The sequence below is a fragment of the Monodelphis domestica genome, chromosome 6 (assembly GCF_027887165.1).
Source record: "Monodelphis domestica isolate mMonDom1 chromosome 6, mMonDom1.pri, whole genome shotgun sequence".
NCBI lineage: Eukaryota > Metazoa > Chordata > Mammalia > Didelphimorphia > Didelphidae > Monodelphis > Monodelphis domestica.
Window position 1 is genome coordinate 109,885,534 of NC_077232.1, and position 284,616 is coordinate 110,170,149.

The 284,616-nt window shown below is 37.4% G+C and overlaps 3 protein-coding genes and 2 long non-coding RNA genes across 31 annotated transcripts; 3 read left to right on the top strand and 2 right to left on the bottom strand.

Annotated features, from left to right (window-relative positions):
- Window positions 1–9,777: 9,777 nt before the first annotated feature.
- Window positions 9,778–101,296, top strand: LOC100012556 (sodium-dependent phosphate transport protein 2B-like). Of its 17 annotated transcripts, none has more exons than XM_056802504.1 (12): window positions 9,778–9,931; window positions 44,941–45,011; window positions 46,025–46,156; window positions 47,232–47,375; window positions 48,289–48,400; window positions 60,024–60,231; window positions 60,952–61,047; window positions 62,193–62,313; window positions 64,968–65,135; window positions 76,383–76,499; window positions 76,625–76,749; window positions 78,408–80,137. In XM_056802504.1, the coding sequence occupies exons 2-12, from the start codon at window positions 44,996–44,998 to the stop codon at window positions 78,468–78,470; spliced, it is 1,302 nt and encodes a 433-aa protein (XP_056658482.1). In that variant the 5' UTR covers window positions 9,778–9,931; window positions 44,941–44,995; the 3' UTR covers window positions 78,471–80,137. The 17 variants fall into 17 exon arrangements, with proteins under 17 accessions (XP_056658482.1, XP_056658473.1, XP_007496686.1 ...); XM_007496619.2 differs by lacking the exon at window positions 78,408–80,137 and adding an exon at window positions 80,149–101,296 and having other exon boundaries at window positions 9,784–9,931; XM_056802496.1 differs by lacking the exon at window positions 78,408–80,137 and adding an exon at window positions 80,149–101,296 and having other exon boundaries at window positions 9,784–9,931; window positions 46,067–46,156.
- On the bottom strand, window positions 96,246–124,438 carry LOC103104703 (uncharacterized). Its single transcript, XR_469092.3, has 3 exons — window positions 124,239–124,438; window positions 106,352–106,510; window positions 96,246–97,289 (listed from the first exon to the last, which is right to left on the bottom strand). It is a non-coding gene; the product is annotated as an uncharacterized LOC103104703 (long non-coding RNA).
- Window positions 124,439–124,462: 24 nt separating this feature from the next.
- Window positions 124,463–184,313, top strand: LOC100012516 (sodium-dependent phosphate transport protein 2B-like). Of its 9 annotated transcripts, none has more exons than XM_016423292.2 (13): window positions 124,479–124,592; window positions 125,246–125,323; window positions 130,077–130,184; window positions 156,263–156,400; window positions 157,720–157,863; window positions 158,750–158,861; window positions 164,287–164,482; window positions 165,905–166,000; window positions 166,473–166,593; window positions 175,866–176,033; window positions 179,077–179,193; window positions 179,317–179,441; window positions 183,319–184,313. In XM_016423292.2, the coding sequence occupies exons 3-13, from the start codon at window positions 130,145–130,147 to the stop codon at window positions 183,793–183,795; spliced, it is 1,734 nt and encodes a 577-aa protein (XP_016278778.2). In that variant the 5' UTR covers window positions 124,479–124,592; window positions 125,246–125,323; window positions 130,077–130,144; the 3' UTR covers window positions 183,796–184,313. The 9 variants fall into 9 exon arrangements, with proteins under 9 accessions (XP_007496693.2, XP_056658469.1, XP_007496694.2 ...); XM_056802486.1 differs by having other exon boundaries at window positions 130,080–130,184; XM_007496631.3 differs by lacking the exon at window positions 125,246–125,323 and having other exon boundaries at window positions 124,463–124,592.
- A 4,952-nt stretch (window positions 184,314–189,265) lies between these two features.
- LOC103105615 (uncharacterized) lies at window positions 189,266–209,174 on the bottom strand. Its single transcript, XR_001623027.2, has 2 exons — window positions 207,967–209,174; window positions 189,266–190,201 (listed from the first exon to the last, which is right to left on the bottom strand). It is a non-coding gene; the product is annotated as an uncharacterized LOC103105615 (long non-coding RNA).
- Window positions 208,200–247,513, top strand: LOC100012473 (sodium-dependent phosphate transport protein 2B-like). Of its 3 annotated transcripts, none has more exons than XM_001366748.5 (11): window positions 208,200–208,337; window positions 221,474–221,605; window positions 223,533–223,676; window positions 224,561–224,672; window positions 228,061–228,253; window positions 228,929–229,024; window positions 229,501–229,621; window positions 232,183–232,350; window positions 236,183–236,299; window positions 236,422–236,546; window positions 247,058–247,513. In XM_001366748.5, exons 1-11 carry the CDS (start codon window positions 208,331–208,333, stop codon window positions 247,481–247,483), a joined length of 1,641 nt encoding a protein of 546 aa, XP_001366785.3. In that variant the 5' UTR covers window positions 208,200–208,330; the 3' UTR covers window positions 247,484–247,513. The 3 variants fall into 3 exon arrangements, with proteins under 3 accessions (XP_001366785.3, XP_056658483.1, XP_007496698.1); XM_056802505.1 differs by lacking the exon at window positions 247,058–247,513 and adding an exon at window positions 236,653–236,833; XM_007496636.3 differs by lacking the exon at window positions 232,183–232,350.
- The last annotated feature ends 37,103 nt before the right edge of the window (window positions 247,514–284,616 follow it).

Sequence of the window (284,616 nt, forward strand, 5' to 3'; positions counted from 1 at the left end):
TCTGGGTCCAGAACTTCTCCAGCTCAGACAAAAACCCAAGATTTGAATTTTCCAAGTATTTCATTATGATCATCTGATTATTCACAAAGACTTTTTTTTTAGTTTTCTAGTTTAATTACATGTAAATACCATTTTTCTAACATTTTGAGTTCCTCTCTTTCACTCTCTTAGTCTCTGATGTATTAAACAATTTGATGTGGGTTATACTTGTGATATCATAGAAAACATTTCCATATTTGTGATGTGGAAAAAGACACATATCACCCAAACAAACAAAGAATGAACCCCAAATCATGAAGGAAACAAAGTGAAGGATGGTATGTTTCAGTTTGCATTAAAACTCCATCAATTCTTTCTCTGGAAGTGTAAAGACTTTTTCAAAATCAGTCCTTTGGAGTTGTCTTGCATCATTATATTGCTGAGAATAGCTAAGTCATTCACAATTGATCATTGTACAATATTACTGTTATTATGTACAGTATTCTAGTTCTGTTCACTTCTCTTTGCATCAATCTGTGTCTTTGTAGGTTTTTCTGAAAACATCCTGTTTGTCATTTCTTGTTGCATAATTGTATTTCATCATAATCCTCTACCACAACTTGTTCTGCCTTTCTGCAGTTGGTGCACATCCCTTAATTTCAAATTCTATGTTACCACAAAAAAGATATGTACTCTCTACCTCTCTCTCTCTCTCTCTCTTTCTCTCTCTCTCTCTCTCTCTCTCTCTCTCTCTCTCTCTCTCTCTCTCTCTCCATATAATGTATATATATAATTATATGCATAATTATATATTACATATGTGTATATATGTATGTATGTAGGTAGGTGTGTATAAATAGGTCCTTTTTCCCTTTTGTTTTAGTCTCTTTAGGATGCAGACATAATAGTGGTGTTGTTTAAACAAAGGGTATTCATAGTTTTAAAGCATTTTAAAGCATGGTTCTAACTTCTCTCTCTCTCTCTCATTTTTATTCTCTCTCTATATATATAATGTACATATAATTACATGCATAATTATATATTGGTGTATGGGGTGCTCAGGGAGGGGTAGTATCTCTGTAATGGAGGGCTTGTCATGCCTGCCTAGGGTAGCTCTCCAGCCTCTGACCCCCACCTGACACCCAGCTCTCACTTGTGGTTCCCAATAACTGCTAGCATGTGGCAGCAGCCACACTCCGGGCAATGGCTTCGACAGGCCGGCTAAACCTTGTGAGGGTAGCCTTTGGGTCATCGACCTCTGGTGAACCAGGGCTTTGCTCACCCAGCATGTGAAGACTGTTTCAGCGGAACAGGCGGAAGAAACCAATAAGAAGGTTCAACGGCTGAGATGGCGATGCAGCAAAGCACTGTGGAGTGCTTAGGGCAGGTTGGAGCACAGAAGACAACACAGCCATCCAATGCAGCTGAGGAAGTCTCCAGGTGTAACGACTTTTCGTGCCACTGGCCCCAGGCTTCCAACGCCGAGAGAGTGGGACTGTCTCTGTGCATCAACTTTTCCACTTAAATCTCTTTCACGCACAAGTATCTTTGTGCACACTTATCTATCCTGACCCCGTCCACCCTCTTCAAGAACTGCGGCGATGGGGGAGTGGTGATAAAACAGGTGGAGATGACCACTGGCAGTTGTAGTCATGATCCTGCACGTAGGCAGCCCACAGACCAGTGGTTGCTCGGCCCTGTGGGCAGCAGGGACATTTGGCAGCATCCTGAGCGACTGAGCAGCCCTCTCTAGGACAGCACTGCTCACCCTAATCAAGGTAGGGGACTAGAAAAGGTGTCCCAAACATTGCCTGCCCTACAAACACCCGGTCAGCACACTGTGGCTGGCGGGTCATCCCCTTAAGTGGTCGAAACCAAAGAAAACATAATACAAAGAAACTCCTAATAGGAGCATGGAACATCAGGACATTACTTGTTTTCTGCACCTCCTGTAACAACTGGCGTTCCATGGCCCATGTGCCACAAACCCTGCACCTCAGGGGGAAATAGATAATAAAACCATACTAGTGGGGGACCTTAACCTTCCTGTATCAGAACTAGATAAATTGAACCAAAAAAAGAAAAAGAAAGAAGAGAAGTAAATGAAACATTAGAAAAATTAGAGCTAATAGATATCTGAAGAAAAATAGACATAGAAAAGAATACACCTTCTTTTCAGCAGCACATGGCACATAAACAATGACCATAAACTGGGTCATAAAAACATTGCAATCAAATGTAGGAAAGCAGGAATAATAAATGCAGTTTTTCAGACCATAGTGTAATAATATCATAATCAATAATGGCTTGTGGAAATGCAGATTTAAAACTTTTGGAAACTAAATAATCTAATTCTTCAAAACTAGTTAAAGGACAAATCAAAGAAACAGTTACTGATTTCAGTGAAGAGAATGACAATGAGGAAAATCTTATCAAAATCGATGGAATGCAGTCAAAGCAGTACTCATGAGAAAATGTATACCCCTAAGTCAATATATCAAAAAATTAGAAAGGGCAGAGGTCAATGAATTGGGCATACAACTTAAACTAGAAAGAGAACAAATTAAACATCCCCAAATAAAAACTAAATTGAAAATCATAAAAATCAAAGGAGAAATTAATAAAATTGAAAGTAAATGAACTATTGAACTATAAGACTAGGATCTGGTACTTTTAAAAAACAAATAAAATAGAAAAATAAATTGAACAAATAATCAAGGAACTCCCTAAGAAAAAATTCCTAGGACCAGATGGATTCACAAGTGAATTCTATCAAACATTTAAAGAACAACTAATCCCAAAATTATACAAACTATTTGACAAAATAAGCCAAAAAGGAGTTTTACCAAATTCCTTTCATGAGACACAAATAAGGTACTGCTTCCAAAGCCAGGCAGACCAAAAACAGAAAAAGAAACTATAGACCAATCTCCTTAAAGAACTTACCTGCAAAAATCTTAAATAGAATAGTAGCAAAAAGATTCCAGCAAGTGATCATGAGGATTATTCACTATAATAAGGTGGGATTTAGAAAAGGAATGCAAGGATGATTTAATATTGGGAAAAGCATTGACATAATTGACCATATCAATAACCAAACCAACAGAAATGGCATGATTATCTCAATAGATGCAGAAAAAGACTTTGACAAAATACAACACTCATTCCTATTGCAAATACTTGAAAGTATAGGAATAGAAGGGCCTTTCCTAAAAATAATAAACAGTATATATCTAAAACCACCAGCAAGTATAATCTGCAATGGGGATAAACTAGAAGATTTTTTAAAGAAAAGAACAGAGCTGATTAGAAAAATTGACTCATAAACAAAAACTGAAGAGAATCATAAAAATGGAAAGAGGAAGGAGAAATCATAAAGGTTAAACTACACTGTTAAATTGAAGATGCAGGAGGCTACTGTCTATGAAGAAAGAGGAGGGATTTTTTTTTGTTTTTTTTTTCTATAACTTCAAGGCATGTGAGGCAGGGTGGAATGAAGGTCAATCAGTCAAATATAGAGTCAGAAAGCCCTGCATTCAAGTTCTGCTTCAGACACATATCAGCTGTGATCCAGCTAAGACTTGAAGATCCCAAGTTTCAGAGACGGTGCTGACCTGGATTGGTAGAAGCAGCCCCACACTGGGAGTTATCCAGACCAAACAAATCCCAATCCCTATCTCAATTATAAGGCACTATTTTCACGGAAAGTGATTCCAGAGTTACTTACAAATGGTCCTTTTTTAAACCTGTCATTTGATATTTATGTGTATGTAATAATACTCAAGAAAACAAGCCAATAAATATAATTAAGGCAGGCATGGGACTCTGAATGCCTGAAAGGGGGTATTTCATGAAATGCAGAAGGTGTCACAGAGTCATGTAATTGATGGAGAGCTATTAGTGATATCAGAGATTCTCTGGTCCAAATTCATCCTTTTATAGCTTAGGAAACTGCAGTTCAGAGGTGAAGTGACTTCTCCTGGCTAGTCATTGAGGTGGTCCAATGCATAGAGCATCATGCCTGGAGACAGGAAAGACCCGAGTTCAAATTCCCTCAGATACATTATCAGCTGTGTGAACCTGGGCAAGTCTCAGTTTCTTCATCTGTAAAATGGGGAGAATAATAGTACTCATCTATCAGGGGTGTTGTTAGGTTCAAATGAGATAATGATTGTAAAGTGCTTACTAAATGCCCCGTAATACTAGCTATTATTATGGCTATTGTTCTGGAAGGTCACAGAGAAATTTACTCTTCACAATGGGATTTGAACCCAGATTCTCTGACTTTAGTTACAGTGTTGTTCATGCCTCTTGTCATCTGCAGAGTTGCTCTGCTAATAATAGCATTTGTATATTGGTGGATACTAAATATTCAGGATTCCAAGCTGAAATAAGGGGCCAATCTTGGGAGAAGATGCAGGAGGGGAGGGAGAAAGAGGAGAAAGCCTGGGTATATCCTCTCTTTTCCATTTCCCTTTACCTAGATTATTCCATTACATTGATCACTTCAAAGGAAACAGTGATAGGAATACTATACAATGTGTGGAGGGCCAGGAGGTGGGGACAGAGTTCAGGAAAAGCTTCTTATAGAAGCTGCTTTTTCAGCAGAGCTCTGGAGGACATTTTTGTTGTTGTTCATGTGTGTTTGAGTCTTTGTGACCTCATTTGGAGTTTCCTTGGCAAAGATAATTAAGTGGCTTACCATTTCCTTCTTCTGATCATTTTACAGAGAAGGAAACTGAGGCATACAGGGCTAAGCCCAGGGTCACATGGCCTTCTGATTCCAAAGCAGGTACTCTATCCACTCAGACATCTAATTGCACCCTTTCCTACTTTGCTAATCTTCAAAAGGCCCAGCAAGAATAACCATAGCTACTCTAGAAATATAGGGAATCCTCTGGCTTTGACAAATAGGCTTAATTGTCATTGTAATACTGAACATAGGAATTCCCTGTAGGTGAGCACCTTAGGATTCATGAAGGCCTTCAAGATTCTTTTTGTTTTTTTGTTTTTTTGATTTTGAAAGGATTTGTCAAATGATTGCTAGTTGGCTTGCCTATAAGAAAAAGCCTTTTCCTTTAAAATTGGCCTATAAAAACAACTCTGAGGTATCACCTCACACCTAGCAGATTGGCTAACATGACAGCTATGCAAAGTAATGAATGCTGGAGGGGATGTGGCAAAGTTGGGACACTAATTCATTGCTGTTGGAGTTGTGAATTGATCCAACCATTCTGGAGGGCAATTTGGAACTATGCCCAAAGGGCGATAAAAGAATATCTACCCTTTGATCCAGCCATAGCACTGATGGGCTTGTACCCCAAAGAGATAATGGACAAAAAGACTTGTACCCCAAAGAGATAATGGACAAAAAGACTTGTACAAGAATATTCATAGCTGCACTCTTTGTGGTGGCAAAAAATTGGAAAATGAGGGGATGCCCATCAATTGGGGAATGGCTGAACAAATTGTGGTTTATGTTGGTGATGGAATACTATTGTGCTAAAAGGAATAATAAAGTGGAGGAGTTCCATGGAGACTGGAACAACCTCCAGGAAGTGATGCAGAGCGAAAGGAGCAGAACCAGGAAAACATTATACACAGAGACTGATACATTGTGGTACAATCGAAGGTGATGGACTTCTCCATTAGTATCAATGCAATTTCCCTGAACAATCTGCAGGGATCTAAAAAAAATACTACCCACAAGCAGAGGATAAACTGTGGGAGTAAAAACACCGATGAAAAGCAACTGCTTGACTACAGGGTTGGAGGAGATAAGACTGAGGAGAGACTCTAAATGAACACTATAATGCAAATTCCAACAACAGGGAAATGGGTTCGAGTCAAGAACACATGTGATAACCAGTGGAATCATGCGTCGGCTATGGGAGAGGGAAAGGCCGGGGGGGAGGGGAGGAAAAGAAAATGATCTTTGTTTCCAGTGAATAATGTATGAAAATGACCAAATAAAATAATGTTTTAAAAAAAATTGGCCTATAAAGTTTCAGAGTATAAATCCTGAGAAAACCCAGGTAGCCAGAGTATATTCCCCATCCCTTATTTAGAATGAATTTTTCTAAGCTGGAAAGATTTACTTGCACTGATGCAAAGTGAAGTGAGCAGAGCCAGAAGAACACTGTATACAGTGACAGCAAATTTTTTTGAGAAACAACAGTGAATGGTCTAGAATGAAGTGATCCAAGACAACCCAGAGGATGATGGTAAAAAATTGCTATTTGCCCAGGTGAAAGAAATACTAGAACCTGAACACAGACTGAAATATACTGTGTTTCACTTCCTACTATTTTGTTTGTTTGAGTTCTCTTCCACAGAATGCCTAATAAAGGAAAACATTTTTTTACATGATTACCTATGAAAAAGAGATATCAGATTGCTTACACTCTTTGGGAGTGGGGAAGATTGGAAGAGAGGAAAGTTGCATGGTGGAATAGAATTTGGAAATCAAAACTGAGAAAAGGATTAAAAATGTTATTTTACATGTGAATGGGGGAAAACAAAATATATTTTTTAAAAAGGAAGGAACTTTTCTGGGACCCAGGGAGAAACTCAAGGCCTCCCCAAAGTGCCTAGAAAGAACTTCCAGAATTGTTGGTGGCCTGGACACAGCTCCTCTGGGAATGCTTATGGATGAAATGAGAAGGACCATAGGAGAATTAAGGGCATGAGAGCCACCAGGAAGTTTTCACCCATCTGCCTACCATTCTGCTTTGGCCTGCTCTGCCCTGCCCTGCTCTGCCTAGGAAGTGTGACTGAGAATCAATGCTCAGGAAGCAGGTAGGTTGTGTCCTGGTGGGTTGGTTGATTGTGGGACTGGAGTGAGATCTGTGTGCTGACAGCCCAGGAGTTGCTGGGACAGCCATATCTTTGTCCAGTGTTTTCCTCTATACCCTTGGCTCTAGAATAGCTGATGAACTCATTCCTTTAGTGTTTTACCCAGGAAGTAAGGGCTGAGGAGTACAGAGGAGTCTGAATATAGAACAAATATTCTTCTTTCTTTTATTTAAATATCACTCAAGTGTGTGTGTGTGTGTGTGTGTGTGTGTGTGTGTGTATACTTCTCTGAGTTGAAGAATGGAGGGTAAGATAGCTGCCACTTTTCAACAGCTACAGGATAATGTGGAACAAGTAGTCAGGATTGGAAGGAGAGTTTTTTAGGTTTTGTTCTGTTTTGTTCTTATAGAGTCTTCACATTTTAAGCATTTGTCCACATAAATGTTGGAAGTATGGAGCATCTTCTGGGAATTTATCCTAGTTCCCAGAGCTGAGGGGAGTAGGCTAATTCATACCAACACAGAGAAAATGATGCTAATTCTTAAGTCACTGTTGATGGCAAGGAAGGCCAGAGGTGAGGGTTAGGAGTAGGAAGAGGGCTGGCTTTGTGGTAAGAGGACCTGCTATTTCACACCTGGAAGACTTTGGGACTCCTCCTGGAGCAGTTTCAATTCGCTCAATTGCTAAATGATAATATTGAACTAGTGCTCTTCAAGGTTCCCATTTTTAGATATTCTTGGTTCTTTGCTAAAAAATACTTGTAGACTGGAAACCCGAGATCAAATCGTGGATATGATTTGTTGAATGATCTCTCACTTTGCTGAGTGATCTCTCACCTATCTGAGCCTCAGGTTCCTCATCTGTAAAATGGGGAAAATGTGATGAAAATGATGTGCAAACTTTCTATTGAGATCATAAATTTAAGAGCTGAAAGGGTTTTAAGAAGCCTCCATTTAGTCCAGAGCTTTAATTTTATAAATGCAGAAAGTTCCAGAGAGGTTTGGTAACTTTTTACATAGGTAGGAAGGGATAGAATCTAGATTTGAACTCAGTTTGGTTGACTCCCTATCCAGTGTTGTTTCAGTTATTTCTCCTAGGTGGAGAAACTCCCTCATTGCTCCTGTATAAGAGTGATAGACCTCTGCTTTTCTGACACCTACAACAAGGTAGAATGGGAAGGAAAGAACCTGCTGTTTATTTTATAATAAACATAATACTTGAAGCCTACTTATAATTCAAATAATCATGAAACTGAATTTTCCTCCTTATCTTTCTTGGCAGGTCTTTTCCCTAGAATTGTAATCCAGTTCTGTGTTAGAGTTAGAAAGGACTTCAGAGATAGAATCTAACCCCCTCACTTTACAGCTGACAAAACTGAGATGCAGGGAAGTGAAGTGATTTGCCCAAGATAAGAAAGATGATCAGCCTTGGTGGTAGGATTTGAATTATGGACTCCAGTCTCCAGAAGTTGGGTTCTTTCATTTCTGCCAACACTGCTTTCATTTCCTTTTATTCTTGTCCTCTAATCACTGCTAAATGAGAGAGATAACAAGTTGTAGTAATCTAAAGTGAAAGGACCAAGCAAAAGTGGGGGCTATTTTCTACTGACCTGGCCATTTTACAAATGAAAGTAGATATGTTCGTTGAGTAGGTAAGGAAGCTAAGAGTGTCAGAAATGTTAGTGGAAGAACACACTTCAGACAAATCAGGATTTATTAAAGGGTAGATCTCAGCCCTGAAAACATTCAGTAGTGTTAACTTACTCTTCTTACTCCTTTAGTTAAAGCCAGAGTCCAGTCTAGATCATTTAGCATTCCCCCTCCTACTTGAGGCAGGTTGCAGGCTATAAATCAATGAATCATCACTTATTAATGACCCAACTATTAAGAGGAGTGCGTCAGATGAGGTTCAGTATGTAATGCCAGTTTTTACGCCCCCTTACTGTTCTATTTCTTGAAGTAGAGCTGCCCCCACCTGATAAAATTCTTAGTTTTCCTGATCTATTTTCAAAAACCTTGAGAAGAGTTTATCTGTAGTCTAGGACAAATGCCAGCTCCAGGAAGAAGGGCAAGATAGGAAGGAACAGGGAGTATCAATTGTATCTTTACTGTCCCAGGCTGAAAATCCCATGATAGTCAAGGGCTTTTTGATCATGGGGCTTTTTAGGGGTACATAATGATGAAAATCACCTGCTCAACACTATGAACGTCACAGCCTCCCCTTGTATAGGATTGAACAGAGGGATGGAGGAGAATCTTGCAAAATATTATTATAAAATCTGTACTTACACACAGAGAGGGCATTTTTGCCCCCTGAAAGCAGCTTGTGTGGCCAGAATTCCCTTTCTTTAACTTCCTCTCTCCCTCCCCCCCTTCCCACTGTCTGCTGTTTTCTCAAAACAAACAAAAAAGCACTTTTTCTCTGCCAGCATCTTAGTCTCCTGTTTGTTCAGTAGAGTGACTTATGGGGGTGCAATCTCCCCCAAATTTCCACTCCACACAGGAGGAATCAGTACTGAGGAAAAAAATGTGACCATTCAGTCTCTACTTAAAGAGCTAGAGCTTACAAGCAAAGTCCTTGGTTTGCCTTAACTAAAGAAAAGATTGTGAAGGGGGCAGCACAGTTCCATCTTTCCTAGAATATTCAGCCATCTAAGGGACTCGACTATAGCAACTTATACCACTAACATCAACAAGCTTCCTCCCATCCCCTCCCAGTCACACTTACTGGCTCCATCACTGAACTCTTAGTTCCTGAAAGGAAGAAAATTCTGCTTTGAAGCACTGATGTAGAGTTGGAGAATCCCTCATCCTCATAACCCTTGAGTTCATCTTCTTGCTGTTCGACAGAAACCCAAAGCATCCTAGTCTACTCTGAGACTGACTCAGCCACCTGGATAACTGAGAGTTTATTTCAGTTTAAATGTTGGGACCAGGCAGAAGCAGGATATATTTAGTGTCTGAAGATTCCAAAACAGTTGGATTCTGCAGGAGTCTGTTGGATTTGGTGAATGAGTCTCCTCTGTATGTCTGCCCGGAAAGGAGTGTCGCCTGGTTTGATGCCAACATCCTTCGCCAACAATATCTTTTGTTCTGAAGATGCCAGGTGCACGTATCAGATGTTTACTTGTTTATCAATGGCATGTTGCAAGCAATTGGTAAGTTTGAGTAGAGTTTGATTTTGAAAAGGGATGGGGACTGTGTAGGATGAGTTTTAGTGTGTAATTTTAAAAGGAGTATTTGGCTTGTCACCCCAATTTTCAAGACCCCTGAGCATGACTATTTCTCATACTAAAACTGCCCCACCTCCCCACCCCATCAAATTGTTAGTTTTCCTGACTTTTTTTCAAAAAGTTTGTGAAGAGTTTGTCCATACACTGGGAAGAATGCCAACTATGAGATAGGCTGAAGGAAGAAGGAACTGCGAGTTTCAGTTGTGCTGTTACTGTCCTAGGCTGAAAATATCATTAGTCTCAGGTTTTTTGATCATGGGGGACATTAGGGGTAAGTAATGTTGAAAATCACGTGCTTAAGTCTACTAAAGTTATAGTCAACTCCCCTCCCTTACCCCTCCCAACTCCATACAGGATTGCACAGAGGGAAGGAGGAGAATCTTGTGTCAGGATTATTATAAAACAAGGGAGAGAGGACATTTTTGCCCTGAGCCAGCCACTTGTGTAGGCAGAATCCCTTTTCCTTCCCTTCCTCTACCCCTTCCCTGAAGTCTGCTGTTTTCTCTAAACAAAGTCACTTTTTCTCTGTCAGCATCTTATCAAGTCTACATTGTGCTCATTACAGAGATTTCTGAGGGTGCAAGCTTCTGCAAAATTCCAATCCACACAGGAGAGGGCCCATCCAAGATTCTAGAGTGATAGAAGTGCCTCAATTTACCATATGGGCAATTTTGAAGCCTTCTAAAAAACTCTGCAAGGAAAGGAGGAGATAGGGGCTGGTAGATGCAAGAGAAAAAGAGAAGAGATCTGAGCCAACATTTCTAATGGGAAGACCATTCATTTTGCATGAGTATAAGCAGGAAATCTTTGCAGGTGGGAGGTATGTGCTTTTTTTTTTTCTTTCAGCTTGTGTGAATGAAGAACAGAGAAAAACAGCTACAAATAAAGAGGTGCAGTGCTTGTGTGAGGTGTGACTTTAAGAGAAAAAGATAAGTCCTAGCGAGAGACAAGTCCAGAGAAGGGGATTTCTAATTGGGAAGTTTGAGATGACAGTAGTAAGGATAAGGCTAAGTGGAGGAATAGAGTAAAGTTGAGGTTCCAGACCGAAAAGGGGAAATCCCTCAGTGTCCAGTGCCAGGTAGAAAGATTCAGCAAGTATGATTAGTTGATCTGAGCTGGGGTCCTGTCAGAGACCTGTGTATGGTCATGCTGAAGGGCAGTTTTCGGGGGGTGGGGGGGAAGGGGGAATGGAAGAAGTTCTCCCAGTTTCCTGTATAGGTACAAGACAGGTTAAAGCTGCACCTGAATTGGTTATCAAAGTTGTGATCCAGATCTGAGCTGAGACAGCAGTGGAGGATGTCAATAATTGCTGGATCTGAGCTAATTGGCAAGGTGGAGGTGCCACACATTGAAGTCCTTGGGCTAAACACAGGACCTCTTTGTTCTAAGGAGCTTAGGAAGATTAGCAGTAGGAGACATCCTGGACTAGTCTTGAGACTCTTGACTAAACTTCTGAGTTGGGACAGAATTAGGGAAGTAAGACACTAAAACTCTGAAAGAGAATAATAAAAATTCTTTTTATTTTTGACAAATGGCAAGAGAAGAGCAAGAGATACAGATTGTGGGTAGTAGGACAAGTTGTACTATGGCTAGGCCAAAATTTCAGGGAGAAAACTGAGGAAAGATGGAGAGGATAATACCACTAAGAGAGAGAACTGAATTAGTAATTGAATACACAAGTAAATTCCTGGGGGAGAAATGGAAAGTCCCTTAGAAGCAGAGAGAGAGGATGATCAAGAATGTTCCCCTCCACACCAGAGCACTCCAGTTACTCATGAGAATGTGGTTCTGGGCATAAGAACTGATGTGCCTCAGAATCAGAACCTGAATCAGGTTTATGAAGTCAAAGAGGAGAAGAATGAAGCCTCCACTGATTTTTTAAAAATTCTGGCCTACATGTAACTGCTGGCTGACCCCTTTCCAGATAGTAGTAGAAAGCTCCAGAAAATGTAAGATTGGTTAAATAATACATTAAAGGAGCTCTTTCAGAAAACTCAGACTGAGGAGGGACAGATCCCCATGAAGGAGGGATGCAGCAGTAAGTTTGGAAAGGCTCCAGATTCTCTATGTGATGATGACTATGGAAAAAGAGACCACTTGAACGAAAATTGTTCAAACCAACAGACAGGACATTCTCTCACTGAGACCGAAAACTCAAACATGTTGAAGGATGAGGCATCTTGTTAGAGAAAGATGACCTAGTTCTGATATCAGCTTACAATTTGTATCCTGCAAAGGCTCTGTGGGGAACTGGGAAAGAAAATGATGAAGAGCAAAGGAAACAGAGAGGGAAGTAAAAGATCAGACTAAAGTGAGGAAGAATTTGCAGGAGTCTCCCCTGCTTGGGGAAGTGAACTTATCTATAAATGAGCCCTCACAAATCTTAGATGAAAAAGGAAGAAATTAATACACTATAATCGAGTAAAGCAAAGAGACTCTAATGGATAGAGGCTGCCCTCCAGAGGTCTGGTCAGCCCCACACTGTGATTTATGTGCATTCCACTAGGCTTTGAAGATGCTAGAAGAGAGAGGCCTGTTTTCTAGCAAAGGGAAAGCATTACTTTATGTGGAGTTACTAAATCAAGTACTAAAGAACTTACTGAGGCCAGAGCAACTGGCAGGAGTCAACCAAGCCAGTGACCAAAATTTCATTGATCATCTTGTGCCCAGATATGGACTCATCAAGAATATAAATTCTGAGGATGAGATTCATTTTACACGTAAGATGGTGAAAGGATTAGCAAGAACTTTAGATATTGACTGGGATTTGCATGTCCCATGCTACCCTCCTTCTTTGGGGATGGTAGAGAGAATGAATTAAAAGCACAAAAAATTGTTTACCTAGTTGATGATGGAAATTCATTTACCATGGACCAAATGTCTTCCTTTGGCCTTACTGAAGATAAGGACAAAGCCTGGAGAGACAATAGGCTGTCCTCCTATCCTGCTGAAGCCTGAAGGCACAACTGTGAGAGGACTGCTGAACAAGATTGTAAAGCCTTCTATTCAGAGGATCACTGATGGAGCATGCTTTACATTAAATTCTAGTCACTAGGAGAGCACTACCACCCTCAGCCCTACCTGTAGAAATTCTCTTATCAAACTGGAACAGAAAGAACAGAGCCCAGATGGAGAGGATCTCCAAAGATGAATACCAAAGTGTCCAATTATGCTTAATTCATGTTATTAGTTGTTGTTGTTGTTACATATAGGGGAAAATGAGGTAGGTGAGAATTACACAACTCTGAAATTAAACAAGGGGGGTTTGTGTGGGATTCCATTCAATGTGTAATTCTCAGAGTATCATTTGGCTTGTAACTCCAATTTTGAAGACCCCTGAGTATTACTATTTTGTAGACTAAAACAGCCCCACCCACAGAATTCATCCCACAGAATTTTTATTTTTCCTGACCTATTTTCATAATGTTTGGAAGGAGTTTATCTGTATCCTGAGAAGAATTTCAACAATGAAATAGGCTGAAGGAAGAAGGAAAAGTGAGTTTCAATTGTATCTTTACTGTGCTGGGCTGAAAATGTGATGCCAGTCACAGGTTTTTTGATAATGGGAGATTTTAGGGGTACATAATTTTGAAAATCACTTGTTCAAAACTATAAATGTCATGGGCTCCTTGCCCCCCCTAAACTTTTATAGGATTGCACAGAGGGGATGAGGACAATTTTGTGTCAGGATTATTATAAAAGTCTGTGATTATACATAGAAGGAGATAGGACATTTTGCCCTGAGCCAGCCACTTGTGTGGGCAGAATTCCTTTTCTTTCCCTTCCTATCCCCCTCCCCACACTTTCCTGATGTCTGTTTTCTCCAAACAAAACTTCTTTTTCTCTGCCAACAACTTATTAAGTCTCCTGTCTGCTTCATTAGAGTGATTTTTGGGGTGTGATCTCCCCCCCAAAAATTCCATTGGTCCATTAAAAGAGGAGCCATAACTAAGGAGATAGTTGACAGTTGCTGAATTGATCACTAAGAGGGGTGGTCTGGATAATTAAATGAGATATCTACAATTTAGAAGCCATGAAGAAGTAATTAAAGAAATTCAGAATGTCAATGACTTTGACCAGGATTAGTAATTTCATTATGAAGTTGGGTCTGGGAGGGTGAAAGACACATGGTTGGGAAAGTAAAATAGAAGTTTAAAAAATTATTCAATGATATGATATGCTTTAGATAAGAAAACATATATATATTCATACAGAAATATATTTTAAATGAGAATGAGAAATAATATTTTTTTCTTTGCTCATGTTATTGTTGTGTATATTTATTTCCTGGTTTCCATGTTGGTGTAAAATCCAACCAATGTGGATTTTTTTTTATAATTATTCATCTATTTAACTGGGATTTTTAGTTTTACTCTATAATTTTACTAAATAACTACTAATAATTGAGTTAATTTCTTCTTTGTTTGTAGTGCATTTACTTTTTTCATTTTTGATAGTAGTAATCTTTTAAAAATCAATTTAACAAATGTTTTATTCATTTTATCATTATTATTTGCACAAAAAATGTTGGTTCAAGTTTGTTTGTTTGTTTGTTTTTTAATTTCAATCTCTTCTTTGATTTTCAGAATTTCCAGTTTGGTGTTTAACTTGGGATTAAAAAATTGTTTTTTTTTTGGTTCTAGATTTTTAAATTTGTATGCCCAATTCACTGACCACTTTCTCTCTTTGATTGTTGTACACTTTCAGAGATGTAAATTATCCCTGAAGTATTTCTTTGGAGGTATCTCAGAAATTTTGGAAGGTTGTCTCATTGTTATCTTTCTCTTTGTTGTAATTATTGTTTCTCTGATTTATTCATTGTTTCACCTATTCTTTAGGATTAGATGACTTAGTTTTTAATTAGTTTTTAATCTATGCTTCCTTGACTATTCATTAAATGTAATTTTTATTACATTATGATCTGACAAAGGTGCGTTTAATAGTTCTGTTTCCACATTTCATTGTGAGGTTTCTGTGCCTGAAAATAGTCATCTTTTTGTGAAAGTGCCATGTATACCTGTGAAAAAAATATGATCCTTTCTACTTCCTTTCAGTGTTCTTTAGATTTCTTCATATATGACTTTTGTAGGATTCAGTTCATCTCCTTAATTTGTCATTTATTTTATGATTAGATTTATCTAGCTCTGAGAGATTAAGGTTGACATGCTCTTCTAGAATAGTTTTGTTATATATTTCCTCCTGTTATTCATTTAACTTTTCCTTTCAGAATATGAATGTCATATCCTTTGGTAGATATTGATATTACTTCATTGTTTGAAGTTCTGTTTAACAAAATATAGTTTACCTCCTTACCCCTTTAATTAAGTCTATTTTTCTTTTCCTTTGTCTGAGATCAAGGTTCCTACCCCTTCCTTTTTGAAACTTCAGCTTAATAATGATTCTGTTTCAAACAGTTATTTTAGCTGTGTGTGTTTCTCTGTTTTGAGTGTGTTTCTTGTAAACACATATTGTTGGGCTCTCTGATTTCTAAACCATTTTGCTGTGCACTTTTTTATGAATGAGGTCATCTCTTTCACATTCACAGTTCTAATTGCTTAATATGCATTTCCCTCTATGATATTTTCTTCTGATTATCCTCTTTTTCATCTTGCATCTTTTCAAAAGTCTGTTTTATTTCTGATCACTGCCTTTTTTGATCTGCCCTCCCTTTTATTGCCCCATCCCCCACCTTCCATTGTCTCTTCTCCAACTTCTCTACTGGATATGATATATTTGTATTGCTAATTGAGTATGTATTTTTAAAAAGCAATTTAGATATGATTGAGGTTCAACTCTTCCTTGACCACCTCCTTAGCCATTTCCCTCCTCTGTCAAAGTTCTTTTTGTGGGCTTCTTTTATGTATGATAATTTTCCTTCTTCCAGTAAACCTCTCTTTCTTCCCTATGCATTTTTCTAACAGCATCCCAACATAATGGACTTATTTCCTACACTTTCTTTCTATGTAGAATCCTTATAATGATAAAATTCTTAGAATGTATATGTATCATCTTCCCATGTAGAAAGTCACATAGTTTAAGCTTATTGTGCCCTTTTTTGTTGCTTTTTTCATGTTTACTTTTTTATGTTTCTCTTAAGTCTTATATTTGAAACTTAAACTTTTTATTCAGCTTGGTCTTTTATTCAGAAATACTTGAAAGCCTTCTGTTTCATTAAATATTCAATTTCCCCTTAAAGGATTATAGTCTATCACTGATTAGGTTATTCTTGGTTGTAGATTTAGCCCTTTTCCTTTACAGAATGTCAGATTTTAATCTCTTTGCTTCTTTAATGTGGTAGGTTCTAAATCTTGTGTGATTCTAACTGTGGTTCAATATCATTTGAATGGTTTCTTTCTGACTGCTTGTACTATTTTCTGGGAACTTTGGAATTTAGCTATAATATTTCTTAGGAATTTTAATTTTGGTAAAATTTTCAGTTGATGATCAGGGCATTCTTTTTGTTTGTACTTTTTGTGTTTTGTTTAATTTTTTCTTATTTACTTGTAAAATCAATTTTAATATGATTTTTAAAATGTTTTCAGTTCCAGATTCTTTTCCTCTCTCTTCTCCTCCCTCCTTGAGAAGGCAAGCAATTTGATATAAATTATATTTGTGCTGTCATTCAAAACATTTCCATATTCATTTTTTGTTTTATTGTTTTAAAAGAAAACAGACCAAACCCCCTCCTCCAAATTAAGAAAGTAAAACTATATTTTATCTACCTTAAGACTTTATCATTATTTTTTTGTAGTAGGGAAGCATTTTTCATCATAAGAATTGTCTTGGATCTTTAATTGCTGAAAATAGCTGAGTCATTGAGAGTTGGCCATTGTGCAGTAGTGTTGTTTCTCTGTATTTTGTTCTCCTGGTTCTGTTCACTTCACTTTGCAGCAGTTCGTATAAGTCTGTCCAGGATTTTTTTAATTCATCCTGGTTGTTTCATTACAATTATGTAACACAACTTGTTCAACAATCATATAACACAGCCATGCCCCAATTAATGGACTTCTCTTCAATTTCATGTTCTTTGTCACCACAAAAAAACCTGTGTAAATTTTTTTCATCTAAATAGATCCTTTTCCACTAAAAAAGTCTCTTTAGTATATAGGTGTAGTAGTGGTATTGCAGGACCAAAGGGTTCCTTTGATATTTTTTTCCTTTTCTTTGAAATGCAGACCTAATAGTATTGCAGGCCAAGTAGTGTTACTGTCCTAAGGTGTTTTTTTTTCTTTCATATTTGTTGTGTCTCTTTTATCCAGCTAAATTGTCCTATCATAATTTTCTTCCTTTGCTTTCAATTTTTATATAATTTTTCCTCTACCACTGATTTGATTTTGAAAATAATTTTTTTAGCCCTTCCAGAAATTCTTATTGGGTTATGTTCAGTTCATATATTTTTTTCCTCTTTGAGACATGAGAGCTCTTGAATCTTCTCCTCCTTTTGTTACTACCATTTAGTCCACCACTGGTTTTTTATCCTTATGGTCAGCCTTCTCCTCCCTGTCAAAGATATCTCTCTTTTCTTATGTTGTCTTAGATTTAAAAAGTGTCTCACCCTGACTTTTGTTGTCTCACCACTCCAGAATTCTATTTGAGGTGTTATTTTAAAATTGTTTGGAGGGGAATATTGGGAGGACTCATCTAAGGGCTTCTATGCTCAGTCATTTTGCTGATGGGAAGAGAGAATTCAACTCTCATTATTCATTTTTAATGTAATCAATCAGCAATCTTTAATTTAATCAATCAAGAATTTGAAATGCCCCTATTTAGCTCTTGGTAGGTCACTAGTTAAGAGAGTTCACAAGTCACCTACTAGAAAGTGATTGTGAGCACTGAACCCTCCCCCGCCCTTGGGTAATGCTAGGGAAATTAGGAGGCTGTGATTGGTTCCTTTGAAGTGGGAGAGACAGGAAGTAACATGGAAAAAGTATTATAAAATGTGAGACCAAGGACAAGATTCACTCTTTCCTTCCTTGGATCTTTGGGGAGGTGACCCTCTCTGTCTATTAATGCTTTGGTGGAACATTCTCTTCAACGTGAGCTCTGGTGAGATTCATGATCTTCCTAGCCTCATGTGGGCTGAAGATACTAAGTGGACTTTTCAGCATCTCCTGCCTCTTTGAATTTTAGCTTCCTAATTAGGACTTTGGATTTTGGGGAGACTCACTTTTGGATCCACATTCACAGACTAGCATTCAGGGAATTTGTAGCTAGGTGATTTTTTCTATCTCTTTCCTATATTTCATATCTCTACCCAGTTGAAAATAAAAGATACTTACAGTCATTTTTACTGGAGAAGTTAATTATTTTTATAAACAGCAACCATAATTCAATTATTTTGATTTACATATTTAATTAACCAATTCTAAATCTCACATGCCCTTAGATGTTCTGTCTGATATGCATTTTCATATTTCATTATTCACAAACTATGACCTCATGGCCTGAGTTGGGAAACTCCGAATCTGATCCTAATAAGTAGACAAAAAGCCAATCATCCAACAATTTATTATGAAAGAGTAAAAGAATCCCTACCAATAAATACCATTCTTTCATTGACCCTGAAGTAATATGACCCTGATATCTTCTGTTCTTCCCCCAAAAGGAATGGATTGTTTCGTTTCTTTTCTTTTCTTTCCTTTTTTTTTTTGCTTTCTTTGGCAGATCATGCCTATTCCCCTGTAAGCAAAGTAAAACTTCTACTATTTTACTCTACTATTGCACTGGTTGAAAACCAGTAGTAGAAGACCCAAGGGACATCTAACTCTTTAGGACTCAGGAATCAAGTGGTCAGCTAATGCTCCCTTAGAGCATCTAATTCAGTGAAGGATATATAATTTGCCTTGCTTTTCCTTCTAAGGTCTACTCTATTTCTAGCAACCATTTCCTTTTTTTTGCATCATAATTATGTGTGTGTGTGTGTGTGTGTGTGTGTGTGTGTGAGAGAGAGAGAGAAAGAGAGAGAGAGAGAGAGAGAGAGAGAGAGAGAGAGAGAGAGAGAGAGAGAGAGAGAGAGAGAGAAAGACAGAAAGACAGACAGACAGTAACAGAGAGAGACAGAGACAGATGGAAAGTGAGACAGAGGGAGAGAGAAAGAGAAAGAATATAGGCATACATGTGTTTCTCTTTATGGAAAGAAATAGCATCTTGTCATTTCTAGGTAATGTAATAGTAGAAATAACTCTGAATTTAAAGTTTTTAAAAAAATCAGGTTTGAGTCTCAGGTTTGACACTTGCTATGTGGATGACCTTGGAAAAGTCATTTAATCTCTCTGAGTCTTAGTTTTTCTATAATATAAGGATATTTCACATTTTGAATATTAATATAGTATATACCTTTTACTCCTTAACTTATTAGGTTACTATGAAGAAAGCATTTTGTACATCTTAAAGTAATGCATAAATGTTAGTAGGAATCATTTTTCTGCTGGTTCCTAGTCTGTAGCTAGGACTGTCTTCCTGCTTCCATTGCAGATATTGGGAACATTTTTAGCTAAGAGCTTGTGAGTATTTATTTCTTGTTATTATACCTTATCTCCGTGTGGTTTGCTTCTGTGCTCATTGAATTCATTTTTTACCTCAGGCTGGGGCTCTGGCTTAATACTGAGAAGTTTTCTACTTTGTCCTTTTCTTTCTATTTCTGGTTTCCCCTTCTTCTTTGGACAATGGTCAATTGAAGTTCTGAATGGATTCTCCCCACCTCCTTTATCCAAATCCCATGTAATTCTGTTCCTATAGAAATTAACATTCATACTATTCTATGGTATAATTAACTAGTATAGGATGGAAAAGTCTTGGCGTTACAGCAGACCATGTTAAAAAGTAGTCTTTTTTTCTTCTTCAAACACTTACCTTCTGTCTTAGAACCAATCCTTTGTATTGGTTCCAAGGCAGATGAGTGGTAAGAGTTAGGCAATTGGGGTCATGACGTGCCTCAAATCATATAACAAGAAAGAATTTGAGGCCATATTAAAAGCAAGGACCCCCTTTCTCCACATCTGTCTCTTTATCCACTGAGCCACCTAGCTGACTCCAAAAGGTAGTCTTAGTAGGAATCAACAGTATGCCACGTCTGTCTTCTCAATGGATTTTTAAACTGTAGTAATTACTTTTATTTTTGGTTCAAATCTGATTTCATAGGTGTCCCAGTTTTTTGGTATACAAATTTCCTCCACTGATACAGATTGGCAATTCATTTTTAACATAGTTTCAGAGAGTTGCCTAGGGTATTAAGATGAAAACATTTTGTTTATATTTATATAGTTAATACATGCAAGAGAAGCATTTGAACCAAGACCTTAGTGACTACAAGGCCAGCCTTCTCTGTACTACATCACTCTATTCTATTTATTTTTCTCCCTCTTTTACATTTTATTATTTATTTTAAACATTACATTTCAAAAAAAAAACTTATCTTCTGGTTTACAATCATTACTAATTACTACTGCTAATATTAATATTAATATCATTTCAAAGGCAGAAGAATTGTTAAATTTAGGCAATCAGGGTTATGTGACTTTCTACAGTTAGGAAGTTCCTGAGTCAAGATTTGAACCCAGGCCCACTTCTCTCTAAATCTGAGTCTTTATTCACTGAGCCTGGCCCATATTTTTAATACTTTAAAATTTTTGAGTCCCAAATTCTCTCCCTTCCTTAAATTTCTTTCCTTACCCACTGAGAAGGGAAGCAAAAGAAACCTGTGAAATCATCTAAAAATATTTCCATATTAACCATATTTTCAAAAAAGTAATAAAAATGAAGTGAGAAAATGATAACTTTAATTTGCACTCGAAAAAGTTCATCAGTTCTCTCTCTGGAAGTGAATTGTGTTCTTTCTTTATTAGTCTTTTGAAGTTATCTTGATAGTTGTAATCAGGGTAGCCAAGTCTTTCATAGTTGATCAGCATTACAATGTTGCTGTTTATGTACATAATGCTCTCCTACTTCTTATTTCACATTGCAGCAGTTTGTATAAGTCTTAACATGTGGTGTTTTTTTTTCCTGAGGTCATCTCCCCTTGTCTTTTCTTTTAGCATAGATTACTCTGCTAATTTATTCCAATATTTGCCATAACTTCTTCTGCCAACTTGTTCATTTACCAATCAATGTGCATCTCCTTGATTTCCACTTCTTTGCCACCACATGAACTGCCATATATATTTTTTGTACGTATATATATATACCACTTTTTTCCCCTTCAGTCTTTTTTGGATACAAACTTAGTAGTGGTATTATTGTATTAAAGGATATGCACACTTTTATAACCTTTTGTGCAAAGTTCCAAAATATGTATGTATTCTTCCCTCTTTGAACTAATTCCAATGTGAGTATGTTTATTTTTATAGATATTTTACTTTACCAATTAAACTACATATAGTAATAATTTTCCACAAAAGTTTTCTAGAGTTATAAGACCCAGATCATCTCCCTCCCTTTTCCCTGAGATGATAAGCAATTTGAAATGGGTTAGATGTGTATTATCACATAAAATCCATTTCCATATTATTCATTATTGTAAAAGAATACTTATATAAAATCAAAACTCCAAAATAAAAACCCAAATAAAATAAAGTGGAAAATAGTATGCTTTGATTAGTACTGTGAGTATATGCTGGGAGCCGGCAGGCCACAATGTATTGACAAGGTCACACAAGAGGTCAGAAAGTGGCTTTTTGGCAGAATGAACTTGCCCACTCAGCCCCCCACTACATGACTTCTCTCATTAACATCCCTTACTAATGTAATTGACATGATTGTTATCCGCTCCCTAGACTCAGAAGGAATAATATAAGAGCAATATAGTTACATTCTATTTCCCCAAAACATCACCAAAAATCAGACTCTCAAATTGAAACCCAAAAGACCAGCATGGGATAACTTTTAGTTAAGTACATAATTTCCAGCAAGTTCAGAATCTTCCCTACTCCTCTACACAGAAACTTATTCTCCTAAAGCCAACAGATAAATAAATCATAAAGGCCCATACAAAATGTACAAGTACACCAAGCTTCACCATGCCTCGGTGATGCGAATTCACCAACCAGAATCTCCCCTTGGTAGAAACTCCTTGCTAATCCTGAGAAATGATCAGTCTAATAATCTGAATTGTGTTCTCAGTACCTCTCTGATCTCTCAATCCCAATGTTATGATCATTGAATTATCTTTAAGAATTTCTGATTATTTCTTTTTATTAAAATAAGTAAATTTCCTTGATTGTTTGTCAGCCTAGACTCCTCACAGGTTAATGAGAAAATTAAGCCACCTGTGATGAATATTATTATTATTAATAACCTTTATTTTGTCAAGAATCTGTAATCACAATTCAAGAATATAGAATGATCTCAGAATGTTAATCAAGCCATTTGTTAAATGTTAATGTATCACTTTTCCAATTATCTTTACTCAAATGTGTGCTGAAAATTCTATCTGTGTGCCAAGAAAATGAGTATAAGAATAAACACCAAGTATGGGCATGGCAGAGAAGCCACATGATGCAAAGATTGCCCCTGACTGATTTACATGCATAGCTGTCTTCCATTTTTTATTTATTTTTTTATCCTAACTGTTCACTTACCTGTGGAGAACCGCTGGAGCTATGCTTGGGGTTGGACCCGGATCCCTGCAAGTATATTTTAAGAACTTCCTCCCCCATTTCCCCTCTCTTCCTTGGGAGTGCCTCATAAATATGAGAAACCCTGCCCTGTTCTACCCCAGCCCTTCCCCCTCCTCCCATTACATTACTTTTCTCACCCTTTTTTTGGTGAACATTTCAAAATAATGGACTCACATCCATGGTCTCTGTCTATGGAAATTCTTTTTAACTGCCACAATAATGATAAAGTCCATCTTCCAATCTAGGAATATAAATCATTTAACCTTATTGAATCCTTCTGATTACTCATTAGGTTTATCTTTTTATGCTTCTCTTGAGTCTGGTGTTTGAATGTAAGACTTTCTATTCAACTCTAGTCTCTTCATCAGGAGTACTTGGAAGCCCTCTATTTAATTAAATATTCACTTTACCTTGAAGGATTACAGGTGGTTTTATTCTGTAGGTTATGTTTGGTTGTGATCATAGCTTTCCATAAAATATTCCAAACCCTTTACTCCTTTAGTGAGGAAGCCACTAAATCTTCAGTGATCTTTTCTCTGGTTGAATGATATATGAATTGTTTCTTTTTGGCTGTTTGAAGAATTTGCTCTTTCACAATGGAACTCTAGAATTTGGCTATAATATTCCTGGGAGTTTTTATTTCAGGATCTCTTTCAGGAGGTAAATTGTGTCTTTTAATTTCTTTAATTTTTAAAAATTTTATTTAGTCAACTTAGAACATTATTCCTTGGTTACAAGAATCATATGCTTTCCCCTCCCTCTGCCCACCCTTCCCATAGCCTTGCATTCCTGGTATAAAATCCCATCTGATTATAGTGAATAACCCTCATGATGACTTGCTGGAGTCTTTTTTGCTAGTATTTTTGCCTATATTCATTAAGGATATTGGTCTATAGTTTTCTCCATTTTTGAACTGTCTGGCTTTTGAATCAGTACCATATTTGTGTCATAAAAGGAATTTGGTAGAACTCCCTCTTTGCTTATTATGTCAAGTAGTTTGTATAGTATTGGGATTAGCTGTTCTTTGAATGTTTGATAGAATTCACTTGTGAATCCAGCAGGCCCTGGGAATTTTTTCTTAGGGAGTTGTTTGATGGCTTGTTCAATTTCTTTTTCTGATATGGGGTTGTTTAGGTATTCTATTGCTTCCTCTGTTAATCTAGGCAATTTATATTTTTGTAAATATTCATCCATATCACCTAGATTACCATATTTGTTGACATATAATTGGGCAAGATTGCTTTTAATGATTACCTTAATTTCCTCTTCATTAGAGGTGAGGTTTCCCTTTTTATTTATGATACTGTTAATTTGGTTTTCTTCTTTCCTTTTTTTTAAATTAAATTGACCAGTACGTTGTCTATTTTGTTTGTTTCCCCCCCAAAAAAATACCAGCTCTAGTCTTATTTATTAGTTCAATAGTTCTTTAACATTTGATTTTAATAATTTCTCCCTTAATTTTTAGGATCTCTAACTTAGTTTTCTTCTGGGGATTTTTAATTTGTTGGCTTTCAAGTTTTTTTATTTGCATGTTCAATTCATTGACCTCTGTCCTCCCTAATTTGATAATTTATAAACTCAAGGATATAAAATGTCCCCTGATACTGCTTTGTCTGCATCCCATAGATTTTGAAAGGATGTCTCATCATTGTCATTTTCTTGAATGAAATTATTAATTGTTTCTATGATTTGTTCTCTAACTAATTTGGGAGAATCATATTGTTTAATTTTGAATGAATCTCTTACTTTCTGTCTTCCCTAATCTCCTATTAATTTCCAATTAATTTTTTATTTGGCTCTCCATGTGCCCTTACTGATTACTATTTTTATTGCATTATGATCTGAAAATCTTGCATTTATTATTTTGGCTTTTCTGCATTTGTTTGCCATGTTTTTATGACATAGTAAATGGGCAATCTTTGTGAATGTACCATGTGCTGCTAAAAAGAAGGTGTATTCCTTTTTGTCCCTATTTATTTTTCTCCATATATTTATTAACTATGGTTTTCCTAAAATTTCATTCACATCTCTTACCTCTTTCTTATTTATTTTTTTTATTTGATTTATCTAAATTTGATAGTGGTAGGTTCAGGTCTCCCACTAGTATAGTTTTACAATCTATTTCTTCCTTCAATTCCACTAGTTTCTCCTTTAAAAATCTGAATGCTATACCATTTGGTGCATACATGTTGATTACTGATATTTCCTCATTGTCTATAGAGCCTTTTATCAAGATGTAGTTACCTTCCCTCTCCATTTTAATCAGATCTATTTTTACTTTGGCTTTGTCAGATATCATGATTGCAACTCCTTCCTTCTTTCTATCAGTTGAGGCCCAATAGGTTTTGCTCCAACTTTTAATTCTAACCTTGTGAGTATCTACCCACCTTAGGTGTGTTTCTTGTAGAGAATATACGGTAAGATTTTGGATTCTAATCCACACTCCTATTTGCTTTCATTTTATGGGTGAGTTCATCCCATTCACATTCAAAGTTATGATTGTCACTTGTATATTCCACAGCATTTTGATATCCTCTTCTTGAACTGTCCTTTCTTCTTTTGCTATATCCTTTTAAAACAGTGGTTTGCTTTTAATCAATACCCCTTATCCCCTCCCTTAATATGCTTCTCATTCTGGCCCCTCCCTTTTTGTTTCCTTCTTATTTTTTAGGATCTGTTAAGTTCCTTCCCCACTCTCCTTCCCTCCCTTTTTGTACTCCCTCCCCCCATTAGTTTTCTCTTCTCACTTTCCCTGTAGGATAAGATAGAATTTGAGATCCCAATGGATCTAGATGCTCTTTCCTCTCAGAATTGATTTCACTGAGAATAAGATTGCCTATTAGCACTCTCTTCCTCTCTTTCATATAAGAGTATGCTTCCCCTCCCCTTTCCATACATATCTCTGTGTGATAAAGATTATCCTATTTATTTTATTTCTTCAAGTATTTCTTGGTGCCATCTTTGAGTCCCTCCCTTTTTATTTTTTGTTATCATCTTATAGCACTTATTACCCCAAACTCTTCCTGTGAATAATTATTCTAATAATTCTAATAGTGAATATAATTTTTGAGAGTTAAAAATAACATTTATCCCATATATTAATATAAAGAATTTGATCTTATGGAAGCCCTTAAAGAAGAAAGTTTGAATAAAAAACATTTTTCCCCTTTTCCCTCTTTCTTATTTACATTTTCATGTTTCTCTTGATCTTTGTGTTTGGATATTAAGCTTTCCATTTAGTTCTGGTCTTTTCTTTACATATACTTGGATATCATCTATTTTGTTGAATGCCCATACTTTCCCCTAGAAGTATATAGTCAGTTTTGATGGATAGGTGATCCTTAGTTGAAGACCGAATTCTCTTGCCTTTCTGAATATCATATTCCAAGCCTTGTGGTCCTTTAGTGTGGAAGCTGCCAGATATTGTGTAATCCTGATTGGTGCTCCTTGGTATCTGAATTGTCTCTTTTTGGGTTCTTGTAGAATTTTCTCTTTATCTTGTCTTTTGAGGATTTAGTGTAGAGGGTGTTCTATGAATTCTCTTGATGTCTATTTTTCCCCCTTGTTCAAGAATATTAGGGCAGTTTTCTTGGATACATTCTTGTAGTATGATGTAAAGATTTCTATTTCTGGCTTTTCAGGGAGACCTATGATTCTCAAATTGTCTCTCCATGATATGTTTTCCTGATCTGTCACTGAGATATTTTATGTTTTCTTCTATTTTGTCAGTCTTTTGACTGTTCTTTATTAATTCTTGATGTTTTGCAAGATCACTCTCTTCTAATTGCCTAATTCTGGATTTTAAAGACTGGTTTTCCTTTTTGGTTTAGTCTATCCTGCTTTTCGTGGCTTACAGCTGTTTCTCCAATTGGGAGTTCTTGTCCTTTAAACTGTTATTTTCTCTTTGAACTATTTCCCACTTTTCTTACCAGAAGGCATCCATCTTTTTTATAAGCTCCAATTTAAATTCTTCAAGGGCTTGTGGACAATTTCCATTTTTGAAAGATGTTCATGCATTTATTTCAATTTCCTCTTCTATTTCCTCTGTAGCCTGGGTTTTTCCTCTGTAAAAACTTTCCACGGTCACCCCCTTCTTGTTTTTCTTGGTGGTGGGAAGTTGTTGTTCCTGGGCACTGTTTGTCATCACTGTGGAGATTTTTCCTTCCCTCTTCAGTCAGAAATCTGAGTGAGATGGACAGGCTCTCTATGTAGAGTATTAAGGAACAAGGATTTTGCCTGAAGCCAACTCTAAAATCTCTGCAGCTTTTGCTGTTTGCTGTCCTTCTCTGTGCTATCTTCCTATAAGCACCCATGGTCTGTGTTCTTCAGCCTGTTGGGTTTTCAGGTCTAGCTGCTCTTAGTGGTAGGTACTCAGTAGGTATAAGTCAGCTGCCAAGGACTCAGAGATTCCCCTCGCTCAATCCAGAGATGGCCCTCACTCACTCACTTATTGTAGCACATGCTGGCTCTGACTCTGACTCTGTAAGTGTGGTGGGAGTGGGTAGATCAGCTGGTGTTTTGGTGGGAGCTTTTTCACCCCCTTATAGTATGGAAATGCCCAAATCCCATGTATCTTTCATTCTTCACCCTACCATATAGTCCCTTTGTTTATATGAATTTGGTTTTTTTGGTCTTTTGAGGTAGACTATATTGGTAGGTACTGAGGAGAGGAAGAGTCCTGTTTCCAGACTGCCACCATGTTTACCCAGAAGTCCTCTTGCTTGGTTTTAAAATCTTTCCTTTCCCAAAGATCTGACATGTATTCTATTCAGTGTTCACCTAATTTACTTATAGTTTCCTTCTTTATATTCAAGTCCTTCACCTATTCTGAATTTATATTGGTGTATGGTGTGAGATGATGATCCAAACCTAATCTCTTCCATACAGTCTTAAATTTCCCCAGTAGTTTTTATATAATAGTGGATTTTGGTCCCAAAAGATGGGATCTTTTGGCTTACCATAGACTGTCTTGTTGAGGTCACTTACCCCAAGTCCATTCCACTAATTCTCCTTTTTGTCTCTTAGCCAGTACCATATTGTTTTTATGACCACTGCTTTATAGTATAGTTTGAGATCTGGGACTGCAAGGCCACCTTCCTTCACATTTTTTTTCATTATTTCCCTGGGTATCCTTGTTCTTTTGTTTTTCCAAATGAACTTTGTTATATTTTTTTTCTAATTCAGTAAAAAATGTTTTTTGGAAGTTCAATGGGTATGGCACTAAATAAGTAAATTAATTTGGGTAGGATTGTCATTTTTATTTTGTTAGCTTGTCCTACCCATGAGCAATCCATGTTTTTCCAATTGTTTAGATCTAGTTTTAATTGTGTGGTGTGGCATTTAAAAGAGTGGGAGCCTTAAACTGTAATAGTTAAAATGGTGGAAGACTTAATTTGTGGCTGCTAAAAGAGTGGGTGAGTAAATTGTGACCGCAGAAAATATGTTTTCACTACTGTGTTTTGTTTTTAAATCAAATATAAGGTGGTCACCAGGGAAATATTCCCAATTATTCAAATATACCCAAGTCAGCTGGGATTTATAGAGATTTTAATTAATAATACAATGCAGGATTAAAGAAAGAGAGAGAGAAAAAAAGGAAATAAATGAGAAAAGAATAGGCCGGCCCAGGCAGCCCTGGCCAACCCAGGCCTAAACCCTAAAAGAAAGATCAGTCAATCCTTATATCTTAATCACTCACCATAAGATCTGTTCAAGCAAGGATTCAGAGGGACAGAGTCTCCCCAGAGGAAGTTCCAGCCAGAGTCAGCCTCCCTTGAGAGACCTCCTTAGAGATTGTCCTTCTCTCAACAACCTCCTTAGAGACTGTCTTTTGAGAGATCCTATTTTTCAGCTTTTCCTTTCCTTATAAAGGGAAAATTTTCCTTTGTCACCTCCCCTAAATTCTTACATCTACCAATCACAGTAGACGTTTTTCAAAGGACAGACCATTCTTAGTCCACACCTAAGAAGGTGTGGATTTTTGAGTAATTCACACCAGGAAAGCTCTGAGTAAGTTTCCCAGTTCTTTGTTCCTTGTAAATTCACAAGTTGCTTGACCTTTATGGGTACTTAGCAAACTTTTGTATTAGTTCTAAAAATAGGCATGGCTTAAGTATGGGTTTAAGTACTTTTCATTGTTCAACAAGGAGTTTTTTTCCCCTAAAGCAGGTTTAAGTATGGGTGGAATAGAGGTCTTCACATTTTTGATCTAAGTAGAGTTCTCACTTTTTAGATCTAAGTATCACTGTTTAAAATAGGGAATAGTTCCAATGGGGAATTTTTTAACATTCACAAGTCTGAGAAATTTCAAGATTCACAGTGGAGAGTGTTTTTTAGTTGTGTTCATATAGTTACTGTGTTTGTCTCGGGAGATAGATTCCTAAGTATTTTACATTGTCTAGTGTGATTTTAAATTGAATTTCTCTTTCTAATTCTTGCTGCTGAGATGTGTTGGAAATATATAGAAATGTAGATGACTTATGAGGTTTTATTTTGTATCCTGCAACTTTGCTAAAGTTGTTGATTATTTCTATTAGCTTCTTGGTTGATTCCCTTTAAGTAGACCATCAAATCATCTGCAAAGAGTAATAGTATGGTCTCCTCATTGCCAATTTTAATACTTTCAATTTCCTTTTCTTCTCTAATTGCTACTGCTAGTGTTTCTAGTACAATGTTAAGTAATAGAGGTGATCATAGGAGTCCTTGTTTCACTCCTTATCTTATTGGGTAGGCTTCTACTTTATCTCCATTGTAGATGATGTTTGCTGATGGTTTTAGATATATACTGTTTATTATTTTTAGGAAAGGCCCTTCTATTTCTATGCTTTTTAGTGTTTTCAATAGGGATGAGTGTTGTATTTTGTCAAAAGCTTTTTCTGTATCTATTGAGATAATCATGTGGTTTTTGTTGGTTTGCTTGTTAATATGGTCAGTTATGTGGATGGTTTTCCTAAGATTGAAACATCCTTGCATTCCTGGTAAAAATCCTATCTGGTCATAATGAATAAGCCTCTTAATCACTTGCAGGAGTCTTTTTGCTAGTATCCTATTTAAGATTTTTGCATCTATGTCCATTAGGGAGATTGGTCTACAGTTTACTTTCTCTGTTTTTGACCTGCCTGGCTTTGGAATCAGTACCATATTTGTGTTGTAAAAGGAATTTGTTAGAACTCCTTCTTTGCTTATTCCATCAAATAGTTTGTATAATATTGGGATTAGTTGTTTTTTTTTTTAATGTTTCATAGAATTCATTTGTGAATCCTTCTGGTCCTGGGGATTTTTTCTTAGGGGGTTGTTTGATGGCTTGTTCAATTTCTTTTTTTCTCATATGGGGTTGTTTAGGTATTTTATTTCTTCCTCTGTTAATCTAGGCAATTTATATTTTTGTAAATATTCATCCATATCACCTAGATTGCCATATTTATTGCCATATAATTGGGCATAATAGTTATTAATGATTCCCTTAATTTCCTCTTCATTAGAGGTGAGGTCTCCCTCCCTTTTCCTCTTGGATACTGTCAATTTGGTTTTTTTCTTTCCTTTTTTTAATTAGATTTACCAATACTTTGTCTTTTTTATTTGTTTTTATCAAAGTACAAGCTTCTACTCTTATTTATTAAATCAATAGTTCTTTCACTTTCATTTTTATTTATTTCTACTTTCATTTTCAGAATCTCTAATTTAGTCTTCACCCGAGGATTTTTAATGTTTTCACCTTCTATTTTTTTAATTTGCATACCCAATTCATTGACCTCTGCTATCCCTAATTTGTTAATATATTAACTCAGGGATATATATTTCCCCCTGAGTACTGCTTTGTCTGCATCCCATAGATTTTGAAAGGATGTCTCATCATTGTCATTTTCTTCAATGAAATTATTAATTGTTTCTATGATCTATTCTTTAACTGATTTTGGAGAATTGTATGATTTAATTTCCAATTAATTTTTATTTGACTCTCCATGTACCTGTACTAATTATTATTTTCTTTGCATTGTGATCTGAGAAGGTTCCATTTATTATTTCTGCTTTTTTGCACTTATTTAAAATGTTTTTATGCCCTGATATATGGTCAATCTTTGTGAATGTACCATGTGCTGCTGAAAAGAAAGTGTATTCCTTTTTGTCCCTATATATTTTTCTCCACATATCTACTAACTATTTTTTCCAAGATGTCATTCACTCCTCTTACCTCATTGTTATTCATTTTTTGGATTGAGTTATCTAGTTCTCATAAAGGAAATTTCATGTCTCCCACTAGTATACTTTTTCTATCTATTTCATCCCTGAGTTCCACTAGTTTCTCCTTTAGAAATTTGGATGCTATGCCATTTGGTGCTTGGTGAGTACTCATATTTCCTCATTGTCTATACTACCTTTTATCAGGATGTAATTACCTTCCCTATCTCTTTTCTCTAGATCTATTTTTACTTTGGCTTTGTCAGATATCATGATTACAACTCTTGCCTTCTTTTTATCTGGTAATGCCCAATAGATTTCGTTCTACCCTCTTACTTTTACCCTACATGTGTCTATCTTCCTCATGTGTCTTTCTTGTAAACAGTATATAGTATGGTTTTGGTTTCTAATCTACTCTGCTATTCTCTTGCATTTTATGGGTGAGTTCATTCCATTCACATTCAGAGTTATGATTACCAGCTGTGTATTTCCCAGCATTTTGATTTCCACTCCTAGACCTGCTCTTTCTTCTTTAACTATTTCCTTCTATAGCAGTGTTTTGTTTTTAATTGGTCCCCCTAATTCCCACCCTTATTTTCCCTTTCTGCCTGACTCCCTTCTTATTCTCCTATTATTTTCTTTACATTGTGTTTAAACTACCCCCACCATCTCCCTCCCTTTTATTCCTTCCTTCCTCACCAATCAGTTTGTTACCCTTCTACTTCCCCATAGGGCACATATCAATTCTCTGCCTGAATGTATTTGATTGTTCTTTCTACTTTGAGTCAATTTCAAAGCACGTAAGAGTTGAATATTTCCTATCTCCAACTTCTTTAGCCTTCCAGTGTATTGCTGTTCTTCTTCCCTCCTTCCACCATGCACTTCTTTGTGATATATAAATTTACCCCATTTTGTTTCTTTTCACATTTCTCTTAATATTCTCTTTTTAACTCTCATTGAATATATATGTATACATACATACATATACATATTTATGTCTTTGCATCTCATCCTATACAGTTTGTCACTGTTCCCACTAAGTATAATTCTTCTGGTTTCCTAGGTGATAATAACAATTTTTAAGAGTTTCCAATATCCTCTTTTCTTATAGGGATATGTTTCATTTTAATTTATTGCATTGCTTAAGAAAAGTTTGGTTTTTGTTTTGTTTTGTTTTTGGTTTTCCCCCCTTTCTTAATTACCTTTTGATGATTCTCTTGAGTACTCTGGGCATCAAATTTTATATTCAGGTCTGCTCTTTTCTTTATAAATGCTTGGAATTCTTCTAGTTTATTAAATGACTACTCTTCCCCCTGTAAGAATATAGTCAGTTTTGCTGGGTAGTTGATTCTTGGTTGTAGACCTAGTTCCCTTGCTTTCTGGAATATCAAATTCCTTGCCTTTTGGTCTTTCAGAATGGCTGCAGCCAGATCCTGCATTATCCTCACTGTGGTTCCATGGTATCTAAATGACTTCTTCTTGGCACCTTGTAATATCTTTTCTTTGGTCTGATAGTTCTTGAATTTGGCTATAACATTCCTGGGTGTTGTCAGTTGGGGATTAAGTTGTGAATCTTAAAACTGCTCAGACGGTACTTCAGAAGATTTGATTAAGCTATTCCCCATTTTTAACAATGGAGGTACTAGATCAGTAATGTATTGAGAACTTTTAAAATTACTCCACCCTACTCAGACAGTGCCTTAGGGGAAGATAAAGTTGTAAACTCCTTATTGAACAATGAAAAATTCCTTTCTCATGCTTATAGTAAAGCTAGGACCTTAAGCTAGGTCTATTTTAAATCTAATACAAAAAGGTGCTAAATACCTATAAAGGTTAAATTAATCACTAAAAGGTCAAGCAACTTACAAAAGGCAAGCTTAACAAAAGAGGTGTGAAGTACTCAGAGTATTTTATCTAACCAGAGAAGGTGAGAACAAAAGAAGATAAGAACTAGGAATAGGCAGTCCTGGGGGGAAAAAGCGTCTACTGTGATTGGTAGATGTGAAAATTTAGGAGAGATGACATAAGAGAAAATTTCCTTAAAAGGAGAAGGATTGAACTCAATTGAGGAGTTCAGGAGTTCAGTGGAGGACTGGAGCTTGCTGGAGACAATCTTTTGGCAAGTGATAAAGACTGACTCTCTCTCCCTTAGGCTCAGGCCTAGGCCATTTGGCCTAGGCCCTTTCTACTATTTTCTCTATCTCTCTCTCTCCTTCACTTAATTCCTTCATTTGTATTAACTAAAATCTCCATAAAACCCAGCTGACTTGGGTATTTTCATATTTGGGAATTTTCCCATGGCAACCACTTAATTTTAGATTTTAAATCAAGATACTAAAAATAAATCTTTACAGTTTGGCCAAAACATTACAGTTTTGGCAATTTACAATCTTAGCAAACCACATTGTCATGGTTACAAAGTACAGGAGGCAATCTGTGAATTCTTTCAATCTCCTAGAATGAATTGTTCTAGAATGTTGGGGCAGTTTTCTTGGATAATTACCTGTAGGATGATGTCCAGGCCTTTTCTTTTGTCATGGTCTTTTGGTAGACCAATGATTCCTAAGATGTCTCTCCTGGAACAATTTTTTAAGTCTTCTGTTTTGTGAATGAGGTGCTTCATATATTCCTCAATTTTTTCATTCTTTTGATTTTGTTTTATAGTTTCCTGCTGCTTTGTGAAGTCACTTGTTTCTAATTATTGTATTCTGATATTTAAAGACTGAATTTCATCCCTGGAATTTTAGTTATCCTTCTCCTTCTGGTCTGATTTTATTTGGAGGTCATCTTTCATCTTCTTTGCCTCATCTTTCATCTCCTTTGCCTAATCTTTCTTTTTTTTTGCCTCATCCTTCATCTCCTTTGCCTCATTTTCAAGCTGATTAATTTTGGCTTTCAAGACTCTATCTTCTTGTTTAGTTCAAGTGCTTCTTTTTCCAGATGACTTATCTTTCTTTTTAAGTTCCTTTCCCAGTTATCTTCAGTCTCTCTTATGTTTTGAATTTTATTTTGAGTTCTTCCAAAGCCCGTGTCCAATTCACTGGAGTTTCTGTGTTTTTGCTTTGTGTTCCTTGATCCTCCTCTGTTGCATTTGTTCTTTGTTTATTGCCTAGATAAAAGCTGTTGATTGTAATTTCTTTTTTCTTTTTCTGTTGTTTGCTCATATTCCACCCCTCCCCCCAATAGTTCCTTGTACTCTTGCTACTCTCATTGTGTGCTGGATCACTGGATTTGGTCTTTTCTGTTAGTCTTCACCCTTGGAGGCTCTCAGAGCAGTCTGTGGGGGAGGGGTGTTGGAGTTTGAGCTTCCCTGCCCTCTGAAGACTTGATGAAATTAAGCCTAGCTGAGTTGAACTTGGAGTTCTGAATGTGCCCTGAGGCCAAAACCTCAGGCAGGGGGAAATGGGCAATATGGAGTGTCTCCACTTCTGAGACTAGGCTGCCTCCTCTGAGTTTCTCCTCAAGTTGCTTCACAGCCACCCATGTTAGGAGCCCTGAGCCTGGCACAGCTTTGCCCACAAGGTATTCCCTCCAGACTAGCACCCTTGCCTGCCAAGAGATTCAGGCCACTGCTGGAGGCTAAGTACTGTGGGTTGCGGGGGTGGGGGGTGGATCCTGGGACCTTTCTTCTTCCTTTCCCTTAAAATCAAGTGTTCTAGAATTCAGGTTTTGTGGGGGTATACCTTTTAAGTTGAGTCCAGCAGGAGGGTTCCTTAGCTCTGTCCTGTTGTTAGATATGGCTTTCAATTCCCTAGCATCATTTGGTTTTTAATTGGTGAGGGTTTATCAGAGGTCTGAACTTTCACTGCCTCTACACTACCATCTTGACTACCTTTTAAATTTCTATTGTACTGTCTGGATATAAAATATTTGAATGAGTTTTCTTGATAATTTCTGGAAATTTGAGGTGTTTAGGCTTCATTTTTATTTAGGTAGTCTAATAATTCTTAAATTATTTCTCCTTGATCTATTTTCCAGGTAAGTTGTTTTTTTCCCAATGAAATATTCCACATGTTCTATTTTTAAAAATTCTTTTGACTTTCTCTTATAATTTCTTGCCATCTCTTGGAATCATAAGCTTTCACTTTCCAAATTCTGATTTTTAAGGATTTATTCTCCTTAGTGAGATTTTGTTTTTTCTACTTGGTCAAGTCTATTTATTAAAAAGCTCTGCAGTCAATGTTTGTACCTCTTAATATTAGATTTCATTAATTAAAGTAGGGTGTTTAGATCATGCAAAGTAATTGTTCTTTATTATATTCTTTATTTGTAAGAGCATATTTGAATTAGTCTGTTTAGTAATGGTTGCTGTATTTAAGGAAAGAGACGTGTTTGGATAGAATTCAATAAGAATATATCTAGGAAAGGAAAAGCAGGATGATTGAATTGTAGTGAAGAAATTAGGTATGCTCATACAGAATATAAAAGATTGCCTTCAAATATATAAAGGACCATCATGAGGAGTAGGGATTAATTGTTTTGTTTTGCTTTTTCAAAAATTACATGGAGGTAGATATTGGCTCCAGAATAAGGAGGAAATATCAGATTGTTCTTCTTTTGGGTAATTCTTGGATATATTCTTCCATTAGAGCAAGTATACAATTAAACCCTTAATGACTGGGGATGTGGGACAAGGAATTCATGGAAAAAATTAGATGGGAAGATTAGCTGATATGAGCTTCTTTCCAACAATTAACATATTATGATTCATTTAAAAAACAGTTTTGGAAATTTACTATGTGCAAGACACTAATTATGTGCTTTGGGATATGCAAAAATGGATAATAATGCAGGCTCTGCACAGTATAGATTTATGTTCCACTTCACTAGTCAACAGTGGTTCTGGTTATAGTCATCTGTGCCTCCTTGGCATAGTTTTTGAGATAAAAGTGGTCCTAAGCCAGGACTGGGTCAATTTGCTGTCAGATTCATTGATGGGCACTGTCTTAAAGATGACTTTCAGTATCATAATCATAAACATCAAACAATTAAATTAAATATGTTTGTGCTTATTAATGTGTTATGAAGGCTACAAAGTAAGTGTGAGTGTTAGGAGTCTTGTCCTGTGGAAGACTTAGTAGGAAGAGGCATGAAAATATGTATGTGCACATCACAGGGATATAAGATGAGAGGCCTTTCCAGAAAATAACACAAAGCCCACCCGATGGATCCTTCATTCCAGCAGGAGCTCATGGAAATTCTAGGAAAGATAATTTTTGGATTTGAGTGGGAGATTTATCTTTACTCCTTCTCCCCTCTATGTATAATATAAAGCATCCAATAGTTGACTCAATAGATAGAATGTAGACCTGGAGTCATAAACACCTGAGTTAGAATCAGACTCAGATACTTTCAAGTTCTATTACTGTAGGCAAATCACCTAACATCTTTCAGCCTCAGTTTCCTTAGTCATAAAATGAGGATAATAATAATATCACCCTCACAAGGTGAATGTGAAGAGCAAAAGAGATGAAATATGTGACATTATTTGTTGAAGTTAAAGCACTCTGTACAGGTTAACTATAAGTGTGACTTCTTCTATCTTTCCATCCATAGCATTTTCTGCCTATCATGTTCTTGCATACTTTTTCATATTTGGGCATATGTTATATCCTCATTAGATTACAACCTGTGAGGGCAAGGAGTATATCTCAATTATCTTTACATCCCCCCTAGTTTCTGGAACAGTGGCTCATAAAAATGTCCTTTTTGAGTAAATGAATGAATGAATGATCATCTCACATGGTTGCTGAAGGCAAATAGCAACAGGACTTTTGCTAAGAGAGTGTTTCTTAGGGACAATAGTGGAAGGCAGAAAAGTAGAAAGAGGGAGAAGGGCTACTGGGTGAAAGTGACATTTCAGCTTGGATTCAAAGAGTCAGTGAGATGAGGCAGGTCCTATAAATCTCAATGGAATGGGAACTGATAGATCATGGAACCAAAGTCCTCATTAATAATATTTGAGGGATACAAAATTCTTTAGAAAACAAAACTGTCATTTTTATCATGAAACCCAATATTCAGAAGTAAACCATAATTTCCTTCTGAGAGCTCTAAGTACTTTGGATGGTCATTGTCTCAGGACTTCTTTGCCTAGAGGTGGTTGCTACTATTATCTACATCACTTAGAAAGCCAATAGTTTAGCTAAAAAACGTTAACATGCTCATGGCTCCCTTTCTTTTCCCTCTAAGCCACAGTGTCTTTGGGGTCAAATCTTCTCCACAAATGTAGATGTATTTTTGAGGGGGTTAATTTTTGGGACTACTTCAAGTAAATAGCATACATAAAAATGTAGCTTCTGGGGGCAGCTGGGTAACTCAGAGGATTGAGAGCCAGGCCTAGAGATGGGAGGTCCTAGGTTCAAATCTGGCCTCAGACACTTCCCAGCTGTGTGACCCTGGGCAAGTCACTTAGTGCTCATTGCCTAGCCCTTATTGCTCTTCTAGCTTGGACCCAATACATAGTAATGATTTTTAAGAAAATGTAGGTTTTTAAAAAAATTTAGCACAAAAGCTGACAACCCCAGGTTGCCTTCTTGCGGCTAGAAAAAGATGAGATTCTTATACAAATCCCAGATCAACTAGGTGTGTGTGTACACATGTGAGAGCACACTACACACATGAGCATGTAATAATTGAAACAATATTTCTTAAAGTGCTTAAACACAAATTATGGCACATAGTAGGTACTTAATAAGTGCTTCTCTTCCCCCCACCCCTTTTTTTTTGGAGTTACCATTTAAATTTTTTTAAAATCCTATAATATGACATAATAAATAAGTAATAAATTATAATCAATAGGCTTCTCCAAGAGAAACAAATTTTCACATTAGTTATGTTCAAAATCTATGTCTCAGAGATAGTTAGGTGGCTCACTAGCCAGGTCTGGAGATGGGATGTCCTGGGTTCAACTTTGGCCTCAGACACTTCCTAGCTGTGTGATCCTGGGCAAGTCATTCAACTCGCAATTGCCACACCCTATCTATTTTTCTGCCTTAGACCAGTACATAGAAATGATTCTAAGATGGAAGATAAGGGTTTAAAAAAGCAAGCATTCCTTTTTTTTTTCTCCTTCCTCCGATCCTTCCCCAAGAAAGCAGGTAATAGGATATAGATTTACCTATATTTTCATATAGTATGTATTTCCCTGTTCATCATGTTATGAAACAGGACACATATTGTTTACACTAGAGAAACATTCATTAAAGAAATAAAGTGAAAAATGTTATGTTTCAATCTTCATTAGGACTCTGTTCCTTCTAGGACTATGCATAGACTTTTACTCATGGGTTAATTAGAGTTCTCCTGGATCCTTGCCTTGCTGATAAGTTAATTCATTCACAGTTGATCATCACATGTATCATTACTGTGTACAATGTTCCCTTGATTCTGTTCACTTCACTTTCAATCATTTCATATCAATCTTTCCATGTTTCTTGTGATCATCTTGTTTATCATTTCTTATGACACAATAGTATTCCATTATAACCACATACCACAACTTATTCTGCCATTCCCCAGCTAATGGCTATCTCTTTAGTTTCCAGTTCTCTACTACCACAAAAAGAGTTTCTATAAATATTTAAGAAATTATAGCTTCACTTCCTTTTTCCTTCACCTCATGAAGTAAACTTATAGTGGTATTATTGGGTCAAAAGTTATACAGAGTTTTATAACACTTTGCGTATAATTCCAGATTGTTTTCTAAAATGATTGGATCGCTTCACAGTTCCACCAAAAATATATGTGACCCTCTTTTATCAACATCCCCTCCAACATTTGTCATTTTGCCCTTTTATGATTTTGTCCAGTCTGATAGGTGTAAGATGATGTCTCAGAGCTGTTTTGATTTGCATTTCTCTAATCAAGAATGATTTAGAACATTTTTCATTTCTCTCTCTATATATATATCCAAATATAGTCTGTTAATGTTTTGATCATTTAATAATGGTGGAATTACTCATATTCTTTTATAGCTGGCTAAGTTCTTAAGATATTTCAGAGATGAGAAAATCCATTTAAATTTTTCTCAACTTATTGCTTTCCTTCTAAGAAATCTTGACTATATTCATTTTATTTGTACAAAACTTTTGATTTTAATGTATTCAAAATTATCCATTTCAACACTTCGTAAATGCTATCAATCATTTATTCAGTAATGTTTCCCTGTTCTTCTAATTTGTTTATAACATCTCCCTTTAGGCCTAGATCATGTATCCATTTTGATCTTATCTTGATGAATGATGGAAGATATTAATCAAAATTTAGTTCCTGCCACATTGATTTCTAGTTCTCCCAACAATTTTGATCAAATAATAAATTCTTATTCCAAAAACTTAGAACTTTCCCTTTGTGAAATACAAGGTTACTATAATCTTTTACAACATTTTGACATATGTCTATTCTATTACACTGACCTTCTTTTCTATTTTTTAGGGAATACCAGATAGTTTTATCATTACTGCTTTATAATATAGTTTGAAATCTGGTATTTCTAAACCTCCTTCCTTAACATTTTTTCACTATTTCCTTTGATATTTTTTTAGGTATTAAATTTTCATTTTTACATGTAATTATAGAAACAATTTCCAATATTTAATAACAAAACAAAACATTGAGTATTGAATTTTCTTCCATCATCCCTCTCCCCAACCTCCCACCTGCCTTAAGATGGTAAGCAATCTCATAGATTTTGCATGTGCCATCATGTAAAAAAATTTTTCTCACATTATTCCTTTTTGTGGAAGAAGAAAATTTTAGTAAAATATTTAAGGAATTAATAATACTTTACTTTTTGTCTGGATTGAGACAGTTCTTTTTCTCTGGAAGTAAATGGCACTTTTTATTATGAGTTCTTTCTGTTAGTTTGGGATCAATGTATTGCTGAGAATAGCTATTATTCACAGTGTTCATTGTAATGCATTCCTGTTGCTGTGTACAATGATTTCCTGGTTCTGCTTATTTCACAGTTCCAGTTCATGTAAGTCTTTCCATGTTTTTGTGAGCTCTTCCTGCTTGTCATTTATTATAGCAAAATAGTATTCCATTACATTCATATACTAAAACTTATTCAGTGATTTCCCAATTGATGAGTATCCCCTCACTTTCCAAATCTTTGCTTCTCTAAAAAGGGCTGCTTTAAATTTTTTTATAAATATAGGTACTTCTTACTCCCCCTTTAAAAACTTTCTTTGAGATACAAACCTAATAATGGTATTACTGCATCAAAGGATATGTACTATTTTATAGCCCTTTGACCTTGGGTCCAAATTACTCTCTTGAATAATTAAATCAGTTCACAGCTGCCCAACAATGCATTCATGTTCCAGCTTTCCCATATCCACTCCCACTTTATCATTTTCCTCTTCTGTCATAATAGCTAATCTGGTGTGGGGTGGTACCTCAAAATTGCTTTAATTTGTATTTCTCTAAATAGTAAATTGGAGTATTTTTGAACAACTATAGAATGCTTTAATCACTTTGTTTGAAATCTGCCTGTTCATACCTCATGACCATTTATCAACTGGGGAATGACTTGTATTCTTATGTATTCAACTTATTTCTCTATGTATTTTGATAAATAAGGCCTTTATTAGAGACTCTTATAAAAATGTTTGCACCATTATGGTTACTTTGTATTACTTTCCATCCTATTTACCCATTTTTCTTCTGACCTCCACCTTTCCCAATATGGCCTTTCCTCCATCATCTTCACCCCCCCTTTTATTATCCCCTTTGTCTCCTAATTTTTTGTAGGGTTAGAAAGCGTTCTATATCTAACTGATTGTGTATGTTCTTCCTGCATTGAGCCAATTACTTTGAGAGTAAAGTTTACATGCTCTTCTCCCCATCTCCCCAATCTTCCCCTCCACTATGAACAATCTTTCATGCTCTTTTATGTGAGATAAATTACCCCATTATATTTTCCCCTCCTTCCTCCTCCTAATACATTCTTCTTTCCCATGCCTTAATTTAATTAAAAATTTTTATATCATTCCATTATTCAACTCACACTCTTCCCCTCTGTCAACATATACTCCTAAGAACTACCTAAAAATGAAAAAGTTATTTGGCATAACACAAATCATCTTCCCATTTAGGAATGTACACAGTTTAACCTTATTGAGTATCTTTTAATTTCTCTTTCCTGATTTCCTTTTTATAACTCTCTCAAGTCTTGTATTTGAGAGTCAAATTTTTCATTCAGCTCTAATTTTTTTCATCAGGAATATCTCAAAATACTCTATTTCCTTTTTCACCCTGAAATATTGTACTCTGTATTTCTGGGTAAGTGATTCTTGATTGAAATCCTAGCACTGTTGCTCTCTGGAATATTGTGTTCCAGGGCCTCTGATTCTTTAGTATAGAAGTTGCTAAGTCTTGTGTTATCCTGACTGTGGTTCCATGATATTTGAATTGTTTCTTTTTGGCTGCTTGTAATATTTTCTCCTTGACCTGAAGGTTTTGAAATTTGGCTACAATATTGCTGGGAGTTATTCTTTTGGGATCTCTTTGAGGAGGTGACCAGGGGATTCTTTCAATGACTATTTTGTCCTTTGGCACTAGAATATCAGGGCATTTTTCCTTGATGATTTAATGAAAAATAATGTCTAAGCTATTTTTAAAATCATTACTTTAAACATTCAAAGAACAGTTAATCCCAATACTATACAAACTATTTGACATAATAAGAAAAGAGGGAGTTCTACCAAACTTCTTTTATGACACAAACATGGTACTGATTCCAAAACCAGGCAGGTCAAAAACAGAGAAAGAAAATTATAGACCAATCTCCCTAATGAATATAGATGCAAAAATCTTAAATAGGATACTAGCAAAAAGACTCCAGCAAGTGATCAGAAGGGTCATCCATCATGATCAAGTAGGATTTATACCAGGGATGCAGGGCTGCTTCAATATTAGAAAAACCATCCACATAATTGACCATATCAACAAGCAAACCAAAAAAAATCACATGATTATTTCAATAGATGCAGAAAAAGCCTTTGATAAATAAAATACAACACCCATTCCTATTAAAAACACTAAAAAGCATAGGAATAGAAGGGCTGTTCCTAAAAATAATAAGTATATATCTAAAACCATCAGCTAATATCATCTGCAATGAGGATGAACTAGATGCATTCCCAATAAGATCAGGAGTGAAACAAGAATGACCATTATCACCTCTATTATTTAACATTGTACTAGAAACACTCACAGTAGCAATTAGAGAAGAAAAAGAAATTGAAGGCATTAAAATAGGCAAGGGGGAGACCAGGTTATCACTCTTTGTGGATAACATGATGGTCTACTTAAAGAATCCTAGAAATTCAACCAAAAAGCTAATCAAAATAATCAACATCTTTAGCAAAGTTGCAGGATACAAAATAAACCCGCATAAGTCATTAGCATTTCTATATATTTCCAACACAGATCAACAGCAAAAACTAGAAAGAGAAATCCCATTCAAAATCACCTTAGACAAAATAAAATACCTAGGAATCTACCTCCCGAGACAAACACAGGAACTATATGAACACAACTACAAAACACTCTCCACACAACTAAAACTAGACTTGAGCAATTGGAAAAACATTAACTGTTCATGGGTAGGATGAGCCAATATAATAAAAATGAACATTCTACCCAAACTTATTTATCTATTTAGTGCCATACCCATGGAACTTCCAAAAAGTTTCTTTACTGATTTAGAAAAAACCTTAACAAAGTTCATTTGGAAGAACAAAGGATCAAGTATATCCAGGGAAATAATGAAAAAAAAAACAATACAAAGGAAGGGGGCCTTCTAGTCCCAGATCTCAAACTATATTACAAAGCAGCAGTCATCAAAACAATTTGGTACTGGCTAAGAGACAGAAAGGAGGATCAGTAGAATAGACTTGGGGCAAATGACCTCAGCAAGACAGCAAATGATAAACCCAAAGATCCCAGCTTTTGGGACAAAAATCCACTATTCGATAAAAACTACTGGGAAAATTGGAAGACAGTATGGAAAGATTAGGTTTGGATCAACACCTCACACCCTACACCAAGATAAATTCAAAATGAGTGAATGACTTGAACATAAAGAAGGAAACTATAAGTAAATTAGTATACATATCAGACCTTTGGGAAGGGAAAGACTTTAAAACCAAGGAAGACTTAGAAAGAGTCACAAAATGTAAAATAAATAATTTTGACTACATCAAATTAAAAAGCTTTTGTACAAACAAAACCAATATAACTGAAATCAGAAGGGAAGAAACAAATTGGTAAACAATCTTCATAAAAACCTCTGACAAAGTTTTAATTACTCAAATTTACAAAGAGCTAAATCAATTATACAAAAAATCAAGCCATTCTCCAATTGATAAATGGGCAAGGGACATGAATAGGCAATTTTCAGATAAAGAAATCAAAACTATTAATAAGCACATGAAAAAGTGTTCTAAATCTCTTATAATCAGAGAGATGCAAATCAAAACAACTCTGAGGTATCACCTCACACCTAGCAGATTGGCTAACATGACAGCAAAGGAAAGTAATAAATGCTGGAGGGGATGTGGCAAAGTGGGGACATTAATTCATTGCTGGTGGAGTTGTGAACACCAACCATTCTGGAGGGCAATTTGGAACTATGCCCAAAGGGCAATAAAGACTGCCCTTTGATCCAGCCATAGTACTGCTGGGTTTGTACCCCAAAGAGATAATAAAGAAAAAGACTTGTACAAGAATATTCATAGCTTCACTCTTTGTGGTGGCCAAAAATTGGAAAATGAGGGGATGCCCTTCAATTGGGGAGTGGCTGAACAAATTGTGGTATATGTTGGTGATGGAATACTATTGTGTTAAAAGGAATAATAAAGTGGAGGAATCCCATGGAGACTGGAACAACCTCCAGGAAGTGATGGAGAGCAAAAGGAGCAGAACCAAGAAAACATTGTACACAGAGACTGATACAGTGTGGTACAATCGAACGTAATGGACTTCTCCATTAGTGTCAATGCAATGTCTCTGAACAATCTGCAGGGATCCAAGAAACACTATCCACAAGCAGAGGATAAACTGTGGGATTAAAAACACCAATGAAAAACAACTGCTTCACTACAGGGGTTGAGGGGACATGTATGGGGAGAGACTCTAAATGAACACTAATGCAAATACCAACAACATGGAAATGGGTTCAAATCAAGGACACATGTGATACACAGTGGAATCTCGTGTCGGCTGTGGGAGAGGTGGTGGGAGGGAAGGGGGGGAAGAAAAGAAAATGATCTTTGTTTCCAATGAATAATGTTTGGAAATGACCAAATAAAATAATGTATAACATTTTTTAAAAATTAATCATTACTTTAAGGAAGTCCTATAATTCTTAATCTATTCTGAATTTATTTTCAAGGCCAGTTGTTTTTCCCATAACATATTTCACATTTTCTTCTATTTTTTCATTCTTTTGACTTAGTTTTATTATTTCTTCCTATCTTATGGTGTCATTAGATTCCGTTTGTGTAATTCTAGTTTTTAAATCATTGTTTTCCTGATTGAGCTTTTGTACCTCCTTTTCCATTTGGACAAATCTACTTGATATACAGTTCATTTCCTCTGTGTGTTTTGTACTCTTTTCCCCAAAGGGCCAATTCTGTCTTTTAAACAATTTTTCCCATTTGTCCAATTCTGCTTTTAAGAAGTTATTCTCCTCTTTGAATCTCTATGGCTCCACTACCAATAGGCCTATTCTGGTTTTTAAGATATTCATTTCTTCAGTATTTTTTGTGCCTCCTTTATCAGGCTATTGACTCTTTTTTTCATAATTTACACATATCACTCTCATTTTCTAATAATTTCTTATGCCTTTATTATTTGATTTTTTAAATCGTTTTTGAGCTCTTCCATTAATTCTTATTGGGATTGAGAAAAATTCATGTTTTTCTTGGAGACTTTGGATGCAGCAAGATTGATGTTGTTGTGTTCTCAGTTTGAGTGTACCATCACCAAAATAACTGTCTATGTGGCTTCTTTTGTTGTTGTTTGTTCAATTTCCTGCCTTTTCCTTTTCTTTTAGTTTAAAAAACTATTTAAGTTGGGGTTTGTCTCTGTGCCGAAGGGAGCACTGTTCTAAGTTTTATATTCTTTCTGCAGCTGCCTTCAGAGCTGGCACTGAGAATCTATCTGCTTTAAGTTCTTCCAAGGTGGAATGATGTTAAGGAAAGGTATGTTTAATACTATCCCCACCTATTCTCTGGTCTGTGAGTAACTCCAAGCACTCTTTTCCCCCTTGGAACTGTTACCAGAGTCTTCTGCTCCCTTGTGGCTACAAATACTGATATATTCTGGTAATCCTCCTTACACTGTTACAGTGCCTCAAGACTGAATTCTGGTTTTCCATGTGGGCAATACAACAAGAGTGTCACACCCAGAGATAGCAAGGGGACTCTTGTAATCTCCTTCCAAGTAGTTGTTGTCTGCCTCCCCTTACCATCTGTGGTTGAGAGTTCCAGAAACCTTCTTTGATATTTTTGACCTTTTTTTTTTCCAAATCAATGTTGATTTTTTTTTTCTAGTTCAAAGAAAACTTTTTGTAGTTTAATTGGGCTATTATTGAATAAGTAGATTGGTTAGGTATAATTATCATTTTATTTATATTGACTTTGCCCTCTCATGAACAATGAATATTTCTACAATTATTTAAATCTGACCTTATTTGTATAAAAATGTTTTATAATTATGTTCATATGCTTCCTGGATTTGCTTTGGTAGAAAATTTATTCAATCTATAGGTTATTTAAATGGGTTATCTCTTAGTATGCCATTCAAAGATATCATTATTGATATTTTATACCCTGTAGGTTGCTAAAGTCAATTAATTTTTTAGTTGAACCTCTAGGATTCTCTCATATATATAATTATCTTTATCATATCACCTTCAAAAAGAAATAGTTTTGTTTCTCTTTGCCCATTTGGATATTTTGATTTATTTTTCTTGTTATTACTATTCCTGGCATTTTTAGTATGAAATGAAATAAAATTGGTGATAATGGGCATCCTTGTTTTACTCTCTGTCTTATGGGGAAGTCTTCCAAATACAAATATTGTTTGCTGCTGGTTCAAAATGTATACTTATTAATCTAAAGAAAAATCAATTTATACCTATACTTTTAAGTGTTTTATTAGGAATGAGTGTTATTTTTCATAAAAGTTTTTTTTGCATCTATTGTTTTTGCAGAGACTAAGTTCAAAAAGAAAATAATTCATTTTTTCTCCCAAGCCATCATGAAAGTGATTACCTTTCTGCTATTTTTCTTCTTTTTTACCTGCTCCTTGGACATTCTCAGCAGTGCCTTCCAGCTGATTGCAGGTATGAAAAACAATTTCAGAAATGATCAATGGTTGGTGGGTGGCTTTGTTTTTTTGCTTTCAAATTTATTTTGATTCAGCTCATAGTCAATCAATAAGTGATCTCAACCTAATTAATCTTCATTTTTAAACTATACTCTCAGAAGTCTCACTTTTTCATCCACTCAAGAGATATTTTTACTTGGATGCTTCTTGATTCATATTTTTCACCATTTTCTCCTCTCCACCCCCCAACCTAGGATCCAAATCACTTTACTTCAACTCTAGCCTCTGGAAATGAGATAGTTTAGGGATTATATTTCATATCTTGTTCTCTCTCTTTTCTTTCTCTCTCTTTTTAGTCTCATTGTCTCTGTCTGTCTCTCCATATCTACCTATCTATCACTCTCTGTCTCTATCTCTCTGGCTTATCTATCTTGATACAGATATATTGCTAACACATTAAAGTATTGTGGTGAGAATGTGCATTTTGATCCCTCTACTGATGTCTAAGCATAATCTCTCTTTTTATATAGATTGAATCTAGGAAATGTGCAATTGTGTATGTTTTGTGTTCTGTTGGCAACAGGAGTGACTTTCTATGAGAAAAATAAAACATAAATTCTCCCAGGTGTATCTTAAAACAATCTGTTTTTGTAGGTAGAGATCCTAGGATAGGTCAGTGTGTGTGTATTCTCTAACCTGGTCTAGTATTTTTTCTATCTTGTTGACTTTAATTAGTCAATTGTTTTTTATTCCAACTACTGGGATAATTGACTTCATCTGTCACTCCATTTCCTTTGTATGAAGCCAAAGATAATAATAGGAGGAATTTTATGGCACTTTAAAATTTGTACAGAAAAGCAAAGTGCCTAACCTATGCTAATAGAGGGAAATAGGCAGAATCTGAACTCATGGCTTCCTAAAACCAAATTAAATCCTGACTGCCCTCTGCCACGGTGACAGCTTTGGCAACCAGCTGACTGTCCTCACTCAATCCTCATACCACACAGTGGCCCCCAGCCTTTGATGTGTAGTCTAGTAGTTTCAAACATCCACCATATAGAGTTTTTTTTTTAATGTCTTTACCTTTTTAGGAAAAGTGGCCAGAGAATTTCTCTTTGGTGGGCCAATACTTTTCAACCCGATAGCCTGCGCAATGCTGGGTTTGCTGGCAACTGTTGTCGTGCAGAGTTCCAGCATATCCGCATCCGTCCTCGTCAGCCTGGTGTCATCTTCATGTGAGTCAGTCCTGAGAAATGAACACAAACACACATGCACAGAGCCACATTAATTAGGCAAGCCTGAATCCATTCAAAGAGTTTCATTCAAATTTTATAATCACGTAATTGTTTGCAATGTGCCCTGGCCTTTTACCTTCATCTTCTTGCTTTTTCATCCATCTGTCAGGCTGAATCTCTTCCTCTGATATCATCTGCCCTCCCCCCCCCCCCCATTCTTGTGGTAGAGTCAGAAAATTAAGCTCTACCTGGCAGAATTGGGTTGTGTATTCTTAAGTGGAATCTTCAATGCTTATTGCTTTGGAAGATCTGCTATGGAAGACTGGAGCTCAAAGTGAAGTACTTCTTTCCATTTTTCCTGTCTTTAACCCAGCTGAGTCTGAATAAGTGTCTTTGATGTAGCTACAGTTTGAATGGATTCTTTTTTGATTAGAGATAATTCAGGCCAGATCCTTTTCTATCAGAGCTTTATTTTTCAAATGAGTTTGAGTTTAACCAGATCTCTACAGATCTCTACATATTCCACGACCAAGTTCCACACCACTTTTTTTGGTGAAAATATGTCATTTTAGCATCTAGTGAAAGGGACAGATGTGAGGTCAGGAGCTAGGCTTCCCTAGAGTGTGACTATGGAGGAGAGAAGAGGATGAAGCCCTTCCATGGAAGACAGAGGTTTCTAAGTCACTGAAAGGGAAAGAGGTAACTGTGGGACCAGGATGTTATGATAGCCAACATTGTCCACACTCTTCGATATTGCTGCCACGGATCTCTGGTTTCTTTGTATTGGCAAAAGCCCCAGTTCCCTTGCTCTAGTTATAGTTCTGGGCACTTGGTCTTAGGAGGAGAGTTTAAGCCTTCTTCCTGTGAATTTCTGCCATTTTCCCTCTCCACTTACCTTTTTTTCCTTTGACAGTTTTGACAGTAGAGACAGCAATTCCCGTAATGATGGGAGTCAATGTTGGGACTGCAATCACCAATATTTTGGTGGCCCTCATGTATGCTGGAGACAGGGAAGAATTTGGAAGGTAGGAAGTTTTGCCTCACTTGTTTACTAGTCATTGCTTTCTCTATAACTGCAGTAACTACCTTTGATGAACAAAGTTGAGGATTTTCACCCAGGTCCAGAGATACCTGCCTGACTTTCCAATGGATCTCTTATATTACAGTGAAGATTGTGGGATAAACATATATCCATTGAGCAATTCAAATAACTCAGCTTAGTCATAGATAATTATAAGTTGGCAGTGATTTCATTTTTGGTACATTCCCTATTACATATGGTTCTAGTCTCAAAAAGAAAATGCATATTTTTAGGGAAATGGTCTAGAAATCGTTAACAAGTCATGTTGGAGAGGAGTGATTATGAGCAAGTGAATCTTTGTCTTCCTTGTGAAGGGAATATCACCAGCATTTTTTTCTAAATGGGTAGACTTCAGATTTTACTAACTCCAATAAAGTTCATAGCAGACCAGACTATTAAAATTTGTAGGTCTGCTTGCTCTACTTAATGGGCTGCATAGGTGCCCCAGATGCATATTTTTAAGCATAGAAGAAATAGAGGCAATTAGAAAAGATAAAATAGAAAACTTTGATTATTTGAAGCTGAAAAGCTCCTTCACAGACAATATGAATGCATATCAGAAAAGAAGGGAAGTGTTTGAATGAGAAAAAAATATCTTTACATCAAATTCCTCACAGTTGGGTTTGGTACTTAATATATATATATAACCAATGTTGAAAATTGGTAAAAATGACCAACCTTTCATATGTCCTACCCAAGATAAGGTTAGAATTGGTATATGGCTTGGCATAAAAAGTTATAAGCAAATTAGGGAAGCATAGAAAAAATTACCTGTCAGATCTATGGATATGAGAAGAACTTATGACCAAAAAAGTGAAAGAGAGGTTACATAATGTTAAAAAATTTGCATCAACAAAACCAATGCAGACAAAATTAAAAAGAAAGCAGGAAAGTGAGGGAAAGTATTAACAGGAAGTTTCTCTGATAAAGAATTCATTTCTCAAATATACAGGGAACTAAACCAATTCATTAAAATAAGATCATATCCTTAGATTTCAAAAGAAAAAAATCAAAGCTATCAATAGTAATATGAAAAAATGCTCTAAAATACTATTGATCAAAGAAATTCAAATTAAAGTAACTCTGAAGCACCTCACACACATGAGAGTGGCTCACATTACTGAAAAGGAAAATGGCAAAATGTGAGGTCCCAAGGGGTCCTAGCAATCATTCAGGGGTCCTGAAGGGATTAGGAGAATGAGATCTGGAAAGAAGGATGACATGTGTCAGGAGGACCAGTGAAGCTGGTAGCAATAAGAGGCAAAATGTACTGATCATAGCTAGTATTTTATAGAGAAATTCATGTCAGCTAAGGGATTGGATAAGCCTTTTGTAGGGACAATGGTTAATAATTATTAACAATTTTATTACAATAACTTAGTTTACTTCACTGAAACTTAGAGTTTTCTTTAGGATAATAATTTAATATGTAGATGTGTAACCATCTAGTCCATATTCCCAGGGAAATGTTTGGCTTCAGTGGGTAGAACCAGTATAACCAGTTGTTTCCAAGTTTATAGGAGGGGTTTTGGGGGCCTCATGTGACTGATTCTGGACAGAACATGTCTTCCTAGTGTCCTTGCAATCTGGGTTCACTGTCCCTACTGGGGGCTACATAAAATGCTAGAAGGGATATGGAAAAACAGGGATGATTGATAGGGCATTGTTCATGGAGTTGTCAGTGGGTTCATCCATTCTTGAGAACAATATGGAACTGTGTTCAAAGGGTTATAAAACCTGTTTATACTATTTAATCTAGAAATACTACTATAAACTCTGTATCCCAAAGAGATGAAAATAAAATGAAAATGATATATATGTACAAAACTATTTTGAGCAGCTATTTTTTCTTTGGCAAAGAATTGGAAATTAAGGGAATACCCATCAGTTGGGGAATGGCTGTGGTATATGATGATGATGATGAAATACTATTGTTCTACAAGAAATGCCAAACAGGATAAGTTTCAGAAAAAAACTGAGATCTATATGAATTGGTGCTGAGTGAAATGAGCAGAACTTGGAGATTATGGTACACAGTAATCACATTATTGTAATGATGGTGAACTATAAAAGATTCAGTTACTGTGATCCACATAATAATCCAAGATCATTCTAAAAGGCTCTTGATGAAAAATGCTATCTACCTCCAGAGAGAGAACTCTGAGCACAGATTTAAGCCTACCCTCCCACTTTTCTTTATGTTTCTTTTAAAAAATTTGTTGGTAATATGGAAATGTTTTGTGTGACTTCAAATTTATATTTGATATTATATTAATTACCTTCTCCATAGTAGGGGAGGGGCTGGAGAGAAAAGGGAATTTAGAACTATAACTTTTAAAAAAGTGAATGTTAAAAATAAATTTTAATTTAAAATTTTAAAAATGTTCAAAAATGACAAAAAACAATGACAACAGTCAGTGTTGGAGGAATTGTGGGTGCACTAATAATACATTGTTGATAGAGCAATGAAGTTGTTTAAACATTTTAGAGGACTATTTAAAATTATACAACTAAACTGACTTAAATGTCCATGCCTTTGAAGCAGAGACTTTATTACTAGGCACATATCCCAAGGAAGCCATGGTTAGGAAAAAAATCTCCATATGCTCCAAAATTATAGATCAAGAAGGACATAAAGGAAGAGATATGAGAAGATACCCTTTTCCTACCCTTTATGAAGGGTGGAAAGATCCACAGGTTTTACACATTGCACATGTTTTGGTACTTTCTCAACAAATTAATTGGTTATTTTTTTTTCCTCTCTAAAAAACACCCAATCAGGTTTTTTGTTGTTGTTTTTATTTTATTTTTTAAACCCTTACCTTCCATCTTGGAGTCAATGCAGTGTATTGGCTCCAAGGCAGAAGAGTGGTAAGGGCTAGGCAATGGGGGTCAAGTGACTTACCCAGGGTCACACAGCTTGGAAGTGTCTGAGGCCAGATTTGAACCTAGGACCTCTCGTCTCTAGGCCTGGCTCTCAATCCACTGAGCTACCCAGCTGCCCCCATCAATCAGGTCTTTTGAAGAGCTTCCAGGAAGGGAAATATAGGATACTATGATGATATAAGAAAAAGAAGAGATCAATAAAAAATTTTTTAATTAAAAGAATTACTTAGAGTCATTTTGCCCAATTATATGCTTATAAAACTGACAACCTAAGTGGAATGAATCATTATTTATAAAAATATAAATTGTTTATATTAATGGAAGAGGAAATAGAATACTGAAATAATCTTATCTTAGAAAAGGAAATTGGATAAACTATAAATAAGCTTCTTCAAGAAAAACAAACAAAAAAATCTGATGATCAGATGGGGCTGAGAAGTCAATTCTAACAAACATTTAAAGAATAATTAATTCCAATTCTATATCAATAATTTGAAAAAATAATTAAACAAGCCCTAGCAAATTCCTTCCATGACATATAGGTGGGATTTTAAAAATTAGTAGAATTTATTTCCAGGTATCTCAGTTCCTTTCTTGCCTCCCCACACCATAGAAGGTGTCATCTGGAAATATATACATAATGTCTTTTGTATTTCTACTTCTCTATTCATTCTCTGGAGGTGAACATTCAGAATTATTCTTCAAATATTAAATCTGTTTGTATATATAAGATTTTCTTGATTCTATTCATATTACTCTTCATTATCTCATGTAAGTGTTTCCAAGTTTCAAAAAAAAATTATATGCTCATTGTTTCTTAGGGCTGAATTCTATCACAATCACATGCCAAAATTTATCTAGTCATTCTGCAATTAATGGACATCCCTTTTATTTCTAGTTCTTTGCCACCACAAAGATAGCTGCTATAATATTTTGGAACAAATAAGTTCCTTTTCCTTTTTCCTTGATGTTCTTGAGAAATAGAGTATTGTTGGGTTGTAACAACATCCACAATTTTATAGCCCTGTGGGTATAATTCCAAATTGCTCTCCAAAATGGTTGGATCAATTCACAGTTCCACCAACAGTGTATAAGTGTCCTCACTTTTCCATATCCCCTCTAATATTTATTATTTTGCCCCTTTATCATTTTAGTTAAACTGATGGGTGTGAGATACCTCAGAATTATTTTGACTTTCATTTTGTAGTGATTTAGAGCATTTTTCTACGTACCAATATATGGCTTTGATTTCTTCATCTGAAAAGTATCTGTTCATAACTTTTGCACATATATCAATTGGGGCATAGCTATAGATATTGTTTCAATACCTAAACCAGAGAAAGAAAAAAAAACAGAAAAAAACTAAAAAACAACTTCTGTAATCTCAATTAATGCAAAAATTTTAAATAAACCACTACCAAGGAGACTGTTGCAATATATCAGAAAGACCTTACAAACAGCATGTCCAGGTGGAACATATACTATGAATTCAGTTCTGATTCAATATTAGAAAAACTAATGAAAATAATGACAAAAAAAGTAAAATGAACCATTTCAATAACAAAAAATAATCATGGGACTAGATCAGTAGATTTAGAAAAATCTCTTGTCAGACTACATCTATTATTCCACTTGAAAATGGAATAAATGGACCTTTCTTCCCTCCCTTTCCTATTCAGCATCATTATCAGACTATTATATTTAACATCAATAGCCTATGTGCCAAAAAATCTACATGTAAATGCTTTGTTAGAATGCTTTTACATAAAACAGAAACTGAAATTATCTGTTATACAATTAGTCACAAATACAGCTCTAGTGTTTTGTTCATTTCTTTAATTTGTCTTGTCCAAATAAAAATAGCATTATCTAAAACAGTTCTGTATTCTTGTAGTAGCTAGGTCCTACTACCACTGTACTTCTCTGAATTCACAAATCTGTTGTAAGCTGTAGCTTCTCTGTCACTTCTCTGACCCTTTTCTCCCACTAAACTTTGTTTTCTAAAAGTAATTAAAATCTTCCACCACTAATATAACTACTGCTACTACTAGAACAACTATAACCACCTCTCCAAAGTCACTTCCATTACCACCCCAAAGCTGCCTCCACATTCTGTGCTTTTACAGTTGTCATAGCTGACACTCCCACCATAGCCACTGCCTTAGTTTCTGTAACTTTGTCTACCACTTCCAAAGCCTCTGTTTCCTCCAGAGTAACAAAGGCCTCCTCCACCATATCCACCATCATTTCAAAATGCATTGTCGACATCTACATATCCACCACCATGACAGCCACTAAAACCAAGAGCACCACTGAAGTTCCCACCAGAGCTAAAGTTCTTTTTATCAACCAAAGCCATTTCCACAGTCACCACCAACAAATCCAAAACTACGTCATCCTCTTTGAGTAGATGAAGGACGGACTGGCCGTTTCTTTCTTTGAAAAGGCTTTTTTTACTTCACGTTTCTGACCATTCACTGTTTGGTGTTTTTGAATGACAATCTTATTCACAGAATGATGGTCATCAAAAGACACAAAAGCAAAATATCTCTTTTTGCCACTGTCTCCATCAGTCATGGTTTAAATTACTTTTCTTTTTTCATTATAAAAAGAATCTCATGAGTGCTGCTTTTTTTGTATCTGCCTTAATGTCACCCAGGAAGAGCTTTGTAATAGCTAAGTGGGTGCCTGTCCTTTGAGAGTCTTCCTTGGAAACAGGTCTTTTGGGTTCCACAACTCTACCATTAGCTTTGTGAAGTCTTGCATTCAGGTCTGTGTCTAACTCTTCCATGGTGGCATTTGTAACAAAATCAGACCTATATTATTTGGTATTTGGGTCCTTCATTACTATGTAGTCTGTAAGCTGGCCCATTGCCCAAAACTCTTAGATCTCAACTATTTGGGCAAGAACTCACTATTTAGTAAGATTTCTGGGAAAATTGGAAAGCAGTCCAGCAGAAGCCAGGCATAGACAAACATTTTACACCATATAACAAAATAAGCTCAAATTGAGTATGATTTAGACATAATGGATGATATCAACAAATGAGGGGAGCTTATGAAAATTACCTATCGAATCTACTGATAAGGGAAGACTTCATGACCATGAAATTACAAAGAGTTATAGGAGATGAAATATATAATTCTTATTACATTAAATTTAAAAGATTTTTATACCAACAAAAGCAAGGAAGGTAAAATTGGAAGGGAATCAGTGAACTGGGAAAAAATTTTGACAATTTTTTTCTGATAAAAAGCCTTATTTCTACAATTTAAATGGAATTGAGCCAAATTTATAAAAACCAAAAACGATTCCCCAATTGATAAATATCATAAAATATGAACAGGAAGATTTCAGAAGAAGAAATCAAAACTATCAATAATTACATGAAAAAAATGCTCTAAGTTACTATTAATGAAGAATGCAAATTAAAACAATTCTGAAATACTACTTCATACTCATGAGAGTAGCTCAGATGACAGAAAAGGAAAATGGCAACTGCTTGAGTGATATGGAAAAGAAGGGATGGATATTAGTGATGAACTGATCTAACCACTTGAGAGAAAAACTTGGAACTATACCCAAAGGACTAAAAGCCTGTACATACTCTTTGACCCAGCAGTTCTTCTTCTATGTGCTTGTATCCTAAAGTCATCGCAGAAAAAGAAAAAAAGACTTTTATATAAAAAAATATTTATAGTAACTTTTTTGTAGTGGCAAAGTATTGGAAACAGGGAAAATTAATTAGTTGGGAAATGTCTGAGCAACATGTGGGATATGATTAAGATGGAATACTATTGTGGTATGAGAAATCAGGAAGGGGAACGTCTGAGAAAAAAACCTGGGAAGACCTGTAAGAATTGGTGCAAAATGGGGGCAACTTGGTGGCTCAAAGGATTCAGAGCCAGACCCAGAGATGGGAAGTTCTGGGTTCAGGTCTAACCTCAGATACTTTTTAGCAGTGTGACCCTGGGCAAGTCACTTAACCCCCATTGCCTAGCCCTTATCATTCTTCTGCCTTCTAACCAATACCCAGTATTGATTCCAAGATGAAAGTTAAGGGTTTTAAAAAAAGATACAATGTGAAGTGTGAGTGTAACTTGGAGAACACTGTACACATCAGCAGCTCTATTGTTATGACAGTTAACTGTGAAAGATTTAGCTACTCTGATGAAAACAGTGATCCATGAGAGTTGTAAAAAAAGGCTCATGAGCACTGCTGGGCTTGTACCCCAAAGAGATAATGGACAAAAAGACTTGTACAAAAATATTCATAGCTGCGCTCTTTGTGGTGGCCAAAAATTGGAAAATGAGGGGATGCCCTTCAATTGGGGAATGGCTGAACAAATTGTGGTATATGTTGGTGATGGAATACTATTGTGCTAAAAGGAATAATAAAGTGGAGAAGTTCCATGGAGACTGGAACAACCTCCAGGAAGTAATGCAGAGCGAGAGGAGCAGAACCAGGAAAACATTATACACAGAGACTGATACATTGTGGTACAATCGAAGGTGATGGACTTCTCCATTAGTATCAATGCAATCCCTGAACAATCTGCAGGGATCTAAAAAAAAATACTACCCACAAGCAGAGGATAAACTGTGGGAGTAAAAACACCGATGAAAAGCAACTGCTTGACTACAGGGTTGGAGGAGATAAGACTGAGGAGAGACTCTAAATGAACACTATAATGCAAACTCCAACAACAGGGAAATGGGTTTGAGTCAAGAACACATGTGATAACCAGTGGAATCATGCGTCGGCTATGGGAGAGGGAAAGGCGGGGGGGGGGGGGGGGAGGAGGGGGGAAGGGGAGGGAAGGAAAAGAAAACGATCTTTGTTTCCAGTGAATAATGTATGAAAACGACCAAATAAAATAATATTAAAATTAAAAAAAAAAGGCTCATGAAAAATTGCTATCCACTTTCATAGAGATTTTGGATTCTGACAACAAATTGAAGCATATTTTTCTTTCTTTTTTCTCATTTCTTTTTTATATGTTGTTTTTTCCAAAATATAGCCAATGTAGAAATACTCTCATCTTGAAAAACATAGTTTGCAATTCTCCTAATTTTGTCAAGACCCATGTCAAACCAATCAGGACAGTTACTTTGAAAATAATTTTGGACCACAGGGCATGCATTTTTCACAAACTACCTGTGAATGTGATTTACATTCTCATCTGTTAAAGTATCCAATCCAACCCATTTTTCTGGACAGTTAATAATTCTATTGAGGAAAGTGGAGGGAGTCTCTCCCACTTCCTGATTTAGGTGCTCAAATTTAGACCAGATTCTTGAGTGTCTGGAATTTTTTGCCTCAGTTTCAATTACTGCCTCCTTGACTGTAGTTAAGTCTTTGTTCCCCACAAAAGAGTTATATTCCCAACCAGGATACCGAGTTGGCGAATTGGCAATTAGGGGGTTATTATTAGTGCCCTATATAATCTGCTGTTTCTCTCTTTTCATTAATAATTCATCCATGAGGCTGTCAAAGTCCACATAAGGAGGATTGTAAAGCTTAACTAAAAGCTTTACAACATCCATGGATTCTTTTTCATATGATAGAGTATTTTTCTTAAAACTGCCTAGATCAGCCCGAGTAAAATTTTGTGGCACATGAGATTCACTTATACCACGTTCTGGGGTTCCCTTAGAGGAAATATATGAGCTGGTTTGCTTTCTAATGCTTGTTTCCATTTCTAATTTGGTTGGATTATCTGATTTAGTTGCACCCTCTAATTTAGTTGCATCATGTTTTTTAGGTTCTGCCATTGTTCCTTTAGCCTTGAGTAATTCCTCATATTGAATTTGCATTCCATCTAATTTAGTCTCTAGATAGTTCACTTTTAACATTAGATCACTATTTGCAGTAGCTTGCTTGATGCTTGCTTTTAAATGTTTAAATACAACTGCCAAAGATTGGATCATCATGTAAAAAGCACATGATAAACAATAGTAGCACAGGGGCATAAGAGATTAGTTGTAGGAGAGTCAATGAGAAGAGTACTGACATTAAAAAGTCATAGGCAAGTACATTTTGCACGTATTCTGGTGAAATAGTGAAAATGAGAGAAGTCATATCTAATAGAGAAAATCCCATGGTGATTTTATGTAGCTAATTCACCAGGTTTTCTGAAAGTAGAGATTATTTGTATCAAGTTGACTGTAGCCAACTAGAGTTCAGCTCACTGTTACCACAGCTAACCTCTAGTTGCTTTCATAGACCCCCTGCTGAGATAAAGGCTCCAACTGCCCAAGTTGACAATTAGACCCTTAAAATCAGACTGTTAGGTTCTTTGTCCTAGCTGGCTCACCAAACTGTAAAAATAAAATTTTGGCAAGTTATAAAATAAAATATTTAGATGGAAAAACTGTTTCAATATAGGTTCAAAACTTTTCAAAACTGTTTAACTTGGCAATCAGGTTCAAACTGTTCCGATACTTTTAATAGAGGTAATCAAAAGTAACCTCAGTGAGGAAGTGAAGCTCAAATGTGAACTTCCCTTCAGGCCAGGCACAAGGACGCTAAAGAGACTCTTATAAAAATAAAATATTTATTGAAATATATAAGGATAAAGAAGAATTTCTAATTCTAAGGGATTCTAAATCCACCCAAATAAACTTCCTGGTTTAGCAAGGAACTGCTTCTCCTGTGTTTCACAGGCTACACTAATCCTCCCTGATCTGAAGAACCCAAATTTATACTCTAAATACTAATATATACTAAATACTAAATATACTCTAAATACTCTAAATAAAACTACCTCTATTATCTTTATAAATCTTAACTTTGCCTTCAAATTATAAAATGGCAAAGCTTGAGTCTCAATGAGAAACAAGTTAGGACTCTGAATCTTAACAGAGTCCAAACCAATGATCAGGTTCTTCTTTGGTCTTCCCAGATATAAACTAATCTATAAAAACCACAATAGGTATTCAATAGTGTTTCTCAAGTTGGGAAAAGAAAAGACTGAGCTCCTTTGGCTCTTTCCCTCAGACAGAGAGAGAGGCAAAGATGTTACCTCCTCCAGCCCTGAGAAAGAATCTCTGAGTGTGTGTCTCTGCCAACTGCCAGAGAGAGTAATTGACATAGAAAAATGGTTATAACTGTTAGCAGTTGAAATTAACATGCTCTCAGCTTTGCTTCAAATTCCAGTTTTTTCCCCTCAAGCCAGCCACTTTACTTCTTATCCTTAAACTAATAAAACAATATTAACTAACAAAACAATTTTCTAATATCATATTTACAGGATGTAGAAAAGTTTGGACATTAATAAAATTTTTGGTAGAACTATGAATCTATCCAACCATCTTGGAGACCAATATGGAATTATGCACAGAGAACTATAAAACTGTGTATACCCTTAGACCTAACAGTACTATTGCTGGGAAAATGGAAAAGAACCTGTACATTTCAAAATATATATAGCAGCTCTCTGTGGTGGCAAAGAACTAGAAATTGAAGGAATGTCTAACTGGAGAATGACTAAACAAATTATGGAATATGACTCTTAGAAACTACTGTGCTGTAAGAAACAATGAGCACATACATTTTTTAAACTTAGAAATTCCTACATGAGATAATGAAGAGTGAAATGAATAGAACCAAGAAACTTATATATAGTAAAAGATTTAATATTTGAAAAATAATCATGAGTGAACAGAGATATGGAAATATGGAAGACATCATCTATATATTTCCTGGGTGATTCCTTGTTTGTTATGGGAAAGAGAAGGATAAGCTTAATGAAAAAAAAAAGAAAAAAGGTTTGACCAGGAAAAATGAATAAAAATCAGTCTCTCCCTGCATACAGGATCCAGTACCAAAGCTGGAGAGGACCGGATTGATTTGTTAGTCAATCAGCATGCAGTGTTTAACAAATTGATATTTTCACAAATTCAATTCACAAAGACAAGAGTTAAATGAGTACTACTGGGTAAAACATAAAACTGAATTAAACATTAGAATATAAATAAAAATGATAAAAATGGAAAGAATTTGCATTAATTAAGTACCAAATACCTACCTGGTTCTCTGTTATTATTTATCTTTCAAGTCTCTGATCTAACTGGCCCTTCATACAATGAGCATACCTGCTCCCCCTCAAGACTGCTTGGGACAACTACATGGTACCTGGGAGGGAAGAACGCTTAAATGAGAAATGAGGAGGCCCCTTCCTGTGTGACATTGGTTGAGCAAATTCCAAGAAGTGTTCTTTGTCTTTGAAATGAAAACATCAACAATGTGGTCTACCTGCTTCACAGAGGTGTTCTCCCAGATACAAAAGAGCTTTGAAACAGGAAGCTCTGCAACAGCACAAAAAGAGGGTGGTATTATGGTGATATGTGTGGACTATGGGGTCTTTATTCCCCATGTGCTCTGTCCATTTGGGGAGGGGGGAGCAAAAGTGGGACCTAGATCTATGATGTCACTGGTGTGTAGAAACTTCCAATGTGGAAATCCCACAGCACTGATGCTGATTGGCAACTACAGGACTGGTTTGGATCACTGGAAGTGTTAAGTGACTTGCTCTTGGTTTAAACTAGAGGTGGGCCCAGAATCCTGGTCTTCCTGACTTTAAGTCAAGCTTTCTTATTCTGCATACACTAAGCACTCCATGCTATGAATTGAATTAACAGACTTGTCATTCTCTTTCTTTGGATGTTCTTCTTCTAGGGTTTTTGCAGGAGCTACTGTACATAGTTTTTTTAATTGGTTGACAGTGCTGGTGCTGCTGCCTCTGGAGTTGATCACTGGTTTCCTCTACCACCTCTCCTATAGAATAATGAGATCCTTTAAATTCCAGGCTGATGATGATGATGATGATGATGGCCCCGAACTCTTGAAAGCCCTCACAGGTCCCTTAACAAACATCATCATCCAGGTGGGCATCAGGACTTAGCCTGATTTTGAATCTGAGTCATTAAGGAGGTGAAATAGCACCTGCAGGGAACTTGATTCGTTTGGAAAGGCACTTAAAAATGTCCTCCCCAATCTGGTAGGACTAATTGGATATGCCTATACTACAACTCCCTCATTTCATTCCCAAATATAATGGAGATAAGGAATAAGCACTGAGTTGCTTCTGGTACCACATTAGAAATTTTATTCCCCTCTTCTCCCCTCTACCACTCTGGCCAAAGAGAGACTCAACTATGCTATCATTTTGTGCCTAATGCCTCCCCCCCCCCCCCCCCCCCCCGCCATGATGTGGATATAATGGGATTGCCTTCAAATGAGGTCAGAGGAGAAGATCTTTCTCAAAGGATGCTTCATTGTTCATTCCATAACAATCAACTAAGAAGCATTCCTTAAGGGATACGGAGTCAAAAATGAGACATTCATTGGCCTCAAGGAGCTGGCAGGGTACTAGACACTTTAAACAATGTAAAAGGGCTTAACTGGCCTCATCCTAATCAATAGGCAAAGTTGTATATATTCAGCACAGTTCTTTGGAAATAAGGCCAATCTGTCTCCCCTTTACATGGATTCTGGCTTTCACCTCTGTACACTGGAGCCCTTAGGAGAGTAATTAACTTTTCATTCACAAATCATAGCTGAGGAATGGGGCAACTCTTTTCCTCATGTCTGTTGTTTTCCACAGCTGAATAAAAAAGTCTTCACTGAACTTGCTGCAGGGAATCAGGAAGCAAAAAACAAGAGCCTGATAAAAATTTGGTGTAAAACTTTTGAAAATGTGGTAAGTTTCAGAAAATGATTCCAAGGTCATACATAGACAGTGGTTCCTCCTGTGATGTTGAAGGACTTCAAGTGCTGTGGGTTTCCTATAAACTCAGTGCCCTAGACCAAAGCTCTAGTCACTCTGCTCTAATTAAAGCTCAGACTAAGGGGCAGAATAAGACTTCTTCAAGATAGAGATAAAGCAATTATCTGCATGAGTCTCCCTTCTGGGGTAACAGAGCTCAGCCTGGGTGCAGCTCAGCTGGCTTTCAGAAATGATCCAGATCTTTTAGGCTATTTTCTCTTCTTTCAGCAAGTGCCCTATAGCAAGAAGGCTGAAGTCTTCTCTTTGGACTATGGGGAGGATGAGGTAGAGAAGAAGGGGAAGATGGGGATTCAGTGGTCAATGATAGTCACATCTTCAGGGCTATGAATTGTATCTTCACATCATACCATCCCTTGTTCTAAGTTTATAGGATTATATAAGAAGAAATGTAGGGGTTAAAATGAGGAGTTTGCCAAAGATAGGAGAATAGTTTAATGAATTTTGTTTTAAATGAGAAAGAATAGTAAAGACAGAATGATAGGAAAGAGAGAGATATTTAACTATCTACTCTAGGTTTGTTACCTAAAAACTACCAAAATGTTCTAATACCAACCTATAAATACCTAAAAACTCATTTGAGAGAGTCTCACTAATAACTCTTCAGCCTAGCTAACCAGGCTGAACCTACACTAGCTATGCATATGTATATAATATATAAACATATTCTAAAGAACTCACTAAACAATGGACAGCTAGCTAGCAACCCACACACTCTCCTTGAATCAGATTCTCCAGCAGCCAGTTGTCACCAGCATCTGCCAGCACCACCCTTCCCTCAGGAAACCTTAGAGAGAAAAGTTCTTTCTCACTCTTGATGCTTGACTTTATCGCTCACTGTCCAACTGTCATTCTTAAGTCAGTTCCTCTCTGAGAGCAGTTTCTATTTCCTTTAACTGTGTGCTGGTCTCCATGGTAACAGAACCTCTCATCTTTGGGCCTGGTTCTCTGTCCACTAAGCCAGCCAGCTCTTTCCCCTGTTAGGTTAGAGCAAGGGATTAAGAATTCCCTTTTACTATCTTCAGTAACAGTTTTTTTTTTTCCTTCATGTTTTCTTTTAGACTTTTAGCAATGTTACCGTTCCCTCACCAGAAAACTGTACCTCTCCCACTCTCTGCTGGACTGAAGGGAACATCACTTGGACCCTCAAGAACAGAACGTATCAACAGAACATTGCAAAATGTGAGTAGGAAATCTACTAGAAATTAGACTGCTGAATTTCAAATTCCATTCTCAATTGATGTTAGAGCCAAGGATAGGAGCAAAGAAGTCATGGGTAAAGAAGACCTATGAGGTACAGGTGTATAATACCTGGGAAGATGTAACAGTCATCAGCAGAATCTAGACTGATCACATTCTTTACTTATTTCTCCTCTGGCAGCAATTCATCGCAAGATAGTCCTTGATTTGGGAACAGATTGCCAGACCAATAAGGCAGCCTAGGAAAAGGAGCATTGAAGGCCATATCCTTGAGGAAAGAGAAAGTGGGCTAGGTCTCCCTAAGGAACAACCCAGCTCCTTTTTGCCTGGTACAAATGGGTGCCTTCTTTACCTGTGATACAGAAGACAGAGCAAAGCACTATGTAAATCCTCAGCAAACTTGTCTGGTCTTCTCCATGACACCAGTCCAGTCCTGCCCCTGCGGCATTTGGTAGAATTGGCCAAAGTCTAAAACAAGACACACAGCTCTTAGAAATATTGGATGCTAGAAAGGAAAATATTGGCTCTCTCATGCAATTCTTACAAACACTGGGGTCATTAAGCAGCTGCCTCTGAGGACTAGACCATCTTTGTTCCTCTGACCCTCCAACATTTGCAGAATCAATAATTATCAATATTCCTGACATTCCAAATGCCACACCTGCCTGACACAGTAGCCTGTTAAAAGGGAGGAATAACTTGCCTTCCTGAAGTGAAATATTACTATCCGCATTTTCTAAAAGATAAGTGACATCCATAAGGTCCCATAACCAGTTACGGAAGAGCTGAGGCTAGGACATTCCTTGCATGACGCCCCACTGGGACTCAGGTACCATTCCTAGCTCCAATGATGTAAACAGAGCTGAGAGCTGTTACTGCTATTATTAGTATTTGCTTTTCTTCTTCCCCAGGCCTGATCCCTCCCCTGCTGGATTTAATTTAGACGTGGGATAGGGGCTACTCTAGGGAGTTTCATTAACTCTTTGATGTTTCCAGAATATAATCTGTATAACTTCCTGCAGTTCTATTTTAGTCAAAAGGTTAATCATATTGTGGAATACTCTAATGTACTGAGATGAGGGAGATTTAGTAAAGACTAACTGAGTCTTGCTCCTCAGGGTACTTCCTGAGACACAAGATAGGGAAGTACATACATCTGTGTGTGTGTATGTGTGTGTGTGTGTGTGTGTGTGTATGCGTGTGTGTGTGTGAGAGAGAGAGAGAGAGAGAGAGAGAGAGAGAGAGAGAGAGAGAGTGAGAGAGAGAGAGAGAGTATTTGTGACAGAGAAATATACACAGATACTTAGATTTGAATTCCAGATTCACTACTACAATGGAAAGAGCCATAATCCTAGAGTCAGAAATCCAAGATTCAAATCCCTCCTCTGGTGCATATTAACTGTGTGACTGTGGATTTTTCTCTGATATTGCTTTTCTCATCTATAAATTGAGAAGTTGGATTAGAGAGTCTCCCAGTTCCTTTCCAACAATATGCATTCCGCTTTATAGAGTGCAAGATTGGAAATAAAATTCTGTAATGGTTTCAGAGAAAAACACCAATTTCTACCTACCTAAGTGTATAATTTACTACTAGGGAGGAATTGAGGAATTGAGGCTCAAACATGGTCCCATCAGTTTGAATAATCTCCTCATAAAGTGAAGTGGATGATGTTAGGGATCCAGAGTCAAGAAGATCTAGTCCAAATCCAGCTTCAGAGACTTATCTGGATGGCCCAGAGCAAGTCACATAATTTCTGTCCATCTCAATTTCCTCATTTATAAAATGTGGAAAATAGCATCTACCTTTCAGGAGGTATTACAAGGATCAAAAGACATTCTATTTATAGAGCATTTAAAAAATCTTAAAATGCAATGTGAATGTCAGCGATTACTATTATAATTATTATTTACATAACATTTTCAGTGTACAAATAACTTCATTATTATTCCTGCACAATTAAGCTAAAGTGCAGGTAAGTGGTAGCAACTCAGGCAAATCCATTCCTAGGAAGAGGGAAATGTCATCTATGGTACAAAGATCAAAGAATGTTGGAGCAGGAAGGATCCCTTGGGATTATTTAGTACAACCCTCTCCTTTCAAGAGCAGGAGACCCAACACCCATAAAGGTGTAGAAATCTGCCTGCTGGTACAGAGAAAGGAGCAGAATCAGGATTCTAACTCAGAAAGTCTATATGTCAATGAAGTGCTCTTCACTGTTATATTGGGTATACAGGAGCTTAACTGAGAGGAAATCTCCCCACACTCATGTATCAAGACTTTTTAGGAATCAAAAAATGGCTTCTTTAACAAAAAAGTTAGGAAACTTTACTGTAAAGCAGAGTCCCAGGGTTAAGTGTTATTTTGATTCAACTTAAATATCTTTTGCAATGTTACTCTATAAACCTTTTCTGAATTAGAATCATTTTACATAAGACATAGTGCTTTATACAACACTATGTACCCAGATCTGGAGATAAGGAGGAAGAGAAAGATGTTTGGGTCACAATGAGATTCTTAGAAAGGGAAACAAAGCTGAACTCTAAGAAAGACATTGTTAGATCCAAGAAAACCTTCTAGATGACTCACCCTCTTGGCCATGAGTCCTCTTGATAAATGGTTCCTCTGATCCCTGCAGGCAAACACTTATTTGTGAACACCAGCCTCTCAGATTCGGTCATCGGATTCATTCTTCTACCCCTATCTTTGTTCATCTTGTGCGGTTGTTTGATCTTGTTTATCAGGGTCTTGAACTCTGAGCTCAGGGGACCTGTTGCTGCAGTGATTAAGAAGTACATCAACACAGGTAGTCATTTCAACATACCTGGGCCTTTCTGTGGGCAAAGCCCTTAGGAAAAAAGATACCCACTAGTTCTCCCCACATTGTGCTCACTGAGGTACATGTCTGATCCAACTGTCTAGAAACAAGTACTTTATTTGACCTTGGCTTCCACTTGGGTTTTCTCTTACTGATTAACAGTTCTTGGAATCCAGATTGTCTCCATTTATTTTGAATTTGTGTTATTGCATTGGGGATGTTCCTGAGGCCAAGAGAAAGTTCATTGCTCTGATGTTGTTTACCGAATAAGAAAGAACTGGCCCTGGAGGCCCTGCTTTACCTGTATGGAGAGATCTAGGAAAATATGAGTAGCCACAGAAAACTGGAAGAAAAAAATTTTTACATCATATTTAAAATATATAAAGAGAGCTTTGTCAAATTTATATGAATGAGAGCCATTCCCTGATAAATGGGAAAAATATATGAACAGACAGTTTTCAGATGGAGAAAGCAAAGCCATATGTAGGTATCTGAAAAAATGCTGTAAAAAAACTACTTTTTAGAGAATTGTAAACCAAAATAACTCTGAGACATCACCTCACACCTATCATCAAACTAGCTAAACTAAAAAAAAAGCGAAATGACAAATGATTGAGGGAATATGCAAAAATGAGGATACTAATACCCTGTTGATTGAGTTGTGAGCTGATCTATCCATTTCGGATTTGGAAATATAGTTATAAAACTTGAATCCATTATTTTCTTGAGTATATTTCCCAAGGAAATCAGGTAAAAAGGAAAAAATCCCATATGCTCCAAAATATTTATAGCAAGTCTCTTTCTGGTGGCAAAGAATTGAAAATTGTCCATCAATAGGGAAATGGCTAAACAAATTGTGGCATGTGATTGTGACAGAATACTACTGTACCAAAGGAAGCAATGAGCAGGCAGTTTTAAAACAAAAACAACTTGGAAAGAACTATTACCAGAATAGTGAAATTGGTAGAACCAGGAGCATATTGTGCATAACCATAGAATTCATTTAGGAATAGTAAACTGTGAATGTTATTTCCAGAACATGAACTGAAACTTGAAACATGAAGGAATTTATGGGTACATGCTGGTCTCCAGTATAATCACTACTCTGATTTGGAGATGGTGGGGAAGGGCTGGAACACTTATGGATGGTATTTATTATAGAGATATTAAGAAAAGTAAGCTAAACATATAAAGGAGAAATGTGTATTTCATTTGGTTTTATAAAATTTGGAATAGAAAAGGCTTCAAAAAATAGAAAGAAAAGAAAAAGAAAAAGCAAAGAGAATAAAATTAATCCAAAGATGAGATAGTAAGAGAGTGAGGATAAATGAAGGAAAAAATAGTTACATTCTGCCATGTTTCTCACACGGAGAACATTCCCAAGACCTTAGTGGGATTATTCCCTTTGGGGAAATAAAGAAAGCAATAATTAATGATAAGAAGAGAGATACCATGGTATAGTGATAGAAAGCTGACCTAAAAGCCAGGAAAATATAAGTTCTTATCCCAATTCTGACACATACTAGTTGTGTGAACAACACTTTAAAAGCTCTTTAGGACACTTTAGGCAAGTCTTCAGAATGCTGTAATACAGAGAATCTTCCAGCTGGCAGAATTCCCCCACCAGAGAGATACCTATACCAAAGTAATCATAGGATAAGTCTGAATACCTGTCCCCTAATAAACTCTCTAGAGCTCTAGAGCTCTAAAGTTGGTAGAACCCTTACAAACATCTATGTATTCAATGTTTACATTAGTCCTCTGAGGCAGCCACATCTGGAAGATGCTAAATAACTTGTCCAGGGCTATAACATCTTAGGTGGGATTTGACTTGGTCCTTTGGATCCCTGAGTCCATCTTTGTTGGTCAAGCATACATTAGCTGTGTAATCCTGGATGAGCCACTAAACCCAGATGTGCCTTGTGGCACAGTACAAAAGAGTATTCAATTTGGAGTCAGAGGTTCTGGGTTCAAATGATGGGCAAGTAAATTGAGGTCTATGATGCCCCAGTTCTCCCTCTGAAAAATGAAGAGGGATAGAACAGATGACTTAAAGTCTATTCCACCTCATAAGTTTTAAGGTCCTATGATCTGTAGAAAAAGAGAATCTGAAAAAAGTGTTCTACAGGTACTATTCCTACTAGGACATGATAAATGATAAAGAGCTCTGGAAATTTCACTGTCACCATTACTTGACTAAGGAAGAAAGTCTCGAACTGGAACATATCCCTGCTCCTTCATATATAATCACAGAAGCAGGAATATTGGAGAACAAGGAAGGTGATCTCAATGTAGGAGCAAAGCTTGGGATTTGATGGCCATCTCTGGATGACAGAAATACTTATTGGAGAGGAAGAGATATAGGCTAATCATACAAGATGGCAAAGTAGATAAAGTTTTAGACTTTCAAGCAGGAAGACATGAATTCAAATTCTGTCTAAAACACTTACTGTGTAGCCCTGAGCAAGTCATTTAACTTTTGTCTCAGTTTACTCTGTTTCCTATCTTCATGGGTTGTTGTGAGGACCAAAGGAGATAAGGCCTGCAAAGTGAGCAGCACAGAACCTGGCACATAGTAGGTACTTAATAAATGCTTAACTCCCTCCCTTCTTCTCTACCATGCAGAGGATTAACAATTTCCAATAATTCCTATTGTTTTATGTTTTTGAGTTTTTTTTTTTTTTGCTTTCTGCTATGTGCCAATTCCCACAACTAACATCTAGGAAAAGTCTGGGACATTTGCCAAGTGAACCCTTTTCCTCCTCAGCTTCCCTTCCTTATCTCTAATCTCACCTCTTTTTTAGTTGGGTTGTTATGAATTAGGATTCCAATGGGACTTGTAAGGAGTGGATTCTTCCAATCCCCTCCTACTCATACCTTGACTGTTATAGATAAAGGATTTTGACAATAATAATAATAATAATAATAAAGTGGGAAATGAAAAAAAGTTAATTCCAGTCAAGTGAGCAGAGCAAAGAGAGTCAGAGCCTCATACCTGTAGCACTTTACCAAAAGCACAAGATCCTAAAAAAGAGGCCCCAGTAAGTGGGTCTCAGCCAAATTTATCTCCTAAGCATCCTTATGTAAAATGAGTATGTAATGCAAAAGGATGATGGGAATGTAGCTCAGGTATTGCAAATTTTCCATATTTAAATTCTCCCCAGTGATCCTTTGGGAAACCAGTCTCCCCAATGGATCATTTTAAATACAATTAACTTAGGTATATACAATTTTAAATTGAGAAAATAAAACAACTTGGGGATAAGGAAACAAAAGGAAATCAAGAATAAAATCAATTAGGGGGCAGTTCCTTTTGGTACAACAAAGTACATATAAACAAATGTATTCAACACCCCAAAGTTCAGTTTTGCACATGTTTTTCTCAGGAACTCCTGTAGCAGCATGCGTTCTCCAAAAGCATCGCCATGGCATCTTCCACAAGAAATTTAGTCTCTGGATTCTGGGAGGCAGCAAATTTCTTACCCCTAAAAGATTTTTTTTTTGTCAAAATGAACTTAAAACTTTTCATTACAAAATAACCCCGCCCCCTCACCAAGGAGGATACAGGGATACACATAGGAATTACACAGGAATACATGGTCAAGTCATAAGGCATATGGATCAGTTATGAAAAACTTCAATTAATTCAAAGAAATTAAAAAATAACCATTGAGTGAAATATAGATTAAAAAAGTGAAAAAATTATAGGAAATAGGGAAAATAATTCACAAATCACAGCAAGTTCTTATAGCAATCCATGCCCCATAAGCCTGCAATAACAATCACTTGCTAACCCAATTTAGCAATCTGGAATACAGTAAGTTGTCACATCATGAAAGAAAAAACAAAACAAAACTATGTCTCAAAACTAATGGGAAATAGCATTTTCTGGTTTGTCCCTTTATTCTGCTTTCAAGGATAATGGAGCCAGAGCCAGAACAATTGATATTTTATACTTGATAAAGAGTGTGGTACAAAGAAGTCCTACATTTAACCTGTTAAACAGCTGCAATCTTGAATCTCACACATTATTAAGTCCTTGAGCTCTTTGTATAGAATGTCATCAATCCCCTTAAGATTGGGTTTGCTTTTTTAACTTTTGTGCTTGTTTAGCAATTTTCAGGTCAACTTCTGTGCTCCTTTGTGGTCTGTTTTTTCCTTGATTCAGACATAGTCATTGAGCAAACGTCTCATTACATGTTATGTTAGTGGCAGGTTGAAATTCCAAAGCTTTTGTGGTACCCATCTATATGCTAGGCAAATATGCTAAACATCTTAGCTTATTCTATTGCAAAATGTAAAGCAATTTAAAAAAATCTTTTCAATATTGGTGACATGTGCTTTAAATATAAAATTTTTGAGAAAAAAACTCAAATTTTGTATCTCACAAGCAGGACAAAAAACAATAATAAAAACATGCACACACACACACACATATATATATATATATATATATTTCACAATTTTAGAGGTAATATATAGAGGCTACTTGATGAAAAATAAGATTCATTTCCTCTTTTAACTTGCCAAGATTCATAGTGTGAGTGCAAATGAGGTTGATAAAGTATTGGAGGTAAAAGAGCAATAATATATTTAAAAGGAAAAAGAAATTTACAGAAGGCACAAAATGTTATAAAAAAGCACATCAGGTCAATATAGGTTGCTAATATAGTTGTTGGGTTTTTTTTTGAGATCATATATGTATTGTTCTATAAAAGCAATTTGTTCAATAGAAGGATGAAATACAGTGCAACAAAATAATATCAATCCAACAATAGGGAAGTCTTATCATGATCAATAGCCAAATAAAATCAATACAGTTTGTTAACAATAATAAATACATTTGTTAACAACAGAAGGTACTTGTTTTACATGACTACAACAAATTCATGAGACCCTCTCCCCAATTTTAATTGCTGTTGGTGTAGTCAATAGGACTTGGAAAGGGCAGTCATAAGCAGGTTCAGTCGACCCAGTATGTTTGAAATTCTTTATGTAGATACTATCACCAGGGTTTAAATCATGAAGTGAGAAATCTATGGGGCCTGCCTGAAGAGCAGAGTCATGAAGTTCTCACAATTTAGTTTGTAATTTCCTGATATATGTGACAGTGGTTGTATCCCCTTGTAACAATGATGGCAGACACATAGGCAGACAAGAATGGTTGTGCCTGAATAGGTAGATGTCCAAATAGCAACTCAAATGGTGAGATGTTTACATCACTTCTGGGTCTGCTTCTGATTTAAAATAGGGGCAGAGTTAGAATTTCAAGTCATTTTAAATGAGCCTCCATGCACAATTTTCCAATCATAGTTTTAAGTTCTTTATTCATTCTTTCAACTTGGCCAGAGTTCTGGGGATGGTATTGTGTATGAAATTTAGGAGTTATTCCCAAATATAAATAAATTTGTGATAAGACAGAATCTGTAAAATGAGTTCCTCTATCTCAATCAATTCATGCTGGTAGGCTGAAAAGAGGAATAATTTCTTTCAAAAATGTTTTGGTAAAAAAGCAGATGTGGCCCAAGCAGTAGGAAATGCTTCAGGCCACCTGGTCAGCTGATCAAGCATGACCAATCAAAATTTATGCTGTCTAGATTTTGGCATAAAGATAAAATCAATTAGTCAGTGTTCAAATGATGTGTAAGTGAGAGGACATCCACTAAAGACTTTTCCACAAAAATAATGCTGATTAAAGGCCTGGCAGGTAGGATATGCTGTACATAGTTTGGAAGTAATTGTAGTTATTCCAGGTTCTATCTATACTTTTTTTAATAGAGTATACATTGCCTTGGATGCCAAAGTGACAATGTTTATGAATGGAGTGACAAATTTGGTTATAGAAATATCTAGGGTGTAGGGGTTTGCCTTCTGATGATACCCATACTCCTTTAATTTGTTTAGCTTTAATTTTTTTCTTCCATTTTCCCTCTTCTTGTCATTGTAGGAAAGGGATGGATACAAATCATTAATAATTGTTAGGGTCAAAATTAACTCAGGCCCTTCCAAGACCACTAATTTCACTGTGGCATCTGTTCTTTCATTTCCCCTGGAGATAGGGTCAGTACCAAGTGTGTGGGCAGAGCAGTGAATGACAGCTAAGGCTTCAGGGAGTTGGAGGGCAGAAAGAAGGTCAGTAATAAGGTCTGCATTGGCAATACATTTTCCAGCTGATGTTAAGAATCCCCTCTGAAGCCATAGCATGCCAACAGTGTGACATGTGCTGAATGCATAACAGGAGTCCTTGTAAATCGTGACTCTCTTATCCTTTGAGATGACACATGTGTGTTTTAAATCTGTGAGTAATGCACCTTGTGCAAGGGTAAGGAAGCTGACCAGAGAGTGGCAAAATTGGTAACTACTGTAGCTCCTGTATAGCACACACCATCCTTCATAAATGAAGAACCATCTGTAAATAATATTAAATCTGAATTATCCAAACGGGTGTCCAATAATCATTATGAGGTTTATGATCAATGGCTACTAAAGCTGTACAATCTTGTAAAGGTTCTCCAGAAGTTGGTAAATCTAGGAGCAAGTTTGAAGGATTAAGAACTCTACTGTGTTTTAACTTGATTTGTTCATTATTTAATCAGGTTATTTCGTATCTCATGATTCTTTGATCAGTAAATTACTGTGTCCTGTCTTAATATTTGTGGCCACATTATCCTATATTAGGATATTAGGATACTACATTAGTATCCTAATACTAGATTGGCAAATTTGGTTACTAATAAAGCAGTGGCAGATACTTCCCTAAGGCATGGTGGTGCTCCTGAAGCAACTGTGTCCAACTGGGCAGAATAATAGGCTACTGGGCATTAAGGAGGTCCCAAAAGTTGAGTTAGAACACCTGAAGATACCCCTCTCTGTTCATGGACATATAAGATAAATGGCTTTTTATAATCCGGGACGGCTAGAGCAGGGGCAGACAAGATAGCCTGTTTTATATTTGAAAAAGTTTTCAGATGTTCCTTTTCCAATTTAAGTGGTTCAGGGACCAAATTTTTTGTGAATGATACAAGGGGCTTACAAGTGATTTCCCTACAGGAAGTAATCCACTGCTGTCAAAATCCTATTGCTCCAAGAATTGCCATCAATTGCTTTTTAAAAAGTGGTAGGTGCTGATAATTTTTTATTATTTTCAAAATGTTAGGAGAAATAAGATGTGGTCCAGCAGTTAAAAACTAAATATTGTACTTTGGGGAGATACCACTGAATTTTTGTCTTTGGAGACCTTGTAGCCTCTCTTAAGTAGCTCCAAAAGGAGGTATTTGCTGTCCTCTTGGCACACTTCAGCATTAGGTTATGCCAAGAGTAAATATCCATATATTGTATTAAACATCTGTTTAAATTTAATGGCATCAGTATCAGTGGTTAAGAATTGTGTAAACAATGTAGGGCTGTCCAGAAAACCTTGGAATAATGCATCCAGGTCCACTTATAACTCTTCCATGTGAAAGCAAAGATATGCCAAGAATTTTCATGTATAGGTATAGAAAAAGCTTTCAAATCCTGGAGAAAGTGATAGATATGCTTGCCATTGGGACCCAATTTTGGTTTCTTAACAGGGAGGATGGGAGCATTGTATTCAGATTTATGGGGAATTATGGTGTCTTGGTCAATTAGTGAATTGATTACTGATGTAATGCCCTCAATTGCCTCCTTTGAGAGAGGGTACTGAGGACTCGAAGGAGGTGGGCTAGATTTAGTTTGAATTTGGACAGGGATATCTGATTTAAGTAGGCCAACATCAGAAGATGATGTGGCCCAGAGAGTCTCAGGTATATCATTTAGGATTTGAAAGTAAGAGGTTCCTGTATGTCATGAGGGTCAGAAAGAAGGAATGGGAACAAAGTTAAGGTTTCCTTTGGAAACTCTAATGAGATAGAGGCATTAGGAGAGCAATTTATTGTGGCTCTCAGTTTATATAGTAAATCTCTTCCCTGGAGATTTATAAGGGAGTCAGGCATCAAGAGGAAAGAATGCTCCACTGACAGGGGTCCCACAGGCAACATCCTAGGGGAAAGCTTTGGAACATTTAGGGGTGTACCCAATACCCCCACTACATTCATTGAACTGATTGAATTGCGATCTAAATCAGTTGTGTTCCTCAATATAGACCTGGAGGCTCCTGTGTCCAGAAAATAGTCATAATAAACACTACCAACCTTTAAAGTCACATGAAGTTCATCACTATGGGGAGAGGGGCAGTGAATAGGGATAACAGGTAGTTAGACATCAGGGTCTGGAAAATCAAAAGTTATATCCTTTGATTCCTTTGTCCCAACACCCCCACCTCCATATACCTTCATAATATTTGGGAAATTACTTGGGCTCCCCAATGAGAGGCATTCATACCCTGAGTAGTTTGGGGATGAGATCTACTTAAAGTATAATGTTGTGGGGTCATTTGGTTTGAGTAATCTGTTATTTCATTTAAATTTCTAGAAAAGCTATCAATTCTAAAATTGTGATTTCTACATTCATTACTGTAATTATAATTTCTATAATTATTTCCATATCTATTATTCTATTGAATCTAATTGCTTGGAAGAAATTTCTACAATTCATCATTATGTGGCCCTTCTATCCACAGAAGTGGCAGGTAAGGGAGGGATTGATAATTACGTTCTTGGAGAGGGGCAATTCCATTGGTCAAATATCATGTCCTTTTCTTGTTTATCAATCATTTCAGTTAAGATTTTAATTCTGTATCTTTTCTAGTAGATCATTAGTTTTTTATTGTATTTATTGCCTTTAAAGACATAAGACACAGTTTGCATCAACTCATCTATATCCATTTCAGGCTATTTGGGGAAATGTGTTTTAAAGTAATTTTGAACTACTCTGGAACAGTTGTTTACAAAATGTTGTTTTAAATGTCTTATATCTCTTTCTGAGGAAATATCAATGCCTAGGTACCTACCTCTCAGTTCAATGAGTCTATCCATAAATTGGGAAGATGTCTCATCATCAGATTTTTTAAGGCATTCAAATTTCATCCAACTATCAGGTCTTTCTGATCACTCTCTCATTGCTTTTAGAATGGCCTCCCTACCATGTTGTAGTTGCATTTGTTCATTGTGATCATTATAGTCACAATGAGGATCTACAGGTGGCCAGTGTGGTGTATTGGGCCTTCAGGCCTTATTAACATGAGAGATAATCTGATCCCTCTCACTTTCTGTCAAAAAGGCATGAAGCAATTGTTCAACATCCTTATTAGGAGCATCAAAAATGAAAGAATATATTTCCCATCTTTTTTGTTACAGGGATAGGTTCATCTTCATAACTGGTAACATTTCATTTAAATTCCTTAATATCCTGGGTTGGAAAAGGTCTGTTACCTTAATGTTAAGGTATGCCCATTTGGTGCTAATGTGGGCACTTCCCTTAGGGGAAAAATCCTTCATAGGAATCAGTCAGTGGTTGTGGTTTTCTATGAGGTGTCTGTGTGCATAATGGAAACTGTATGGTAAAAGGACAAGTGTTTCTTGGAGCTGGGATTGGTCGTGGCTTGGGAGAAGGGACAGAGAAGGATGGGGCATCAGGAGAAGGAACAAGGGAGGGCGGTTTAGCCAGGAGTTGTACAAAACAAGAGAAGGTTTTACATCTGAGATATATGAGAAGGGTCTATCTTATTTCAGGAGAAATAAGACTTTTCTCTCTGAGTGGTTTGGTAACAGGCTCACAAAAATTTGAATTAGACATTTGAATAGGATCCTCCTTTTCTACTAGATCGTGTAAAGAGTGTCTGAAAGTTACCAATTGAATTTGTAATGCTGCTTGTATTTTTGTTTGCAATTTTCAATTTGTAGCCTTTTTAGTCTTAATAATAATTAGGAAAAGAATTCCTAGCTGTATTAGGAAAAGGAGTTTGACAAAAGCCAAAAGGCTTTCTTGTTCCAGAAACGATCATGTTGTGTGCTTTTAATTCTCTATAATGATATAGCAAGGCTGTATTGGATGTTTTTTAGTTGCTATACAATATATATCTTTATTATTCGTGCTGCCCTCAAGTGGCACAAAAGTAGCAAGGCAGCGCAACAGAAAAGGGGAAAAATGCTGAGTGCTCTATAATACTAGCCTCTAGTAGCAGGGGTGAGGAGATTTAAGTCAAGGATTATGGACTGTTTTTAAGGGTTGAGGACTTCTTTTAGCTGGAGTGGGAAGAGGTGTTTTGTTTTTGTTTTTTGTATTTGTTTGTTTATTTGTTTGCTAAGAAGGAGTATAGGAATCTGGGTGGGGTGTTTTTTTGGAACAGGACTTAGTTAGGAGAGAGGACCAGTACCCCCTCTGAAAAGGGAAAATGGATCTCCCTCCACTGGGATGGTGTTTGGGGCAGAAAATTTAAAAGTTTAAAAGTAGCAGGAACAGCAAACAACAGTAGCACCAGAAGGAGTTAGTAGGAACAGCCTCGGTGAGGGAGAAACCTGTTTATCCAGCTCTTCTGGTGGGCAGGTGTAGGCAATGAGTCTGAGAAAGCTTTGAAAGGTTTCCCAGAGGGAGAAGGGAGAAGGAAGAGGGGAGAGGGAAAACCATGACAGAAGAAGAAATCTGGTTCTAGTTCTGAAGTCCCTTTGGGGTCTCCATAAAAAATGTAGCATTTTAATAATAATAATAATAAAAGAGAGAAAGGGAAAAAAAGGTTCTTTTAGTCAAGAGATCAGAGCAAACAGAGACCTGCAGCCCTTTACCTAAAGCACAAGCTCTGAAAAAAGAGCCCCTCTGTGTAGGTCTCATCTAAATTTATCTACTAAGTACTCTTATGTAAAATGAGGAGGCAACTTAAAAGGATCCTGGGAATATAGCTCAGGTGTTATAAATTTTCCATCTGCGCATAGACAAGGAAGATGAGGTACATAAAGGGGACAGTTTGAATTGATCTTGGACCTACCTAGCTGTGAGAACAATGGGCATGAGGATTGGGATAAGTATCTGTATTATGACAACAGTGTCCAGCACCTGGTAAAGTGCTTTTTACAAACATTATTTCTTTTGTGCAAAGAGGAATATAAAAGTCCTTTCTAGGAGTCTGGCTGGGAGCTCCTGAGACACTCAAGGAACCTCCTTACTGACTATTTTTAATTGTCTTGGGAACTGTTTGGGCTAGAAGTTTTAGAATGAACTTTTTGTCAAAGGACTGTTTCTGTTTGAGAATGCAACATTGATCAGAACACTTATAGAAATGGTGCCTTTTTCTTCTTCTATTCCTTTACTTCTATTTCCCAGATTTTCCCTTCCCATTTACTTGGTTGGCAGGCTACCTTGTCATTCTTGTTGGAGCCTTGTTGACCTTTCTTGTGCAGAGTAGTTCAGTGTTCACCTCTACAATCACTCCTCTAGTTGGTAAGTCTTCCCTTTTCCCCATTTTCCTTTTTATGTGCCCCTGTCTCCATATTTACATTTGGTCTGCCAAGCACAATCATTCCCACCCAGGAAGGAATCCAATGTCTTTTTTTTTCCCCTCTTAGGCACCGAAGTGATCAGCCTCGAGAGAGTTTACTGTTTAACCTTGGGCTCCAACATCGGCACCACCACCACCGCCATCTTGGCTGCATTAGCTAGCCCTCCACGTACTTTTAAACAGTCACTTCAGGTCAGGATGCACAGTTGTAACTTGTTACCTCTTTCCATTAAACTCTCTGTTCTTAACCTACTACTAAATCCTCCTTTATGTAACACCCTGGTTCATTTCTGATCAGATGCTTCATATCACATTTATTACTCCTGAGGTCACACCTGCCTCAGAATAGTGACCAGTGGACTAGAGCAGTGTTCCTACCTATTCTCAGAAGCTGTGTTTCCTCAGGAGTGACCAGATATCTCTACCTTGTTTCAATAATTAAACAAATTCAGATGGTGAACAGTCTAAGCTCCCCATCCCCTGCCTTGTTCCCTCCTATCAGTCACAAAAAGGTGATAGTGTAAGAAGTGCTTTTTGACTTTGATGTCAGAAGACCTGACATTGAGTCTGAGCTCTGTCCCTTGGTAGATGACTGGCATAGATCAATGATTCGTGTTGAGAGGAGAGATGAAGTTTGGGTTCATAGAGAGAAGAGAAGCCTCTTCCTAGAAGGATGTTTAGGATCTATTTGGACAGAGAGCAGGAGGGAAAGCATTCTGAGAGGGGGAAGAATGTGAACAAAGTACTCAGGGATATGTGACATCAATGACTACCTTTGTAGAACAGTTTCACTTCAATAGTTGGTACTGGCACAATATTTTTTCAAACTTACTAGAATATCTATTAAGACTCAAATGTGGAATAACAAATTGGGACATCTATGTGAACTGGATGTCTAACTCCATCTCTTGGGGTGCAGGTATGTGACTCAGTGGACTGAGAGCCAGGCCTAGAGACAGGAGGTCTTGGGGTCAAATTTGAACTCTGACTCTTCCTAGCTGGATGACCTTGAACAAACTACTTAATTCCTGTTGCCTAGCCCTTACCACTCTTCTGCTTTGCAATCAAGTATTGGTTCCAAGATGGCAGATAGAGCTTTTATTTAAAAATAAATAAATCCACACCCACAGCCATAAATGAAATTAGATTAGTCAAACAGGACAGCAGTACAGAATAGTAAAATAATAACAATAATAGTACTTTAATAGACACCATCTCCTTTAAGCCATGGGAGGTAACCTTTGAAAAGGCAGATGACAATCAAGTTCTAGAGGGCCTTGAACACTGAATCAAGGATTTTAGTTATTATCTTTCAAGCACCAGGAAGACAAGTATTTGAATTAAGGGTAGCATGTTATCAGAGATTTGATTCATGAAATGTGTGTGTGTGTGTGTGTGTGTGTGTATGTAGGATGCATTAGAGTCAAGGGAACAGCCAGAAGGAGGCTTTTGAAATAGTCATAGGATCATAGATCTGAAGCTAAAAGACACTTCAGAAATCATCCAGTCCAATCTCAATGTCTTCATCTATAAAAATGAAGTGACTTACCCAAGGTCACACAAATAACACAAATCAGAGGGAAAGTAGAATCATTTTCTTCAATGCTACAAGTTCAGGTGACAAAAGATGAAGCTCTAATGGTGTCACTAGGAATATGGAAAGAATAGAAAAGATTCTGCAGAAGGACTCAAGAGAGTGACCACATGGAAGGCAAAGAGGAAGCAGGGGTCAAGATTAAGATTTGCAGCCTTGATGAGTGAGTGATGTTGGTGCCCTTAACCTTCTTCTGGGAGACTTTTACCTTAGTATTCTCCTGTCTTCTCTTACTCCCCTTCTCTTCCTTTCATAGGAGGCCAATTGGAGCTGCTGGTCTATGGACAGGCCAGGTAATGGCCGGGTAGGAGACAGGTGACAAAGGAGTGTGGAAGGCAGGGTGAGAAGTAGAATTTCATTCAAAGCATGACGAGACAATGAAATTAATTTTGTAAAATAATGAATTACAAAATTGATTTTTTAAAGCAGTTATAATAAAGTCTCATTGGTTCTGAAATGCAACAATTTTTAAAATTAATTTGTTTTTTACTCACTGTCACTTAATTGCATTTGGGATGATGCTTTTAATTAATTAGGTTGTTTTGGGAATCACTGTTTTGGAACTGGACAAAAATGGCTTTAAATATCAGCTTTGTTTTGTCTGTAAGCTAGGAATCAATGTATTTGTGGCATTTAGTTCATTCCTACATAGCTATTTGCAAACAGACCAATTGTTATAGGAGTTGGAAGAGATCTTTGAGGTCCTCTAGTCATAATTTTGTAGAGGAAAAAAAGGGTTTTGCTAAAGAACACTATTATGCAGGTAATTAGTGGCACAACCATAATTCAAAGGAGCAGAGTGTGAGTTTGTTTGGGGCAGTTACTTTTCCTTTCTGTATCTCTAACATGATGCCTTGCATATTTGTTGTTTTTCAGTCATTTCTGTTTCTGATCTCATCTGGGCATTTTCTTGGCAAAGATCCTGGAGTGATCTGCCATTTAATTCTCCAGGTCATTTTACAAATGAGGGAATGGAAGCCAAGAGGGTCAAGTGACTTGCCCAGGGTCTCACAACCAGTGTCTGAGGACAGATTGGAACTCAGATCCTCCTGCCTCCAGACCTAACATTTATGCACTGTAGCACTGAACTGCCCAATATTCCCTTCATACAGGAGGCACTTAATGAATGCTTGCTTAATTATAGTGTATCTAGGTCTTCAGACTCACGTGTGCATTGTTCTATTCATTATATCCTATATATGAGCACTCCAATTCATAGAGTGTATTAAGGTTCCCAAAGCATTTTCTATAATGATCTTATTTGATATCCAGAATAACCAAGTGAATTAAGGGCTCTGCTGTTGTCTTCCCAAATGATCAAACTGAGGGAAAGGCAGGTTCTAACCAAAGTCTTCCTGACAGTGGGTCCAGTTCCCTCTAGGTCACTAATAACATCTATCCATCAGCTGTTGCTTGATATTCTATCAAAACTGAAGAGAATGGACTAGATGACTGTTTGAGTCCCTCTCGGCTCTTAAATTCACTTATTTAAAAATAAATTCATTTTTATTATTCTGAATTTGGTAAATACCCAGAAATGTAAATACTTCCATATACCAAGAACAGAAAGGAATAAGTGAAAATTTAAAATCACTAAAAAATCCATCTAAGTTTCTTTTAAAATGACAGTCTTAATATGCCAGTTTTAATGTTGTTTTGTCTACCTGTCCTTCAGAACGTCCTTCTGATCTTTCCTGTACATTGAGAAAATGCTTCAAGAGAACCTTAATTCCTTTTTTTTTCTTCTTTGGACATTCTATAGCTCCCCTCTCTCTCATTAAAAAAAAAAAAAGAAATTTGATGGCAGATTTGGAAAGTTTACTGGATCTTAGCTTTATGAAGTCAAGATGAAACTATACTGATAGTTTCAATGATACCATTGGTCTTTACCTTTCCTTTTCATTCCTTATTACCTCCTGATTTCCCTTTCCCTTCTCTGATTGATTCCCAGCATGTGCTAGATGAGCCTTCATCTTGTCTAATCCTTTTGATTTCAGATCGCTCTGTGCCATTTCTTCTTCAACATCACCGGGATCCTTCTGTGGTACCCAATCCCATTCATACGACTGCCGCTCCTTTTTGCCAGGCGCTTAGGAAATATCACAACCACCTACCGTTGGTTTGCCATTGTTTACCTGATCTTCTCCTTTTTCCTGGGCCCGTTGCTGGTGTTTTGCTTTTCTATTGCTAGTAGGACTGTGTTGATATATGTAGGGCTACCCCTATATTTTCTGCCCTTCGTGGTAGTATACCTGCACATCTTCAATGTCCTTAAATTATTTCCTTTGTGGATGAGAGACCTGAAGCCCTGGGATGATCTGATAACTAGCATCATGGTCGGATGCAGGCAATGTGGTGAAAATTTATCACACCAATGGAAAAAACTTCAAGGCCCCACACTCAAGCCAGACCCTGGACCAGATCAGAACCACAGACCCAGAGCCATAGAAGATAGCCTTTTTTATGTCAAGAAATCTGATGACACAGTATCAAAAAATACAATTAACAAATGGGCAGTTCTTAATGACTCAAGTGCTGATTAAGCTAGAAAGAGTAAAAAAGTCACTATGGGTGGTAACTTTTGTCCTTTGTTATTAGCTGAACTTTCCAATAAGGGGTTGGGGGCTAGTTGCTTTTCTGCTGACAATTATTACAGTTGAGTGCCTGTGTCAATATTATGTCCTGATCGTAAATAGAACTTCCCTGGCCCCACAAAGCTGGGAAAGAGGGCATTCCTGGTTATGTAGGGAATATGCCAGCTAGTGACCTATACCACCCAGTTCAGACTTATTAAGCCATGTGTCCATTCCTGTCTACATGGAAACTTGAAGAAAGGGATAAGTGGAGAATTGCCCATCCTCAGGAGAAACTGGAGTTGGTCAACAGCATGTGCTATTATGGCAGCTTCTCTGGAATGGCTGGGCTTGTATGTTTGGGCTGCTTCCAAAGGCTGATGACCATGATGACCAATACCAAAGAAACTCTCATAGGTAACCACGCCCTCCATGTCCTTATCTTCCTTCCTTCTTGCAGTTCTGGGCAGCCTATAACTAATTTCTAGAACACCAAGACGGTATTTCTGAAGGATAAAGATCTGTGTCTTAACTGATCCAGAGAAATTAGCTATTGTATTAACCATCTAGCCCTTTACTGGAGTGGGGTAGTACTTGAAGGATTCTGAGGTGAATGGCCTTGCTGTAAGTCCTTCTTCCTGAATCCTTGTATCTCTATTTCTTTCAAAGAGGGAAAAACCTGCCAGGCCTCTGGAGAGGAGGTAGACTGGCAGGTGGTCATGCTGTTGGGAAAATGTGGATTAAAAAAGCAGGACTCTCTTCAGACAAACTGTAGTCTTTTTTTTCTGTTTCCCCAAAGGACACTAAGCACCTTTGTCAACCTATTAAAGACTAATATGGAACCACCTTCCAAATTTTCGTTCACTTGTCAGAAATAAGTGTTGTTCATTTCCATTTCCTGTCCTCTTTGGCCCTTAAAATCCTGCTTTTTGGTGAGCATGTGACTGGAAAGGTTAGAGCCAGGGAACACTCCCAGAAGATTATCCTGAAGGTTAAATTGTCCTTGGTCCCCAGAACCTTTTTCATAATTGTGTACAGGGATTTGTGTGTGCTCAAATTCACCCCTTATTTACTCCCCGTATTTGTCTGTGCTCTTGCTCCTCTCATTTTTTTTGGTTTTGGGGGCTTCTGTCAGTCTCCCCTCTTGGAGCTTTAACAGGAGATCTCTTGGTGTGGTCTCTGGTGGGGGGGTCGTTGGGGTTTGAGCTTCCCTGTCCTCTGGAGGCTTTTGATTGGATTAAAGTCCAACAGTCAATGAGGATGGGTGGGGGAGCCTGGGCTTCCATGAGTTCTGGAGACTTTTGATGGGATTAAGTTCAACTTAGTTGGGCTGGGTGTGCTCTGAGTCCAAAACTTCCTGGAAGGCTGGAGCAAATATGGAGGATCTTCAAAGCTCTAGCCAGGCTGCCAGGTCTATGTTCCCTCTCCAGCTCCTTCCCCTCTATCTATGTTCGATGCTCTGAACTTGGTATGCCCTTCAGACCAGCACCTTTGCCTGCCCAGATGTTCCCACTGACACTAGAATCTCAGCACTCTGGGTGGGACGACGGATGGATCCTGGGACCTTCCTTCTGTCTTCCCCTTAAACCCGAGGGTTCTCGGATTCTGACTTTTCAGGGGGTGTACCTTTTGAATTAAGTCCATCAAGAGGGTTCATTGGCTCTGTCTTGTTAAATTTGATTTTCAGTCCGCTGGGAGCATTCAGTTTGTGATCGGTTAGGAAGGGTATTCAGAGGTATGAACTTCTGCTCCTTCTAGGCTTCCATCTTGACTCTGCCCCCCTACATTTTGACTCTTCACACAAAGAGAAGAGGAAAGGAGCATCTATTAAATACCTAACATGTGCTAGGGCAGTGATGACAAACCTTTTAGAGACCAGGCACCCTTGCCTACCCCTTACTCCACAGAGGGGAGGGAGTCAGTGCTCCCACTGGGCTACTGGACAGAGAGGGGTGGCTGGTGTGAAAAAACTGTCATCTGGCACAGTAGAGAGGGAAAAGGGAGCAGCTCTGCCCAAGTCCCTCTGCCTTTCTAGTAATAAACTCTAGAGGGGGGCAGGGTGGCACATGTGCCCACAGAGAGAGGCACCCATGTCTTATCTTTGCCATCACTCTGCTAGGCACTTAAGTATCTTATTTGGTCATCCCAACAACTCTGGCAGGTAAATGCTATCATTATCCTCATTTTATAGTTTGGGAAACTTCCTCTGCTCTAGTGCTCCAAATATTATACCCCCTAGCTGTCTAATGAGATAAGAACCTGACTCTAATATTATGTAGTTAATCCCAAGAGCATTTCTTATTTTTATTTGGCCTTGTAGGTTGTGTTTGACTCTTCACAACCCCATTGGAGGTTTTCTTGGCAAAATTTATATTGGAGTGGTTTGTCATTTAGATTATGCAGGTGGGTTTCTCTAGCACCCATCTATGAAATCCATCTATACCTTCTAAGCCCATGTGATAATTCTTTATGACCTTCTAGAAATCCTCCATAGAGAATTTGCTCAAACTTTGATGTCATCCCTCTGCCTCTATTCATTCAGTTCCAGAAACTATTTTTGTGAACTTAACTTTTTCAAAGAATAAAAATTCATATTGCCCCCTTTGCTTTGTTACTCCTGTAACTTGGGGAGAAAAAGAAAAAAAAAGCCTTGGAAGAATATGAATAATCAAACCAAAGTCCAGCAACAGTCATGTCCAAAACATTAATTTCTTATTCTGCATCTTGAGGTCATCCCTCCTCTGTCAGTTGAGTACAATGCTTCACTGTGTTGATCAGTAATTCTGTAAACATCCAATAACTCAATAAATACATTCTCCTTATTACATAATAATGACCTTTATTACAAGGCTCTCAGCTAGGTCTAGATTTATTTTTTAAATCAGACTAATGGTTTCATCAGTGTTGGGTATATTTTTGCAGCAACCAGAAAGATTGAAAGATCAACAAATTTCCCCTTTTATCTAGTGAATCTTTGGGTTATTATATGTACAGACAAAAAGCAATAGTCCTTGACTTTGAGGAGCTTTCATTAATTAGCAAGATACAATTTAAATACAAAGGATACATAGTAATTTAAGATGGGAAAGAAGGAAATATATAGGATGTCCCAAAAGTCTCAGTACAGTTTATTTATAAGATGGTTATATTTGAAGATTTCATTCCAATGTTCTTTCCAGGCTTGACAGTTTCTCTGAACTGTAAAGTTTTGGAGTGGGTTAGGAAGAGAATAACCTCTAAATGACTCCATAATTCCACTATTCCAAGCCTAGAGTGAGCTAACAACCACATTCCCCATGACATAACAATGCACTACTTACCAAGTAACTGAAAATGTTTGGCATGGGGATTGAGTAGGAAGAAAAGATTAGATAAAAGTCCTAAATTACCAGTGCATCTCTTCCAATCAAGAATTTATAACTCCTTTCAAATCACTGGGTTAATGTGGTGAGAATGAACTAAACCAGATTACTCCCAGTCTGGTGCTTGGAATTGATTTGATATGAATGAAAGATGCAAGTATGTGTAATTGAAGTCAATTAAAAAGACCACAGCATCAAGGATACCCTTGGCTTGTGTTTGGGTTTCCTAGATAACCTCTGTGCTAAGACCAGTGAACCATTATTCCAATCCTAACTTTATTTTAAGTATATAAATAACTACATCTCTTGATGCTTTAGTTTCTTCATTTATAAAGTCAGAGACTTGTATTAGATATCTCTTGTGCCTTTTGATGGCTAATATTTGCTCTTCTATTGAGGATCCCATCCATGCCTTTTTATCTTGTCCAACTCTTTTCTGCATTCTCCCATGACTAGCCTCACCCCATCAGGTGTCCATTCAATTTTTTATGGGACCTTTTCTAGATCTCTTGATATCATGTGTATTCTATTGGAGCCTGTGGGTACTTCTTTATTTGTTATATGTTTTCACCTATTCACACTCACCATGTACCTTTCTATTACCTCAAGATGACCTACAAATTATTCTATTCCTAAAGCCAATTAACTTCTCTAAAAGACTTTCAATGTGAAAAAAATGGGTTATTATCTCAAGGATTTCTGGTGAGTGTTTTGGTGAGATTAAGAATCCCCAAAGGAATTCTTTAGGACATACTTTTTCTTTGTCCTCTACTTTCCATTCTCGTAGGTAATTTTCTGCATCCCCATACTAGGTAGCAAATTCTGTGAGAGTAGGGTCTTTTAGAGGGAGCTAGGTGGAATGTCAGGTCTGGAGTTAAGAAGATTTGAGTCATTCATCCTCTATATGCTTCAGATTCCTCATCTTTAAAATAAGGATAATAACACCTATTTCCCAGAATTTTTGTGAGGATGAAATGACTCCTTGGGCATTTCCCTACATGTTTAAAGGTGGTGATGAGTAAAGATCAAGGCATTTTAGGTTCCAGAGTTTTATCTGCTACTAACTAGCTGTGTGAAATTGGACCAGAAAGTAATTTGGGTTGGGTGACTTTGCCCTCTAGTACTTAATGTAGAAGGCACCAAATTTAGAGGGCTATGAGAGCAATTGTAATCCTTTAGCAATACAGAAAGTTCCAAGATGGTGGGCTGAAGTACACTCAGCCTCCAATAGTGCTGGAATTTTTATCTCCATATCATAGCATCATATTTTCTCTTCTCATCTCCCACCTCTGTACCCCACCCTGGTGCAATAATTCCATGTTAGAACTCACCTTGGATAAATTACTCTCTTATTTTTGACCATGAGTTTCCTAATATATAAAATGAGAGATGAAGATAGCCTTTAAATTCCTTTGCAGCTTCTACATCATATAGTGAATATCATATATCCATAAATTATATATCATATATATGAATACATATATTCACATATATCCTAAGATCCCATAAGGAGCATAATGGTAGAGAACCAGGAACTAGATTTCCTGACATCTAACTCAATGCACTTTTGCATCCCAGGCTTTCAAACTTATTATTATTGTTATTAAAATCTTGTGGAAAGTATGAGATTGTTTGCAGAAAGGCCTGATTCCTGGGGTAAATTTGAGAGAATGAGGCATCTCTGTATCTTGACTGCCTCATAGAAGATGAAGAAACAATCCTAGGGCTCCCTGAACAAAGAGAGTAAGCTTTGCAGCACATCCATAGGCAGTTCATGAAGAGATGCACACAACCAATCAAACTGCACCAAGTTTGAATTCCTGAGTCTAGAGGACCTTAGGGAATCTGCCATGTATTTTTATATTGCCATGTGGGAACAGAACAAACAGAAAGATTACTTGATTAAAAACTTGAAACAAGTGAAATAAGCTAATTCAACAATTAAAAGGAAATTGAGGAAGTAAAAAATTTGGCAACCCTAAAGGCATACAAATCAAACAGGATAGGCAAACAACAAATGCCAAAAGATACTTCTTATGTGGCAAGATTAGTCACATTGTAAGATTCTGCAATCTGAAGGCTCAGATTGACCAAAGAAACAACAGTAGAACCTACAATAATAACAACTATAGGAATAATATGAACAACACAACACACAATAACCAAAATCAGTGTTGTGACCACAATTGCAAAGGTGGAGTTCATAGTCAAGCTCCTGACTTGTACACAATGAGAACTCTGATTGTACAGGGTGCCAGGCCAAAATATTCCCAGTAGCTTCAGTCCAACAGAAATGCCAACTTATGAAGCCAGGAAATAGCTATAATACTAAAGGGAAAAGCCAAAAGGTGCAGAAATAGCTGAAAGAAAGAGAAACAAAACAGGGAGTACATAGTCACAGAAATAAACTTTGGGGATGATAATGCAAATAACAGATCCAAAGAACTAGAGGAGGAGGAATAAATGCAAAGGGACAGCATAGAGAAGAAGAATAGGATCTATGGAACAAAGGGGAATGAGATTGGGGAACAAGATATCACAGAACACTTTATGGCACACATGAAGGATGCATTAGCATGTAGTGACATAGGAACCAGAGAATACAAAGTCTAAGCAGTTACAGCACAAACTTGCAAAAGTCCTCAGCACTTCATATCCCTGAGTGCATATATTAACAAACTAGGGAGGGCAGAGATCAATCAATTGGAAATGCAAATAAAAAAACTTGAAAGTGAACAAATTAAAACTCCCCAGAAGAAAACCAAACTAGAGATCCTAAAAATTAAGGAAGAAATTAATAAATTAGAAAGTGATAGAACTATTAAACTAATAAATCAGACTAGAAGCTGGTACTTTGAAAAAACAAACAAAATAGAGTCTCCAAAGTACTGGTCAATCTAATTTAAAAAAGGAAAGAAGAAAAGCAAATTAACAGCATCAAAGATGAAAAGGGGGACATCACCTCCAATGAAGAGGAAATTAAGGCAATCATTAAAAATTACTTTGCCCAATTATATGGCAATATATATACCAATCTAGGTGATATGGACGAATATATACAAAAATACAAACTGCCAAGACTAACAGAAGAAGAAATAGAATTCTTAAATAATCCCGTATCAGAAAATAAAATCCAACAGGCCATCAAAGAACTCCCTAAGAAAAAATCCCCAGGGCCAGATGGATTAAAAAATGAATTCTATCAAACATTCAAAGAGCAGTTAATCCCAATACTATACAAACTATTTGACATAATAAGCAAAGAGGGAGTTCTACCAAACTCATTTAATGACACAAACATGGTACTGATTCCAAAATCAGGCAGGTCAAAAACAGAGAAAGAAAACTATAGACCAATCTCCCTAATGAATATAGATGCAAAAATCTTAAATAGGATACTAGCAAAAAGACTCCAGCAAGTGATCAGAAGGGTCATCCACCATGATCAAGTAGGATTTATACCAGGGATACAGGGCTGATTCAATATTAAACAAGCAAACCAACAAAAATCACATTCTGGAGGGCAATTTGGAACTATGCCCAAAGGGCGATAAAAGACTGTCTGCCCTTTGATCCAGCCATAGCACTGCTGGGTTTGTACCCCAAAGAGATAATAAGGAAAAAGACTTGTACAAGAATATTCATAGTTGCGCTCTTTGTGGTGGCCAAAAATTGGAAAATTTCCCATCAATTGGGAAATGGCTGAACAAATTATTTGAGGAGAGAAAACTTAAGAATCATTGGTCTACCAGAAGACAATGACAAAAGGAAAAGCCTGGACATCATACTACAGGAAATTATCCAAGAAAACTACCCCGATATCCTAGAACAAGAGGGAAAAGTGGAGATTGAAAGAATCCACAGATCACCTCCTGTACTTAATCCCCAACTGACAACACCCAGGAATGTTATAGCCAAATTCAAGAACTATCAGACCAAAGAAAAGATATTACAAGGTGCCAAGAAGAAGTCATTTAGATACCACGGAACCACAGTGAGGATAATGCAGGATCTGGCTGCAGTCATGCTGAAAGACCAAAAGGCAAGGAATTTGATATTCCAGAAAGCAAGGGAACTAGGTCTACAGCCAAGAATCAACTACCCAGAAAAACTGACTATATTCTTACAGGGGAAAGTATGGTCATTTAACAAAATAGGAGAATTCCAAGCATTTGTAAAGAAAAGACCAGACCTGAAAAGAAAATTTGATGTTCAGCACAGAATTCAAGAGAATCATCAAAAGGTAATTTAAAAAGAGGGAAAAAGAAAAAACAAAATAAAACAAAAACAAAAACACCTTTTTTTTAAGAGACCCAAAAAGTTAAAATGATATGTATCCCTATAAGAAAAGAGGTCATTGGTAACTCTTAAAAACTGTTGCTATCACCTGGGCAGCTAGAAAAATTACACTTAGAGGGAACAGTGACAAACTGTATAGGATGAAATGATGACATAAAGAGATGGGAAAAGAAACTGAAGGGGGTAATTTATATGTCACAAAGAAGCACATGGCAGGAGGGGGGAGAACATCAATACACTGGAAGGGTAAAGAGGTTGGAGATAGGAAATATTCAACTCTTACATGCTTTGAAACTGACCCAAAGAGGGAAGAACAATCCAATCCATTGGGGCCAGAGAATAGATTTGCGCCCTATAGGGGAGTAGAAGGGTAACAAATGGGCTGGTGAGGAGGGAAGCAGTACAAGGGAGGGAGAGGAGGGCTAGTTTAAAAGGACTGTAAAGAAAATAAGAGGGGAATAAGAAGGGAGGGGGTAGAAAAGGAAGTAAAATAAGGGTGGGAATTAAGGGAACTGATTAAAAAACAAAACATGGGTGTGGAAGGAAATAGTGAAAGAAGAAAAGGTGGGAATAGGAGTAGAAATCAAAATGCTGGGAAATATACAGATGGTGATCATAACTCTGAATGTGAATGGAATGAACTCACAAATAAAACACAATAGAATAATAGCAGAGTGGTTTAGAATCCAAAACCATACCATATGCTGTCTATAAGAAACACACATGAGAAAGGCAGATACACATAGGGTCAAAGTAAGATAATGGAGCCAAATCTATAGGGCATTAACTGATAAAAAGAAGGTAGGACTCACAATTATGATATCTGTCAAAGCCAAAGTAAAAATAGATCTGATTAAAAGGGATAGGAATGATAATTACATCCTCATAAAAGGCAGTACAGAAAATAAGGAAATAACTTAACATTTATACTCCAAATGGCATAGCATCCAAATTTCTAAAGGAGAAACTAGAGACTCCAGCAAGTGATCATGAGGGTTATTCACTATGCCCATGTATGAAACCAGGAATGCAAGGATGGTTCAATATTGGGAAAACCCTCCACATAATTGATCATATCAACACAAATTGACAAAAATCTCATGATTATCTCAATAGATGCAGAAAAAGCTTTTGTCAAAATACAACACCCATTCCTATTGAAAACACTAGAAAGCATTGGAATAGAAGGGCCTTTCTTAAAAATAATAAACAGTATATATCTAAAACCATCAGCCATCATCTGCAATGGGGATAAACTAGAAGCCTTTCCAATAAGATCAGGATGAAACAAGGATCACCTCTATTATTTAACATTGTACTAGAAACACTAGCAGTAACAATTAAAGAAAAAGAAATTGAAGGCATCAAAATAGGCAAGGAGGAGACCAAGTTGTCACTCTTTGCGGATGACATGATGGTCTACTTTAAGAATCCTAGAGAATCAACCAACAAGCTAGTCAAAATAATCAACAACTTTAGCAAAGTTGCAGGATACAAAATAAACCCACATAAGTCATCAGCATTTCTATATATCTCTAACACATCTCAGCAGCAAGAATTAGAAAGAGAAATTCCATTTAAAATCACCCTAGACAATATAAAATACTTTAGAAATCTATCTGCCAAGACAAGCACAGGAACTATATGAACACAAATACAAAACACCCTCCACACAAAACTAGGTCTAAACAATTGGAAAAACATTGATTGCTCATGGGTAGGATGAGCTAACATAATAAAAATGACAATCCTACCCGAATTAATTTGCTTATTCAGTGTCATACCCATTCAACTACCAAAATAATGTTTAAAAATTAAAAAAAAGACTGTCTGCCCTTTGATCCAGCCATAGCACTGCTGGGTTTGTACCCCAAAGATATAAGGAAAAAGACTTGTACAAGAATATTCATAACTGTGTTCTTTGTGATATCAAAAAATTGGAAAATGAGGGGATGCCCTTCAATTGGGGAATGGCTGAACAAATTGTGGTATATGTTGGTGATGGAATACTATTGCGCTCAAAGGAATACTAAAGTGAAAGAATTCCATGTGAACTGGAACAACCTCCAGGAAGTGATGCAGAGTGAAAGGAGCAGAACCTGGAGAACATTTTATACAGAGACTTATACACTGTGGTACAATTGAATGTAATGGATTTCTCCATTAGTGGCAATGCAGTGATCATGAACAACCCAGAAGGATCTATGAGAAAGAACACTATCCACATTCAGAGGAAAAACTGTTGGAGTAAAAACCCCAAAGAAAAACAACTGCTTGATTACATGGGTTGAGGGGGATATGAATGGGGATATAGACCCTAAAGGAACATCCTAGTGTAAACATCAACAGCATGGAAATAGGTTCTGATCAAGGACACATGCAATACCCAGTGCTCATTGGCTGTGGGGAAAGGCAGGGGGAGGGAGGAATAGTATAAGATGTCTTTAACCAAGGAATAATGTTTGAAATTGACCAAATAAAATTAATTTTTAAAAAAAGACAATGGGGAGGTGAAATGTAATGTACAGGAATTAGAGATGCAATTCCCAGATCCATCCATTTTGGCAACAGTTATACCACCGAATAGCACAAAACCCCATGTATCATTGAAAGTAGGGAAGCAAATTTATGATCTTTTGGTAGATATAGGGGCTAATAAATCTTGCAATTTGCAGGACTTGCTAGTAAATCTTGCAAGGCTTGCAAACATCTGAGGAGTGCAAATCTGTAGGAAGTTTGGTTTGTGCTCTGGCCTAGTGGGGTAAGGTCCAATCTACCTTACTTCACACTAAAAGGGACTGGGGTGGATAACAACATCCATCCCCCTCAGCTTACCCGAATATTTCAAGATGCTTTTAAATTAAAAGAAGGGGAAATGTAAAGAATACAAAGAGTTTAAGTCGTCCTTGCCTTGTTCCCCTCCCCTCTAACATTCTTGAGGAAGGTCAGATTGGGAGTGCAATCTCAGAGAAAAAGCAAGTCTTGAGACAGAAAGCTCAGCTAATCAAGGACATTTCCCCAGGTGTCTGATACAAGAAAAACAATGGATTCCCAGAATTCTATGCAGATAATATTTCCCAGAATCTATTTTGGTGACTGTCTAGTTTTTATGCTAGGTGGCCTTGACTTTCCCATGGGTAAAAACTAAAACTTGTCTACCATAGCTGTTTGGAGTTATTTAGTGGGGGGATTAAAGATGGACTGCTGAACATAAGAAAAGTGAGTGCTTTCATTTCCCATTTCACCATATCTTATCCCCATTCTTTCATAAACCTTGTGGCACTCTAAGTTTTCCCCATTTCCCCTGCTCCCTATATGGATGTAGTCCTATATAAAGCAACAGTCCTTTAAAAGATAGAATTTCTCCTCTCCTACATTCAGAGATTGTAGGAATGAATTTACTTACAAGAAGTTGAATTAATTCCAACTGAATCAAGAACTTAGGTGGGATATAGGTGGACTTAAATAGGTAATTTTTATACATACATAGAGAATAGTGTATATGAAGTGGGTTGCCGGTAAAAAACACATTCAGTTGTTAATCACATTCAAATGGAGAAGAATTTACCCAAATGTTAATTACATTCTGAAAGAATAAGATATTTCAGAGACTTAATTTACTATATGACTACATAAGCATTAATAGGTAAATTCCAGTTCACTTGGTGGTTTGGATTATTGAATGACTACATTTTAGATTAAAAACAATAAAATCTTATGTTTTTGCATTGTAATCATATCCTCCTTTGCTCTGAATATAGAAATTTGGCATAAAAGAAAAAAGTAAGGATAGTATTATAACAGTATCAAAATTGATTTTTTTTAGGCACAATTCTCAAAGGCATAGAGTGATTTAACACATATATAACTGTTTTACCTCTGGTAAGAGTTAACTGTTGGCAATCAATCATGCAGTAACAGTTTTACTTCCCAGTGTGAAGATTGGATTTATCTATCTCCTGATTGTAACAATGAAGATACTTAGCTCTTTATTGTGAAGATAAAATGGTAATCTCCTGATTGTAACAATGAAGGTACTTAGCTCTTCCTTTATAGTGAAGCTAGAATTGTAATCTTAATTTCAAAAAGGTGTTAAGTAACTACAAAAGGTGAATTAACCACAAAGAGGTGTTAAGTAACCCCAAAAAGATAATCTAACCAAAGAAGGTGAGAACAAAAGAATGGGCAGTCCTGGAGAAAAGTGTCTGCTGTGATTGGTAGACATGAAAATTTAGAGGAGGTGACACAAGAGAAAAAGGTCTTTAAATAGAGGGAAAAAAGACTGAAGACAGTCAGTCACCCGGGTTTGGAATGAAGGATTAGTCACTCAGAGCTGAAGGGAAGATGGACATTCAGAGATTCGGACATTCAGGCATGCAGACATTGGGACACTGAGTTGGAGGAGAGACCAGAATACAGACACCCAGACTTCTTTTAGACTGTTACCATTGTTGAGTGAAAAGCTGACTTAGTGACCTCACCTTTCTGGAGGCATGAAGCCTCTAGGAAAGACCCAACTTCTTACTCCTGTCTGGGACTTAGAGATTCTAACTCATATAAGAAGAAGCCAGAGTTTCTCTCTCTCTCTCTCTCATTTCTTAACATCTTCCTTCTATTGTAAATATTGTAAATAAACTACCATAAATTCCATTTACCTTAGTAGTTTATTTTGGGATTTAGAAATTAAATCCCAGGCGACCACCTAATTAATATATTTCAGAGTCCAACAACAATTTAAATCTAACACCAGCTAGATCTAGGAATAATCAAATAGGGAAATATTCCTAATTAAAATGAAATCAAATGGGGATATTGACTCCCAAAGGAGTCCTACCCTCAGGTGTGCTGAAGGTCACTCCCTTGACCTTTTCCAGATAAAGATCTCCACCTATGACAATTCAAGATTATATTCTTTCTGAGTAACCAGTGACATTTTTCTTGAATGGTGGATTACTGACATAATGATCAATGCCAGACAACTATAACTGAATTCAAAACTTAAAATATCAGATACCATCATAAGAGCTTTCACCGCAAATGAAAAGTTTCACCAACTATAGTTCAGATGTAATAATTTTCCAAGATTCATATACTCTATGTAAGATTTTCTTCCACATCTTTCTCTTGGTTTTCTTCTCTTCTTAAATTATAACTCATTCTGACATAAATATCAGTTATTAGAAATTGTTCTTATAATATATACAAAATTGTAAATTCTCAGTAATCCAATTTCATTGTTTAGAAATCCCTTAACTCGAACAGGCTCTTCTCACATGCTGATCATTTCTTCCTCACAGATGGGTTCAAGGAGACTTACAAACTCACAGATAAAAGATTTTTTCCCCTGTAACTTTTCAACCCAGATGAAACATTTTTTTTTCTTTCCACAATTTTTTAAGTCCTCATTGAGTGTCATCACTCTATGATGGATCTGACAGGATCTGACATTCTTAGGGGGCCAAGGGCTTGTGTTTCATTGCTCCTTAAAAAGTTTTTCTTCTCATAATGGGAAAAAATAGAAAATTCTTAAAATAGAATTAAATCAATTACAAAACATAGGAGAAACTCATATACTTCACAGCAAGTAAAACTTCTTGATATCTAACTATTCTCAATGAAACTCTAGTACTTTTTGTTGTTTCTCAGTGTAATGGAGGGTGTTTGGGGATGCAATTAGATGTTTAATTATAGGCCAGTATCAGAAGGATAACTGTTTTTGGAAAGCTAACTGTGGGCTGACAGGCAGGGCCTGTCTTGAGGTAACAAACACAGATTACTATAAAACAGGGACAGATTGTTGGATTTATTAAACAAAAAGGGAATTTGGGATAATCCTAAACTAATATCAATTACCTAAACACCCCAGATCTAAATATCTCTTCACGGAGATTTCTTCACAGATTTGAGCTACACTGATCCTTACCTATCTGTCTAAGATCCCAGACCCTAAAATAAATAAACCTACACTAACCCCCCTCTCTTTTGATGGTAATAATAGAGGTAGTTGGGGTTGGCAGTTAGGCAGGATAGGGCCCAAGGAGAAGTCCTGGATCCAGAAGGACCCCAGACCTAATCTTACAGATGGCCCAGATCATTCAGGATCACATCAAAAAGCTCTGTAGATATCAACCAGTCAGCAGGGAAGCAGGTGATATGGAAAAGATAAGGTGGCAACAACCAAGAGCAAGTAGCCAGTCTGTCCAAGTCAAAACCAAAGAAAGACCCAGCTCAAAAACACTGTATACTGTCTCCCCTTTTCATCCACATTCTAGAATCTTTTCCCTGCTTCTCCATCTCCTTGAAGACCTACCTCATATGCTCAAATCCTCTCTTCCTTACAACACCAGGTTATATCCTTTTCCCTTTCTGTGAAGGAAGAAAAGGTTAATACATTTGTGGGCAGTTTGATTTTCTTTTTAAAAAAAAAACTTTCACTAGCACTGCCCCTAAATCCCTCTCTATAATTAATGATAACTTCATATTTTAGTTGTTTAATCATAAACATGCTATACTGTATGTTGGGAGACGAGGAAATGCTCTTAGTTGCTTTAAAACAGAATAACAAAAGAATGACACTTTTTACAAAAAGTGTCTGATGGAGACTGCAGTTATCTGAAGGTCTAACTTTTTCTCATTTTCCTTTCAAGTCAATCAAAGATTAAATATGTGTTTTTAGTTTCCTTACATTAATTATAGAAAACATTTTGCTTTTACTTTGTTTTTAGTTTCTTGCTGATCTCAAAACAAGCCTTTCCCTCCCTTCACTAACAGGACTTGCTTGGTTTCCCTTAGAAAGGGTTTGACAACTGCTTGATCACATGGGTCAATGGGGATATGATTGGGGATGTAGACTCTAAACGATCACCCTAGTGAAAATATAAATAATATAGAAATAGGTCTTGATCAATGACACATGTAAAACCCAGTGGAATTGCTCGTTGACTGTGGGAGGGGTGTGTGTGAAGATGGGATTAATTCTCCCCTGCCTATTTTTAGATTTAATCACCAGGAATATATACACCCCATTTATCCTTAAGTATGGGGAGGTCTGTGACCCACATGTGCTATAGTGACTGATGAATCAGAATCTACTGACTGGCCCCTGGGCAGTCCTAAACAAAGCTATAGCTGCAATTGGTCCACGTAAAGAGGAAGGAAGACACAGGAAGTGACAAAAGGAAGGGTCTTTAAAAGTGGCAAGATCTTCCTATGACCAGCTTTTTTGCCTTTGAACTTGACCTTGAAGGAGCTCTAGCTTGGGACCTTGGACTGCTCTCGGATTTTCTCTTAGAACTGCCATATGGACACATGGGTAAGTGAAAAGGCTGATTCCCTTTCCTGGCTTTTCTGGAGGTACTAGCCTCATTTCTCATATATCTAGTGAAACTCTTTAATTTCTAACCCTTACAAGTAGGAGGAGGGAAAGGAAAGAACATAAATCATGTAACCATGGAATATTTTCTTAATTAATCAATAAAATAAAAAGAAATAAAAATTAAATTAAATTAAAAAAAAGAAAGGTTGATCTTAGGTTTATGGCATTAATCAAATCTCTGAGCAGTAAGCTGATTTTTCTTGGAGGCAGAGATTCAATTTAGAAAGTTATTTTGAAGTTAAAAAAATTGTTGTTGTCCCCTTTAAATGGGGACTGCTAGGAAGGTCAATGGGTTGACAGCCAGGCCTAGAGATTGGAGGTCCTGTGTTCAAATCTGACCTCAGACACTCCCCTAGTAATAGAACCTTAGGCATGGCACTTACCATCCATTGCCTAACCTGTACCACTCTTCTGCCTTGGAAATAGTACACAGCATTTATTATAAGATGAAAAGTTTGGGAAAAAAACAAACAACTCTTTAAAGGTTGTAGTTGACACCATGTTGATATAGACTTTATTTCAATTAATTAATTGCTATTCATCAACTTGTCATAACTTATTTAAACCTTTAAACGACTTGGATTTTTATCTTCCAGATTTTCCCATTCCCATTTCATGAAAAACCCATCACTATTATAACATTTAAATTCAATCTCTTCATGTAATAGGATCAACACACTTCCTTTACAATTTTATTTGTTGATAGGGATAGAGTATATTTAAATTAAGAATACTTTCCACAGCTTGCTGCCTCATAACCATTAACCCTATAAATATGATTGAAGGAGAATTCATCTCTTTAGTCAATTTGCCAACCCTGAATTATGATTACCATATCCAGAATTTAGTTTTCAAAGCTTCAAATTCTAAACATTAAGAACACAATGCAGAAGTAAGTTCTGTTGTCACTTTCAAAAACCCCAAAACCCCAAACCATAAAACATAGAACATACAATAGAAGGGCCCAAAAGGGCGGGGAGGGGATTTCCTAAAAGCAGTTTTTACTTGTAGCTCAGAAGTGATTAGATATTTGATGAGGCAGAAGTTCAAGCTTCAGGGACCCCCTAAAAGGAGTAATAGAGCTCTTGGGAAGTTTTACTAAAGGGGGCCACTGGGACACCACAGTCTCAAAATATCAGTCCAACCTGGGTGGCAAATTGTAAAAAATAAATAAAAGCTTTTAGAGAGCATTTTTTTAGTTTAAACGGACATTTCATTGTAGGAGTTGTAAATTATAAAATGTCAATATCCAGACCTTCTCAAGCTCAGACAAAAACCCCAAATTTGAACTGCACAAGCCTTTTATAATGATCTTCTGATGATTCACAGACTTCAAATTCTTCAAAAGCCCAAACTCTCAGATGACTATAAATCGTGCCATTATCCAAACTTATTTTGTGATATTATTAACAATCTCCATGGAGAGTTTATCTGTGGTACTTCGCTGAGACCACAGTGATCATGAGTATGTTAGCATGCTCTCAGGCCCTCTATCTGCTCCTTGACTCGAGAAATGGGTTGTCCCAACCCTATGGATGAAGAAAAAGCATTTATTTTTTAGTTCAGTAATATTTTTCCCAATTACATGTAAATATCATTTTATGTATTCATTTTCTAACATTTTGGGTCCCTATCCCTCACTCTCCTAGGGCCTCTCTCTCACATAGTAAGCAATTTGATATAGGTTACACATGTGATATCATAGAAAACATTTCCATGTTTGTCATGTCGTGGAAAAAGACACATATCACAAAAATAAAGAAACAAAACCCCAAACCATATAGGAGACAAAATGAAGGATGATGTGTTTTGATCTGTGTCCAAACTCAATCAGTTCCTTCTCCAGAAGTGGAAAGTGTTTTTCATGATGAATCCTTTGGAGCTGTCTTGGATCATTATATTGCTGAGAATAGCTAAATCATTCACAGCTGATCATTGTACAATATTGCTGTTATTGTATACAGTGTTCTCCTAGATCTGTTCACTTCTCTTTGCATTAGTTTGTATTTTTCCATGTTTCTTCTGAAATCATCCAATTTGTAATTTCCTATAACAATTGTATTCCATCATAATCATGTACCATAGCTTGTTCTGTCATTCTGCAGTTGATGGACATTCCTTAACTTCAAATTCTTTGTTGCCACAAAAAGAGCTGCTATAAATATTTTTATGTAACTAGGTCCTTTTTTCCTTTGTTGGTCTCTTTAGGATACAGACTCAATAGTGGTGTTGTTTAAACAAAGGGTATGCACAGTTTTATAGCTTTTTAAGCATGGTTCTAACTTGCTCTCTAGAATGGTTGGATGAGTTCCCAATTCCACCAAAAGTGCTCCAATTTTCCAACACTTATCATTTTTCTTTTCTTTCACATGAGTAAATATGAAAGATAAGAGGTAGTAGCTCAGAGTTGTTTAAATCTGCAACTCTAATCAATAGTGATTTCGACTATACTTCATGTGACTACAGGTAGCTTTGATTTTTTTTAATCTGGGAACTTATTGCTTATATCCTGTGTCCATTTATCAATTTTGGGGAAAGTATTAAAGACTGTGTACCAAGCACTGTTGAAAATCCTGAGGATACTAATAAAAAGTGAGTCCATTACTCAACTTTAATATGAATATATTCTATTGGGGAGACCCTATCTCTAGGGAAGGAATGACCAAGAAGGTATGCTCTAATTTGAAAATTTTACTGGGTTGGTGAGTGGAGTCAAAGTGGGGAGTATATAACTGACTCTTTCTAGGAGAAATGGTGGTTAATTATGATTTCAAGAACTAGAATGATGGGAGGGGGAAGTATGGAAGTTATTGGATCAGAGGACCATAAAGATAAAGAATATGTATATATATAATATATATATATATTTATATATAATATATATAAAGAATAGAGTGAATCTGCTGGCAGAACAGAGCTATATTTTCAAGAATTTGACTTATCTACATTTAAAAAATAGGGATCAAAATTAATGACCTTAACTTTATTTCAAGAGAAGACTTAGCAGTAACACAATTTGTCAGCAAGGATTTGGAGAACAGATTTGAAGCAGGGTTACTTGTTCTGCTTTGGCTTCTGAAGATAGAACAAAGGGGCAATAAATGGAAAAGTCAAAGAATGAAGTTTCAGCTAGATGAAAAGAAAAGCTTCTCCACAATTAGAGATATATCATGGTGGAATGCCTTGCCTCTTAGGTAGTGAGTCCCCCTCTTCAAAAAAAGATATTCAAGTGATGATTTGTTGACCACTTGGGGATTATGGTTCAGGCATGTATTAGAGTAGATAATACTAATAATCAACATTTATATAAGGTATCATGGCATGGTGGATAGTCTTGGATATGGAATTAGAAAGACTTGGGTTCAAATCCAATACTAGACATATTCTCTGAGTGATCCCAGTGACACATTTAACCTTTGTAGACCTTTTTCTCTCATTCAGGAAAAAGGAGCGTATTGGACTCAGTCATGGGTTGAAACCCCTATTCTTCTCAATTCATAATCCCATATTTATGGTTTTCAAAGCAGATTTTATATACTATTTCATTTGATCATCACAATGGAACTGTGAGGATGGTTCCAGAGGCATGTGTGGGATTTTTGTTTTTATAAGGGGTTAAACACATTTCTTATGACTTTAGAAAATTAGAATGTTTTTATGTATTAAGAACTGGTAAGACCAGTACCCACAAATACATGAACCCTCTTCATGTTCATGCATCGGATATGTATAGAATAATTAGTAATGCCATGAAAAGCTTTCTCCCTTTGGGGTACATTTTTCTCTCCTCTCATCATGAAGCATTGTACACTTTTTTAAAATTTTAATTTATTTTATTTTATTTTTTAAACATTATTTTATTTGGTCATTTTCATACATTATTCATTAGAAACAGAGATCATTTTCTTTTCCTCCCCCCCTTCACCCCTCCCCTAGCCAATGCATGATTCCACTGGGTATCACATGTGTCATTGCTCCGAACCCATTTCCTTGTTATTGGTTTCTGCATTAGGGTGCTCACATAGCATCTCCCCTCGATCATGTCGCCTCAACCTCTGTAGTCAAGCAGTTGCTTTTCCTCAGTGTTTTTATTCTCACAGTTTGTCCTCTGGTGGAGGATAGTGTTTTTTCACATAGATCCCTGCAGATTGTTCAGGGACATTGCATTGCAATTGATGGAGAAGTCCATTATCTTCGATTGTACCACAGTGTATCAGTCTCTGTGTACAATGTTCTCCTGGTTCTGCTCCCTCATTCTGCATCACTTCCTGGAGGTTGTTCCAGTCTCCATGGCATTCCTCCACTTTAGTATTCCTTTGAGCACAATAGTATTCCATCACCAACATATATCACAATTTGTTCAGCCATTCCCCAATTGAAGGGCATCCCCTCATTTTCCAATTTTTGGCCACCACAAAGAGTGCAGCTATGAATATTCTTGTACAAGTCGTTTTCCTTATTATCTCTTTGGGATACAAACCCAGCAATGCTATAGCTGGATCAAAGGGTCTTTTAGCCCCCTTTGGGCATAGTTCCAAATTGCCCTCCAGAATGGTTGGATCAATTCACAACCCCACCAGCAATGAATTAATGTCCCTACTTTGCCACATCCCCTCCAGCATTCATTACTTCCCTTTGATGTAATGTTGGCCAATCTTCTAGGTGTGAGGTGATACCTCAGAGTTGTTTTGATTTGCATCTCTCTGATTATAAGAGATTTAGAACACTTTTTCATGTACTTATTAATAGTTTTGATTTCTTTAACTGAAAATTGCCTATTCTTGTCCCTTGCCCATTTTTCAATTGGAGAATGGCTTGTTTTTTGGTACAACTGGTTTAGCTCTTTATAAATGTGAGTAATTAGACCTTTGGCAGAGGTTTTTGTTGTGTAGATTGTTTCCAAATTTGTTGCTTCCCTTCTCATTTTCGTTTCATTGGTTTTATTTGTACAAAACCTTTTAAATTTGATATAGTCAAAATTATTTATTTTACATTTTGTGACTTTTTCTAAATCTTTCTTGGTTTTAAAATTTTTCCCTTCCCAAAGGTCTGACATGAATACTATTCTGTGTTCTCCTAATTTACATATGATTTTTGTCAGTTTGCTTGTTAATATGGTCAATTATGTGGATGGTTTTCCTAATATTGAACCATCCTTGCATTCCTGGTATGAATCCTACCTGATCGTAGTGGATAACCCTTGTGATGACTTGCTGGAGTCTTTTTGCTAGTATCCTATTTAAGATTTCTGCATCTATATTCATTAGGGAGATTGGCCTATAGTTTTCTTTCTCTGTTTTTAACCTGCCTGGCTTTGGGATCAGTATCATGTTTGTGTTGTAAAAAGAATTTGGTAGAACCCCTTCTTGGCTTATTCTGTCAAATAGTTTGTATAATATTGGGATTAGTTTGTCTTTGAATGTTTGATAGAATTCATTTGTGAATCCATCTGGACCTGGGAATTTTTTCTTAGGGAGTTCTTTGATGGCTTGTTCAAATTCTTTTTTCTGATATGGAGTTGTTTAGGTAATTTATTTCTTCCTCTTTTAGTCTAGGCAAATTATATTTTTGTAAGTATTCATCAATATCATTTAGATTGCCATATTTGTTGCCATATAATTGGGCATAATAGTTTTTAATGATTGCCTTGATTTCCTCTTCATTAGAGGTGAGGTTTCCCTTTTCATCTTGGATACTATCAATTTGGTTTTTTTCTTTCCCTTTTTTAATTAGACTGACTAGTACTTGGTCTATTTTATTTGTTTTTTCAAAGTACCAGCTTCTAGTCTTATTTATTAAATCAATAGTTCCTTGACTTTCAATTTTATTAATTTCTCCTTTGATTTATAGGATCTCTAATTTAGTCTTCATCTGAGGGTTTTTAATTTGTTCACTTTCAAGTTTTTTAATTTGTATGCCCAATTCATTGACCTCTCCTCTACCCTTCTTATTTTGTTTATATATGAACTCAAGGATATAAATTTCCCCCTTAGTACTGCTTTGGCTGCATCCCATTTTTTAAGGATATCTCACCATTGTCCTTTTCTTCAATGAAGTTATTAATTGTGTCTATGATTTGTTCTTTAACTAGCCGGTTTTGGAGAATCATATTGTTTAATTTCCAATTAATTTTTTATTTATGTCTCCATGTAACCTTACTAATTATTATTTTTATTGCATTGTGGTCTGAGAAGGTTGCATTTATTATTTCTGCCCTTTTGCACTTGTTTGCAATGATTTTGTGCCCTAATACATTATCAATTTTTGTGAATGTACCATGTGCTGCTGAAAAGAAGGTGTATTCCTTTTTGTCCCTATTTATTTTTCTCCATATGTCTACTAACTCTAATTTTTCTAAGATTTCATTTGCTTCTCTCACCTCTTTCTTATTTATTTTTTGATTTTATGTAGCTCGGATAGAGGAAGGTTCAGATCTCCCACTAGTAGTTTTTCTATCCATTTCATCCTTGAGCTCCTCTCCTTTTTCCTTTAGAAATTTGGATGCTATGCCATTTGGTGCATACATATTGAGTACAGATATTTCCTCATTGTCTATACTGACTTTTATCAGGATTTAATTACCTTCCCTATCTCTTTTAACTAGATTTATTTTTACTTTGGTTTTGTCAGATATCATGATTGCAACTCCTGCCTTCTTTTTATCATTTGATGTCCAATAGATTTGGCTCCATCCTCTTACTTTAACCCTATGCATATCTACCTTCCTCATGTGTGTTTCTTGCAGACAGCATATGGTAGGTTTTTGGATTCTAATCCATTCTGCTATTTGCTTGCATTTTATGGGTGAGTTCATTCCATTCACATTCAGAGTTATGATTACTAGCTGTGTATTTCCTAGCATTTTGATTTCTACTTCTGGTCCTGCCTTTTCTTCTTTCACTATTTCCTTCTATACCAATGTTTGTTTATAGTCAGTTCACCTAATTCCCCCCCCCCTTATTTTACTTCCTTTTCTACCCCCCCTCCCTTCTTGTTCCCTCCCTTATTTTCCCCTGTAGTCTTTTAAAAATCCCCCACCCTCTCCCTCCCTTGTACTGATTCCCTCCCCTACATTCTGTTTTTTACCCTTTTACTCCCCTATAGGGCACAAATCTATTCTCTTCCCCAATGGATTGGGTTGTTCTTCCCTCTTTGGGTCAGTTACAAAGCACTTAAGAGTTTTGTATTTCCTATCTCCAACCTCTTTACATTTCCAGTGTATCGATGTTCTTCCTCCTCCCACCATGAGCTTCTTTGTGACATATAATTTTACCCCCATTTGTTTCTTTTCCCATTTCTTTTAGACATAACCTCTTTTTTTAGCTCTGGTTATATATATATATGCATATATATATATAATATATATAATATACACACATACATGTATATGTATTTATGTATGCATATATCTATATACCTATTTATGTCTTGTCCTTTCATCCTATACAGTTTGTCACTGTTCCCTCTAAGTGTAATTTTTCTAGCTGCTCAACTGATAGCAACAGTTTTTAAGAGTTACCAATGACCTCTTTTCTTATAGGTATACATATCATTTTAACTTATGGAGTCTCTTAAAAATTTTTATTGTTGTTTTGTTTTGTTTCTCTTTTTTCCCTCTTTTTTAATTACCTTTTGAAGATTCTCTTGAGTTCTGTGCCGACATCAAATTTTCTGTTCAGGTCTGGTCTTTTATTTATGATTTCTTGGAATTCTTCTATTGTGTTGAATAACCATACTTTCCCCTGAAAGAATATAGTCAGTTTTGATGGGTATTTTATTCTTGGTTGTAGACCTAGTTCCCTTGCTTTCTGGAATATCATCTTCTATGCCTTTCGTTCCTTCAGTGTGGATGCAGCCAGATCCTGTGTTAACCTCACAGTGTTTCCATGGTATCTGAATGTCTTCTTCTTGGCAGCTTGTGATATCTTTTCTTTGGTCTGATAGTTTTTGAATTTGGCTGTAATATTTCTGGGTGTTGTCAGTTGAGGAATAAATACAGGAGGTGATCTGTGAATTCTTTCAATCTCCACTTTCCCCTCTTGTTCTAGGATATCAGGACACTTTTCCTGGATAATTTCCTCTAGTATTATGTCCAGGCTTTTTCTTTTGTCATCGTCTTCTGGTAGTCCAATTATTCTTAAATTGTCCCTTCTCGATTGATTTTCTAAATCGTCTCTTTTGTGAATGAGATGCTTCAGATTTCCCTCAATTTTTTCCTTCTTTTTGTTTTGTTTTATAGTGTCCTGCTGCCTTGTGAGGTCACTTAAATCCAGTTGGTGTATTCTGGTTCTTAAAGATTGGATTTCCTCCTGGCTTTTTGGTCATCCTTTTCCTTCTGGTCTGAATTTCTTTGAAGATCATCTTTCATCCTCTTTACCTCATCTTTCATCTCCTTTGCCTCATCTTTCATCTCCTTTGCCTCATTTTCCAGCTGGTTGGTTTTTGGATTTCAAGACATTATTTTCTTGTTTTAGTTCAAGTGCTTCTGTTTCCAGATGACTTATCTTAATTTTTAAGTTCTTTTCCCAATTGTCTTCAGCCTCTCTTAGTTGTGTTTTTTAGTTCTTCCACTGCCTTTATCCAATTCGCTGGGATTTCTGATTTATCGTTTGCTGATCTCTCCCCCTCTGTTCCATTTGTTGAGTAGAAGCTGTCTATTGTAGTTTCTTTCTTCTTTTTCTGTTGTTTGCTCAATTTCACCCCTTCTTTCCTCCCCGTATTTGTCTGTGCTCTTGCTCCTCTCATTTTTTTTTGTTTTTTGGGGAGCTTCTATCAGTCTTCCCTCTTGGAGCTTTAACAGAGGATCTCTCAGTGTAGTTTCTGGGGGGGGGTTGTTTGGGGTTTGAGTTTCCCTGTCCTCTGGAGGCTTTTGATTGTATTAAAGTCCAGCAGTCAATGAAGATTTGTGTGGAGCCTGGGCTTCCCTGAGTTCTGGAGACTTTTGATGGGATTAAGTTCAGCTTAGTTGGGCTGGGTGTGCTCTGAGTCCTAAACTTCCTGGAAGGCTGGAGCAAATATGGAGGATCTCCAAAGCTCCTGCCAGGCTGCCAGGTCTATGCTCCCTCTCTAGCTCCTTCCCCCCATCTGTGTTGGATGCTCTGAACTTGGCACAGTCTTGCTCTCAAGATTTGCCCTTCAGACCAGCACCTTTGCCTGCCCAGATGTTCCCGTTGCTGCTGGAATCTCAGCACTTTGGGTGGGACGACAGATGGGTCCTGGGACCTTCCTTCTGTCTTCCCTTTAAACCCAAGTGTTCTCGGATTCCGGCTTTTCAGAGGGCTTACCTTTTGAATTAAGTCCAGTAGGAGGGTTCCTTGGCTCTGTCTTGTTAAGTTTGTTTTTCAGTCCACTGGGAGCATTCAGTTTGTGATCGGTTAGGGTTTTCAGAGGTCTGAACTTCTGCTCTTTCTAGGTCACCATCTTGACTCCCATTGTACACTTTTTAAACAAGTCAAAAAGCCATTTTGTGAACTGTTTAATTGAAGGGACTAAGAATTGGTGGATGTCCTTGCGTTTACATATATAGACTTTTATAGCTTTGCAGAAAATGTGGTGAGTTGTACATGGTCATTACATTTTGTAGAAAGAAAAAAATTACCTTTTCTTTCACATTATGCCATCAAAGTAGGCACTTTTGAAAATAGAACTATTGACTTGCTTATGTCATTTTTTAAACCCTTACCTTCCATGTTGGAAACAATATTGTATATTGGTTCCAAGACAGAAGAGTGGTAAAGGCTAGGTAATGGGGGTTAAGTGACTTGCCCAAGGTCACACAGCCAGGAAGTGTCTGAGGCCAGATTTGAACCAAGGACCTTCCATCTCTAGGCCTGGTTCTCAATCCACTGAGCTACCCAACTGCCCTCTTATGTCATTTTTAAGAACTAGATTTTGACTTAGTCCATCAAGATTTTTTCTCCATGTTCAATCATATTTTAGGATATAATAAGCATTGACTGAAATTAAGTAACATTATATTGTACTATTGAGGATTAATCATTTAATGAAAAAAAATCCCTATCTTCCAGAGGGGATAAATAAAATTAGAGAAGTTACATGACTGTTGTCATAAAACATAAGACAGGATTTGAACCCAGTTGTTGGATCTAAGTCCATTATTGTATCCACTCCAGGTTTGAAGTTCTCTTTTGAATTTCTGTGCTTCATCAACTGAATTCATTTATTCAATACACATTTATTAAGTGCCCACTCTGCAAAGACAAAAGGAAAACACTGTCCTCAAGGGGCTTATAATATCTTATGGGTAAACAAGAAGTCACAAAAATAAATGATTATTTTAGGGGGCAGGCCCTATCACATGGGGAAGGAAAAGAATAGGTTTCATGAAAGAGGTGAGCTTAAAGGGATCTAGGGATACTAGAAGAAGAAGGTGCCCAGGCACTTAGAGGCACTTAGTAAATGTTCATTAATAGGATGATTGATTGATTCCTCCTTTTTATATACTAACATGGCATGACCTCATCTCTAGTTTTCCCTTCCTTTTATACCCTCAATTATTCAATCCAATCCCAAAATTCTTGGATTTAATTTTACTGATTTTAGGTCTTTTGTATTGACTGGATTAGTATACCTGTTTCATTCTGAGAATCTCATTCAAATTGCCTGTGGGTTTTCCCCAACTGTTGATGAGTATATCTTCCTCTTGGCAAGTTATTCTTAAAATTCCAACTTCCCTAAATGTTCTCTAGAGGAATGGGCTGGTCCAGTGTCTTTAGATACTTGTCTCTTCCTATGTGAAAGGACAAAAGAGAAAAACAGGTTGAATCATCAAAATTCCAGTAAAGAAGAAGTAGAAAAGATTGTACTCTAGATTTCCCCTTTCTCTAGATCCAGCAACCCCCCCTAATTAATAGCAATAACAATAATAAAATTTCTATATTCTTTTGAGGTTTTCAAAGCACTTTTTATACATTATCACACTTGAGTCTAACAATAATGCAGAAAGATCGATGCTATTATTATCCTCACTTTGTAGATGAGAAAACTGAGCCAGAAAGAGGTAATTTTCTCAGGGTCACATGATTAGTGAGTTTCTTTTGCAGGATTGGAAGTCAGGGTTTCTTGACTTCAAGTATAGCACACTAACCACTATACCATCTAGCCATCTGAATAATAAAATAATTAACTGCAGTGACTTCCTAGTAAATACAGACTCAAATCATATCCTCTGGCTCTCAAGTCATCACATTCTGGTGACTTTTTACTTTTTCAATATTCTTGCAATTTATACCCTACAGTTCAGTTTTACTGTTCCTCTCACCTCATCATCCATATCTTACCTCTGTGCCTTTTCATTGGCTATCTCCCATCCCTGAAATGTTCTTTCTCCTCATCTCTATCTCCTGGCTTCCCTGGCATCCTTCAACAGTAAACTCAAATCTAATTTCTACAAGAGACTTCTTTCACTTTCCCAGACTGTTAGTGCCTTCCACTGAGATTGTATCCATTTACACTGTATATATCTTTTAAAAAATCTTTACCTTCTGTCTTAGAATTGATAATAAGCATTGTTCCAAAGTAGAAGAGCAGTAAGGGCTTGGCAACTGAGGTTAAGTGACTTACCAAGTATCAAACAGCTAGGAAGCCTTTGAGGAAAGATTGGAACCTCAGACCTCTCATCTCCAGATGTGTGCCAATCCTTTGCACCACTTAATTGCTCCTTCACTGTACATATCTTGTATTCATCTAGTTGCTTGCAATGTTGTCTCTGCTATTATAGCCCCTGATGAGAAACATGAGCTTCTTGAGGCCAGAGACTATGTTTTGCCCCTTTGTACCATCAGCTCTTAGCATAGTACCTAGCACATAGTAAGTTCTTAATGAATGATAATAAAGGAGATTTATATAGCACTTTCTTTTTGCTATATGCACTGTGCTAAACACTTTTTCAGTTATTTCATTAGATTCTGATAGCCATCTGGAAAATAGGTGTTATTTTTATCCCTATTTTACAAATGAAGAAATTGAGGCAAAAAAAAGAGACTAAGTGACTTTTCCAGGGTCACATTGCTAGAAAGTGCCTCACATTTTCATCTTCCTGACTCTTGACCGAGTCCTCTGTGTGGCCAAACAGTTAACCACCTCCAATAAATGTTTATTGTTGTTGTTGATGATGATGATATGAAAAAGGCAGAGAGATTTGACTAGACTGTAAACCCAGTATGAGTCAGCAATGTGGCAGCCTACAAATGGGATGCCTTTGGGAATTTTGGGTTCTTTTTCCTTCACTGGAGGTCTATAAGCAAAGGCTGGATGATGCTTTCTGGATACTGCTCTTTCCCAGTTAAGATAAATAATGAATTCTCCTACAGTGGCTGTATCATTTGAAATTGAACTTCAGATTTCCATTGGGCTAGAACCAGCAACCATATTTTACATAAGTATAGCTTCAGATATAGTAGTTTGAATTTGAATATATGCAGTCATTTTACAGGATTCATCATTTGCTCCAATCATAACTTAGAGAGTTCTTTTATAGATGTGAGATGAGAGCAGGCAATTCTAACACTTCAGGAATTGAGCCCAAATTTAAAGTTAAAGGGGGGCAGCAGGGTAACTCAGTGGATTGAGAACCAGGCCTAGAGATCGAGGTGCTGGGTTCAATCTGGCCTCAGATTTTTCTAGGTGTGAGATCCTAAGCAAGTCACTTAACCCTCATTGCCTCACTCTTACCATTCTTCTGCCATATAACCAATACTAAGTAATGATTCTAAGATTAAAGATAAAAATAAAAAAAAGTTTTAATAAAAAAGTTTTAAGTTAAAAATGAATAAAATTCCAAAACAATTCACACAAATAAAGTCAGAACTAAACAACTGGAAAAAATTTAATTGCTCATATGTAGGGTGAACTAATATAATAAAATTTGCCATTCTACCTAAGTTAATTTAGTTATTTGATGCCATACCAGTCAAACTACTAAAAGTTGTTTCATAGGACTAGAAAAACGTCATCTAAAAAAAGTAAAAAATATCAAGGAAATTAAGGAAATAAAATACGTGGAAAAGTGGTCTAGCAGTATCAGGTCTCAAACTATGATAAAACAGTAATCATCAAAACAATGCACTACTGGTTAAGAAATAGTGTGGTGGATCAATGGAATAATTTAGGTACATGATATATAGGGGTAAATGATCTCAGCAATCTAGAATTTGATAAACCTAAAGAACCCAGCTTTTGGGATAAGAACTCACTCTCTGGCAAAAAAAATGTTGGAAACACTAGAAAGCATTATAGGAGAAATTAGGTATAGACTGGTATCTCACACACTATTATAACAAGATATGGTCAAAATGTGTATATGATTTAGACCCAACAGGTGATACCATAAGTAAATTAGAGGAGCATGGAATAATTTACCTGTCAGATCTAGGGAGAAGGGAAGAATTTATAAGAAAAAGAGAATTAGAGAACATTACAAGATATAAAATGAATAGTTTTGTCTATGTTAAATTAAAAAGGATTTCTAAAAACAATTAAATGTAACCAAGATATGGGAAACAAAAAACTGGGGGGAAATCTTTCTGATAAAGGTCTAATTTTTAAAATATATATATATATATATATATATATAGAGAGAGAGAGAGAGAGAGAGAGAGAGAACTAAGTCAAATTCAGAAGAATATAAGGCAATCTCCATTTGACAAATGGTCAAAGGATATGAACAAGGAATTTTCAGAAGAAAATTCAAAGCTATTAATAATCATATAAAAATGTTCTAAATCACTCTTGTTTGTAGAAATTCAAATTAAAACAATTCCAGGGTATCACCTCACATATATCAGTTTGGCAAATATGACAATAAAGCAATAGATGTTTGAATGGATATTGCCAAATTGGTAAACAACAGAAAAGGAAAAAAATTACAATTGACAGTTTTCTATCCAGGTAATGAACAAAGAGTAAATGGAACAGATAAGGATCAAGGAATACCAAGCAAAAATGCTGAAACTCCAATGAATTGGACACAGGCTTTGGAAAAACTCAAAACAAAATTTAAAAAAAAATAAGAGAGGCTGAAGACAATTGGGAAAAGAACTTAAAAGCAAAAGAAGTCATCTGAAAACAGAGGCACTTGAAAACCAGAACTGACTAGCTTGTAAACAAGACAAAGAAAGTGAGAGGAGACCTACAAAGAAAAACAGACCAGAAGGAGAAGGATGACCAAAAATCCAGGGATGAAATTCAGTCTTTAAAAAGTAGAATCCAACAACTAGAAGCAAATGATTTCATAAGGCAGTAAGAGTCCATAAAACAAAATCAAAAGAATGGAAAAATTGATGAAAATATGAAACACTTCATTGATAAAACTACAGACCAGGAAAATAGATCAAAAAGAGACATTTTAAGAATTATTGGACTACTGGAAAATCATGACAAAAGAAAAAGCTTGGACATCATTCTACAGGAAATTATCCAAGAAAACTGTACCAACATTCTAGAACAAGAGGGAAAAGTGGAAATTGAAAGAATCTACAGATCTCCTGTATTTAATTCCCAATTGAAAACACCCAGGAATGATATAGCCAAATTCTATAACTACCAGACCAAAGAAAAGACTCTACAAGATCCTAAGAAAAAATAATTCAGATACCATGCAAGCACACTTTGGATAACACAGGATTTGACTGCATCTACACTGAAGGATCATAAGATGTGAATTTGATATTGGGGAAAGCAAGGGACCTGTGTCCACAACCAAGAATCAACTACCCAGAAAAATTGACTATATTCTTGCAGGAGATATTATGTTCATTTAATTAAAAAAAAAAGACTCACAGGCATTCCTAAAGAAAAGACCTGACTTAAACAGAAAATTTGATTACCAAACACAGAACTCAAGAGAATCACCAAAAGGTAATTAAAAAAAAACCCAACAACCCTCCCCCAGAGACTACCCCAAGAGACCTCCTGTTAAAGCTCCAAAAGGGGAAACTGATAGAAGCACCCCCAAAACAAAAAAAAATGAGAGGAACAAGAGTACAGACAAATATGGGGAGTAAAGAAGGGGTGAAATTGAGCAAACAACAGAAAAAGAAGAAAGAAACTACAATAGACAGCTACTACTCAACAAATGGAACAGAGGGGGAGAGATCAGCAAACAATAAATCAGAAATCCCAGCGAATTGGATAAAGGCAGTGGAAGAACTAAAAAACACAACTAAGAGAGGCTGAAGACAATTGGGAAAAGAACTTAAAAATTAAGATAAGTCATCTGGAAACAGAAGCACTTGAACTAAAACAAGAAAATAATGTCTTGAAATCCAAAAACCAACCAGCTGGAAAATGAGGCAAAGGAGATGAAAGATGAGGCAAAGGAGATGAAAGATGAGGTAAAGAGGATGAAAGATGATCTTCAAAGAAATTCAGACCAGAAGGAAAAGGATGACCAAAAGACCAGAGATGAAATCCAATCTTTAAGAACCAGAATAAAACAACTAGAATCAAGTGACCTCACAAGGCAGCAGGACACTATAAAACAAAACAAAAAGAAGGAAAAATTTGAGGAAAATGTGAAGCATCTCATTCACAAAAGAGACAATTTAGAAAATCATTCAAGAAGAGACAATTTAAGAATAATTGGACTACCAGAAGACGATGACAAAAGAAAAAGCCTGGACATAATACTAGAGGAAATTATCCAGGAAAAGTGTCCTGATATCCTAGAACAAGAGGGGAAAGTGGAGATTGAAAGAATTCACAGATCACCTCCTGTATTTAATCCTCAACTGACAACACCCAGAAATACTACAGCCAAATTCAAAAACTATCAGACCAAAGAAAAGATATTACAAGTTGCCAAGAAGAAGACATTCAGATACCATGGAAACACTGTGAGGTTAACGCAGGATCTGGCTGGATCCACACTGGAGGACTGAAAGGCTTGGAATGCGATATTCTGGAAAGCAAGGGAACTAGGTCTACAACCAAGAATAAAATACCCATCAAAACTGACTATATTCTTTCAGGGGAAAGTATGGTCATTTAACACAACAGAAGACTTCCAAGCATTCATAAATAAAAGAAAAGACCTGAACAGAAAATTTGATGTCCAACGACAGAACTCAAGAGAATCATCAAAAGGTAATTAAAAAAGAGGGGGAAAAAACAACAACAAAAAAAATTAAGAGACTCCATAAGTTAAAATGATATGTATACCTATAAGAAAAGAGGTCATTGGTAACTCTTAAAAACTGTTGCTATCAGTTGAGCAGCTAGAAGAATTACACTCAAAGGGAAGAGTGACAATCTGTATAGAATAAAAGGACAAGACATAAATAGGTATATAGATATATGCATGCATAAATACATATGCATGTGTATGTGTGTATATATATATATATATACATATGACTAGAGCTAAAAAAAGAGGTTATGACTAAAAGAAATGGGAAAAGAAACAAATGGGGGTAAATTTATATGTCACAAAGAAGCTCATGGCGGTAGGGGGGGGAGAACATCGATACACTGGAAAAGTAAAGAGGTTGGAGATAGGAAATACTCAACTCTTACGTGCTTTGAAACTGACCCAAAGAGGGAAGAACAATCCAATCCATTGGGGAAGAGAATAGATTTGTGCCCTATAGGGGAGTAGAAGGGTAAAAAACAGACTGGTGGGGAGGGAAGCAGTACAAGGTAGGGAGAGGGTGGGGGGGGTTAAAAAGACTAAGGGGAAAATAAGGGAGGGGGTAGAAAAGGAAGTAAAATAAGGGGGGGGGGGGAATTAGGGGAACTGACTATAAACAAACATTGGTATAGAAGGAAATAGTGAAAGAAGAAAAGGCAGGACTAGGAGTAGAAATCAAAATGCTGGGAAATAAACAGCTAGTAATCATAACTCTGAATGTGAATGGAATGAACTCACCCATAAAATGCAAGCAAATAGCAGAATGGATTAGAATCCAAAACCCTACCATATGCTGTCTGCAAGAAACACACATGAGGAATGTAGATATGCATAGGGTGAAAGTAAGAGGATGGAGCCAAATCTATTGGGCATCAAATGATAAAAAGAAGGCAGGAGTAGCAATCATGATATCTGACAAAACCAAAGTAAAAATAAATCTAGTTAAAAGAAATAGGGAAGGTAATTAAATCCTGATAAAAGTCAGTATAGACAATGAGGAAATATCTGTACTCAATATGTATGCACCAAATGGCATAGCATCCAAATTTCTAAAGGAAAAACGAGAGGAGCTCAAGGATGAAATAGATAGAAAAACTACTAGTGGGAGATCTGAACCTTCCTCTATCCGAGCTACATAAAAGCAAAAAATAAATAAGAAAGAGGTGAGAGAAGCAAATGAAATCTTAGAAAAATTAGAGTTAGTAGACATATGGAGAAAAATAAATAGGGACAAAAAGGAATACATCTTCTTTTCAGCAGCACATGGTACATTCACAAAAATTGATAATGTATTAGGTCACAAAATCATTGCAAACAAGTGCAAAAGGGCAGAAATAATAAATGCAACCTTCTCAGACCACAATGCAATAAAAATAATAATTAGTAAGGTTACATGGAGACATAAATAAAAAATTAATTGGAAATTAAACAATACGATTCTCCAAAACTGGCTAGTTAAAGAACAAATCATAGAAACAATTAATAACTTCATTGAAGAAAAGGACAATGGTGAGATATCCTTTCAAAACCTACGGGATGCAGCCAAAGGAGAACTCAGGAGGAAATTTATATCCTTGAGTTCATATATAAACAAATTAAGAAGGGTAGAGGAGAGGTCAATAAATTGGGCATACAAATTAAAAAACTTGAAAGTGAACAAATTAAAAACCCTCAGATGAAGACTAAATTAGAGATCCTATAAATCAAAGGAGAAATTAATAAAATTGAAAGTCAAAGAACTATTGATTTAATAAATAAGACTAGAAGCTGGTACTTTGAAAAAACAAATAAAATAGACCAAGTACTAGTGAGATCTAATTAAAAAAGGGAAAGAAAAAAACCAAATTGACAGTATCTAAGATGAAAAGGGAGACCTCATCTCTAATGAGGAGGAAATCAAGGCAAGCATTAAAAACTACTATGCCCAATTATATGGCAAAAAATATGGCAATCTAAGTGATATGGATGAATACTTACAAAAATATAAATTGCCTAGACTAAAAGAGGAAGAAATAAATTACCTAAACAACCCCATATCAGAAAAAGAATTTGAACAAGCCATCAAAGAACTCCCTAAGAAAAAATCACCAGGTCCAGACAGATTCACAAATGAATTCTATCAAACATTCAAAGACAAACTAATCCCAATATTATACAAACTATTTGACAGAATAAGCCAAGAAGGGGTTCTACTAAATTCTTTTTACAACACAAACATGGTACTGATCCCAAAGCCAGGCAGGTTAAAAACAGAGAAAGAAAACTACAGGCCAATCTCCCTAATGAATATAGATGCAGAAATCTTAAATAGGATACTAGCAAAAAGACTCCAGCAAGTCATCACAAGGGTTATCCACTACAATCAGGTAGGATTCATTCCAGGAGTGTGAGGATGGTTCAATATTAAGAAAACCATCCACATAATTGACCATATAAACAAGCAAAACAACAAAAATCATATGATTATCTCAATAGATGCAGAAAAAGCCTTTGACAAAATACAACACCCATTCCTATTGAAAACACTAGAAAGTATAGGAATAGAAGGGCCTTTCCTAAAAATAATAAACAGTATGTACCTAAATCATCTGCAATGGGGAAAAACTCAAAGCCATCCCAATAAGACCAGGAGTGAAACAAGGATGCCCATTATCACCTTTATTATTTAATATTGTACTAGAAACACTAGCAGTAGCAATTAGAGAAGAAAAAGAAATTGAAGGTATTAAAATTGGCAACGAGGAGCCCACGCTGTCACTCTTTGTGAATGATAGATGTTTTACTTAAAGAATCCTAGGGAATCAACCAAAAAACTAATTGAAATAATCAACAACTTTAGCAAAGTTGCAGGATACAAAATAAACCCGCATAAGTCATCAGCATTTCTATATATCTCCAACCCAGTTCAGCAGCAAGAATTGGGAAGAGAAATTCCATTTAAAGTCACCCAAGACAATATAAAATACTTAGGAATCTATCTTCTGAGACAAACACAGGAACTATATAAACACAACTATAAAACACTCTCCACACAATTAAAACTAGATCTAAACAATTGGAAAAAACATTAATTGCTCATGGTTGGGATGAACTAACATAATAAAAATGACCATCCTACCCAAACTTATATATCTATTTAGTGTCATACCCATTGAACTACCAAAAAACTATTTTACTGAATTAGAGAAAACCATAACAAAGTTCATTTGGAAGAATAAAGGATCAAGGATATCCAGGGAAATAATGAAAAAAAAATACAAAAGAAGGTGGTCTTGCAGTCTCAGATCTCAGACTATATTACAAAGCAGTGGTCATCAAAACAATTTGGTACTGGCTAAGAGACAGAAAGGAGGATCAGTGGAATAGACTTGGAGTAAATTACCTCAGTAAGACAGTCTTTGACAAACCCAAAGACCCCAGCTTTTGGGACAAAACTACACTATGACAAAGAACTGCCCGGGAAATTGGAAACCAGTATGGGAGAGATTAGGCCTAGATCAACATCTCACACCCTACACCAAGCTAAATTCATAATGGGTAAGTGACCTAAATAAAAAGAAGGAAACACTAAGTAAATTAGGTGAACATAAAATAGTATACCTGTCAGATCTATGGGAAAGGAAAGAATTTAAGACCAAGTAAGAGACAGAAAATATTACAAAATATAAAATGAATATTTTTGATTACATTAAATTATAAAGGTTTTGTACACACCAACCCAATGCAATCAGAATTAGAAGGGAAGCAACAAATTGTGAAAAAAAAATTTATAAGAAACACCTGATACAAAGATTTAATATCTCAAACCTATAAGGAGCTTAATCAATTACACAAATATCAAGCATTCCCTAATTGATAAATGGGCAAGGGACAAGAATAGGTAGCTTGCTTCCTGGTGCAATCTCTAAAAAATTTCCCCCCTATTATAAGAACCTAAACTAGGAGAGCTAAAACATTAGGAAAATTATAGATCATTTTACCTAATTGGTGCAAATATTTTATTTTATCATAAATCAAAAACACATTTGTTTTCTTGAAACCAAACTGGTGCCACTTACTTTTTTGTCTCTGAGTCAACTCTTTTTAAAATTCTAAAGTGTCTTATGCAAAAGAAACTAAGATATTTCTTTTATTCTTTAGCCATTTATATGAGATGACAGATAGCTTAAGGAAGACCTGTTTTTGATGACTCTGTGTCAGAAAGTTGATGCAAATATTTTAAATAAAATACTAGCAAGTAGATTATAGCATTACATCACAAGAATCAAACAAATGGTTCAATATAAAAAAAACTATCAGAAAAATAGACCATATAGATAATAAAACCAATACAAACCATATGATTATTTCAATAGATGAAGAAAAAGCATTTGTAAAAGTGCAACACACATTTCCTTATTAAAACATTAGAAATTATTAGAATAAATGGAACCTCCTTTAAACTGATAAATGATATCTATCTAAAACTAGCAGCAAGGATCATCTGTCGTAATGATAAACTGAAACTCTTTCCTATTAAAGCAATTCCTAAAGAAAGAAACCGTAAAATGTAACTTTTAACACACTAAATAAACTAATATATTCAGTGATAAAAAGAAGCAACTCAAGAATCATAGAACCATTCAGGATCATACAAGATTAAGTATCTACCACCTTAAAGGATCAGAGAAGTTGGAATAAGATATTCTGGAGTGCAATATATGCTAGTATTATAGATAGATAGATAGATAGGTAGATAGATAGGTAGATAGATAGATAGATAGATAGATAGATAGATAGATAGATAGATAGATAGATAGATAGATATGTATCTCTTACTCAGTAAAACTGGGTATAATCCTGCCAGGGGGAAAATTGACATTTAATGAAATAGAAAATATTCAAGCATTCTTGATAAAAAAAAAAAGACCAAATCTGAACACAACTATATGGCTCAATAGATAGGGACCCAGACCTAGAGACTGGACATTTTGAGTTAAAATCTGATTCAGACACTCACTAGTTATGTGACCATGGGAAAGTTACTTAGCCCTGAATTGTCTTGCCATTACCTCTTTTCTGACATACAACCAATACCCAATATTAATTCAAAACCAGAGTGTAAGGTTTGTTGTTTTTGTTGTTGCTGCTGTTTGTTTGTTTTGTTTTTAAAGAATAGAGGTGAATAGAAAATTTGACTCTCATATACAAAACTCAAGAGAATCATAAAAATGGAAAGAGGAAGGAAAACTCATAAGGGATTCAATAAGGTTAAACAATTTACGTTGTTAAATGGGAATACTTATAATTCTTGAGAAATTTAACATTTCTAGGGGCAGTTAAAAGGAGTGTATATAGATAGAGGATGTTGACCTGGATTCCATATTGACAAGGGCAAGGGTATTAGTTGACTAAGAAGGAAGTAGTTCTTAATTTTTCTGTGTGTCCTGGACCCCCTTCAGCAGTCTATGACTATAGATCTTTCCTCAGAATATTATTTTGAAATATTTACCATAGAATTCATAGGATTAGTGAAGGAAACATTGTATCGAATTACAAGGATGATATTTCTTCTCCTCTCTTTCTTGGCCTTTTTTCCTTTTTTTCCTTTTTTCTTCCTTCCTTCCTTCCTTCCTTCCTTCCTTCCTTCCTTCTCCTTCCTTCCCTTCTCCTTGCCTTCCTTCCTTCCTTCCTTCCTTCCTTCCTTCCTTCCTTCCTTCTTCTTCCTTCCTTCCGTCCTTCCTTCTTCCTTCCTTCCTTCCTTCCTTCATCCTTCCTTCCCTTCCTTCCTTGCCTTCTTCCTTCCTTCTTCTTCTTCTCTTCTTCTTCTTCTTCTTCTTCTTCTTCTTCCTTCCTTCCTTCCTTCCTTCCTTCTTCCTTCCTTCCTTCCTTTCCTTCCTTCCTTCCTTCCTTCCTTCCTTCCTTTCCTTTCCTTCCTTCCTTTCCTTCCTTCCTTCCTTCCTTCTTCCTTCCTTTCTTCTTCTTCTTTCCTTCCTTTCTTCCTTTCTTCTTTCTTTCTTTCTTTCTTTCTTCCCCTTTCTTTCTTTCTTTTCTTTCTTTCTTCTTCTTCTTTCTTTCTTTCTTTTCTTTCTTTCTTTCTTTCTTCTTTCTTTCTTCTTTCTTTCTTTCTTTCTTTCTTTCTTTCTTTCTTTCTTCTTCTTTCTCTTTCTTTCTTTCTTTCTTTCTTTCTTTCTTTCTTCTTCTTTCCTTCTTAAGTTCAAAGATGCAGAATAAAAACCCTTGGGGGAAAAATAGTGGAGCTGCAGGAAACTACTGTCTGTGAAGGAAGAAGAGAGTTTTTTGTTTGTTTTGTTTTTAAGTCGCTAAATTGATAACAGAATTCCAGAAAATATATGTTCCTTGAAAGCAAGGCCTATTTCACTTTCATCTTAATGTACCAAATGCCTAATAAAATGCCTTTCACATATCTGTGGCTTAGTAACTACTTGCTGAATTGAAATAAATTAAAGACAATGTATATAAAGCTCTGAGACAACTAATTTCTAACTTGCTAAATGTGAAGATATCCAAGGTATGGAAAGTCCTTTATTCATTCATTCATTCAACAAATATGAAATACCCACCACTGGCTGCACTTCTATGAGCTTTTCAAGTAACTGAGAGATTAGGAAGAAACTCTGGTTCCTTCATTAATTGGCACGATAGAACTTCAGAGTTGGAAAGGAACCTTAGAAGTCATTCAGATCCACCTTCTAGCCCATGCAAGAATCTCTTCTATAACATCTTTGAAAGGTGGTGGCTATCTAACCTTTACTTGAATATTTGTGTAACAAACAACTCAGCCATCTTATAGAGCAGGCCATGTCATTTTTACATAGTTAATTATTAGAAATTCTAATTAGAAAAATATTAGAAATTAATATTCATTCATCCTTGTATTGAAGGAGTCTGGCTCTCTGTAACTTAGATTCCCCCATTCTAGGTCTGCACTCTGGAAGAGGCCATTAAAAGTCTCCATTTTCTTCTAGTTGTTAATCCTTCAAACAGGTAGACAACAGCAAGATTGAGAAAAGGATACTGGGATTTTGCATTCAAATCCTGGATAGAATACTGGGCTTGAAGTTAGTAACACCTGAGTACAAATGTGGCCTCAGACACTCTGTATGACCTTGGACAACTCACTTAACCTTTGATTGCTGACAAAAGGATCCACTGGAAAAAGAAATAGCAAACCACTGCAGGGTCCTTACCAAGAAAACCCCATAGATTGCTGTGGTTCAAGGACCACAAAGAACCAGAAAGGACTGAATGACAGAATACCTATTTCATCTACCTCACTGGGTTGTTGGGAAAGTCAAATCAGATAATATAAGAAGGCTTTGAGGGAAATTCAGTTCCACACTTATGAAGCCCACCTACTGGTCAAGACACACAAGCTTTGCTAAGACAGATAATTCAGCCCCATCCTTATCTGGCCACATGGGCTTGTTTTCTATAACTTACTACAAGGCATGAAAGGCAGGGTGGCATAAAGGTCACTGAGTCAACCTTGGAGTCAGGAAGCCCTGGGTTCAAGTTCTGATTCAGACACATACCAGCTGTGATCCAGCTACAACTCTAAGACCCAAAGTTTCAGAGGAGGCACTGACCTGGATTGGTAGAAACAGCCCCACACTGGGAGTTCCCCGGATCAGACAAATTCCCATCCCTATGTCAATTATAAGGCACTATTTTTCAAGGAAAGTCATTCCAGAGTTACTTACAAATGGTCCTTTTTAAAACCTGTCATTTGATACTTAATGAGCACATAATAATAAAGACTCAAGAAAACAAGCCAATAAATATAATTAAGGCAGGCATGGGACTCTGAATGCCTGAAAGGGGGTATTTCATGGAAGGCAGAAGCTGCCACAGAGTCATGTAATTGATGGAGAGCTGTTAGTGATATTAGAGATTCTCTGGTCCAAATTCATCCTTTTATAGCTTAGGAAACTGCAGCTCAGAGGTGAAGTGACTTCTCTTGGCTTGGCAGCAAGGTGATATACAATGCATAGAGCATCAGACCTGGAGTCAGGGAAGACCTGGGTTCAAATTCCCTCAGACACATATCAGCTGTGTGGACCTGGGCAAGCCCCTTAGCCTCAGTTTCTTCAACTGTTAAATGGGGAGAATAATAGTACTCATTTCCCAGGGGTGTTGTTAGGTCCAAATGAGATAATGATTGTAAAGTGCTTAGTAAAAGCCCCGTAATATTAGCTATTATTATGGCTGTTGTTCTGGAAGGTCACAGAAAAAGTTACTCTTCACAATGGGATTTGAACCCAGATTCTCTGACTTCAGTTCCAGTGTTGTTCATGCCTTTTGTCATCTGCAGAGTTGCTCTGCTAATAATTGCATTTGTATATTGGTGGATTCTAAATATTCAGGATTCCAAGCTTAAATAAGGGGACAATCTTGGGAGAAGATGCAGGAGGGGAGGGAGAAAGAGGAGAAAGCCTGGGTATATCCTCCCTTCTCCATTTCACTTTACCTAGATTGATCACTTCAAAGGAAACAATGATAGGAATACTATACAAAGTGTGGAGGGAAGGGAGGTGGTGAGAGAGATCAGGAAAAGCTTCTTATAGAAGCCACTTCTTCAGCAGAGCTTTGGAGGACACTTTTGTTCATGTGTGTTTTTGTTTGTTTTTTTGTGACCTCATTTGGTGGTTCCTTGTCAAAGACACTGAAGTGGTGTGCCATTTCCTTCTTCCAATTATTTTACAGAGAAGGAAACTGAGGCAGGCAGGGCTAAGTGACTTGCCCTGTGTCACCTGGCTAGTAAGTGTTTGAGGTTAGATTTGAATTCAGGTCTTTTGATTCCAGACCAGGTACTCTATCCATTCAGACATCTTGTGGTTTTTTTTTTTCTTTTTTCTACATTCCCGATCTTCAAAAGACACAGCAAAAATAGCCATAGCTACTCTAGAAATATAGGGAATTCCCTGGCTTTGAGAAATAAGCTTAATTGTTATTGTAATGCTGAATGTGGGGCTTCCTTATAGGTGAGCACCTAAGCATTCTTGAAGGTCTTCAAGATTCTTTGTTTTGGTTTGAAAGCATTTGTGGAAAGGTTTCTAATTGGCTTGCCTTTAAAAAAAAAAAAAGACCTTTTCCTTTAAAATTGGCCTCTAAATGCTCAGAGATTAAATCCTGAGAAGAGCCTGGTAGCCACAGTATATTCCCCATCCCTTCTTTAGAGTGAATTTTTCTAACCTGGAAAGATTTACTTGAACTGATGCAAAGTGAAGTGAGCAGAGCCAGAAGAACACTGTGCACAGTGACAGCAAAACCTTTTGAAAAACAATAGTGAATGATCTAGAATGAAGTGATCCAAGAAAACCCAGAGGCTGATGGCAAAAAAATGCTATTTGCCCAGGTAAAAAAAGTACTAGAACCTGAACACAGACTGAAACATACTATATTTCACTTTCTACCTCTTTTTGGTTTGTTTAAGTTCTCTTCCACAGAATGACTAATATAGGAAAATGCTCTACATAATTATATATATAAAAGAGATATCAGATTGCTTACTCCCTTGGGGAGCTGGGAAGGTTGAAGGGGAGGAAAGTTGCATAGTGGGAAAGAATTTGGAAACCATAACAAAAAAAAACGGTTTAAAATATCATTTTACATGTGAATAGAGGGAAATACATTTTTTAAAAGGCAGGAACTTTTCTGGGACACAGGGAGAAACTCAAGATCTCCCCCAAAGTACCTAGAAAGAACTTCTAGAGTTCTTGGATTGGACACAGCCCCTCTGGGCTTGCTTACAGATGAAATGAGAAGGACCATAGGAGAATTAAGGGCATGAGAGCCACCAGGAAGTTTTCACCCATCTGCCTACCATTCTGCTCTGCCTTGCCCTGCTCTGCCTAGGAAGTGTGACTGAGAATTGATGCTCAGGAAGCAGGTAGGTTGTGTCCTGGTGGGTTGGTTGAGTTTGGGACTGGAGTGAGATCTGTGTGCTGACAGTCCAGGAGTTGCTGGGACAGTCGTATCTTTGTCCAGTGTCTTCCTCTATACCCGCTATAGCTGATGAACTCATTCCTTTAGTGTTTTAGTCAGGGACTATGGAATGAGGAGTACAGACAACCCTGAAAGTAGAACAAATATTCTTCTTTTATTTAAAATGACTCAAAAGTTTGTTAGCTTCTCTTTTTCTCCACACAGCTCTGACTCATGGAAAGGAACTGATTGGCACAGGGGTGGGGAAGGATGTACTGGGCATTCTTATAGCCTTTCTGGGGAGCTTTGAAGACTTAAAAATTATCTAATCTTTTTACCACTAGATTACTGCTTTTTTAAAAAAAATTAAGTGTTATATCGTGAGATTGAAGAATTAAGGACACTTAGCCAAATGATGGTTCTCTCTCCTGTCCATTAGACAGACTGTGTTCACACCAGAGTTCACACCTAAAAGGACAGTGATAACTGCTGCAAAAGGAGCTTGCCTAAAAGTGCTTGTGGGGAACAGTGGGCTGCCTCTTGTCCCTGGAAGGAGTATTTTCTCTGGGTTGAAGAGTGGAGGGTAAGATAGCTGCCACTTTTCAACAGCCACAGGATAATGTGGAACAAGTAGTCAGGGTTGGAAGGAGAGTTTTATGTTTTGTTTTGTTCTCATATAATATAGGGAGTCTTCACATTTTAAATGTTTGTCCACATAAATTTTCAAAGAATGGAGCATCTTCTGGAAATTTATCCTAGTTCCCAGGGGTGAGGGGAGGAGACTAATTTATACCAACACAGAGAAAGTGATGCTAATTTTTAAAGCACTGTTGATGGCAAGGAAGGCCAGAGGTGAGGGTCAGGAGTAGGAAGAGGGCTGGCTTTGTGGTAAGAGGACCAGCTGCTATTTCACACCTGGAAGACTTTGGAACTTCTCACGCATTTTCAGTTCCCTCATCTGTTAAAAGATATTCAACTAGTGCTCTTCAAGGTTCCCATTTTTAGATGTTATTGGTTTTTTGCTATATAATAATTCTAGCCTACAGGACTGAGATCAAATTTTGGATATGATTAGTTGAGTGACTTCTCACCTATCTGAGCCTCAGCTTCCTCCTCTATCAAATGGAGATAATTGGATGGAAGTATTTTGAAAACTTTGTAAAATCTCTAAAAGCCATAATTTTAAGAGCTTTAAGGGTCTTAAGAGACCACCATTTAGTTCAGACCTGAATAGAAACTGCCAGAGAGGTTTGGTAACTTTTTACATAGTAAAGGATAGAATCTAGATTTCAACTCACTTTGCTTGACTCCCTATCCAGCACTGTTTCAGTTATTGAAATTGTTATTTCTCCTAGATGTAAAATCTCCTTCTTTGCTCCTGTACATTCAAGAATGATGGAGCGCTGCTTTTCCAACAGTTACAACAAGGTAGAATGGCAGAGAAAGAACCTGCTGTTTATTTTATAATAAAAAATAACACTAGCAGCCTAATTATAATTCAAATCATCATGAAACTTATTTTTCTTCATCATCTTTCTTGGCAGACCTTTTCCCAAGAATTACAATCCAGTTCTGATTTAGAGATGGAAAGGACTTCAGAGATAGAATCTAATGCCCTCACTTTACAGCTGACAAAACTGAGATGCAGGGAAATGAAGTGATTGGTCCAAGATGAAAAAGATGATCAACCTCTGTGGTAGGATTTAAATTATGGTATTGAGTCTCCAGAAATTGAGTTCTTTCATTTCTGCCAGCACTGCTTTCATTTCCTTTTATTCTTGTCCTCTAATCACTGCCAAGTTGGAGGGATAACAAGTTGTAGTGATTTAAAGTGAAAGGACCAAGCAAAAGTGGAGGTTACTTTCTACTGACCTGGCCATTTTACTAATGAAAGTAGATATGTTCCTTTAGTAGGTAAGGGAGATAAGAGTGTCAGAAATGTTAGTGCAGGAACACACTGGAAGAGAATCTTGAACCCGTATTATTATAAAGTCTGTGCTTTTATAATACATAGAGGGAGGACTTATGTGGGCAGAATTCCTTTTCCTTGCCTTCTCCTCCTTCCCCACTGACTCCTGTTTTCTCCAAAGAATGCTGCTTTTTCTCTGCCATCATCTTATCTAAGTGTCCAGTCTGTTCAGTAGAGGGACTTATGGGGGTGCAATCTCCCTCCAAATACCACTCCACCCAGGATGAACCATTACTGAGGTATTCAGTCTCTACTTAAGAACTAAAGAGGTTACAAGCAAAGTCCTTAGTTTGCCTTAATTAAACAAAAGACTGTGAGCAGGGCAGCACAGTTACATGTTTCCTAGAATACTGAGACATCTTAGTGGCTTGAATGCAGTAAATTATACCACTAACATCAAAACACCTCCTCCTCTCCCCTCCCCGTCACACTTACTGGCTCCATCACTGAACTCTTAATTCTTCTTGAAAGGAAGACAATTCTGCTTCGTTGTAGGGTTTGATAGCCCCTCGTCGGTGTATCCTTTGCATTCATTTTATTGCTGATACACAGAAACCCAAAGTGTCCTAGGCTATTCTAAGACTGGCTGAGCAACTCCTAGATAACTGGAGTTCATTTTAGTTCAACTGTTGAGGCAGGCAGAAGTAGTAACTGAAGATTCCAAAACAGTTGGATTCTGCAGAAGTCTGTTGGATTTGGTGAATGAGTCTCTGTGTGTCTGCCTGGAAAAGAGTGCTGACTGGCTTGCTGCCCACATCATTCACTTACCTTTTGTTCTGAAGATGCCAGGTGCACTTATCAGCTGTTTATTTGGTTATGATTTGCATATCACAAGCAATTGATAAGTATGAGTAGAGTTTAATCTGGAAAAGGGATGGAGACTGTGTGGGATGAGATTGAGCATGTAACTCTAAAAGGAGTATTTGGCTTTTAGACTCAATTTTCAAGACCCCTGAGCATTACTATTTCTTATACTAAAACTACCCCTCGCCTTACCCCATAAAATTTTTAGTTTTCCTAACCCATTTTCAAAAACTTTGCAAAGAATTTACCTATAACTTCAGAAGAATGCCAACTATGAGATGGGCTGAAGGAAGAAGGAAGTATGAGTTTCAATTGTATCTTTACATGAAAATCCCATGATAGTCAAGAGTTTTTTGATCATGGGTGTCTTTAGGAGTACATAATGTTGAAAATCCCAATGCTGAAGACTGTGAATGTCATAGCCTCCCTGCCAGGCTCTGCAGGATTGGACAAAGGGAGGGAGGAGAATATTGTGTCAGGATTATTATAGAAGTCTGTGATTGTACATAGAAAGAGAGAGGACATTTTTGCCCTGATCCAGCCAATTGTGTGGGCAGTAACCCTTCTCCTTCCCTTCCTCTCTCACTTTCCTGCTGTCTCCTGTTTTCTCCAAATGAAGCCACTTTTTTCTCTCCCAGCATCTTACCAAGTCTCCTGTGTGAGCATTTGAGTGATTTCTGGAGTTGCAAGCTCCCTGCCAAATCGAATCAACACAGGTGGGGGACCACCCAGGATTCTAGAGTAATAGAAATATCTCAGTTTACCCATAAGGGCATATTTGAAGCTTTCTGTTGCTTTTAAAAATCTTTGTGACCAGTGAGGAGATAGGGACTGGTAGATGCAAGAGAAAAAGAAAAGAAACCTAAGCCAACTTTTCTAATGGGAAGACCATTCATTTTGTATGAATATAAGCAGGAAATCTTTGCAGGGGGGGGGGTATGTGTTTTTTCTTTCAGATTGTGTGAATGGTGTGACTTTAAGAGAAAGAGATGAGAGAGAGAGAGAGAGAGAGAGAGAGAGAGAGAGAGAGACAGAGACAGAGAGAGACAGAGAGAGACAGAGAGAGAGGAGAGATGAGAGAGAGAGAAGAGAGGAGAGATGAGAGAGAGAGAAGAGAGGAGAGATGAGAGAGAGAGAAGAGAGAAAGAGAGAGAGAGAGAGAGAGAGAGAGAGAGAGAGAGAGAGAGAGAGAGAGAGAGAGAGAGAGAGAGAGAGATGAGCTAAGTGGAGTAAGAGATTAAAGTTGAGTTTCCAAATTGAAAAGGGGAAATCCCTCAGCTTCCATTGCCACGTAGAAAGATTCAGCAAGTATGATTAGTTGATCTGAGCTGGGGTCCTGTCAGAGGCCTGTGTATGGTCACACTGAAGGGCAGTTTTCAGGGGGGGAAATGGAAGTAGTTCCCCCAGTTTCCTGTATAGGTAAAATACAGCTTAAATCTGTACCTGAGTTGGTTATTGAGGTTGTGATCCAGAAACAAGTAGTGATCTGAGCTGAGAGAGCAGCGAGTAGAGATCAATAATTCCTGGATCTGAGCTAATTGGTGAGGTGGAGGTGCCACACATTTAAGTCCTTTGGATAAACACAGGACCTTTTCATTCTAAGGAGCTTAGGAAGATTAGCAGGAGTAGGAGACATCCTAGACTAGCTTTGAGACCCTTGACTGGCCTTTTGAGATGGGGTAGAATTAGGGAAGCAAGACACTACAATTCTGAAAGAGAACAATAAAAAGCCTTTTTATTTTTGACAAATGGCAAGAGAGGAGCAAGAGATATTCTGGTAGTAGGACAAGTTGTGCTATGGCTAGGACAACATTTCAGGGAGAAAACTGAGGCAGGATGGAAATGGTAACACCACAAAGATGGAGAATTGTATAAGTAATTGAATTCACTAGTAAATCTCTGAGTGGCTCTGAGGGAGAAATGGAAAGTCTCTTAGAAGCAGAGAGAGAGGATGTGCAAGAATGTTCCCCTCAAGACCAGAACAGTCCAGTTCCTCATGAGAATGTGGTACAGGGAATAAGAACAGATGTGCCCCAGAATCAGAACCTGATTCAGGTTTATAAAGTCAAACAGGAATAGGATGAAACTTCTACTGACTTTTAAAATTCTGGCCCACATGTAACTCCTAATCCCTTTCCAGATAGTAGTAGAAAGCTCCAGAAAATGGAAGAGTGGGTGAATAATCCATTAAAGGAAACTTGGACTAAGAAGGGACAGATTCCTATGAAGGAAGGATGCAACAATAAGTTTGGAAAGGCCCCAGAGGCTATATGTGACAGTTATGGAAAAATAGACCACTTGAAAGAGAATTGTTCCAAGCAACAGAGCGAGCAGGACATTCTCTCACAGAGACTGAAGACTCAAAGATGTTGAAGGATGAGGCATCTTGTTAGATAAACATGACCTAGTTCTGATATCAGCTTACAATTTGTATCCTGCAGAGACTCTGTGGGGGACTGGAAAAGAAAATTATAAAGAACAAAAGGAAACAAAGATGGAAGTAATAGACAAGACTAGTGAGGAAGAATCTGCAAGAGTCTCCCCTGCTTGGGGAAGTGAACTTATCTATACATGAGTCCTCACAAGTCTTAGATGAAAAAGGAAGAACTGATTATGCTATAATTAAGGTAAGCAAGGAGACTCTAATAGATAGAGGCTATCCTCCAGAGGCCTGCTCAGCCCCAAACTGTGAATTATATGCATTCAAGTAAACTTTGAAGATGCTAGAAGCAAGAGGTCTGCTTTCTAGCAAAGGGAAAAAATTAGTTTTTGTGGAGTTACTAAATCAAGTGCTAAAGAACTTGCTGAGGCCAGAAGAGCTGGCTGGAGGAAGCCAAGCCATTGCTCAGACAGTGACCAGAATTTTAGTTGAGCACCTTGTGCTGAAATATGGACTCATCAAGAATATAGATTCTGAGAATGAGATTCATTTTACATCTAAGATGTTGTAAGGATTAGCAAGAACTCTCGCTATCTCCTGGAATTTACATATCCCATGGTATTTTCCTTTCTTGGAGAAGGTGGAGAGAATGAATCAAGAGCTTAGAAAACTGTTTACCAAGTTGATGATAGAAATGCAGTTAACACAGACCATATGTCTTCCTTTGGCCTTACTGAAGATAATAAGGACAAAGCCTTGAGAGACAATATGCTGTCACCCTATACTATTGAATGCTGAAGACACAACTGTGAGGAAATTGCTGAGTAAGGCTATAAAGTCTCCTATTCCCATGATCACTGATGGAATTTGCTTTTAACTTTTATGTTATCTATTTTGTCATCTATTTTTGTTTTTTGTGACTGTGTTGTCATGTACACACAAGGGTAGGATCGGGAAAAGAAACTTCTAAGCAATTTTAAGTTAAAACTGTTTCTTTCTGTCTCCCATCATTCTGGAAAGTGGGGGAACAGACAGACCAGAGAATGTGTTTGAGAGATTCAAAACAAAATTTGAATTTTTGGTCCTCTTAAAATTGAAGACCATGTAACTAAGTGAAAAAGGAACTTTACCCTTTATTTTTAATTAGGGAACAAACGCAAAAAGAATTGTTCTATAGTTTTCCTTTCTCCTTGTTTGGCTGGCCACTGAGGTGGGAAAAGAGAGGGGAGATTAGAATAAGAGAAGGAAGATTTGATTCCATGATTCAATAGGATTTCTATTTAAGATTAACTTTTAAGGTTGACATATATGATTTTGGAAAATCAGAAATGATTCTTAAATGTACCTGTGGAATTTTGTGAAATTACTATAAAGTGATTCAGTGTCAAAAATTGTTTATCAGTTGCAAAAGATATCAGATGGTTTGATTCAGTACAAAACTGAATAATGTGAGAGAGAACGTCTGAGTTCTCACAGAGATTTGAAATGAACAATGCTAAGAGATGTAGTGTTTGGACAAATCTAAATTGTTAATTGAATAAATTGAATTTGAGAATTGACAATGTAATTTAGTATCAGTTGAGGAGAAGACGTAATATAATGTGGAGAAAATTCTGTGTGATACAAATTTTTTGTTTAAAAAAGAGAATGTGAAATGTTATTCTAATATATGTACTACCATTGGGGAAGAAGAAATTTGGAAATTTGAAATGAAACCTGCATAGAGAATTTGGAGTTTTGCAAAAGGGATTTCTGAATTTGTAAACATTTGTTGTAACCAATTAGGATATATGAATTGTTACCAAACTATGTACTTTGGGCAAGAATGATTTCATTGTTTAGATATAACATGTTTAAATAAAATTTGTTAGAATGTAATGTTGTGTAAACACAAATGGTTTATGAATTTGTACTGCGAATAAAACTGAACTAATGATTACGGTGAATTGGATAACACAATATGTAAAGAAATGATATGTAAATTATGTATGTGATTTGATATGATATGTGAATTAATAAGATGAATGATAATGGTGCTTCAGATCCACTAATAGTGGATGACAGAATACTTGGTGGCAATTAAGTTGAGTGATGGCAAAAGCAAGTCATAAAAGGTAAGAGAGGTGTAGAATAAGAATATGAAAGACATAAGGTATAGGAGACTTTAATAGAATATGAGGCCTCTTTATGAGAGCCAGGAGATAGACATATTGTATGAATAATGTATGTAGATATATAGAAAAGCCTCAGAAGAGGAATAAGGAATGTGATTCTGCATGAAACAGAGGCTTGAAGGGGAAAAGTAGATGTTGAGAGATTGAGGAAATTAATGATAGAGCAAGAGGTAGTCTTGAGAAGACCATGGTAAAGCAAATATAAATAGGATATAGAATAAAGAATGAAATTGGAATATTAGAGGAACAGGTTTTCTTTAAACTGTAATGAGTAGGATTTTTGCCATTTAAGGCAACAGGTTTATGGGAATCACACCTAATATTACTGTGTTTGGAATTCTCTCTGATAATTGACCCACCATTGGAAGAGAACAAGAAGATACTTAGAGGTCAAGTGAAAGTCCTTTTAGGAAGTCAAGAGGGAAATGTCAGTCTGAAACTGAGGTAGGATCCTTCTGACTTGATAAGTCACACCGGATTCTGATGGTCCCTGAGTAAAACAGTTATGGCATGAGACAGTGATAGCTCTATTTGTATGTGAAATCATATAGTATTGACCTACTTATTCTTTGTCTTTGAAAGAAACATAAGGACATTAAAATATCCATTTTTCCCTGCATTTCTTTTATGACAAATTCCTAGTCAGCACAGGATGCAAATTGTAAAATGTAAGTTTTCATTTTCCAAACAAGCAAGTTGACTAGTAGAGGAAAGTTAGAATTGATTAAGATCGAGCTTTAGACAAATGAGATTTTTTGATGACCTGTAATTGAGATTGCATGGAATTAGATAGAAGTATTTATGAAAAGGTAAACTTTAGACTAAGGATTAGGACCCTTGAATTTCTGTATTTCCTATACAACCTAAGATAGAAGGAATTATTTCATAAAGTGTTTTCAAAGGAATTCTTATCAGTAGGAGAACCCCAGCCCCCACCTGGAGAGATTCTGCAACAACCCAGGAACAAAAGGAAGAGAGTCCAGATGAAGAGGATCCCCAAAGTTGAAGATGAAGAGTGTGCAAGTATGTTTAATTAATGTTATTAGTTGTTGCTAATTTTGCATATAAGGGAAACTGAGGCAGGTGAATTCCACAAACCTGAAACTAAAAGAGGGAAGATTGTGTGGGATGAGATTCAATGTGTAATTCTCAGAGTAGTATTTGACTTGTAACCCCAATTTTCAAGACCCCTGAATATTACTATTTCTTAGACTAAAACTGCACCCTAACCCTCCATCTCATAAAATTTTTAGCTTTCCTGACCTTTTATCAAAAACTTTGCAAAGAATTTATCTGTAGCCTGGGAAGAATGCCAAGTATGAGATAGGCTAAAGGAAGAAGGAACAATGAGTTTCAATTATATCTTAATGTCCTAGGCTGAAAATCCCATGATAGTCACAGGTTGCTTGTTTTTTTTTTTTTATCATGAGGGTCTTTAGGGATACATAATGTTGAAAATCACATGCTCAAGACTGTGAATGTGTGAAGATGAGATTGACTCTCCCCTTGCCTATTTTTAAATTTAATCAACCAGAGTTTGAACACCCCTAGTTTACACTAGGTGGGGGAGCTCACAAACCACTTAGGGAGCTCAACCCTTTCAACTCAACCAGTCAGAAACTTGTGAATCCTTTTGTGGTGAGTTTATACCCTCATAGGACAAGAGGTGGAACCTACAAACAATGCCCCCCTGGGCAGTGCTAAGCAAATTTAAAGACTGCAATTGGTCTCCATAAAGTAGAGGAAGGGATAGGAAGTTATGTAAAGACCCTTTTAATGGGCCTTTCTTTACATAACTGTCCTATCAGGAGGTCTTAGGCTTGAATCTGGGGCATGAAGGAGCTTGGACTGGGACGTTGGCTCTTGAACTGCTTCTTCTGGTAAGACTACTCTTGGATATTCTCCTTTTGCCCTTTGGATTGGGTGAATGAAAAAAGCTGACCCTCTCTTCCTGGCTTCTGGAAAGTTTAGTTCCTTAAGAGGCCTCACCTTCTTGGAGGAGGTCACATGGTTTGAACCCTTGCGTAATTCACCACCAAGTCCTCTGGCTAAGGAACCCTGGGTGGGTTGAGTCAGAGACTGGAAGGGCATTTAGGGTGATAAGATAGACTTCTTACTCTATATACTCTTTCACATTTTACTACTTTCACTCTCTCTTTTTGTAAATAAAGCTGCTAAAAAGTCATTTTGACTTGAACTGTATTAATTTGTAAATCAGCAACCACATTCTCTTGTATTTACTTTAACCATAAATTTAATCCCTACAAATGTCAAAACCCTTCTGGCCACCTATACAGTATTGGACAGAGGGAAGGAGGAGAATCTTATGTCAGGATTATTATAAAAGTCTGTGATTGTATACAGAAGGAGAAAAGACATTTTTTTTTTTCCCCCTGAGCCATCCACTTGTGTGGGCAGAATCGCTTTTCCTTCCCTTCCTCTCCCTTTCTCCCTTCCCTGATGTCTGCTGTTTTCTCCAAATAAAGCTATTTTTTTCTCTGCCAGCATCTTATTAAGTCTCCTATCTACTCATTAGAGTGATTTATGGGGGTGTGAACTACCCCAAAATTCCAGAGACCACACAGAGACCCATTAGAGGAGTAGCCATAACTAAAGAGAAAGTTGACAGTTGCAGAACTGGTTATTTAGAGAGATGGTCTGGATAATTAAATGAGACATCTACAATTTAGAAGCCATGAAGAAGCAATTAAAGGAACTCAGGGTGGCAATGACTAAAAATCAGGATTAAGATTTAATTATGAATTTGGGTCTTGGATTGTGGAAGATAGACATGTGGTTGGAAAAGTAAAGTAGAAGTTTAAAATTATTCCATGATGTCATATGCTATAGATAAGAATACATATATATATATATATATATACTAACATTTAAATATATATATATTTAAATGAGCTTTAAAAATGTTTTTTCTTTTTTTTTTTAAATATATTTTATTTGATCATTTCCAAGCATTATTCGTTAAAGACATAGATCATTTTCTTTTCCTCCCCCCCACCCCCCATAGCCGACGCGTAAGTCCACTGGGCATTAGATGTTTTCTTGATTTGAACCCATTGCTTTGTTGATAGTATTTGCATTAGAGTGTTCATTTAAAGTCTATCCTCTGTCATGTCCCCTCAACCTCTGTATTCAGGCAGTTGCTTTTTCTCTGTGTTTCCACTCCCATAGTTTATCCTTTGCTTATGAATGGTGTTTTTTTTTCTCCTGGATCCCTGAAAGTTGTTCAGGGACATTACACCGCCCCTAATGGAGAAGTCCATTACGTTCGATTATACCACAGTGTATTAGTCTCTGTGTACAATGTTCTCCTGGTTCTGCTCCTCTCGCTCTGCATCACTTCCTGGAGGTTGTTCCAGTCTCCATGGAACTTCTCCACTTTATTATTCCTTTGAGCACAATAGTATTCCATCACCAACATATACCACAGTTTGTTCAGCCATTCCCCAATTGATGGGCATCCCCTCGTTTTCCAGTTTTGGGCCACCACAAAGAGCGCAGCTATGAATATTTTTGTACAAGTCTTTGTGTCCATTATCTCTTTGGGGTACAGACCCAGCAGTGCTATGGCTGGGTCAAAGGGTAGATATTCTTTTGTCGCCCTTTGGGCATAGTTCCAAATTGCCCTCCAGAATGGTTGGATCAGTTCACAACTCCACCAGCAATGAATTAATGTCCCTACTTTGCCACATCCCCTCCAGCATTCATTACTTTCCTTTGCTGTTATGTTAGCCAATCTGCTAGGTGTGAGGTGATACCTCAGAGTTGTTTTGATTTGCATCTCTCTGATTATAAGAGATGTAGAACACTTCTTCATGTGCTTGTTAATAGTTTTGATTTCTTTATCTGAGAACTGCCTATCCATTTCCCTTGCCCATTTATCAATTGGAGAATGGCTTGATTTTTTGTACAATTGATTTAGCTCATTATAAATATGAGTAATTAAACCTTTGTCAGAGGTTTCTATGAAGATTTTTTCCCAATTTGTTGTTTCCCTTCTGATTTTAGTTATATTGGTTTTGTTTGTACAAAAGCTTTTTAGTTTGATGTAGTCAAAATTATTTATTTTACATTTTGTGATTCTTTCTATATCTTGCTTGGTTTTAAAGCCTTTCCCCTCCCAAAGGTCTGACATGTATACTATTCTGTGTTTACCCAATTTACTTATGGTTTCCTTCTTTATGTTTAAGTCACTCACCCATTTTGAATTTATCTTGGTGTAGGGTGTGAGGTGTTGATCTATTCCTAGTCTCTCCCACACTGTCTTCCAATTTTCCCAGCAGTTTTTATCGAATAGTGGATTTTTGTCCCAAAAGCTGGGATCTTTGGGTTTATCGTATACTGTCTTGCTGAGGTCGTTTTCCCCCAGTCTATTCCACTGATCTTCCTTTCTGTTTCTTAGCCAGTACCAAATTGTTTTGATGACTGCTGCTTTGTAATATAGTTTGAGGTCTGGGACTGCAAGGCCCCCATCATATGTGTTTTTTTTCATTATTTCCCTGGATATCCTTGATCTTTTGTTCTTCCAAATGAACTTTGTTATGGTTTTTTCTAAATCAGTGAAGAAGTATTTTGGTAGTTCAATGGGTATGGCACTAAATAGATAAATAAGTTTGGGTAGGATGGTCATTTTTATTATATTGGCTCGTCCTATCCATGAGCAGTTAATGTTTTTCCAATTGTTCAAGTCTAGTTTTAGTTGTGTGGCAAGTGTTTTGTAGTTGTGTTCATATAGTTCCTGTGTTTGTCTTGGGAGATAGATTCCTAGGTATTTTATTTTGTCTAAGGTGATTTTGAATGGGATTTCTCTTTCTAGTTCTTGCTGCTGAGCTGTGTTGGAGATATATAGAAAAGCTGATGATTTATGTGGGTTTATTTTGTATCCTGCAACTTTGCTAAAGTTGTTGATTATTTCAATTAGCTTTTTGGTTGAATCTCTAGGATTCTTTAAGTAGACCATCATGTCATCCGCAAAGAGTGATAACTTGGTCTCCTCCTTGCCTATTCTGATGCCTTCAATTTCTTTATTTTCTCTAATTGCTACTGCTAGTGTTTCTAGTACAATGTCAAATAGTAGAGGTGATAATGGGCATCCTTGTTTCACTCCTGATCTTATTGGGAATGCATCTAGTTTATCCCCATTGCAGATGATATTAGCTGTTGGTTTTAGATATATACTGTTTATTATTTTTAGGAATGACCCTTCTATTCCTATGCTTTCTAGTGTTTTTAATAGGAATGGGTGTTGTATTTTATCAAAGGCTTTTTCTGCATCTATTGAGATAATCATGTGGTTCTTGCTAGTTTGCTTGTTGATGTGGTCAATTATGTGGATGGTTTTCCTAATGTTGAACCAGCCCTGCATCCCTGGTATGAATCCTACTTGATCATGGTGAATGATCCTTCTGATCACTTGCTGGAGTCTTTTTGCTAGTATCCTATTTAAAATTTTTGCATCTATATTCATTAGGGAGATTGGTCTATAGTTTTCTTTCTCTGTTTTTGACCTGCCTGGTTTTGGAATCAGTACCATGTTTGTGTCGTAAAAGGAGTTTGGTAGAACTCCCTCTTTGCTTATTATGTCAAATAGTTTGTATAGTATTGGGGTTAACTGTTCTCTGAATGTTTGATAGAATTCACAGGTGAATCCATCAGGCCCTGGGGATTTTTTCTTAGGAAGTTCTTTGATGGCTTGATGGATTTCAATTTCTGATATGGGATTATTTAAGGATTCTATTTCCTCTTCTGTTAGTCTAGGCAGTTTGTATTTTTGTATATATTCATCCATTTCTCCTAAATTGGTGTATTTATTCCCATATAATTGGGCAAAGTAATTTCTAATGATTGCCTTAATTTCCTCCTCATTGGAGGTGCTGTCCCCCTTTTCATCTTTAATGCTGTGAATTTGCTTTTCTTCCTTCCTTTTTTTAATTAGATTGACCAGTACTTTGTCTATTTTGTTTGTTTTTTCAAAGTACCAGCTTCTTGTCTTATTTATTAAATCAATAGTTCTATCACTTTCGATTTTATTAATTTCTCCCTTAATTTTTAGGATTTCTAATTTGGTTTTCTGCTGGGGGTTTTTAATTTGATCGCTTTCGAGTTTTTTCAATTGCATTTCCAATTGATTGATCTCTGCTCTCCCTTGTTTGTTAATATGAGCTTTCAGGGATATGAATTTGCCTCTGATTACTGCTTTGGCTGCATCCCAAAAGGTTTGAAAGGATGTTTCGCCATTGTCATTTTCCTTGATGAAATTATTAATTGTTTCTATGATTTCTTCTTTAGCTAAACGGTTTTGGAGTATCATATTGTTTAATTTCCAATTGGTTTTAGATTTGGTTTTCCATGTACCATTACTAATCATTATTTTTATTGCCTTGTGATCTGAGAAGGCTGCATTCATTATTTCTGCTTTTTTGCATTTGTGTGCTATGTTTCTGTGACCTAATGTATGGTCAATTTTTGTGAATGTGCCATGTGGTGCTGAGAAGAAGGTGTATTCCTTTTTATCCCTATTTATTTTTCTCCATATGTCTATTAATTCTAATTTTTCTAAGATTTCATTCACTTCTTTTACCTCTTTCTTATTTATTTTTTGATTTGATTTATCTAAATTTGATAATGGTTGGTTTAAGTCTCCCACTAGTATGGTTTTATTGTCTATTTCTTCCTTCAATTCTCCTAGTTTCTCCATTAGAAATTTGGGTGCTATATTATTTGGTGCATACATGTTGATTAATGATATTTCCTCATTGTCTAGAGTCCCTTTTAACAAAATATAATTACCTTCCCTGTCCCTTTTGATCAGGTCTATTTTTGCATTGGCTTTATCAGATATCATGATTACCACTCCTGCCTTCTTTCTATCAGTTGAGGCCCAGAAGGTCTTACTCCATCCTTTAATTCTGACCTTGTGGGTGTCAACCCGCCTCATGTGTGTTTCTTGAAGACAACATATGGTAGGGTTTTGGATTCTAATCCATTCTGCTATTCGTCTACGTTTTATGGGTGAGTTCATCCCATTCACGTTCAAAGTTATGATTGTCATTTGTGGACTCCCTGGCATTTTGATTGCCTTCCCTAATTCTAACCTTTTCTTCTTCGGCTCTACCTTTTAGTCCAGTGATTTACTTTGAATCAGTCCCCCTTGTCCCCTCCCTTGATGTTTCCCTTTTTAGTCCCTCCCTTTTTGTTCCCTCCCCCTCCCCCCTCTCTTTCCCTCCCTTTTTGTTCTCCCTCTCCCCCTCCCCCCCTTGGTTTTCCCTTCTCCTTACCCTTGTTGGGTAAGATAGAATTCAAGATCCCAATGGATCTGGATGTTTTTCCCTCTCAGAGTTGATTTCCCTGAGATTGAGGTTTAAGTAAACCCCCCCCCCTCTCTTCCTCTCCTTCTTATAGGAGTTTTCTTCCCCTCCCCTTCCCCTGTGAATCTTTGTGTGAGAACCATTATTCTATTTGGTCTTTCTTTACCCCCTATTTATACATTACATTTTCCCCACATATTAGTATACATAGGTTGATATAAATGTAGTCCTTATAGAAGAGAGTTTGAGTAAAAGAAGATAACATTTTTCCCCTTTCCTTAATATTTACCTTTTCAGGTATTCCTTGCTCTTTGATTTTCGGTATCAAACTTTCCACAGAGCTCTGGTCTTTTCTTTGCAAAAAGTTGGAAGTCTTCTATTTTGTTGAATGCCCATACTTTCCCTTGGAAGTATATAGTCAGTTTTGCTGGGTAGCTGATTCTTGGTTGGAGACCCAGCTCTCTTGCCTTTCTGAAGATCATGTTCCATGCCTTACGATCATTCAGCGTAGAACTTGCAAGGTCTTGTGTGACCCTGATTGGCATTCCTTTATATCTAAATTGTCTTTTTCTGGCTTCCTGTAGGATTTTTTCTTTTGTTTGATAGCTTTGGAATTTGGCAATTACATTCCTGGGAGTTGTCTTTTGGGGGTTTAGTGTAGAAGGTGTTCTGTGAGCTCTGTCAGTGGCTGTATTGCCCCCTTGTTCTAGAATCTCTGGGCAATTTTCTTTGATTATATCTTGTATCACCATGTCCAATTTGGTGTTTATTTCTGGCTTTTCTGGGAGTCCAATTATTCTTAAATTTTCTCTTCTCCCCCTGTTTTCCAGATCTATCACCTTGTCGGTGAGATATTTTATGTTCTCTTCTAATTTCTTGGTGTCTTGGCTTTGCTTTATTAGTTCTTGCTTTAAAGCCTGGTTTTCTTTTACAGTTTGGTCAAACTGGTTTTGTAGATGCGTGAATTTCTTTTGCATCATTTCCCACTTTTCCTCCCAGAGGGCTTCCATCTTTTTGGTCCTTTCTGATTCAAATTCTTCATGTGTTTGTGGAGAGTTTCTATTTCCTTTGGAAGATTTTGGAGAATTTTCTTGTATATCTTCTTCTATCTGCTCTGTATTTTGTATTTTGGCTCCATAGAATGTGTCCAGAGTCGCCCCTTTCTTCTTATTTTTCTTGGTATTTTGGGGCTTCTGTGTTTCTGTGGAGTTTGTCATCTCTGAACGTGGAGGATTGGCTTTTCTTGTCTTTGTCTGGTGATCAGAGGCTTTAGTCCTGGGCAGATGTTGGTTCTATGAGCATTCCCTGGGTTAAACTGAATATGCCTCACTGGAACTGGAATGGAAGGGTCGGACCACGAGGCCACACTCTCCCCCTGGCTCGATTTCCGGAAGTTGCCTTCAGAATCCCTGGCCGTGAGGCTGTTTCGTCGGCCTGCGGGGGGATGGGCTGCCGCTTCCCCAAGCTCCGAGAGCACAGACTTTCACTGAGACTTGGATAGCAGGATCCAGCCCGTGAGGCTGTCTTGCCCGCCCTGAGGGTTGCTGTTGTTTTGACCAGCTCTCTGCAGCGGAGGCCCCAGGCAGTAACTTTCACCCGGACCGACCAGCTCTCTGCAGTGGAAGCCCCAGGCAGTAACTTTCACCCGGACTGGGACTTGGGTAGAAGACCCTGAGGGTTGTTGTTCCTCAGACCCTGCTCTCTGAGCCCGGCGCGGCTGCCGCTTCCGGGAGCCTTGGACTCTGCGCTCCTACCCCTGAGGTCCGAGGGATCTCGGGTTCTGGCTTTTAAGGGGAGCCGTACCTTTTGAACCGGGTCCAGGTCCAGGAGGAGGGTTCCCAGGGTCTGTGCTGTTGATCGTTTTGAATTTCGGCGCCTTAGGAGCTTCTAGTTTGAGATCGGTAGGGAAGGGTTTTCCGGAGATCTGAACTTCAGCTTTCTCTAAGCTGCCATCTTAACCGGAAGTCAAAAATGTTTTTTCTTTACTCATGTTATTGTTGTTTATTTTTACTAATGTAAATTCCAACCAATGTACATTATTTTCGTAATTATTCATCCATTTAACTTGAATTGTCAGTTTTACTATATAATTGGGCTAAAAAATTACCAATAATTGCCCCAAATTCATCTTCCTTTGTAGTGCATTTACTTTGTTCATTTTTTATTGTAGTGAACTCTTTTAAGAATCAAATCAACAAAAGTTTTACTTATTTTTATCATTATGATTTGCACAAAACTAGCTTCTAGTTTTTATGTCAGTTCAAATTTTTTATTTCAGTTTTACTTATCTTTTCTTCGATTTTCAGAATTTCCATTTTGGTGTTTAATTTGGGATTTAAATTTTTTCTTTTGTCTAAATTTTTTATTTGCATGCCCAATTCACAGATAACTTTCTCTCTTTTACTGATATACATATTCAGAGACGTAAAATTTCCCCTAAGTGAGTTTTGATTTTGCAATATCCCAGGAAGATTGTCTCATTACTATCCTTATCTTTATTATAATTATTTATTGTTTCTCTGATTTATTCATTGTTTTACCTATTCTTTAGGATTAGATGTCTTAGTTTTTAAACTATGTTTCCATGGCCCTTTATAAAATGTAATTTTTATTGCATGATGGTTTGAAAGGGATGCATTTAATAGTTCCGTTTTCTGCATTTGCTTGTGAGGTTTCTGCACCTGAAAATAACATCATCTTTCTGTGAAAAACTATGCCCCTTTCTACTTCCTTTCAGAGTTCTTGAGAGTCCTGTCATATATTTACCTTTTCTAGGATTCAATTCATCTCATTGATTTGTCATTTATCTTGTGATTAGATTTATCTAGCTCTGAGGGATGAAGTTGTGGTTCTCTTCTAGTATAGTTTTATTATATATTTCCTCCTGTAATTCATTTAATTTTTCCTTTCAGAATCTTAATGCCATCTCATTTGGTACATACTTGTTTAGTCTTGATTTTACTTAATTATAATTTTTTTAGCAAAATATCATTTTCCTGCTTATTCCTTTTAATTAAGTCTATTTTTCTTTTGCCTGACTGAGATCATGGTTGCCACCCCTGCTTTTTTTTAATTTTAGCTGTATAATGATTCTACTTTAAACCTTTATTTTAGCTATGTGTGTCTCTTTGTTTCAAGTGTGTTTCTTGTAAACACATATTGTTGGGTTCTGATTTCTAATCCATTCTATTATGCACTTTTGTTTTATGAGTGAGTTCATGTTTTCACATTTACAGTTCTAATTGCTAACTATGCATTTCCCTCTATCATATTTTCTTCTGATTATCCTTCTCTTTTTTATCCTGCCTCATTTCTACAGTCTGCTTTGCTTCTGAGCACTGCCTTCTTTGACCTGCCCTCCCTTTTATAGCCCCATTTCCACCTTCCATTGTCTGCTCCAATTCTCTATTGGGTAAGATATATTTGTATTAATAATTGAGTATGTATTTTTAAAAGCAATTTAGATATGATTGAGATTCAGTGTTGCTTGACCATCTTCTCAACCATTTTCCCCTCCTCTGTCAAAGTTCTTTTTTGTGGACCTCTTATATGTAAGATAATTCCCCTTCTCCCAGTAAATTCCTCTTTCTACTTTATCCATTTTTCTAAGTGCATCCCAACATAATAGACTTACTCCTACATGTTCTTTCTATGTAGATTCCTTCTAATGATAAAAAATTCTTAAAAGATATATATTGCCTTCCCATATAGAAAGCTATGTAGTTTAAACTTATTGAGTCCTTTATTATTTTTCTGTCATGTTTTTTTTTGTTTCTCTTAAGTCTTTTATTTGAAAGTCAAATTTTTTTTAGCTTGGCCCTTTATTCAGAAATACTTAAAAGTTCTCTATTAAATTAAATATTCATTTCCCCCTAAAGGATTATAGTCAGTATCACTGAGTAGTCTATTTTTGGTTGTAGACCCAGCCTTTTTCTTTTCTAGAATATCAGATCCAAACCCGTTTGCTCCTTTAATGTCATAGGTTCTAAAGCTTGTGTGATTCTAATTGTGGTTCAATGCCATTTGAATGGTTTCTTTCTGACTGCTTGTACTATTTTCTCCTTGATCTGGGAACTTTGGAATTTATCTATAATATTCTTAGGAGTTTCCATTTTGGTAAAATTTTCAGGTGATGATCAGGGCATTCTTTCTTTTCATACTTTTTGTGTTTTATTTAATTTTTTTCTCAATTACAAGCAAAAACAATTTTTAATATAAATTTAAAAAAATTTTAGTTTCAGATTCTCTTCCTTTCTTTCCATCTCTCTCCTTGAGAAGGCAAGCAATTTAACATAGAAAAATGTGTGCTATCATAGAAAATATTTCCATATTCATGGTAATATTTCAAAAGAAAACACATCAACCCCCCAAATAAATTAAGAAAGTAAAATTATACTTTATATGGGAAGAATTTTTCATCATGAGGTATTCAGAATTGTCATAGATCCTTGTATTGCTGAGAATAAGTAAGTCATTTACAGTTGGTCATTGTACAATATTGTTGTTACTATTTACTATGTTCTCCTGGTTCTGTTCACTTTGCATCAGTTCATATAAGTATTTCTGTTTTTTTTTTCTGAAATCATCTTGCTTGTCCCTTCTTATAGCATAATGGTATTTCATTACAATCATATAACACAACTTGTTTAGCCCAGTTGATGAAATTCTCTTCAATTTCATGTTCTTTGTCACCACAAAAGGAGTCTGATTACATATTTTTTATACAAATAGATTCCTTTCCAATAAAAAAAATCTCTTTATGATTTAGACCTAGTAGTAGTAGTGCAGGATCAAAGGGTTCCTTTGATATTTTTTTTTCCTTTTCTTTGAAATACAGACCTAATAGTATTGCAGGCCTACCAATGTTACTGGCCTAAGGTGTTTTTTCTTTCATAATTTTTTTTTGTTTCTATTACCAAACTAAGTTGTCCTATCATAATTTTCTTCCTTTGCTTTCAATTTTTATGTAATTTTTCCTCTACCACTGATTTGATTTTGAAAATAAAAGAAATTCTTATTGAATTCATATATTTTTTCTTCTTTGAGGCTTCAGAGCTCTTGAATCTGCTGCTCCTTTTGTTACTACTATTTTTTCCATCACTGGTGTTTTATCCATATGTTCAGCCTTCTCCTCCCTGACAAAGATCTCTCTTTCTGATTTCCTATTTGTTCTGCATTTGAAAAATGTTTTACTCTGACTTTTGTTTTCTCACCACTCCAGAATTCAATTTGAGGTATTAGTTTAAAGTTGTTTGGAGGGGAATATCGGGAGAACTCAGCTAAGGGCTTCTATACTCAGTCATCTTGGTGATGCCCCTGGAAGTCCTGTTTGATATACATTTTAAGTTTTATATTTCATCATTCATGAACCATGGCCTCATGGCCTGAGTTGGGAAACTTCCAATCTGATCCTAATAAGTAAATAAACAAGTAGATAGAAAAGCCAATCACCCAACAATTTATTATGAAAAGGTAAAAGAACCCCTAGCAATAAATACCATTCTTTCATTCACCCTGAAGTAATATTACCTTGCCATCTTCTGTACTTCCCCAGGAGAAATGGGTCCTATTCCTTTTTTTTCCCTTTTCTTTCTTTGGCAGATCATGCCCATTCCCCTATAAACAAGATAGGACTTCTGCTATTTTACTCTACTATTGCACTGCTTAAAAACTAGTAGTAGAACAAGACCCAAGGGACATCTAACTTTTTAGGATTCAGGAATCAAGTGGTCAGCTAATGCTCCCTTAGAGCATCTAATTCAGTGAAGGATATATAATTTGCCTTGCTTTTTCTTCTATATGGTCTACTCTATTTCTGGCAATCATTTCCTTTTTAGGTATCATAATTGTGATTGTGTGTGTGTGTGTGTGAGAGAGAGAGAGAGAGAGAGAGAGAGAGAGAGAGAGAGAGAGAGAGAGAGAGAGAGAGAGAGAGAGAGAGAGAGAGGCAGACAGAGACAGAGACAAAGAGATAGAGACAGAGACAGAGACAGATGGACAGTGAGAGGGAGAGAGAAAGAGAGAACATAGCCATATGTGTGTTTCTCTTCTTTATGGAAAGGAACAGCATCTTATCATTTCTACATGATGTGATAGGGGAAAGAATTCTGAATTTATATTATTTTAAAAATCAGGTTGGTGTCTCAGGTTTGGCAGTTGCTATGTGGATGACCTTGGAAAAGTAATTCAATCTCTCTGAGCCTCAGTTCTTTTTTATCTATAAAATAAGGATATTTCACATTTTGAATGTAAATATAGTGTACCTGTGCTCCTTTATTATTATAGTATTACTTTAATACTATAATACTTTATTATTATAGTATTATAATAAGAAATAGATATTCACAAGATCTTAGCAAAAATTGTTCTCAATATCTGCAATGGTAGCAGGAAGACAATCCTAGCCACGGGCTATAAACCAGCAGAAAAAAAATGATTCTAACTAACATTTATGCAGTGATTTCAGATTTACATAATGCTTTCTTCACAATAATCTAGTAAGGTTTTTCAGTGTGGTTTGCTTCTGGGTTCCTTGAATTCAATTTTTGCCTCAGTCTGGGACTTTGGCTTAATATTCATCACTTTTTCACTTTCTTCTTTTTCATTCTATCTCTGTGTACCTTGTCTTCCTTGGACAATGGCCACTTGGAGCCAATGGATTCTTGTTACTTCCTTTATCCAAATATCATGTAATTTTGTTCCTACAGACATTAACATTCATACTATTCTATAATAGAATTAAGTAGTATAGGATGGAGAAGTCTTGGCATTACAGCAGACTTTTTTTTTCCTTCAAACCCTTATCTTCTGTCTTAGAACCAATACCAAGTATTGGTTCCACGGTAGAAGAGTGGTTAGAGTTAATTAATTACAGTTAAATGACTCATCTCACATCATATAACAAGAAAGAATTTGAGGACATATTTAAAATAAGGACCCCCATCTATAGGTCTTGATCTCTATCCACTGAACCACCTAGCTGACACCAAAAGGTAGTCTTACTAGGAATCAATAATATGCCATACCTGTCTTCTTGATTTATTTCTAAACTAAGGCTATCACTTATTTTTTGGTTAAAATCTGATTTCAAAGGTATCCCAAAATTTTTGGTATACAAATTCCCATTCGTGATCTAGATTGGCAATTCATTCATAACTTATCGTTTCAGAGAGTTCTCTGGGGTACTAAGATGAAAACATTTTGTTCATATTTATATACAGTTAATACATGCAAGAGCAGCATTTGAACCAAGAACTTAGTGGCTACAATGCCAGTTTTCTCTGTACTACATTACCACATTTCTTTTTGTCTCTTTTAAATTTCATTGTTTATTTATTTTAAACTTTAATTTAAAAAAAAAAAACTTTGTCTTCTTGTTTAGAATCATTACTAATTACTAGTAGTAGCTGTTGTCTCTCGGTAACCGAGGATGACTATTGTCTTTGTGCATTTTTGTGCACAAAGACACTTGTGCATGAAGATTTAAGTGGAAAAGTCAATGCACAGAGACAGTCCTACTCTCTCGGTGTTGGAAGCCTGGGTCCATTGGCACGAAAAGTCGTTACATCTGGAGACTTCCTCAGCTGCATTCGATAGCCATGTTGTCTTTTGTGCTCCAACACGCCCTAAGCACTCCACAGTGCTTTGCTGCGTCGCCCTCTCAGCCGTTGAGCCATCTCAGCCGTTGAACTTTCTTATTGGTTTCTTCCGCCTGTTCAGCTGAAGCAGTCTGCACATGCTGGGTGAGCAAAGCCCTGGTTCACCAGGGGTCCATGATGACCCAATGTCTACCCTCATAAGGTTTAGCCGGCCTGTCGAAGCCGTTGCCCGGGGTGTGGCCGCTGCTGCATGCTAGCAGCTACTGGGAGCCACAAGTGAGAGCTGGGTGTCAGGTGAGGGTCAGAGGCTGGAGAGCTGCCCTAGGAGGGCACGACAGGCCCTCCATACCAGAGATACTACCCCTCCCTGAACACCCCTGATAATATTAATACTAATATCATTTACGAGTCAGAAGAATGGTAAAGGTTAGGCATTTGGGGATATGTGACTTGCTACAGCTAGGAAGTGCCTGATTTCAAATTTAAACCCTGGCCCACCCACTTGTCCTAGGCCTGGGACGTTAGCCGTTGAGCCACCTCCCTGCCTCATATTTTCAATACTTAAAAAATTTTTAGTTCCAAATTCTCTCCCTTCCTCAAATTCCTCTCTCTACCCACTGGGAAGGAAAGCAAAATAAAAACAATTATACCTATGAAATAATGGAAAACATATTGCCATATTAATCATGTTTTCAAAAAGGAAATAAAAATGAAGTGAGAAAACAATTCTTTAATTTGCACTCAAAGTACATCAGTTCTCTCTCAGTGAATTGTGTTCTTTCCTTATTAGTCCTTAGAAGTTACCTTGATAGTTGTAATAAGAGTAGCCAAGTCTTTCACAGTTGATCATCATTACAATATTGCTGTTTATCTACATAATGCCCACCTAGATTTTTAAATTATATATTTAAAAGTTGTTTTCTTTTTAAAAATTTAAAAATTATTTAATTAATTAATTTAGAATATTCTTCTATGGCTACATGATTCGTATTCTTTCCCTAACCTCCTCCCTCCACCCTGCCATAGCTTGTTAGCAATTCTACCGAGTTTTACATGTGTCATTGATTAAGACCTATTTCCATATTATTAATATTTGTACTAGGGTGATTGTTTAGAGTCTACATCCAAAATGATATCCCCATCAAATTATTTGATCAAGGAAATGTTTTTCTTCTGTGTTTTTACTCCTTATAGTTCTTTCTCTGTATATAGATATCATTTTTTCCCATAAGTCCCTCAGAATTGTCCTGGATCATTGCATTGCTACTAGTAGAGAAGTCCATTACATTCAGTTGTGCCACAGTGTTTCAGCCTCTGTGTGCAACATTTTCCTGGTTCTGCTCCTTTTGCTCTGCATCACTTCCTGGAGGTTGTTCCAGTTCCCATGGAATTCCTCCACTTTAGTATTCCTTTGAGCACAATAGTATTCCATCACCAACATATACCACAATTTCTTCAGTCATTTCCGAATATCCCATATACCTTGAGATAAGGGGAAAATCAGGAATTTAGTGTATTCTAGAAAAATAGAATCCACTTGTCAATGGATTATTATCTCCAATTCATGTGATAGGATAGAGTCAATCAGTCTCAACAGAAGATGCTCTCTTTTCATGTGAGCAATGAATGCAAGAGTCATTCTTTCCAACCTTTATAGATGTTGGAGTAGTTAACAATATTTGAAATGGACCTTTCCAGGAAGGCTGAGTTGTTCCAGTACACTGGAAATTCTTAATATACATTCTGTCTCCTGGGTTCAGGTTGTGAAGTGAAAAGTCTAGTGGTCTGGCTTGTACTGCAGCTCCGTATTCATGGAGTTCATGCAGTTTGTGCTGTAATTCCTGTATATAGGAAGCAATAGTAGCATCTCCCCCTAATAGTGATGTATATGACAGGGAGAAAGGCTTAGCCTGTATAGGTGGATGTCCAAAAAGCATCTCAAATGGTGAGATGTGTAGGTCTCCTCTAGGCCTGCTTCTAAGATAAAATAGGGCCAGAGGGAGAATTTCAGGCCATTTTAAATGTGTCTCAGTGCATAATTTGCCAATCATACTTTTAAGTTCTTTATTCATTCTTTCAACTTGACCTGGGCTCTGGGAATGATATGGAAAATGGAATTTGAGAGTTATCCTTAAGCAAGAATATATTTGATTTAAGACAGAATCAGTAAAATGACTTCCTCTATCTGAATCAATACATGCTGGCAGGCCAAAGTGAGGAATAATTTCTTTTTCTTTTTTTTTTTTAATATATTTTATTTGTTCATTTCCAAGCATTATTCGTTAAAGACATAGATCATTTTCTTTTCCTCCCCCCCACCCCCCATAGCCGACGCGTAAGTCCACTGGGCATTAGATGTTTTCTTGATTTGAACCCATTGCTTTGTTGATAGTATTTGCATAAGAGTGTTCATTTAGAGTCTATCCTCTGTCATGTCCCCTCAACCTCTGTATTCAGGCAGTTGCTTTTTCTCGGTGTTTCCACTCCCATAGTTTATCCTTTGCTTATGAATGGTGTTTTTTTTTCTCCTGGATCCCTGCAAGTTGTTAAGGGACATTACACCGCCACTAATGGAGAAGTCCATTACGTTCGATTATACCACAGTGTATTAGTCTCTGTGTACAATGTTCTCCTAGTTCTGCTCCTCTCGCTCTGCATCACTTCCTGGAGGTTGTTCCAGTCTCCATGGAACTTCTCCACTTTATTATTCCTTTTAGCACAATAGTATTCCATCACCAACATATACCACAGTTTGTTCAGCCATTCCCCAATTGAAGGGCATCCCCTCGTTTTCCAGTTTTGGGCCACCACAAAGAGCGCAGCTATGAATATTTTTGTACAAGTCTTTGTGTCCATTATCTCTTTGGGGTACAGACCCAGCAGTGCTATGGCTGGGTCAAAGGGTAGATATTCTTTGTTGCCCTTTGGGCATAGTTCCAAATTGCCCTCCAGAATGGTTGGATCAGTTCACAGCTCCACCAGCAATGAATTAATGTCCCTACTTTGCCACATCCCCTCCAGCATTCATTACTTTCCTTTGCTGTTATGTTAGCCAATCTGCTAGGTGTGAGGTGATACCTCAGAGTTGTTTTGATTTGCATCTCTCTGATTAGAAGAGATTTAGAACACTTCTTCATGTGCTTATTAATAGTTTTGATTTCTTTATCTGAGAACTGCCTATCCATTTCCCTTGCCCATTTATCAATTGGAGAATGGCTTGATTTTTTGTACAATTGATTTAGCTCATTATAAATATGAGTAATTAAACCTTTGTCAGAGGTTTCTATGAAGATTTTTTCCCAATTTGTTGTTTCCCTTCTGATTTTAGTTGCATTGGTTTTGTTTGTACAAAAGCTTTTTAGTTTGATGTAGTCAAAATTATTTATTTTACATTTTGTGATTCTTTCTATATCTTGCTTGGTTTTAAAGCCTTTCCCCTCCCAAAGGTCTGACATGTATACTATTCTGTGTTTACCCAATTTACTTATGGTTTCCTTCTTTATGTTTAAGTCATTCACCCATTTTGAATTTATCTTGGTGTAGGGTGTGAGGTGTTGATCTATTCCTAGTCTCTCCCACACTGTCTTCCAATTTTCCCAACAGTTTTTATCGAATAGTGGATTTTTGTCCCAAAAGCTGGGATCTTTGGCTTTATCGTATACTGTCTTGCTGAGGTCGCTTTCCCCCAGTCTATTCCACTGATCTTCCTTTCTGTTTCTTAGCCAGTACCAAATTGTTTTGATGACTGCTGCTTTGTAATATAGTTTTAGGTCAGGGACTGCAAGGCCCCCATCATATGTGTTTTTTTTTTCATTATTTCCCTGGATATCCTTGATCTTTTGTTCTTCCAAATGAACTTTGTTATGGTTTTTTCTAAATCAGTGAAGAAGTATTTTGGTAGTTCAATGGGTATGGCACTAAATAGATAAATAAGTTTGGGTAGGATGGTCATTTTTATTATATTGGCTCGTCCTATCCATGAGCAGTTAATGTTTTTCCATTTGTTCAAGTCTAGTTTTAGTTGTGCGGCGAGTGTTTTGTAGTTGTGTTCATATAGTTCCTGTGTTTGTCTTGGGAGGTAGATTCCTAGGTATTTTATTTTGTCTAAGGTGATTTTGAATGGGATTTCTCTTTCTAGTTCTTGCTGCTGAGCTGTGTTGTAGATATATAGAAAAGCTGATGATTTATGTGGGTTTATTTTGTATCCTGCAACTTTGCTAAAGTTGTTGATTATTTCAATTAGCTTTTTGGTTGAATCTCTAGGATTCTTCAAGTAGACCATCATGTCATCCGCAAAGAGTGATAACTTGGTCTCCTCCTTGCCTATTTTGATGCCTTCAATTCCTTTATCTTCTCTAATTGCTACTGCTAGTGTTTCTAGTACAATGTCAAATAGTAGAGGTGATAATGGGCATCCTTGTTTCACTCCTGATCTTATTGGGAATGCATCTAGTTTATCCCCATTGCAGATGATATTAGCTGATAGTTTTAGATATATACTGTTTATTATTTTTAGGAATGACCCTTCTATTCCTATGCTTTCTAGTGTTTTTAATAGGAATGGGTGTTGTATTTTATCAAAGGCTTTTTCTGCATCTATTGAGATAATCATGTGGTTCTTGCTGGTTTGCTTGTTGATGTGGTCAATTATGTGGATGGTTTTCCTAATGTTAAACCAGCCCTGCATCCCTGGTATGAATCCTACTTGATCATGGTGAATGATCCTTCTGATCACTTGCTGGAGTCTTTTTGCTAGTATCCTATTTAAGATTTTTGCATCTATATTCATTAGGGAGATTGGCCTATAGTTTTCTTTCTCTGTTTTTGACCTGCCTGGTTTTGGAATCAGTACCATGTTTGTGTCGTAAAAGGAGTTTGGTAGAACTCCCTCTTTGCTTATTATGTCAAATAGTTTGTATAGTATTGGGATTAACTGTTCTCTGAATGTTTGATAGAATTCACAGGTGAATCCATCAGGCCCTGGGGATTTTTTCTTAGGAAGTTCGTTGATGGCTTGTTGGATTTCAATTTCTGATATGGGATTATTTAAGGATTCTATTTCCTCTTCTGTTAGTCTAGGCAGTTTGTATTTTTGTATATATTCATCCATTTCTCCTAAATTGGTGTATTTATTCCCATATAATTGGGCAAAGTAATTTCTAATGATTGCCTTAATTTCATCTTCATTGGAGGTGCTGTCCCCCTTTTCATCTTTAATGCTGTGAATTTGCTTTTCTTCCTTCCTTTTTTTAATTAGATTGACCAGTACTTTGTCTATTTTGTTTGTTTTTTTCAAAGTACCAGCTTCTTGTCTTATTTATTAAATCAATAGTTCTATCACTTTCGATTTTATTAATTTCTCCCTTAATTTTTAGGATTTCTAATTTGGTTTTCTGCTGGGGGTTTTTAATTTGATCGCTTTCGAGTTTTTTCAATTGCATTTCCAATTGATTGATCTCTGCTCTCCCTTGTTTGTTAATATAAGCATTCAGGGATATGAATTTACCTCTGATTACTGCTTTGGCTGCATCCCAAAAGGTTTGAAAGGATGTTTCGCCATTGTCATTTTCCTCGATGAAATTATTAATTGTTTCTATGATTTCTTCTTTAACTAAATGGTTTTGGAGTATCATATTGTTTAATTTCCAATTGGTTTTAGATTTGGTTTTCCATGTACCATTACTAATCATTATTTTTATTGCCTTGTGATCTGAGAAGGCTGCATTCATTATTTCTGCTTTTTTGCATTTGTGTGCTATGTTTCTGTGACCTAATGTATGGTCAATTTTTGTGAATGTGCCATGTGGTGCTGAGAAGAAGGTGTATTCCTTTTTATCCCTATTTATTTTTCTCCATATGTCTATTAATTCTAATTTTTCTAAGATTTCATTCACTTCTTTTACCTCTTTCTTATTTATTTTTTGATTTGATTTATCTAAATTTGATAATGGTTGGTTTAAGTCTCCCACTAGTATGGTTTTATTGTCTATTTCTTCCTTCAATTCTCCTAGTTTCTCCATTAGAAATTTGGGTGCTATATTATTTGGTGCATACATGTTGATTAATGATATTTCCTCGTTGTCTAGAGTCCCTTTTATCAAAATATAATTACCTTCCCTATCCCTTTTGATCAGGTCTATTTTTGCATTGGCTTTATCAGATATCATGATTACCACTCCTGCCTTCTTTCTATCAGTTGAGGCCCAGAAGGTCTTACTCCATCCTTTAATTCTGACCTTGTGGGTGTCAACCCGCCTCATGTGTGTTTCTTGAAGACAACATATGGTAGGGTTTTGGATTCTAATCCATTCTGCTATTCGTCTACGTTTTATGGGTGAGTTCATCCCATTCACGTTCAAAGTTATGATTGTCATTTGTGGACTCCCTGGCATTTTGATTGCCTTCCCTAATTCTAACCTTTTCTTCTTCGGCTCTACCTTTTAGTCCAGTGATTTACTTTGAATCAGTGCCCCTTGTCCCCTCCCTTGATGTTTCCCTTTTTAGTCCCTCTCTTTTTCTTCCCTCCTCCTCCCCCCTCTCTTTCCCTCCCTTTTTGTTCTCCCTCTCCCCCTCCCCCCCGTTGGTTTTCCCTTCTCCTTACCCTTGTTGGGTAAGATAGAATTCAAGATCCCAATGGATCTGGATGTTTTTCCCTCTCAGAGTTGATTTCCCTGAGATTGGGGTTTAAGTAACCCCCCCCCTTCCTCTCCTTCTTATAGGAGTTTTCTTCCCCTCCCCTTCCCATGTGAATCTTTGTGTGAGAATGACTATTCTATTTGGTGTTTCTTTACCCCCTATTTATACATTACATTTTCCCCACATATTAGTATACATAGATTGATATAAATGTAGTCCTTATAGAAGAGAGTTTGAGTAAAAGAAGAAGATAACATTTTTCCCCTTTGCTTAATATTTACCTTTTCAGGTATTCCTTGCTCTTTGATTTTCGGTATCAAACTTTCCACAGAGCTCTGGTCTTTTCTTTGCAAAAAGTTGGAAGTCTTCTATTTTGTTGAATGCCCATACTTTCCCTTGGAAGTATATAGTCAGTTTTGCTGGGTAGCTGATTCTTGGTTGGAGACCCAGCTCTCTTGCCTTTCTGAAGATCATGTTCCATGCCTTACGATCATTCAGAGTAGAACTTGCAAGGTCTTTTGTGACCCTGATTGGCATTCCTTTATATCTAAATTGTCTTTTTCTGGCTTCCTGTAGGGTTTTTTCTTTTGTTTGATAGCTTTGGAATTTGGCAATTACATTCCTGGGAGTTGTCTTTTGGGGGTTTAGTGTAGAAGGTGTTCTGTGAGCTCTGTCAGTGGCTGTATTGCCCCCTTGTTCTAGAATCTCTGGGCAATTTTCTTTGATTATATCTTGTATCACCATGTCCAGTTTGGTGTTTATTTCTGGCTTTTCTGGGAGTCCAATTATTCTTAAATTATCCCTTCTCCCTCTATTTTCCAGATCTATCACCTTGTCAGTAAGATATTTTATGTTCTTTTCTAATTTCTTGGTATTTTGGCTTTGCTTTATTAATTCTTGCTCTTTTACATGATCATTGTCTTCCAGCTGCCTGATTCTGGCCTTTAAAGCCTGGTTTTCCTTTTCAGTTTCATCATACCGGTTTTGTAGATGCATGAATTTCTTTTGCATTATTTCCAACTTTTCCTCCCAGAAGACTTCCATCTTTTTGATCATTTCTGATTCAAATTCTTCATAGGTTTGTGGAGAGTTTCCATTTCCTTTGGAAGGTTTTGGAGCATTTTCTTGTATATTATCTTCTATCTGCTCTGTATTTTGTATTTTGGCTCCATAGAATGTGTCCAAAGTCGCCCCTTTCTTCTTATTTTTCTTGGTATTTTGGGGCTTCTGTGCTTCTGTGGAGTTTGCCATCTCTGAATGTGGAGGATTAGCTTTTCTTATCTCTGTCTGGTGTTCAGAGGCTTTAGTCCTGGGCAGATGGTTCTATGAGCTTTCCCTGGGTTAAACTGAATATGCCTCACTGGAACTGGAATGGAAGGATCGGACCACGTTGCTTTCCGGAAGTTGCCTTCAGAATCGCCGGCCGTGAGGCTATTTCGTCGGCCTGTGGGGGGATGGGCTGCAGCTTCCCCAAGCTCCGAGGGCAGGGACTTTCACTGAGACTTGGATAGCAGGATCCAGCCCCTGAGGCTGTCTTGCTCCAGACAGTCACTTTCACCCGGACTCGGGTAGAAGGCCCTGAGGGTTGTTGTTCCGAGGACCCTGCTCTCTGAGCCGGGTCTGGCTGCGGCTTCCGGGAGCCTTGGACTCTGCGCTCCTACCCCTTAGGTCCGAGTGATCTCGGGTTCTGGCTTTTGAGGGGAGCCGTACCTTTTGATCCGGGTCCAGGTCCAGGAGGAGGGTTCCCAGGGTCTGTGCTGTTGATCGTTTTGAATTTCGGAGCCTTAGGAGCTTATAGTTTGAGATCGGTCGGGAAGGGTTTTCCGGAGATCTGAACTTTAGCTTTCTCTAAGCCGCCATCTTAACCGGAAGTCGAATAATTTCTTTTAAAAGCACCTTAGCAACAAAAGCCACTGTGGCTTAGGTCGCAGGAAATGCTTCTGGCCAATGTGGTCAGTTGGTCTACTATGTCTAGACAAAATTTATAATGTCCAGCCTTTCGCATTGTTATGAAATCTATCTGTAGGTGCTCAAAAGGTGTGTAAGCCAGAGGACGCCCACCAAAGGCTTTGCCATGAAAGGCGTGTTGGTTATATGCCTGGCAGGTAGAGCAGCCTGAACACACTTTAGAGGCTATGGTAGTTATACCAGGGGCTATCCATACACTCTTAACAGAGTCCACGATGCCCTGGGTACCAAAGTGACCATTTTTTTGAACAGGTTGGCAAATTTGGTGATAGAAACTTCTAGGGAGCAGGGGTTTTCCTTCAGATGACACCCATACACCATTAATCTGTTTTGCTTTGAAATTTTCCATTTTTCCACTTCCTTTTCATTACAGGAAAGTGATAAATTTAAATCACCAGTGTTGTTAATGTTAAAATTAATTCAGGCCCTTCTATGGCTGCTAGCTCCAACTTAGTCATTTTCTTCTTCAGTTATAATAGCCAATTTGATAAGTGTGGTGTGGTACCTCAAAGTGGCTTTAATTTGCATTCCTCTAAATAGTGAATCAGAACATTTTCCCCATGGCTATAGAATGTTTTAATCACTTTGTTTGAGATCAGCCTGTTCATATCTTTTACATGTAATCTTAGCCAAAAGGCTGAGAAGCGATTTGTTTATACCTTTTGGTCATTTAATTAGTATTCTTATATATTCAACTCATTTCTCTATGTATTTGATGAATGAGGCCTTAGAGACACTTGTAAAAAATGTTTGCACCAATCTAATTCTTTTTATTACTTTCCATCCTATTTTTCTACTTAGTTTCTGACCTCTACCTTCCAAAATATGACTTCTTTTCCATCATCTCCACCCCTCTTCTCATCCCCTTCCTATCCTAATTTCCTATAGGGTAAGATAGTTTTCTACACCTAATTGATTGTGTATGTTCTTCCTGCATTGAGCCAATTACTTTGAGAGTAAGTTTACATGCTCTAGTCCCCATATCCCTCCATCTTCCCATCTACTTTGAAAACTCTTTCATGCTCCTTTATGTGAGATAAACTACCCCCATTCAATTTTCCTCCTTCTTCCTCTTCCTAATACATTCTTGTTTCTCATGCCTTAATTTAATTTTTTATATCATTCCATCATATTCAACTCACACCCTTACTCTCTGTTGATGTATACTCCTTCTAACTATCCTAATAATGAAAAAAATTAGTATCACAAGAATCATCTTCTCATTTAGGGTTATACACAATTTAACTTTGTTGAATGTCTTTTGATTTCTATTTCCTAATCTTTTTATAACTCTCTTGAGCCTTGTATTTGAGAGTCAAAAGTTCCATTTGGCTCCAATTTTTTCATCAGGAATATCTGAAAGTCCTCCATTTCATTTTTTTTACCCTGAAAGACTAAAGTCAGTATTTCTGGATAAGTGATTCTTTGCTGAAATCCTTTGCCCTCTGGAATACGATGATGTTTCAGGTCCTCTGATTCTTTAATATAGAAGCTGGTAAGTAAAGTTATCTTGGCTGTGGTTCCATGATATTTTAATTGTTTCTTTTTTGGATATTTGTAATGTTTTCTCCTTGACCTGTGGGTTCTGGAATTTGGCTATAATATTCCTAGGAGTTATCCTTTTGCGATCTCTTTGAGGAGGTGACTGATGGATTCTTTCAATGACTATTTTGTCCTCTGGTTCTAGAATATCAGGGCAATTTACTTGATGATTTCTTGAAAGATAATGTTTAAGCTCTCTTTTTTTTATCATTGCTTTCAGGAAGCACTATAATTCTTAAATAATCTCTCCTGAATTTATTTTCCATGTCACTTGCTTTTCACAAGACATACTTCACATTTTCATCTATTTTTTTTTCATTCTTTTGACTTAGTTTGATTATTTCTTCATGTCTTATGGAGTCATTGGTTTCCATTTGCCTGATTCTAATTTTTAAGACATTGTTTTCCTGATTGAGCTTTTTATACCTCCTTTTCCATTTGAACAATTCTACTTGGTGTACAGTTCATTTCCTTTGTGAGTTTTTGTACCCCTTTTCCCAAAGGGCCAATTCTGTCTTTTAAGGCATTCACATCTTTGGATATCTGTGGCTCTTCTACAAATAGGCCCATTCTGGTTTTTAAGATATTCATTTCTTCAGTATTTTTTGTGCCTCCTTTTCCAGGCTTTTGACTCTTTTTTCATGATTTACACATATCACTCTCATTTATTTTCTAAAATTTTCTTATTCCTCTCTTATTTGATATTTGAAATCCTTTTTGAGCTCCTCCATTAATTCTTTTTGGGCTTGAAAGCAATTCATATTTTTCTTGGAGGCATTGGATGCAGCAAGATTGAATTCATTGTGGTCTTCTGAGTTTGAGTGTACCATCACCAAAATAACTGTCTATATGATTTTTTTGGTGGTTTTCTCAATTTCCTGCCTTTTCCTTTTCTTTAAAAAACTGTTAAAGTTGGGGTTTGCCACTGTGCTGAAGAGAGCACTCTTCTGTGTACACAGCTTCCTTCAGAGCTGGCCCTTGGGATCTATCTGCTTTAAGTTCTTCCACATGGAATGATGCTAAGGATAGGTCTATTTAACACTCTACCCACCTGTTCTCTGGTCTATGAGTAACCCAAGCACTCTGTTCCCTCTTAGAACTATAGTCAGGGTCTCCTGATCCTCTGTGGCTGCAAGTACTGGTATATGCTGGTATATGCAAGTACCGGCATATTCCTCACCATGTGACTGTTCCCCAAGACCGAGTTCTGGTTTTCCATGAGGACAATACAACAAGAGTCTTGCACTCGGAGAAAGCAAAGGGACTCCCATAACCACCTTCCAATTAGCTGTCTGCCTCCCCATAGCATCTGTGTTGGAGTGTTCCAGAAGTCTCCTTTGATATTATTGACCTTTTGTTTTTTTCCAACTCCATGTTGAATTTTTTCTCTTTCAACAAAATAATTTTTGTAATTTAGTTGGACTGGCAATAAATGAATAGATTAGTTTAGGTAGAAATGTCATTTTAAATATATTGGCTCTGCCCACCCATGAACAAATAATATTTCTCCAATTATTTCAATCTGACTTTATTTGTATAGAAAGTGTTTTATAATATGTTCACCCAGCCTTTGGATTTGCTTTGGAAGATAGTTTATTCTATCTGTGGCTAATTTAATTGGGTTATCCTTTAGAATGCCATTGCAAGTCAATTAATTTTTTAGTTGAATCTCTAGGATTCTCTCTCAATAATATACATATCATTTTCATATCATCTTCAACAAGAAATAGTTTTGTTACCTCTTTGCCCATCCTGATACTTCAATTTCTATTTTTTCTTATTACTATACCTAGTATTTCTAGCACAAAAATAAAATTTAAATGGTGATAATGGGTATCCTTGTTTAATCTTTTTCTCATGGGGTAACCTTCCAATTCATCCCAATTACAAAAATTGTTTGCTGCTGGTTTAAAATGTATATGTTTTATTAATTTAAGGGAAAATCAATTTATACCTCTGCGTTTAAGTGTTTTTAATAGGAATGAGTGTTATATTTCATAAAAGTTCTTTTTTCAATCTATCTTTTTTGCAGAGGATGATAATAAGACCATGAAGAAAAACATGAAGGTTTTTTTTAAAACCTTCCTAAAAGTGATTCACATCTTAACATTTCTCTTCTTTTTTATCTGCTCCTTGGACATTCTTAGCAGTGCCTTCCAGCTGGTTGCAGGTATGAAAAACAATTTCTGTAAGGGCCAAAGGTTTTTGGGAGGCTTTTTTTTTTTTTGCTTTCAAATTGATTTTGGTTCAACTCGTAGTTAATGAACGATTAATCTCAACCTAATTAATATTTTTTCTTTTAAATTATACTCCCAGGATTCTCACTTTTTCATCCATTCAAGATATTTTGACTTGGATGCTTCTGGATTCATATTTTCCACACTTTTTTCCTTGCCTACTCCCAACCTAGCACACAACCCATTTTACTTCATCTCTAGTCACTGAAAGTGAGACAGTTTAGGGATTATATTTCAAATCTTATTCTATCTCTTTTCCTTCTCTTTTTATCTTTCTCTCTTTACCTCTCCATATCTACCTGCTTACCTCTCTCTCTCTCTCTGTTTCTATTTCTCTCTCTGTCTCTGTGTCTGTCTCTCTGTCTCTCTCTGTTTCTCTCTCTCTCTGTATTATCTATCTACATATAGATATATTGCCATCAGATTAAAGTTTTGTGGTGAGAATCTGCATTTTGATCCCCCTACTGATGTTTGAAACATAATCTCTCTTTTTATAGACTTAAATAAACCCAATGGGGGAAGTAAATAAATATTTATATGCCATTTACTAGGTACCAGGTACTGTGCTCAGCAATTAAATATTCTCATTTTATACAACAGCCCTGTGAGGTAGGTCCATTTTACAATACAGGAAACTGAGACTGAAAATGGTTAAGTGACTTGACAAGGGTCACAGGAAATAAGTTTCTCTGAGGCTTGAGTAGAAATGATGACTTCTTGATTCAAGGCCAAACTTCTTCCAGCTACCTTAGGGCCACTCCTTAGGGCAACAGAGATGCTGAGTAAGAGACAGAGAGTGCCCCTGCCCTCCAATTGAGAGAATCTTTGGGGAGGAGGGTGAAAGAGAGAGAAGAGGCCCTTAGAGGTCAGAGAAATTCTTCCAAGGAGCAGAAACAAGTAAGCCATGTATGAGGGGAACAGCAAGTGGATTAGTTATAAAACAGGAGAGATCTTAAACTGGAATGAGAGAAAGTAACATTCAGGGCCAAAGATAATAATAGGAGGCATTTTTGTGGCCTTTAAAATTTGTGCAGAAAAGCAAAGTACCTAACCTATGCTAATAGAGGGAAACAGGCAGCATCTGAACTCATGGTTACCTAAAACCAAATTCAATCCTCACTGCCTTCTGCCAGCTTTGGCAGCCAGTTGACTGTCCTCCCTCAATCCTCATTCCACACAATGACCCCCAGCCTTTGATATAGCACTCAGTCAACCACCATATATCATTTTTTTTATGTCTTTACCTTTTCAGGAAAATTGGCTGCAGACATTTTCTTTGATGGTTCAATACTTTTGAATCCCATAGCCGCCTCAATGGTTGGTTTGCTAGTTACTGTTTTGGTTCAGAGTTCCAGCATATGCACATCCATCATCGTCAGCCTGGTGTCATCTTCAGGTGAGTCAGTCCTGAGAAATGAACACAAACACACATGCACAGAGCCACTTTAATTAGGCAAGCCTGAATCCATTCAAAGAGTTTCATTCAAATTTTATAATCACATAATTGTTTGCAATGTGCCCTGGCCTTTTAGCTTCATCTTCTTGCTTTTTCATCCATCTGTCAGGCTGAATCTCTTCCTCTGATATCATCTGCCCCCCCCCCCTATTCTTGTGGCAGAGTCAGAAAATTAAGCTCTAGCTGGCAGAATTGGGTTGTGTATTCTTAGGTGGAATCTTCAATGCTTATTGCTTTGGAAGATCTGCTTTGGAAGACTGGAGCTCAAAGTGAAGTACTTCTTTCCATTATTCCTGTCTGATATTTAACCCAGCTGAGTCTGAATAAGTGTCTTTGATGTAGCTACAGTTTCTATTAGAGATAATTCAGACCAGATCTTTTTGAATCAGTGCTTTGTTTTTCAAATGAGCTTGAATCCAACCAGATCTCTACAGATCCCCTGAGTTCCACAGCCCCTTTTTTGGTGGATATGTGTCAGTTTAGCATCTAGTGCAAGGGACAGATGTGGACAGATGTCAGGAGCTAGGCTTCCCTAGAGTGTGGCTATGGAGGAGAGAAGAGGATGAAGCCCTTCCATGGAAGACAGAGGTTTCTAAGTCACTGAAGGGGGAAGAGGTAATTGTGGGACCAGATATTACCACAGTCAACACTGTCCACACCCCTTCAACATTGCTGCCAGGGATCTCTGGTTTTCTTACTTTGGCAAAAGCCCCAGTTCCCTTACACTAGTTATAGTTCTGGGTATTTGGTTTTAGGAAGAGTTTAAGCCTTCTTCATGTGAATTTCTGCCATTTTTCTCCTTCATTGACATTTTTTTCTTTGACAGTGTTGACAGTATATTCAGCAATTCCCATGGTCATGGGAGCCAATGTTGGGAGTGCAATCACCAATACATTGGTGGCCCTCATGTATGCTGGAGACAGGGAAGTATTTGGAAGGTAGGAAGTTTCACCTCACTTGTTACTAGTCATTGTTTTCTCTCTAACTGCAGTAACTACCATTGATTAAGAAAGGTGGGGATTTTCACTCAGATCCAGAGATACCTGCCTGACTTTCCAATGGATATCTTATAGTGAAGATTGTGGGATAAGCATATGCATCAAGCAGTTATAATAACTCAGTTTAGTTAGAGATAATTATACATTGATGGTGATTTACATTTTTGTTACGATGGATTCCCTTTTACATGTTGTTCTTCTAGAATAATAAAAAGCAGGGGGCAGCTGGGTAGCTCAGTGGATTAAGAGCCAGGCCTAGAGACGGGAGGTCCTAGGTTCAAATCTGGCCTCAGCCACTTCCAAACTGTGTGACCCTGGGTAAGTCACTTGACCCCCATTGCCTAGCCCTTACCACTCTTCTGCCTTGGAGCCAATACACAGTATTGACTCCAAGACGGAAGGTAAGGGGTTAAAAAAAAAAAGAAGAATAAAAAGCAAAACATATATTTTAGTAAAATTGTAGCAGTCCAGCCCATATGTATAATTAAGAGGCAAGGATTGTGAATGGGCACATGGCCATTCTGCACATGGCAATGAACTCTGTTCCCAGCCTGGCTGGAGTTAGGGCACGAAACCTTGCTTCCCTTTGTCTCACTCACCTGAGGATAATAACCCCACCTTCACCTTGTCATAATTTGCAATTATCCAATGGCAATGCACATTGTAACTCATCTATGTGTATTGAGACACTATGTAACTTATCAATATGTATTGAGTACATTTGCGTATCAAAGAGATCAAATAGGGAGCCCTGGCCAGCTCTCCCCCCTTCTTCCTTTTCTTCTTGGACAATCTCACAGGTTTGCTACACTGTCTTTCCACCTTTCTCTCTCCCCTCTATCTATTCCTGAGGCCTGGCCTTAGGCCAGGTGTCTCTTTCCTTTCCAGTGCTAATACCTAGCATTCTCTAATTCCTCCTATAATTCTCTATTCATTCTCCCAGCTGAGCTATATCATCCTCTGACCAGTGAAGTGTTAAATTGGGATCTCTGGAGGGAAGATAGCCTTCCAGTGATGTCCATTGATCGGAGCATGGCTGCAGCTCCAAGATATTAATAATAACTGATCTCTGACTCATTTTTGACATCCCGAACTTGGCTTCCTCACGCCCTTCATGGCATCCAGAACTTCTATCCTTTTTCCATCTTCCTACCTTAAGGCTTCTCGTGGGCTCGGGAAGCTTTAGAAATGGTCTGGAAATAGATAAGAAGTCATGTTGGAGAGGAATGATTATGACTAAGGGAATCGTTGCCTTCCTTGTTAAGGGAATATCACCAGCATTTTTTTTCAAAATAGGTGGTCTTCAGGTTTTACTAACTCCAATAAAGTTCATAGGAAACCAGACTATAATATGTAGTTGTTGTTGTTGCTCTAGTTGCTCTACATGGCTGCCCCCAGAGGCATATTTTTAAACATACAAGAAATAGAGGCAATTACAAAATATAAAATAGAAAACTGATTATTTAAAGCTGAAAAGCTCCTTCACAAACAATATTCACAGACATTAGTGAAAACAAGAAAAGAAGGCAAGTTACTGAATGAGAAAAAATCTTTACATCAAATTCCTCTCAGATGGTTTTGATACTCAAGATATGTTACCAACTTTTAAAATTCAGAAAAAAAGACCAACTTCTCACATGTCCTACCAAGATACAGTTAGAATGAGTATATGACTTAGCACAAAGATTTATAAACAAATTAGGGAAGCATAGAAAAAATTACCTGTCAGATCTATGTATATGGGAAGAATTTATGACCAAAAACGTGAAAGAGAGGATCATGGGATATATATAATAGATAATTTTGGTTCGATGAAATTAAAAAATTTTGCATCAGCAAAACCAACAAAGACAAAATTAAAGGGAATACAGGGATTTGGGGGAAAATAATCACAGCAGGTTTTTCTGATAAAGATCTAATTTCTCAAATTTATAGGGAACTGAGCCAATTTTATTAAAATAAGAGCAAATCAGGTTTCTGAAGAAAAAAATCAAAGCTATCTATAGTAACATGAAAAAATGCTCTAAAGTACTATTAATTAGAGAAACTGAAATTAAAGCAACTCTGAAGCACCTCATACCCATGAAAGTGGCTCACATGACAGAAAAGGAAAATGGCAAATGCTAGAAAGGGATATGGAAAAGCTAGGATAATAACACACTGTTGGTGGAGTTATCAGTTAGTTCATCCATTTTGGAGAACCATTTGGAACTGTGTTCAAAGGGTTATAAAAACTGCTTATACACTTTAACCTAGCAACACCACTACAAAGTCTTTATCCCAGGGAGATTAAAATAAAAAGAACAGGATCTATATGTACAAAACTATTTAGAGTGGCTACTCTTGCTTTGGCAAAGAATTGGAAATTAAGGGAATACTCATCAGTTGGGGAATGACGGTAGTATATGATGTTGATGGAATACTATTGTTCTATAAGAAATGCCAAACAAGATAGTTTCAGAAAAACCTGAGAACATCTATATGAATTGATGCAGAGTGAAATGAGCAGAACTTGGAGGTTATTGTATAACAGTAATTGTACTATTATAATGTTGGTGAACTGTGAAAGATTCAATAATAATAACAATAACAATAATAATAATCCAAGATCATTCTACAAGACCTTTGATAAAGAATACTATCCATCTCTAGAAAGAGAACTTCTGGATTCTGAACACAGATTTAAGCACATTTTCCCATTTTATGTTTCTTTTAAAAAATATGTTCAACATTGGTTGTATGGAAAATATGTTTTGCAAGACTTCAAATTTATATTTGATATTATATTACTTGCCTTCTCCATAGTAAGGGAGGGTTTAGAGAGAGAAAGGAATTTAGAACTCTAAATTAAAAAAAAATGAATGTTAAAATGAATTTAAATTTGAAATTTGAAAAAATGGACAAAATTGACAAAAAATTGCAACAGTCAGATAATACATTGTTGATGAAGCAATGAAATTGTTTAACCATTTTAGAGGACTATTTAGAATTATGCAAATAAACTGACTTAAATGTCCATACCTTTGAACCAGAGACTCTAATAGTAGGCATATATCCCAAGGAAGCTATGGTTAGGAAAAAAATCTTCATATGCTCCAAAATTATAAAGATTATGAAGGACTTAAATGAAGAGATATCAGAAAACACCCCTTCCTAACATTTGGTAAATAGTGAAAAGGTGTTCAGCTTTTACACATTGCACATGTTTTGGGACTTTCTCAGCAAATTAATAGTTTATGCTTATTTTTTTCCTCTCAAAAAACCACCAACTATGGTTCTTGAGGAAGGGCTAGGAAGGGATACCCAGTATGCCGCAGTAATATAATGAAAAAAAAGAGATCAACAAAAAATCAATTTAAAAAATAAAACAATTATTAGGAGTCATTTTGCCCAATGATATGCTAATAAAACTGACAATCTAAGTGGAATGGTTATTTATCAAAACATAAATTGCTCATGTTAAAGGAAGAGGAAATAGAATACTTAAATAATCTTATCTTAGAAAAGGAAATTGAATAAGTTTCTTCCAGAAAAACACACAATCCTGATCACCAGATGGCATTAGAAGTGAATTCTACCAAACAGTTAAAGAACAATTAATTCCAATACTATATAAATAATTTGAAAATAAAATTAAGGGAGTCCTAAAAAATTCTTTCTATGACTCATAGATGGGATTTTAAAAATTAATAGAATTTATTTCCAAGTATTTCAGCTCATCCCTTCCCTCCCACACCATAGAAGGCATCATTCAGAAACATATAGATAATATCTTTTGTGTTACCACTTTTCTATTCACTCGAGGTGAACATTCACAATTATTCTTCAAATATTAAATCTGACACTATATGTAACATTTTCTTCATTCTATTCATTTTACTCTTCATCATCTCATGTAGGTGTTTCCAAGTTAAAAAATGTATATATATATATATATGCTCATTGTTTCTTAGTGCACAGTTGTTTTTTATCACAATCATATGCCATAATTTGTTTAACCATTCTCCAATTGATGGACATCTCTTTGATTTCTAGTTCTTTGACACCACAGAGAGCTGCTATAAATATTTTGAAACATATAAGGTTGTTTTTTTTTTCCTTTTCGCCTAATGTCCTTGGGAAATAGACCCAACAAGAGTTTTGCTGGGTTGTAAGGACATACAAAATTTTAAAACTCTATGGGCATGACTCCAAATTGCTCTCCAAAAATGACTAGTTCAGTTCACAGTCCCACCAGCTTAGTGTTCTCACTTTTCCATATCCCCTCTAACATTAATTATTTTGCCCTTTAAACATCTTAACCAAACTGATGGGTGTGAGATGAAACCTCAGAATTATTTTGGCTTGTAGTGATTTAGAGCATTTTTCCATGTACCTATATATAGCTTTGATTTCTTCATCTGAAAACTGCCTATTCGGTATCTTTTGCACATACATCAATTGGATGATGACATCATCTATATATTTCCTGGGTGATTCCTTTCTTCGTATGGGAAAGAGAAGGAAAAGCTTACTTTTAAAAAATGTTTTAAAAAGGAAAAATAAATAAAAATCAGTCTCCCCTATATTATGAATCTAATGCCAAAGCTGGAGAGGACTGGTTTGATTTGTTAGGCAATTGGCATGTAGTGTTTAAGAGTTAAAACAGCACTACAGGGTAAAACATGAAACTGAATTAAATATTAGAATATAAATTTTAAAAATGGAATGGAAAGTACTGGAATTTATTAAATACCAACCACCTATCTGGCTCTCTGTTATTTACCTTACACATCTCTTATTGAATTCACCCTTCATACGATAAGCATACTTGGTCCCTCTCATGACTTCATGGGAAAACAACATGGTACCTGGAAGGGAAGAGCACTTAAATGAGAAATGAGGAGGCCCCTTCTCATGTGATATTGGTTGAGCTAATTACAAAAAGTGGAAATTTCCTTGTCTGTGAAATGAAAACATCAACTATGTGGTCTACCTGCTTCATAGAGGTGTTCCCCCAGCTCCACAACAATGAAGGAAGAGGGTGGTATTATGGTGATGTGGACTATATGGTCTTTATTCCCCATGTGCTCTGTCCATTTTGGGGAGATGAAGGGGGACCTGGATCTATGCTGTTTCTGCTATGTAGGAACTTCCAGTGTAGAAATCCAGCAGTGCTGGTGCTTATTGGCAACTACAGGGCTGGTTTGGGTAACTGGAAGTGTTAAGTGACTTGATCTTGGTCTAAACTAAAGGTGGGTCCTGAATCTTGGTCTTCCTGACTTTTAAGTCATTCTTTCTCATTCTGCCCACATGAAGTCCTTCATGTTATGCATTGAATTAACAGACTTGTCACTCTCGCTTTCTTGGAATGTTCTTCATCTAGGGTATTTACAGGAGCTACTATCCATGATTTATTTAATTGGATGACATTAATAGTTCTGCTGCCTCTCGAGTTGATCACGGACTTCCTCTTCCAAATCACTGAAAGTATAACAACATCTTTTAAAATCCAGGCTGATGATGATGCCCCTGAACTCTTGAAAATTCTCACAGGTCTCATAACAGACTTTATCATCCAGGTGGGCATCAAGACTTACACTGATTTCGGGTCTGAATCATTAAGAAGGTGAAATAGCACCTGTGGTGAAGTTCACTCCATTCACTTGGAAAGGGAGTTAAAAATGTCCTGTCCCAATCTGGTGGGGCTAGTTGAATATTCTTATACTACAACTCCCTTATTTCATTCCCAAATAGAAAATAGAGCTAAGGAGCAAGCACTGAGTTGCTTCTGGTACTGGTACCACATTAGTAATTTTGTTCCCCTCCTCCACTAGGGCCAAAGAGAGACTCAACTGTGCTACCATTTTGTACCTGAGGACTTTATTTTTTCCCCATGAAGGATCGCCTTCAAATCGGGTCAAGGGGAAGAACTTTCCCAAGGGAGGCTTCATTGTTCATTCAATAGTAATTGTTAATTGGAAAAAAAACACAGAACTATTAAATAGTCAGCAAAATCATTCTTTATTGGAAATGGGTACAGTACTGAGTTAGGCCTCCATGCAGAGTTGCAAAGCTGCATGCCACACAGAGTCCGAGGATTGAACTCTGGTTACTCTAGTCACTGACCTCTGGGAATGCCAACCATGCTAGATTTGACAATTCCAAGGAACAAAAGAATTTGGGGAACCTATATACCATTTGGGGCATCCAGGGGCAGGGAAAGATGATTGACATTACTGTAGCTACAAGGAAATGGGAGTATTCACACTATACTGACAGGATACAATCAAGCTTGGGAAAGGAATCATAGCCAGAGCTAGGGTGTAAGGGAAGGGGCTACTTAAAATGAATATTAAAGGGATGGTTCCAGCACAGGTGTGGATCTTCTTGAGAAATGGTCTCTGATATAACTCAGAAGATTATCTAAAACAAAAAGAGTTCTTAGCATATGCTTAGCCCCACCTAAATGAGCTAGTCTTTTACCTTTAGAGTTCATTATTTGTTCTGAAGCTGCTAGCCTGAAATTCCCTTCTGGGTGGATTCTCAAGGAAACTGGGGAAAAGTACAAGCTTTGGGGTCTCCAACTTACAAGCTAGTTCTAAAACTTGGGGTTCATCAGATCTTAATAGGTCATAAGTTTGGGGTTTCTAGATTCCATGTTGACACAATCAACCAATAAACACTCATTAAACCCACCACCACAGCCCAGGCATTGGGGGATACAAAGACAAAATTAAATATTAGTTGGCCTCAAGGAGCTGGCAGAGTACTGGGCCCCCTGAAACAGTGTAAAAGTGTTTAACTGGCCTCATCCTAATCAGTAAGGCAAAGTTTATATATTCAGCATTGTCCTAAGGAAATAAGACCAATCTGTTCCCCTTTACATGCATTCTGGTTCTCACTTCTGTACACTGGAGTTCTTAGGAGAGTAAAGAACTTTTCATTCACAAATCATAATTGAGGAACTGGGCAACTCTTCTCATGTCTATTGTTTTCCACAGCTGGATAAAAAAGTCATCACTGAAATTGCTGCAGGAAGTGAGGCTGCAAAAAACAAAAGCCTGATAAAGATTTGGTGTAAAACTTTCTCAAATGTGGCAAGTATCAGAAAATTATTCCAAGGGCATAGATAGTGGTTCCTCCTGTGATGTTAAAGGACAGCAAGTGCTGTGGGTTTCCTATAAACTCAGTGCCCTAGACCAAAGCTCTAGTCACTCTGCTCTAATTAAAGATCAGACTAAGGAGCAGAATAAGACTTCTCCAAGATAGGGATAAAGCAATTTTCTGCATAGGTCTTCCTTCTGGGATAACAGCTCAGGCTGGGTACAGCTCAGCTGGCTTTCAGAAATGAAGCATATGTTGTATAGGTTATTTTCTATTCTTTTGGCAAATGTCCCATAGCAAGAATGTTGAAAGTCTACTCTGGGCATTATGGAGAGGATGAGGTAAAGAAGGGGAAGTTTGGGTATTAGTTACCAATGGTGGTCATGTCGTCAGGGTCATAAATTGTATCTTTACATAATGCCATCATGACTAATAGTTTTTTTTTTTCTTTATGGTGTCTTTTAGACTTTAAGCAATATTACCGTTCCCTCACCAGAAAACTGTACCTCTTCCATTCGCTGCTGGACTGAAGGGAACATGACTTGGACCCTTAGGAAAATAATATTTAAACAGAACATTACAAAATGTGAGTAGGAAATCTGCTAGAAATTAGACTCAGCTGAATTTCTAACCCCATTTTCAATTGTTGCTAGAGCCAAGGACAGGAGCAAAAAAGCTATTCAGTAAACAAGACCTCTGAGGTACAGGTGTATGAAGCCTGGGAAGATGTAGAGTCCAGCCTGATCAGTCACCTTCTGTTCTTATTCCTCCTCTGGCAGTGACTGATAGCAAGATAGTCTTTGATTTGAGAACAGATTGCCAGACCAATAAGGCAGCCTTGGAAAAGGAGCATTGAAGACCATATCCTTGGGGAAAGAGAAAGTGGGCTAGGTCTCCCTAAGGAACAACCCAACTCCTTTTTGCCTGGTACAAATGGGTGCCTTCTTTACCTGTGATACAGAAGACAGGGCAAAGAACTAAATCCTCAGCAAACTCGTCTGGTCTTCTCCATGACACCAGTCCAGTCCTGCCCCTGAGTCATTTGGAGGAATTGGCCCAAAATCTAAAACAAAACACATAGCTCTTAGAGAGAGGAAAACATCTATTTTCACATGAAATTCTTTTTTTAAATTCTTATTTAGAATATTTTCCCAAGGTTGCATGATTCATGTTCTTTCCCTCCCCTCTCCCATAGCCAACACTCAATTCAGGTGGGTTTTACAAGTATCACTGATCAAGATCTATTTCTATATTATTAATATTTGCAATAGAGTGATCATTTAGCATCTACATTCCCAATCATATTCCCATCAAACCATGTGATCAAGCAAATGTTTTTCTTCTGTGCTTTTTCTCCCACAGTTCTTTCTCTGTATATGGGTAGCATTCTTTCTCAAAAGTCCCTCAGAATTGTCCTAGATAATTTCATTGCTGCTAGTAGAGAAATGCATTATGTTCAATTGTGCCACAGTTTTTCTGTCTCTGTGTACAATATTCTCCTTGTTCTACTCTTTTGGCTCTGCATCTGGAGGTCATTCCAGATCACATGGAATTCCTCCCATTCATTATTCCTTTTAGCACAATATTATTCCATCACCAACTGATGCCACAATTTGTTCAGCCATTCCCCAATCGAGGGACACCCTTTCATTTTTCAATTTTTTGTCACCACAAAGGGTGTGACTATGAATATTTTTGTACATGTATTTTCCCTTATTCTCTCTTTGGGGGTACAATCCCAACATGGGTATGGCTGGATAAAAGGGTAGGCAGTAATTTAAAGTCCTTTGGGCATGATTCCAAATTGCCTTCCAGAATGGTTATATCAATTTACAACTCTACCAGCAATTCATTAGTGTCCCAATTTTGCCACATCTTTCCCAACATTTATTACTTTCCTTTACTGTTATAACAACCAATCTGCTAGGAGTGAGGTGGTACCTCAGAATTGTTTTGATGGGCATTTCTCTAATTAGAAGAGATTTAGAACACTTTTTCATGTCCTTATTGATATTTTTGGTTTCTTTATCTGAAAACTTCTTATTGATATCCCTTGCCCATTTATCAATTGGGGAATGTCTTGATATTTATTTTACAGTTCATTTAGTTCCTTATAAATTTGAGAAATTAGACCTTTGTTAGAGGTTTTTATTATAAAGATTTTCCCCAATTTGTTCCTTTCCTTCTAATTTCAGATGTATTGCTTTTGTTTGTATAAAAACTTTTTAATTTAATGTAATCAAAATTATTCATTTTATATTTTGCAATATTCTCTATTTCTAGCTTGGTCTTAAATTATTTTATTTTCCAGTGATCTGACAGGTATACTATTGTATGTTCATCTAATTACTTATCATTTCTTTCTTTATATTTAAGTCATTTACCCATTCAGAATTTATCTTGGTATAGTGTGTGAGATGTTGATCTAGACCTAATCTCTCCAATACTGGTTTCCAATTTTTCCAGCAATTTTTGTCAAATACTATCTCAAAAGCTGGTATCTTTGGTTTATTGTACACTGTCTTGCTGAGGACATTTACCTCAAGTCTATTCCACTGATCTTCCCTTCTGTCTTTTAGCCAGTACCATATTGTTTTGATGGCCACTGCTTTATAGTACAGTTTAAGATTTGGTACTGCTAAGCTCTTTCTTTCACAGTGTTTTATTATTTCCATTCATATTTTTGATCTTTCATTCTTCCAAATGAACTTTGATATAATTTTTTAAATTGAATATAAAAGTTTTTTTACTAGTTTGATAGGTATGGCGCTGAATAAGTAAATTAATTTGGGTAAGATTGTCATTTTTATTATATAAACTCATCCTACCCATAAGCAATTAATATTTTTCCAATTATTTAGATCTAGTTTTAATTGTATGGAAAGTGTTTTGAAGTTGTGTTCATATAATTCCTATGTTTGTCTTGGCAAATAGATTCCCAAATATTTTATATTGCCTAGGGTGATTTTAAATAGAATTTCTCTTTCTAAGTCTTGCTTCTGAGTTGTGTTGGAAATATATAAAAATGCTGATGATTTATGTGGGCTTATTTTGTATCGTGAAACTTTGCTAAAGTTTATTATTTCCACTAGATTTTTAGTTGATTCTCTAGGATTCTTTAAATAGATCACGATATCATCTGCAAAGAGTAATAGTTTAGTCTCCTCATTGCCTGTCTTAATTCCTTGAATTTCTTTTTCTTCTCTAATTGCTACAGCTAGTGTTTCTAGTACAATGTTAAATAATGGAGGTGATAATGGGCATCCTTGCTTCCCTCCTGATCTTATTGGGAAGGCTTCAGATTTATCCCCATTGCAGATGATACTTTCTGATAGTTTTAGATATATACTGTTTATTATTTTGAAGAAAGGGCCATCTATTCCTATACTTTCAAGTGTTTTCAATAGGAATGAGTGTTGTATTTTGTCAAAGGCTTTTTCTGCATATATCAAGAAAATCATGTGATTCCTATTGCTTTGTTTGTTGATATAGTCAATTATGTGAATGGTTTTCCCAACATTAAACCATCCTTGGTTTCCTGGTATAATTCCCACCTGATCATAGTGGATAATTCTCATGATCATTTGATAGAGTCTTTTTGCTAGTATTCTATTTAAGATTTTTGCATCTCTGTTTATTAAGAAGATTGTTGCGTAGTTTTATTTCTCTGTTTTTGGTCTGTCTGGCTTTGGAATCAGTACCATATTTGTATCTTAAAAGTAATTTGGTAGAACTCCTTCTTTAGTTATTATGTTAAATAGTTTGTATAATATTGGGATTAGTAGTTCTTTGAATGTTTGATAGAATTCACATGTGTATCCATCAGGCCCTGGGGATTTTTTCTTAGGGAGTTATTTGATAGCTTGTTAAATTTCTCTTTCTGATATGGGATTATTTAAGTATTCTATTTCCTCTTCTGTTAATTTAGGCAATTTATATTTTTTTGTAAATATTCATCCATTTCATCAATATTGCCATTTTTATTGCCATATAGTTGGGCAAAATTGTTCTTAATAATTACCTTAATTTCCTCTTCTTTAGAGGTGAGGTTATCCTTTTCATCTTTGATATTGTTAATTTGGTTTTCTTTTTTTTTCCTTTTTTAAGTTAGATTAACCAGTGCTTTATCTATTTTATTTGTTTTTTCAAAGTACCAGCTTCTGGTCTGATTTATTAATTCAATAGTTCTTTCACTTTCAATTTTATTAATTTCTCCTTTAATTTTTAGGATTTGTAATTTAGTTTTTACCTGCGAATTTTTAATTTGTTCTCTTTCTAGTTTTTTTAATTGGCATGCTCTATTCATTGACCTCTTCCCTTTCTGATTTGCTAACATATGCATTCAGGGATATTAATTTTCTCCTTAGTACTTCTTTAACTGTATTCCAAAGATTTTGATATGATGTTTCCTTACTGTCATTATCTTCAATGAAATTATTAATTATTTTTATGATTTGTTCTTTAAACAACCAATTTTGGAAAAATCATATCATTTATTTTCCAATTAATTTTTATTTGCTTCTCTATGGACCCTTAGTAATTATAATTTTTATTGCATTATGATCTGAAAAAGTTGCATTTATTATTTCTTCTTTTTTGCATTTGTCTTCAATATTTTTATGCTTTAGTACATGGTCAATCTTTGTAAATATACTATGTAATGCCTAAGAATAAGGTGTATTCCTTTTTGTCCCTATTTATTTTTCTCCACATATTTATTAGCTCTAATTTTTCTAGGATTTCATTCACATCTCTTACCTCTTTCTTATTTATTTTTTGGTTTGATTTATCTAGACCTGATAGAGGAAGGTTTAGGTCCCACACTAGTGTAGTTTTACTATCTATTTCCTCCTTAAGCTCCAATAGTTTCTCCTTTGAAAATCTGGATGCTGTGCCATTTAGTTCATACATGTTAATTACTAATATTTCTTCATTGCCTATACTGCCTTCTATCAGAATGTAATTAAATTCCCTATCTCTTTTTATCAGATCTATTTTTGCTTTAGCTTTGTCAGATATCATGACTGCAACTCCTGCGTTCTTTTTCTCAATTGATGCCCAATAAATTTTGTTCCAGCCTCTTACCTTTACCCTATGTGTGTCTAAATGCCTCATGTGTGTTTCTTGTATTCAATATATGGCAGGATATGGATTTCTAATCCACTCTGTTATCTTCTTCTGTTTTATGGTTCAGTTCATCCCATTCACATTAAGAGTTATGATTCCCATCTATGTATTCCCCATCATTTTGATTTCTCTGCCTAGTGTTGCCCTTTCTTCTTTTACTGTTTCCTTCTACACCAGTGCTATGCTTTTAATCACTCCCACTGTTTTCTACCCTTACTTTACTTTCCTTCCCACCCTATCCCTTCTTATTCCCCTTATTCTTCTTTAATGTCTATTAAATTCCCTCCCACCTCTCTTACTTTACCTTTTGATACTCCCTAGCCCTCTCTGCCCCTTTTTTTTCCCCTCTCAACTTCCATGTAGGGTGAGATAGAATTCTATACCCCAGTGGATATAGCTGTTTGTCCCTCTCAAGATTGATTCCACTGAGAATATGGTTTAAGTATTACCTATTACCACTCTCTTCTTCTCCTTCTTATAATATTATTCTTCCCCTTCCCCCTCTCATTCATCTCTTTCTCTTCTTCTTTCAAGTTTTTCTTGGTGCCATCTTCTATTCCCCACTTCCTTTTTTGTTACATATCATCTTAAATCACTTAGAATCCTAATCACTACCTATGAATAATTGACACCATTTTCAAGAGTTACAAATATCCTTTTTCCATATAGGAATGCAAACAATTTCACCATACTGAAGCCTTAAAAAAAAGATTTTTTTCCTTCCTCTTACTTGTTTAATTTTTCACATTTCTCTTGAATTTTGGATTTAGACATCAAATTTTCCATTTAGTTCTGGTCTTTTCTTTAGGAATATTTGGAAATCTTCTATTTTGTTAAATGCCCATATTTTCCCCTAGAAGTATATAGTCAGTTTTGATGGGTAGGTGATCCTTGATTGTAGACCCAATTCTCTTGCCCTTCTGAATATCATATCCCAAGCCTTTTGGTCCATTAGTGTGGAGGCTCTCAGATTCTGTGTAATTCTTATTGGTGTGCCTTGATATCTGAATTATCTCTTCCTGGCTACTTGCAATATTTTCTCCTTAGCTTGGAAGCTCTTGAATTTGGCAATTACATTCCTGAAGGTTGTCTTTTGAGGACAAAATGTAGAAGGTGATCTATGGACTTTTTCAATGTCTATTTTACTCTCTTGTTCAAGAATATAAGGGCAGTTTTCTTGGATAATTTCTTGTACTATGATGTCAAGGCCTCTAATTTTTTCCAGGTTTTCAGATAGATCAATGATTCTCAAATTGTCTCTCCTAGATCTGTTCTCCAGGTTCATTGTCTTCTCAATGACATATTTCATGTTTCCTTCTAATTTGTCATTCTTTTGACTTTGCTTTATTAATTCTTGCTGTCTTGTGAGCTCATTAACTTGTACTTGCCCAATTCCAGTCTTTAAAGACTGGTTTTCAGCTATGATCTTTTGATTTTCCTTTTGGTTTGGTCTCATCCTGCTTTTCATGGTTTTAAGCAGGTCAGTTCTGGTCTCTAATTTGCTTATCATTTTGTGTGATTTCTAGGCTTCTTTTTCCAAGTGGGAGATTCTGTATTTAAACTATTTTCTTTTTTTAATTACTTTCATTTCTATTTCCCACTTTCCTTAACATGTCTTCTATCTTTCATACTTGGTTCTTGAACTCCTTTTTGAGTTCCTCTAGAGGTTGTGCCAAATTTCCTTTTCTTAATTTTTTTAATGTTTGAATGTCTTTGCTTGCTTGTCATTTTTCTGTCACTTTTGTAATCTGCTCTCTTTTTCCATACAAGTTATCTGGTGTCAAAGGCATTTTCTTATTTTTTTTTTTTTGGTAGTTGTAGATTGTAGTCCTTGAGTGTTGGTGGCCATTGCTGTTAGTGTTTTCTTCCCTTCCCAGACTGAAGTGTGAGTAAGGAGGGCAGGTGGCTCTCTGTGTATAGAGTTACAGAGTATTCTTTGCCGTGAGGCTATTTTCCAGTCTCGGTCTTGTCTGCTTTATCTCTTTGGGGTGCAAATCCACCAGTGATATGGCTGGATTAAAGGGCCGGCATTCATTTAAATCCCCTTATGCATAGTTCCAAATTGCCCTTCCAAATGCTTGTACCAATTCACAACTCCACCAGCAGTGTATTAGTGTCCAAATTTTTCCACATCCCCCCCAACATTTATTGTTTTCCTTTACTGTCATATTGGCTAATCTGCTAGATTTCACATGTAATTTTTATAGACACTATGGTCATTAAACAACTGCCTTTGGAAAATGAGGGGATGCCCTTCAATTGGGGAATGGCTGAACAAATTGTGGTATATGTTGGTGATGGAATACTATTGTGCAAAAAGGAATAATAAAGTGGAGGAATTCCATGGAGTCTGGAACAACCTCCAGGAAGTGATGCAGAGCAAAAGGAGCAGAACCAGGAAAACATTATACACAAAGACTGATACACTGAGGTACAATCGAAGGTAATGGACTTCTCCATTAGTGTCAATGCAATGTCCCTGAACAATCTGCAAGGATCTAAAAAACACTATCCACAAGCAGTGGATAAACTATGGGAGTAAAAACACAGAAGAAAAGCAACTGCTTGACTACAGGGGTTGAGGGGATATGACTGAGGAGAGACTCTAAATGAACACTCTAATGCAAATACCAACAACATGGAAATGGGTTCGAGTCAAGAACACATGATACCCAGTGGAATCATGTGTCAGCTATGGGAGAGGTGGTGGGGAGGAGGGGAGGAAAAGAAAATGATTTTTGTTTCCAATGAATAATGTTTGGAAATGACCAAATAAAATAGTGTTTAAAAAAACACTACTTCTGAGGACTTGACCATATTTATTCTTCTGATCCTCATACATTTGCAGAGCATGGTCAATAATCCTGCCCTTCAAAGTGCTGCACATGCCCGACAAAATAGACTGTTGAAAGGGAGGAATAACTTGTCTTCCTGAAGTGAAATATCACTATCCACATTTTCTAAAAGATAATTGACATCCATAAGGTCACATAACCAGTTAAGGAAGAGCTGAGGCTAGGACATTCATTGCACGATTCCCCACTGGGACTCAGGTACCATTCCTAGCTTGAAAGATGTGAATAGAGTGGAGTGCTGTTACTGCTATTATTAGTATTTGCTTTTCTTCTCTCCAGGGCTTGATTCCTCCCCTGCTGGATTTATCTTAAACTTGGGATAGGGAATAATCTAGGGAGTTTCATTAACTCTGATATTTCCAGAATAAAATCTGTAAAACTTCCTGCAGTTCTATTTTAGTCAATCAGTTAATCATATGGTGGGATACTCCAATGTACTGAGAGGAGGGAGATTTAAGTAAAGACTTTAACTGAGTCTTGGTCCTTAGAGTATAAAAGTTTCCTGAGAGGTAGGACTTTGAATTATATAAATCTGTGTGTGTGTATGCATGTCTGTGTGTAACACAGTATCTGTGACAGAGAAATATACAAAGATATCTAGATTTGAATTCCAGATTCCATACTACAATGGAAAGAACCCCAATCCTAGAGTCATAAGTCCTGGATTCAAATTCCACCTCTGGTGTATATTAACCATGTGTATGTGGACAAGTCTCTTAACCTCTCCCTGATGTTGCTTTTTCTTACCTTTAAAATGAGAAATTGGAATAGAGGGTCTCCCAGTTCCCTTCCAGCAATATACCTATTTTAATGTCTAGTTTACTACTAGGGAGTAATTTAGGAATTGAGGCTCAAACATGGTCCCATCAATTTGAATAATCTCCTCATAAAGTGAAGTGGATAATGTTACAGATCTAGAACCCAAAAGACCTAGTTCAAACCAGCTTCAAAGAGTTATTTTGGTGACCCAGAGCAAATCTCTGTTTGTCTCAGTTTCCTCATCAATAAAACAAGGCAAATAATAGCAACTACCTTTCAGGGGTATGGGAGAATCAAAAGACATTCTATTTGTAGAGCATTTAAAAAAATCTTAAAATGCAAAGTTAATGTCATCTATTATTTTTATGATTATTATTATGATTTACATAACACTTTCAGTGTACAAATCACTTCATTATTATTCCTATACAATTAAATTAAAGTGCAGGTAAGTGATACCAACTCAGATAAGTCCATTCCTAGGAAGAGAGAAATGTCATCTATGGTACAAAGATCAAAAAATGTTGGAGCAGGAAAGATCCCTTGGGGTCATTAATTCAACCCTCTCCTATTAAAGAGCAAGAGACCCAACACACCCATATAGGTGAAAAACTCTGCCTGCTGTTAAAGAGAAAGAAACACAATCAGGAGTCTAACTCAGAATGTTTATATTTCAATGAAGTGCTCTTCACTGTTATATTGGGTGTACAGGAACATAACTGTCACAGAATCTCCCCACATTCATGTATCAAGACTTTTTAAGAATCAAAAATTACTTCTTTAAAAAAAAAAAAAGAATAGGGAACTTTACTTTATATCAGAGTCCCAGGGTAAAGTGTTATTTTGATTTAACTTCAAGACCTTTGAAAGGTTTCTATTGAGTCTATAAACATTTTCTGAATTAGATTCATTTTACATAAAGCATATTGATTTGTACAACACAATGTACCCAGATCTGGAGATAAGGAGGAAGAGAAAGATGTTTGGGTCACAATGAAATCCTTAGAAAGGAAAACAAAGCTGAACTCCAGGAAAGACAACTCCAAGAAAACCTTCTGGATGACTCACCCTTACTAGCCATGACTCCTCTTGATAAATGGTTTTCTGATCCCTCCAGGTACACACATATTTGTGAACACCAGCCTCTCAGATACGGTCGTCGGATTCATTCTTCTACCCGTCTCCTTGCTCATCTTGGGCGCAAGTTTGCTCTCGTTTATCAGGGTCTTGAACCATGAGCTCAAGGGACCAGTCGCTGCAATGATTAAGAAGTACATCAACATAGGTAGTCATTCCACCATCCCTGGGCCTTTCTGTGAGCAGAACCCTTAGAAAAAAAAAGGCATCCACTAGCTCTCCCCACATTGTGCTCACTGAGGTACATATTTGACCCAACTGTCTAGAAACAAGAACTCTAGGTGACCTTGGCCTACACTTGTGTTTTCTCCTACTGTAACTGTCCTTGGAATCCATATTGTCTCCGTTTATTTTGAATTTTCTTTATTTGCATTGGGAATGTCCTTGAACCCAAGAGAAAGCTCATCCCTCTGATGTTGTTCACTGGCCCTGGAGGATCTATGTTAGGCATATGGAGAGATCTAGGAAAATATGAGTAGCCACAGAAAATTAGTAGAAAAAAATTTATATCATATTTAAAATATAGAGAAAGCTTTGTCAAATTTTTATGAATAAGAGCCATTCCCTGATTGATAAATGGGCAAAAGATATGAACAGACAACCTTTAGAAGGAGAAAACAAAGCCATATATACATATATGAAAAAATGCTCTAAGTTACTACTGATCAGAGAATTGCATCACCTTATACCCATCAAACTGGGTAAAATGACAAATATTGGAGAGGATATGGAAAAATGTGGACACTAATACACTGTTGGGTGAGTTGTAAACTGATCCATCCATTTTGGAGAGTAATTTGAAATTATAGTTATAAAAGTTAGACCCATTATGTTGCTGGGTCTCCCATATGCACTAAAATAATTATTCAATCAACAGGGAAATGGCTAAACAAATTATGGTATATGATTGTGATGGAATACTACTGTACCATAGACAGTTATGAGCAGGCTTATTTAAAACAAAACCAAAAACAACTTGGAGAGAACTATACTAGAATAGTGAAATTGGTAGAACCAGTAGCACATTATACACAGCCATAGAAATAATTTGGGAAGAATAAACTGTGAATGTTATCTTCTAAAAGTAAACTGAAAGGTGAAACATGAAACACTTAATTTATGGGTACTTGTTGGTCTCCAGTATGATGACTAGTGTGATTTGGAGATAGTGGGGAGGAGCTGGAACACTTATGGATGGGATTTATTATAGACATATTAAGAAAAGTAAGTTAAACATATAAAAGAGAAATGTGTACTTCATTTGGTTTTATAAAATTTGGAATAAAAATGTCTTCAAAAAAAGAAAAAAGAAAAAGCAATGAGAATAAAGTAAACCCAAAGGTGAGCTAGTAAGAGAGAAAGAAAAAAAAAAGAAGGAAAAAGTTACATTCTACCATGTTTTCCATAAGGAGAACATTCCCAAGACCTTAGTGGGATTATTCCCTTTGGGGGACTAAGGAAATCAATGATAATCATAAGAAGAGAGATACTGTAGTATAGTGCATAGAAAGCTAACCTAGCAGTCAGGAAAATCAAAGTTCTAATCCTAATTCTGACACATACTTGTTGTGTGAACAACATTTTAAAAGCTCTTTAGGAAAGTCTTCAGGCCTCTGTAATATGGAGAATATTCCAACTCACAGAGTTCCTCACCAGAGAGATTCCTATACCACAGAAATCATAGGATAAGTCTGAATATTTGTCCCCTAATAAACTCTCTAGAGCTATACACTTAGCAGAACCCTTACAGACATCTATGCATTGAACCTTCACATCAGTCCTGTGAGGCAGCCCCATCTGGAAGATGTTAAACAACTTGTCCAGGGCTCTAACATCTCAGGTGGGATTTGACTTGGTCTTTTGTATGCCCAAATCCATCTTTGTTGGTCAAGCATATATTACCTGTATAATCGTGGATGATCCACTAAACCCAGATGAGCTTGTGGTACAGTAGAAACAAGTGTTCAATTTTGAGTAAGACGTCCTGGGTTCAAATGCTGGCTCTGCCTATGTGTCTTTGGGCAAGTAAATTGAGGCCTCTGATACTCTAGTTCTCCCTCTGTAAAATGAAGAGGAATAGAGCAAATGACATAAAGTCTCTCCCACCTCATACGTTGAAGGCCCTTTGATCTTCTGTAGAAAAAGAGAATCTGAAAAAAAAGTGTTCTACATATATTATTCCTACTAGGACACTGTAAGTGATAAAGAGCTCTGGAAATTTCACTGTCACCTTTAGTTGACTAAGGAAGAAAGTCCCAAAGTGGGACATATCCCTGCTTCTTCATATACAACCACAGAAGCAGGAGTGTTGGAGAAGAACAAGGAAGGTGATGGAAGGCATTGGCTTTGATGGCCATCTCTGGCTGACAGAAGTACTTATTGGAGAGGAAGAGGTGAGGTATAGGCTTAGCAAACAAGATGGCAAAGTAAATAAAGTACTAGACTTTAAGTCAGGAAGACACGAGTTCAAATCCTGTCTCAAACACTTACTGTGTGGCCCTGGGCACGTCACTTAACTTCTATCTCGGTTTACTCAATTTCCTACCTCCAAGGATTGTTTTGAGGATCAAATGAGATAATGTCTGTAACGTGGGTAGCACAGTACCTAGCACATAGTGGGCACTTACTAAATGTTTAACTCCCTCAAAATTCTCTACCATGCAGAAGATTAACAACTTCCAGTAATTCCTATTGCTTTATGGTTTTTTGCTCCTTGCTACGTGCCAATTCACACAACAGCCATCTAGGAAAAGATTGGGACATTTGCCAAGTGCACCCTTTTTCTACTCAGCTTTCCTTCATGGTCCCTGATCTCACCTCTTTCTTAGCTGGGTTGTTGTGAATTAGGATTCCAATGGGACTTGGGAGGAGCTGTGGGAACAATGGGGCATGAGGAATGGGATAAGTATATTATACCAACTATGTGCTGAGCACTGTATTTTATAAACATTATCTCCTTTGTGCAAAGAGGAGTATAAAAGTCCTTTCCAGGCATTTGATTGGGAACTCCTGAGACACCCAACGAACCTCCTTGCTAACTGCTTTTAATTGTCTTGCGAACTGTTTTGGCTAAAAGATTTAGAAATGAGCTTTTAGTCAAAGGACTGTTTCTTTATGAGAATACAACGTTGATTGGAACACTTATAGAAATGGTGCCTTTTATTTCTCTTCCTTTAATTCTATTTCCTCAGAGTTCCCCTACCCCTTTACCTGGCTGGCAGGTTACCTTGCCATTCTTGTTGGAGCCGTGTTGACCCTTATTGTGCAGAGTAGTTCTGTGTTCACCAGTATAATCGCTCCTCTGTATGGTAAGTCTTACCTTTCTCCCCATTTCCCTTCTTACATGCCCAAGTCGGCATTTTTACATTTGGTTCTGCTATGCACAGTCATTCCCACACAGGAAGCAATCCAATGTCTTTTCTTCCCTCTAGGCATTGGTATGATCAACCTCCAGAGAGCTTATGCTTTAACCTTGGGTTCCAACATTGGCACCACTTCCACAGCCATCTTGGTTGCATTAGCTAGCCCTCGAAATACTTTGCAAGATTCACTCCAGGTCAGAATGCATAATGTTGACTCATTACGTTTTTCAATTTAGCTCTGTTTATTAACCCATTACTAAATCCTCCCTCAAATCATATCCTGGTTTCCTTCTATATCACCAGGGGATATTTATGACTCTTGAGGTCACACCTGCATCAGAATAGTGACCTGTAGACTAGAGCAGTGTTCCTACCTCTTGTTCTCAGAAGCTGAGCTTCCTTAAGAGTGACCAAATATCTCCCGCTTGTGTCTATAATAAACAAATTCAGATGGTGAAAGTCTAAACTCCCCGTCCCCTGCCTTATGCCCTCCTATCAGTCACATAAAGGTGATTTAGGGTAAGAAGAGCTTCTGACTTTGATGTCAGAAGACCTGATGTTCGGTCCCAGCTCTCTTCCTAGAATAGATAGATGTTCCATGTTGAGAGGAGAGATGAAGGTTGGTTTCATGGAGAGAAGAGAAGTCTCTTCCTGGAAGGATGCTTAGGATCTGTTTGGACAGAGAGCAGGAGGAAAACCATTCTGAGAGGGAGAAGACTGTGAACAAAAGACCCAGGGATATGTGACATCAATGACCACCTTTGTAGAGCAGTTTCACTTGAGTAGTTGGTACTGGTACAATATTTTTTCAAACTTACTGGAATGTCTATTAAGATTCAAAAATGGAATAATAGATTGGGATATCTATGTGGACTGGATATCTAAATGCATGTCCTGCAGTGCGGGTAGATGGCTCATGGATTGAGAGCCAGGCTTAGGGACAGGAGGTCCCTAGTTCAAATTTGAACTCAGACGTTTCCTAGCTGGGTGAACCTGAATAAGTAACTTATCTCCCATTGCTTAGCCCTTACTTCTCATTGGCCTTTGAATCACAGTATTGCTTCCAAGATGGAATGTGTACCTTTTATTTAAAAATAAATAAATCTACCCCCACATCCATAAATGAAATTAGATTAGAAAAACAGAAGAGAAAATGCAGATTAGTAAAATAATAATATTGATAAAGATAATAGTACTTTGATAGACACCATCTCCTTTAAGCCATTGGAGGTAATCTTTGAAAAGGTAAATGAGGATCAAGTTCTAGAGGGTCTCGAACACTGAACCAAGCATTTTAGTTCTCATCCTTCAAGCACTGGGAAGACAACATATATTTGAATTAAGAGTAGGATGTTATCAGAGTTTTGATTCATGAAGTGTGTGTGTGTGTGTGTGTGTGTGTGTGTGTGTGTGTGTGTGTGTGTGTAGGATGCATTAGAACCAAGGTCACAGTAAGGGAGACTTTTGAAATAGTCATAGGATCATAGATCTGAAGCTAAAAGAGACTTCAGACATCATCCAGTCCAATCTCAGTGTCCTCATGTATAAAAATGAAGTGACTTACCCAAGGTTACACAAATAACACAAATCAAAGGGAAAGTAGAATCATTTTCTTCAATATTACAAGTGCAGGTGACAAAAAATAAATGAAGATCAAATGGTGTCACTAGGAATAGAAAGAATGGAAAGAATAGAAAAGATCCTCCAGGAGAACTTAAGAGAGTGACCACATGGAAGGCAAGGAGGAAGGAGTGATCAAGGTTGAGATTTGCAGCCTTGATGAGTGCATGACGTTGGTGCCATTAACCTTCTCCTGAGTGACTTTTACCTTAGTAGTCTCTTGTCTTCTCTTTCCCTCTTTCTCTTCCTTTCATAGGAGGCCAATTGGATCTGTTGGTCTCTGGACAGGCCAAGTAAAGCCTGGGTAGGAGATAGATGACAAAGGAGTGTGGAAGGCAGGGTGAGAAGTAGAATTTCACTCAAAGAATGATGAGACAATGAAATTAATTTTATAAATTAATTCCAAAACTGAATTTGAATGAAGTTATATTAAAAGTCTCATTGGTTCTGAAATGCAACAATTTTTAAAATTAATTTGTTTTTTACTCAGTCACTTAATTTTGGGATGATGTTTTTAATTAACTAAATTGTTTTTGGAATCACTGTTTTGGAACTGGGCAAAAATGGCTTTAAATATCAACTTTGTTCTTTTTATAAGCTAGGAATCAATGTATTTGTTGTATTTAGTTCATTCCTGCATGTCTATTAGCAAATATGCCAATTTTCATAGGATTTAGAATTGGAAGAGATCTTTGAGATTTTCTAGTCATAATTTTGTAGAGAAAAAATGGGCTTTGCTAAAGAACCCTGTCAATCAGGTAATAAGTGACACAACCAGAATTCAAATGAGCAGAATGTGAGCTTGTTTGGGACAGGTACTTTTCCTTTCTGTATCTCTAACACAATGCCTTGCATATTTGTTGTTTTTCAGTCATTTCTGATCTCATCTGGGCATTTTATTGGCAAAGGTCCTGGAGTGATTTGCCATTTAATTCTCCAGGTCATTTTACAAATGAGGGAATGGAAGCCAAGCAGGTCAAGTGACTTGCCCAGGATCTCACAACCAGTGTCTGAGGACAGATTGGAACTCAGATCCTTCTGCCTGTAGACCTAACATTTATGCACCGTACCACCAAATTGCCCAATATTCCCTTCATAGAGGAGTCACTTAATGAATGCTTGCTTAATTATAGTGTATCTAGGTCTTCAGACTCACATGTGCATTGTTCTATTCATTACATCCTATATATGAGCACTCCAATTCATAGAGTGCACTAAGATTCCCAAAGCACTTTCCATAATGATCTTATTTGATCCAGAATAACCCAGTGAATTAAGGGCTCTGTTGTTGTCTTCCCAAATGATCAAACTGAGGCAAAGGCAGGTTCTAACCTAAGTCTTCTTGACAGGGTTCAGTGCCCTCTAGATCACTAATAACATCTATCCATCTGCTGTTGCTTGGTATTATAGCAAAACTGAAGAGAATGGACTAGATGGCTGAGTCCCTCTCGGCTCTTAAACTCACTTATTTTAAAAATAAATTCATTTTTACTATTCTGAACTTGTTAAATACCCAGAAATGTAAATACTTCCATATACCAAGAACAGAAAGGAATAGATAAAAATTTACAAATCACTAAAAAATCCATCTTAATTTCTTTTAAAATGACAGTTTTAACATGCCAGCTTTAAAGTTGTTTTGTCTACCTATCCTTCAGAACATTCTTCTGATCTTTCCTGTACATTGAGAAAATGCTTCAAAAGAACCTTAATTCCTATTTATTTTCTTCTCTGGACATTCAATAGCTCCCCTCCCTCTCATTAAAAAAAAAAAAAAAACAACTTGATGGCAGATTTGGAAAGCTTACTGGATCTTAGTTTTATTAAGTCAAGATGAAAATATTTATACTGATAGTTTCAATGATACCACTGGTCTTTACCTTCCCTTTTCATTCCTTATTACCTCCTGATTTCCCTTTCCCTTCTCTTATTTAAAAATAAATTCATTTTTATTTTTCTGAATTTGGTAAATACCCAGAAATGTAAATATTTCCATATACTGAGAACAAGAAAAGAGGAATATATGCAAAATCCATCTTTGTTTCTTTTAAAATATATAATAAACTCAACATACCAGTTTTAAAGTTGTTTTGTCTACCTATCCTTCAGAACTCCCTTCTATTCATTCTTGTGCATTAAGAAAATTCTTCCAAAGAACTATTTTTTTTTTCCTTTGGACATAACTGTCAATATCTTCCTCTTCCCACCTATGCCCCGCCTTTCATTAAAAAAAATAAAATAAAAAAAAAACTTCCCTCTCTGGGATGTTGACTGGCTCTTAATTTTTTGAACCCAAAATGAAAATATTTGTGTTGATAGTTTCAGTGACAACACTGATCCTTCCCTTCCCTTCTCATTCCTTATTATCTCCTGATTTCCCTTCACCTTCCCTAACTTACTTCCAGCATGTGCTAGATGGGCCTTCATCTTGTCTCATCCTTTTTATTTCAGATTGCCCTGTGCCATTTCTTCTTCAACATTGTCGGGGTCATTCTGTGGTACCCAATCCCATTCATGCGACTGCCTATCCATTTTGCCAAGAAGTTAGGGGAAACCACAGCCACTTACCGTTGGTTTTCCATTGTCTACCTGGTCATCGGTTTTTTCCTGGGCCCATTGATGGTGTTTTGCTTTTCCATTGTTAGTAGGACTGTGTTGATATATGCAGGGCTACCCCTATTTTTTCTGCCCTTCGTGATAGTATACCTGCATGCCTTTAACATATTTCACCTGTTTCCCTTGTGGATGTCATCCCTGAAACCCTGGGATGATCTGATAACTAGCATCATGGTCCGATGCCAGTGGTGTGGTCAAACTATATCACAGAAATGCAAAAACTCCAAGCTAAATAAGTTTATTTCCAGAAGGCTACGCCCACAATCAAACGAGACCACAGACCAGATCAAAACCACAGACCCTGAGCCATAGGAGATACCTTTTTTATGCCAAGAAATCTGATGACACAGTGACAGAAAATACAATCAACAAATGAGCAGTACTTAATTAATGATGCAAGTGCTGATTAAGCTAGAAAATGTAAAAAAAAATCACTATGGATGGTAATATGTTTATTTTTATTAGCTGACCTTTCTAAGGCCTCTACAATAAGAGGTTGGAGGCTAGTTGTTTTCCTGCTGACAATTATGAAATACTAGCAGTCAACAGTTGAGTGCCTGTCTCACTATCTTGTTATACAAAAAAAGGGGTGTGGTGGGATATGTGGAACCTCTTGGGTTATTGGCTTAAGGTCAAGATGTAAACACGATTGGATACCACCCTAAACTGTATTTTTCCTAGCTAATTCATATGAAACAATCTATGTTATTTGACTATTAACTCCAAAATGAATGATTGTGGTACGAAAATAATCATAAAGGCTAATACTATTATAATCAAAAAAGGGGGTAAAGGGTTTCACACTCACAGCAGTAAAACCATTGCTCATATTTCTGCATTTGCTGCTGACTGTTGTTCTTGCCCTGGAAGTGGACCATTTCTAAGTACATGGTAATCTGGAGAAGGACAAAACTATCCCTAACAAAGTTTCTGAAAGGTTTGGAGACTCTGAAGTCATAGCTAAGAAGTCCCAGTCTGAGATCCAATTTTAGAAGAAAGGCTGAGACATAAAGATATCCCTCAGCACCAGAACCTTAAAATGAATGGGAGAGGAGGAGAAAAGATGGATTATTTCTTGTTCCACAGGTCCCTTCTCTTTTGGAGTGAATCATGGTGGGGGCAGATGGGTAGTTATCCACTGCAAAAATGAAGCCAAGAACCTTTGCTATCCCTAACCTTGACTCTATAACCAACCTAAAGTATTGACATATGGGGCTGGCTCAGCATTGGCAGAAACAGGGCTCAAAATACCATCCTTACCAGGATCACAATTCTAATGTGGTTTCTGGACCACTGAAAGATCTGGGACAACAGAGAACCAGAGGGATTTTACAAGATGAAACCTGACAAGGTCTTGTTTTAAAACCCTAAACAGTTTACAGAAGGAAAAAGCCCAAGGAAAGAGCTCCATGGCCCAAACAGACTTAGCTCTACTTTTATTTTTAAATGAATGTTTGGTTGCTGAGACACATGGCTTTTCCCAAGAAAAGTCCTGACTGTAAAGAGAACTTCCCTGGACCCACAAAGCTGGGAGAGAGGGCATTCCTGGGTAGGGAAGATGCTAGCGAGTGATGTGTACTACCCAGCCCAGACTTATTTAGCCATGTGTCCATCCATTCCTGGTCTCATGGAAACTTGGAGAAAGGCATAGGTGAAGAACTGTCCATGCTCAGGAGAATCTGCAGTTAGTCAACAGCATGTGCTGTAGCAACTTCTCTGGAATGGCTGGGCATGTGTTTGGGCTGCTTTCAAAGACTGATGACCAGGATGACCAATACCAAAGGTAAACTTTCTTAGGTGACCATGCCCTCCATGTCCTGATCTTCATTCTTGCAGTTCCGGGCAGTCTATAACTAATTTCTAGAAACCTAAGAAGGTATTTCTGGAGGACAATGGCCTTAAGATTTGTGTCTTAGCTGATCCAGAGAGATTAGCTATTGTATTAGCCATTAGTGAATGGCCTTGCTGTAAGCCCTTCATTCTGGGTCTTTGCATCTCTGTCTCTTTCAAAGGGGAAAACCTGTCAGGCCTTTGGAGAGGAGGTAGACTGGCAGGTGGTCATGCTGTAGGGAAAATGTGGATTAAAACATGACTCTCTTCAGACAAACTGTAGCCATTTTTTTTTGTATTCCCAAAGGACAATAGTCTGGCTGGACAAGAAGCACCTTTGTCAATCTTGAGCTTTAACTTAAGGTGACCCATTAAAAATTAAGAATTTTAAAAATCCTAGAACCGCCTTCCAAATTTTCATTCCCTTGTCAGAAATGAGTGTTGTTCATTTCCATTTCCTGCCATCTTTGGCCCTTAAAATCCTGTTTTTAAAAAGAGACTGGTTGATGAGTATGTGACTGGAAAAGTTTGAGCCAGTCAACACTCCCAGAGGGTAATCCTGAAGGTTAAATTGTCCTTGGTCCCCAGAACTCTTTTCATAATGGTGTACAGGGATTTGTGTGTGTGTGTGTGTGTGTGTGTGTGTGTGTGTGTGCACATGGGTAGAGTGAGGGAACCCCTGAATTCTAGAAGCTCTCTTTGCCTTTCATAGGACTTCCTTCAAAAAAGAATGATCTTCTCTTGCTTTTCAAACCAGGCACATCCATCACTTCCCTCTAAAACAGCCTGTCCAATATTTTCACCTGATCCTACCTTTCTAGGCTCTACCAACAATTCCTCAGCTCCAAAGAGTATATAGGAAAGGGAACTATAGATTGAGGAAGGCCAGACCATTCCCCCAAATCCTGCATTAGTCCATTTTAGATCATATGGAGCCTTACCTTGACCTTCCACTATACATAATTCTTAGTAGTGTGATTTTTAAAACTACTCCTCCTTACTCAGACCGTACTTTAGAAGATATGATTTAGCTATTTCCTGATCAGTAACAATGGAGATTCTTGGTTTAACAGAATCAAGTCTTGGGAACTATACATTTCTCCACCCTAATCAGTTTAACAAGGTCAGGATGTCTGCACCATACTCAAATATTTAATTATCTGAGGAAATGACCTTCAACAGATATGTGCAGAAAAAGCAGACAGACCCCTGGGCTGTCCTAAATCAAGCTAAGCTATCATTGGTACAGATGAGATGCAGGAAAGTGATGTAAAACCGTCTATATAAAACACGTCACTTCCTATATCACTCTTTTCCCTGGAGAGGCGACTCTGGCTTGACAGCATGCTAGGTCTTCTAACATCTTGGAGTGGTGGCAGTTATTTGTCTGGGTTTGGCAGTGAGTTTGCCCTTGAGCTGATTCAGGTTCGGGCATCTTGGTTGAGCCCTTTTGGAGTTCAGGCTGATTGCTTCCTCCATCACACTCCAAAACCTTACTTTCTAGATCTCCTAATCTTCCTGCCCAGTGCTAGCCTCATGGGAGATATCCTACTCCCTTATCTTCTTAATCTCCTCCACCTTATCAATTAAATCACCATAAAATTTCCAGCTGACAGGTATTTTATTTGGGATTTTCCCTGACAACCAATTAAATTTAGATTTTAAGTCACAATGCTAAAATTATCTTTACAGTAGGCGGATACCAATACATTACACTCACTCACTCACTCACACACACACACACACACACACACACACACACACAAAGAGCTTTTTTTGTTTTTATTGAAAGTAACTTACCTAGGGGCAGCTAGGTGGCTCAGTAAATTGAGAGCCATGCCTAGAGATGGAAGGTCCTAGGTTCAAATCTGACCTCAGACGCTTCCATGCTGTGTAACCCTGGGCAAGTCACTTAACCCCCATTGCCTAGCCCTACCACTCTTCTGCCTTGGAACCAATACACAGTATTGATTCCAAGACAAAAGGTAAGGATTTAAAAAAAAAAGTAACTTACCTGATTCTGATTTTATATTGCTCATCTTGGGTAATAAGAAAATATTTACAAATAGTATATGCATGTTATATACTTTTTCCAGTTGGATTATGCTTGTGATCTATTTGCAAGTTGCAATTTTCAGTATTTTTAGAAAGAAAACAAAGATATACAAAACAAAAAGGATACATTTTTGAAGGCTAGGGGGGTGGGTTCCTTTGATTCATTCTAACATCTTCTTTCCAAGATGTTGTTTGTTCATATGAGCCCTTCCTCCCTGGTTCCCTCCCCAGTTAGCAAAATCAGATAAGATTTCCTGCCTGTGGTCTTATCAGCAAGATCTGGGGTCCATTACCCTGCAAGATCCTTTCTTAAGCTAGGAGAGAATAAACAGATCATTATTTTTCCTTATTCCAGTTCCTGGATCTGGAAGCCTGAATTAATCTACAAAATCTTTGCAGAAAGTATTATTTCCTGTACCTTTCTAATTGACCATTTCCAGGTTGAGGGGTCAGGCCAGAGAGCTGCCATAAGCCTAAGTCAGAAAGCATGGAAATGCCACCTGAGTAGTACCCTGAGAAGCATTATGGGCCTGATTTCTAAAAAGAGGTGGGGTCTGTCAGATGATGGGCCAGAAGTAGGCAAGGGCTGAGATGCAAATTTAATTCTCCTAATTGGCTAGCATGAGCCAGCAGCTCTTTTGTAGTCCACATTAATATAGTGGAGTATGTTATTGAAGTATCAACTTTGCTATCAGAAGATAATAGTTTGTGAATAAGTCACACTTGGCACTAGTCTGGGTGGCTGGCTCTTGTACAGCATGGGGAGCAGACCTTGAGCTGTCAGGACAGAAATTATGCCCTCTCATTTGGTTGAGGTTAACATCAAAGAGACTCAAAGGTTCTCTGGTGCCAGTTCTGTTTGTGTTGAGATTAGGGACTTCCTCTTCCTCCCTTGGCAGAGGGCATCTCCCCTTTTGGGAGCACCATTCCTCCATGGCTGCTTAGTTGTGGGGTGCCAGGAAGAGTGATGAATTTGGGGCCAGGATATAATGCAACTGGTTCTTACCCCCTACCCCAAGGCTTATAGTAAGACCAGAATGAGAAAGGGCTTTACAAGCTTTGCAAATGCAATATAAATATCACCTCTGGCTCATTCTGTGTATCTAAGGCTCTCTCCCAGGAGTTTAGTGAGATGGGGCATATTGAGTAATCCATTGGAGTTAGCAATGCTCCTCCATATGAGGGAAGCAGGGTGGATTGAGCTTTCCTGGGAGATGGCTTGAGGAAAAACAAAGTTTGAGAGTGGGGCCCAAGGAACCTAGTAGCTGAGTAGGTTGTGAAAACCAAGGGGAACTGGGTGACAAATATGGCTACCAGAGTCCACCATTTTCTCAATTTTCCTCATATATAAAACCTTAGATTCCAGTCTATCTGCACCATGCCACATTAGCCAGTCTTGTAAATATATTTTCCTTTACACATCTTATTTCTTCAGTATTGCTTTGGGACCTCACAACCAAATTTCCAGTGAATCAGTGCTTTAAAAGAAACCCTTTACCTTCTGTCTTAGATTGAAAACTAAGTACCAGTTCCAAAGCAGAAGAGCAATAAGGACTAGGCAATTAGAGTTAAGTGACTTCCTCATTGTCCTTAAAACAGTGCTGGAGGCTGAGAAGAAGGGGTGGGGGGGAGGTGCAGCTGTGTTGCTCAATAGAATTAGAATTGGGCCTGGAGAAAGATCCTAGGTTCAAATCTGGTCTCAGATACTTCTTAGTTGTGTGACTCTGGGCAAGTCACTTAATCCCCATTGCCAAGCTCTTACTGCTCTTCTGCTTTGGAACCAATACCTGGTATTTATTCTAAGACTGAAAGTAAGGGTTAAAAAAAAAAAGCAGTGCCTGACAGAGTAAATACTATATAAATTTTAACTCATTATCATTCATCTTCACACAAAGAGGAGAGGAAAGGAGCATTTATTAAGTACCTAATATGTGCTAGGGCAGTAATGACAAACCTTTTAGAGACCAGGCACCCTGTCCCCACCCCTTACTCCACAGAGTGCTCCCACTGGGTGGCTGGTGTGAAAAAACTGTCATCTGGCACAGTAGAGAGGGAAAAGGGAGCAGCTCTGCCCAAGTCCCTCTGCCTTTCTAGTAATACACTCTAGAGGGGGGCAGGGTGGCACATGTGCCCACAGAGAGAGGCACCCATGTCTTATCTTTGCCATCACTGTGCTAGGCTCTTAAGTATCTCATTTGGTCATCCCAACAACTCTGGCAGGTAGATTATCCTCATTTTACAGTTTGGGAAACTGCCTCTGCTCTAGTGCTCCAAACATTATACCCCCTACCTGTCTAATGAGATAAGGACCTGACTAATATTATGTAGTTAATCCCAAGAACATTTTTTTTATTTTTATTTGGTCTTGTACATTGTGTTTGACTCTTCATAATCCCATTGGAGGTTTACTTGGCAAATATACTGGAGTGGTTTCTCACTTAGATTATGCAGGTGGGTTCGTCTAGCACCAATACAGAATGAAATCCATCTATTCCTTCTAAGCCTGTGTGTTAATTCTTTATGACCTTCTAGAAATCCTCAGTAGAGAATTTACTCAAACTTTGATGTCCTCTCTCTACCTCTATTCATTCAGTTCAAGAAACTGTTTTGCAAACTTAACTTTTTCAATGAGTAAACATTCATGTTGTCCCCCTTTGCCTTGTTACTCCGGTTCTCACTTGGGGGTGGAGGAGAGAAAACAAAAGCTTTGGAAGAATATGAATAATCAAACCAAAGTCCAGCACCAGCCATGTCCAAAACATTCATTTTTCATTCTGCATCTTGAGGTCATCCCTCCTCTGTCAGGTGAGTATCACTGTGTTGATCAGTAATTCTGTAAACAATTAATAACTCAATAAATACATTCTCTTTATTACATAATAATGACCTCTCAGATAGGTCTAGATTTTTTTTTAAAACCAGACTAATGATTTCATCAGTGCTGGGTGTATTTTTGCAGCAAACAGAAAGATTGAAAGATCAACAAATTTGCACCCTTTATCTAGTGAATCTTTAGGTTATATATGTACAGACAAAAAGCATCAGTCCTTGACTTTGAGGAGCTTTCATTAACTAGCAAGATACAATATGTGTACAAATAAATATAATTTAAATACAAAGTAACTTAAGGAGGGAAGGAAATAAATATATGGCACTTGCTACCTGCCAGGCTGACTGTGCTGAGTATTTTACAAATATCTCATTAGGTTCTCACCATAACCCTGGGAGGTAGGTGCATTTATTATCCCCATTTTATAGTTAAGGAAACTGAGGCAAATGAAGGTTAAGTGACTTGCCGAGGCAACAGAGCTGGTGAGTGTATGAAGCTAGATTTGGATTCAGATCTCCCTGAATGCAGGTCCAGGGCTCTGTCCACTGTAGCTATTAGCTGATTCTAAGGAACAGTGTTAACTAACCAGGGTAGGAGGGAAGGAGAGAGAGAGGGTCAAGAAAGTATTCATATAGGAGTTGGCGGTGACTTTGCTTTGAAGAAGGCCAGGAATTCTGCAGTGGGGTAGTTGGGAGTGAGTACATTACAGTTCTAGGGAAAGCAGAGTAAAATGGAATGTCATGTATGGGCAACAATTAACATGCCAGTTTGACTAGAGCAAGCAGTGAATGGAGGGAGTGTATTACAAAATGATTAGGTAGGGAAAGTATTTTCTTAGAAGGTTTTAATAATAGTAGTTGGTAATCCATAAGCAAAAGAGCCATTGAAAGATTTTTGAGTGGAATGGGGGTCTGAAATGAAAATTTTAAAAATTTAGTGGCCTTTTGTTTTCTATCATCTATATTTTCCTTTGTATCCTTCATCTTCTCCCAACCAAAGGGTCAATTCTTTATTACCTTATGATAAGACAGAATTTTCTTAGAATAAGGAAAAATAGCCGAGTGAACCTAAACTTTTTTTTTCCCCAAATAGACTGATACTTAGTGTATTCAGTATTTTATACCCATAGTCCATTATCTCTACAAAGACTGGGGAGAAAAGTCTTCCCTATATGTGGTTAGGAGCCAAGTTGCAACTTTTCATTTTGCTTGTTTTGTTTTTCATTTTCCATTTCAAATGATTGTTTATAATCCTTGTATATGTTGTTTCTTCCTAGTACGTCACATTATAACAGTTCATTTGTGATTTCCCAAGCTTCTTTGAAGTCATCAGGATTGTTTATAGAGCACCATATTATTCAATAAATGCTTTTTTATGGTCAAAATATAATGAGCATAATATGATGTGCTCCATGTTCTTTTGAGTTCTCCCTCTCTGCGTGGGTTTCATCTTTGGCCAATAGAGCTTAATGCATCTTTGTTCATCTGGGGTTCTGCCTCTACTTCACCACCTTGACTCCTTTCTGTGTACTAGTCAAAGTTAAAATGGCAAAAAAGTATATACAAATGTAAGCTATTATTGTTTCCTCTGTTATCAAGTCTCAGTACAGTTTATTTATAACATGGTTATAGTTGAAATTTTCATTCCTAAGTCCTTTCCAGGCTTGACAGTTTCTCTGAAATGGAAAGTTTTGGAATGGGTTAGGAAGAGAATAAGCTTTTAATGACTTCATAATTCCACTATTCCAAACCTAGAATGAGCTAACCCACATTCCCCATGACAGAACAATGCACTACTTACCATGTGGCTGAAAATGTTTAGCATGGGGATTGAATAGAAAGAAGAGATTAGATAAAGGTCTTAAGTTACCAGTGCATCTCTTTCAACCAAGAATATATAGCTCCTTTCAAATCACTGGGTTAATGTGGTAAGAAAGGATGAAATCAGATTACTCCCAGCCTGGTGCTTTGGAATTGATGTGATATGAGTAGATGAAAGATGCAAGTATGTGTAATTGAAGTCAATTAAAAAGACCACAGCACAGGGGGCAGCTGAGTAGCTCAGTGGATTGAGAGCCAAGCCTAGAGATGGGATGTCCTAGTTTCAAATCTGGCCTCAGACACTTCCCAGCTGTGTGACCCTGAGCAAGTCACTTGACCCCTATTGCTTAGCCCTTATCACTCTTTTGCCCTGGAGTCAATACTATTGACTCCAAGATGGAAGGTAAGGGTTTTAAAAAAAAAAAAAAGACCACAGCATCAAGGATACCCTTGGTTTGGGTTTCGGTTTCCTACCAGATAACCTTGGTTTCCTCTGTGCTAAGCCTGCCATCCCGGGTTTTTTCACTCCTTTTTTCGCTCTCACTCCACCTATAATGTATTAGATAATACTACATATGTCTTAGGTCCTTAGTTGACAGCACTACTTGTGCTTTCAAATAAAGTCTTTGTTTTTGCTTCTTTTTTTTCCTTTCATTCTTTCCTTCCTTCTTCCCTTCTTCCCATCTTCCCTTCTTTCCTTCTTCTCTCCTTCCCTTCTTCTTCCCTTTTTCCTTATTTCCTTCCTTCCCTCCTCCCTCCCTCCCTTCCTTCCTTCCTTCCTTCCTTCCTTCCTTCCTTCCTTCCTTCCTTCCTTCCTTCCTCTCTCCCTCCCTCCCTCCCTCCCTCCCTCTCTCCCTCCCTCCCTCCCTCCCTTTCTTTCTTTCTTTCTTTCTTTCTTTCTTTCTTTCTTTCTTTCTTTCTAATTCCATCCTTTCTTATCCTTCCTTCCTTCCTTTCTTCCTTCCTTCCTTCCTTTCTTCCTTCCTTCCTTCCTTCCTTTCTTCCTTCCTTCCTTCCTTCCTTCCTTCCTTTGTAGATAGACTATAATAAGCCTCTTTTGGAAAAGCAGGGGACTCTAGGGCCAGTGAGGTGGGACAGTATATAGAATGTCAGGTGTCAAGTACTAGGAAAGAGTACTCTACAAGTTTAGAACAGTGCGCCCTTTACCCTAGGAACAGAGAAGAATCTCAACAGATAGGTAAGATAATAGGAGGAAAATATCTAGAAAATGAGTAAAAGACAAATACACACACACACAATCTCTGACCTTAGAAGTTACTTTAGTGTCAGGGAAAACCAAATTAGAAACTCAGAAGAGAGCAACAGTGTCAAAAAGGAAGCATATGAAGCACCAAAGGAAAGTGTGGGAAGATGTCAAGACTCCCAAAATCCCTTGGAAGAACTTGAAGTTTTAAAACACTATAATTAGAGAATTGAGAGAAAAATTCAATATCTGGGGAAAAGATTCAGTGAAGAAATCAACTTCCTAAAAACTAGAATAGGCCAAAAGGAAATGTAGGCATAAAAATACATTGAAGAAAAACAACTGCCTAAGGAAGAGAATGAACCAAATAGAAATGGATGCAAAAAACCCCAACAACAACTGAAAAAATGCCTCTTTAAAGAGTAGAATTGGCCAAATGAAAGGGCAACACAAAAACTTAAGGAAGGAAATAACTTCCTAAAAATTATACAAAAAGTACAAAAAGAAGGTAATGAATCCACAAGGCATCAGGAAACAATAAGACAAAATCAGAAAAATAAAAAATAAGGGCAAGTCTAAAATGCTTCATTGTAAAAATGACTGATATGAAAAATAGATCCAGAAGGGATAATCTAAGAATCATCAGAATACCTGAAAGGTACAAAAAAGAAAAAAAAAGAGCCTAGATACTATATTACAAGAAATCGTCAGGGAAAACTTCCCTGATATCCTAAAGCAAGAGAACAAAAGAGAAATTGAGAGACTTGAACAATCATCTCCTGAAAAAAGGCCCCAAAATAAAATTTCCTAGGACTATTATAGCCAAATTCCAGAACTTCCAGATGAAGGGAAAAGTACTACAAGCATCCAGAAGGAAATAATTAACTATTATGGAACCACAGACAGGATCACACAAAACCTAGCAGTTCTACATTTAAGGACCAGAAGACATGGAATATGATTTTCCAAAAAGTAAAGAAATATACCTAACAAAACAGCATAATCTGGAGGGATTGGAGGGAGGGAATGGGGGACACAGCTAGGTGACTCCATGGATTGAGAGCTAGGTGTAGAGATATGAAGACCTAGATTAAAATTTGGCCTCACATATTTCCTATCTGTGTGACCTTGGGCAAGTCACTTAACCTCCATTGCCAAGCCCTGACCACTCTTTTATCTTGGAACCAATACACTAAGTTGATTCTAAGGTGGAAGGCAAGGGATTTTCAAAAAGAAAGAAAGGAACACAAATAACATGGTTTGACACAGGAAAAAAAAAACAAAAATTAAAATGAAGGGATAGGAAAGAGGAACATCTGGGGAAAAGAGAAAAGGAGAGATAGGTGGAAGTAACATCTCTCATTAAAAGGTTCATTAGAGGCAAATACAATGGAGGATAAGCTAGGGTGGTAAGGTGGTGGCTTTACTTGACTCTAACTCTTACTGAAATTAGCCCAAGGTGGGAATAACACCCACACTCAGTCAGCTATAGAAAACCTACCTTTCCCTTTAGGGAAAAAGAATTGGGGAAGGTGGTCAACAAAAATCTGTGAATAGAAAAAGGTTTAAAGGAGGAGGGGATGAAGAGAGAGAGAGAAAGAATTGAGAGAAGAGAGATAGGGATGGAAGAGAGGGAGATGAGGGAAAAAAAGGAGAAAATGGGGGGAAATAAGATGGAGGGAAATACACAATTGCTAATCATAGTGAATGGGATGAACTCATCCATAAAATGGAAAAGGTTAACAGAGTGGATTACAAATCAGAATATTCTTTCTACAACAGAGTAAAACTAAGAAGCTAAAGCAAAATCTACTAGGTATCAGCTACATTAAAGAAAAAGCAGAGTTACCAATTATGATTTCAGACAAAGCAGAAGTAAAATCAGAACTAATCAAGAGGTAGCTGGGTGGCTCAGTGGATTGAGAGCCAAGCCTAGAAATGGGAGGTCTTAGGTTCAAATCTGGCCTCAGACACTTCCCAGATTTGTGACTCTGGGCAAGTCACTTAACTCCCATTGCCTAGCCTTTACCACTCTTCTGCTTTGGAACCAATATACAGTATTGATTCCAAGACAGAAGGTAAGGGTTTATATATATTTTTAAAGAGTTAAGCAAAGAAATTGCATCATGATAAAAGGCAACTTAGACAATGAAACAATATCAATATTAAATATATACACACAAAATGGCATGGCATCCAGGATCCTAAAGGAAATGTTACATGAGTTACAGGAGAAAATAGATAATAAAATGTTACTAGTGGGGAACCTCATCCTTCTGTTCTTGGAAGTAGATAAACCCAACCAATAATAAATAAGAAAGAAGTTAAGAAGGTAAATAAAACTTTAGAAATGTTTGGTATGATAGACTCCTGGAGAAGACTGGATGGTAATAGAAAAGATTGTATCTCTTTTTTTTTTTTCAACAGCAGATGGCACCCTCACAAAACCAGACCACATCATAGGGTATAAAAATCTCACAACCAAATGTGAGAAAGCAGAAATATTAAATGCATACTTTCAGACCATAGTGCAACAAAAATTAAACTCAACAAAGGGCAGCAAAAAGAAAATCTAAAAATTAATTGGAAACTATAGCCTCCAGTAGTGAGAGTAGGCCCCAATAAAATCAGAGCCATCAGCTAACTAGAGTCAGAACCTCCTTTCCACAGTAAGGGAACTTAATCCAATTCCTTCCCAAATGTTAGATGTTTTTCCAAGAAATCAACGTTCCAAGAATTCTCAGAAAAACTCTTTTAGATGGTTACACATTGACATGTTAAATTATTATCCTATAGAAAACTCTGTCTAAGTTTCAGTGGGGCAAACTAATTCATTGTACTAAGATTGTAAATTAAATTGTAAACTAACCATTGTCCATCTAAAAAGTTTATCTAATCCCTTAGTCTACATCACTTTCTCTACAAAATACTAATTTGATCAATAAACCAGCTTCATTGGCCATCCTGACACGCCATTCTCACTACATCTCATTCTCCTCACCCCTTCAGGAACCCTGAATGTTTGTCAGGACCCCTGAGGATCCCCTGTCAGAAAACATAGTAATCACATCCTAAAAAATGAATAGGTCAAAGAACAAATAATAGAAACAATGAACAATTTTATTTTTTAAAATGACAATGAGGAGATAACATGTCAAAATTAATGGGAGGCAGCCAAAGTAGTACTTAAAGGGAAATTCATATCTCTAAGTCCTTGCATCAATAGAGTAATGAAAGAGCAGATCAATAAATTGATCATACACCTAAAAAAAAAACTAGAAAAAGAACAAATTTAAAAAAAATTGGCTAAACACCAAATTGTAAATCCTCAAAAATCAAGTGAAAATTAATAAAATTGAAGGCACGAAAACCATTGAATTAATAAATAAGACAAGAAATTGATTTTATGAAAAAATAAAAAATAGAAAAACTATTGTTCAACATGATTTAAAAATAGAAGAAAACAAATCATCAGTACAAAAATGAAATAGATTAAATCACAAGCAATAAAAAAGTTAAAGCAATTATTGGAAGTTATTTTGCCCAATTATATGCTAATAAATCTGACAAACTAAGTGAAATAGATGAATACTTATAAAAATATGAAGCACCCAAATTAGTAAAAGGGGAAATAAAGCACTTAACCTCATCACAGAAAAAGATGTTGAACAAACCATGAAAGAACTCTCTAAGAAAAAAGCACCAGGGCCAGATGGATTCACAAGTGAATTATACCAAACATTCAAAAAACTCCAGTACAACATATAATATTTGGAAAATAATAAGTAGGAATCCTTCCAAACCATTTGTATGACATAAATATGGTATTGATACCTAAACCGGGAAAGTGAAAGCATTAAAAAAATTGATAAATCTTGCTCATTGATGCAAAAATTTAAAATAAAACACCAGCAAAGAGATTGCAGCATTACAACATAAGAGTTATAAAGCACAATCAGGTCTGTTTTATACCAAGGTTGCAGGGATGGTTTAATATTAGGAAAACCATTAGCATAATTGAACATATAATTAACAAAACCAATAGAAACAATATGATTATTTCAATAGATGCAGAAAAACCATTTGTCAAAATACAATACCCATTTCCTTATAAAAATATTAGAAACCATCAGAATAAATGGAGTCTTCCATAAACTGATAAATGGTATCTATCTAAAACTATCAGCAAGTACCATCTGTCATGAGTATAAACTAATTTCTCAATAAAAATATTTCCTAAAGAAATAAATGAAAAAATGTAACTGGTAAATATTTAACAAAATAAAGTACTATATTCAATGAAAAGAAGAAACAATTCAAGCATCATGGAACCAGTTGGAATTGCACAAGATTTAGTAGCTATCACCTTAAAGGATCAGAGAAGCTAGAATAAGATATTCTACAGGGCAAAGGAGACTAGAATTAGATAGATAGGTAGATAGATAGATAGATAGATAGATAGATAGATAGATAGATAGATAGATAGATAGATAGATAGATAGATATGTATCTCTTACTCAGTAAAACTGTTTATAATCCTTCCAGGGAAAAATGGAAATTTAATGAAATAGAAAACTTTCAAGCATTCCTGATAAAAAAGACCAGATCTGGAGGCAGCTAGGTGATTCAATGAATAGGGACCCAGGCCTAGAGACTGGAGGTTTTGAGTTCAAGTCTGATTCAGACATTAACTGGTTATATGACCCTGGGTAAGTTGAATTGCCTTGCCATTGCCTCTTTTCTGACTTGGAACCAATACCTAATATTGATCCAAAGTAGAGGGTAAGAGTTGTTTTTTTTTTTCTTTTAAAGAAAAGAACAGAGATGAATAGAAAATTTGACTCAAATATAAAACTCAAGAGTATCATAAAAATGGAAAAAGAAAGGAGAAATCATAAGGGATTCCATATGGTTAAATTGTTTACATTTTACATTGTTACACATGAATACTTGTAATTCTTGAGAAATTTAGCAATGTTAGGGCAGTTAGAAGGACTGTACATAGATAGAGGGCAAGGATGTGAGTTGACTATGAAGGAAGTAATTCTTAATTTTTCTGTGTGTCCTAGACCCCTTCAGCAGTCTAAGTCTATAGATCTTTTCTCAGAATATTATTTTGAAACATGTAACATAGAATATATAGGTTAAGGAGGAAACCAATTATATTGAATTACAATGATGCAAATTTTCTTTCTTTTGTTCTTTTTTAAAGTTCACAGATGCAGAATAAAAACCTTTAGGGGAAAATTAGTGGAGCTGCAGGAGGCTACTGTCTATGAAGGAAGAGGAAGGTTTTTTCATTTTATTTTTGTCACAAAATTGATAACAGAATTCCAGAAAGATATAAGTTCCTTTAGGGCAAGGCCTCTTTCACTTTTTTTTTTCCAAATTTAAACATCATTTTATTTGGTCAATTTAAAACATTATTCATTGAATATAAAAATCATTTTCTTTTCCTCTCTCCCCTCCCAGCACCCCTCCCATAGCCGACAATAACCAACACACAATTCCACTGGGTATCACATATGTCCTTGTTCTGAACCCATTTCCATGTTGTTGGTATTTGCGCTAGGATGTTCATTTAGAGTCTCTATCCCCAATCATATCCCCTCAACCCCTGTAGTCAAGCAGTTGCCTTTCTTCAGTGTTTTTGTTCCAACAGTTTGTCCTCTGCTTGTGGATAGTGTTTTTTCTCCTAGATCCCTGAAGAATGTTCAGGGACACTGCCTTGACACTAATGGAGAAGTCCATTACATTCTATTGTACCACAGTGTATCAGTCTCTGTGTACAATGTTCCCCTGGTTCTGCTCCTTTCATTCTGCATCAATTCCTGGAGTTCATTCCAGTCCCCATGGTATTCCTCCACTTTATTATTCCTTTTAGCACAATAGTATTCCATCACCAACATATACCACAATTTGTTCAACCATTCCCCTCTTTCACTTTCATCTTAATGTACCAAATGCCAATAAAATGCCTTTCACATATCTGTGGCTTAGTAACTACTTGCTGAATTGAAATAAATTAAAGACAATGTATATAAAGCTCTGAAACAACTAATTTCTAAATTGCTAGATGTGAAGATATCCAGGGTATGGAAAGTTCTTTATTCATTCATTCAACAAATATGAAATACCCACCACTGGCTGCACTTCTATGAGCTTTTCAAGTAACTGAGGGATTAGGAAAAAACTCTGGTTACTTCATTAATTGGCACCATAGAACTTCAGAGTTGGAAAGGAACCTTAGAAGTCATTCAGATCCACCTTCTAGCCCATGCGAGAATCTCTTCTATAACATCTTTGAAAGGTGGTGGCTATCTAACCTTTACTTGAATATTTGTATAACAAACAACTCAACCATCTTATAGAGCAGGCCATGTCGTTTTTACATAGTTAATTATTAGAAATTCTAATTAGAAGTTAGAATTTAATATTCATTTATCCTTGTATTGAACTAGTCTGACTCCCTGTAACTTAGATTCCCCTATTCTAGGTCTGCACCCTGGAAGAGACCTTTAAAAGTCTCCATTTCCTGCTAGTTGCTAATCCTTCAAACAAGAAGACAACAGCTAGGTTGCGAAATGGATAAAGAGCTGGACTTGGATAATGGCATTTTTTCATCAAATCCTGTCTCAGACACTTGGCACATTATTTAATCTATCTCAGTTTCCTCTTTTATCAAAAGGGAATAGCAACAGTTACTACCTCCTCTGGCTACTAGGATCAAATGAGATCATATATGTATATAAAGTGTTTTGCAACTCTTACATGGCTAGATGTCTGCTAGCTATTATTATTATTGATTTCCCTCAGTCTCCATTTCCTTATCCATAAAATAAGAATAATTATGCTTGTGTTGAGACAACTAGTAGCTCAGTGGATAGAGTACTGGGCTTGAAGTTAGGAAGACTTGAGTACACATGTGGCCTCAGTCACCACGGGCGGGTGACTTTCCTGACCTGTGGTGAACAATCAATCAAAATAAATATCAAACAGAAGACAACTTAGTCATTAGGGCCATGGGACTGCTTTGCATCTGACTGCTGCTCTGCCCTTCCCAGGCCTGGGGTTTTATTTTTATGCCTATTTTCTTGGCATGCAGATTATATTACCTAATACACATGTTCAAAGAGAGATAATTGGAAAAGTGATACATTAGCTTTTAACAAATCACTTGATTAACATTCTATATTTTTGTATCGTGATTACAGACAGAATACAAGATAAATGATTTCGTCACAGGTGGCTTAATTTTCTCATTACCCTGTGAGAAGTTTTGAGCTTACAAACAATCAAGGAAAATTATTTATTGCTTTTAATAAAATCAAATAATTAATCAGCAGTTCTTAAAAGACAATTTAACAATCGTACCATTGAGGTTGTGGGGTACTGGGAACATAATTCAAATTTAGATTGATCATTTCTCAGGGTTCTTGCTAGGGAGTTTCCCACTGGCAAGTGACTGGTTTGTGAAGTCGAGTCACTGAGGCAAATTGAAGCTTGATGTACTTGTACTTATCACATGGGCCTCTATGATTGATTTGTGTGCTGGCTTCACGAGAATAGGCTTCTGTGAGTGGGAAGTTCTGGGCTTGGCCTGTAGCTGCGGTTTTGCTAGGAATTATGTACCTAAGTAAAAGTTAATCCATAACAGTTTTTTGGGATTGGGTTTGAGGGTCCGATCTTTTGGTGATGTTTTAGAGAATTAGGGTACAGGTGTTTTGTTCTTGTATTATTTCTTTTGAGACTAGGGGGAATAATAATCATGTCAATTCATAGGTAATGGACATTGATGAAAGAGGTCATGTAAAAGGGGATAGAGTGGGCAGTCACATCTCTCCAAGGACTACTCTGTGGTCTCCCCAGCTACCACACGTGACTCTGTCAAGGTTTTGAGCTGAAGAGACTTCAGTTCAATTTGGACTTGCCGAATGGTGGACCCTAGGTATCGAATGAGGACTGGAAAGCAAAAAGAATAAGAAAAAAATAAGACAAGAGCAAATCCACAAGCAATCAAGGTATGAGTCAAATCACTGTTGGAGATAAGGGAGGAGATGCTGTCATAAAACAAATTAGCAATAGATGAGACTGAATAAAGGGAGATACCAGAGTGACTGATATCCATGATTTGTCTGTGTAGTATGGACTCCTTGTGGGGAAGGTTGATAGTGATGCAATGAGTACAGTGATATCCAATAAGGGGTGCGATGAAGGGTTTAGGATGGTTTAAACTGTTGGAAATTAATTGTAGGGCATAAATGCCTGGACCATCATACCAGTCAATAGTTACATTAACAGGAAGCATGATAAAGGGTGGTTATATAACAACAAATACAATGATAGGAGGAATGGAGGGATTAAGATAATTTGTTAAAATACATGCCAAGAATTTCTATAAGTTGTGGGGGAAACACATTGTACAATCAATGCATAAGCTTGAATGAGTTTGGAACTTTTCTTGACAAAGTTTCTTGTCAAAAAAAAAAAAAAAGAAAACTTGTTTTCTTGTCAGGGTGCAGTAATACAGCAAGGGGAGAGAGAATCAATGAATTTCCACAAAGAAAAATGAGTAACAGGAGATAAGGGGCTTTCAATGGCAGAAATACCAAGGAGTATAGATAAAATGGCTAGCATGGCAAGAATTAAGGTGGCAGTGCAATCAGGAGGTATACATTGTTGCTTGTCCATTCTTTATTTTGCTTGGGCTGCAAGTGTCCCAATTTGTCCCCAAGTTTGTAGAGCAACTTATTGGTTTAGCACAGTCTCTGTTTCTGCATTCTCCCAGGCTTGTTGTTGGGATGGGAGTCACGGTAGAGAATAGGTGAATCTTTCTGGAATCCAAGTGTGTATGGGAGTACCAGGGAGGAAACACAAACAGATCCTTGCTCCCAAAAGAGGGCTGGGGCTACCAATGATACTTTTGCAATTGACATTCTCTCTCTCTCTCTCTGTCTCTCTCTCTCTCTCTCTCTCTCTTACCCTGGTCAAGTCACTTAACTTTTGATTACTGACAGGAGGATCCACTGGAAAAAGAAATAGCAAACCACTACAGGGTCCTTACCAAGAAAACCCCATAGATTGCTGTGGTTCAAGGACCACAAAGAACCAGAAAGGACTGAATGACAGAATACCTATTTCATCTACCTCACTGGGTTGTTGGGAAAGTCAAATCAGATAATATAAGAAGGCTTTGAGGGAAATTCAGTTCCACACTTATGAAGCCCACCTACTGGTCAAGACACACAAGCTTTGCTAAGACAGATAATTCAGCCCCATCCTTATCTGGCCACATGGGCTTGTTTTCTATAACTTACTACAAGGCATGAAAGGCAGGGTGGCATAAAGGTCACTGAGTCAACCTTGGAGTTAGGAAGCCCTGGGTTCAAGTTCTGCTTCAGACACATACCAGCTGTGATCCAGCTACAACTCTAAGACCCAAAGTTTCAGAGGAGGTACTGACCTGGATTGGTAGAAACAGCCCCACACTGGGAGTTCCCCGGATCAGACAAATTCCCATCCCTATGTCAATTATAAGGCACTATTTTTCAAGGAAAGTCATTCCAGAGTTACTTACAAATGGTCCTTTTTAAAACCTGTCATTTGATACTTAATGAGCACATAATAATAAAGACTCAAGAAAACAAGCCAATAAATATAATTAAGGCAGGCATGGGACTCTGAATGCCTGAAAGGGGGTATTTCATGGAAGGCAGAAGCTGCCACAGAGTCATGTAATTGATGGAGAGCTATTAGTGATACTAGAGATTCTCTGGTCCAAATTCATCCTTTTATAGCTTAGGAAACTGCAGCTCAGAGGTGAAGTGACTTCTCCTGGCTTGGCAGCAAGGTGATATACAATGCATAGAGCATCAGACCTGGAGTCAGGGAAGACCTGGGTTCAAATTCCCTCAGACACATATCAGCTGTGTGGACCTGGGCAAGCCTCTTAGCCTCAGTTTCTTCAACTGTTAAATGGGGAGAATAATAGTACTCATTTCCCAGGGGTGATGTTAGGTCCAAATGAGATAATGATTGTAAAGTGCTTAGTAAATGCCCCGTAATGTTAGCTATTATTATGGCTGTTGTTCTAGAAGGTCATAGAGAAAGTTACTCTTCACAGTGGGATTTGAACCCAGATTCTCTGACTTCAGTTCCAGTGTTGTTCATGCCTTTTGTCATCTGCAGAGTTGCTCTGCTAATAATAGCATTTGTATATTGGTGGATTCTAAATATTCAGGATTCCAAGCTGAAATAAGGGGACAATCTTGGGAGAAGATGCAGGAGGGGAGGGAGAAAGAGGAGAAAGCCTGGGTATATCCTCCCTTCTCCATTTCCCTTTACCTAGATTGATCACTTCAAAGGAAACAATGATAGGAATACTATACAAAGTGTGGAGGGAAGGGAGGTGGTGAGAGAGATCAGGAAAAGCTTCTTATAGAAGCCACTTCTTCAGCAGAGCTTTGGAGGACACTTTTGTTCATGTGTGTTTTTGTTTGTTTTTTTTGTGACCTCATTTGGTGGTTCCTTGTCAAAGACACTGAAGTGGCTTACCATTTCCTTCTTCCAATTATTTTACAGAGAAGGAAACTGAGGCAGGCAGGGCTAAGTGACTTGCCCTGTGTCACCTGGCTAGTAAGTGTTTGAGGTTGGATTTGAATTCAGGCCTTTTGATTCCAGACCAGGTACTCTTATCCATTCAGACATCTTGTGTTTTTTTTTCTTTTTTCTACATTCCTGATCTTCAAAAGACACAGCAAAAATAGCCATAGCTACTCTAGAAATATAGGGAATTCCCTGGCTTTGAGAAATAAGCTTAATTGTTATTGTAATGCTGAATGTGGGGCTTCCTTATAGGTGAGCAACTAAGCATTCTTGAAGGTCTTCAAGATTCTTTGTTTTGGTTTGAAAGCATTTGTGGAAAGGTTTCTAATTGGCTTGCCTTTAAGAAAAAAGCCTTTTCCTTTAAAATTGGCCTCTAAAGACTCAGAGATTAAATCCTGAGAAGAACCTGGTAGCCACAGTATATTCCCCATCCCTTCTTTAGAGTGAATTTTTCTAACCTGGAAAGATTTACTTGAACTGATGCAAAGTGAAGTGAGCAGAGCCAGAAGAACACTGTACACAGTGACAGCAAAACCTTTTGAAAAACAATAGTGAATGATCTAGAATGAAGTGATCCAAGAAAACCCAGAGGCTGATGGCGAAAAAATGCTATTTGCCCAGGTAAAAAAAGTACTAGAACCTGAACACAGACTGAAACATACTATATTTCACTTTCTACCTCTTTTTGGTTTGTTTAAGTTCTCTTCCACAGAATGACTAATATAGGAAAATGCTCTACATAATTATATATATAAAAGAGATATCAGATTGCTTACCCCCTTGGGGAGCTGGGAAGGTTGAAGGGGAGGAAAGTTGCATGTTGGGAAAAAGTTTGGAAATCAAAACTAAAAATAAAAGGTTTAAAATATTATTTTACATGTGAATGGGGGAAAATTTTTAAAAAAAAACATTTTTTAAGGAAGAAACTTTTTTTTTTCTGGGACCCAGGGAGAAACTCAAGATCTCCCCAAAGTACCTAGAAAGAACTTCTAGAGTTCTTGGATTGGACACAGCCCCTCTGGGCATGCTTACAGATGAAATGAGAAGGGCCATAGGAGAATTAAGGGCATGAGAGCCACCAGGAAGTTTTCACCCAGCTGCCTACCATTCTGCTCTACCCTGCCCTGCTCTGCCTAGGAAGTGTGACTGAGAATTGATGCTCAGGAAGCAGGTAGGTTGTGTCCTGGTGGGTTGGTTGAGTTTGGGACTGGAGTGTGATCTGTGTGCTGACAGTCCAGGAGTTGCTGGGACAGTCGTATCTTTGTCCAGTGTCTTCCTCTATACCCGCTATGCCCAAGGCGCTAGAATAGCTGATGAACTCATTCCTTTAGTGTTTTAGTCAGGGACTATGGAATGAGGAGTACAGACAACCCTGAAAGTAGAACAAATATTCTTCTTTTATTTAAAATGACTCAAAAGTTTGTTAGATTCTCTTTTTCTCCACACAGCTCTGACTCATGGAAAGGAACTGATTGGCACAGGGGTGGGGAAGGATGTACTGGGCATTCTTATAGCCTTTCTGGGGAGCTTTGAAGACTTAAAAATTATCTAATCTTTTTACCACTAGATTACTGCTTTTTTTAAAAAAAATTAAGTGTTATATCGTGAGATTGAAGAATTAAGGACACGTAGCCAAATGATGGTTCTCTCTCCTGTCCATTAGACAGACTATGTTCACACCAGAGTTCACACCTAAAAGGACAGTGATAACTGCTGCAAAAGGAGCTTGCCTAAAAGTGCTTGTGGGGAACAGTGGGCTGCCTCTTGTCCCTGGAAGGAGTATTTTCTCTGGGTTGAAGAGTGGAGGGTAAGATAGCTGCCACTTTTCAACAGCCACAGGATAATGTGGAACAAGTAGTCAGGGTTGGAAGGAGAGTTTTATGTTTTGTTTTGTTCTCATATAATATAGGGAGTCTTCACATTTTAAATGTTTGTCCACATAAATTTTCAAAGAATGGAGCATCTTCTGGAAATTTATCCTAGTTCCCAGGGGTGAGGGGAGGAGACTAATTTATACCAACACAGAGAAAGTGATGCTAATTTTTAAAGCACTGTTGATGGCAAGGAAGGCCAGAGGTGAGGGTCAGGAGTAGGAAGAGGGCTGGCTTTGTGGTAAGAGGACCAGCTGCTATTTCACACCTGGAAGACTTTGGGACTCCTCACGCATTTTCAGTTCCCTCATCTGTTAAAAGATATTCAACTAGTGCTCTTCAAGGTTCCCATTTTTAGATGTTATTGGTTTTTTGCTATATAATAATTCTAGCCTGGAGGCCTGAGATCAAATTTTGGATATGATTAGTTGAGTGACTTCTCACCTATCTGAGCCTCAGCTTCCTCATCTATCAAATGGAGATAATTGAATGGATGTATTTTGAAAACTTTGTAAAATCTATAAAAGCCATAATTTTAAGAGCTGTAAGGGTCTTAAGAAGCCACCATTTAGTTCAGACCTGAATAGGAATTGCCAGAGAGGTTTGGTAACTTTTTACACAGTGAGGGGTAGACTCTAGATTTCAACTCACTTTGCTTGACTCCCTCTCCAGTGTTGTTTCAGTTATTTCTCCTAGGTGGAGAAACTCTCCTGGTACAAGAGTGATGGAGCTCTGCTTTTCTGACAGTTACAACAAGGTAGAATGGCAGAGAAAGAACCTGCTGTTTATTTTATAATAAAAAATAACACTAGCAGCCTAATTATAATTCAAATCATCACAAAACTTATTTTTTCTCCTCATCTTTCTTTGGCAGATCTTTTCCCAAGAATTGTAATACAGTTCTGAGTTAGAGATGGAAAGGACTTCAGAGATAGAATCTAATGCCCTCACTTTATAGCTGATAAAACTGAGATGCAGGGAAACGAAGTGATTGGCCCAAGATGAAAAAGATGATCAACCTCTGTGGTAGCATTTAAATTATGGTATTGAGTCTCCAGAAATTGAGTTCTTTCATTTGTGCCAACACTGCTTTCATTTCCTTTTATTCTTGTCCTCTAATCACTGCCAAGTTGGAGGGATAACAAGTTGTAGTGATCTAAAGTGAAAGGACCAAGCAAAAGTGGGGGTTACTTTCTACTGACCTGGCCATTTTACTAATGAAAGTAGGTATGTTCCTTGAGTAGGTAAGGAAGATAAGTTATTGTATAAGTACTGGATAATAAGTTACTGTTCTGACTCTTTTAGATTAAGCCAGAGAGTCCAGTCCAGATCATTTAGCACTCCACCTCCCAAATGAGGCAGTTTGCAGGTCTCCTAAAAATCCACCTATTAAGAGGAGTGTGTTAGATGAGAGTCAGTATGTTATTCTCAGAGTAGATTTTGGCTTGTAACACCAGTTTTCAAGGCCCCTTAGTATTCTATTTCTTGAAGTAGAGCTTTCCCCCATCTTATAAAATTCTTAGTTTTCCTGATCTATTTTCCAAAACCTTTAGAAGAGTTTATCTGTAGCCTAGGATAAATGCCAGCTCTAGGAAGGGCAAGATAAGAAGGAACAAGGAGTATCAAATGTATCTTTACTGTCCCAGGCTGAAAATCCCATGATAGTCAAGGGCTTTTTGATCATGGGGGTCTTTAGGGGTAAGTAATGATGCAAATCACATACTCAACACTGTGAATGTCACAGTCTCCCCTTGTTTAGGATTGGACAGAGGGAAGGAGGAAAATCTTTCATCAGTATTCTTGTAAAAGTCTGTGCTTACACAGAGAAAAGACGTTTTTGCCCCATGAAAGCAGTTTGTGTGGACAGAATTCCTTTTCCTTCCCTTCCTTTCTCCTTTCCCCTCCTTCCTGGCAGTCTGTTGTTTTCTCCAAATAAAACTGATTTTTCTCTGCCAGCATCTTATCTAAGTCTTCTGTCTGCTGATAGAGTGATTCATGGGGGATGGGGGGGTACAAAATCTCCCCAAAATTCCACTTCACACAGGAGGAACCTGTACTGAGCGAAAAGCTGACTATTTATTCTCTACTTAAAGAGCTAAGAGGTTACAAGCAAAACCCTTAGTTTACCTTAATTAAACAAAAGATTGTGAATGGAGTAGCACAGTTCCATCTTTCCTAGAATATTCAGCCATCTAAGTGATTTGACTGTAATAACTTATACCACTAACATCAAAGCACTTCCTTCTCTCCCCTCCCAGTCACACTTACTGGCTCCATCATTGAACTCTTAGTTCTTCTTGAAAGGAAGACAATTCTGCTTTGAAGCATTATTGTAGGTTTTGAGAGTCCCTCATCCTTATATCCCTTGAATTCATCTTGCAGTTAGAAACTCTAAGCATCCTAGTGTACTCTGAGACTGACTCAGCCACCTGGATAACTGAGAGTTTATTTTAGTTTAAATGTTGGGACCAGGCAGAAGTAGGATATATTTAGTGTCTGAAGATTCCAAAACAGTTGGATTCTGCAGGAGTCTGTTGGAATGGGTTAATAAGTCTCTCCACCTCTGCCTGGAAAAGAGTGTCAACTGGTTTGGTGTCAACATCCTTCGCTAACTACATCTTTTGTTCTGAAAATGCCAGGTGCACTTATGAGATGTTTACTTGTTGATCACATATTGCAAATTGCATTTCACAAGCAATTGATAATTTTGAGTAGATTTTAAACTGGAAAAGGGATGTATGTAGACTTTGTGGAATGAAATTTTCTGTGTAATTCTCAGAGAAGTATTTAGCTTACAGCCCCAATTTTCAAGACTCCTGACTGTTACTATTTCTTAGACTAAAACTGTCCTCCTCGCCCCACCCCATAAACTTTTTTGTTTTCCTGACCTATTTTCAAAAACTTTGCAAAGAATTTATCTGTACCCTGGGAAGAATACCAATTATGAGATAGGCTGAAGGAAGAAGGAACAGTGAGTTTCAATTGTATCGTTACTGTCCTAGACTGAAAATCCCATGATAGTCAAGAGTTTTTTGATCATGGGGGTCTTTAGGGATAGGTAATGTTGCAAATCAGGTGCTCAAGACTGTGAAAGTCACAGTCTAACCCAAAGCCATCCCCCATGTCCAGGATAGGACCGAGGGAAGGAGGAGAATTTTTGTCAGGATTAATATAAAAGTCTGTGATTATTCATAGAAGGAGGGAAGACATTTTTGCCCCGAGGCAACCACTTCTGTGGGAATAATCCCTTTTCCTTTTCTTCTTCTCACCCTCCCCCTTCCATGCTGTCTGCTGTTTTCTTCAAATAAAGCTGCTTTTTCTCTGCCAGGATCTTATCAAGCCTCCTATATGCTCATTAGAGTAATTTCTGGAGTTGCAAGCTCCCCAAAAATTCTAATCCATACAGAGTGGAGGCCACTCAGAATTCTAGAGGGATAGAAATGCCTCAGTTTACCCATCTAGGCAAATTTGAAGCTATCTGTATGCGTCTAAAAAGCCCTGTGAGCAAAGAAGGAGATAAGGACTGGTAGATACAAGGGAGAAAGAGAAGAGATCTGAGCCAACATTTCTAATGTGGAGACCATTCATTTTCTATGAGTATAATCAGGAAATCTTGGCAGGGGCAAGGTATGGTTTTTTATTTTTTCTTTCAGCTTGTGAAAATGAAGGTCAAAGAAAAATCAGCTGAGAAGAAAGCAGTGCAGTGCTTGTGTATGGTGTGACCTGAAGAGAAAGAGATAAGTCAGAGAGAAAGAGATGAGCCAGGAAAGGGGGATTTCTAATTGGGAAGTTTGAGATGACAGTAGTAATGATAAGGCTAAGTGGAGGAAGAGAGTAAAATTGAGTTTCCAGTCTGAAAAGGGGAAATCCCTCAGCATCCAGTACCTGATTGAAAGATTCAGCAAGTATGATTAGTTGATCTGAGCTGGGGTCCTGTCAGAGGCTTGTGTATGGTCACACTGAAGGGCAGTTTTCAGGGGGGGGAAATGGAAGTAGTTCCCCCAGTTTCCTGTATAGGTACAAGACAGCTTAAAGCTGCACACCTGAGTTGGTTATTGAGGTTGTGATCCAGAAACAAGTAGTGATCTGAGCTGAGATAGCAGCGGGTAGAGATAAATAATTGCTGTATCTGAGCTAATTGGCAAGGTAGAGGTGCCATAAAATTAAATCCTTTGGATAAACACAGGACCTCTTTGTTCTAAGGAATTTAGGAAGATTAGCAGGAGTAGGAGACATCCTGAACCAGTCTTGAGACTCTTGACTAAATTTCTGAGTTGGGATAGAATTAGGGAAGCAAGACACTAAAACTCTGAAAGAGAACAATAAAAAAGCTTTTTTATTTTTGACAAATGGCAAGAGAAGAGCAAGAGATACAGATTGTGGGTAGTAGGACAAGTTGTACTATGGCTAGGCCAAATTTTTAGGGAGAAAACTGAGGAAGGATGGAAAGGGTAACACCACTAAGATGGAGAATTGAATTAATAACTTAATTCACTAGTAAATCCCTGAGGGGCTCTGAGGGAGAAATGGAAAGTCCCTTAGAAGCAGAGAGAGAGGATGTGCAAGAATGTTCCCCTCAAGACCAGAATAGTCCAGTTCCTCACGAGAATGTGGTTCTGGGCATAAGAACAGATGTGCCCCAGAATCAGAACCTGAATCAGGTTTATAAAGTCAAACAGGAAAAGGATGAAACTTCTACTGATTTTTTTAATTCTGGCCTAAATGTAACTACTAATTCCCTGCCAGATAGTAGTAGAAAGCTCCAGAAAATGGAAGATTGGGTGAATCATCCATTAAAGAACTCTTTCAAAAAACTTGGACTAAGAAGGGACAGATTCCTATGAAGGAGGAATGCAGCAATAAGTTTGGAAAGACCCCAGAGGCTATATGTGACAGTTATGGAAAATTGACCACTTGAAAGAGAATTGTTCCAAACAACAGAGAGAGCAGGACATTCTCTCACAGAGACTGAAGACTCAAAGATGTTGAAGGATGAGGCATCTTGTTAGATAAACATGACCTAGTTCTGATATCAGCTTACAATTTAGACCCTGGAAAGGCTCTGTGGGGGACTAGGAAAGAAAATTATGAAGAGCAAAAGAAAACAAAGATGGAAGTAATAGACAATACTAGTGAGAAAGAATTTGCAAGAGTCTCCCCTGCTTGGGGAAGTGAACTTATCTATAGGTTCTGATGTATCTGAGCTAATTGGCAAGGTAGAGGTGCCATAAAATTAAATCCTTTGGATAAACACAGGACCTCTTTGTTCTAAGGAACTTTGGAAGATTAGCAGGAGTAGGAGACATCCTGAACCAGTCTTGAGACCCTTGACTAAACTTCTGAGTTGGGATAGAATTAGGGAAGCAAGACACTAAAACTCTGAAAGAGAACAATAAAAAAGCTTTTTTATTTTTGAGGACCCATAAAATTAAATCCATTGGATGGGTCCTCACTAGTCTTAGATGAAAAAAGGAAGAATTGATTATGCTATAATTAAGGAAAGCAAAGAGACTCTAAGGGATAGAGGCTGCCCTCCAGAGTCCCCATCAGCCCCAAACTGTGAATTATGTGCATTCAACCAGACTTTGAAGATGCTAGAAGAGAGAGGCCTGATTTCTAGCAAAGGGAAAACATTGATTCATGTGGAGTTACTAAGTCAAGTGTTAAAGAAGGAGTCAGCCAAGTCATTGCTCAGAGTGATCAGAATTTAGTTGAGCACCTTGTGCTGAAATGTGGACTCATCTAGAATAATAGATTCAAAGAATGAGATTCATTTTACATTCAAAATCTTGCAACGATTAGCATTTTTTCACTACTTCCTTTGAAATTCATTTTTTGAGATATTACATTTTGATTTTTTAATATATAATTATAGAAGCAATTTCCAACATCTAAAAAAAAATCCATTAAGTCTTGAATTCTCTTCCTCTCTCCTTCTCCCCCACCTCCCACCTGCCTTGAGATTGTAAGAAATCTCATATAGATTTTGTTTGTGCCATTATGCAAAAGATTTTTTCCATGTTAATCCTTTTGTGGAAGAAAATTCTAATGAAAAAAATTAAAGTGAAAAAAGTTTGCTTTGGTCTGGATTTAGACAGTTCTTTTCCTCTGGAAGTAGATGGCACTTTTTATCATGAGTTCTTTGGGCTAGTTTTGGATCATTGTATTGCTGAGAATAGCTATCATTCACAGTGTTCATTGTAAAGTATTCCCATCACTGTGTATAAAGATCACCTGGTTTCTGCTTATTTTACTGTTCCAGTTGTTTAAAGGGAATCCTCTTCCCCCAGCTCATCCGACCTCACCTCCTGGCTGGATGTCACAGGAACTGCTCTGAACAGAGGTCACAGGTGAAGAATCCTAGGAACATGACCTGGAACTAAAGATTATGGGCCCGGTCAAAAGAGAGGTTCAGGGGGGTACCTACTCTCTCTATTCCCTTGGATGGTGTTGTGGAGGACCATGGCTGAGAGAGACAGCCATGTGAAGAAACACATGACCAGAATTAGATTAGATTGGCTTTAATCTCTCTATATATGCTTTCTCTATTTCAAGTTATTATTAACAAACTATGGAAACTAAGACCAGGGAGTTTGTAATTCAATGGAAACAGATGGCAACCACTAGAAGTCTGGAGTTCCAGACCTTACTTCTCCTCTCTAAGTTTGTAGAGCAGCTTTGGGTTTGTTTGCTTTTTTGAAAATACACAAAAGGCCAGAGTAGCCTCAGGGCCACCACCATTGGTCTGATAGAAGCCCCTTGCTTCTACTTACCTACTTATAAGCTTGCCACCCTTTTCATCACCTGATTTTGCTTGGGAGTCCTGTGAAGCCTGATGCTCAGACCGGTAAGATTAATCCCCTTTCCCTAAAACCAACTCAGAGCTGAGTAGCAACGTGGACTGAGAGCCAAGCCTAGAGACAGGAGGTGGTCAGTTCAAATCTGGTTTGTTTCCTCACTGTGACTAGGTAAATCAGCTGTTTCCTCACTGTGTGACTCTGGGTAAATCACTAAGATTGCCTTTAGGTGGCCCCAGCCTTTGTTTAGGGGAGGGCAGGGTGTCACAAGGGAGCAGACTAGGCATCCCTGCCTCAGTTTCCCCAAGCTGTGAGGCTTGTTCTAGGCACGCTCAGGACCTTGCGGTTCCTGGAACCTAATTCTGCAATTGGTTAGGGCAGCTCCCTGTGGAGGCTTCTCAACAGGCAGAATACAAGAAGGAGCTTCTGATCTCCACCCTGAGCTGGCCACTTCCAAGCCCTACAGTGCCCAGGCCATTTTCCCAACCCCCTGGCTCTCTGCCTCATCGTGCCTGGCCAAGCTACAAGACTTCCAGCCTAGAGCTGAGGAGGCTCCTGGTCCTATGAGCACGCAGAGAGCAGGAGTCCTGGGCCCCCATCCACCTGGCTATTCATCCCCAGCCCCACCTGGCTGCCAAACAGAGCTAATCCCAACCCAGGGGGGGTTTCCATGGTCCTGGTTGTGAGGGTGGGACCTGAAGGGCCAGCCCACAAGTTGGTTGAGGTCCCTTTCCCTAGCCAAAGGCACAAAGCAACCAGTACACACAGGTGTAGGCAAGAAGTAAAAAATTACAGGCAATTAAAACAATTTTTAATAATGAAATTAAATTGAATACTTCAAAATGAATTAAATCAAATTGATTCTATTTAAATAAAAGAATTATAATTAAAAATTAATAATATTGAATTAAATTAAATTAAACCAAATTAATAAAATTGAACAAAACCAAATTAAACCAACCTAATTCAATGCAACATTAATTAATCAAATGTATTAATTTAGTGCTTTATTATTTCAAACATTAAAATAAAAATAATAATTAAAAACAACAATAATAATTTTATGATAAATATATATTTATTTTTGGTACTATTGACTTGCAACAATTACTAGTGCCTTGCATTAGTTTCTTATTTAACCCCACTCTAGTTGCTTTCTACAATAAAATTAAAGGGAGTTGTGTCTCAAATTGTTTTTGTTATGTTTTAGGATCCTTTCATTGTTTAAATTGCCCATTCAGTAATAGTGAGAACAGCTCCAATAGGTAGATTAAGACAAAAACACTGGAGAAATATCCTTCTAAATTCAGTCTAAAGACCAGACATTATGGGAAATAAACAGACTAAAACTAGTAAAGTGCCTGAGGGTTCTCCATTAGATAAGATACCATGTAGTTGTAAGGAACAAGAGTTTCCTAAGGAGGATTGGATAACCAAAAAAAGAGATGAAAACATTTTGCAAAGCCAAGACAGATAAGTTGTTTAGTATGGATATATATATATATCCATATATATCCATATATAGTAAGGACAGATATAGTCCTTTAGAAACAAAGTATGGTTCTTTTGAATTTAAGGTTTTAAAAGATTTGAAACTGGCCATTGATAACAAGGATTCAAAAGATTTGCCTACTGGCTCTTATGGGCTTACCATCTTGATAAATCAACCAAGCTCAGTCTCTCATTGCCATCCAGGGAGGAGACCATTCATTCTTTGTTTCCAGACCATTCTGGCTTAACTCCTTAAGTTCTTCCTTCCAAACCCTTGATTAAATTTAACAAGACAGAAACCCTACCTTCTTCCCAGATAGGCTCCTTCTCTAGATCCAGGCCATGATTTTACTTCTTCCACCCCTCCCCCTAACCATACCCCTCTCACCTCCCAGACCACCTTTGGTACCATCTCTCTACCCTCCCTTCCATCTAAGCCTATCCAATCTCTGCCTCACCCTGTCCACCCTTCTTCTTGCCCTGCCTGCTCTTGCCCTGACCACCTAGTTTTTTGTCTTGTTCAGCTTTTCTCTGCCCACTGCCTGAACCCACCCTTTCCTCCCTCCTTGCTCAACTTCTCCCCCTGCCTCCCCTTCCCCTTTCCCTTTCCCTACAGGTCTAAACCCCTTCCCTTCTTTTCCCCACCCTTACTTCCTCAATTGCTTACTCTGTGCCCCAGCCCCTGCTCAATTTCCCTTTGCCTTGCCTCTTTCTCCCCTGCCCCAGCCCCTCCCTCCCCTGCCTGAACCCATCCCTTCCTCTATCCATAGAATTCCTCTTCCTTCCCCCACACCCTCAGCTTCAACCAGAGCAACAAGCCAAGCAGCATTAATCACAGACAATTCAAATAAACGTCTATTCCCTCTAAGGGATGATCCCATTTATAATAAACAAGAGAACTTTGTAAACATTAGACATCATACACCATTATCTCCACAAAACATTGAGAGGTTTAAAAAAAAAAACCTCTTCCTTTGAAGATGAGTCAACTGTAGTCATAAGTATGAAAGCATTTACCACTCTTATAATCTCATTTGTCTTGATGTAGAGAATTTGCTCCATGCCCTGCTAATGGAAAGGAAAAAAATAAACAAGATTCTTTCTCTTGTTAATCAGGCCCAGGGAGAGGGAGTGATTCATTGGTCAACTAAAGATCCTAAGTAGGACCAAAATTTAGAGGAAGATTACTTACAACTCTATCAGGCTAGAAATGCATTAATAAAGCAATGAGAGCTTGTTCTGACAGACCTGTAACGTGGACTACATTTGAAATTCTAAAGCAAAAAGATGAAGAGAACCCATCTCAGTTTATGGATAGGCTGATTGAGCTGGAAAGCAGATATGGCAACCTAAATCTTTCTAGGGAAAGAGATATTAGACAAATCAGGACAAAATTTGTAAAAATCTCCTGCAAGGTGTTTAAGAACTATTTTTATAAGTAACTGTTCAAATGGGGCTAATATGCACCTCAAAGAATTAAAGAGTGGAAGTTTAAGTTTTTGATGAACATGAAAAGAAAGATAAAGAGAAGACTGACTTAGTGGAGAGATTAAAGAAGAAAATGGACACATTAACTGAAAAAGGTTGAAAAAGCAACTGCAAAATAGGGAGAGGTCATAGCTCCTTTAAATGAATCTGCAAAGCAACCACTAACGTTACTTTTGTGGAAAGATAGGTCATATGATTATGAATTGTAGGAAGAAGAATCAGGAAAATAGAAATAGAAGCTTCAGAAATAATAATCACAATAACTATAATAGATCCTCTAACAGGATCAGGGATTATGATAGAGCAAAAGATAATCCACACCAAAACATCCAATATGGGGTTTGTCCTCACGGTGCTTAGTGCAGTAACCCTCCTCAGGGGGTAACACAATTTTAAACACAAGGTATGTGTAATTTCCTTTTAAACACTCCAACAGCTATCAAAATTGGAGAAAAGGACTCTTAGATTCATTTCTTACATGTAAAACCAGCACCTTCTTTTGACAGTGATTGACTGTATCCTGTCACAGGAATTATAATTGCTGCTTATTTGTTTTCTGCATCAGTTGTTGTCCTGTTGTTTTTAAAAAGCTTTTACTTGGTGAAAAAATGATGTACACTCAAACTATGGATCATGGTCAAGTTAAAAAGGAAATAGATTTCACTTTTGAGTGAGAAACCTTTGTATTGTGCCTCTGCTTGGCTAACTCACTGTAATATTGAATGTGAACTATGAATTCTTGATTTTTAACTTTTTATTGTTGTTTTTCTTTTCATTTGCAATAGGATATTTGATTTTTTTCTTATTTTTGGTACTTGAAGTACATGGAATTGGTATTAATGTTTGTTTGTTGTTTTTTTTTTTAATTTTGAAGGATAAGTTTACAATATCTATTAACCCTAATACCAATGCATACCCAAAAGCTTTAGACTATGGAAACCTGTCATTGATTGTTAAATATTATGGGACTTTTACTAATAATTGTGTCTGATTTCAGAAGAAGGGATCACAAAAGAGCCACTGAACAGTGCTAGAAGCACAAGGTCAAAGAGACGAACAATCCTGGTGGGATTGATGAGGATCTGTGCCAAGACAGAGGACTTATTTTGAAGTTAGAGAAAGTGGCTATTTGACAATTTCAGATGCTGGACTTCCCCATGCTAGATTCCTACAAGTACCTTAGTTTGGCTTTCATTTTCTGTCCCCTATCCCTGAGATTGAAGGTAAAATCAGACCAGGGAATCATATTTCCTTTTTATCTCAGGATTTAGTCCCTTCCCTTTTATAGTATGGCAATTTTCTGTAGTCCTGGGCTGATGGGTAAGTACTATATTGCTGAAATTGTCCTGCAGGCTTTTAGGACATAAATCACTTTAATGGGGCCTTGCTTAAAGTCTTGTTATGGGTTTATTCTTTTTTTTTAACTCATAATTTTATACTCATAAGAATTATATATATATATATGCATATATATATATTATCTAGAATTTGATTTTTTCTTTTTTATTTGTTTTTTTTAGAGGGTTCTTTTGACAATTTACATACGTCATAACTCAGCCATATATCCCAGAGTGATTCTGGTGTTGGTCAACACCTTCCTCAGAGGAGGTTGTATAATTATCCTAAAATCCAAGGTTTAAAATCTTTTGGAGAAATTTTAGAAAAAGAAAATCACCAACACCACAGATCATAAAGGAGATCTTTTGGAGAAGATGCCATAATAATGCATATTATTATGCAATAATGCATGATAATAAAAATGTGAAAACCACACACTACATCAAAAAATCCAGAATGAATTTCGGGATATAATAAACTGAACTGAATGGGGGTTGAACATGTTTATTCTGAATGTAAACTCATATGCCAAAGGGGAATGTCCCCAATTGGTGTCCTGTCAATGCATCTATCAATTGTATTTTTGTTATAATTCCATATTGTTGTAATTCTCTCTGGGTAAAGTACAATATTTTATACACCTCTAGCCAGAGAATATTTAGAGGTATAAACTGGTTATGTGAAATGATTCATTGGAGAGACTAGGCATGTTAAATCTCCCCATACCCTCAACTGGGGAGATTTCAACATGCTTGTCCCCCAAAAGAATCACAAGGGGAAGGGTGTAAAAGGAACCCTCTATCCCATAGCTTATCTGACCTTGTTGTGTGGCTGGATGTCACATGAACACTCCAAACAAAGGTCACAGTTGAAGTGTCCTAGAAATATGACACAGAACTAAAGGTTATGGGTATGGGTCAAAAGAGAGGATAAGAGGTATGAAAGGGGGTACCTGCTCTCTCTATTTCCTTGGATGGTGGTGTGGAGGACCTTGGCTGAGAGACACTGCCATGTGGAGAAACACATGGTCAGAATTTGATTAGGCTTTAATCTCTCTCTCTCTCTCTCTCTCTCTCTCTCTCTCTCTCTCTCTCTCTCTATATATATATATATATATATATATATATATATATATGTATATATCTGCTTTCTCTATTTCAAGTGATTATTGAGAGTCAGGACTAGAGATGGGAGGTCCTGGATTCAAATCTGGCCCCAGATACTTCCCAGCTGTGTGACCCTGGGCAAGTCACTTAACCCCCATTGTCTAGCTCTTACCACTCTATACAGTATTGTATACTCAATACAGTATTGATTCCAAGACAGAAGGTAAGGGTTTAAAAAAATTATTAAACTCTATGGAAACGAAGAACCTGGAGTTTGTAATTTAATTGTAATATAGTTCATATAAGTCTTTCCATGTTTTTCTGAGCTCTTCCTGCTTGTCATTGTCATTTCTTATAGCAAAATAGTATTCCATTACATTCATATACTATAACTTTTCCAGCGATTCCCCAATTGATGAGTTCCCCCCTCACTTTCCAAACCTTTCTGACTCTAAAAAGAGCTGCTTTAAAAATTTTTATACATATAGATCCTTCCCACCCATCCCCTTTAAGATATAACCCTAATAATGGTATTACTGCATCAAAGGGTATGTACTATTTTATAGCCCTTTGGGCTTGGGATCAAATTGCTCTCCTGAATGACTGAATCAGTTCGCAACTCCCCAACAATGCATTCATGTCCCAGCTTTCCCATATCCACTCCCACTTTGTCATTTTTCTCTTTTGTCATAATAGCCAATCCGGGGTAGGATTGTACCTCAAAGTTGCTTTAATTTGCATTTCTCTAAATAATGAGTTAGAGCATTTTTTGCATGACTATAGAATGCTTTAATTAACTCATTTGAGATCTGCCTGTTCGTATCTTTTCACCGTATAGCACTTGGGGAATGACTTATATTCTTATATATTCAACTAATTTCTCTATGTATATGATGAAGCCTTTATTAGAGACACTTGTAAAAAATTTTTGCACCATTATGAATCCTTTGTATTACTTTCCATCCTATATACCCATTTAATTTCTGAATTGCACCTTCCCCAAAATGCCCTTTTTTTCCATCATCTCCATCCCCCTTCTAATCCTCTTCCTCTCCTATTTTTCTGTAGGGTAAGATAGCTTTCTATACCTAACCAATTGTGTATGCTCTTTCTTCATTAAGCAAATTACTTTGAGAGTAAAGTTCACATGCTCTCCTCCCCATCTCCCTCATCTCCCCTCCACTATGAACAATCTTTCATGCTCTTTTATGTGAGATAAATTACCCCATTATATTTTCCCCTCCTTCCTCCTCCTAATACATTCTTCTTTCCCATGCCTTAATTTACTTTAATTTTTTAATATAATTCCATCATATTCAACTCACACCTTTAACCTCTGTCGATGTATACTCCTTAAAATTATCCTAATAATGACAAGGTTATTTGGCATCACAAGAATCATCTTCCCATTGAGGAATGTACATAGTTTAACCTTACAGAATGTCTTTTGACGTCTCTTTCCTGATCTCCTTTTTATAACTCTCTCAAGCCTTTTATTTGAGAGTCAAATTTTCCATTCAGCTCTGATTTTTTCATCAGGAATATATGAAAGTCCTCTGTTTTGTTTTTTCCCCTGAAAGACTGTCCTCAGTATTTCTGGGTAAGTGATTCATGGTTGAAATCCTAGGTCCTTTGCCCTCTGGAATATCATGTTCCAGACCCTCTGATTCTTTAATATAAAAGCTGCTAAATCTTGTGTTATCCTGATGGTGGTTCCATAATATTTGAACTGTTATTTTTTTGGCTCTATTTTTTGGCTATAATATTCCTGGGAGTTATCCTTTTGGAATCTCTTTGAGATGGTGACCTGTGGGTCCTTTCCATTTGCCTAATTCTAGTTTTTAAGATATTGTTTTCCCAGTTGAGCTTTTGTACTTCCTTTTCCATTTGGAAAATTCTACTTTGTAAGAAGTTCTTTTTCTCTGTGAGTTTTGTACTCTTTTTTCCAAAGGGCCAATTCTTTCTTTTGAGAAGTTTTTCTTCTCAGTGCATTTTATAATATCTTTTCCCAATTGGCCAATTCTGCTTTTTAAGGAGTTCTCAACTTTGGATATCTGTGGCTCTTCTACCAATAGGCCCATTCTGGTTTTTAAGATATTAATTTCTTCAGTATTTTTGTGCCTCCTTTACCAGGCTATGGAGTCTATTTTCATGATTTACACATATCACTCTCATTTTATTTTCTAAATTTTTCTTCTACCTGTCTTATTTGATTTTTGAAATTCTTTTTGAGCTCCTCAATGAATTCTTTTTTGACTTGAGAGCAATTCATATTTTTCATGGAGGTTTTGGATTCAGCAAGATTGATTTCATTGTGGTCTTGTGAGTTTGAGTGGACCACCAAAATAACAGTCTATGTGGTTTCTTTTTTTGTCATTGTTTCCTGCCTTTTCCTTTTCATTTAGTTTAAAAAACTGTTAAAGTTGGGATTTGTCACTGTGCTTAAGGGAGCACTGTTCTAACCTTTATGTGCTTTGTGCAACTGCCTTCAGAGCTGGCACTGGGGATCTGTCTGCTTTAAGTTCTTCCAAGGTGGAATGATGTGTTTAATACACTCCCCACCTGTTCTCTGCTGCATGAGTAACCCCAAGCACTCCTTTCCCTCTTGGAACTACAAGGGTCCCTTGCTACTCTGTCTCAAGTACTGGTATATGTTGGTAATCCTCCACAACATGCAACTATGCCCCAAGACAGAGACCTGATTTTCCATGTGGGCAAAGTAACAAGAGTCTTGCACCGAGAGATAGCAAAGGAATCTCCTTCCAAATAGTTGTCTGCCTCCCCTTATCCTTTGTGTTTGAGAGTTCCAGAAGCCTTCTTTGATTTTCTTGACCTTTTGTTTTTTCCAAATCAATATTGAATTTTTTTCTAGATCAACAAAATATTTTTTTATAATTTAATTTGGCTGGCATTGAATGAGTAGAATAGTTTAGATATAATTGTCATTTCAATTATATTGGCTCTGCCAATCCATGAACAATAAATATTTCTCCAACTATTTAAATCTGACTTCATGTGTATAAAAAGTATTTTATAATTATGTTCATATACCCTCTGGATTTGCTTTGGAAGATATTTTATTCTATCTATGGCTAATTTAAATGGGTTATTTCTTAGTATGCCATTGCAAGGTTTTATTAGTGATATATTTTATAACCTGCCAATTTGCTAAAGTCAATTAATTTTTAGTTGAACCTCTAGGATTCCCTCTCATATATAATTTTATCATTTTCATATCACCTTCAAAAAAGAATAGTTTTCTTATGTCTTTGCCAATTCTTATACTTCAATTTCTTTTTCTTCTCATTATTATACCTGGCATTTCCAGCACAAAATTAAATAAAATTAGTGATAATGTGAATCCTTGTTTTATTCTTTGTCTTATGGGGAAGACTTCCAAGTATCTCAATTATAAATATTGTTTGCTACTGGTTTAAAATATATACTTCTTTTTAATCTAAGGAAAAATAAATTTATACCTATGCTTTTAAGTGTTTTTAATAGGAATGAGTGTTAAACTTCCTAAAAGTTTTTTTGCATCCATTATTTCTGCAGATATTTCTTTAACAAAGAGAAGAATTTTAATCCTTGTCAAAGTATTCATAAAAACTGTTCCCCTCCTGCTATGTTTCTTCTGTTTTATCTGCTCCTTGGACCTTCTCAGCACTGCCTTTGAGCTTCTTGGAGGTATGAAAAAAATTTCAGGAGGGATTAAATGTTTGTGGGTTGCTTTTTTTGGGGGGTGGGCTTTCAAATTGATTTTAGTTCAGCTCATGGTCAATTAACAAGCAATCTCAACCAAATTAATCTCCCTTCTTTTAAACTATATATTTTCAGGAGTTTCACTTTTTCATCCACTCAAGAGATTTTGACTTGGATGATTCTTGATTTATATTTTCCACACTTTTCTCTTCTCTCCCACCAGTCTTGCATTCAACCCCGCTTACTTCAGCTCTAGTTTCTGGAAGTGAGACAGTTTAGGGATTATATTTCATATCTTGTTCTCTCTTTTCTTTTCTTTTTCTCTCTTTTTGTCTCTTTCTCTCTGCCCCTCCATGTCTACCTATATACTTCCCACTCTCTCTTATCCATCTATCTGGATATAGATATATTGCTATCAGATTAAAGTTTTGGGTTCAAAATCTGTATTTTGATCCCTTGTAATATCTGAAACATAATCTTTCTTTTTATAAATTTAAATATAGGAAATTTTGAAAGTTTGTATGTTTTGTGTTGTGTTGGCAAGAGGAGTGATTTTATATGAAAAACATAAAACACTTGATTTATGCAAATAAAAACAGTGAAGATAAGCACTGGAGTCATTTTTTCCAAAAAGGTCTGCCTTTTGGGCAATCCCAATCCCATTGTTTTTATATTTTTTTCATAAATTCTTCTAGTTGTATCTTAAAACAATCTGTTTTTGTAGTTAGAGCCCCTGCAGTTAGATCAGTGTGTGTGTGTGTGTGTGTGTGTGTGTGTGTGTGTGTGTGTGTGTATGTGTGTGTGTGTGTATTCTCTAACCTGGTCTAGTATCTTTTCTACCTTGTTGACTTTAATTAGTATCATGGTGATATGGTCATTTGTTTTTATTCCAACTATTGGGACAATTGACTTCATCTGTTACTCCATTTCCTTTGTATGAAGCCTGCCCTTCATGTTTCCACTCAGTAAACAAATAATGCATTTCCATTATTTTCAATAAGCTCAGGAGAAGGAATAGAGTTATAGAAAGGAAATGGAAGACCCATCTTTATCTTCAGGAAGGAACTTTGTAATTTTGTTGAGATAACACAACAAGCAGATAGAAAGCATTTAAGGTCTTTATTATACTACACAAATGTATATAAATTTAAATAAATCAAATGGGGGCAGTAATAAGTAATTATATGCCATTTACTATGTACTAGGCACTGTGCTCAGCAATTAAATATTCTCATTTTATACAATAGCCCTGTGAGATAGGTCCATTTTACAATATAGTAAACTGAGGCTGAAAATGGTTAAGTGACTTGTCAAAGGTCACATAAGAAATAAGTTCTCTGAGACTAGAGTTGAAATGATGACTTCTTGATTCAAGACCCAATTTTCTATGCACTGCACTGTCCAGCTATCCTAGGGCCACTCAGACAACAGAGATGCTGAGTAAGAGATAGAGAGAGCCCCTGCCCTCCTACTGAGAGAATCTTTGGGGAGGAGGGTGAAAGAGAGAGAAGAGGCCCTTAGAGACCAGAGTAATTCTTCCAAGGAGCAGAAACAAGTAAGTCATGTATGAGGGGAACAGCAAGTGGATTCGTTATAAAACAGGAGAGATGCTAAACTGGAGTGAGAGAAAGTAACATTAGAGTCAAAGATAATAAAAAGAGGAATTTTGTGACCTGTTAAAATTTGTGCAGAAAAGCAAAGTGCCTAACCTATGCTAATAGAGGAAAACAGGCAGGATCTGAACTCATGGCTACCTAAAACCAAATTCAATCCTCACTGCCCTCTGCCAGCTTTGGCAGCCAGTTGACTGTCCTCCCTCAATCCTCATTCCGCACAGTGACCCCCAGCCTTTGATGTAGCACTCTCAGTCAACCACCATATAACATTTTTAAAAATGTTTTTGCCTTTTTAGGAAAATTGATTAGACACTTTTTCTATGATGGTTCAATACTTTACAACCCTGTGGCTGCCTTCTTGGTGGGTTTGCTGGTCACTGTTGCAGTACAGAGTTCTAGTGTATCCACATCCATTTTGGTCAGCTTGGTGTCATCTTCAGGTGAGTCAGTCCTGAGAAATGAACACAAACACACATGCACAGAGCCACATTAATTAGGCAAGCCTGAATCCATTCAAAGAGTTTCATTCAAATTTTATAATCACATAATTGTTTGCAATGTGCCCTGGCCTTTTAGCTTCATCTTCTTGCTTTTTCATCCATCTGTCAGGCTGAATCTCTTCCTCTGATATCATCTGCCCCCCCCCCCCCCTATTCTTGTGGCAGAGTCAGAAAATTAAGCTCTAGCTGGCAGAATTGGGTTGTGTATTCTTAGGTGGAATCTTCAATGCTTATTGCTTTGGAAGATCTGCTTTGGAAGACTGGAGCTCAAAGTGAAGTACTTCTTTCCATTATTCCTGTCTGATATTTAACCCAGCTGAGTCTGAATAAGTGTCTTTGATGTAGCTACAGTTTCTATTAGAGATAATTCAGACCAGATCTTTTTGAATCAGTGCTTTGTTTTTCAAATGAGCTTGAATCCAACCAGATCTCTACAGATCCCCTGAGTTCCACAGCCCCTTTTTTGGTGGATATGTGTCAGTTTAGCATCTAGTGCAAGGGACAGATGTGGACAGATGTCAGGAGCTAGGCTTCCCTAGAGTGTGGCTATGGAGGAGAGAAGAGGATGAAGCCCTTCCATGGAAGACAGAGGTTTCTAAGTCACTGAAGGGGGAAGAGGTAATTGTGGGACCAGATATTACCACAGTCAACACTGTCCACACCCTTCAACATTGCTGCCAGGGATCTCTGGTTTTCTTACTTTGGCAAAAGCCCCAGTTCCCTTACACTAGTTATAGTTCTGGGTATTTGGTTTTAGGAAGAGTTTAAGCCTTCTTCATATGAATTTCTACCATTTCTCTTAATTGACCTTTTTCCTTTGACAGTGTTGACAGTAGAGACAGCAATTCCCATGGTCATGGGAGCCAATGTTGGGACTGCAATCACCAATACATTGGTGGCCCTCATGTATGCTGGAGTGAGGGATGAATTTGGAAGGTAGGAAGTTTCACCTCACTTGTTACTAGTCATTGTTTTCTCTCTAACTGCAGTAACTACCATTGATTAAGAAAGGTGGGGATTTTCACTCAGATTAATGTCCATTGTTGGACATTAATGCATTGCTGGTGGAGTTGTAAATTGACTGAACCATTCTGGAGGACAATTTGTTACTATGCCCAAAGGTCACTAAAAGACTGCCCTTTGATCCAGTCATAGCACTGCTGGGTTTATACCCCAAAGAGATAATAAGGAAAAAGACTTGTACAAGAATATTCATAGCTGTGCTCTTTGTGGTGGCCAAAAATTTGGAAAATGAGGGGATGCCCTTCAATTGGGGAATGACTGAACAAATTGTGGTATCTGTTGGTGATGGAATACTATTGTGCTAAAAGGAACAATAAAGTGGAGGAATTCCATGGAGACTGGAACAACCTCCAGGAAGTGATGCAGAGCAAAGAGAGCAGAACCAAGAGATCATTATACACAGAGACTGAGACAGTGTGGCACAATCGAATGTAATGGACTTCTCCATTAGTAGTAATACAATGATCCACGACAATTCTGAGGGATTCATGAGAAAGAACTCTATCCACATTCAGAGGAAGAACTGTTGGATTAGAAATAGAGAAGAAAAACAACTGTTTGATAACATGGGTCAATGGGATATGATTGGGGATGTAGACTCTAAATGAACATCCTAGTTCAAACATCAACAACATGGAAATAGGTTTTGATCAAGGACGCATGTAAAACCCAGTGGAATTGCGTGTCGGCTACAGGAGGCAGTGGAGGGGAGGGAGAGAAGGAACATGATTATTGTAGCCAGGGGAAAATGTTCTAAATTGACTAATTAAATAAAATAAAAATAAAATAAAATACCTGTAAAGAGTTTAAAATATTTGGTAGTCCAGCTGATAAGACATCCAGAAATTATATGAATGTAATGACAAAGTACACTTCACAAAAATAAAGACAGAAATAAAAAAACTGGAGAAATACTAATTGCTCATGGGCAGGTTGAGTCAATATTACAAAAATGACAATGCTACGTAAATTAATTTGCTTATTTAAAGCCATACCAAACAATTCACCAAAGAAATCTTTTATACAATTAGAAAAAATAACAAGGCTCATCGGGAAGAAAAAAAAATTAAGACTATCCTGGGAATCAAGAAAGAAAAAAGAAAAAAGAAAGGTAGCCCAGCACTAGCATATATCAAACTATAAAATAATATGGTAATCATCAAAATAATCTAATATTGGGTAAGAAATAGAGTGGTTGATCAGTGGAATGTATTAAGTTCACAATATACGTAAGTGGCCAGAGTTACCTTGTATTTGATAACCCCTTAGATCTCAACTATTTGGGCAAGAACTCACTATTTAGTAAGATTTCTGGGAAAATTGGAAAGCAGTCCAGCAGAAACCAGGCATAGACCAACATTTTACACCATATAACAATATAAGCTCAAATTGAGTACATGACTTAGACATAATGGATGATATCATAAACAAATAAGGGGAGCTTGTGAAAATTACCTATTAAATCTACTGATAAGGGAAGACTTCATGACCATGAGATAAGAAAGAGTCATAGGAGATGAAATATGTAATTCTGATTATATTAAATTTAAAAGATTTTTATGCCAACAAAAGCAAGGAAGATAAAATTAGAAGGGAATCAGTGAACTAGGGAAAAAAAATTTGACAATTTTTTTCTGATAAAGGCCTCATTTCTCCAATTTAAGTGGAATTGAGCCAAATATCATTCCCCAATTGATAAATGTCATAAAATATGAACGAGAATATTCCTGAAGAAAAAAATCAAAACTATCAATAATCACATGAAAAAATGATCTAAATTTCCCAAGGAGATCAAAGAAAATGGAAAAGAATGTATACATTCATATATATATATATATATATATATATAAAACAGCTCTCTTTGTGGTGGCAAAAAAACTAGAAATCAAAGGAATGTCCATCAATTGGAGAATGACTAAATAAATTATGGAATATGACTGTGTTAGAAACTGCTGTGGGGGGCAGCTGGATAGCTCAATGGATTGAGAGCCAGGCCTAGAGATGGAAGGTCCTAGATTCAAATCTGACCTTAGACACTTCCCAGCTATGTGACCCTGGGCAAGTCACTTGGCCCACATTGCCTAGCCCTTACCACTCTTCTGCCTTGGAGCCAATACACAGTATTAACTCCAAGATGGAAGATAAGGGTTAAAAAAAAGAAAAGAAAAGAAACTACTGTGCCATAAGAAACAATGAGCACATACTTAAAAAAACTTAGAAAACTTAAAAAAAAAAAACTTAGAAAGGCCTACATGAGATAATAAAGATTGAAATGTATAGAACCAAGAAAACATTATATAGTGACAGATTTAAAATTTGAAGAACAATTATGAATAAACAGAGAAATGGAAATATGGAAGATATCATCTATATATTTCCTGGGTGAGTCCTTCTTTGGTATGGGAAAGAGAAGAATACGCTTAATTTTAAAAAAAGAAAGAAAGAAAGAAAGTTTTAAGTGGGAAAAATAAAAATCAGTTTCTCCTTGTATTCAGGACCCAGTACCAAAACTGGAGAGTACTGGTTTGATGTTAGGCAATTGGCATGCACTGTTTAACAAATTGATATGCTCACAAATTCAAGGGAAAAAAAAGACTTAAAACACTACTACTGGGTGAAACTGAATTAAACATTAGAATATAACAAAAATATTCTAAAAATGGAATAGAAAGAACTAGCATTTATTAAATACCACCCACCCACTGTGTTATTATTTACCTTATAAGTCTCTGATCTAATTTAGCCTTCCTACAATGAGCATACCTGCTCTCCCTCATGACTTGATGGGACAACAGCATGGTACCTGGGAGGGAAGAACATTTAAGTGAAAAATGAAGAGGTCCCTTCTCGTGTGACATTGGTTGATTAAATTCCAAAAAGTGTTCCTTGTTTGTGAAATGAAAACATCAATAATGTGGTCTACCTGCTTTCCAGAGATGTTCCCCCAGATACAGAAGAGCTTTGAAACAGGAAGATCTACAACAATGAAGGAAGAGGGTGGTATTATGGTGATGTGGACTATATGGTCTTTATTCCCCATGTGCTCTGTCCATTTGGGGTAGCGGAAGGAAGACCTGAGTCTATGGTGTCACTAGTGTGTAGATTTCCATTGTGGAAATCCCACAGCGCTGATGCTTATTGGCAACTTCAGGGCTGGTTTGGGTCACTGGAAGTGTTAAGTGACTTGATCTTGGCCAAAACTAAAGGTGGGCACTGAATCTTGGTCTTCCTGACTTTAAATGATACATTCTTATTCCACACACACTAACAGACTTTCTTTCTTTGGATGTTCTTCCTCTAGGGCTTTTGCAGGAGCTACTGTACATGGTATGTTTAACTGGTTGACAGTGCTGGTGCTGATGCCTCTGGAGGTGATAACAGGCTTGCTCTTCTCTGTCTCCAAAAAAGTAATTCCATCCCTTAAAATCAAGAGTGGAGAAGACATAATGCTCTTGAAACCCATCATAGACCTCTTCACAAACTACATCATCCAGGTGGGCATCAGGACTTAGCCTGATTTTGAATCTGAGTCATTAAGAAGGTGACTTGGAAAGGGAGTTAAAAATATCCTGGCCCAATTTGGTGGGGCTAGTTGGATATTCTTATAGTACAACTCCCTCATTTCATTCCCAAATAGAATGGAGCTAAGGAGCAAGCAAAGAGTTGCTTCTGGTATCACATTAGTAGTTTTGCTCCCCTCTACCACTCTGGACAAAGAGAGACATTCAACTGTGCTACCCTTTGTGCCTGATGATATATTTTTCATAATATGGACATAATGGGATTGCCTTCAAATCAGGTCAAAGGATAAGATCTTTCTCAAAGGATGCTTCATTGTTCATTCCATAGCGATCAAACAATAAGCATTCATTAAATACTGCCACAGCCCAGGCAGTGGGGGGATATGAAGACAAAAATGAGGCATTCATTGGCCTCAAGGAGCTGGCAGCATACTGGGTACCTTAAACAGTGTAAAAGGATTTAACTGGCCTCATCCTAATCAAGATAGTTGTATATATTCAGCACAGTTCTTTGGAAATGAGGCCAAAGCACATTCTGGCTTTCTCTTCTGTACACTGGAACACTTAGGAGAGTAATTAACTTTTTATTCACAAATCATAGCTGAGGAATGGGGCAAATCTTTTCCTCATGTCTGTTGTTTTCTGAAGGTGGATGATGAACTCTTCAATCAAATTGCTTCAGGACATTCGAAGGGAGAAAACAAGAGCCTGATAATGATTTGGTGTAAATATTTGAAAAAAGTGGCAAGTATCAGAAAATGATTCCAAGGTCATACATAGACAGTGGTTCCTCCTGTGATGTTGAAGGACTGCAAGTGCTGTGGGTTTCCTATAAACTCAGTGCCCTAGACCAAAGCTCTAGTCACTCTGCTCTAATTAAAGCTCAGACTAAGGGGCAGAATAAGACTTCTCCAAGATAGGGATAAAGCAATTATCTGCATGAGTCTCCCTTCTGGGGTAACAGAGCTCAGCCTGGGTGCAGCTCAGCTGGCTTTCAGAAATGATCCAGATGTTGTATAGGTTATTTTCTCTTCTTTCAGCAAGTGCCCCATAGCAAGAAGGCTGAAGTCTTCTCTTTGGACTATGGGGAGGATGAGGTAGAGAAGAAGGGGAAGATGGGGATTCAGTGGTCAATGGTGGTCACGTCTTTAGGTTGTGAATTGTATCTTCACATATTACCATCCTTACTAACAGTTTTTTTTCTTTATGGTGTCTTTTAGACTTTAAAAAATGTTACCGTTCCCTCACCAGAAAATTGCACCTCTCCCACTCTCTGCTGGACTACAGGGGACATGACATGGACCCTCATGAATATAACGTATAAAGAGAACGTTACAAAATGTGAGTAGGAAATCTGCTGGAAATTAGACTGCTGAATTTCTAACCCCATTCTCAATTGTTGCTAGAGCCAAAGACAGGACCAAAGAAGTCATGGGTAAACAAGACCTCTGAGGTACAGGAGTATGAAACCTGGGAAGATGTAGAGTCCAGATTGATCAGTCACCTTCTGTACTTATTCCTCCTCTGGTAGCGATTGATAGTGAGATAGATAGTCCTTGATTTGGGAACAGATTGCCAGACCAATAAGGCAGCCTTGGAAAAAGAGCATTGAAGGCCATATCCTTGAGGAAAGAGAAAGTGGGCTAGGTCTCCCTAAGGAACATGCCAGCTCCTTTTTGCCTGGTACAAATGGGTGCCTTCTTTACCTGTGATAGAGAAGACAGGGCAAAGTACTATGTAAATCCTCAGCAAACTTGTCTGGTCTTCTCCATGACACCAGTCCAGTCCTGCCCCTGAGGCATTTGGAGGAATTGGCCCAAAGTCTAAAACAAGACACACAGCTCCTAGAAATATAGGATGCTAGAGAGGAAAACATCTGCTCTCTCATGCAATTCTTACAAACACTGGGGTCATGAAGCAGCTGCCTCTGAGGACTAGACCATCTTGGTTCCTCTGACCCTCCAACATTTGCAGGGCATTGTCAATAGTCCTGACATTCCAAGTGCTGCACCTGCCTGACACAGTAGCCTTGTGAAAGGGAGGAATAACTTGCCTTCCTGAAGTGAAATATTACTATCCGCATTTTCTAAAAGATAAGTGACATCCATAAGGTCCCATAACCAGTTACGGAAGAGCTGAGGCTAGGACATTCCTTGCATGACGCCCCACTGGGACTCAGGTACCATTCCTAGCTCCAATGATGTAAACAGAGCTGAGAGCTGTTACTGCTATTATTAGTATTTGCTTTTCTTCTCCCCAGGCCTGATCCCTCCCCTGCTGGATTTATTTTAGACGTGGGATAGGGGCTACTCTAGGGAGCTTCATTAACACTATGATGTTTCCAGAGTAAAATGTATAAAACTTCCTGCAATTCTATTCTAACAATTTGGTTAATCACAATATATTGAGAGGAGGGAGATTTAGTAAAGACTAACTGGGTCTTGGTCCTCAGGATACAAGTTTCATTCTTGAGAAGCAGGATAGAAAAGCATATAAATCTGTGTGTATTTGTGTGTGTGTGTGTGTGTGTGTGTGTGTGTGACAGTACCTGTGACAGAGAAATATACAAAGACACCTAGATTTGAATTCTAGATTCAGTACTACAATGGAAAGAGGCCCAATCCAAGAGTCCAAAGTCCTGAATTCAAATCCCACCTCTGGTGCGTATTAACTGTGTGGCTATGGGCAAGTCACTTAACTTCTCCCTCATGTTGCTTTTCTCATCTGTAAAATGAGAAGTTAGATTAGAGGATCTCCCAGTTCCCTTCCAGCAATATGCATTCTGCTTTATAAAGTGCAAGACTGGAAATAAAATTCTGCAATGGTTTCAGAGAAAAACAATTATTTCTACCTACCTAAATGTCTAATTTACTACTAGGGAGGAATTGAGGAATTGAGGCTCAAACATGGTCCCATCAGTTTGAATAATCTCCTTATAAAGTGAAGTGGATGATGTTAGGGATCCAGAGTCAAGAAGATCTAGTCCAAATCCAGCTTCAGAGACTTATCTCTGGATGGCCCAGAGCAAGTCGTCACATAATCTCTGTCCATCTCAGTTTCCTCATTTGTAAAATGAGGGAAATAGTAGCATCTACCTTTCAGGGCTATTGCAAGGATCAAAAGACATTCTATTTGTAGAGCATCTAAAAATCTTAAAATGCAACATAAATGTCAGCTATTTCTATTATTATGATTTGCATAACATTTTCAGTGTACAAATCACTTCATTATTATTCCTGCACAATTAAAGTGCAGGCAAGTGATACCACCTCAGACAACTCCATTCCTAGGAAGGGGGAAATGTCATCTGCAGTACAAAGATCAAAGAATGTGGGAGCAGGAAGGATCCCTGGGGGTCATTTAGTCCAATCCTCTCCTTTCAAAGAGCAGGAGACCCAATACCATATAGATGAAGAAATCTGCCTGCTGTTACAGAGAAAGGAGCAGAATCAGGATTTGAACTCAGAATGTCTTTATTTCAGTGAAGTGCTCTTCACTGTTATATTGGGTGTACAGGAGCTTACCTGACAGGGAACCTCCCCACACTGATGTATTAAGACTTTTTAGGAATCAAAAATGGCTTTAAAAAAAAAAAAGTTAGGGACCTTTACCATAAAGGGGAACCACAGGGGTAAGTGTTATTTAACTTAAATACCTTTTACAAGGTTTCTCCCGAGTCTACAAACCTTTTTTGAATTAGAGTCATTTTACATAAGGCAAGCACAACCTAGATCTGGAGATGAGGAGGAAGAGAAAGATGTTTGGGTCACAATGAAATTCTTAGAAAGGGAAACAAAGCTGAGCTCTAGGAAAGACATTGTTAGCTCCAAGAAAACCTTCTGGATGACTCACCCTTACTAGCCATGAGTCCTCTTGATAAATGGTTCCTCTTGTCCCTGCAGGCAAACACTTATTTGTGAACACCAATTACAGTGATGCAACCGTGGGATTTATTCTTCTACCTGTCTCCTTGGTGAGCATGGGTGCAAGTTTGATTTTTCTTGTAAAGCTCTTGACCAGTGATCTCCAGGGACCAGTTGCTGAACTGATTGTAAAGGGCATCAACAAAGGTAGTCATTTCACCATCCCTGAACCCTTCTGTGGGCTGAGCCCTTAGAAAAAAAGGCACCCACTAGGTCTCCTCACATTGTGCTCACTGAGGTACATGTCTGACCCTACTGTCTGAAAACAAGAACTCTAGATGACCTTGGCTCCCATTTGGATTTTCTCCTACTGAATCCATATTGTCTGTTTATTTTGAAGTTGCCTTATTGCATTGGGAATGTTCCTGAGGCCAAGAGAAAGCTCATTGCTATGATGTTGTTCATTGAATAAGAAATCAATGACCCTTAAGGATTTGTTTTAGCTATATGGAGAGATCTAGGAAAATATGAGTAGCCACAGAAAACTGTTAGAAAATTTTTATGTCATATTTAAAATATAGAGAGAACTTTGTCAAATTTATATGAGTGAGAGTCATTCCTTGACTGATAAATGGGCAAAAAATATGAACAGACGATTTTCAGATAGAGAAATCAAACCCATATATAGGTAGATTAAAAAAAGGGTCTAAATTACTACTCAGAGGGATGCAAACCAAAACAATTCTGAGACATCACCTCATACCCAACAGACAGGCTAAAATGACACGTGTTAGATGGGGAAGTGGAAAAATGGCACCACTAATACATTGATGTCTGAGTTGTGAACTGATATATCCATTTTGGAGAAATATTTGGAATTACATTTATAAAACTTAGACCCATTATATTGCATGTATGTCTCCAAAGGAGATTAGGAAAAAAGGAAAATAAACTCTAAGTTCCAAAATATTTATAGCTACTCTCTCTGGTGGCAAAGAATTGAAAACTGTCCATCAATTGGGAAATGGCTAAAAAAATTGTGGTATATGATTGTAATGGAATAGTATGGTACCATAGGAAGCAATGAGCAGGCTGATTTAAAACAACAACAAAAACAACTTGGAGAGAACTACACCAGAATAGTGAAACTGGTAGAACCAGGAGCACAATATGCAAAGCTATAGAATTAATTCAGGAAGGATGAACTGTGAATGTTATTTACAGAAAGTGAACTAAAAGGTGAAACATGAAAGACTTAATTTATGGGTACATGTTGGTCTCCAGTATGATGATTACTCTGATTGGAGATGGTGGGGAAAGGCTGGAACACTTATGGATAGGATTTATTATAGAGATATTATGAAAAGTAAGCTAAGTTTATAAGACAGAAATGTCTATTTCATTTGGTTTTATAAAATTTGGGGAAAAGGCTTCAAAAAAGAAAAGTAAAAAGCAAAGAGAATAAAATTAATACAAAGGTGAGACAGTAAGAGAATGAGAATAAACGAAGGGGGAAAAGAGCTACATTCTACCATGTTTCCCATATGTAGAACATTCCCAAGCCTTTAGTGAGATTATTCCATTTGGGGCACTAAGGAAAATAATGATAATGATAAGAGGGGAGATACTGTAGTATAGTGCATAGAAAGCTGACCTAGAAGCCAGGAAAATCTAAGTTCTAATCCCAATTCTGACACATACTAGTTGTGTGAACAACATTTTAAAAGCTCTTTAGGACACTTTAGGCAAGTCTTCAGAACTCTGTAATACAGAGAATCTTCCAGCTGGCCGAGTTCCCCCACCAGAGAAATCCCTATACCACAGAAATCATAGGATAAGTCATACATAATACCTGTCCCCTAATAAACTCTCTAGAGCTATACACTTAGCAGAACCCTTGCAGAGATCTATGCATTGAACCTTCACATCAGTCCTGTGAGGCAGCCTCATCTGGAAGATGTTAAACAACTCGTCCAGGGCTCTAACATCTCAGGTGGGATGTGACTTGGTCTTTTGTATGCCCAAGTCCATCTTTTTGGTCAGGCATGTATTAGCTGTGTAATCCTGGATGAACCACTAAACCCAGATGAGCCTTGTGGCACAGTACAAAAGAGTGTTCAATTTGCAGTTCAAATGCAGGAATGTTGGAGAAGAACAAGGATGGCAAGGCAAAGCATTGGCTTTGATGGCCATCTCTGACTGACAGAAACACATATTGGAGAGGAAGAGGTATAGGCTTAGCATACAAGATGGCAAAGTAGATAAAGTACTAGACTTTCCATCAGGAAGACATGAGTTCAAATCCTGTCTCAAACACTTACTGTGTAGTCCTGGGCAAATCACTTAACTTCTGTCTCAGTTTACTCAATTTCCTACCTCCAAGGGTTGTTGTGAGGAACAAATGAGATAATGTCTGCAAAGTGGGTAGCACAGTACCTGGCACATAGTAGGCACTTAATAAATGCTCAACTTCCTCTCCACTTCTCTACCATCCAGGGGATTGACAAATTCCAGGAATTCCTATTGCATTATGGGTTTTTTGCTCCCTGCTTTGTGCCAGTTCCCACAACTAACATCTTGGAAAACACTGCTCTATTTGCCAAATGCACCCTTTTTCTCCTCAGCTTCCCTTCATGGTCCTTGATCTCACCTCTTTCTTAGCTGGGTTGTTGCAAATTGGAATTTCAATGGGATATAAGAGGAGTGGGTTCTTCTAATACCCCCCCCACTCACACCTGAACTGTTACAGGCAAGGAAGATGTCGTACAGAAGGGGTACAGTTTGAATTGATCTTGGACCTAGCTAGCTCTGGGAATAATGTGGCATAAGGAATGGATGGGATAAGTATCTATATTATACCAACTATGTGCTGGGTACTGTGTTATGTGCTTATTACAAATATCTCCTTTGTGCAAAGAGGAGTATAAAAGTCCTTTCCAGGCACTTGGCTGGGAACTCCTGAGACACCCGAGGAACCTCCTTGCTGACTGCTTTTAATTGTCTTAGGCACTGTTTTGGCTAGAAATTTTAGAACAAGTTTTCAGTTAAAAGACTATTTCTGGATCACATTTGGAGAGATCTGCATCAAAATGCATTGTTGAACTATGAGTTACCGCCTCACACCTAGCAGATTGGCTGATATGGCAGCAAAGGAAAGGAATAAATGCGGAAAGAGATGTGGCAAAATTGGGACACTAATTCATTACTGATAGAGTTTTGAATTGATGCAACCATTCTGGAAAATAATTTGGAACTATGCACAAAGAGCTTTAAATGACTGACTGCCCTTTGATTTAGCAATACCACTGCTGGGTTTGTACCCCATTCATTACATAATAGGGAAATTTATGTGTATAAAAATATTTATAGCTGCACTCTTTGTGGTGGCAAAAAAAATTGGAAAATGATAGGATGTCCTTCAATTGGGGAATGGCTGAACACATTTTGGTATCTGTTGGTGATGGAACACTATTGTGCTAAAAGGAATAATGAACTGGAGGAATTCCATGTGAACTGGAAAGACTTCCAGGAACTGATGCAGAGTGAAAGGAGCAAAACCAGGAGAACATTGTACATAGAGATGGATACACTTTGACACAATTGATTGCAATGGACTTCTCTACTAATAACAAAGCAATGCTCTAGGAAAATTCTAAAGGACTTATGAGAAAGAATACTATCTACATCCAGAGAAAGAACTGTGGGAGTAGAAACGTAGAAGAATGACATTTCCTTTATCACATGGTTCAAAGGGGAAATAATTGGGGGTGTAGACTCTAAATGATCACTCTATTGCAAATATTAATAACATGAAAATAGGTCTTGATCAATGATACTTGTAAAAGCCAGTTAAATTGTGCATTGGCTATGAAGTATGGTGGGATGAGGAGAGGGAAAGAACATGTCATGCAATCGTGGCAAAATATTCTTAATTAATTAATTAAATGAATAAAAATAATAATTTTTTTAAAGAATTCAATGTTGATCAGAATACTTATAGAAATGGTGACCTTTTTTTCCTTCTCTTTCTATTTCACAGATTTCCCTTTCCCATTTGGCTGGGTTTCAGGATACCTTGCCATTATTTTTGGAGCTGTGATGACCTTTGTTGTTCAGAGTAGTTCTGTGTTCACTAGTACAATCATTCCTCTGGTTGGTAAGTCTTCCTTTTCTCTTCCTTTTCCTTTTTACATGCCCATGTTTGCATTTTTGCATTTGGTCCTGCCATTCACAATTATCCCATCTAGGAAGGAATCCAATGTCTTTTTTCTCCCTCAGGCACCGAAGTGATCAGCCTTGAAAGAGCTTATCCTTTAATCTTGGGCTCCAACATTGGTACCACCACCACTGCCATCTTGGCTGCATTAGCTAGCCCTGCAAGTACTTTACAGGACTCACTTCAGGTCAGGATGCACAGCTTTAACTCTTTACCTCTTTCAATTAAACTCTCTGTTCTTAACCCCCTACTAAATCCTCCCTCAAATCACACCCTGGTTTCTTTCTTTTCAGATGCTTCATGTCACAAGGGGACATTTATTACTCCTGTAGTGACACCTGCATCAGAATAGTGACCTATAGACTATAAAATTGTCCCTACCTATTGTTCTCAGAAGCTGAACTTCCTTAAGAGTGACCAAATATCTCCAATTTGTGTCAATAATAAACAAATTCAAATGGTGAACAATCTAAACTCCTCATCCCCTATCTTCTGCCCTCCTATCAGTCAGAAAAAGGTGACAGGGTAATAAGAGCTTCTGACTTTGATGTCAAAATATCTGACATTGAGGTCCAGCTCTGTTCCTTGGTAGATGACTGCAATGATCAATGTTTTTGTGTCGAGAGGACAGATGATGGTTGGTTTCATGGAGGGAAGAGAAACCTCTTCCTGGAAAGATACTTAGGATCTGTTTGAGCAGAGAGCAGAAGGAAAAGCATTCTGAGAGGGGGAACAAAGGGAACAAAGGTCCCAGTGATTCATGACATCAATGACCACCTTTGAAGAATGCTTTCACTTGAATAGTTGGCATTAGTACAGTATTTTTTCAAACTTAATGGTATGTCTATTAAGATCCAAATGTGGAATAACAGATTGGGACATCTATGTAAACTAGCTGTCTCAATCCATCTCTAGGGTCCAGTTATATGACTCAGTGGATTGAGAGCCAGGCCTAGAGACAGGAGGTCCTGAGTTCAAATTTGAACTCAGATACTTCCTAGCTGGGTGACCCCACTTAACTCTCATTGCCTAGTCCTTACCACTTTTCTGCCTGGAAATCACAGAATTGATTCCAAGATGGAAGGTAGGGCTTTTATTTAAAAGTAAATAAATAAACCCACCCCCACATCCATAAATGAAATTAGATTAGACAAACAGAACAGAAAGCGCAGAAAAGTATAATAATAATATAGGATTTTAAGAGACCCCTCATCTCCTTTAAGCCATGGGAGGTAACCTCAGATAAGGCAGATGAGAATCAAGTTCTAGAAGGCTCAGAATACTCAACCAAGGATTTTAGTTCTTACCCTTCAAGCATTGGGAAGGCAATACGTATTTGAATTAAGGACAGGATGTTATCAGAGTTTTCATTTAGGGAGTATGTGTGTGTGTGTGTGTGTGTGTGTGTGTGTGTGTGTGTGTGTGTAAGTGTGTGTAGGATGCATTAGAGCCAAGGGACCAACCAGAAGGAGACTTTTGAAATCGTCATATGATCATAGACCTAAAGCTAAAAGAGACTTCAGAAATTCAACAGTCCAATCCTCCTTCATTTTTATAGATGAAGGCATTGAGATTAAGTGACTTGCCCAAGATCACACAAATAATACTAATCAGAGGAAAAGTAGCATCATTTTCTACAATATTACAAGTGCAGATGACAAAAAATGAAGATCTACTAGTGTCACTAGGAATGGAAAGGATGGAAATAATAGAAAAGATACTGCAGAGGACTCAAGAGAATGACCACATGGAAGGCAAGGAGGAAGCAGGGGTCAAGGCTGAGATTTGCAGCCTTGACAAGGACACAATGGTGGTGCCCTTAAACTTCTGAGTAACCTTAACTTTAGTATTCTCCTGTCTTCTCTTCCTCTCCTTCTCTTCCTGGCAAAGGAGGCCAAATGGAATTGCTGGTCTATGGGCAGGCTAGGTAATGCCTGGGTAGGAGACAAGTGACGAGTGTGAGAGGCAGGGTGAGAAGTAGATTTGATTCCAAGCATGATGAGACAATGAAATTAATTTTATAAAATAACTAATTCCAAAACTGATTTTGAAAGCAGTTATAATAAAAGTCTCATAGGTTCTGGAATGCAATAATCATTTTTATTAATTTCATTGTTTTTTTTGTCACTAGCACTTAATTCCATTTGGGTTGATATTTTTAATTAACTAGATTGTTTTTGGAATCGCCATGTTGTAATTGGGCAAAAAATGGCTTTAAATATCAACTTTGTTCTGTTTATAAGCTAGGAATCAAGCTATTCATTACATTTAGTTTATTCCTGCATTTCTATTTGCAAATTGGCCAGTTTTCATAGGACTTCAAATTGGAAGCAATCTTTGAGTTTCTCTAGTCATAATTTCATAGAGAAGAGGTTTTTTGATAAAGAACACAGCCATGCAGGTAAAGAAGCAGAGGGGAGACTTCCGGGTAAACATGGCTGAAATCTGGACGCGACTCGCTTCCCCTCCCCAGAACCAAAAGAAATAGACTACCTCAAAAGAGCATAAAAATCACCTTTGGAAGATCGGGGGGACTCTCCAGTACCCCACAGAAATGAAGGTATATGGGGTTTGAACATTCCCACACTATAAGGAGGAGGAAAAGCTCACACAAAAAAACTGACCTGAGCCTCCCCTCCCTCCCCATCCCCACCAAATCAGAATAAGCTATCAGAGCGCTCACTGGGACAGTGAATGAGTGAGGAGCTTCTCTGTCTGGGGGCTCACACCAGGGTCCTTGGGATCTAAAGATTGCAAGGAAATGACCTCTCAGGGCGGTTTCACAGGAGAATCCTGCTCTGAACACAGGGGGCTGTGGAGCTGAACTCGGGGTGGTTGCGCAGAGCATCTGGGCAGAGCTAAACACCTGGGTGGGCTGTGCTGATCGCCTGGGCGGTTGGACTGAACACAGGGACCCCATGCTCTAAGAAACCTCGGAGGCTGGGAAGAACTAGTCTGAGGCAACCTAAATTCACAGAAAACCCTCCCATATAACCCAGACCCCAGACCAAAAAAAGAAAGTGTTATAAAACCACTAAAGGGATGGCTCACATGCCCCAAAATCAAGCAATCAAGCATCCAAGACGAAGGGGGGGGGGGAGTGACTATTGAAAACTTTTATGGAGGGAGTACCCAAGGAAAAGAAGAGAATGAGGATGAAATCCAAACAAAATCAGAACATGCTTCCCAAAATGGAAACTATCCACAAGCTCTGGAAGATCTCAAACTGAAGCTTACCCAAAAGATGGAAACGTTTTGGGAAAAAAATGGGAGAAAGAGATCAGCAGTCTGATAGACAAGACTTCACAATTGGAGAAGGAGCTGGAAGCATCTAATAGAAGGACAAACAAAGCTGAAAAGCAAAGCCAGTCCCTAACGACCAGAAGTAAGCAAATGGAAGATAGCGAGATTACAAAACAGCAAGAATCAATAAAGCAAAGCCAAAAAATTAATGAATTAGAAGAAAACACGAAATATCTCACTGACAAGGTCATGGACTTGGAAAACAGAGGAAGAAGAGACAACCTCAGAATTATTGGTCTCCCTGAAAAACCAGAGATAAACAAAAATCTCGATGCTATTCTACAGGAGATTATAGAAGAAAATTGCCCACATGTTCTGGAGCAAGGGGGCAAAATAGAAATAGAAAGGGTTCATATAACACCCTCTATACTAAATCCCCAAAAGACAACCCCCAGGAATGTAATTGCCAAATTCAAGAGCTTCCAAGAAAAGGAGAAAATCCTACAAGAAGCCAAGAAGAGGAGCTTCAGATATAGGGGGGCTCCCATAAGGATCACACACGACTTAGTAGCTAACACACTAAGAGACTGCAAAGCATGGAACACGATATTTAGAAAGGCAAGAGAGCTGGGTCCCCAACCAAGAATCAACTACCCAGCAAAACTGACTATATACTTCCAGGGGAAAGTATGGGCATTCAACAAAATAGAAGATTTCCAAGCATTGGCTAAGAAAAGACCAGAACTTAGTGGGAAATTTGACATCCAATCACAGAAAGCAAGAGAAACATGAAAAGGTAAATATGAAAGAAAGGGAAAAGGAGATACATCTTATCTTTTTCTTTAAGTCAAACTCTCTTCCATAAGGACATTTATATCAAATTATATATATATTAATATGTGGGTAAAATGTATTGTGTAACTCTCAAAAATTGTAGCATCATAAGAGTAGTTAGAAGAATCATACATAGGGAAAGATTGGGGCATCAAGAATATTTGGTGAAAGGGGGGGCAAAGAAATAAAAGGGGAGGGGGGAATTTTCAATAATACTAACATTTACTTCAAGAAATGGGGGGTGACTAAATAGAATAATCTTTCCCATACAAAGATACACATTGGAAGGGGAGGGGAAGAACTCTCATATCAGAAGGAGAGGAAGAGAGCATGAAGTAGAAGTACTTAAACCTTACTCTCGGTGAAATCAAATCTGAGAGGGAAGAACATCTAGATCCAGTGGGATCCTGAATTCTATCTTATACAGCAGGGTAAGAAAGAAAGGAAAATCAAAGAGGGGGAGGGGGGTGGGAGTATAAAAAAAGGAGGGAAGGAGAGAGGGGGAGGGGAAGGGAGCATAAAATGGGAGGGACTAGAAAGGGAAGCATATCAAGGGAGGGGACTAGGGGGACTGACCTAAAGTAAATCACTGGTGCAAAAGGATATAGCTAAAGAAGAAAGGTCAGAACTAGGGGAAGATATCAAAATGTCAGGGAATCCACAACTGACAATCATAACTTTGAACGTGAATGGGATGAACTCACCCATAAAACATAGACAAATAGCAGATTGGATTAGAACCCAAAACCTTACCATTTGTTGTCTTCAAGAAACACATATGAGGCAGGTTGATACTCACAAGTTTAGAATTAAAGGATGGAGTAAGACCTTTTGGGCCTCAACTGATAGAAAGAAGGCAGGAGTTGCAATCATGATATCTGACTAAGCCAAAGCACAAATAGACCTGATCAAAAGGGATAGGGAAGGTAAATATATTCTGTTAAAAGGGAGTATAGACAATGAGGAAATATCACTAATCAACATGTATGCACCAAATGGTATAGCATCCAAAATTTTAATGGAGAAACGAGAATAGAAGGAGGAAATAGTCAACAAAACCAAATTAGTGGGAGACTTGAACCAACCACTATCAAAATTAGATAAATCAAACCAAAAAATAAATAAGAAAGAGGTAAAAGAGGTCAATGAAATCTTATAAAAATTAGAGTTAATAGACATATGGAGAAAAATAAATAGGGACAAAAAGGAATATACCTTCTCAGCCCCACATGGTACATTCACCAAAATAGATCATACACTAGATCACAGAAACATGGCACTCAAATGCATAAAAGCAGAAATAATAAATGCAACCTTTACAGATCATAAAGCAATAAAAATATTGATCAGAAAGGGTACATGGAGAGCCAAATCAAAAATTAATTGGAAATTAAATAATATGATAATCCAAAATTGGTTAGTTAGAGAAGAAATCATAGAAACAATTAATAATGTCATTGAGGAAAATGACAATGGTGAGACATCCTTTCAAATCTTATGGGATGCAGCCAAAGCAGTACTTAGAGGAAAATTCATATCCTTGAGTGCATATATTAATAAATCAGGGAGGGCAGAGATCAATGAATTGGAAATGCAAATCAAAAAACTTGAGAACAAACAAATTAAAACCCCCCAGAAGAAAACCAAACTAGAGATCCTAAATTTAAGGGAGAAATTAATAAAATCGAAAGTGAAAGAAGTATTGAGCTAATAAACAAGACTAGAAGCTGGTACTTTGAAAAAACAGACAAAACAGACAAAGTACTGGTCAATCTAATTAAAAAAAGGAAAGAAGAAAGGCAAATTAATGGCATCAAGGATGAAAAGGGGGACCTCACCTCCAAGGAAGAGGAAATTAAGGCAATCATTAAAAACTACTTTGCCCAGCTATATGGCAATAAATATACCAACCTAGGTGATATGGATGAATATCTACAAAAATATAAATTACCTAGACTAACAGAAGAAGAAATAGATTTCTTAAATAATTGCATATCAGAAACAGAAATGCAACAGGCCATCAAAGAACTTCCTAAGAAAAAATCCCCAAGGCCTGATGGATTCACCAGTGAATTCTATCAAACATTCAAAGAACAACTAACCCCAATACAATACAAACTATTTGACATAATAAGCAAAGAGGGAGTTCTACCAAATTCATTTTATGACACAAACATGGTATTAATTCCAAAGCCAGGCAGGCCAAAAACAGAGAAAAAAAAATTATAGACCATTCTCCCTAATGAATATAGATGCAAAAATCTTAAATAGGATACTAGCAAAAAGACTCCAGCAAGTGATTAGCAGGGTCATTCACCATGATCAAGTAGGATTTATACCAGGGATGCAGGGCTGGTTCAATATTAGGAAAACCATCCACATAATTGACCACATCAACAAGCAAACCAACAAAAATCACATGATTATTTCAATAGACGCAGAAAAAGCCTTTGATAAAATACAATACCTATTCCTATTAAAAAACACTAGGAAGCATAGGAATAGAGGGGTCGTTCCTAAAAATAATAAACAGTATATATCTAAAACCATCAACTAATATCATCTGCAATGGGGATAAACTAGATGCATTCCCATTAAGATCAGGAGTGAAACAAGGATGCCCATTATAACCACTATTATTTGACATTGTACTAGAAACACTAGCAGTAGCAATTAGAGAAGAAAAAGAAATTGAAGGCATTAAAATTGGCAATGAGGAGACCAAGTTATCACTCTTTGCGGATGACATGATGGTCTACTTAAAGAATCCTAGAGATTGTTATATTTAAAATAATTATAGTCATAAAATGTGGTGATTAAAAGAGTGGAAGAACTACATTGTAGTAGATATAAGAGTGGGTGAGTAAAATTGTGACTGCAGAAAATATGTTTCACTACAGTGTCTTGGTTTTAAATCAAATATAAGGTGGTTGCCAGGGAAATATTCCCAATTATGAATATACCCAAGTCAACTGGGTTTTATAGAAAATTTAATTTGTAATACAATGAGGAATTAAAGAAAAGAGAGAAAGAAAGAAAAAGGAAATAAATATGAAGGGCCTTAAGCCAACATGGCCTAGACCTGAGTCTTAAGAGAGAGAGATCAGTCAGTCATCTTTTATCACTCACCACAAGGTCTGTCTAAGCAAGGATTCTAGTGACAGAGTCTCCTCAGAGAGAGTTCCAGCCAGAGTCCTCCTCAAAGAGCCTTCCAGCCAGAGACTGTTTCAAAGGGCCTCTCTCAAGAGCCTCCAGAGGGATAGAGTCCCCTCAGAGGAGCTCCAGCGAGACCTCTTTAGAGATTGTCCTCCAAGAGCTTCCCTTCTCCAGAGCCTCTCTCAAGAGATTCTCAAGAGATCCTTCCAAAAGGATTTTGCTTTTTCTTATATAGGGGGTTTTCTCCTATGTCACCTCCCCTAAGTCCTTACATCTACCAATCACAGTAGATGTTTTCCCAAAGGACAGCCCATTCTAAAAACACTGCTGGGTCGACTAATCCCTTTAGTAAGTTTGTACCAGAAAAAACATCTGAATAAGTTTTCACCTCTTTGCTCCTGGCAAGTTTACAAGTTGCCTGACCTTTAATAGGTACTTAGCACCCCATTGTATTAATTCTAAAAATAGGCATGGCTTAAAGAACTTTTTGCCTCATTATAAGTATGAGTTTAAGTACTTTCATTGTTTAGCAAGGAGTTTTCTCCCCTAAAGCAGTCTTTAGTATGGGTGGAGTAGAGGTCCTCCCATTTCTGATCCAAGTAGAGTTCTCACTGTCAAAATGGGGAATGTTCCCAGTAGGGAATTGTTCCAATGAGAATTCCCCAATGTGGAAATTTTTAACATTCATTCACAAGTCTGAGAAATTTTAAGATTTACAAGATTCAACCAAAAAGCTAATCGAAATAATCAACAACTTTAGCAAAGTTGTAGGATACAAAATAAACCCACATAAGTCATCAGCTTTTCTATATATTTCCAACACAGCTCAGCAACAAGAACTAGAAAGAGAAATCCCATTCAAAATTACCTTAGACAAAATAAAATACTTAGGAATCTATCTCCCGAGACAAACACAGGATCTATATGAACACAACTACAAAACACTCTCCACACAACTAAAACTAGACTTGAACAATTGGAAAAACATTAACTGCTCATGGGTAGGACGAGCCAATATAATAAAAATGACCATCCTACCCAAACTCATCTATCTATTTAGTGCCATACCAATGGAACTTCCAAAAATTTTTTTTACTTATCTAGAAAAAAACATAACAAAGTTCATTTGGAAGAACAAAAGATCAAGGATATCCAGGGAAATAATGAAAAAAAAAATACAAAGGAAGGGGGCCTTGCAGTCCCAGATCTCAGACTATATTATAAAGCAGTGGTCATCGAAACAATTTGGTACTGGCTAAGAGACAGAAAGGAGGATCAGTGGAATAGACTCGGGGTAACTGACCTCAGCAAGACAATATATGACAAACCCAAAGATCGCAGCTTTTGGTACAAAAATCCACTATTTCATAAAAACTGCTGGGAAAATTGGAGGACAGTGTGGGAAAGATTAGGTTTAGATCAACACCTCACACCCTACACCAAGATAAATTCAAAATGGGTGAATGAATTGAGCATAAAGAAGGAAACTATAAGAAAATTAGGCGAACACAGAATACTATACATGTCAGACCTTTGGGAAGGGAGAGGCTTTAAAACCAAGCAAGACATAGAGTCACAAAATGCAAAATAAATAATATGGACTACATCAAATTAAAAAGGTTTTGTACAAACAAAACCAATGTAACTAAAATCAGAAGGGAAGCAACAAATTGGGAAACAATCTTTATAAAAACCTCTGACAAAGGTTTAATTACTCAAATTTACAAAGAGCTACATCAATTGTACAAAAAATCAAGCCATTCTCCAATTGATAAATGGGCAAGGGACATGAACAGGCAGTTCTCAGCTAATGAAATCAAAACTATTAATAAGCACATGAAAAAGTGTTCTACATCTCTTATAATCAGAGAGATGCAAATCAAAGCAACCCTGAGGTAACACCTCATACCTAGCAGATTGGCTAAGATGACAGCAAAGGAAAGTAATGAATGCTGGAGGGGATGTGGCAAAGTAGGGACACTAATTCATTGCTGGTGGAGTTTTGAATTGATCCAACCATTCTGGTGGGCAATTTGGAACTATGCCCAAAGGGTGATAAGAGACTGTCTGCCCTTTGATCCAGCTATAGCACTGCTGGGTTTGTACCCCAAAGAGACAATAAGGAAAAAGACTTGTACAAGAATATTCATAGCCGCACTCTTTGTGGTGGCCAAAAATTGGAAAACGAGGGGATGCCCTTCAATTGGGGAATGGCTGAACAAATTGTGGTATATGTTGGTGATGGAATACTATTGTGCTAAAAGGAATAATAAAGTGGAAGAATTCCATGGAGACTGGCACAACCTCCAGGAAGTGATGCAGAGTGAAAGGAGCAGAACCAGGAAAACATTATACACAATGGTACAATCGAAGGTAATGGACTTCTCCATTAGTGTCAATGCAATGTCCCTGAACAATCTGCAAGGATCTAAAAAACACTATCCACAAGCAGTGGATAAACTATGGGAGTAAAAACACAGATGAAGAGCAACTGCTTGACTACAGGGGGGAAGGGGATACAACTGAGGAGAGACTCTAAATGAACACTCTAATGCAAATACCAACAACATGGAAATGGGTTCAAGTCAAGAACACATGATACCCAGTAGAATCATGTGTCAACTATGGGAGAGGTGGTGGGGAGGGGGGGAAGGAAAAGAAAATGATTTTTGTTTCCAATGAATAATGTTTGGAAATGACAAAATAAAATAATGTTTAAAGTATATTAAAAAAAAGAAGCAGAAGGTAAGTTTGTTTGGGTCAGGTACTTTTCCTTTCTATATCCTAAGTCTTCCTGACACTGGATCAGTGCCCACTGGGACACTAATAGCACCTATCCATCTGTTGTTGCTCAGTATTCTAGCAAAACTGAAGGGAATAGACTAGATGAATGCTTGAGTCACTGCTGGCTCTTAAATTCATTCATTTAAAAAATGAATTTATTTTTATTATTCTGAATTTGGTAAATTCTCAAAAAATGTAAAAACTTCCATATATCAAGAACAGAAAAAGAGGAATATATGAAAAATTACAGATCTTTAGCAAATCTATCATAGTTTCTTTTAAAATATATAATGAATTAAACATAGCAGTTTTAAAGTTTTTTTGTCTACCTGTCCTTCAAAACTTACTTTTGTTCTTTCCTATGCTTTAAGAAATTGCTTCAAAAGAACCTCTATTCCTATTTTTTTTCTTCTTTGGATATACTGTCAATAGCTTCCCTCCCACACATATACCCTCACCCGAAGAAAAGCAAAAAACCTTATGGCAGATCTGGAAAGTCTACTGGCTTTCAATTTTATGAACCCAAGATAAAAATATTTGTGCTGATAGTTTCAGTGACACCATTGATCTTTACCTTCCCTTCTCATTCCTTATTAAGTCCTGATTTCCCTTTTCCTTCCCTAATTGATTCCCTGTATGTGCTAGATGAGCCTTCATCTTGTCTAATTCTTTTGCTTTCAGATTGCCCTATGCCATTTGTTCTTCAACATCTTCGGAGTCCTTCTGTGGTACCCAATCCCATTCTTGCGACTGCCTATCTATTTTGCAGAGAGCTTAGGGGAAACCATAACCACCTACCGTTGGTTTGCTATTGTCTACGTGGTCTTCTGCTTTCTCGTGGGTCCAATCCTGGCATTTTGCCTTTCCATTGCTAGAAGGTCTGTGTTGCTATATGTTGGGTTACCCCTATATTTTGTGCCCTTTCTGATAGTATACCTGCACACCTTCAACGTTCTTAAATTGTTTCCCTTGTGGATAAGAGACCTGAAGCCCTGGGATGATCTGATAACTAGCATCATGATCCAATGCCAGCATTGTAAAAACAACTTAAAGCGAAGAAAAAAATCCAACCCAAATAATATTGAGGGGAAGACACTCCCACAATAAAGGAAAACCCTGGAACAGATCAGAACCAAAGAGCCTAAGCCTTTTTTATGCCAAGAAATCTGATGACACAATGACAGAAAACACAATCAACAAATGGGCAGTTCTTAATAACACAAGGGCTGATTCAACTAGAAAGTGTAAAAAAAATCACTATGGGTGGTAACTTGACTATTAACTCCAAAATGAATGATTGTTTTGAAAATAATCTATAGGAAAGAAAACTAGTCCATAGGAACCATTTTAGAATGCTGGCAGGAGGAAAGAATGGAATTTGGAGGAGGAGAAAGAGCTTGTGGGATTGAGAGCTTGGAAGAGGGGGTCTTTTGCCCTGTGAACTTGTGAGAGGAGTGAAGGACTGGAGCACCAGACCCCAAAGCTGTGGTGCCAGAGCTTTGACTCATTTTCCCCTTCCCCTAGAAGACAGAAAGATCCCTGCCATCTCTGGATCATTGATCAAAGAAGCAAAGAGAACAACAACTACTGCTGAGGGGCAATTTACCCCTAAACCTCACAGGGCTCACCCCAAAGATGTGTCCCATCCCATTGCCTTCCCAAGAAGGACACTAGTGACCTGTTTAGAGTAGAATATTGAAATGATTGGAGAGGAAGGAGGAAAAGAAACAGTGAAGCCTTAGCCATTTGGCTCTGCTGAAGAAGGAAAAGACAGACTGTTTGATTAGTCCCATAGGGTTACCTGATCCCTCTGACCCAATTCCTTTCTAAAGAAAATCGCAGTCAGATCTGAGTTTCTGTAGAAGTTAAGGAAGAGAGTTAGAAGGAGAGGAAGAGGGTACTGGGGTAGGCTGGCTACTTAGCCTTGGCTAAGCAAAGTCAAGAGCAAATAGGGACATTCAGTCTGCCCGACAGGACTGTGTGTCCAGAAGAGGCTTCTAGGACTTTGGGCACCAACCACGTCTTGAGGGCAAGTCAACACCATAAGCCCATAGAAGTCTGCTTATTTGTACACAGCCCCTGTTCATCCCCATCCCAACATCTCATGTGTGTTTTAGGTGTGAGGGAGAGGGACAGCTTTCAGACCTTCTCCCAGCTCCGGGTTTTTTCTCTCCCCTCAATACCAACCCTCGTTATCCCTTTACCTCATCCATTCCTGCTCCTCCCCATCCCTATCTCCCTCATAATCATAACAGTTTTGGCTAAGCCAGCTAGGTTTTCAAACCTGATTCGTTTCCAAGAAATGGAAGAACAACGGAGGTGGTAGCAGTGAAAATGTACTTCAGTGGCAGAGAGAAACCTGAGTGGACCATCTTGGGGAGGAGCTGAGAGGCTGCCTTACAAAAGCAGCCAATCAGAACACCATTCATTCTGAAGGGAGGAGACAGAAAAAAAAAAAGCTTCAATTCACTTTCACCAGCTGCTTCTGTCACTTATAAAGCAACAGGAATGGGAAAAACCATTACAATCATGAAGAGACAGATACTTATTACCACGGGCTATTTTGCTCTGCTGGGGCAATTTGGAGACATGATATATAGTCTGTTTTTCATAATGATACCAGACTATGTATACTTTTTCTTAAACTTATATATGAGAACTTTGCATGGCTAAAAGTTGAATTGGATAGGTTAATCTCATATATTCCTGGGACAATTGGGATTCTGTATTCAACAGTCCAATTATATTATGCCATCAATATCTGCATTAACAAGATCTTGGGCAGGAAGCAAAACAAAGTAGATTCACAGTTATGGTCCTAGGAATTAGGGGAAAAGTCTCACAGAGAGCAGAGATAGCCAAAGAGCTTAAAGAGGAAAGGGATACCAACAAGGCAAAGGAACAAAACATAAAGTAGAACCTGTGGCTAAGGAAGACAAAGAAGAGGGGGGTGAAGCATTAGTACCAATCCTACCAATTAGGGACCAGATGACTCTACAAGCAGGCTCAGGGATAATCTACCTAAAATTACATAAACCTTTTACAACAGTTTAAAATCTAGAACTCTACATTTTTTTGGAGATCCATTCAAGGCAATTAAGGAATTCAAATGGGCCATTCACTTGTATGATCCAACATTTCAGGATTTGGAAATTCTGTTAACGGAGCTTTTTACCCCCAGAGAGAAAGGCCAGTTTATACAAGAGATCTGAAATAACCCTAACCTTACCTCTTGGCCTGAGCAGTGGACAAATTTAGAACTGTCCAACAATCAAAACCTATCCAACTTAAGAAGGGCATGGGAAGACCTGGTAGAGGCAATGAAATCCTTTGCAAAATGACCTGATAGTTGGGGAATATTTGAGAAACTGAGGCAGGAGACAGGAGAGCATCCCTCAGTGTATCTAGATAGGGTCATCGAGGCAGCCAAGAACATTTTAGGATTTCAAAACCTAAATGAAGATAATCTCCAATACATCAGGATACAATTCATTAAGGGAAACAGCTTGTCCATTAAAATATATTTTAGATTACCCAGCCCAGGATGGGAGGAACTTAGTCTTGAGGACTTAAGAAAGACTTCCACATACATTTATTCAGGAGATAAGGAGAATGCAAAGGAGAAGGGTGAAATTATCAAAGACCTCAAACAGCAGCTTAAAGAGGCAAATAATAGAAACAAACAAAAAAAGATAGAAGAAATAAAAAATATAGCCACTCTCCAGTCTTACAGACCAAGAAGAGATATCCAACAATATAGGCAAAGAACCAGAGATGCTTCCTTTGTGGGAAAATTGGTCACATAGATAGGCACAGCTAGACTTAAAAAGCAATGGCAGAAGATCTTGGAACAACACAAAAGGCTAAGTAGCCAGCCTACCCCAGTACCCCCTTCCTCTCCTTCTAACTCTCTTCCTTAACTTCTACAGAAACTCAGATCTGACTGCGATTTTCTTTAGAAAGGAATTGGGTCAGAGGGATCAGGTAACCCTATGGGACTAATCAAACAGTCTGTCTTTTCCTTCTTCAGCAGAGCCAAATGGCTCAGGCTTCACTGTTTCTTTTCCTCCTTCCTCTCCAATCATTTCTATATCCTACTCTAAACAGTCACTAGTGTCCTTCTTGGGAAGGCAATGGGATGGGACACATCTTTGGGGTGAGCCCTGTGAGGTTTAGGGGTAAATTGCCCCTCAGCAGTAGTTGTTGTTCTCTTTGCTTCTTTGATCAATGATCCAGAGATGGCAGGAATCTTTCTGTCTTCTAGGGGAAGGGGAAAATGAGTCAAGGCTCTGGCACCACAGCTTTGGGGTCTGGTGCTCCAGTCCTTCACTCCTGTCTCTCATGAGTCCACAGGGCAAAAGACCCCCCTTTCTCCTCGTCCAAATATGACTCTTCCCTCCTGTCAACATTCTAAAATGGTTCCTCTGGGCCAGTTTTCCTTCCTACAAATCATAAAGACTATTATATTCATAAAAGGGGGTAGGGGGCTTCACACATTATTCCTCCTCCGGTTCAAAGAAAGAAGCAGGCATCATTCTATTGGATCATTTACAATCTAGGGGACTACAATCTAGAGCACAAAATTAAGTTGTGAGTGGGTACACTTAATACAAGGACATTGATTAAAGTTAGCTGTTACCTTAATTGCTAATACAGTAAAGCTCTAAGGGCTATACATACTTGAAAACAAACACGAAAATGGAAATGTTTGGCAGGGTCACATAAGTGGGACGAGGAATGGAATCCCCACACTGTCACTAGACCCTCTAGGTACTTCTTCCAGGTCAATACATTTAGCCCAACCTCCATTTTGGTGAATCCAGTCTGCTAGTTTAGTCTCTAGGTAGGTCATCATACAGTCCTCTATCTGTTCTACTAGTGGCTCTGAAGAAAAAGAATCCCACCAGGAAGTCCTAGTTGAAAAGGGGATTCAAATTTGTCTCTGGCAGTATGCAGAGTCTAATGCAGGGGATTAGATGCAGTGTTCTCCCCTGGACGTGTTTTGCAATCATAGCCTTTCTGCTTTAGCTGATTAACTGAAATATTAACCCTAATAGGGCTGGTGTTGATGATGTTAATTAGATACTAAGGTTATTGAAGTCCTTAGTAGCTCTCACTGAAATAGGACTGTGAGCCTGCCCCATTGGGACCAGTTCACTGTTCAATCTACCAGACAAGTTGTTGAAAAACAGGAAAGGGGATTTATTCTTGAAAAACAAGGTATTGTGAAGGGAGGATTAAGGAGAAGGATTCCCTAGCTCTAATGTAATTCTCACTAGCCTTCCCACATTCTAAAACCTCTTGATGCTCCCTAAGCCCTAGCCTGTTTGTCTAGATCCCAAAATCTTGACTAGCTAAACCTGAACGATGAAACAAGAGGTTGAACAGAAACCCAATATATTAGCAGCATCTTTGAAGAGTTCATGCCTAAAAAACACACCTCAAGAACAATCTATGAGATATGCTTAGAAGTTAGCTAACATTTAGGAAGGTAAGTAGTACATCAGTTTAGAATTATGAGAATAAGAATTCAAAGAATGATCAACTCACTTGAGTGAATTGTAATGAGTCACCACTCATTGAACAATGTGACTGTCCATGAGGGTGTGTCCCACCCAGATATTATATCCTCATTTACATGAGTGTTTTGTACTATCTGTATAATTTATCTCAATAATTTTTTATCATTCTCTATTATTGGTGGTATCTCCTAAACAATTTATAAATATATCATTAATATGATTGATTAGTTATAGCACAGGCTCAATTTCCATAATCATCTGAGCAAGAATTCATGCTGAAGCTAGCACTAGATTTATGTAAATTAGTGGCTGCTGTATTTTGTGCCAATCCTTCAAATTTAGGTGATAAATTTAGTAGTGATCCCTAGGTTAGGAATAAGTGTTCAAAATCTGACACCATTCAAACCCTTTGTATGTTTTTTATGGTCACAGTTCAGTTCGGATCAGATAAGCTCAAACCATTCTGAGGGAAAAGAGGAAAAAGACTGACCAATCAAATAAAGAATTTGTCCAGAGGTGACTAATCCCTAGGATAATGTTGGAATGGGCCTTGGCTTAGGTGACTATAGCAAAAGTAATAATAGAATTGCTTCCTCTTTTTCCTGCGATGTATAACAGCCTGGATGAAAGAAGTCAAATTGCTTTCAGGAGAAATCTCAAAGGTTATAGTAAATGCTGGAGCTCAAGTTAATTATGGCAACTCAAAGGAGAAATCTTGGACTTAAAATTGACATGAGTTTGGTTGGAGAAACCTCGAGTTTTAATAAGGGAGTCTAAATGATGACTATTATTAAACTTTGTTGATGGATTTCATCCTTGAGGGCCTATCTGCATCCTTATCATTACCCGTAGTCCCAGTATCCTCAAAGTTACTGGTCTGAATTTCAGAATCCAGAATTATAAGTTCATTAGTTTCTTGTTTCCAGTTTATAATTTATAATTCACATTAAGAACCTATTCTTCAAGTAAGGAGTTCAATCTAATCCACAGGTATTGTATCTTTAATGTAATTAACAAGAAAATGTATATGGAAAATGATGTTCTAGAAATTGATTAAAATCTGAAGGTTTGATTTTTAAAAATTTTGACATTTAAAATTAAGTTTCCAGATAAAACTTAAATTTCAAAGTTGAAATGTAGGACAAAAATTTATTTATCTTAACTTTAATTTCTAAAATATTTTCTCAGCTATCTTATCTCAAAAATGTTTCCTAAACTATATTAATATTAATTTATTTCTTTGATTTCTAAAATAGTTTTCTAAAATTTCTATAATTTTCCAAAAAAATTTGACAGCCATACATTCAAAGTTAAATTTAAAGCTATGTTTCTATGACCTTTTATTTCTATTTTTCTTTTAAAACACTTTTATTTATGATTTTATTTTTCAAAACTATAAATATAAAATTATTTCAAAACTATTTTTCAAAACTATATTATTTCTCAAAACTAATTTCCAAAACTATATCAGCCCTCCTCTTAGGGATATGTAGTTATGTCATAGACTTAAACCAAAATATGAATAGTCCCAAGTGCAATAACCAGATCAAAGATACCTAAAAATCTTCCTTTATATTCAAGCTTCTTATTGGCACTCTAGCTTTCAAGCTTTCTCATCTGTCTCTTCCTCATCTCACTTGTTTTAAAGAAAAGCACTTTCAAACTAATTTTGCTCATTCTATACTTCTCTTACCTTCTTCTATTTGCTTAGTCCCTCTATTCTTAGAATAAACAGTCTTTATATTTCCAATAATATTCCAGGATATCTCCATGTAATAGTCCCAAATGAATTTCAACATTAAATTTTGACTTTAAAAAGAGCTTCCCTCCTCTGGTTAATTTATCAAGAATAACTAAACAATGCTACAAATATCCAATTCATAACAAATTTATAAAATCAATTTGTATAACAAAAAATACAAATAAAATAGACATGAGAGGATGACCAGCATATATAACCCTTTTAAAACATATTAATAAGCCATGCATTCTAGACATCCTGGAGTTACACTAAAAGCTACTAAAGTGATCCCAGTAGCCACCCATCCCTGTCTCATAGTGACTGTGATCACCTGCACACAATAATAACCTCTGGCAGGGACTGGTGATAACAATTTTAGAAAGAATAAATCTGGTTTGAATTTTACCATTTTGTCTTTGTCTTCTTTGTCTTCACTGATGTCTCCATGAGTGATGCCTTTTCCACCTCCTGCCTCAGTGTCCCTTGAAACACCTTTTCTGGTTGTTTTGAATAATTTAGAAAGAAAGTTCCTAAATCAAATGAAAAGTCACTCAGGAATACTTATCAATACTTATCTGTCTGACTACTCAGGGTACCGATTCCTGGGAGAAATCACCACACAAGATGATAGCTCCAAGAAAAAAAAATAATTTGGGGAACTTGTATATCTTTTGGGGAAACTAGGGATAGGAGTATAGTTTATTGGCCTAACAATGGCTACAAAGAAAATGAGGAATGTTAGACAGAATTATCAGGGAGAGGCTGATGCTTTACAAGGGATGCAAAAGAGAAAGAACCAGCCAAGGGCTGGGCTACCTTGGAAAAGTGTTTTTGACACAAAGGGAGAAACTACCAGAATAAAAAGGATACTTAATGCCTGATTGAGTCTGCTAGCTCCACCAAAAGTACTTCAAGGTTCATTGTTAGTCTGAAACTTGTGAAGTTGGGACTTCCCTCTGGAAGAAATTCTCATGTGACCAAGTCAAATCTGAATACCTCATGCTACTAAAAACTTGGGGTTCTCAAGATCTTAAGATTGGGGTTTCTAGATTCCAAGTTGACAGAGGTTTCACACTCACACCTGCTAAACCCATTTAAGAGGCTTCGCTCTGTTAGGGCTGGGATTCTGAAGGAATGAGACTAATAGTACGGAGTATACACACCACCCAGGCAATTCAAAGGGGAAGCCAATCTTAGAGTTAGGATAACATGGAGTTGGACTCACTAACCACCATAGGATAGGTAGTACTCCTTACTTTTACTAACTTAGGCTCACTAACCAGCTAACACCCATAAAATTCCTCTTTAGTACAAGTCCTTAACCTATTTAAAAATTTAAATCAATGAAAAGTCTAATTTATCCAAATACCTATAAATACTAGCTGCCTGGTAGAGTGAGGGTTAGTCACAAAGCAGCCTTGGCTTCTGAAGAAGAGCTAGCACCTTAAAGACAGGTAATCACAATTTAAAAAATAATTTTGCTTATACCCAGTTATCACATAATTTCAGACTCAAATTCCACATTAGTAAGCAGCGGAGAAAAGCAGAAGATGAAACTTGGGAACTATGGCACATTTCAAACTAACAGCTAATCTAATAAAGATTACAATCAGAAAGAATGAGAGTTTTGAGTTGGTTTTCAACCTGCAGTTTGAAAAGGCATTCAAGAATACTTACCAGCTTGGAGTCTGGCTCAAAACCACAAGGAATCTGTGAAGATTAAATTTAACTCTCCCCTGACTATGAAAATGAAAATAGTTAACTCTCCCCTGATTATGAAGATTAAATTGTAAAGCCTGCCCATTTTTAGATCTAATCACCAAAAGTGTGTGATTGTGGTGATGAATCAGAATCGACTGCCTTCCTCCTGGACAGTCCTAAAGCACGGCTTCAACTATGGTTGGTAGACACAGAATTAAGGGAAGGCACAGGAAGTGACACAAGAGAAAGTGTCTTTAAAAGGGAGTTACAACTTCCTGAATGCAGTTCTACTGGCACTTCTTCATTCCTAGAAGTGGAGGCTGGTAAAGAATATGCTGACTGAACATGAAACCCTGTTGCCTCGTGAGGCTGTTCTAAAATCTCTTCCTTTGAACTGACACATGGTAAGTGAAAAAGCTTACTTTTAACTGCTGGATTTTTTTAATATATTTTATTTGATCATTTCCAAGCATTGTTCATTAAAGACATAGATCATTTTCTTTTCCTCCCCCTCACCCCCCATAGCCGATGCATAAACCCACTGGGCATTACATATTTCCTTGATTTGAACCCATTGCTATGTTTAAAATATTTGCATTAGAGTGTTCATTTAGAGTCTCTCCTCTGTCATGTCCCCTCAACCGCTGTATTCAGGCAGTTGCTTTTCCTCGGTGTTTCCACTCCCATAGTTTATCCTTTGCTTATGAATAGTGTTTTTTTCTCCTAGATCCCTGCAAATTGTTCAGAGACATTACACCGCCACTAATGGAGAAGTCCATTACGTTCGATTATACCACAGTGTATTAGTCTCTGTATACAATGTTTTCCTGGTTCTGCTCCTCTCGCTCTGTATCACTTCCTGGAGGTTGTTCCAGTCTCCATGGAACTCCTCCACTTTATTATTCCTTTTAGCACAATAGTATTCCATCACCAACATATACCACAATTTGCTCAGCCATTCCCCAATTGATGGGCATCTCCTCGTTTTCCAGTTTTTGGCCACCACAAAGAGCACAGGTATGAATATTTTTGTACAAGTCTTTTTGTCCATTATCTCTTTGGGGTACAGACCCAGCAGTGCAATGGCTGGATCAAAAGGTAGATATTCTTTTGTTGCCCTTTGGGCATAGTTCCAAATTGCCCTCCAGAATGGTTGGATCAGTTCACAACTCCTCAAGCAATGAATTAATGTCCCTACTTTGCCACATCCCCTCCAACATTCATTACTTTCCTTTACTGTTATGCTAGCCAATCTGCTAGGTGTGAGGTGATACCTCAGAGTTGTTTTTATTTGCATCTCTCTGATTATAAGAGATTTAGAACACTTCTTCATGTGCTTGTTAATAGTTTTGATTTCTTTATCTGAGAACTCCCTATCCATGTCCCTTGCCCATTTATCAATTGGAGAATGGCTTGATTTTTTGTACAATTGATTTAGCTCTTTATAAATATGAGTAATTAAACCTTTGTCAGAGGTTTCTATGAAGATTTCTTCCCAATTTGTTTTTTCCCTTCTGATTTTAGTTATATTGGTTTTGTTTGTACAAAAGCTTTTTAGTTTGATGTAGTCAAAATTATTTATTTTACATTTTGTGATTCTTTCTATATCTTGCTTGGTTTTAAAGCCTTTCCCCTCCCAAAGGTCTGACATGAATACTATTCTGTGTTTACCCAATTTACTTATGGTTTCCTTCTTTATGTTTAAGTCACTCACCCATTTTGAATTTATCTTAGTGTAGGGTGTGAGGTGTTAATCTATTCCTATTCTCTCCCACACTGTCTTCCAATTTTCCCAGCAGTTTTTATCGAATAGTGGATTTTTGTCCCAAAAGCTGGGATCTTTGGGTTTATCGTATACTGTCTTGCTGAGGTCGCTTTCCCCCAGTCTATTCCACTGATCTTCCTTTCTGTTTCTTAGCCAGTACCAAATTGTTTTGATGACTGCTGCTTTGTAATATAGTTTTAGGTCAGGGACTGCAAGGCCCCCATCATATGTGTTTTTTTTTTCATTATTTCCCTGGATATCCTTGATCTTTTGTTGTTCCAAATGAATTTTGTTATGTTTTTTTTTCTAAATCAGTGAAGAAGTATTTTGGTAGTTCAATGGGTATGGCACTAAATAGATAAATAAGTTTGGGTAGGATGGTCATTTTTATTATATTGGCTCGTCCTATCCATGAGCAGTTAATGTTTTTCCAATTGCTCAAGTCTAGTTTTAGTTGTGTGGAGAGTGTTTTGTAGTTGTGTTCATATAGTTCCTGTGTTTGTCTTGGGAGGTAGATTCCTAGGTATTTTATTTTGTCTAAGGTGACTTTGAATGGGATTTCTCTTTCTAGTTCTTGCTGCTGAGCTGTGGTGGAGGCATATAGAAAAGCTGATGATTTATGTGGGTTTATTTTGTATCCTGCAACTTTGCTAAAGTTGTTGATTATTTCAATTAGCTTTTTGGTTGAATCTCTAGGATTCTTTAAGTAGACCATCATATCATCTGCAAAGAGTGATAACTTGGTCTCCTCCTTGCCTATTTTGATGCCTTCAATTCCTTTATCTTCTCTAATTGCTACTGCTAGTGTTTCTAGTACAATGTCAAATAGTACAGGTGATAATGGGCATCCTTGTTTCACTCCTGATCTTATTGGGAATGCATCTAGTTTATCCCCATTGCAGATGATATTAGCTGATGGTTTTAGATATATACTGTTTATTATTTTTAGGAATGACCCTTCTATTCCTAGGCTTTCTAGTGTTTTTAATAGGAATTTTCCCCACATGTTAGTATACATAGATTGATAGAAAGGTAGTCCTTATAGAAGAGAGTTTGAGTAAAAGAAGAAGATAACATTTTTCCCCTTTCCTTAATATTTACCTTTTCAGGTATTCCTTGCTCTTTGTTTTTCGGTATCAAACTTTCCACAGAGCTCTGGTCTTTTCTTTGCAAAAAGTTGGAAGTCTTCTATTCTGTTTAATGCCCATACTTTCCCTTGGAAGTATATAGTCAGTTTTGCTGGGTAGCTGATTCTTGGTTGAAGACCCAGCTCTCTTGCCTTTCTGAAGATCATGTTCCATGCCTTACGATCATTCAGAGTAGAACTTGCAAGGTCTTGTGTGACCCTGATTGGCATTCCTTTATATCTAAATTGTCTTTTTCTGGCTTCCTGTAGGATTTTTTCTTTTGTTTGATAGCTTTGGAATTTGGCAATTACATTCCTGGGAGTTGTCTTTTGGGGGTTTAGTGTAGAAGGTGTTCTGTGAGCTCTGTCAGTGGCTGTATTGCCCCCTTGTTCTAGAATCTCTGGGCAATTTTCTTTGATTATATCTTGTATCACGATGTCGAGTTTGGTGTTTATTTCTGGCTTTTCTGGAAGTCCAATTATTCTTAAATTATCTCTTCTCCCTCTATTTTCCAGATCTGTCACCTTGTTGGTGAGATATTTTATGTTCTCTTCTAATTTCTTGGTATTTTGGCTTTGCTTTATTAATTCTTGCTCTTTTACACGATCGTTGTCTTCCAGCTGCCTGATTCTGGCCTTTAAAGCCTGGTTTTCCTTTTCACTTTGGTCAAACTGGTTTTGTAGATGCGTGAATTTCTTTTGCATTATTTCCCACTTTTCCTCCCAGAAGGCTTCCATCTTTTTGGTCATTTCTGATTCAAATTCTGGAGAGTTTCCATTTCCTTTGGAAGGTTTCAGAGCATTTTCTTGTGTATCGTATTCTATCTCCTCTGTATTTTGTATTTTGGCTCCATAGAATGTGTCCAAAGTCGCCCCTTTCTTCTTATTTTTCTTGGGATTTGGGGGCTTCTGTGCTTCTGTGGAGTTTTCCATCTCTGAATGGGGAGGATTAGCTTTTCTTATCTCTGTCTGGTGTTCAGAGGCTTTAGTCCTGAGCAGATTGTCAGTTCTATGAGCTTTCCCTGGGTTAAACTGAGTATGCCTTCAGGCAATGACTTTCACTGGAACTGGAATGGAAGGGTCGGACCAGGGGGCCACACTCTCCCCCATTTCTCTCTGTTTCCCTGCTGCTAAGGTGCCCCCTCGACTGGGTCGGGTTGCTTTCCGGAAGTTGCCTTCAGAATAGCTGGCCGTGAGGCTGTTTTGTCGGCCCTGAGGGTTACTGTTGTTTCAAAAGACCCTGCTCACTGCGGGGGAGGGGGCCGTGGCTTCCCGGAGCTCCGAGGGCAGTGACTTTCACTGAGACTTGGATAGTAGGATCCAGCTGGTGAGGCTGTCTTGCCCGCCCTGAGGGTTGCTGTTGTTTCAGATATCCCTGCTCTCTGAGCGGGGTGGGGCTGCGGCTTCCAGGAGCCTTGGACTCTGTGCTCCAACCCTTAGGTCCGAATGATCTCGGGTTCTGGCTTTTGAGGGGGGCCATACCTTTTGATCCAGGTCCAGGTCCAGGAGGAGGATTCCCAGGGTCTATGCTGTTGATCGTTTTGAATTTCGGCGCCTTAGGAGCTTATAGTTTGAGATCAGTTGGGAAGGGTTTTCCGGAGATCTGAGCTTTAGCTTTCTCTAAGCCGCCATCTTGACCGGAAGTCCTGCTGGATTTTTCTAAAGAGACTTCCCCAGGTCCTCACCTTTGCCAAGGCCTAAGGACTCCATGCCTGGGTTGAGCCAGGGGTCAACAGTAAATTACTTAGTGCTTAAGCTATATATCTTACCCTAGTCTCTCTTTGATTTTCTTATTTCACTCTTTCTACATTTTGTAAATAAATTGTAAATAATTCTCTTTTGAATAAACTAAATTCCTGGTGATCACACCCTTAAATAATCTAGTCCAACCCTTCCCCCCCCCCCCTTATAGATCTTTGCTTGTGGATCTCTCCTTCAAGAAGGGGCTTGTTAACTTTGGAAAAACACAAAACTACTAAAGGAGTCAGAAAGATAAAATCTTTAAACAGGAAAGAAATAGGTTCAATATTCTGCCACTACACAGAACCTATACTTTGGGGACTCTGGGAATGTATCCCTGGAAGAAAATACCTCACTATATGCTTTCTCCAAAGAACACTAGAACTTAGGGAACTTGTATACCATTTGGAGAATTAAGGACAGGGAAGTAAGATTGATTGACATTACCATGGTTATAAGGAAAGGGGAAGTCCAAGAAGGGTTATCAGGGAGGAGCTTTACAATGGATATAAAAGAAAGGATCCAGCCAAGGTCTGGGTTATCTGGGCAAAGGACTCTGATACAAAGAGAAACTAGAAGGACAAAAGGGTACTTGACAGTTCTACCCAAGTAGGACTATTAAATCCTTATGGTCTATTATTCAGTCTAAAATGACTAAATCAGAAAGCTCCCTGGAGAGAATTCTCAGGGGAACAGGAGAAAACTTGGGATTTCCGGATTTCAAATTAATAGCTGGATGCAAAAACTCTCTATGTGGGTACCCTGGAGTGAGGGTCCCCAAGGACCAGGACTTCCCCCACATCGATTCAGGGTCACCAAAATGTGGTGAAAATTTATCACACCAATGCAAAAACTCTAAACTAAATAGGTTTATTGCAAGGAGGCCACTTTCAAAATAAAACCAGACCCTGATCCAAATTTAAACCAGAGACCCAGAGCCATAGAAGATAGGCTTTTTTATGCCAAGAAATCTGATGACACAATGACAGAAAATATAATCAATAAATGGGTAATGACACAAGTGCTGATTAAGCTAGAAAGTAAAAAATAAATCACTCTGGGGGGATAATTTATGTCTATTGTTATTAGCTGATCTTTCCAAGATCTCTGCAATAAGGGGTTGGAGGCTAATTGTTTTCCTGCTGACAATTATTATGAAATACTAGGAGTCAGACTGTCTGACTATCGTTTTATACAACCAAGCAGGGTGTGATGGGCTATGTGGAAACTCTTGGATTTAAGGTCTTAAGGCTTAAGGCTTAAGGTCAAGATGTAAACCAGAATTGATACCCCCCAAAACTGTTTTTCCTAGCTGATTCATATGAACCAAATTATATTATTTGACTATTAACTAAAAAATGAATGATTGTGTTATGAAAATAATCATAAATGCTAATACTGTTATAATCATAAAAGGGGGTAGGGAGCTTCACACTTACAGGAGTAAAACCACTGCTCCTATTTCTGCATTTGCTGCTGACTGTTGTTCTTGCCCAGAAGCTTGACTTTTTCTAAATGCATAGCAATCTGGAGAAGGACAAAACAATCCCCAACACAGTTTCTGAAAGGTTTGAAGACTCTGAAGTCATAACTAAGAAGTCCCAGTCTGAGATTCAATTTTAGGAGAAAGACATAAAGCTATCCCACAGTAGGAGAAATTTAAAATGAATGCAAGAAGAGAAAAGACAGATAATTTCTTGTTCCATAGACCCTTTCTCCCTTGGAGCATGTCATGGTGGTGGCAGATAGTTATTCAAGGTAAAAATTAAGCCCAGAACCTTTTCCATCCCAACCCTCCACTCTAGAACCCAAAGTATTGGCAGACAAGAGTGACTCAGCATTGGCATAAACAGGGCTAAACTACTATCCTTACTAGGACCACAATTCTCATTTGGTTTCTGGCTCACTAAAATACCTGGGACAACAGAAAACCAGAGGGATTTTGCAAGATGAAACCTGACAAGGTCTTGTTTTAAAGCCCTAAACAGTTTTCATAAGAGAAAAGCCCAAGGAAAGAGCTCCATGGCTTGAATAAACTTAGCTCTACCTTTATTTTTAAATCAATGTTTGGTTGCTGAAACACATGGCTTTTCCCAAGAAAAGTCCTGATTGTAAATAGAACTTCCCTATGTAAAACTTAAAATTAGTATACAATAACTTCAAATTTATATTTGATAAGATTTATTAATGATCACTAGAAGTAACAAAAAGGTAAGAAAATAAAACCATGTGCCCATAGCTAATTTATCTGCTCAAATAGCCTGCACTACCACTGTCCCAACCCAGGAAGGAAAGAGCTAGCCATGGAAGACCATCCAATTTACCTCCTGTCTACATCAACATCTAATGACAGGAAGTCAGTGGGCTCCTGGGAAATGTAGTTCAAAGGTATAAGATTTCCAATTACACATTCCCCCTGAGATCCCTTGGAAGATTGGTTTCTCCAAAGGAACTTGTAAACATAACCAATGTTTAAATTATAATAATTTGGGGATAAAAGGAAAAGAGTACAAAAGCCAATGATTGCTAGGTGCAAAAACCAATTAGAGGGCAGTTCCCTTTGGCATAAGAGTATATATTCAATATAAATGCATTAAACCCCTCCCCCCAGTTCAAATCACCACATCCCAATATTCACTCTGTATCTTCTAGTGCAGCATGTGGTCTGTGTAGACAGCTTCATGACACTTTCTCCAAACAATTCACTTTCTTGATCTGGAGAGGTAGCAAATTTCTTATCTTAAAATTACTCTCAAAAGAATTTAAACTTTTTATTATAGGATAATAATACATTCTTCCCTGAGGAGGAAGATGAAAAATACAGGGATCATCCAGGAATACATGGCTGAGTTATGAGGTATATGAATCAATTGGCAAAAGAAATTAAAAACATGGATGAAATATAAAATATCAAAGTCTTATGTGTAAAAATTCTAAGTAAGGAAAAATAAACCTGTAACAGGTCCTTGAATCAGGGTCCAATTAAAGTGACTTATGCAATTATGCACTCACCAAGTCAGTAGCCAGGAATACAGAAAGATTGCCACCATATGAAAGACAGAAAAGGGATTAGATTTTAGCAGCAAATTGGGAAATAACATTCCATGGACTGATTTTATCTTTTCTCTTAGGGAGCCAGGATGGCACCCAAAGTGAGGTGCTTGATAAAATGTGGGATGGGGAAGACGTGCCTCTGACATATGTCAAAACAGCCACAACCTCAAACCCCAAAAAAGTTAAAGTCCTCTTGTCCTGACTCAAAATTTCATCAATCCCACTGGGATTGGTTGATCTCTTTGACCTTGTACTCAATTGGCACTATGCAGGTTAGTTTTGTGCTTCTTTAGCACTATACAGTGGCTCTTTTTGTATTCCCTTCTCCTGGAAGCAGACATAATTATTAAGCAAAGTACTATAATTTTTAAACAATGAATGGCAGGAGTTTATAGTCTAAAGCTTTGGGGTATGCATTGACATTAAAGTTAATATACATTTTTAAACTTACCCTAGTGCAAAATCCAAAAAGTTTTTTTAATACTGGTAACATGTACTTCAAAGTGCAAAAAATGAGAGAAAAAATAAAACTGAAATACTCTATTGCACATACAAGGAAAAACAATAAAATAAAAAATATATAGCGTATAATCAGTGACACACTATGTCAGCCAAGGAAAGGTAGAATACAAAGGTTTCTCACCCAAAAATGAGATCCATTTCCATTTTAACCTGGCCATGATCCACAATGTGAGTGCAAACGATTTTTACCAAGTAACAACTTTTCAAAACAATCATATAATAGGTAATTCACATTCATAGAAATACCAAAATCCCCCAAAATCACAATAACCCAGTTAATGGCAATAACAAACAAAAACACTATCATATAGGATTCACATGAGTTTCTATATAGCCATTTGCTGTGTGACATTTAAAAACCTATGAACTGATAGATACTTTCACTATTTCCTTCTATACCAATGTTTGTTTATAGTCAGTTCCCTCCTGTTCCCACCTTTATTTTACTTCCCTTTCTACCCCCCTCCCTTCTTATTCCCTCCCTTTTTTCCCCTGTAGTCTTTTTAAAATTTCCCCCCCACACACCCTCTCCCTCCCTTGTACTGATTGCCTCCCCACCAGTCCGTTTTTTACCCTTCTACTCCCCTATAGGGTGCAAATCTATTCTCTTCCCCAATGGATTGGATTGCTCTTCCCTCTTTGGGTCAGTTTCAAAGTACATAAGAGTTGAGTATTTCCTATCTCCAACCTCTTTACCCTTCCAGTGTATCGATGTTCTCCCCCCTCCCACCATGAGCTTCTTTGTGACATATAGATTTACTCCAATTTGTTTCTTTTCCCATTTCTTTTAGTCATAACCTCTTTTCTTTTTTAGCTCTAGTCATGTATATATATATACACATGTATATGTATTTATGCATGCATATATCTATATACCTATTTATGTCTTGTCCTTTAATCTTATACAGTTTGTCACTGTTCCCTCTGAGTGTAATTCTTTTAGCTGCCCAGGTAATAGCAACAGTTTTTAAGAGTTACCAATGACCTCTTTTCTTATAGGGATACATATCATTTTAACTTATTGAGTCTCTTAAAAAATTTTTGTTGTTGTTGTTCCCCCCCCCCCTTTTTTAATTACCTTTTGGTGATTCTCTCGAGTTCTGTGGTTGGACATCAAATTTTCTGTTCAGGTTTGGTCTTTTATTTATGAATTCTTGGAACTCTTCTGTTGTGTTAAATGACCGTACTTTCCCCTGTAAGAATATAGTCAGTTTTGAGGGGTATTTTATTCTTGGTTGTAGACTTAGTTCCCTTGCTTTCTGGAATATCATATTCCATGCCTTTTGGTCCTTCAGTGTGGATGCAGCCAGATCCTGTGTTAACCTCACCATGTTTCCATGATATCTGAATGGCTTCTTCTTGGCAGCTTGTAATATCTGTTCTTTCATCTGATTGTTTTTTAATTTGGCTATAACATTTCTTGGTGTTGTCAGTTGGGGATTAAATACAGGGGGTGATCTGTGGATTCTTTCAATCTCCACTTTCCCCTCTTGTCCTAGGATCTCGGGACATTTTTCCTGGATAATTTCCTCTAGTATTATGTCCAGGCTTTTTTCTTTTGTCGTGGTCTTCTGGTAGTCCAATTATTATTAAATTGTCTCTTCTTGAACAATTTTCTAAATTGTCTGTTTTGTGAATGAGATGCTTCACATTTTCCTCAATTTTTTCCTTCTTTTTGTTTTGTTTTATAGTGTCCAGCTTCCTTGTGAGGCCACTTGATTCTAGTTCTTTTACTCTGGTTCTTAAAGATTGGATTTCATCTCTGGCTTTTTGGTCGTCTTTTTCCTTCTGGTCTGATTTTCTTTGAAAATCGTCTTTCATCCTCTTTACCTCGTCTTTCATCTCCTTTGCCTCATCTTTCATCTCCTTTGCCTCATTTTCCAGCTGGTTGATTTTGGCTTTCAGGACACTATTTTCTCTTTTTAGTTCAAGTGCCTCTGTTTCCTGATGACTTATCTTAATTTTTAATTTCTTTTCCCAATTGTCTTCAGCCTCTCTTAGTTGTGTTTTGAGTTCTTCCACAGCCTGTATCCATTTCGCTGGGATTTCTGGTTTATCGTTTGCTGGTCTCTCCCCCTCTGTTCCATTTGCTGAGTAGTAGCTGTCTATTGTAGTTTCTTTCTTCTTTTTCTGTTGTTTGCTCAAATTCACCCCTTCTTTACTCCCCGTATTTGTCTGTGCTCTTGTTCCTCTCATTTTTTTTTGTTTTTTGGGGACTTCTTTCAGTCTCCCCTCTTGGAGCTTTAACAGAAGATCTCTTGGTGTAGTATCTGGGGGAGGGTTATTGGGGGTTTGAGCTTCCCTGTCCTCTGGAGGCTTTTGATTGGCTTAAAGTTCAGCAGTCAATGAGGATGAGTGGGGAGCCTGGGCTTCCCTGTGTTCTGGAGACTTTTGATGGGATTAAGTTCAGCTTAGTTGGGCTGGGTTTACTCTGAGTTTTAAACTTCCTGGAGGGCTGGAGCAAATATGGAGGATCTGCAAAACTCTGGCCAGGCTGCCAGGTCTATGCTCCTTCTAGGCTGCCATCTTGACTCCGCCTCTAGGTTTCTGTTTTTTCAGAAGACTCTGCTCTCTACGGGGGGGAGGGGTCATGGCCTCCCTGGGCTCTGAGGGCTCCTGATGGGATTAGGTTCACCTAGTTTGGACCGAATGAGCCCTGAAGCAAAAAACCTCCTCCTCCACAATCTGTGTTGAATGCCTGGAGACCGGCCCAGGTTGTTTTCAAGGTAAGCCCTTTGCCGGCCCTGAGGTTTTTGTTCTTTCAGAAGCTCTGAGGGCTCCTGATGGGATTAGGTTCAGCTGGTGTGGGCCGAATGATCCCCGAACCAAAAAAAAAAAAAACCCAACAACCTCCTGCTCCACAATCTGTGTTGAATGCCTGGAGACTGGCCCAGATTACTTTCAAGGTAAGCTCTTCGGAGCAACCCCTTTGCCAGCCCTGAGGTTTCTGTCCTTTAAGTAGCTCTGAGGGCTCCTGATGGGATTAGGTTCAGCTATTGCCCTAACGCTGGGACCTCCCTTGAGACTCAGATGGAAGGACCCAGCCAGGGGACTATAGGCTTCCAACTTCTCTCTATGTTTCCCTGCCGTCTGTGTTGGGTGCCCTGGAGAATGGCTCAGGTTCCTTTCAAGGTTAGTCCTCAGAGCCCTGAGGTTCCCGCCGCTGCTGTGGGCTCAGCACTCTAGGTTGGGGGAGATGGGTCCTGGGACCTTCCTTCTGCCTACCCCTTAGATCCAAGTGATCTAGGGTTCTGGCTTTGGGGGGGGGCTCTACCTTTTGATCCAGGTCCAGGAGGAGGGTACCCCAGGTCTATCCTGTTGTTCAGCTTGAATTTCGGTGTCCTAGGAGCATTCAGTTTGCAATTGGTAAGGAAGGGTTTCCAAGGTCTGAACTTTCGCTGCTTTTATGCCGCCATCTTGACTGGAAGTCAACTGATAGATACTTATCACAAGTTTTACAGGTGTAGCAAATCTTTCAACCTTACCTGAGATGTTTTTAACAAAGTCTATTACTGTCATCAATCCAAAATTTGGCAGAGGAACCCAGAAAAAAAACACAAACTTCTGTACTATTGATGAAAACTTTTGAGTCTAAATAGTCAGCAAGAATATAGATTATTCTGGTGGAAGGGTAGAGTAAGGTGAAGAATTACAAGTGGGAGATGCTCCCTATTGGGAGCCATCCAGGGGTACCAAGCCCTAGGAACAACTTCCCAGCTCCTCTAGTATAAAACTGTTATATGTCTCATCCATTACATTTTTATAAATGTGAAGGTAGGGATTATAATCACATTTTACTTCAGCTACTAAATGGATCCTTTACCTCTTGTTACAAATAATTTAGAGGCAGGAAAATGATTAGTCAGAGCTATTGAAAAAAAATCTAAAAATCATGTCTGAAGTACTCAAAATCAATTTGAGATATTTAGCTCATTAAATTCTCCAAAGGTTGTATACAAGGTTGAAGGAGTGCATCCATCTATGTGACAATTTAACAAAGACAAAATGAAGAAAAGGCTGTTTATGGGCTTTTACAAAGATATTTCGTCCAGTATAGTTATAGGGGAAAGTTAACAGAATATATCTAATAGCCAAAATATTGTAGATTAAAATGATTCAATGTAACAGAATAGTATTGAAAAGATTAATTTATGAAATTAAAACAACAAAATTAAATTGGAAAGCAAACAATCAGCAAAATACAATAAGATACAGAGACTTTAATAAAAACAATGGAGTCTGAAAAGGCTTAAAAACTTCACTTCCAGAATCTTTAGAGTTCCTTCCCTATCCATTTGGGTTCCTTTTGTCACACCCTCTGAGGTCTCCCACAGTGAGGGAAAATTCCTCACTGAACATAGTGTGGAGGAATACCAAATTGGATGTATTTTAGAGGCCCAAATGGCAAGGGGTTGTAGGGAGATGATTTTTATGCCCTGAATTTCAGGCAAAATAATCATAAGGACCAGTGCACTTAGGAATGGTAGGAAGAAAAAGCATCATAAAATTGGGATCTGTTTGAAATAAGTAATGTACCCTTCTTTCATAGATGGACCATGCTTGCAATTCTACTTCCTGTTTGGAAGAGTAACCTTTCTTCCCCTTGCCCTTAAGGGTAAAAATGCTAGGAGCCACATGCTACCTCAGTCCCCTTCCCCACAGTCAGAGTGTGGAAGCCTATCTGGGTTAGCCAAACTAGAGTAAGGATCGGTGTTTTCTGCTGCTGAAAAGCTGCTAGCATAGTCTCAAAAACCCACGTGGGGAGGGGGTAGAGATTTATATTTCACCCTTCACAAAAAAAAAAAACAAAGGTGCTTCTAAATGCTCTTGAACCCTCAGGCAATTGAACATGGACTTCAGAAGCTAACAGACAGTCAAAATGGCAAGGAGGACAATTATTGCCTAAAGGAAACACATCTGGGCTTCCAAGGCAAGCAGTGAGCTTCAGCTATCGGCAATGTACTTTACTAGCTGCAAGGAGAGCGGCTCCAAAGACTCTAAAGACATGACAACAGTAATCAGCAACAACAGCAGCACCCATAGCAGGAGGAGGATCAGGAGCAGATGGATGGCTGGGACAACCAGGAAGTTAACAGCAGGAGGCTAGATTGGCAGCAGAAATGCCAGAGACAGCATCAAGAATCCCTGACTCAAGTAGATGAGCACAAGAAGCAACTTATCCCTTCTCCACAAAAAGCCCCCAGCTATGTCACTCACACTAAAGCAGATGGGTGGGCAGAGAGTTGGGAGAAAATGAGAAATATAACCCAGCAGGAGCAGGGGAGCAGCTACGAAAAGAGTTCAATTCTCTCAGAACTTGGGGGGGGGGAGGGGGGGATGAAAATCGATGGCAGGAGAAACATGACTTTGCAAAATTTATCTAGGCTATTTTTAAAATATTGAGAATTCTTTTTCCAACTTTGGTGCTTGCCATCAATGTAAAAATTAAAATTAATATACAATAACTGCAAATATTATATTTTAAGAGATGTATTGATCACTAGAGGTAGCAAAATAAAACCATGTACCCATGGCTAATTTACCTGCTCAAATAACCCACTCCACCACTGCCTGGGCCAGAGAAAGGAAAGAGCTAGCCACCGAAGACCACCCAATTCATCTCCTGTCTACATCAGCATGTAATGACAGGAAGTCAGTGGGCTTCTGAGAAATGTAGTTCAAAGGCACAAGATTTATAATTACACACCTGGCCCCACAAAGCTGGGAGAGAGGGGATACCTGGGTAGAGAAGATGCAAGCAAGTGACTTCTACCACCTAGCCCAGACTAATTAAGCCATGTGTCCATCCATTCCTGGCCACATGGAACCTTGGAGAAAGGTATAGGTGGAGAACGGTCCATGCCCAAGAGAAACAGCAGTTGGTCAGTATCATGTGTTGTGGCAGCTTATCTGGAATAGCTGGGCATGTATGTTTGGGCTGCTTCCAAAGGCTGATGACCAGGATGACCAATACCAAAGATAAACTCTCATAGATGACCATGCCCTCCATGTCCTGATCTTCCTTCTTGAAACTCTGGGCAGTCTATAACTAATTTCTAGAACACCAAGAAGGTATTTCTGGAGGACAAGGTGCCTTAAGATCTGTGTCTTATCTGATCCAGAGAGATGAGTATTAACCACCTAGCCCTTTACTGGAGTGGGGTAGTACTCTAAGGATCCTGAGGTGAATGGTCTTGCTGTAAGCCCTTCTTCTTTCTGGGTCCTTGTATCTCTTTCTCTTTCAAAGGGGAAAACTTGCCAGGCCTGTGGAGAGGAGGTAGACTGGCAGGTGGGCATGCTGTAGGGAAAATGTGGATTTAAAAAGCAGGACTCTCTTCAGACAAACTGTCATCTTTTTCTGTATCCCAAAAGGATAACAGTCTGGCTGGACAAGAAGCATCTTTGTCAACCTTGAGCTTTAAGGTGACCCATTAAAGACTAATCTGGAACCACCTTCCAAATTTTCATTGACTTGTCAGGAATGAGTGTTGTTCATTTCCATTTCCTGTCCTCTTTGGCCCTTAAAATCCTGCTTTTAAAAAGAGAGTGGTTGGTGAGCATGTGACTGGAAAATTTTTAAGCATTCCCATAGGGTAATCCTGAGGTCAAATTGTCTGTCAGTTTTGGTCCCCAGAACCCTTTTCATAATGGTGTGCAGGGATGTGTGTGTGTGCACATGGATAGAGTAAGGGAACCCCTGCATTCTAGCAGCTCAGATGTCCTCTCTTTGTCTTTCATAGGACTTCCTTCAAAGAAAGAATGGTCTTTTCTTGCCTTTCAACTGGTCACATGCATCACTTCCCTCTAAAACAGCCTGTCCAATATTTTCATCTGATCCTATCTAGGCTCTACTAACAATTCCTCAGCTCCAAAGAGTATATAGAAAAGGGAAATATAGATTGAGGAAGGCCAGTCCATTCCCCCAAATCCTGTGTTCCTCCATTTTGGGTCATATGGAACCTTACCCTGACCTTCCACTATACATAATTCTTCATAGTCTGATACCAATTAATTATATATACATAGTCAGTGAAATGTACAGATTTTTTATGTTATATTTAAAGTAACTTGTGTGATTCTGGTTTTATATTGCTCATCTTGGGAAATAAGAAAATGTTTATAAAATATACATATTGGTATACATAAGCAAGATTATTTGTATATTTTGTATCTTTTAAACTTCTCTACATCATACTATAAATTCAGAAGTCAAATACCTCATTGGTCCCTCTTGCACTTTCTATGCCTTTTTTTAGTAGGATTATACTTGTGATCTTTTTGCAAGTTTCAATTTTCAATATTTTTAGAAAGAAAACATATTCGAACCAAAAAGGATGCATTTTTGAAGTCTAGGGGGTGGGTTACTTTTATTCATTCTAACATCTTCTTTCCAAGATGTTGCTTGTTTATATGAGCCCTTCCTCCCTGGTTCCCTCCCCAGTTAGCAGAAATAAGAGTCAGATCAGGTTTTCTGCCAGTGGTCTGATCAGAAATCTGAGAGCTAGAGTTAGAGTCCTTTACCCTGCAAGATCCTTTCTTGAGCTAGGAGAGAATAAACAGATCATTATTTTTCCTTATTCCCATTCCTGAACCTGGAAGCCTGAATTAATCTACAAAATAATTGCAGAAAGTACTATTTCCTTTACCTGTCTTTCTAATCCACCACTGGTAGGTTGAGGAGTCATGCCAGAGAGCTGTAATCAGCCCAAGCCAGAAAACATGGAGATGTATCTAAGTAATACCCTGGGAAGCATTATGTGCCTGATTTCAAAATGAAGGTGGGATCTGTCAGATGATGGGCCAGAAGTAGCCAAGGACTGAGATACAAATGAAACTCTCCTAATTGGTTTGCATGAGCCCAACAGCTCTATTGCAGTCCACATTAATAGAGTGGAGCATGTTACTAACATTTCAGCTTTGCCATCAGAAGATAATATTTTATGAATAAGTCACACTTGACAATCTAGTCTAGGTAACTAGCTCTTACAGCATGAGGAACATACCTTAAGTTATCAGGACAGAAATTATGCCCTCTCATTTGGCTGAGGTTAATCAAAGAGACTCAAAGGTTCTCTGGTTCCAATTCTGTTTATGCTGAGATTAGAGGCTTTCTCCTCCTCCCTTGGCAAAGGGCATCTCCCCTTTTGGGAGCACCATTCCTCCATTTCTGCTCAGCTGTTGGGCTCCAGGAAGAATGCTGAACTTGGAGCTGTTAAGGGGTAAAAATTAGGGTTGTTGACTGAATATATTATTTTAGTCATTGCCAGGGATTAAATTCAATCCCAATAAAATACTTGTCAGTTTGAGATTTTTATGGTGGTTTCATTATAATAATGGGAAGAAATTAAGAAGAAGAGAGAGAGGAAAAGGAATTTGACTGCTCTGCCAAGCCAGATAGGAGTTCAGAGGCCTAGGCCAAGGAGCCTTCTCAATCTAGCTTGACTTCCAGCCACAAGGCCTCCTCTGAGATTAGGGGACTCCTAGGAGGATAGTGCTTTAGAAGGTAAAGGAAAAGATGAATCAGACTATACCACTCACCAAGTACACTAAGAACGCCACAATGAGCTCTCAAGCTGAAAGTCCCATGTCTCTATGAGAGAGAGGGAGAGAGACCAGCGAGGAAGTGACGTGAAATATATAGACCGTTCTTTACATCACTTCCTGTGTCTTACATGTGCCAATGGTAGCTTAAGTTTGACTAGGACAGCCCAGGGGATCTGTCAGTTGTTTCTTATTAGTCACTTGCTAGCACATGTCAGTCATAGACCATCCTCCTCAACACTTAATCCTTAAGTAGGGGTATATACATTCCTGGTTGCTAGAATTCTAAGACTAAGCAAAATGGAGAAAATCTAAAATTTAGAGCCAAGAAATAACACCTGTTTCTTACCCCTAACCCCAGGCTTATATTAAGACCACAATGAGAAAGAGCTTCACAAGCTTTGCAAATGCAATATAAATATCAATTCTGACCTATTCTGTATATCTAAGAATCTCTCCTCCCACAGGTTTAGTGAGATGGGGCACATCGAGTAATCCACTAGAGTTATCAATGCTCTTCCATATGAAGGAAGCAGAGAGGATTTAAGCTGTAGGAGGAGATGGCTTTAGGAAGAATAGGAACTTTGAGAGTCAGGTTCAAAATAACCTACAGGACTGGCTGTAAGTTGTAAAAACCAAGGAGATCTGGTTTTGCAGACATAGCTACTCCTACCAAAGTTCACCATTTTCTTAGGTTTCCCTTGATATTTTAACTTAAATTCTAGTCTTTGTAAATGAAAACTGGGAAGGACGTCTTTCTTGTGAGTGTATTTTCCTTTTACACATCTTATTTCCTCAGTGTTCATTTGGGATTTCAGAATTTGTAGTTCCAGGGGGCACAAGATACTCCCCACTCTCCCCCCATAATATTTTGTTTCTTTCCCCTATCAAAGATGGAAACAGGACTTCCGGTTAAGATGGCGGCTTAGAGAAAGCTAAAGTCCAGATCTCTGGAAAACCCTTCCCGACCGATCTCAAACTATAAGCTCCTAAGGTGCCGAAATTCAAAACGATCAACAGCACAGACCCTGGGAACCCTCCTCCTGGACCTGGACGCGGATCAAAAGGTACGGCTCCCCTCAAAAGCCAGAACCCGAGATCACTCGGACCTAAGGGGTAGGAGCACAGAGTCCAAGGCTCCCGGAAGCCGCAGCACCACCGGGCTCAGAGAGCAGGGTCCTTGGAACAACAACCCTCAGGGCCTTCTACCCGAGTCCTAGTGAAAGTTACTGCCTGGGGCTCCCGCTGCAGAGAGCTGGTCGAAACAACAGCAACCCTCAGGGCGGGCAAGACAGCCTCACAGGCTGGATCCTGCTATCCAAGTCTCAGGGAAAGTCCTTGCCCTCGGAGCTTGGGGAAGCTGCAGCCCATCCCCCCGCAGGCCAACGAAACAGCCTCACAGCCAGCGATTCTGAAGGCAACTTCCGGAAAGCAACGTGGTCCAACCCTTCCATTCCAGTTCCAGTGAGGCACATTCAGTTTAACCCAGGGAAAGCTCATAGAACCGACAATCTGCCCAGGACTAAAGCCTCTGATCACCAGACAGAGATAAGAAAAGCTAATCCTCCACATTCAGAGATGGCAAACTCCACAGAAGCACAGAAGCCCCAAAATACCAAGAAAAATAAGAAGAAAGGGGCGACTTTGGACACATTCTATGGAGCCAAAATACAAAATACAGAGCAGATAGAAGAAGATATACAAGAAAATGCTCCAAAATCCTCCAAAGGAAATAGAAACTCTCCACAAACCCATGAAGAATTTGAATCAGAAATGACCAAAAAGATGGAAGCCCTCTGGGAGGAAAAGTGGGAAATAATGCAAAAGAAATTCACGCATCTACAAAACCAGTTTGACCAAACCGTAAAAGAAAACCAGGCTTTAAAGCAAGAACTAATAAAGCAAAGCCAAAATACCAAGAAATTAGAAGAGAACATAAAATATCTCACCAACAAGGTGATAGATCTGGAAAATAGAGGGAGAAGAGAGAATTTAAGAATAATTGGACTCCCAGAAAAGCCAGAAATAAACACCAAACTGGACATGGTGATACAAGATATAATCAAAGAAAATTGCCCAGAGATTCTAGAACAAGGGGGAAATACAGCCACTGACAGAGCTCACAGAACACCTTCTACACTAAACCCCCAAAAGACAACTCCCAGGAATGTAACTGCCAAATTCCAAAGCTATTAAACAAAAGAAAAAATCCTACAGGAAGCCAGAAAAAGACAATTTAGATATAAAGGAATGCCAATCAGGGTCACACAAGACCTTGCAAGTTCTACTCTGAATGATCGTAAGGCATGGAACATGATCTTCAGAAAGGCAAGAGAGCTGGGACTCCAACCAAGAATCAGCTACCCAGCAAAACTGACTATATACTTCCAAGGGAAAGTATGGGCATTCAACAAAATAGAAGACTTCCAACTTTTTGCAAAGAAAAGACCAGAGCTCTGTGGAAAGTTTGATACCGAAAATCAAAGAGCAAGGAATACCTGAAAAGGTAAATATTAAGGAAAGGGGAAAAATGTTATCTTCTTCTTTTACTCAAACTCTCTTCTATAAGGATTACATTTATATCAATCTATGTATACTAACATGTGGGGAAAATGTAATGTATAAATAGGGGGTAAAGAAAGACCAAATAGAATAATGGTTCTCACACAAAGATTCACAGGGGAAGGGGAGGGGAAGAAAACTCCTATAAGAAGGAGAGGAAGGGGGGGGGTTACTTAAACCTCAATCTCAGGGAAATCAACTCTGAGAGGGAAAACATCCAGATCCATTGGGATCTTGAATTCTATCTTACCCAACAAGAGTAGGGAGAAGGGAAAACCAAGGGGGGGAGGGGGAGAGGGAGAACAAAAAGGGAGGGAAAGAGAGGGGGGAGGGGGAGGGAAGAAAAAGGGAGGGACTAAAAAGGGAAACATCAAGGGAGGGGACAAGGGGGACAGATTCAAAGTAAATCACTGGACTAAAAGGTAGAGCCGAAGAAGAAAAGGTTAGAATTAGGGAAGGCTATCAAAATGCCAGGGAGTCCACAAATGACAATCATAACTTTGAACGTGAATGGGATGAACTCACCCATAAAACGTAGACGAATAGCAGAATGGATTAGAATCCAAAACCCTACCATATGTTGTCTTCAAGAAACACACATGAGGCGGGTTGACACCCACAAGGTCAGAATTAAAGGATGGAGTAAGACCTTCTGGGCCTCAACTGATAGAAAGAAGGCAGGAGTGGTAATCATGATATCTGATAAAGCCAATGCAAAAATAGACCTGATCAAAAGGGATAGGGAAGGTAATTATATTTTGTTAAAAGGGACTCTAGACAACGAGGAAATATCATTAATCAACATGTATGCACCAAATAATATAGCACCCAAATTTCTAATGGAGAAACTAGGAGAATTGAAGGAAGAAATAGACAATAAAACCATACTAGTGGGAGACTTAAACCAACCATTATCAAATTTAGATAAATCAAATCAAAAAATAAATAAGAAAGAGGTAAAAGAAGTGAATGAAATCTTAGAAAAATTAGAATAGACATATGGAGAAAAATAAATAGGGATAAAAAGGAATACACCTTCTTCTCAGCACCACATGGCACATTCACAAAAATTGACCATACATTAGGTCACAGAAACATAGCACACAAATGCAAAAAAGCAGAAATAATGAATGCAGCCTTCTCAGATCACAAGGCAATAAAAATAATGATTAGTAATGGTACATGGAAAACCAAATCTAAAACCAATTGGAAATTAAACAATATGATACTCTAAAACCGTTTAGTTAAAGAAGAAATCATAGAAACAATTAATAATTTCATCGAGGAAAATGACAATGGCGAAACATCCTTTCAAACCTTTTGGGATGCAGCCAAAGGGGTAATCAGAGGCAAATTCATATCCCTGAATGCTTATATTAACAAACAAGGGAGAGCAGAGATCAATCAATTGGAAATGCAATTGAAAAAACTCGAAAGCGATCAAATTAAAAAACCCCAGCAGAAAACCAAATTAGAAATCCTAAAAATTAAGGGAGAAATTAATAAAATCGAAAGTGATAGAACTATTGATTTAATAAATAAGACAAGAAGCTGGTACTTTGAAAAAACAAACAAAATAGACAAAGTACTGGTCAATCTAATTAAAAAAAGGAAGAAAGAAAAGCAAATTCACAGCATTAAAGATGAAAAGGGGGACAGCACCTCCAATGAGGAGGAAATTAAGGCAATCATTAGAAATTACTTTGCCCAATTATATGGCAATAAATACACCAATTTAGGAGAAATGGATGAATATATACAAAAATACAAACTGCCTAGACTAACAGAAGAGGAAATAGAATTCTTAAATAATCCCATATCAGAAATTGAAATCCATCAAGCCATCAAAGAACTTCCTAAGAAAAAATCCCCACGGCCTGATGGATTCACCTGTGAATTCTATCAAACATTCAGAGAACAGTTAATCCCAATACTATACAAACTATTTGACATAATAAGCAAAGAAGGAGTTCTACCAAACTCCTTTTACGACACAAACATGGTACTGATTCCAAAACCAGGCAGGTCAAAAACAGAGAAAGAAAACTATAGGCCAATCTCCCTAATGAATATAGATGCAAAAATCTTAAATAGGATACTAGCAAAAAGACTCCAGCAAGTGATCAGAAGGATCATTCACCATGATCAAGTAGGATTCATACCAGGGATGCAGGGCTGGTTCAACATTAGGAAAACCATCCACATAATTGACCACATCAACAAGCAAACTAGCAAGAACCACATGATTATCTCAATAGATGCAGAAAAAGCCTTTGATAAAATACAACACCCATTCCTATTAAAAACACTAGAAAGCATAGGAATAGAAGGGTCATTCCTAAAAATAATAAACAGTATATATCTAAAACCAACAGCTAATATCATCTGCAATGGGGATAAACTAGATGCATTCCCAATAAGATCAGGAGTGAAACAAGGATGCCCATTATCACCTCTACTATTTGACATTGTACTAGAAACACTAGCAATAGCAATTAGAGAAGATAAAGGAATTGAAGGCATCAAAATAGGCAAGGAGGAGACCAAGTTATCACTCTTTGCGGATGACATGATGGTCTACTTAAAGAATCCTAGAGATTCAACCAAAAAGCTAATTGAAATAATCAACAACTTTAGCAAAGTTGCAGGATACAAAATAAACCCACATAAATCATCAGCTTTTCTATATATCTCCAACACAGCTCAGCAGCAAGAACTAGAAAGAGAAATCCCATTCAAAATCACCTTAGACAAAATAAAATACCTAGGAATCTACCTCCCAAGACAAACACAGGAACTATATGAACACAACTACAAAACACTCGCCACACAACTAAAACTAGACTTGAACAAATGGAAAAACATTAACTGCTCATGGATAGGACGAGCCAATATAATAAAAATGACCATCCTACCCAAACTTATTTATCTATTTAGTGCCATACCCATTGAACTACCAAAATACTTCTTCACTGATTTAGAAAAAACCATAACAAAGTTCAAGAACAAAAGATCAAGGATATCCAGGGAAATAATGAAAAAAAACACATATGATGGGGGCCTTGCAGTCCCTGACCTAAAACTATATTACAAAGCAGCAGTCATCAAAACAATTTGGTACTGGCTAAGAAACAGAAAGGAAGATCAGTGGAATAGACTGGGGGAAAGCGACCTCAGCAAGACAGTATACGATAAACCCAAAGATCCCAGCTTTTGGGACAAAAATCCACTATTCGATAAAAACTGCTGGGAAAATTGGAAGACAGTGTGGGAGAGACTAGGAATAGATCAACACCTCACACCCTACACCAAGATAAATTCAAAATGGGTGAGTGACTTAAACATAAAGAAGGAAACCATAAGTAAATTGGGTAAACACAGAATAGTATACATGTCAGACCTTTGGGAGGAGAAAGGTTTTAAAACCAAGCAAGATATAGAAAGAATCACAAAATGTAAAATAAATAATTTTGACTACATCAAACTAAAAAGCTTTTGTACAAACAAAACCAATATAACTAAAATCAGAAGGGAAACAACAAATTGGGAAAAAATCTTCATAGAAACCTCTGACAAAGGTTTAATTACTCATATTTATAATGAGCTAAATCAATTGTACAAAAAATCAAGCCATTCTCCAATTGATAAATGGGCAAGGGACATGGATAGGCAGTTCTCAGATAAAGAAATCAAAACTATTAACAAGCACATGAAGAAGTGTTCTACATCTCTTATAATCAGAGAGATGCAAATCAAAACAACTCTGAGGTATCACCTCACACCTAGCAGATTGGCTAACATAACAGCAAAGGAAAGTAATGAATGTTGGAGGGGATGTGGCAAAGTAGGGACATTAATTCATTGCTTGAGGAGTTGTGAACTGATCCAACCATTCTGGAGGGCAATTTGGAACTATGCCCAAAGGGCAACAAAAGAATATCTACCCTGTGACCCAGCCATAGCACTGCTGGGTCTGTACCCCAAAGAGATAATGGACACAAAGACTTGTACAAAAATATTCATAGCTGCGCTCTTTGTGGTGGCCCAAAACTGGAAAACGAGGGGATGCCCATCAATTGGGGAATGGCTGAACAAACTGTGGTATATGTTGGTGATGGTGTACTATTGTGCTAAAAGGAATAATAAAGTGGAGAAGTTCCATGGAGACTGGAACAACCTCCAGGAAGTGATACAGAGCGAGAGGAGCAGAACCAGGAGAACATTGTACACAGAACTAATACACTGTGGTATAATCGAACGTAATGGACTTCTCCATTAGTAGTGGTGTAATGTCCCTGAACAACTTGCAAGGATCCAGGAGAGAAAAAAACACCATTCATAAGCAAAGGATAAACTATGGGAGTGGAAACACCGAGAAAAAGCAACTGCCTGAATACAGAGGTTGAGGGGACATGACAGAGGATAGACTCTAAATGAACACTCTAATGCAAATACTATCAACAAAGCAATGGGTTCAAATCAAGAAAACATCTAATGCCCAGTGGACTTACGCGTCGGCTATGGGGGGTGGGGGGAGGAAAAGAAAATGATCTATGTCTTTAACGAATAATGCTTGGAAATGATCAAATAAAATATATTTTAAAAATATATATATATAAAAAAAGATGGAAACAATATTTAGCACTTCTTTTCCAACATTTTGAAATCCACATTCTCTCTCTCCCTCCCATATTTCCTCCTTGAGATGGTAGCCAATTTGATGTAGGTTACACATGTGCTGTGCAATACACATTTCTATATTTGTCATATGTAAGAAGACATATATCATCTAAACAAAAAAAATCATGAATGAGATAAAGTGAAAAATAGAATGTTTTACTCTGTATTCAGACTAGTTTTTTCTCTGGTGGTGGAGAGCCTTTTTCATCATGAGTCCTTTGTTTTAGATCACTGTATTGCTGATAGTTCAATCATTCATTGTTGCTCATTGTACAATATTAATGTTGTGTACAATATTCTAATGGTTCTCCTCACTTCACATCAGTTCTTTTAAGTCTTCCCAGGTTTTTCTGAAATCATGTTTTTCCCATTTCTTATAGCATAATAGTATTCCATTGAAATCACATGCCACAACTTGTTCAGCCATTTCCCAACTGATGGACAGCCTCTTAGTTTGCCACCACAAAAAGAACTGCTATATTTTTGTAAAAATTTCTTTCCTTTTTCTTTAATTTCTTTAGAATACAGAACTAATTGTAGTATTGCTAGATCAAAGAATATGCACAATTTTAGAGCCCTTTGTGCATAGTTCCAAAATGTTCTCTAGAATGATTGGATCAGTTCACAACTCCACCTATAATGTATTAGTGTCCTAAGTTCTTCACATCCCTTCCCACATTCATCACTTTCTTTTACTGTCATATTAGCCAATCTGACAATGGGAGTTGGTATCTCAGAATTATGTTAATTGGCCTCTAACTAGGCAAAAGTAATTTGGAGCTATGTGACTATGGGTAGCTTTCTTCCTTCATTTTTCATTTGATAACTGCCTGTTCATACCTTTTAACAATTTATCAATTGGAGAATAAGTAGTATTTTTATATATTTGATTCAGGTTCTTATGTATTTGAAAAATTAAGTCTTTGTCAGTCACTTGCTATAAAACCTTTGGTCCCTTATAATCTCAACTGCATTAGTATTGTTTTGAAGATACTTTTTCAAAAAAAAAAAAAGACCAGGCAAACACTTGCACTTGAGGAATTTACCATTTCAATAGGTATGAAATGGACAGAGAGATCTTAAAGACATATAGAATAGTGGATAAAAGAAAGCTTTCAAAGAAGTGAGGGGAATGTCTAGGAATTTAGAACACTATGGGAATTTGGGAATGTCTTAGCCTTGAAAGGACTTGAAAATCCAATTAATTTAAAGGCCTGGGAGGAAGGAGGGAACTATTGGGCTTTTGGCACCAACCTAGCTCAGTCACATGGAATAAAAAGAAATTGAGTTACAGGAACAGAGATGATCCTTATGATACTAATTAGGGAGAATAGGGGAAAGTGTTAAAATAAATACTGCTGGGAAGGAACTTTCTAGGCTCAAAATGACATTTTATTGTAGGAGCTGTAAATTACAAAATGTCAGAGTCCAGATCTTCTCCAGGTAAGACAAAAAGCCAAGATTTATCTGCCCAAGTCTTTTATAGTCTGTGCAAAAGAGCTTCAGAAGAGGAAAACCATCGTTTCCATTTTAAAAAATTTCTTTCTTCCAGGTCAGGTTATTTCTGTATTTTCTTATTGGGGGAATCATATATTCCCCTTACATCATATATGGCAAAGTGGCTGAGGTTATTCCATAGGTTTGAATCCAAAAGAGATACTACAGTCCTTAAAAGTCTGGTTATATTCCAAGATGCTTAAGACATATGCCAATTCTCTTTGGCAAAGGTATTTTTCAAGGCACATCAAGGGATTTTAACTTATTTTACTCACAGTTTACACACACATAATTACTAATTCTCAAACACAATTTTTTCAACTAATAACTGTGATCATTCTTATGAGTTATTACTAAAATACTTATCTAATAGGATACCATGAAGAGGATATATGACCAAACAAGAGCATGAAATAGTGCATGTAAACTGAAGTTGCTTAATTATATTATCACAATTTCCCCTTAAGGCTGTCTTTGAACCCAGTCCAAAGAATGGGTCAATACAATCTAAATACATATAAGGTAGTCTTTTGTGAGAAGTAATTCCAGAGAGGTAATTCCTCCACTGAAAGTCAAAGATGAAAAAGGAAATTGGGTAACAGTTTACACACATGGTAGCTATATCAAAGCACCATACTATAATGTGATAAATCTAGAGAAAATGGTCACTAGAAAAATGTAAATGGTAGCCCAACAGTTTTTAAGGTTGAAGGTGATATCAGAATTGACTGCTATTTGCCTAGTCTTCTGCTAGAATGCCAATTATTGAAGAACATTGGTCAGAAAGAGAAAGTTGCTGGTAATATCAATAAGTTCATAGTCTGGAAATATTAGTGGCTCTGAAGATTCTTAGTCTGTCTTAATGTTATCAAATACCAGTGGGGAAAAAAGCTTAAAATAGTTAACTGAGGTAGAAATAGTCTAAAAATCCTTACCTTTGGACATTTATACTCATGGAACATGTAATTATTTTTGTCTACAAATTAGAAAGTCGTTATGTTAGAGTCTGGTTAAGATATTTTGGGCATTGGGGGTTTCTTAGGAATAAAGGTAAAGAAGAAGACATATAGTTTTGAAAACAATCTAATACAGCAACCAAAGTAATTTATAAATCACATTGAGCCAAAGAAAATGGATAAAACAATGAGTACTCTTCTGAAAATAGAGAGAATTTCAGTACCCAAAAAGTCAGAAAAAAATTGAAAAGAGACAAGAAAACAGGTTCCCATCACAGGTGAGGTGAGAAAACATGGGTCTCATTTATAACTTGGTAAACTTCCACTAGAACCTCTTCAAGTGGACAGACATCTTTGACAATGTCACCAGAGCAGTTTACATGTTAACAGCAGGACTGATTATGGCATAAGCCCTGCTTTATGCAATGATAAGGCAAAAACAAGTCGATGCCGTTTTAGCATGAGAGCAATGAATCCAAGTCTTTTCCTTGAACCTTAAAAGTGGTGGGAGTTATTAATAGCTAGACCAGTCCTTCCTATGATGATTTTGTACCTCCATTTTGGCGGAAATTTTTTATTCAGTCTTGGTCTGTTAGAACATGATCTCATGGTCCTTAGTAATGCCTCCCTAGCCTGACACAATCTTGTGTAATCATTTTCATTATTCACATTCTATCATGGGTCTTTGCCAGGGCCAATGAACTGCTTCCCTTCTCTGAGGCTGATTGACCAGAGAGATGATCTTACTTTTTCCCCTTTCCATTAAAAATGCCTGGAATAAATTTTCAAAGTCAATCCAAGTGGGGTCATATGTTTGATGAATATTCTCTAGCTTTTTGATAATTCCCTATAGGATCATCCTCAAAAAAGGAGTATGCTGCTTAAATTCCTCACTATCTTGAGGGGTGAATGGCATTTGATGTCTTACAGAAACTAACTCTTCTTTATAATTTAAGGTGTATATTTCTCTTAAGGGGAATAGGTCTATAGTTTGTTTGTTTTTTCCTCTTTGTTTCCTACTTGGGTTGCCATGGAGTAGGTGAGAGGAGGATGAGGAGGAAAAGAAAGAGAGGTGGGTTGGGTAGAGTGAGAGGTAGTTTCAGTAGGTTGAGAGATCATTTGGTCTAGCTGAGAGATGTAATTTTCAAGGTATTCTGTCCAAGTCTCCATTAAGCTATCTTTCCATTGCTTTTTCTTGTTGGAGAGAAATAGGTAAACTATTTGGTAAATTTGGTAATTTTATAAGGATCCTATCAGAACAAATAATCCCAGAAATAATAACCAGAGACAATATAAAATTGTGAGCTGTGCCAGCTTCGTAAAGCTGTCTGGGAGCAGGGGTTGTTTGAGATAAGCTGGAAACTGCTCCTTCACAATGTGTACCATGATCTCCATGACCATACTGAATTGCCCATACATTCTTAAAAATTCTGACTAACTCCAGTAGGAGTTGAATAATAGTTTAATAACATGTAAGGAAAATAATCAGAAGATTAAAAGGTTAATCAATCCCCTACCTGGCTTATGAAGAAATGTAGGGGTTAAAATTAAGAGCTTGACAAAGATAGAACAATTTAACAAATTTTTGTTTTAATTGAGAAAAAATAGTAAAGATGTAAAGATAGGAAAGAGATATTTAACTATCTATCCTAGTACTACCTAAAAACTACCTAAATTATATCAACCTAAAAACTATTATTTGAGAGTCTTATTAATAATTCTTCAGTCTAGCTAGTCAGGCAAAACTTACACTGCATATCTCTCTCTCTCTCTCTCTCTATATATATATATATATATATATATATATATATATGTGTGTGTGTGTGTGTGTGTGTGTGACTATATAGTATATTAATATTACCACAAATATTAATATATTATGTGTGTATATATATACATATATATATATATATATAATCTCACTAAACAATGGACAGCTACCAACCCACACACTCTCCTTCAATCATATTTTATAGTAGCCAATTGTTACCAGCAACTGCTAGTAACACTCTGCCCTCAGGAAACCTTAAAGACCTTCTCACACTTCATACTTGCCTTCATCTCTCACTGTCCAATTGCCATTCTTACATCACTTCCTCTTTGAGAGCAGTTTCTAATTCCTTTAACTGTGGGCTGGCCTCCATGGTAACAGAACCTTTTATCCTTGGGCCTGGCTCTCCAGCCAGTTCTTTCACCATTTAAATTAGAACAAGGGATTAAGAATTCCCTTTTACAACACACATGTTGTAAAAGGGAATTATATATATATATATATATATATATATATATATATATAATCAAAAGTCTTAAGCTGTGTAGTAAAACCTATTTTAGGTAGCTCCTTAAGCCATATCAGGAATTATCTGATATTAGAGGATCCAGAACGATCTTATCTCAGTAATGAAGCATACATTGGGAGAAAGTTCAGAATAGAAAGATGGGTGATCAACATTATATAAGATGATACATGTAATTCCTTCCTTTGTCTCTACCTGTTACAAGGGAATCACTTTAAAAGACTGATATATATTAATTAAGGTCGCCAAGGAATTCAGCTATGTAATTCCTAAATGAAAACTCAAGTTTGCAGTCAATCTTTTATGGAGTTTAATTACAATAGGAGGAAGAAAGGAATTAGAGATAGAGAGAGAGAAAAAGGGAGAGAAAGGAATAGGGCTTAAATACCCCTTCTGTTTAGGCTGGGCCAAAAGGCCCAAGCCCTTAGATAGCTGGGGCAAAGAAAGGAGATCAGTCCCTATTACTCACGTGTCCAAAATGGAGAAACAGTCTCAGAGGCCCCCACCTTCAGCTTCCTTCAGAGCAAGCTTCTCAG

Bases quoted from the DNA above. Each gene is read 5' to 3' on its own strand.
- LOC100012556 (XM_056802495.1), top strand. The intron at 46,157-47,231 runs GTATGAAAAACA...TTACCTTTTTAG, and splicing joins TGCCTTCCAGCTGATTGCAG to GAAAAGTGGCCAGAGAATTT. The intron at 76,750-80,148 runs GTCAGGATGCAC...TTTTGATTTCAG, and splicing joins CTTTTAAACAGTCACTTCAG to ATCGCTCTGTGCCATTTCTT.
- LOC100012516 (XM_007496631.3), top strand. The intron at 158,862-164,286 runs GTAGGAAGTTTC...TTCTTCATCTAG, and splicing joins GACAGGGAAGTATTTGGAAG to GGTATTTACAGGAGCTACTA. The intron at 166,001-166,472 runs GCAAGTATCAGA...GGTGTCTTTTAG, and splicing joins GTAAAACTTTCTCAAATGTG to ACTTTAAGCAATATTACCGT.
- LOC100012473 (XM_001366748.5), top strand. The intron at 224,673-228,060 runs GTAGGAAGTTTC...TTCTTCCTCTAG, and splicing joins GTGAGGGATGAATTTGGAAG to GGCTTTTGCAGGAGCTACTG. The intron at 236,300-236,421 runs GTAAGTCTTCCT...TTTCTCCCTCAG, and splicing joins TACAATCATTCCTCTGGTTG to GCACCGAAGTGATCAGCCTT.